Source organism: Urocitellus parryii, chromosome 1 (assembly GCF_045843805.1).
Source record: "Urocitellus parryii isolate mUroPar1 chromosome 1, mUroPar1.hap1, whole genome shotgun sequence".
NCBI lineage: Eukaryota > Metazoa > Chordata > Mammalia > Rodentia > Sciuridae > Urocitellus > Urocitellus parryii.
This window is the reverse complement of record NC_135531.1, coordinates 74,303,593-74,581,261: the sequence shown is the minus strand read 5'-3', so window position 1 is coordinate 74,581,261 and position 277,669 is coordinate 74,303,593. Positions and strand designations below refer to the sequence as shown.

The window sequence follows — 277,669 nt, the reverse complement described above, 5'->3', positions numbered from 1 at the left end:
TATATTTTTAAAACACACAGAATATTAAAATGCCAGAATTAAAACTCTGTGGTAAACTTAAGGCAATACAGTATTAAGTAGTGTTATTACACTGCCAGCACCCAGAAGGCCTCCATAATGATTCTTTAATCGACAATCATGATAATGTTGATGATGAGGATTTTTTCCTTTAACCTTACAAAAGTTGGTTTCCATGAGAAATACAAAAAAAATATTCCCAGGGTTTTCTTTAGATATTTCTATTTCTATTTAGAATGAGTTAAAATTCAGATTCTTCTTTTATCCTGAAGGCAGGCTTATGTTTAAAAAATTATATACTTTCTTGGGGGCTGGGGATGTGCTCAAGCAGTGCTCGCCTGGCATGTGCGGGGCGCTGGGTTCGATCCTCAGCACCACATAAAAATAAAATAAAGATGTTGTGTCCACTGAAAACTGAAAAATAAATATTAAAAAATCCTCTCTCTCTCTCAAAAAAATGATGTACTCTCAAATATTTTCAATTACAATATATATGACATAAATAATAAAGCAATGAAGATGGATTAATTACACTGAGACAGAGAAGGAGTATCAAGAGAGTTGACAGAATGGTGATAGTTCTCATGTTTCTGTAACTATGGTAGAGAAATAATCATCATAGTTTTTATTAACATTGTAATAACTACTCACTTTAATATTGAAAACAAGCTGAATTGACCCATTCACTGCCCAAAGGAAGAATGCACTTCCTCAGATGTATTTACCTCATGGGAGCAGAAGTTCACCATTTAAAATTTTACCAGGTTCTTCTCTCTGTGGTTCATTAAGACTTGGGCACAATGAGAGCAGTAAGACTTTTGACTGTGTTAACTTGAGGTAAGCTATAAACACTAGGCCAGGATAATGAAATCTATATAATTTTTTTTTTCTCTTAGGATTTAGACAAATAGAACTAATCAAAGAAAGCTGAATCAGTCTAGAAATCAATTGGATGAATCAAATTTAATTGCCCTTTTCCTTAATGAAAATAATAATAGTTTCTGTGAACTATCTGGTTATACTACTGTTAGTTTTTCTTGCTGTGACCTCACAGGAACAATTTAGAAGAGAAAAAGCTTATTTTCGGCTCATAATTTCAGAGGTCTCAGTCCATGATGAGTCAACTCTACTCCTCTGGGAATGAGTTGAGCAGAACAATAAAATGGAAGAGCATGGCAGAGGAAAGCTTCTAAGTTCATGGCAGCCAGGAGTCAGAGAGAGAGAGAGAGAGAGAGAGAGAGAGAGAGATATTTCATCTCATCATTTTCTGAAAGCCTCAACTCTGAATAATTTTGCATTGGGGATTATGATTTCACCACAGAAATGTTTCAAGGGATATTTCTCTTTTTTTTGAGGATTTTTAAGATTTTTGTATTCTAATCTGTTATATATGACAGCAGAATGCATTACAATTCATATTACACATATAGAGCACAATTTTTCATGTCTCTGGTTGTATACAATGTATATTCACACCATTCATGTCCTCATATATATGTACTTAGGGAAAAGATGTCCATCTCATTCCACCATCTTTTTTTACACCCCTTGCCTCCTCCCTCCCCCTCCCTTCCCTCTGCCCTGTCTAGAGTTCATCTAATATTCACAGGCTTCCTTTCCCAATTCCACTATGAATCAACCTCCTTATATCAGAGAAAACATCTGGCATTTGTTTTTCTGGAATTGGCTAACTTCACTTAGCATTATATTTTCCAACTCCATCCATTTACTTGCAAATGTCATGATTTTATTCTCTTTTATCGACGGGTAATATTCCATTATGTATATATACCACATTTTCTTTAGCCATTCATCTACTGATGGGCATCTAGGTTGATGGCAGCTATTAAGAATACAAACAACAATAAGTGTTGGTGAGGATGTGGGGAAAAAAGGTACACTTGTACATTGCTAGTGAGACTGTAAAATGGTGCAGCCAATATGGAAAACAGTATGGAGATTCCTCAGGAAACTTGGAATGGAACCACCATTTAAACCAGCTATCTATACCCAAAGGACTTAAAATAGCATACTACAGGGACACAGCCACAACAATGTTTATTGCAGCACAATTCAAGGGATATTTCTAGATATAGATTCAAACCATTCCTGTCTCTGGTTCTCCAAAGCTCATGCCCATCTCAAAATGCAAAATGCATTCAGTTCATTTCCAAAAGTCTCCATAATTTTAACAATTTCAGCATATCTCTGAGTCCAAAGTCTCCTTCAAGACCTGGGGCAAATTGTGAGCCCCTACAAAAATTAAAAGCAGCATCTCATAAATTTACTCATTCCAAAAAGAAGAAATAGGGCTATAGAAAGAAGGGATGGGACCAAAGCAAAACTAAAACCAACCCAAACAAACATGAAATATGCTTCATGTCCAACGTACATGGAAGATGGTGTTGAGTTGTGAGCCCCAAAAGGTTTAGGCAGCTCTTCCCCTGTGGCCTGACTAGTTGCAGCTTTCTCTTGACCTCACTTTGCTCACATCCTGCAGCTTTTTGTTAGTAGACATTACACATTCCTGGCATCTCTTAATTCAGTTTGTCTCCATTGAAACTTCAACTTCACTCTCACAGTTTCATGTATCATCTACTCAGAGACTGTCCATAAGGATTCCAACACTGCCATACCTTGTCTGGTCTCTCAGACCTTACTCTGAATTCAATCAGCAGAAGCCTCCATAACTCTGTAATTTCAGCATCCTGCATTCCTGCATAACTCGTACCACATGAACAATGCCATGTTCTCACACAAGCTCTGGGAGTAGCCTGGCTCACTTGGACCATGGCTTCAGGGGCCTTTTAGTGACTGAGCAGCTGAACACAGTAAATATCCTAGGGAAACAACTTCCTAGGTACCCCTGTGCTAGCAGAGTGGTCTAAGCTGTCTTAAAGTAATTTGTATTTTTACACTTGAGCCTGCCATGGTTGTGATCATGCTGATTCATGAAATGCTATTAGGCATTTTCCTGTGGTCTCTGTGTAAGGTACTTGGCTTCTCTCTATTGGTAGTAACCTCTTCAGAAATGACATTTTCCTCAGCCCCAATTTTACAAATGCTTCTCCTGCCAAATTGCAAACCAAAGAATATTCTCCTCTCTGTCTTTTCCTCCTTATTTTCATGTAAACATGGCTAAAATCTGCAAGCCATATCCATGCCATGACTGAATGTTGTGCTGACTTACAGTTGTCTCCTTATAAGCCTATCACCTTTAAATTCAGGCTCACGGAGAGCCTCAGAACATGTACCAAACATAAGCAAGTTCTTTATCTGAATGTAACATATATAGCTTATAGTCCAATTCATGGTAGAACTTACTATTCACATTCGTATTAACATTTTAGTCTTTTGAGATCACACCAGAATTGTTCATTAAGCTCTGCTTACAGGCTCCCCTATCCTGCAGCTACGGTCTTTTCCAAACTCCTTCCACAGACCACTTTCAAAGACTGCTGAACCACCTGGTCAGTTGATCCCATTTCTCAGAACCAGTTTCTTTGTTAGTCAACTTTTTATCACTGTGACCAGAATACCTGGCAAGAACAACTTAGAGTATGAAAAGTTTATTTATGACTCACTGTTTCAAAGTTCTCAGTCCCTGGTTGGCTAATCCGATGGAACTGGTACTGAGGTGAAGCAGAACATCATGGCAGAAGGATGTTGTGGATAAAAATTGGTCTCTGGGGGAATAACTTGGACTAAATTTGCCCACAGCCCCAACTTCTTCTTATGTGCTTCCTGTTTGCCACGAGCTGAGCACCTTTCCTCCATCACACCCTTCTTCCTCCATCAGACCCTGCTTCACTTCATGTCCAGAGCAATGGCCAAACACAGACTGAAACCTCTGAAAATCTCAGCCCCCAATAAACTTGCCATGTCTAAGTTGTTCTTGTCAGGTGCTATGACCACAGTAATGAAAAGCTAACTGACTCAACAATCTTCTTTATCTTTACAAAATATTTTCCTGATCACTATATACCACACTATTCTTGAAAACTAATATCCATTTTATTAAATCTCTTTTAAAGGCAGGCTACTTTGTACACAAGCAGATCATAGTGGATAGTCTGGAGCCATGTGTGTGACTGAGTACTACCTCTTATGCTGTCTGGTATTATGTCAATTTTTTTCTCCTCTGTGAGATCCTATTTCCTCATCTGAAATTAGTTACTTATGCCTGTTTTGAAAATTAATTGGGAAGACAAAACAATGTACTGTCAATTACTGTGATGTATCACTAATTCATGATAGCCACTAAAGTATTAACTTGTATAAACAATACTAGGATTTTTATCAATGACATCTTCTACCAGAATGAACCTAGAAAGCAGGTCCACATTTTATATTTCTTTGCATTTCACACAACCTCTACCTCAATGCCTGTACAAGAAGACATACAATAAACACAATTTGCATGTGTATGTAAACAAATAAAGCATGAAATATTGGCATAAATGTTCTGCTTTACTTTACCTTTTGATACCTGGAGATTATTATAGCAGGCCAATGTATCATCAGGGTGTAAGCAGGCAGAGAAATGACATTGTTCATGAGGATTTTGACTTGTTTTAGATATTCATGTACCCAGTGCACAATATTCCAGTATAAAAGACATCTTATTTGAATAATCTTATTGGCTTTAAAAAAATGATATAACTTCCTAGCATATAACTAGTTGAACAAAATTTCTAAAATTGGTTTTACTAAAACTTTCTGTAAGGAAAGAAGTTTTAGTTAATCTCTACTTTAATTTTGGGATGAATCTTATAGGATATTTTTTATTAAAGTTATGATTGTATTGAATATTTCTTATAATATGAAGTAAAATTATGACATGTACAATGTCTTGGGAAAGTGGAATTGTCTGTTCTTTTCAAGATAAAAAGGCTGTACTTTTCTTCTCCTCCCTTACTACTTTTCCATTCATGAAGGGGCTAGCTCAGTGAGAGAGGAGGAGATGTCTCTAGTGGAGAAAAGAGAGCAGGCACAAAAGCAACAAGACTTTCCCCTGACTTCTGTCTCAGCAGGCCTGAATTTGGGAGTGATAGAAGGAGAGAAAAGCAGAACTTCCAAGTAGATGCAGACGTTTAATTTCTATACAACACTGGAAATCAAAAATATTAGTTGTGTTTTGGTTACTGAGACTATAGGGTTTTAATTATGTAACCATGATAAGAAGAGATGTGAGGCCTCAGATTCCAACCAGCCAGCAGGAAAGGGCCAGCCTCAAGACAAAAATTTAGAGTGTGATGGGAAACAAAAATAATGTTCCCTTTGTGGTTATACCTAGAATCATTCTGTTGGTGTAATACGTGTGCCGTTTACCCAGACTTGATATAAGTGTAAATATTCATATCACAAATGATGGTTTTGATCTTGTACCGTTATTCTTATGTAATGAATATTTTCTCTATTCTCATTTAGGTTTGTGGTAAATTAAGAGCCATGCTTATTTAGATTTAGAAATAGGTAACCTGATATAATACACAAACAAAATTGCACTATTGATTGGGCTCTTGGGCTAGAAATGAAGTGATAAACTATCCTTAGGGATGATACTATCTGATGAGTTAATGGATGATATGCTAATTTTAAATTGCTTTTTTTTCTCCCCTGTTATTTTAAAATTAAAGCTTTTGGGGTGAAAGTCTTAGACTTGAGAATGTGCTTTTGTGAATACTATTCCTAAGATAATGTAAGTATTCGGTTAACAACATAGCAAAATTAAACCAAAACATTTAACTATAATAAATAATTTTTTAAAAAAATACTGGACATTAAACCCATGTTCCAATGCATGCTAATCAAGGGCTCTATTTCTGAGCTGCATCCCCAGCCCAGTAAATATAAATTAATTTTTGTGTCTTGTTCCTGTTGATACTGGTTCTATCTTTCAATAAAAATAGAATCTATTCCCTTCTCATGGGAAAGCATTTTATAACTTAATGAAGAATCATCCTATTTTTGTCTGCTTATCTAAGTATCATATCAAGTTCTCCTCCTTCTGGTATGAATTCAGTGTTTTCAAGGTTTACTTAATCTTAAGTGCTTCCCGTGTACACTGAATGTATCAGCTACAATTTAAGTATGATACTAGGTTTAAGATTATTGAGTTTTCTTTTTGACATATGTATTTAATAAATTTAAAACACATATTCAATAAAAAGATTGATTTGTGATTCTCAATGTATTAAAATAATTGCATTTAAAAACTGTACAGTTGTTTGATAAACAGATTAAAAAATCAAGAACTTGGGAAAGAATTTAGGAAGCTATATGTTCACCTACATGGAGGCATTGCTAGTCTAGCCAGGAAACTGGGAAATCATTAAAGAAATCATAGGCTTTTTATATCCATGGGTATGTATAACTGGAACTCAGAATAATCACCTGCTTTCTAATTGCAAGGAAATCTCCTCTATGCTGGAGAGACAGATACACACCAGAGCCTGATTCAGTAACTGCCCCCTCCCCGCCACTAAAAAAAAGGCAGAATTGAGAAATATGAAGAAAGTTATTTTGAGGAGCTTCCTTCATTCCAGAATGTGTCCACTTTACAGGAACACATTAACAGATGCAGAGTTTCTGTGGCAATATGTGGCATAGGTAACAGTTGCTGTTGCAATTAAGTGCAGATTCGGACACTTCAAGCTTTGTGGTGACAGTACCTGTGGCAACAGCATTATATCAGGCCAGTTCTCAGTGTGGTTGAGGTATTGTTCCTAGAAGATCATTCTCAAATTCAATCCTGAGTCTGTTTGATCTATTTATTCCCATAACCTGTATAGCATTGGAAATTCGAATTTATTTATTTATTTATTTTTGCAATATGATTCTTAATACACCATTATACCATAATTTATCATATCTCTGATTATATATAAGGTATGTTGACACTGAATTCATATCTTCATACATGTACTTTGTATAATGATGAGGGTCTCCTTTCACCATCCATGCTATTCAATGGGTTACAAATGACTAGAGGGACCTTTGTGCCATTTGTCTTGTAGAATTCTGTCTTATTTGGCTTTATCTGCATGAATAAAAATAAAATAATATCTATTTATACCACATTCATTTTAGAATTAAATATTGACCCAGAATTATTTTTATAATTGCGTGTGAATATATGTCTGAATATGTATTAGGTAAATAAAACGTATTCACCAAGATCTCATGTCACTGGGGGTGAGTTTTTCTTTTGAATATCTGGGGTTTTTTTCCCCAATACTATTGGGAATCTCCTATCCAAAACATCGAAACTTCAAAATCTCTCAGTCCCAAAATTTTTGAGTACTTACATGATACCACAAGTATCTATCTCCTGAAACTTTGTTTCATGAAAAAAAAATTTAAAAATATCATACAAAGTTATCTTCAGGCTATGTATCTAAGGTGTATATGAAACATAAGAGAATTTTACGTTAAGGCTTGCATCCCAATCCCAGTATGTGTATTGTATTTATGCACATATTCTAAAATTTAAAAGATATCTGAAATATATGACATTTCATGCTCTAATCATTTCGGATATAGGATATTAAACCTGGAAATCAGTATCAATTATTTTTTTAAAAAATGAAAGTTTGGCTATAAGTATTAAATTCAGAAAAAGTTTTGCAAACATTCTCAAAAAATAGGTTTATTTAAAATAATAAACTATTAAAACATAGTTTATTTAAAAGCTTATCTGCAATGTCAATGTCATTGTTAACAAATAGTTGTTTATAGAAGGATAGAACAAAATAATAGAGTTTTGAAAGCATTTCAGTATTTAATAAAATTTACCTAATTTTTGTTAAATTGATTTCTTTTAAAAAGTCCTCAATCATGTAAAACCCTGTAATTCTACTTGAACCCTGTGTTTTCTTATTCTGACAGGAAGAAGGGTTCACAATAGAAATTATTGACTAAAAATCATAACGTTAATATACAGAATATATTATATTTTTTCCTTAGAGAAGAAAGCCACTGAAAAGCTACATAAGTATTAATAAAATGTCTGAATTCAAAAGCCATGCTGTATTGAACAATTAATGGGTGTTTATAAAATTTCATGTTTGGAGAAAGTTTGCTTTTTCTGCATAGTAAAATTTATTACCAGATATATTCAGCACTGTAATAAACCTGCTTTAAAATTTCTGCACAAAATTGACATTCAACCATGTTCTAACAGTTCAGATACTGGCAAGGTCTACAAAGATGCCACTGGAAAATATATATAGTGCATAATTTTCATTTCTTTGCTGTCAGGGTAACATGTGTGCTTCATATGCTTTAGTGAAGTCTAGCAGTACAAATGTGTCAAAAAATCATAAAAATTTGTCTTCTATGACTAACATACAGGATTTAGGACCCTAGTATTTGGGATATTTATCTCTAAGGAGGAAAAAAGAATTTATTCTTGGACAAATATATATACCTTGTGTTTAACACATTTCCCCTATAGGATTTAACGTAACAAGCTGAAGTTACCACATTTCTTGCATTGTGTATTTTTTTATTTTCCCCACAGTAATAGCCTGAAATTTAATATACGATTTTAGGCTTGGGGATTTCAAGAATGATATTAAGTAGGGAAAAAATATATTAATTAAACTTGTGAGCCAGGAAAGGAAATTATCATCTTCTAAATTTGCCTTGTAACAACTAAGGTGTTTGCCACAGGAGATAAATGCAATGAATTGCTATATTAGTCTGGATTCTTTTATTGCAGGTGACAAAAACAAACTGCATTTAGTTGAAGTAGAAATTAAGGAACTCCCATAATGGGAAGTTGAGGATCGAGGCTGGTAGGGACCAGACTTCAAGCTGATGGGACCAGAGTTCTCTCTATTCCTATCCCTCCTGTGCTTGACTCTCCTTTTCTCTCTCTGCTGGACTTTTATATTTCACACTTACTTTTCATATGGTATGCAGAAAGCTATGGTCATAAAGTGAGGTCATCACCTTGGAATTCCAGTAGAAAGAGTCTATACTAATAAATGATGTAGTTTCACTGTTTTCTGAATTACAAAGGCATTCACAGTCCTGATTTCTGATCTATTAGAGTATGCTACCTTTGTAATTTAGACCTCCTTCTAAAACTGTGGCAGAAATAACACTGATACCCTTATACTGCTGGTTACAGGACAGATACTTATGAAAGATGGGCATAGTGGTTATTCTCAGTTTTATATTCAATACCTTCTTGATCTAATGATATTTTGCTGTGGCTCAGAACTCTTACCAATTTTCTCATATATTTTGCTGTGCTATTAAAGGTATGATTAGCAATAAACTATAATTAGAAATAAACGTTATCATTAAATACATCTTCTTTTGAAATGTTTGCCTAGATAATCTTTATAAAAATATCATATGGGTTATGAAAAAATATTTCTTTTTGTTTTTCTTTGATTTCTCTTCCTTCACAATTTTATTATCATTCTTTTCCTTTGCTCACTTTTTTTTCTTTTATCACTTTTTTTATTAAGTCAGGTAATTATTCCTTTTTGAAATACATTTTTTCAACAATCTCAATGTGAAACATACGTCTATGAAATGAATAGTAATTATAGCCTTGTTTTATTTTTTGTTACACGATTAAAGATGCTCTTATCTGGAGAAAAAATGTCACCTATAGTAAAATTGAAATATGAAACATGTTTTAGTACATATAATTAAAATAGCTGCAAATTCAAATAGGTTATTTCCAATCCTTCATATTTGCATACTTACAAGTTCATTTTGCATCATTGAATGATTTCCTTTAGTGAACTGAGTGTAGAAATATCGAATACTCTCAAGGTAGATGGTTTTTTAAAATTTTTTTAAATGTAATATATAAGTAAGGGCTGAAATAAAGGATTATAAGAAATACAATTCTATTTTCTAGTGAATCATTCCATTCAAATAATGTTTTCAGAAACTGAGTCCAAGAACCATGTGTAGTGGCTCACCTGTAATCCCAGAAAGACAGAGACAAAAGCATTGCAAATTCAAGGTCACTTAGCAAGACTTTGTATTCCAATTTAAAAAGAGAATAAACACATTTTCAGGGATCCTCAAGGTCAAAGTGTTTTTGTGTTATCGGGATGTTATTTGTCTGTTACATGAGTGTCATTCTGCTACATGGTTGAGGATGACATCATTGCTCTGAGGCATAGATGTGTACTAGTACACTCTTGTGTTTATAAATTTTTCTGAAGTAGTTAGATGGAGGCAGTAGTTTAGATATAAATCAAGGTAGGTGTGTTTTCAGAGATTAACTGAATTTATTCTTTTTTAATATTTATTTTTTAGTTGTGCTTGGACACAATATCTTTATTTATTTATTTTTATGTGGTGCTGAGAATCCAACCCAGGGTCCTGCATTTGGTAGGTAGGCGAGCACTCTACCACTGAGCCACAACCCCAGCCCTGGATTTATTCTTGATAATCATATTTTAATTTTACTAGTCAGCTTTGATTATACCTGCTTTAACTTCTGTATCTTCATGTTCTCTTTCCCTAATAATAATTTGGAATTCTTGTAGTTTTTCTTGTACATATGTAAAGACACTATAAGTATACTTTGTTATCTTATTTTGAAATAATATAAAAACTTTAATTTTTTTTCTAAATTTATCTAAAACAGTCATAACTTTAGAACTTGTAATATTGTGCTTAAAATAAAATATTGCAGTATGTTTGTCTTATATTTAAAATTTGATCATTTATTTAACATGAGAGGTTGGAAGATACACTTTATTAATACTTGCTATCTCTACAGATGTTGAAAAGGTTGAAACATACACACCAGAGAGTTATCTTAACTCATGGAGGAAGAAAAAAAAATCAGAAGAAACTAGTGAAATTATACACAAGAAACAGAAATTTGATGGAATTTGTATTTTGGGGGGTATTATAGATACCAATACTTTAATGTATTGTTTCTCATACAACAGAATGTTTTTTGAATAGTACTATGGTATCAGTTATCAGTGCAATATTGAGATCAATTATTCAGAATTAAAAAATAAATTTAATCTTTTGAACATAGATATAATAAGGTCTTGTTACAGCCTTCAAACTGTAAATTAAATACTAAGGCATTTTATTGGCTTAGTTATTATACCTTTTGACTGAAGAACTGTATGCAGTATTTCAAAAACAAAAACAAAAAATAAATAAATCTTGTAGAGTTGACATTGCTCAATACCTGCTAGATGAGGAGTCAGTAAAAGAAATCATGGCAGTGCAAGACCACTTACATGAAAATGTTTGGCAGCAAACATTAAAGGAACTAATAGGTCAAAATGTTAAATAAGCTTTGTGAATCTCATGGTTGATCTGGAACAACAGTGCAAGAGCAATGGTAGGTAAACTGCAGTTGCTTCAGTGGAATTCAAGGTGGAAGCCACACACTGTACATACTGTGTTCTCTTCATCAATCACAGAAAAACAAATTCTGTTTCTCTTAAGAATTTCCCCCATAAAGCAGTAAAATAATTATTTTTTAACATCTAAATCCTTGATAACAGATCTTTATATGTTTGACAACATGGGGCTATATACCAAAGTGCAATACATGTGTCTCAGACAAACCTTCATTTAATTGAGGTGTGAAATATTGTTGCAGATGCTTTTATCATGAAACACCTTTTTTTTTTTTAAAGAATGGTTGACAGAGGAACTATAGTTATTCAAATTTAGGCATTTATCAGATGCTTTCTCAAAAATAAATTGTCACTTTGTTAAGAGTGTAAAATTTTTTTTATACCCAAAGGACAGAATATCTACATTAGATCTACTGATGACTTCTCAATTTTTTTTATGGTTTGTAAATTTTACCACACGCAGATGAAAAGTTTCATCCTTCCATTTGGGATTTCCTTCATGCACCATTCATCACCACAATCACCTTTCCCCACCAATGATCACTTCCTCAAGTTCTTATAGATTTCAGACTTAGAAAAAGGCACATCCCATCAATAACTTAATCTTTCAGCTTTAATAAAATGGTCAATAATACATGCATGTAAACACAATGACAGTTTTATTCATTATCAACTATAGTCATGAAATGAGAAAAAGAACAGTAACATTCCTCTGCAGGTAAGCAAGTAAGTGGATCAATATTTGTTTAAATAGGATTTTATACCCTTCAACTATTTTCTCAAACAATTCTCTAGATCCTAACAATAAAAAGAACAATAATGATCTTCTTGTTGTCATTATTGGTGGATAAAGCATTTACTTATGAAATAAAATGCTTTATGATGTATTTTATGAAAGTACAAACAAGACAAATGACTTATTAGTCATTCTTCAATTAGTTTTTTCACATCACTAACTCTAAAATCATCCGCGGTGGCAGTCACCCAACAGGCATGTGAGCAAAAGTAGTCTCTTCTTCTATCCCCTACCCCTATCCCAGTTAAGTCATAGTAGCCACAAAACAAACAAACAAACAAACAAAAACAAACAAAAAAAACAAGCACAAAACTAAACAAACCAACAAAACAAAAAAAGTTGACGTTAGAAAGCCATAACGATGTGAACTTTTGAGTGATTGGTTTAGGAAATGAAGAATATATTCACTATAACTTTTAAGATAAATACCAAAAAATGGCCAAGTTGACCTGGGCTTTATTTGGCTTCTAGCATTATTTTTAGACAGGAAATTACCAAATCCACATATTCCAATTAAACCAGATCTACATTTTTTCAGTCAATAGAAACTTCACTAATTAACTGAATATAGATGGTTGAAAATTTTTCCTTTTTCATATTACTTTAGAATAGCATTTCATTGCAGTCACATCTAAAAACTATTTGTTGCTCTTAAGGAAACCTGGAACAGAGTTCTAGTTGAGGCTTTAATAATATTCATTCATAGGACTAAAAAAACATTTATTCTGTATGTTTTTAATAGTAGTTATGAGCAAGGATTGCAAGTAGATTGTTATATTTCACATAAAATATTCCCATTAACTTTAATAATGCTCTAATGCCTTAAAAACCATCACTTTTAGCCATGTAGACTGAATTTTTTATGAGAAATCACCTGTGAGATTTCAGAGAAAAAAAAACCTACATAATTTAATTATATGTTAAATTATACAGTAGTCTTGTCTTTTTACAGTAAAGCAATATGTTTGTGGTTGACTAGAATGGTGGGATATAGAAGTCATTAGCCAACAATTATGGACATGTTTTATGTGTCTAAAATTTTTTCACTAAATTTCATTAAATTTTCCCTCAGTTGGGATACTTTGGACATCACACCTTCCTTAACTCATCCATTCATCTGCTGTGTGCCATTTGTCATATTATTAATCATCCTCGATCCAGAGTTTATTTGTTTAAAATTTGCAGTAATTTGGAATCATCAGGAAATGCAATATTGTAATAAATCAGATTAAAGAGTCAGATTAAAGAATCATAATCAAAATAGTAATTATGGAGCAATCTAAAAATAATTTTTAAAAGCAAGTTTTGTAGGGGGAAAAAAGGCAGTGAGAATGATGAGAAATTTGTAAGAGATGAAACAGAACCTAGGTACCCCAAATGAAATAGGATATTATTAAACATGATCATTAAATGAAAAATAGGAAATTTTGAGAAAAATAAACAGGTAATAAAAATCTTACCAACACACACAAACTATAACAAATAGGATCTATCATCATAGTAAAATCCATAGAGAATACTGGCAACAATAAATGTTGGTGAGGATGTGGGGGGAAAGGTTCACTCATACATTGCTTGTGGGACTGAAAATTGGTGCAACCCATATGGAAAGCAGTATGCAGATTCCTCAGAAAACTTGGAATGGAACCACCATTTGACACAGCTTTATCACTCCTCAATTTATACTCAAAGGACTTAAAATCAGCTACTACTTGACACAGCCACATCAATGTTTATAGCATCTCAATTCACAGTAGCTAAACTATAGAACCAATCTAGGTGTACTTCAATAGATAAATAGATAAAGAAAATACATTCAATGGAATATTACTCGGTATTAAAGAAGAATGAAATATGGCATTTACAAGTAAATGGGTAAAGTTGGAGAATATCATGCTAAATATCATGCGAAATAAGCCAATCTCAAAAAATCAAAGCTGAAATGTTTTCTCTGATATATGGTTGCTAATTCACAATAAGGGGTGGGGGGGCAAGAAAAGAACAGAGTTATTTTAGATTAGGTAGAGGAGAGTGAAGGGAGAGGAGAGGAGGAGATATGTGGATATAAAGGACAGTAGAATGAAACAGACATTATTATGTTACATTGAAACAGACATTATTATCTTACATGACCAAAGTGATTCTATAACATGTACAGCCAGAAAAATGAGAATTCATACCCCATCTATGTATGATATATCAAAGTGCATAAATGTATTGTACTGTCATGTATAACTAACACATTTTTTGCAAGTAGATTGTTATAGCTGTTCACATAAAATGTTCACATGTATAACTAATACATTGTATTGTCATGTATAACTAAATAATTTTTTAAAAAGCCACAAAAAAGCATCAGAAATAGGATACAGAAGATGGAAAACAACCCAGTTATATCATAAATCATCATAAAATGGTATTAATTAGAATATTAAAAGTCATAAATCCTAAAAATTTCCCAAAGATTATACATCATACTGAAAAAGTAGAACATATGGAAAACAAAACCAGCATCAAAATGACTCTTATGAATCAAGTTAGTGAGGATAATAATTCCAATTGAAAAATAAACAAAGGGCAATGAATAACAGAAAGAACAAGTTATCTTTAATAAATCATTGGCAACTTTATCAATTTTCAAAAAATAAATAATTATCAAGTTATTTTATCAATTACTTGAAACACAAAAATATAATTTTAACATACAGTATTTGTAAGTGTATTGGAACTGTAATATTTATTGAATATAAACTTTGTTATTTCATTCTATTTAATAAAATCTTTGTAAAAATTCATATAGAAAAAATCTGAAATATTTAATAATATGTATACATATACATATATATACATCATATACATGCAGTTATGAGTTGCTTTATGATGGGAAACATTCTGAGAAATGGTAGGTAATTTTGTCATTGTGCAAATAGGTTTGACAAATAATGAATATTTTCTCTGGTAAGTAATTTTCCTCTACAATCAACTTATCTATAGTTTCTAAAATTTCTTCAGCAACCATTAGATTAGCACTCTGAGACTTATCACTCACTTTCACATTATATAATAATAATGATTCTTGAATCACTGAAATCACCTGCAGTTTGCCTTAAGTTCAACATCCACTCAGAAGTGCAGTTTTTTTTTCTTTTTTAAAAATTTATTTATTTATTCTAATTTGTTATCCATAAAAGCAGAATGCATTTTAATTCCTAGTACACATATAGAGCATAATTTTTCATGTCTCTGGTTGTACACACAGTAGAGTCACACCTTATGTACTAAGGGTAATGATGTTCATCTCATTCAGCCATCATGTCCCCTTCCTTAAATTCCCCTTCCCTTTGCCCTATCTATAGTTCCTCTATTCCTATCATGCTCCCCACCCCCAAACCCCATTATGGATTAGCATCCATATATCAGACAAAACATTTGGCCTTTGGCTTTTTGGGATTGGCTTACTTCACTTAGCATGATATTCTCCAACTCCATCCATTTACCTGCAAATGCCATGATTTTATTCTCTTTTAATGCTGAGTAATATTCCATTGTGTATATATATGACATTTTCTTTATCCATTCATCTACGGAAGGGCATCTTGATTGGTTCCACATTTTAGCTATTGTGAATTGTGCTGCTATAGACATTGATGTTGCTGCATCACTGAAGTATTCTATTTTTAAGTCCTTTGGGTATAAACCAAGAAGTGGGATAGCTGGATCAAATGGTAGTTCCATTCCCAGTTTTCTAAGGAATCTCCAAACTGTGTTCCATATTGGCTGCATCAATTTGCAGTCCCACCAGCAATGTATGAGTGCATGTTTCTCCCCACATCCTCACTAACATTTATTGTTGTTTGTATTCTTAATAGCTGCCAATGTGAATGGAGTGAGATGAAATATTATAGTAGTTTTGATTTGCATTTCTCTAATTGCTAGAGATGTTGAACATTTTTTCGTATATTTGTTGATTGTATATCATCTTCTGAGAAGTGTTTATTCAGGTATTTGGCTCACTTTTGATTGGTTATTATTATTATTATTATTATTATTATTATTTGCTGTTAAGTTTTTTGAGTTCTTTATATATCTTAGAGATTCATGCTGTAGCTAATGTGTGTGTGATAAAAATTTGCTCCCAAGTATTTTATTTTTTTGAGGATATTGTGAATGGGGTAGTTATCCTCATTTCCATTTCAGAGGATTTGTCACTGGCATACAGTAATGCCTTTGATTTATGGGTGTTGATTTTATATCCTGCCACTTTGCTGAATTCATTTACTAGTTTTAGGAGTTTCTTGGTAGAACCTTTTGGGTCTGCTAGGTATAGGATCATGTCATCAGCAAATAGTGCTGAGAGCCATAGCCAAGTAGGAATAACGCATGGCATTTTTGGTAGAAAGGTGACCCTGCTCAGGGATTAGGGTGGCTCCAGGTTTAGGGTGGATCCTGCTGGATTAGGGTGGCTCCAGGTTTAGGGTGGATCCTGCTGGGAATAGGGCATATCCTGCTGCCTCAGGCGCCCGCTCCTTGAGTTCCCGTGGAGTTCTCAAGGGGGTTCTGAGAGTATTGGTATGCAGAGCCCGGTGGAGGGAGTGTATTTTTCCAGAATGTGCGTGTAGAGTGTTGGTGAGAGTTTGGGAATAAAGAGTTGCTGTTGGAATCTACAAATTTTTGTGGTGGCTCGGTTATTGTGAGCCCAGACAGACTGCGGCAAAATAGTGTTAATTTAAATTCTTCTTTTCCTGTATTTATGCCTTTAATTTCTTTCATCTGTTTAATTGCTCTGGCCAGTGTTTTGAGAACTATGTTGAATTGAAGTGGTGACAGAGGGCATCCCTGTCTTGTTCCAGATTTTAGAGGGAATGCCTTCAATTTTTCTCCATTTAGAATGATGCTGGCCTGAGGCTTAGCATAAATAGCTTTTCAATGTTTAGATAAGTTCCTGTTATCTCTAGTTTTCTAGTGTTTTGAACATAAAGGGATGCTGTATTTTGTCGAACGCTTTTTCTGCATCTATCAAGTTGATCATATGGTTCTTATCTTTAAGTCTATTGATGTGGTGAATTACATTTATTGATTTCTGTATATTGAACTAGTCTTGCATCCCAGGGATGAATCCTACTTGATCATGGTGCACGATCTCTTTGATATGCTTTTGTATCTGATTTGCCAGAATTTTACTTGGGAATCAACCTAACAAAAGAGGTGAAAGATCTATACAACAAAAACTACAGAACCCTAAAGAGAGAAATAGAAGAAGACCTTAGAAAACGGAAAATTATACCTTGCTCATGGATAGGTAGAATTAATATTATTAAAATCGCCAAATTACCAAAAGCACTTTACAGATTCAATACAATTCCAATCAAATTCCCAACAGCATTCCTTGCAGAAATAGAAAAAGCAATCATGAAATTCATTTGGGAAAATAAGAGACCCAGAATAGCTAAAGCAATTCTAAGCAAAAAGAGTGAAACAGGTGGTATTGCAATACCAGATTTTAAACTACAATACAGGGCAATAGTAACAAAAATGAAATGTCCTTCTTTATTCCTTTTGATTGACTTTAAGTCTACTTTATTTGATAAGAGGATTGAAACCCCTTCTTGTTTCTTTAGTCAATATGAGTGGAATGTTTTTTTCCCAAATGCCGCAGTCTGGCTGCAGCAAAATAACCGGGGGGTGACGAGCAACTTGTGTAGATTGATACAGCAGGAGTGGGAGCCGTTTATTGTAGGACAGGAGGGGTATATATACATTCCACACAGCTTATCTTAATTAACATAAACTATACACAGCAGTCAACCAATAAGGAATCTCCACACTTAATGGCTCGCTGGCATTACTTCACAAACCACTCCCTCTGGCAAAATGCCAGGCGCCATCCAGACTTGTTTACAGATCCTAACACCTAAACTTTCACCTTCAGTCTGTGGATTTCTTTTTCTATGAGATGAGTCTCTTGAAGGCAGCATATTGTCGGGTCTTTTTTTTTTTTAATCCAATCTGCCAGCCTATGTTTTTTGATTGGTGAATTTAGACCATTACCATTCAGGGTTTTTACTGGGACATGATATGTATTTCTGGTCATTTTTATTTATTTTTGGTATTTAACAAAATTAAAATTTTGTTTATTTTGGTATTTTTGGTTTCTCCTTTAATTGATTTTTCCTTTAATATAATACTTCCCTTTGCTGACTTTCATTGTTGTTTTTCATTTCTTCCTCATGGAATATGTCTTGTAGTGCAGGCTTTCTAGTTGTAAATTCTTTTAACTTTTGTTTATCATGGAAGGTTTTTCTTTTGTCATCAAATCTAAAGCTTAATTTTGCTGAATATAAGATTCTTGGTTAGAGCTTGTTATATGTTGTTTCAGGATAGTCTAGCTCTCAGGGTCTGGTCAAAAAAATATGCAAATAACCTAATTGGTTTCCCCTATATGTAATCTGATTCCTTTCTCTTGTGGTTTTTAAAATTCTCTCCTTATTCTCTATGTTAAGCATTTTCATTATAATTTGCGTTGATGTGACTCTGTTGTGATTTTGGACATTTGGTGTCCTATAAGCCTCTTGAAATGGTTTCCCAACTCATTCTTCATGTTTGGAATTTTTCTGATATTATTTCAGTGAATATATTGTTCATTCCTTTGGTTTGAAACTCTATGACTTCCTCTATCCCAATAATTCTTAAATGTGATCTTTTTATTTACCCCATAATTCTTGAATGTTTTGCTCATTTTCTCTTACCATCTTCACTGTGTAGTCAAAATTATTTTTAAGAATATATATTTTTTCTTGGTTGTCTGAGGTCCTGTCTTTCATGAGGTTTAGTCTGTTGGCACTGCTTTCTATTGAGGTTTTTAAATTTTGTTTATTATTTCCTTCATTTCAAGGATTTCTGTTTTTTTTTTCAGAACATCTGTCTACTTATTGAAGTAATCTTTTGCTGCCTGTATTTGCTCTCTTATGTCATCCTTTAATTCACAGAGCATTTTAATTATGTACATCCTGAACTCCTTGTCTGTAATTTCTTCTGGTATGGTGGCCATGGAGTCTAATAATGTAGTCTCCTGGTTTGTTTGGGGAAATTTCTTTCCTTTTTTTTCATGTTGTTCATACATCTTTCCTTCTAGCACTGCAGAACTGAGGCATTACAGTTTTTACATTGTAGGCTTATAGTGTCACTTCAGGATTCCAATACCTCTTCTTTAAGGGGGAGAACAATATTAACAGATTCCAATACAAACAATAACAAACTTAAACCAAATAACTGCTACTAAGACATTTATGGTTTAGTCACAATATACAGAAATGGTGTGTTCAATTGTTATCTACAATATAAAGAGTAGTTTTGCAAAAGGACCTACAGTTTCTGATGGTGGACATAGAGCCAGGAGTGAGGTGTAGTTTGAGATGTTTAGGGGGTAAGAGGTGAGGCTATAGAGTTATTAGATCTTAGAAAGTGTGAAAGAAGAATCTAAAGAAGTTGGTTAATAGCAGGAGAAGAGCAAGAAAGTAATTTTGGGAAGACAAGTAATTGGTGAGACAATAAAATACAAAAAGCAAACAAAATAAATATTAAGAAAAATTTAAAAAGTAAAAATTGGAGATAAAAGAATATACAACACAACTATAATGTACTACTCAGACAACCCAGTCCTCAATAGCCTAATTCACAAAAATTACTTGTTTTCACAAGGATTATTTTTATTGGAGATCAGTATGTTTCCTGATTCCCTTCTCATCCAAGAGGTGAGGTTGTCTGTTGTTTGCTGGTAACTCCACCCTCAGGATGGTGAAGGTTTTTAGGGTGGGAGGGTTAGTCTTAGAGGCAGAGCTCCTAAAGATGGGGTATAGCCCTTGCTGGTCCCTGATGGAAAAGTACACCCCAAGGATCTCCTTTCAGGCCTGCTCTTGTGATGTGGGTGCCTCTTCTTATCTCCTTCTATCACCTGTAAACCTCACAATTCCTGGTCTCTAATTTAGTCTCTAAACTTTATCTCTTCGCCCCTCACTTTCTACTTCCCAACCAGAAACCTTTCTCCAGAGAGAAAGGTTTGCTCTCTTTGCTCCTGTGGCAGAGAACTGTTTTGTATTGAGCAGTTCAGGTCTAGGTTTTGGTAGTTATAGCCAGCCGTGTAGTTGCAAACAGTGTACCAGGTTAGTGGCTACCTGAGGGAAGGGGAAATTAGGGATTAATTTTACCTTGATATTGCTTCTAAGCACCAGCCAGTGTTCCAAGCTGGGGGTTGCCCAGCTATAGATAGAGAGAAAGGTGTCCCAAGATGGAGGCGGCTGCTTTCAGAAATGGGGTGTTGGATGGGGTGGGGCTGGGCAGTAGTGGTTGGTGGCATGTTCAGATATGAAGCTCTGTGGTATGCAGTGTAATGGCTGGTGGCTATCTTTAGACCCTGTGTGGTGTTCCCAGGTGTAGGCTAACACATGTAGTGGACTATGGCAGTAGTTGCAGTGTCCCAAGATAGAGTCCACGGGGGAGCTCCACATTGGTAGATGGGGGTACAAGTGGCAAAATGGTGGCTGGAATTTTCTGTGTTGGCAGAGGCTGGGATTCCTGCATGGGTGGGTGGCTAGGAGTCCTGTGTGGGTGGTGCTGATGCCATTGGTCCTGCTTGGGCACCCAGAGGTCCTGCATGGGAGAGTGTCAGGGAGTCCTGCACTGATGCTGGGGCCTGGAAACCTGTGTGGCTCAGTGGCCCTGTTTTCTGCGTGGGAGCTTTCAGGGGGTCCTCTAATCTCCCCTAGAGAAACAGTATTTCCACTACTTGAATCCCAGGTCACAGAGCGACACAGAATGAAACGTCCCTCTAGTCTGCCATATTGGATCCTCAAAGTCTTTCCTTTCAGCACTACAAACACCCATTTAGCTTTGACTACGTCCCTGTGGTGCTAACATGGATACATTTCAGAGCCTAGTCTTCAATCCAGGTCATTAAGTGTTTTTCCATATCTGACATAGGCCCTCCTTGAATTTGTTTTAGTCTCATCAACTTCATTTAAGCAGATCCTTTAACAACTGTGTGACTTTGCCCTTGTTCTTCAACAGAGTAGCTATGGAGGAATGGGGCATGCCTGACTATGAACAATAGCTGTCACTGAGTTTCCACCACCATAGTTTTTTGATCAATTTAGTTTCATTTCCTGGGTAATCGGTTGACATGGCCTCTTACCAGCAACATTAGCAATGAAATTTTGTATGCATAATGAAGAAAACAATGCTTGTTTAAGCACAAGAAAAATGCAATCAATATATAGTAAATGCAAAATATGTGAGGCTGCTGATGGTCTGTCATGGCATATTGTTTTACATTAAACTTTTTCTAGCAAGGAGTTCATTCTAAAATAATGGTAAAAAGTATAGTATAGTAAATACAAAAAATAGTCATGTAGTCATTTATTATCATTACCAAGTATTATGTACTGTGCATAATTTAGATGTGTTGTACCTTTTTATGACTGGCAGCACAGTAGATTTGTTTACGTCAGTGCTACCATAGACAAGCACATAATGTGTTACATTAATATTATAATGCAATGATAGGTGACAGAAATTTCTCATCTCCTTTATAATCTTATCAAATTAGCATCATCTGTATCATCCATTATTGACCATAAACAACATTATTAAGTGGAGTATTACTGTGTGTATGTGTGTGTACGTTCACTATATTTGTACAATAAGGGAATTGGTTAAATAAGTAAATGCTGGTACACTATATCTACAAAACAGAATCAACAGTAGCTAGGCACAGTGGCACATGCCTTGGAAGGCAGAGCCAGGATGATTGCAAGTTCCTAGTCAGCCTCAGCAACTTAGTGTGGCCCTAAGCAATTTGATGAATTGCTAATGAATGTGGCTCAGTGCTTCAATCCCTGGTACAAAAAATAAAAGGGAGAATCAACATTAAAAATAATTCCAAGAAAATATCCAGTGATACATAAAATGATAAAGATATACTATTAAAGACAGGTTGCAACATATATACTTATATAATTTCAATTTTTACTTTGAATATAGATTTGGATATATGAATGTATGTATATGGCTCTATGTGTGTACATAAGAATACATATTCTGCTGCAAAAGAAAATATAATGAGTTGATAGAATTCAAATTTTTTGAATCCTCCTATATATACTTTCAGAAAGGATAATATTTAACTTAAAATTTATTTTTCTCAATAATTTTATAGTTAATTGGGATATTAATAAATGAACTTTTCTAATGTGGACAGTTAAAACGTAAATGCATGAATATATGCTCTTACTCAGCTATATTGGATTTTCTAAATAAGAAATATATTCTTCTGGATTAAAATATTATTGCAGAATGCTTTTAATAAAGTCAAAATGGCCTGTGATTAATCATTTTGTTGAGTCTTCACACATTCATAGCTTATTTCCATTTCTGATTATAAAAAGACATTTCTTTTCCCTGATTAAAGGAATAAGAAAGAAAAATGGAAAAAAAAAAACAGGAGGGGGGGGATAAATGGTGAGCTAAAGGACAGATTGAGTGTATGTATTTTAATCTGGCAGTTGTCTTGTGTAATTTTTTTTGCCAAAAGACTGCTAATTTCATACAAAAATTTAAATATTGTAGCAGTCACCCAACTTAAACATTTGGCAAATAGTTATTCTATTTTAAAAATAAAAAATATTTCTCAAGCGCTTCTGTTTGCAAAATACTGTCTTACACTATTCTTTATGTTTGTTTAATTATTATTTTGGAGACAATCTTCTTTAAATTTGGGAACACACACCTACCCATCACAACCATTCAAGAATATTTTGGTTTATTGAATTAGTAAAAGTGAAAGGGACATTCTTTTCATCTTCCTTCACTTTTTCCCCTTCCTTCCTTTCTTCCTTCCTTCCTTCTTTCTTTCCTTCCTTCCTTCCTTCCTTCCTTCCTTCCTTCCTTCCTTCCTTCCTTCCTTCCTTCCTTCCTTCCTTTCTTCTTTCCTATTTAATGAACATATTGTCAATGTTTCAAAACACATAGAAGGTATACATAAAAGCAAAATATTATTAGGGTGTAAAATATATTTCTAGCAGGAAAACTTGAAAAAATGTAAAAGTTATTTTATATTTGCCTCAATTTAACAAAAACAAACTGAAACCCACTTTTCACAGGAACATGGAAGCTCTCACTTTTAGATGTGAATTATCCCAAGGGAATATTTGCTAGATTCACACGGCTTCAAGCACCATGTTCTCAATCCCATGAGTGCCTTTTGTTTTTTCTTCTGTCCTCAAACTGACATTAGAGGGAGATTTTTTCTTTTAATGAAAAATGAAGCTGGAGTGTTGAAATTATACAATCTGCTCTGCTCCACTTGACTGCATTACTTTCAAATCTAAAATAGTTTCTAGAATTCCTAAGAAAAATTCTAGAAGTATGATGTTACAGAGTTAATATAGACTAATAGGCATATTTTGTTATTTTCCCATTTAACTAAGGAACATATTTTCTAGTTTAGGAGGAAGAAAAATATTTATGTGAAAGTTTACCAAAATTTGGATTTATTATAGACTTAGATGTTAGGAGAAGAAAGTGATATGGGAGATTAACTGTGGGATATTAAAAATGTCTGTTGGATATTTGTTCAATCTGAATCTCATGCCCTTTAAAATTTTTCAATTTTAAGAAATATATAGGAAATTATTCCCACCACTGAAATGTACTATTTTGATCAATTAACTTATTTAATAAGAGCTCTACTTTGAGGCAGCATTTTCACAAGGGGCTAATAATCACAATTAACCATTTCACCATTATTGATCAAAAAGATGGTTTAACTCATCTTCACTAAACAGCTAAACACTAGTATCAACTGACTACAAACCTTTGAAAGAAAAACAACTGTACTCTAACTGAGTGTATTTAGAAGCAAATGCTGCTTTTTTAAGCTTCAGAGACCCTAAGTTGCATTGACCCTTCCAAGGTTATGAGAAGAACCTTTTAATATGGTCCCTTGGCCATACAGTTTTATAAAACTTGGTAAAGTAGGACAATGTCTCAGTCAGAAAGACTGCTGTGTTCTTTCATTCTGACCTCTCCATCATCGTTGGCAGTGAGTTGGGGCAATTGGCACTTGGTAGGGGAAAGCTGAATCATAGAAAAATTTATTTTTGGCTTAGTCAGCACATTTAAGTAGTTTAAAATCACTTTTGCATATATTTCAGCTATTTCTAGTTATTCCACTATGACCCAAAGGTTTAGGGGGCAGAGGTTAGTCATATGATGATAAAAACATGTTCTAGACATCCAGAACTAAAGGTATGTCAGTAATAGAAGACAAAAAAAATGTTTAATATGCATGGAGGGAGAATCTAGACTCTAAAATCATTCTAAGTCATCACTCATAAAAGATAGTTTTAAAAGCTTTTCCATAGTGTGACAGCAATTCTAAAAACCCGTATAACATTTCCCAAAATAAATTTCAATACACTTTTTTAGATTCTCAATAATAATAAATAAATAATTTATCAAACATTTGAGGAAAAGTAGTGAATTATCTTCCATTTTTTTATATAGAGATAATAAAATTGTTTCATGAACAAACAATCAAAGAGTTTACAGTCCAAACATTTTTTAAATGCAATAAATGGATATATTAAGGAGTTATAATCAATTAGTATAAATAACAATATTATTTATCTGGATATCTTGAAATTTGGAATATTTGTTGTCTTTTTGCACTTTGTAATTATTTGTAACTTTCATTGTAAATTAATATTTATTTTTATACCTAAATTTGTATTGTTTTCCTATTTAGGATTCCTAATTTTAGGAGCTTTGGGCTTTACAAAAATTATATTATTCCCAAATATCAAGAAGGAAATATTTTAGTCAAATATTAATTATCAGATTGGAGGAAAATTCAAAATGTTCTAGTGTTTTCAGCTTGCACTTTTGGGACATGGATTGATTTATAGAATTTCCTTAAATATCATAGACAAAGAAGAAATAAACTCAAGGTAAATTTTTCATGATGTCCACTTTCAGTGAATAGCTACTCAGTTGTCAAGTTCCCTACTGTAAACATTCTTCCAGGGCCTAAGAAAACATGAAAGTATTTGTATTAATTTTTAATTGCTGATATAAAAAATTACCAAATTTAGCAACCTTAAACAAAAACCATTTGTTATCTCAGTTTCTGTGTCTTAGAAATTGAGAGACATTTTGGATCAACTGGTGGCAAGAGATTGAAATAAATTACATGACAGGGCTCCTTTCTGAAAACTTAAGGGGGAATCTGCCTCTAAGCTTATTAAAGATGTGAGCAAAATTTAGGTCTAGGTTATAGGACTAGGTCCCCCTTTTCTTGTTGACTGGTGACTAGGGGTTGTCTTCAGTTTCTAGAGGATACCACATTCCTTGACTACTAATTATATAACTTCTTTCTTTAGTTTCAGAAATGGTGGACAGAATCCTTCTCATATTTATATCATTTTAATGTCATCTTCTCATCTCTGTGTTTTTTCTTTCCACTGTATCTCACTTATGAACACTTCTGCCTTTGTTTTCTATGTTTAAGGTCTCATATGATTACAATGAACCCTTCTAAATAAACCAAGATGCTCTATGTGTTTTAAGGTCAGATGACTAATAAACATCATCACATTTACAAATTCTCATCACAGGCAGAACCTATATTAGTGTTTCATTGAAAGAAGATGGAAGTCTCCTTTCAATGAAACACTAATATATTTGGGGGAACAAACATGGTTATAATACTGCCAGCTACTGCACTAATTTAGCCCAACCTTATAATATTAAAATTGGGGAGTTTAGAATAAAGTGATTCATTCAAAGATTTATCTACAATTTTTTCATTATATTAATGGATACATGAGACTACATCTTTAAAAATATTGAGCTGTTACATTATCTGCTTAGGAAAAAAATGCATGGAAGTTTATCCAATTTTCACAAATTTTTATGCTTCCCCCAATCAATAATACAAAATATCACTGCTTCAATGCTTAAAAGGAATTGGAAGTTCAGTTACACTGCTTCTGTCAAAAATGTTATCTAAATGATACTTGAAGGATGGATAAGTATTGAGCTCTTCCTTCTGTAGGGATCAGGCTTCTCTGGAAAGGACCCCTTAGTAAACAGTTAAATAGTTAAGACGCTTGTGATATTTGGTCTCTGTTGCAATCACTGGTTCTTATGTTTGTAGCATGAAAACCAAGAGAAACCATACATAAATTAATGAATATAAAAATGTTTCAACAAAACTGTAGTAAGGAAAATGGTAGTGCACAAGCTTTAGTTCAGAGAAGGAAGGTGGTCAGTTTATTGTGCCAGATCCTGGTGTGGAGATTTGGATCCTATATCTGGGTACTTAATTTTCTTGGCTAACCCAACCACATTACTTTTGAATGTCATGCAGAAGGTCTCCATTCATGTAGAATTACTTTAACTGATAGATTATAAAAAGATAAGATCATGTATTTAGAAACTTCATATCTTCTCCAAAACTTTCCGTGTGCATTATATTGATAATGACCTTGATATATTATCCACATTACAAATATTCTTCAAAATTCAGTGTCAGGAATGGGTGGGTATATGTGTTTTTCTCACGATGATTTAATAAGCTTTACTTTGACAACCGATAAAAATTACATATCCCATTGTGTTTCCTTTGTTCAAATTTGGTATATAAGCAGTCTGGACTCAAAATGGCAACTCATGTTTATACTTATACATGTAAGGTTTTAAACACATTTATTCCCCCTTATTTTCTTCAAACTGATAGCATATTTCTTAAAACTGATAGCATACATGGTTTTAAAATCTTTCTAAAATCCCTAGATATAACTTACAAATGAATATATAATAGTAGATTTTGAATTTAATAATTTATAATTGGTCTTCCTGAAATGTAAATATTGATGTTTGCATTTCATAATGTCAGCTAGTTACTCTTCTGTATTCTCTGATTAATTAATTTTCTGCATGCCCTTATATTGGTGGAATTTATCTTCTACATATTTAAACTTCTACAAAAAGTAAGGGGTATATAAATGGGATTGTATCTTATATTTTTATATATATATATATATATATATATATATATATATATCAGTTTCTCAACTTGGCACTACTAACATTGTGGACTAGAAAATCTGCTGAGGAAATCTGCCTTCCACATTGTGTTATATTTAGCATCATCTTAAACTCTGCCCACTAGATGCCAGCATCACCCTCACCAACTTATGAGAACAAAAATATCTCCAGAAATTTTAAAATTCCTCTTGGTGGGCGAGTTGAGAACTATAGATTAATACAGAAAAATATATGACCTATGAATTAACAACATGGTTAAATTTCCATACTGTGAATGGGCAAGTTTAATGAATTCCCAGTACAGATTAAGAAATACACCACTGCTTGTATCCCATAGGCTTTCCCATCTCTACTTCCCCAAGGTAAATGTTTTTATGACTTCTAAGGCTGTAGACTGGTTTTCTGTTCTGCATTGTGTGTAGGTGGAATTACACAGAATTTACTTTTGTTGTTTTGGATCAATATTACTCTTAGAAGATTTATTCATGTTGATGTAGCAATAGTTCTCACATTTTTACTGCCATATGCCATAATTTATTAATTCATTTAAATATTGAGGTACATTTGGTCTTTCTTAGTTTTATTTCTGAGAATGCTAAATCCAATGCAATTTCTTTTATTCAGATTTCCACTTCTTGTGTCACTTTTCTCAAAGATTGAATTTTAAGGAATTTGTACATTTTCTCTTATTTTCCAAGTGTATTTTTTGAAATATTATCTTTCTGCCTTTTTCGTTACTGTGTAACCTATAATTATTTCCCTTCCTTTTTTGCTGATATTAAGAAATTGTGCTTTTACACACTCCTTGAACAATTTTGCCAGTGATTATCATTTTAAATTACTTTATTACTCTTTTCATAATGACTTGATTTTGTTGTTTCCCACTAAGATTCAGTATTAATATGATTCATTCATTCTCTTTTCCTTTTTTCTTATTAATTTGTTTTGTTTTTCTTTTGCTATTCTATTTCTGACTTCAGTTCATATATGTGTGCTTTATCCATCTGTATATCACTGCTTTTCAATCTTATTTTAAAAAATATTTCATTATATGCTTTTAAAACTTATAAACTTTCATTTAGATTCAGATTTAGCTTTGTCCTACAACTCTGTTATCTGATATTTCATTACAATTCTCAACATATTAAATTTCCATCATGACATATTCTCTATCATATTATATTTGAGTGTATTTACAAATACTTGGAAACATTGTAATCTTTTGCCATTGTTTTTAGCCTTAATTTGCCAAATAATAAGAAATATTTGAATGAGTTTCTTTGCATTTTGATGACATTTTCTTCATAACTTCACATATTATGAATTTTGGACAAAATTTGGTGTGCAGATGTTTAATATGGGTTTTATTGCTGGCTACGTCGGTCTACAAATACAAATCAGGGCAGATTATTTAATCCTATAGCCCAGGTGCAATTTATGCTTGTTAACACATTTTGTCTCTCTCTCAACACTGAAATAAATATGAATATCTTCCTTGGTTATAGATTTTTCTATTACTCTTTTTAATTCTGACTTTTTAAAATATACTTTTAGTCATGTTATTAATTACATATGCACTTGAATGTTTTTATTTACATGATAAATTGTTCTTTCAAACATTATGAAATACATCTTAAAATCTGCTAAAACTTTAAAGTCTGCTTTTTATGACATTAATATATTAGCAAGAGTTTTCTTTTGATTTGTTGTCTTTTTTTAATACTCTCATTTCAATGCGTTTTTATCCTTACATTTAGTGTACATCTTTTGAAACATAATTAGATTCTTTCATTTGAATTCAGTCAGAATATTTTCTTTTAATTAGTATACTTAATTCATTTATATTTAATACAATTATTAATGCATTTGCATTTATACCATAATCTCACTATTTATTTTCCATTTATTAATCTAGTTATAGTTGCTTTTCTTTCTTGCTTTATTCTATTTTAAGTATTTTTTATTATTTTGTCCCCCATCAATGTATTATTTTCACCACCTGTTAAAACATTTTTCAATTATTCATTATTGTCTATTATAAAGTAATAACATTTTTTATCAGAAAACACATTGAAATTAGAACACATTAACTTTACTTACTGCTATTTCAATATTTGCATTGTTGTTTTCATAGATTTTAATTCTTCATATAGTTTGAACTCAAGATGACATTAAAAGTATTATTTTGTGCAGTCAATATACATATGTATGTACTCATATATATATACTTTCTTCATTGGCATTTTTTTCCTGCATATACATGTTTCTATTTGGAAACATTTTCCTGCTGCTTGAAAATCTTCACCTGTGTTCTCTGCTGACAAATATTCTCAATTTTTTGTTTGACAATATCTTTATTTTGATTTCATTAACCAAGGATAGTTTCACTAGGTATAGAATTTTAGTTTGCCAGTTGTTTTCTCTTAGTTCCTTACAGATGGTACTCCTTTCTCTCCTGGCCCCTATCATTCCTATGGAGAGGTCAACTAACTGTTACAGTCTTATTGATGCTCCTTTACACATAATGGGTCCTTTCTTCTCCAGGTTCTTTGGTTGTCCTACTTTTAAAAAATCTCTTCAAATAATGGTCCCCTAAGCATATGAACCTTGATTTTTGTTTCCAACTTTTGAGATTGACAAAAGATCTACATGATTTTTTTCCTCTTAGATTTAGTTATCCCTTTTCTGTCCATTGCACAGACACCCCCCCCCCACACACACACACACAATTAAAAAATGCCTCTGGAGAAATGCTGTTCTTACAAGGCCAGCACTTTAAAAACATGATTTTTTTTCTGGATTTATTAATCCAATAGCACAATTTGCCCTAGGAGTTTTTATATATTTTTAATTTATTTTATCTAGATTTTTGGTTGCCTTGTTTAAAATAAATGTGTTTCCTCAACATTTCTGACACTTAAAACTTAAATTTTAAAAATAATATAGATAAAAATGTAAAGTTTTCTCTTTTATTTCTTGATGTCTTTTCCAAGTTTAGAAATTTAAGCTATCAGTGGGTGATGATACAATGTTAATTGGGAATTCCAGTCTTGGTATATGAATAAACTTTAGGACCTGTATTAATCATGTAATCCCAAGCTTTGAAGTCTTGACACATGCCTCATTATATATCAGTGGCTTAAGAAAACAAAGTTTTTGGTTTTTTTCTCACTATGTAAAGTCCATCACATGTTGGTTGACCTTCCAGGACAACTTTACTTCAAGATATTACTAGAAGCTAGGTCACCATATGTTGCTATGGCACTAAAATTTTACTCACTAAAATTCCAGGCCCCTCAAAGTAGGTTATCCACACAGGGTGAATCATTCTCTTTCAATTTCTCTGGAAGTGCAGCTTAACATATGTACTTTCAACCCATTAATCAAAACTAGTTACATGACCCTGGGCCAAGTGCAAGACATGCTAGAAAACATTAACAGTGCCCACAGAATATTTTACAAACATTGGTATCTATGACACAGTAATCATTTGTGATATAGAGTTATAATTATAAAATACATTAATTGCACCAATCATATGCATAAGAAATGTTACAATGAGGATAGGGACTTTATGGGCAGTAAAAATATCAGTGACCGTTCTAATGAATCAGATAAAGCATATTAAATCTCTCACCATTTATATCAGAGGAAATATTATCAGCAAACAATGACAACAACAACAACAACAAAACAACAAGAAGAATGTAAAGTCATTATCTTCTAAAACATTGCTAAGATTCTGGATTGAACAATTACAATATAATGTGTGCTTATAAATTAGAGTGAAATAACAGTAAGTAATTTTTTAAAAATGGTTAATGAAATGCCTTTTTCTTCATTTTTTTCTCACAATTCTTTAGTAAGATAGTGAGATAAACAATTTGGTATTTTTGATGTTTCTGTAAACAGAGTGTTGAATAAGACAGAATGCAAATTGAGAAGATGGCATTAAGTTTTTGGTAGTCTTCAGAGGAATTCTGAGAAAAATAATTTGGAAAACTACTAGTCTAATAAAATATTGAAAATATTTGTGAGGACAATAGGAAGTGAATTCTTTTTTATTCAGTTTTGATGTAACAAGCTTCAGGTGTTGCTAAGTAGCCAGAGACATGCCACTCATTGAATGATATCAATACATGTTTTCAAAGAGAAAGTAAATGACATTAATGAATTTAATCATCAATTCATTGCAGTCACATTTTTTTTTTGTAAATGAAGAAAATGCTTAGTTATTGACAGGCAGAGTTTATAGCTTGTGTTTTAAACATTAAAAAAATGGTGGTAATTCTCCACTAATTTACTCATATTGGCACCATAATTTCCCTTTTGAATGAGTAGAAGAATGATTTTCCAACTTTTTTTTTTTTTGGTACTGTGGATTGAGGTACGTGGGGGCAATTTATCACTAACATAAATCCATGGTTCTTTTTTTCTTTCATATATATATATATATATATATGATAACTTTACATATATATATATATATATATATATATATATATTAGTTATCAATGGATCTTTATTTTTATTTATTTATATGTGGTTATGTGGTGCTGAGAATGGAACCCAGTGCCTCATGCTTGCTAGGCAAGCACTTGACCACTGAGCCACAGTCTCAACCTCTCTTTCTTCCTCCTCCTCCTCCTCTTCTCCTCCTCCTCTTTCTTTTTTTTTTTCTTCTTCTTCTTCTTCAGACAGGGTCTTCTTAAGTTCCTGAGAATCTCACTAAATTGCTGAGGTTAAACTAGAACTTGCCTGCCTCAGCTTTCTGACTCACTGGGTTTCTAGATATGTGCCAAGATGCTCAGCTCCATCTCAATTCTTGATTTAGGGAAATTATTTTGAATTACAATAGAGTTAAATTATCTAAATCACATATAAATAAAATGTATACCCTTTGCAACATTAATATATTCCAGCCTAAATCTGTTGGATTGGTTCCATGCTTTTATTTCTATATTATAGAGCAGAGTAGATTTTCACCTCTCAGCAAAGGGTTTATAATATCCTAAAACTTAATCCAGAGTTCTTTAATGGGTATATTTTTAAGGCACATATATATCTTTTTAGAGCAACTTAATTGAATAACTTAAGGTTATTCAAACATTTTATTTCATTTTCTGTTAGGTAGATAAAAAGCATTAATTGCAGGCACATAAGCTGGTTGAGAGAATATTGATTCTTATAAAAGTATCTTAAAATTGTGCCCTTAGAAAATCTTTGAAACACTAGATACAAATTTATACAAATAGATTATTTACCAAATACATGTACATGTGTATTTATACATCTGTATGTATATATATAATATATATCATATTCATATAAAACAGATCAAGCATACTTATACTTGAAATGAGTTAGTAAGTATGTGAATATATATGTATAGATATATGATATAGATACATATATGAACTAAGAATTCAGACTTATTAACAAAGTAATAGTTGAATGATAATTTTTTTACAAAGTCTGTACTATGTTATCTGTATGTAGGTATATAAGTACACATTTTTAACTCCTAAAATAAAATTACAGATGCTAAATGTAATATGATGTGAAAACCTTCTTACACAGAATTTTGTAAAAACTGAATATCTTTTTATATAACTTATGAGAATAAATCTCTTGTTAAGCATGAGATTGGCAACATAAAATGGAAGGGGATAATCAGGGTCATAATTTAAAGAGCATAATAAGAGTAACATGTCATTTTTCATATCATAATATAGGTTCCTTATATACCCCTATTCCCACAAATACATAAAACCCAGTCGGCTTAGAATGTTCTACCATTTCTTAATTGTTACTCTGGTCACATTTCCCACCCTTAATCCTATTCTTTGAATCTTTAAAAAAATCTGCTGAACACTAATTATTTAACCTTGCCTCCTACCTACTTTCCCTCTTTATTCTGAGGTTTCTTAAGGGCTATAATGAGCTGTCCCCACACAAACAGGCCAAATTAGTGGATAATTACTGCTGGGCCTGTGAATGTTCTCACTCCTCCTTTCTTACAGTTTCACAACATTACCAGAATGGTCTGTCGCCTCCCTACCAATTAGGAACAATTACTACTTTATAACATTAGTGGTGGCAGGCTTATTATGTTGGGGGATATGTAAAAATAAGATGGGGGTAGGGGAGAAAGGCATGGCCAAAGGGGTCATTGTCATTTGAGGAGCTTCAATGCTTTATACTCATTGTTTCATTGTTTTAATTTCATTTTTTTCAGTATTTCAGCTGCAAAGGTTTATATTAACTCTATTAGATGAAAGTGAACATTGTATGTACCCAAGATTGTGTTTTTCTCCTTTTGCACAGAATAATATCTCATTTTGATGGCTTCCATTTTCAAAATAGTGGAAATGGTTCTGTATCAATCTATGGGAAGAAAAAAAAGTATTATTTTGTTTTATTGTTTCTTAGTAAAGATGCCTTTTATTTTTTAGTTGAGATTTTATTCCTGTCATCTGAATTTAGTTTCCTAAGATATATCAAGGATATTATTGAAAAGGAAGGTAGTGTGACACAGAATGTTAGCAAAAATATTTCACTCCAATCTGTATTTAAATAGGAGAGTTTAGGTCAAGATAAATCTATATCAAATATTCAGAATAAAGCATGCTTAAAGATTTTAAGATGATTACATAATAAGGTAACTGTTGAATTTCTGTTGATCTACCTGACTCATCTACCTTAGCCTATCTATTCTGCAATTATTTTTTTCTAATGGATTTTTTATTAATTCTGTGAAAATTTTTTTGAGGATAGGAGTGATGCTTATTTTGGAGGAATGTGAATAAAGTCACAATCTCCCATGCCAGTAAAAAGCATTACTTGATATTATATAGGGATGATTAATTTATTTAGGACATATTTTAGAAATTCATCAATGTGTGAGACACAGTAATGGAGCTGGCTTTACTGTTCTTTTTTGATACTTGGCTCCTGCTAGGATCTCTTTTGCATAGTCACCAAACACACTCTTAATCCTTTCCCATAGATGGAATATTAATTAGTCTAACAAGAAACTATTCTGGATACCATTGATGGGGAAAAAATGTTCACATGGAGTTAGTAACAAATGTTACCAATAGTGTCAGGTGCATCATTATAGATGTTGTTATTAAAATAATTATTACTAATATTATTATTATGGAATAAGGACACTAGGTTTGTCAAACTCAGGAATGTCATTTTGGTTGAGTGGAAAGAATGGAAAATGAACTTCAGAAAGTTAAATAAAGGTTATATGGAAAGATTGGTTAAGAAGTAATAAAAATGAGAATAAATTGATTCTGCTTTCATGTATAAGTAAGTAGAATAAATAAAAAAGAAAAAATAGAAGTATATTGAAGTAAGGGGATATACATGGAATGAATGCATTCTCTCAGTTAATTAGAAAGCAAAGATTATGTCTCATTTAGAAAATTGCAGCAGACATTCTTGAAAAAAAAAAAAGAAAAAGTAGCATAAAGGATCTAGTCTTGACTGACAAGCAACTTAAAATTACCAAAATCAATAGTAACTCTCCTGATGTCTGGAAATAATTGACAATTCAGTTGTTCAATAAAAATGCCAAAGCAAACAATATATTCTTTATAATGTATAGCAAATAATTATTAGATTGACTGCAGTTTTTATATTTTGATTTGTGTCTGAAAAAATCAAAGGCCCATGATCACAATATTGTCTCTTTAAATAGAACCAAAGTTGATTGGCTCAATAGTTCATTATGAAGGCATTAATAAACAAGTTACATATTTTATTCATATGAAATGTTAATAATAAATACCAGAAGAAAAATACAAATTTCCACCAGAAGAACCACAGGATTGGTTTTATAAATAATAACAAGTTTTTGGTGTCTTGGCCAAGTGTCAAAACACTTGATATTACAAAGTTGAACATATTTTATTATAAAAATTCAGGACTAATAATCATTGATGAAGATAGCTTTTGGTGAATATACAAGATTAAATTTGGGTGCATGTTTAGCAAAATAAAAAGTAGAAAATTTCAGAATAAAAAAGGAACACATTTTTTTATTAGAAAGTACAATACCTATCAAAGAAATACCAACTTATATTTACAAAAGACTTGTACAATAAATATTCATAGTAGCTTTAATTATAGTAACTCAAAAAGGAAAATGACTCAAACATCCTTCAATGTGCTGATGATTAAACAAACCACAGTACATCCATATAATGGGATAGTACATAAAATATCTATTTTTTTAATTTTTTATTTTAATTTTTTACAATTTAATAAATAGTTCTCTTAATGACTGCAGATATATAAGGCTGTTTGGTAATATTCGGAAATATCAAAGAAATTGTGGTTTTCTTCATTGATTTGTAGTCTTCATAAGAAGTGTAAAAGTGCTGTCAAACCAAGATAGCATTTATACATTCAACCTCTTTAGGACTGTTGGTAACCTGTACATATTTTTCCCAAATAACTTTGCCTCTTTGTTTTACAAGGTCCAACTCACTCACATTCACCTCAATGATTGTACCTTTGGAAATAACTCCTGAAGTTATATACAGTGGGGATAAGGAATTCTTTTTCACATTCAAATATTGGTAAGCAAAAGGTGGCTTTGATTCAGGGTGTGTTACATGGGCCTTCTCAAAATGTAGGCCCATTGGCATATGACTGCTTTATACTTGGAAGGTTTTCTTATAAAGCCATCCCCAACAAAACAGACTTTGATAACCATCTGATTCCATATCTTTTCTCTCTTTTCTGATTGAATCACTTTTAATACTTCTGTTTCTTTCTGGGCAGGAACCTCGGGAAGGGCAACTTCCCATTTTCCCACCTTCTTTTTTTGTTTTGGCTTAAAGTAACTTTTGTTTGGGTGTGTCCCTCTCTGTCCAGAAGATAAGCAGGTACTGCTCCTTGTGGAGTTTTATCATCATTCTGTTGTTTGGTGTTTCTCTTTTCATGCATCTTGCTAGTCTTTTTCATTTGTATTTTCTCAGCATGGTGCTAATCATGATAGAGCTTAGTTTTCAGGCCAATATATATATATATATTATTTTTTGCCTTCTTTGAATGTTCCTGTGTCTCCCAAGTTTCCTTCTTTCCATTTTTCTCATGGTAATCAAATGCTATCCATAGTATTTTTGGTGTAATTCCATATATTCATTTTGAGGCAAGGTGATAGCCACAGAGCTGCTGGATGCAGTTTCCAGGGTGAGTAGACGCTCTCAATTTTTGTGTATCAAAGACCCGCCTAAAAAGAAGCTATTCTTCTTATCTCCTCAACCCCACCTCCCTTCTCGTGGATAGTAGAATGAAACAGACATTATTATTACTGTGTGTATATATGTGAATGCATGACCAATGTGATTCTGCAACCTGTATACTCAGAAAAATGAGATATTATATCCCATCTGATACAAATGTATGATATGTCAAGGTCATTGTACTGTCATGTGTAACTAATTAAAACAAATAAAAAATAACAAAAATTGAAAATAATAATAAATATTGATAAATACTAAAAAAAAATTTAAAAAATAAAAAGGATCTATTCTTGATATACTATACAAACTTTGATGCATTTAAGAGAATTCCAGTTGCAAATGGTTAACTATCATATGATTCCATTTGTATTACATTATTGAAATAAAAAAAATATAGAAATGAACAGGATCATGCTTGCCAAGGATTGAGGAGTGTACAGAGAAAGATATGGCCATGGCCATGAAAAATCAGCACAAGGAATAATATTTATGATAGAACTGTTCTGTATCTTTACTATGGTGATGATTGTGGAAATCTACAAATGGGTATAATTTCAAAGAATCAAATCCACAAAAATTTGGTGAGATCTGAATAAGGTTAATGGATTTCATTGATACCAATTTTCTAGTTGTGGTATTATGCTATTATTATTAAAAATATTACCACAGAATGGTGTATAGGATTTTTCCTGCAATATATATTTCTTACAAATGTATATAAATCTTAAACTTCTCTGAAAAAATAGATAAAGATATTATTTATTTTCAAGGGATAAAGAGATCAGTTCTAGCTGAGAGACTGGGTAAGAGTAACATAGGATGTAGTATTTGAGTTAGTCACAAAAGTTGAATATAATCTTTATTCGTGATCTTTATAGATGAAGATATTCCAGGTGGAGAGAAGAGAATAAGCTGAAGCATTGCATCAGAATAGTCTACCCATCATTTTAATGAATATTCACTAAGAATTGCTACATATCAAGCACTTTTATAGGAATTTGGGAATAAAAAGTAAACAAAAACATACAGTAATGGAAATTTCAAATATCTATGGTACATATTCATGGAACATGTATCTTTCTATTCTTATTATTGTAGAGATATATGTCAAAATATCACTATCATGGATAATAATCCAGAAAGGTATAATTTGAGAGAATTTCAATAAGTTACATAGTAAAATTTCAAGAGAGCAGAAGTGATAAATCTAATTTTGATAAATTAAATGGTATATGGAAAAAACATTAAAGTTAGGTACTGAGAATGGAGTTTAGTGATAAAGTGCTTGATTAGCATGTGTGATCCGCTGGGTTTGATAAATTTCAGAAGTTTATGCTTCTGGAACTGAACTAAATTCTGTTCTAAGTGTAAAGCAGTGAGTACATACCTGTGGCATAAATTTATTTTCTAGCAGATAAATAAAGATGCAAAGAGCATGCAGATAAATTGTACAATTGCTGAATGTGTTAGTGTTTGCAAAGAAAACTAAACTTGATTATGTGCTAGAGTAATTGATGGTAGAGCTCAATAAAGCACTAGAATAATGAGACGAAGCCTCTCAGAACAAACTAGCTTAACGAAAATTGGGGGAAAACAATGTAGCCAGCCATTGGAAATGGAATAGGAAGACACTCTAGCCAGAATTAAAGCAAATGTCAAGCCTAAAGTAGAAAACCTCTTGGCAGATTAGAACAGAAAACAGGCTTCTTTCCAGCATAGTGAGGAAGTGGGAGAGTGAAACAAGATAAATAGGGGAAAGAAGGGACAAATTTGGCCAAGTATTTTCTATCCTGGTAAGAGTTTGATTTTTTTTTAATGTAAGTGAGGAGAAATAACTTATAGGTAAATTATGTAATATTTTCTGTTGTTAAAAATTGTTTTGAACCAGAAAAAAATTGCTCTGGCCTTAATTATGGAATCAAAATAGAGGGGGCAAAAAGGAAAATAGAAATTTCATTGAATACAACACTACCAAGATGAGAGAAAAAAGATAATTTAGATTAGGTAGTGACAAGGATAATAGAGAGAAATGGAAACCTCTAGATATATTTGGAATTAGAATTAACAGAGTTTGCTGGTGGCCTGTGGACTTGGGATGAATAACAAAGGAAGTGAGGAATCAAAGATAGCCTCAGGATTTTGGGCTAAAGTGACAAGAGGAGAGTTAATTTTGTTTTTATAATATAGGGGAGGACGGATGAGGAGCCTGCTTGTAATAGTTTAATATTGGATATCCAGACATTCAAGTTAAGTAGACAACTGGATACACTAGAAGTCAAGTGAGACTGGGAGTGGAGTTTCACAGTCCTTAGCATAGTAATGACACTTAAATGGTCCTGAGGGTATAAGAAGAGTGTGAAAAAAAGAACAAAAGAGTTCCTAAGTAGAGGTTGATTAGAAAAGAAATATGAAAGAAAACAAAGAAGGCAGAATACTACATGGAAAATCAAGATAGTAAGATGTCAGAGAAACCAAGAGAGGAAAGAGAAGCCAAGGAGAACATGACTAACAGTTGTGAAATATCAAGAAAAATAGGGATGCAGAAGTGTTAATACTTTTTATAAAATGGAAGCCACTTTTTATTTTGACAATGTAATTTCAAAATGATAGAAAAAACAGAAAGATTCTGAGAACTGAACAATCAATAGGAGATGAATAAGTGGAATATTTACTTCAAAGGGGAACAGAAAAATGAGACAATTTAGGTAACACATAGGGCTTCTAATATAATTTTTAAATAAGGGGAAAGATGTAATGATGTCAGAAGAGAAGAGATAAACAATATAGGAAACAGAAGATGGGACTCAATGCATAAGTGGGAAAAAAGGATGGTTTCCTTCATTGTATTAGAAATGGATATAACATTTATAGCAAGATAGGTCTTTTATATTTTTGATGAATCTTGTATCAAACTTATCAGCCAGAAAGTAAGAGATGAGATCATCAAGAGTTGAAATATAGAAGAAAATATGAAATACCACAGTGAGTGGGATAGCGAAGTTAGTAAAGAGAAGAAAATAAGTAAATTATGTAATATTCTCTATTATTAAAAATTGCTCTGAACTAATAAAAAATTGCCCTGGCTTTCATAATGGGATCAAAATGGAAGGTGAAAGAAAGAGAATAGAAATTTCAAAATCTAAAACAGTATCCATATGAAAGAAGAAGACATTTTAGATTAGACAGTAACAATGATGGTAGAGAGAAATGGAAAGCTCTTGTTATGTATGCAGTTAGAATTAGCAGCGTTTGTTGGTGGTCTGTTCTTCATGTTCATTTCAGTATTAAGGTCATGAATATGATCAGTCAATTTGGGGTGGTTTTCTTTCAATTATGGTCAGTGGGAAGATATACACTGTTAGATAATTAGATATTGAAGGGAGAAAAAAGCAAAGGAGGTGAAAATATTTACATCAAGTAATTATAATACTAATAAATAAAACTTTGTAAGATGAGGATAGAAAGGAACTAGTAGAGAAAGACAACATTGTAAAGTCAATGATTTAGAAAGCTTAATGTGTTGTAGTGAGGTTATGTAACATGAAAAGGTAAAAGTGATCACAAAACAGAAATGAAGAATTTTCAAGTGTGGCAAATTGCTGTTGCTGACAAATCTAAGTCATCTAGGGAGAGAGTTCAAGACAGTTATTTGAATATCTTTAGACCCATCCAGTTTTCAGTTTTCTCCTTTTTTTTTTAATACAGTGGGTACCCAGGGTTGAACTCTGGGGCACCCAAACACGAAGCCACATCACCAGCTCTATTTTGTATTTTATTTAGAGACAGGGTCTCATTGAGTTGCTGAGTGCCTCAATTTTTCTGAGGCTGGCTTTGAACTCATGATCTGATCCTTCTGCCTCTGCCTCCTGAGCTGCTGGGATTACTGGAGTGCAACATGCTACCAGCCTCCCCACTTTCTTGATTGAAGTTATCCAGAATAAATATATTATGGGCAGGGAATGCATCATCCTAAGATAAGAGGGAGATGGTTGGCATAGGTTATTATATTCTAGACCCTTACCCTTCCCCCAAAAGGAAATCCTTCATCACTTTAACCCAGTGTGTCTTGTGACCCCAATGTCCCAGGATGGGCTGCCTGTCAGAGTCCCTCATACGCTGTACAAATGGGTATACACAATGGAGATGGATCTGATCCTAGCAGCTTTCTTGGGGGCTGACTCACAATGCATCTTAGGCTTGTTGCTGTTCTCCACTTTTGTTAGTAATAAATCAGCTTCATGTAGCATATTGTATGTGAATGAATTCTGTCACTGGACTCAGATGTGTGCACAGTGAATCTGTCTCCTAGAGAATATCTGAGACATGAATATAGGAAAAGGTTACTGTAGGTAAAATATCAAGAAGCCAAAACATAAGACTTTTTATGTCAGTTATCTATAAATAAAATTAGCACCAAGGAATATAACACAACCATGTAAAATAGGCATCTTAAAAGATTTTGTGTTGCTGAGCTTTTAAGGGTTGATAATAAAGCCTTACCCTGAAGCCCAGTTGTTTTGGTGCCTTTTCAAATAAGCATTGTTAAGCTGATAAATATGAAATGGAGATGCACTCATCCCCACTGTAATATTTTCTGAGGTGCCCATCTTGTTTTATAAGCTCTACTCTCCTTTATTCTTGACAAATATGAGTGCAATAAAGTCCATTAGAAAGCCTAAATTTACAGAATAAATATTCTGTATTTAATTCCTCATCTGTATACCTTCATAAGTTTTCTGATGATGTGCCCTACTTGCTTCTTTGTAGCTCTTCATAGTGAGATATATTTTCACATATAAAATAATACAATTATATTTTCCCTAACATTTCCTATAAACTTGCTGCTTTTCCATTAATCTTTATGGCATTAATTATTTGATCATTAATCTTTATGGCATCTAGTATCTCATGAATAATATATCAGATGAATGATATCATGCCATGTCTAGGATATCCTACCCCTTAAGATGACAAAAGTCATCTTAAGGGGTAGGATATTCTTGTCAAGACACATCTTAAGGTGTCCATGAGGGACACTACTGATATTTGGGGCTGGATATGATTTTGTGTGGGAGTTGTCCTGGTCTTTGCAGGAATGTTTGTGGCATCCCTGGTCTTTTCTAACTAGTTGCAAATAGTACCTTTCTTATTGGTCAGACATAGAATGAATGTGTGTGTGTGTGTGTGTGTGTGTGTGTGTGTGTGTGTATTTATCAAAAGTAACAGCAAACTGGGCATAAACTATGAGAATGGAAATTATATTCTTTCTTCCTTCCTGGATTTGTATGAGGCTTTCTGGGACAACTTATTATAGGTACAATATTACAGGACAAAAATGTCTCCAGACATGGACAATGTCTCCTATAGGGGGGAAAATGAGATTAAGTTTTGGTTTTTTAGTTTCAAGAAAAAAAATCCTGTAATTAGGATCTAGAGAACTCAAAAACCTTACACAAAACTACAATTTTATGTAAAATATGGACATATCAGATTTGCCTATAGCTAAGGGTTTCAAGAAAAGAATAAATGCCAGCAGAGAGCATCTAATCAAAGAGGTCATACCTCTAGCATTCTGGAGTTTAATTCATGTGATGTATGAGAGAGAAGTTCAGTGTCTTCTGATTCCCACAATACTTGTAGGTACTCCATAGTGTCCTCCCAATTCACATATTGATATCCTAAACCCCAAAAAACTATATTTAGAGATAGAGTCTTTAAAGAGGTAATTACATTAAAATGAAGTAAGTAGATTGGGCTCCCCAATCCAATTTGACTGGAGTATACAGAAAGAGAAAATTTGAACACCGATGTACAGAGAAAAGACCATGTGAAGGCATAGGGAGAAGACAGCCATATCCAGCCAAGCTAAGAATACTCAGAGGAAACCCACCCTGATGATACTTTTATATCAGACCTCTAACCTACAGAATTGTGAGAAAATGTTCTTTTAAGCCACTGATTCTGATATTATCCAAGCAAACTTACACACTTTTCTTGACTCTAAATGACTACATCACTGACATTGGAAAGGCAGCTGGAGTACAAAAGTATGAAGCTAGAGGACAAAACATTGTCCAAGAGACCCTACAGTATGAGGGTAGACTGAAGACCAAGGAACACAGAGAAGAGTGTTTATCATATGAGAGGCCAAGTAGACAGTGATATTTCAGGATCGTTCATTTACCTCCTCTGGTAACGTGATGCTACTACAGAGTTCCCTGAATACAAAAATAGTTAGGATGGGGGAAAGTCCATACTTGATTGATATATTCCCTAACCCCAGAAGAATGACAGTTTGATACAATTGATACTTAAATAGAGGTACTTTGTATTAGGCAGATGGGAGTGAAGGGAAAATATGAGGGTAGGAAGGATAGTAGAACGATTCAGACATTATTGCTTTATGTATATATATGATCGCACAACCAGTGTGATTCTACATCATGTACAACCAGAAGAATGTGAAGTTATAGTTCATTTATGTATGATGTGTCAAAATGCATTTTACTGTCATATATAACTAATTAGAACCAAAAAAAAACCATACAAATCTTTCATTATTCACATTTGTGCCCTGAGGTTTTGAGATGTGTTAACTAGGTTTTAAAGAGCAGAGCCACTTTAGAACTAAAAACCACAAGGTATGAAAATCAGCGGGACTTCATTGCTGAGATACAAGAAGAGAGGTCAAGGGCAAGATTCTTCCATGGCACCAGCTCTAACTATAGAACTTGGGCCCCAATCCTGATCACAGGAGAAATGAGACGCCATGTTTCACTTATAGTGCAACACATTAACTCTACAGCCTCAGCAAAAGGGCCCTTTTCCTAGAGTCTGATATTTACTGTAGCTATATCCTTAATTGCCTACAATCCAATGGATGATAAGGTCCTAATATTGACTACTGTATGGCTCTCAAGTTTCCTATCCATGAACACTGTTTCTATGCTATATGCAGTTGGTCAGGTCATATCCCCTCATATATTGCACATATTTATTCTTTCTACCCTACTACCTGATGGTTATTTGAAGCATACCTGGACTTACTATAGATTTTAGGCTACATCTAGAGCAGCCCTAATGCTCTTCTATGGCCACTCATTTCCTCAACACAGGCTACACTCCCTAGCAAGCAATATTTGGTTCAGTCTCAGATTCCTCTAGCTTCCTCTTCTGCTCATATTGATTTGATATTTAGCTTGTCCCATTATTTTTTTCAGTCTAATTCTATGCACAAAATCCTGCATGCAAAACCTTTGCATAAGTTAATAGCTTTCCCATGAAAAATTTCAAATTTAAATGGGAAGGGTTTAGGAATAAAAAAAGAGTGGAATTTCCTCTGGTTTGGGGGAAAGTGTGGAAGTGTGAAAAAAGGAGTGTGGAAACAAATGTAGATAAAAATGGACATTCCTTTAATCCTACTTAGCATGAAAGATCTGCTCTGGGAAAAGTAGCTCCAGCAAGGCTGACCTCAGGCTGCCAACATATGGCAACACGGCATCCCTGAGTGAAGATCACGCAGAAGAAGGTGAACAGCTCATGACTTCATTCACTTTGCCATATGACCTTAAGCACACTGTCATACAGAAATTCAAAGCATCAAATGATGAAGATGAACAATAATTGCTACAGTGAACTTTATGTTATACGTAAGGTCTTTCTCATCAGAAATTTCTGAGGTTCGTATTACATTATGATTCTAAGTAAGCATGGGAAGAATTTGAAACCTTAGAAATATTAGGCAATAAGCCAAATTTTTTCCCAGCAAATACCTGCCAGGGTTGTGCATGGATTTAGTTTCCCTGATTCTAATCCCACATTCTTAACTCCTGTGTTACACTGCCACCCAAGGAAAGCGACAATGGACCTCAATTTTCACATCTGTCGAGGTGGAGGGGTGGGATGTTGGGCCTTAAGTGCTCTAGCATTTCTCACACAACCATGCTATCGTTTCCAGAAGATTTATAAGCTACATTATTCCCATTTAAAACACCTGCAAAAGCACTATTTGTAGTCTTGCCATATGTTTTCAGCAGAAAGCTTACACTTATTTCCCTGTGGAGTAATGTGCTAAGAACTTTCTTTTTTGTAGGTTGGTGTTTATGATGAAGTATTTCATATAATTTTATGTTTTTAATATGTCACATTAAATCTTGGGAAAATCATGGATAAAAAGAGAACAAATAGGTTTGTAAGTGGACTAAATCTAATTGCCTTCTGTTCTAGTTTTTGCACATGCCTAAGAAGAAAACTGATTTTTACAATGCATAAGGGTCTAAGAATATTTTTAAGAATTGAAATTATTCATGTTAGTGATTGTTATAGCACTTAAGCTTGAAATCAAATTCACAAAAATTTGAAAAAGTAGATTTGTAAATAATTTCAGCCCTATGGAAATATGTTTTTCCAATATTTACAACACTTTAGTAGCAATTTTATTTTTAAGTTCACTTTAAAAATCTAAACCAAATATTTAAATTATTGCAAATGTTATTATTTGTTTTAAATGCCTTTATTAGTTTTTTGGTATTCTTCCCTTACTATATCAGAAATTTTCTGAAAGAGAAAAAAAAATGGGTATGGAGGTGAATAGATGCATAGGCAGTAACCTTTGTCTTTGTTATTCCTAGTAATGGTCAATGCCTTTAAGTTCGTCATAGATACGAGTACACTGAAGAGGTATAAGCTCATTAAGTGAAATAAAATCAAATATTCTTTTTTTCTGACCATTTAATCCTATTCCATGAAATTATGCTATCTATCCATTCATGCTCAAGTAATAACAAAAATACTTTGGTCACTTTTAATAATGAATAAACAAATTCTCAGTTCATTTATTAGTACATTGAGAACCAGTGCTGTATATCAGAATGTCTTTATATCTGCACTGTTCAATAATGTAGCTGTTGAAATCACTGTTCAATAAGTTTTGGGGCACTTGAAATCTGGCTAGTGTGACTGATGAACTAGAATTTTTAATCTTATTCAACTTTAGTTATTTTGAATTTAAATTTAAATAATTTGGTATGGCTGGTAGCTATTATATTGACTGACATAGGTTTATATCAGGGTGATTATCAAAATTTTTAAGTGGAATAGTGGTGGCCAGTTTTCCTAGAATGATGAAAATGGGAAAATGCTTTTTCAAAAGATATAAACTTTCATATTTTCATAGGAATTCATTGTATAGTAAACCCCACCCCCTCCTACAGGGAATACATTCCAAGACCCCTGAGGATGCCTGAAACCTATATATAATTTGTTTCATTCCTATACATATACATCTATAACAAAAATTAGGCATAGTAAGAGATTCACAAAATAACTAATAATAGAACAATTATAATCATGTACTGTAATATAAGTTATATGAATTCTTTCTCAAAAGAATAAAGAAAAGCCAGGCGAAGTGGTGTGTGCCTGTAATCCCAGCAGCTCAGGAGGTTGAGGGGGGAGGATTGCAAGTTCAAAGTCAGCCTCAGCAACAGTGAGGCACTAAGCAACTCAGTGAGATTCTGTCTCTAAATAGAATACAAAATAATTTGGGGATGTAGCTCAGCAGTTGAGTGCCCCCAAGTTCAATTCCTAGTACCTGGTCCCTCATCCCACCCATAAGAGAATAAAGACAAATATTGCTTTCAGAACCTGGTGAGTAACAGACTGTGTAAAATGAAATGGCAGCTAAGTGAAAACTAATATACAACATGGTGGCTGTGGTTAATAATTCTGTACTGTATATATGCAGTTTCATAAGAGCAGATTTTAAGTGTATACACCCACAGAGTGGTAACTGTGGGTCATGAGAGATGTGTTCATTATTTTCTTGTTGGAATCAGCACACAGTGTATATGCATAGTGAGTTAACATGTTGTACACCTTGAATGTATACACTATTTATTTGTCAGTTAAATTAAAAAAAATACATTCTGTGTCCCTCTCCCCTCTGGGCCCTTTGACCTTGCAGGTCTGAGGCAAGAATGGAGGGTATGGTTAGCCTTCCCTTTATCCCTGTAAGGTGGCCAGATTGATCCTCCTTCACACACAATCAAGGGACCCACCTTCAGAGGTGAGAGGCATGAGGCTGAGGTGGTGGGGGAGAAGTTCATGAAAGAGGAGAGATTAACAATAGAGCTCCTGTTACCTCTGTCAATGACCAATGTTTCTAGCAGATTCTTCTGAGTTTGGTGATTAGAGCTGCTTCCTTTTCTTGGACTGCTGCTAGAAAGCTTCTCCAGTGCTCTCATGAGTTTTGAAACAATGTGCTTTGTTTCAGCCTGTCACTTGTGTTCCTTCTCTCTTCGTGGGGCTGGGGACATCACCTTGCCTCTCCAGGCAATCTTCTTGTAGCGGACTTGAACTGGTTCTGAGCCTCTCACCTACTTTACTATGGCCCATGAGAAACAGGAATATTCTCTCTTTCCTTGTAAAATATAGCTAGTGCCCAATGCCACCCAGACTACTCTGCTCTAGTTTTGTACTTCTGGTTTATGAAAAACACTCATGTGTCCCTATCCTTATCTCAAATGGAAATGCAGAAAGTTTCTGAAGCTACTTGTTTTCCCTCAGCATCCCCCCAAAACTCCTTCCCACAGATGAGTATGCACACTTCTCACATATATGTATGTTAAAGCATGAGATCAGCTCCAGGATCTGATCACCATAGACTCCACGGATTGAAAGTCCCAATGTGAGGAGGAGGATATCTGACCTCTGCTATAGCTTCTGAGGTTGGGAGTTATTTCAAACTGACAGTTCCTTGACAGAACTCTCCTGATAATGTCCAATGCTTATTATTGGGCTCTTTGCCTCTTCATAGTTTGGAATTGAGGAGTCAGCTCAACCAAGGAACTATAGCACTTCCATAGCAAATGATCCAGATGTTTTCTTTGTAAGGTTGGAGCAATGACACAAAGGCTTCAGCTGCAACTGGAAGAGAGAAGGTCCCGTTAAAAATACTTACATATGCAGTAACATCAGATGCTTTTATTCTAGTATTTCATATATGTTATTTCATATCAACCCTACATGGAATATTATTAATATACCCAATTTAGAAATAAGGAAACTACTAAACTAAATTAGCTAAATTGCCAAAATTATATAGCTTAGGAAAAAGTGGCTAGGATTAAAAATCTAGAAACCAAGTTTTTCTTTCCTCTTAATCCATTCTCTTGTGCTATCTTCCACAGGTCAGTTACTTTAAGTATCAATTTCTAAATCTGCAAGGAGTAAGACTGAGGGTGTATACACACACATACAATTCACAGTTATTTCTCCTATGTTTCTGTGTATTTTAAATTTGGGTGCTTCTTAGAATCAACATGCATACTTATTGTAATAAAGTAATGCCTTTGTTTTCCCAAAATACCATTAAAGAATTCATATTATGTTTAGCCATTTGGAATCTTAGAATCCAACACAGAAACGATAACTGAGTTACTCAAGAAAAACTCTTATCAATACAAGTGGGCAGGGACCCATCCCTAATGCAGAAAGCTATCAAGGATCAACAAGAGACAATAACAGGTAAATACAGTTTTATGAGTCAATAGGTCACTGGATGTAATTATAGGATTTGATTTATAAGCAAAACAATGAAAATCTTGAAAGTTTCTTTTTACATATTACACCTTTGAAATACAGTTTTGAGAATTTGAAAGGGAAATAATTAAAACAAGTTTTTACAGGGCATAAGTAATTAATCTTCCTCATTAATCTATTGAATAATTTTGCCAGTCAGTCAATAGTCCTAAACACTATGTAAGCTGAAAAAAAAGATTCAAACTTCTCAATAGGTCTGTCTGAAAATTGATGTTTCACCAAGAGAGAGAAATGTGAACAACCTCTTACATTTTTGTATTTACATTAATTTTACCCTAGATACAACTACCAGTTCATTAATTTTACTTTAACCAGCTGACTTTACTAGGAAACACAGAAACCTCTTTACTTTAAATGCATGTGTACTGTTGTAACAAGAAAAATAAATCTACATACAAGTACTTAAATGTTGATACTATAAACATGTCAGGATGCATGAGGTTGATTTCTCATCTCTATCATGAGCACATCATGTACTATAGGCATGATAAATTTATTAGGTGCATGCATATAGAACTTTATAAGTGAAATAATGAAGTGCCTCATTTTACATATGAGATCTAAGGAAGTTATGTGATTCTCTCTAGTGCCTTTGCCAGTTAGTAGGAGAGCCAAAACAGATGCATTTAGGACTCCTTTTAGATATACAGTGAGAGTGTTTTGAATTGTCTGGGAAGATAAATGATTTCTAGTTTCTGGAATACTTTTGATCTAAAGCCTTATATCACTTATATTTTCTTTTAGTAGAACATAAATACTTAGTATAGCCAAAACCATACAAATACTATTTAGTACTCAAAAAAGTTGTGTCCTGTAGCTAAATATGGTTGATCATGTTTGTAAATAAACATCTATGCACCTTAACAACTTCCACATGAGGGTTACATGATCAGCAGTACAAAAATAATTTTTTCTCACATTCTTACCTCCTCCCTTTCAATCCAACTGATATTTGTCTTAACCTCAATTCTTTTTTTATCTCCTGATCTAACCAAGCCCCAGCTTTCATTCAGTGACCTAACCTCTGATAACACTCAATTAAGAGATCATTTCATGTATTCTCCAAAGCGATTCTGTTTCTCCCATGCACAAAAGTTACTGTGGATATGTGGAGGTATGGGTCTTTATCATTCCAATGCATCTCTTCTCTTTCTGAGTTTTGCTGAAGAGATCATTTATTCTATTTAATGAGAAGGAGTTGAGTTGGAAGGCAAGTGAGGGCTCATCACAATTTTACCTATGACTTGTTGACTAGTTATCTAATTTTCTTTCTGTTTAAAGGAAAAGGTAAAACATGTGCTTGATAAACACAGAAGTTGTTTACTTAGTTATGGAGATGTTCTGCAGTTGAGAAGTCTGGGGAAAGAAAAAGTTGGTGAGAATTTCACTTGTCCCATATCACAAAATAATTTATTAAAAACTTACTAAAAATAAAATGTACTGTAATGTAGAATTTTACAGAGCAACGTAGCTTTATTTTAAAAGTAATTGTAATTTTGAGAAAATTAAAATGATAGGTTTTTGGAAATACCATACTCCAACTTCATACATTCAATATTTATCCATTTGATAAAGAATGAGTATCTCTGGGTGGCAGAAACCGGAAATAAGGCGAGGAATAAGAAAGAGACACTGACCTCAGGAGGGTCATAGACTAAAGTATCAAAGAAAAAATGCATGATAAAACCATAGCTCTGTCTATATGATTTTGTGAATTTAAATTATTAATTATGTATCACAGAACTGGAGAAATTTAAAACTGAGAAAGTCCTCAAATGTAATCTATTATACTGATCACTTCATGTTAAAAAAGTTATGTGTCCCAGAAATCAAAATTTTAGTTTCATAGTTATCAAGCTTCCTTCATGTGGCAAGCACTAAAAATAAAGCTGAGAACAACATATATCTTGCTTCATTGCTTTTAGTAATTTAAAACAAGGAGTCAGTGCTGTGCCAAAAGGAAGTACAAGAAACTAAAGGAACATAGGAGAAGGCCATCTTCCCTAGGTTTTCAGAGTTTGGGATTTTTACTGGTGCAGATGCATTTAAGTTGAATCTGGAGTGTTGAGCAGGAATTCTCATCAAAGAAAAAGAGGCAATCATGGCATTTCAGGCCAAACAAATAACAAATGTAGAAAATCCAGAGGTAAAGAGAACTTTATGAGTCAGAGAAACTTTAAGATGTTGCTTCCTTAGACAATGTAGGGGCTCCTGTGATGAGGTAGAGAGATCAGCAGGGTTCATGTTGTTCTGGTCAATGAAGGGCTAGCAAAAGGTTTCAAAGCAAGAGGGTGACAGGCTCATATCTATCTTTCGAATTTTCATTCTCTCAAGTGGATGGAGAAGAGAGATCATTGAAGTAAGAGAGACCTATTTAAGTATCTGCAATCACCCAAGTGAATAATAACAGGGGCCTAAGCGTGATTAGTGAAAGTGAGGATGGGGATAAAAGAAAGGATTTCAAAGCTCCTTAGGAGGTTGAACTGGAAGTATTTGGTAGCTGAAGGGAAGTACTGTGTGTGGGAAAAGGAAGAAAAGATAAGCCTAGATGGTTAACTTGCTTAGGTAATAGGGGAAGATGCAGGTTTCAAAAAGATGGTTGCCTGGTAAATTATAGTTAAAATTTGAAAAAAAAAACCTGGAACATCATAGAAATATGGAAGAGACAATTAATTAAATGGTTCTAAATTCTCAGAGAGACTTGAGCTGACCTGTCTGAAATACCCATCTCAGAAATCTAATCCCAGTTAACACCTATTCGTTTTTTAAAATTCAAACAATGTACTGCTCTCTTTTATGCCTGGGCTAACTTTGTCTCATGTTTAGTATAGTAAGGACGTTAGTGACAGCCCCTGTTAAATCTTTCAATTGTTTATATTCTCTTTTAAAAGTTAATGTGCTCCAGGAAGTGAGAAACATTCTTTTTTCCTCCATATTATATTTAATCCCTTGAAGATACTAACATGCTTTCTTTCTTGGGCCATCCTAACTGTCTGTAATATGTCTAGATATATGATAGACAACTGCAATAAATGCTTGTTAGATTGAAACTTTACTTAGTAAAGCAAAGATTTGTTCATTGATGTAAGCAATACAATTTAGGTTGGAGCCAGATTGTTCAAGGCCTTTTATGCTAAGTCAAGAGTTTGGATTTATCGTTTTCATTTTGACTACCGTGCTAATTGTTAATGTGTAAAGGGGTTATTTTATAATGATTTATGTGCATTTTACTGGACATTTATTCCTATACTCATGAATGTCAGATATGAATTATGTGTAACCTTGAAAGTTACCATGTTCCATATTTGAATGGATAATGATAAGACGAGGCACTGGATTTCATCTTCCTTTGCTAAGCTAAAGTCACCTTTCTTCAGCATCTTCAACAATGGTGCAGAAAGAAAAGAGTTTTCATTCTTGTTATGCTACTCTGAAAAATTGGGCTCTATTTTGAATTATAAAATTAACTCACACATGCACATCTATAAAAGTTGGATTAAACTATACTTAAAGTTCTCTGGGATTAAACTATTGAATATGTACTTTCCTAGTAAAATCCTCTTATCTTTTGATCTTATCTTAGATTTCATATGTTTAAACTTGGCTTAATATGCATATACCTACTTTATATAGACTTCTTAATAAGAAGTAAACTGAACTCCTCTAATAAAATCTTCACCAAAAGCACTAATTATAATGATTACTTATCAAACTTAGAACAGATGTGTTTTAAAAGATCCACTCCACAGTTTTGTTTGAAAAATTCTGTTAATTTTATTCTAAATAAGGCAAGGGTTTACAGTTCTAATTGAGAAATTCACAATGATTATGAGCTAATTTGATAGATTGCCAAATGAATATTAATTTTGATACTTGTGAAATGTATTATTTCCATGTTTAATTGAAGGAATGATAACAGACAATTGTAGCAATCCCATTATTGCAAGTGGTATGCATTGTGAATTAATCACATGGATGATAATAACTTGTTACTATCTACAGCTCCATTTTGATATGTAAAATCCCTAACAAAGTGGTTTTATTTCCAGCATCCTTAAACTAAAAAGAAATTGTAGTAGTCTATTTTGAATATTGAAATAGTCATCATTGTTTATATAAACTACAGAGAAATGTAAATATAGACAATAATATCTTAAGTGTTTTATTATCATAATTTTTCAAATCGTTTTCAGACTTATTTTAGATATGAAAGTTGGTTAGCACCAGTGCTGTGACATGCTGCAGCTGTCTAAAACAGTGGCACCTGGCCACACTGGAAATGTAGTTGGAGCTGCTGAATCACTACATTTTTAATTTTACTTAATTTTAAATATAAATTTAATTATTTTATTAATTATCTCTGGCTAGTGATTACTGTATTGGCCAGCACAGATTGGTAAATTTAGAACCATATTTCCAAAATATATGAGATCTCTTTTTATCGCATTTGTTTTATATAACACTTTTAAGCTTATTTTTAAAATAAAATTTCTAAATTTTTACAAGTAATGTTATGCTTTTAAACTTAAGTAATGAAGTATTCATTTTTTAGATTTTTAATTCCATGAAAAATTCTAACAGTATTATTGTTCTTAACTGGGGTCAGCACCTAAAATATAAAATAAATCTTTGACATATAATCTTTATATTTGTGTTCATCCCTTTTTAGCAGCATGAAAAAAGCCAATCACTATTCATGTTTACCATGCTTGTTTCCTGATATTTAAAGGCTTTCTCAAACTTGCTAACTGTCAAGATTAAATACTGGGCTCTTAATGTCTCACTTTTCTTTGCCAGAATAACTTTAATTTATTCTCTCTCTCTCTCTCTCTCTCTCTCTCTCTCTCTCACACACACACACACACACACACACACACACACACAAACTCACACACACACTCATATACCCCCCCACACACACACACTGAGAATAGTTCATTCCTAATGGTGAACTGGAACAGACTGAAAGTTCCTCCCCCCAAAACTGAATAAATTCCTGCAAAGCTAAAGAACACTGCCAGCTCCTTTTGCTATCTAGAAAGAGGTGCAATGTATTTTGATGGTGGTGTGATCCACAAATTAATGCCTGGTTATCATCTGCAGTTGTCAGAACCTGAATCCCAATGACTGCATAAGGGTGAAAAGGTCTGTTCTTGATATTTTATTCACATGAAATGATATCCAAATTATTCATCCTTTTAAATGATCTCAAACTCAAAATCATTCTTTAGCAGCAATACAGGCAAGAGAATGTGACAGTCTGGATGTGGTGAGAACAGAGAAGACTTCTAAATACCGAGTCTTATAATTCTTAGAGGTAGTGATATCTGGGACAGTTTACACACAGATACTCAAATAGTGTTTAAAATTACTGCCCAATCCTGTTATGCCTTTGCTCAAGAGGCTTCAATTACCAATCCCCCTGTGCTTGTACAATGATCTCCAGAACCTTCAAACATGAAATTCTGGTTAGGAAAAAAGCTATCAAGTGGACACCCATATCTGTAAATTATATATGTGTAGTTACTAAATGCATAAACTATATTTTAAGTTATACTTGTTTATTACATGATTTTCGCATTTTTTAAAAACTCTTATATTTTCCTCTTCAACAGTTTATCATTTTCACGAATCATTTTGGGGAGATCATTGTTTCAGAGAATGAAATTCAAACATTGCTTTGTTGTTTTCTTGGACCAGAATTATGGCTTTTCCCTTTCTTTCCTACTATTTTTCCATTGCTAATTTCCACAGTCTCTCCACTGCACCAAATAGTTTCAAATGGTTTTTGTTTGAGTTGAATTTCTTTTATGTAGTCCCCCTACAACATTTTAATTATGAAAAAAGCTTTAATAAAAATTTAAATAGAAAATTACTGATCATTTTTAACAAGTTAATTTCATTGCAAATATAATTTGAGCTCTGTATAAAGTCTTGTTTGCTACCAATATGGAAGTATTTGAAGTTTTAAACATGTTCTCTGAAATTGAAAATTTTGTATTCTGGAAACTTTAAAATACTTTTGTCAATATTTATTATTTCTTTTTCAACAATCCTTTCTCTCCTTTAATTTTTTTCTTCCTCTGTCTTTCATTCTTAATTCAGATATATGTATATTCACTTCCTCAAAATTTAAAAATCAGTGTTCTAATCATGCATATATAATCCAAGAGAAATTAAATTCCAATTGCATTGGCTTGGCATGTTCTCACATCATAGAGTCACAAAAATTTATACATCTGCTAGGGAAAATGATGTGCTAAAACCTGAGAACTTTAGGATGTAAACATTGTATCATAAGTTGTATTGCTTATTACATGATAGTTGAGGTTAGAAAAAGAAATGTGAGCAGTAGTTAGGTTTCAAAGATTGAAATCATTTGTTTCCTACTAGAAGAGAAAACAAAAGATCAGCACTGTAGAAATAATAAAAATCCTTATGCAGACTGCTTCGAGGATCTACAGAATGGAGTAGGGAGCATCAGAAAAGGTACATAAGTGTCTTAATGTAGAAGACTTTGATTCCTTTAATATCTTTAAAAGTTAAGCACTTAAAAGAAATATTTCAGCTATGAAGAGTGATATATTACAACTAATCTAGATTTCAGATTACTGAATTCAGTAAACCCATTTTTTCTATTTAATTATGTTTGACAGATGTTAATAATTTTTCCTTAAAATTAATAACATAATTTTATTGAAAAAAATTCTACACATTGATTTACTATCTGAGGTATTGTTTAAAACAAGCGTTCTTTAAGACTTCTTTTATTCAAACATACACAAAATTTAATACCAGTACTTAGGAAAATAGATTTATCCAGATCCTTTATTTGTTTCTGTTCAAATTCTATAGCATTCTACTGTGTTATTTCCTCAGTCTCAAACTTGCTCTCATTGGTTTTAGTTCCAAATTCATTTCTATACAACAGCTCCCTCCTGGTGCTTCAAGGTGCAGCCAGTGTACACTGTGCTGACTTCTCTGATCATTACATGCTGGAGGTATTTACTCTCCTCTGAGTTAGTCAGCCACTTACCATACATTATTTTGACATTATACCCCAGCACTTAGTGGGGTGCCTGTCACACAGAAAATCATATATATTTGAAGAATCAATGAGTGAATGAATTCATAGAATATTCATATGGTATTCATCAGGGTTTATACTGTCTATTTCCTCATGGTTACAGACAGAAATTTTGGCCGTTCTTTTAAAATGAAACTAGATGGAGGACAAGAATCATTCCTAATATACTTTTCAATCATTGTGTTCCTCTCTTCACCAGGATATAGGAAGTACAAACAAATTTGTTAAATTGAATTGTATCCACACATCTCACACTATGATGAAGTAATCAGGGCCAAGGGATTCCAAAGTCACTTAAAATTGAGTCCAAGATATTTCCTGAATTCTGATTCAGCTCCCATGTACTCATTCAAAAAAAGAATTATGAACTTTTATTTTTTGCCTATTATTTCCGAAGTTGAAATTATTGAAACCTGTGGAGTAATTCAATTTCTTCTTTATTATCAATCCACAGTCTGTATTGTCCCATCTAAGTTAAAGTAAGCACTGTAGAAAACTATATTCAGTATCCTATTCAGCATGATGAATAGATTTATTTGGGATAATTAGGTTTTATATTTTAGAATAAAAAGAATTCCTAATTAAGCTGATATTACACAAACCTCAGTCAAATGAAATTGTATTAAATTAACTTTAATTATGACCTCTATTGTAATATCAAATTTTCCTTAAAATAATAATTTTAAAAAATAAAAGAAATAAATCCTAGCAACTTTTTAAAAAAATATTTATTTTTTTTAGTTTTGGGTGGACACAACATCTTTATTTTTTCATTTTTATGTGGTGCTGAGGTTTGAACCCAGTGCCTCATGCATGCTAGGTGAGCACTCTGCCACTGAACCACTACCCCAGCCCCTAGCAACATTTTAAAGAAAAAATATCTCTGTTAATAAAGTTTCCCTCTGGATTTTTTTGAAAAAATATGTCTCTTAAAACAATGATTAATTTAGTAGTAACAATTAATAAACTAGACATTGAAAAGTGGCAGAGGCCTTAAAAATATAAAGGAAATTGTGGGAAAGTTTATCCCCCAAAGAAATTAGGAAGATCTGTCTCTGAGAGCCAACATCTGAATAGGGATTCAAAGGGAAGGTTTGGTGTTAATGTTCTAACACAGGCTCCAGATTTGATGTTTGGATACCTACCACTGCTCTTTTCACTACTATATGGTGAATCCTTAAGACTAATGTACAGTTCTTACTCATCTGAGTATCTAAAGTATCTGGCTCAAATAAATAAATATTGGATGAAAGATTAAATGGACAAAAATATACAATAGTATAAAGTTTTCATTTCCATAGGATCAGTTTAATTTAGTTTGTATATACTCAATCTGATGAGCAGATTTAAGTAACATCAAAAGTAAACGGGGCTGGGGCTGTAGCTCAGTGGTATAGATTTACCTAGCACTTGTGAGGCACTGGGTTCAAGCCTCAGCACCACATTAAAAAATAAAATAAAACAAATGTTATTGTGTCCATCTATGACTAAAAATATCTTTTTAAAAGTAAATAATGATTCTTGTGTCAACTTCAAATCCAAAGTATGAACATAATAGAACACTACGCTATGTGAGCATACATGATATACTAGACTTTTGACCAAAAATAATGTTCCAGTTTTTGTTTTACCACAGCCTACAAATATTCAAATTATTTGTGCAGATTAAAATAAAGATAAAATATGGGTAATAGTTTTATATGTATATTTTAGATTTATGTTTGAATATGTTGCCATATTCCTTAAACAAATAAAATCCACTCGGTAGTTTAAAGTGAGAATTACTAGAAAAAAATATAAGAAACTAAACTATAAAAAACATGGCATGAAAAAGGAGAGGTGATATTTTTGAGGTAAATCCATCAAGTTTTACTACAGAAAAACTAAATGATTTGATCTAACAAAATACAGAATAATAGGCCTCTTATTAGAATTGTGGTGAGGCTAGCAATGTTACTCATAAAGCTTACATTAAATAAACCTGGGTAAAGGAACTTAAGTAAACTTCAGGAACTACAAGTTTTATGAGAAAATTTCTGTCTCAGTTATGTTATTCTGTCCATTACCATTTGAGTGTCCCGTCCTCTTCAACACAGGCACATATTGTGTTTCAACATATTATGTTTCAACTACTAACATTATTTACATATTTAAGGAGATGCATATACTTTAGAAGTATCCAAATTGAAGTATTGGTCTTAAGTAACCAATAAAAGCCTTTTATCTATCACTGAAAACTATGAATAATGTGCAAAATCATCCAGGTTTGGACAAGTCTCAGAAAGTTGTCATCCACTACTTCTGTCTATAAACAACATAATAAAGAAAGAAAACAGAAAGAAAGAAAGAAAGAAAGAAAGAAAGAAAGAAAGAAAGAAAGAAAGAAAGAAAGAAAGAAGGAAAGAAAGAAGCAAACTCTTCCAGACACCTCATTAACACAAGTTGTTCTGAAATACTATTTATTATTCTCATCTTAAATAATTTTTAAAACTCTGGTTCTTAATATAGAATTCTAATAAAAAAAAAACCAAAAATGCAGTGGAATAATTTTACTGAATTCAGATCCAATCTCTTTTAATTTACCCTGCTATGATCTTCTGTCCTGGAATGGCTGTTTATTATTCTAGATGTACTGAACATTCTATGACAATTTTTAAGTCAACTACTATATACGAAAAGTTAGGCAAGCTTGGGTCTGGAGGGGGTATAGACATTAGTATATATTACATAGAGTTCTAAATTTATAAGTTAATTAATTCATTTCCTTCAACTTTCTGTTAACAGTATTATTATAATTTAATGTGGATCCAGACAATTCCTTTAACAAATGAGCATGTCAATTTTGAGCTTATGAAATACCAGGGATTTGGCATCTACACAGGAGTCTCTCTGCTGCTGGTTTATTGCCCTGCCTTAATCAGTCCACCTCCATCAGCAAGTCTTTTTAGAGAGTCAGTGACCCATCCATAGGTGCAGTCATGCTGCATGCAGCACTATTGTTTAACACTGTGAAATCCTGCCTGCCAGACGGTGCCATAGGGAAATGGCGTCACTGGCAGGTGGCTGGTTTTCCTTGATGTTTCGATACCTATTTCTGGCGAAGATGCTTTCCCCTCCTGATTTTGCTACTCCCTCTCCCTTACAAAAAGCTGTCTTCCCAAGAGCCTTCCCCTAGTGTCAGGGACCAGAGTTCATTTCTGTCAGTTTTCAGGTTGATAGCCCATCACAGGGTAATGTCCAAACATGGGGAATTGTGATAATTAAACTTCTTTTTTTTCTTTGCACAGAATAACTAATTGTAAAAATTGGCAGTCTGCCTGCCATTTGAAAGTGAAGAAAACATCTTGTTTTAACATCTGAGCAGGGATTTTTTTTTGTAATCTGTAAACAATTGGACCATATGTAGTGTGATGGGAAACATGAAGGCTGTGATGGAACATCATTGAGGAACCTTGTGTTTAATCACTGTTCTTTGATTCACTGAAATAGAAATTAGCTTTTAAGTTCTGGGTTTTATCATGTTTTAAAGAGACCATTTTTTCTTAAAATATCAGACAGCACTAACAATTTACCAAGTCATAACTGAGAGAGAGGCAAAGGAATTCTGATTTTTGAAATGTAAATATGTTTTTAAGACACCTAAACAGGTAACAGATGTAGCCATGGGCTTTCATAGCCTTTGTTTTGGCCTGCAGTCACTTCTATGATACAAAAGACTCTCTACACAATATGGTTCGACTCTGAGAAGGTGAATTCCTTTTATAAATAAATTCTGTTGATGAAATTGAAGTCAAACAAACAAACAAATAAAAATCAGCACTGATTAAGTTAAAAATCTTAAACAAGAGGATTGTACCCTCTTCTAATTTCACTCTTTCCCAAATTATTGCGCATTGCACGGGCAAGCTGGTGGAGATAACTTGAAGTATTCCTATCTTATGAAGGATTCTTACATGTCATGATTATCATGATTAAATTTCTTTGTATTTAGTTGATAGCTTAAAGGAAAATAAAATGACCAAAAGAATTTTGAAATAACTACTCTGGCGGCAATCCGTAGCACCTACAAAGAGAGACGCAGAGCTCAGTTCTGTGGCTGCCTTGCCTCTGTGTAGTCAGGTTCTCAGTGACTAACTTTATCTTTCTGTGCCTTGGTATCCTTTTCCCAGAAATTAGTTGGTTAGATCAGATCATCGATTTTAAAAAGCAGTGAGAATGAAAAGAAAATCAGAATCCTCTGAAGAACTTTGATAAAGCATGGATGGGGGAGTGTGTCTCCTTCAACTTAAGCTTCTCTTTATTTCCTTCCACAGTCACTGCTGGCAAGCCACTCTTGACAGTTGGAAGTAAGTCCTGTTGGAGAACACTGGTCCTGAGAACTCTCAAGAATAGCCTGTTTGGAACTATTGAAGTCTTAAAAGACTCTCATTTTTGGATGTACTAGATCTCATATTTTTCACTCTAGGCCCCAGCTATTTTTTGACTAAAATTTTGATTGTTTTAATTTTGATAATTTTAAGATTGTATTGTGTCATTGTCCCACATCAAATTTAAGTAGGAAGAACACATGTACTGACATTCTGCCATGAATTCCTTTATGCCTCAACTGTCTCCCAACTTCAGGCTATTTTGGAAAGCTGTACTTACAGGTCTCAGCCAGCAAGCTGAAAATGACAAAGGAGCCTTCCACTTCTCTGCTGTAAAAGTTGTACTTACCTTGTTTTCATGAAACCAACCTCCGTTTCCAAGGAAACAAGAACAAAAAGGCAGTTGGCAGCTAGCATCTGGGACTTAGAAGAACTCTCACACGTCAATTTCAACTGCTGGCTGCCGGCTCAAACCTAAAAAATGTGGGGTATTAAAATCACCTTCAGACTTTTAACACACAAAAGAATATTAAACAAGTTACTTTTTATTCTTAATTTTAAAGTAATTGAGTTTAATAGAAAACCATTTAAAATACCCTGGAAAGAATATAATAATTTAAGTGCATTATAATTGAGAGAAATAATACAAATTCAAATTTTATTTTAAAACTTGGAACATATATTTAAGAGATATTTTCTCAAATTTACATCATACCTTTTCCCCCATTCTCTGTTTTTACTTTAATTATGTTGAATTCTTCCTTTTTAGTGCTTTCTAGTCTCTCAACTTCTTACTACTACTACTACTACTACTACTACTACTACTACTACTACTACCACCACCACTACTACTATTAATCCTTCTTCTTCTTCCACCTCTTCCTCCTTTCCACCTCTTAAACTCTTCCTCCTTTCCTTCTCCTCCTCCTCCTCCTCCTCCTTCTCCTCCTCCTTCTCCTTTTCCTCCTCCTTCTCCTTTTCCTCCTCCTCCTCCTCCTTTTTCTTCTCTCATGTGGAAATATACCTTTTGCAAAAAATATATCTTTTCCTGAGCCCCAAAAGTTTTGCAGTCATTTGTCTTAATTATTCTAATACAGTGTTTCTAATAGACTGATGTTTTCTCTTAAAGGTATAGTTTTGTGATTCTAGGTTGGATACCCATACAACACAGTCTGTCTCCTCTGAGTAGTTAGTTATTGTTTATGTTGCATGGTTATGTATGTCAGAGTTCTCTACTGTCCTTACCATCCATATAGCTGGCAGGCCATTTCACTTCATGGTTCATAGATTCATTTGAGTTTATGGGACTCCTGCTAAAACATAAACCTAGCTGGAATGCAAGATTTGGGAAGCAGTGAAAGTTAAGATTTTTTTTTTTAATTGAAAGAAGAAATTTGTAGAAATAGGTTAGTCCTTTAGACATTAGTAGGAATTGATTGAATATTTTGGGGGAAAATGGAGTTTCAAACTGATACTTAAAAATATTGAGTTATATTATTTTATATTATTATGATATTTTATTACCATCTTCAAGTTAAAAATGTCTTAGCATTTACCTCCTTGACTGTTGTCATTTAATAGTGTATCAGTGTCCTTTGAACTTCAAGACATGTATGAATAGATATTAGCTGATAAAGTATTGTGGAAATTGTATGTGCAGCAATTTGTCACATTTGCAATGTGGACTTAATCCTTTTTACCACTAGTCTATTTGTAAGGGGTTATAGGGGAATTTGTATACATCTGGAAATTGTCTCCAAGTTAGATTTTGCAATAGAATAATAATGATTTCTTTTCCCCAAAATAAAACTATAGGAAATATCAAGGTAAATTTATCAAAAAAAAACCACTTTTATCGTAACTTCTCTTAATTTATCTATCCCCAAATTTATAAAATCCATGAGTTTTTTCTTTTCTGGGTAAAGAATCCTAAAAATATACTTTTTATTTGTGAATTCATATGATGTTTAATATTTTCACTTCTTGTGGGGTAGGCAAAAAGGATTTTCATGTTCAATACCTATTGCTATTGTAAGAGAAAAAAATTCACAAGAAGAAAAATTATCACAACTTTCTTGGAAACCATAATAAGGCTATACAACTGATAGTTTATAAATAATTGACATATTACAAATGACAAAATTGGTCACCTATGTTTGAGAAATGTTTTAAGTAGGAAAAATATTGCAAAATGTTCTTGAAAATTTAATCAAATTATAAGATGAAACCAAATCTCAACATTATTGTTTTAGTTTTTATTTAGTTGAGATATAATTCAGATAACATAAAATCATCATTTGAAAAAGTACACTTTGGGGCTGGGGATGTGGCTCAAGCGGTAGCACGCTCGCCTGGCATGCATGCGGCCCGGGTTTGATCCTCAGCACCATATACAAACAAAGATGTTGTGTCTGCCGAAAAACTAAAAAAATAAATATTAAAAAATTCTCTCTCTCTTTCTCTCTCTCTCTCAAAAAAGTACACTTGATGTTTTAGTATATTCACAACATTGTACAACCTGAACCACTTTTAAGAGGAACGTTTTTGTCATCCTAAAAAGGAAGCTACTGTCAATCCTTTCCCTCCATTCTCCTGCAATGTTATGCATATTTGACTCTATAGATCCACCTATTCTAGACATTCTGTATAAATAGTATCATATAATGTGTGTCCTTTATATTTAGGTCCTTTTATTAAGTAGCATGTTCAAGGTTCATCCATATTGCAGCATATATCAGTACTCCCTTCTTTTATATATTCTATAATATTTCATTGGTGGGTTTCAAACACACCAATCTTTAATGTTGTAGCTATTCATTTATCAGTTAATGGAAATTTTCTCTTATTTCTATTTATTGGCATTTAGAAAGCAAATTGCAATTTTTTAGGGTACTGCATACACTTTACCACCAAGATACATTCCTGGTCCTTTTTATTTTATTTTTGAGACAGAGTCCTCTCCCTAGGTTGACCAGATTGACTTTGAACTTGTGATCTTCCTGCCTCAACTTCCTGAGTTGCTGGGATTACAGGCATGTGCTATCACACCCAGCTAAAAATACAAATTTCCACAAAAATATTATCCCCATTTAATTTTACTTTCTTGAAAATAAATTCATAGTTAAAACATTAGTCCAACAGGGCCTTTCTTATCTTTTCTAATAAACTTTTATTAAACATTTCTTATTATCATTTATTATGAAAATATATATTAATATAGAAGTTAAAAGGACATACTTGGGAAAGACACTCTAATCTATTTGATATACATTTTTCTTGGCAAGACTGAGAATCAAGCCCAGTTCTTCACATATGCTGGGCCAGTATGCTACTACTGAGCTGAATCCCCAACCCAGATGTTCAATTTTAAAAACAGAAACAGTAATAAAAACAATGTCTTTATGATATTGGGAATGAGGCAGAAGGCAGAAGAATATACAATTTTGTTCATAAAATTTATTTTTAGGAGCTCATCATCAATAAGTGTATAGATTACCTAATGCTATGTTAGCCTCTGAGAAAGAATGCCCTTCTTTCAGAAAACTTGTTTCTCCATATCCATCATTTACTCTTTCTCAATGTCCACCACTGTCTTTCACTTAACCCTTCCTTTCCAATCATTTAATACATCAACATGTTTTCATGTTTAAATACTTTCCCAGCTGGTCAAGTTCAGATAACTTAATCTGCTTTACACTAATCATCTTACCAATGAGTTCTTAGTATGTCCTTGACTCTTTGGGAAAAATTTTAGGATACAGAAAAAATGTAGCGTACCCCCAAAAGTCCAAAATGCCTTTCTATAAATTTAGTATGTGTATATACCAAAATGGGAGAAAATAAAGATATGAAACATGTATTTCCAAAGACAAATAAGAGATAATGTATAAAATTTTATCAGGATAAGACCATTTCATAGAAGGAGGGTAAAATCAGATAAATAAATCTTAAGAAGGTGACTATCTTTATCTGCCTCAAGATATATCTTTGGAGAGGTTCTGTTTTACTAAATTTTATCAACTAAGCCTCATCAAGGATTAAGGGCACTGAAAAACCAAAAACAGAGAGAAAAAAGAGAAGGTTACTGAAATGGGAAGACAATATCTAATATAAATCAAACTGTTATGGAATGTAAGATGTTCCAATGGTTTTGTAAGATTTGAGATATATTGGTAACAAAATATTTGAGCAAATAAAATTACAAATAATGTGAATTTAACCTTGGCCATTATACAGATCAAGCTTCTCTAAATTTTTAAATTATATGGAAAAGAAGAAGTGAATCGGGCACGGTGGCGCATGCCTATAATCCCAAGGGCTCAAAAGGCTAAGATAGGAGAATCAAGTTCATAGCCAGCCTCAGCAAAGGCAAGGCACTAAACAAATCAGTGAGACCCTGTCTCTAAATAAAATACAAAATAGGGCTGGGAATAAGTGTCCGAGTGCCACTGAGTTCAATCCCCATTACACCTCCCTACCCCCCAAAAAAAGAAGTGAAGTAGACCATGGTCTAGGATAGAAGAATGTGTTGTATGGATACAAGTGCAAATACTGTGGAAGAACAAGAAAGAATTGCAAAAAATAAAAATAAAAAAAAAATCAATGAGTTTGAAGAAAAGACTGGAGCAAGACAATCATAAAAAAGAACTGAAGAGTTTTGGGAAGGCCAGTTAGTATTGTACCTAATCAGTTCAAATTTTAAACTGTATTTGATTATGACACTTTCCTTGGATACTGATAATCAAATAAGTGGCATATGAAACATCAGATACAAGAATAGATATGCTGAAGGCTATTTTCTACAATTCATTGCAAATTATAATATGATAAATATGTGAGAGACAGATTTGGGGGCTCATATATAAAGAAGTATTAATTGAATAATATCATATATTAGGTGCATTTCTGAAGCTTGGCTTTGCTAAGTTTCCTTACCTCTCCATGCATGTTCAAGTCTTATTAGACTGCTTGGATTCTTGCAGTAATAAACTGATGCCATCTTTATCTCTTTAGAATATGTAACTACCTTGTCCACAAATAACAGAAATTTAGAGACTGGCATCTAAACTATTTTATATGGGGAGTTCACATCTATGTAATTCCAATATTCTCTTTTTAATGTTCTTTGACGGGTCACCAATATACACTTTTTGTTGCATATCAAAGGACCTTGTTATAATGGGTGTGATAGGAAGGCCATTTTTTTTTTTTTTGAGGTCTGAGAAGTGAGGTGTCTTATTCAGTCACACAGTTCATTCAAGCACAATGAAAACTAGAACTCAGGTATTAACTGTGAACTTCTGAGTGCAGAAGCTTCCCTATCCCCCTTGAGTGCATGGGTGAGCGCTGCACATAGTGGGATGGAACATTCATCTCTTGAGAGAACCTTAGAAAGATGTGCATGCAATAGGGAGAAGTAGCAAGGAGAGGAGGATTTCCCACATTGACAACATGAACAAAGGCAAGTAAACACATACATACTTGTATAATTTTAATAAAATATTAATCGTTGCTCGTTTACTATGCCTGAAGACTAGCATATGTCATATACATTTTCTCATTTAAATCTCACAAAAATTTTGTGGCAAAATGAGGCTTAAATGAAATCACCCATAATTTATGTTTTATCTTTTAAGATGTAACTTTATCTTAAGAGATTTTATGAAGATTTAAACAACTCCAAATTAACTTAATGTCTATTCATCTTAACTAAAAAAAAAATGTAAAAAATGTGTAACTTAAAACATCAACACATGATTATTATGACACATATTTATAGCACATAGTAATATGTATATATATGTATGTATACACATATACATATGAAAGCATTATATTTGCTCACTAGAACATTAATTTACTTTGAGAGAAATTCATTAAGAAGATAAGAGATTATTGATGACCATTGTAAGAAAGATTTTAAATTTAATTCGGCAAATTCTTTCCATTGTTTTAATCCAGCCACATTCTATGTTCTAGTGAACCATCTAATCCAGAATAACGATGTGAGAGAGATCAGAGGGGAAAGCAGAGTAAGGGAAACTAAAAAGTACGTAGTTATACTATTTTGATGTAAACAACTTTCAAATGTTTCACGTGAAAAAGATTATTTGAAATTCAAAATACCTTTAATTCCATTTTAGACATCAGTTTGAAACAGATTTCACCAAATCTTCAGTCCCAGTAATGCAATCTTGTAAAATTGACTGATCAGAGCCATACCTATATTCTACCCTTCAGATTTGAAGGTGCTAATGAGCTGTCAAATGGCCAAAGGCAGACTGCCCGAGGAGAATATGAGGAGAAACCACAGACCCTGGTCACTGCACAGTGACTAATTAGTTACAAAATAACAGGAAATTTAAATATCTTAACCATCTATCTGATACATGCATTTTCTATCAAAATTTGTTAGAAATGTAGCTCAAATCTACTTTCTTATATTATGAAGGTTAGGTCCAGTTCATTGACTATAGCTGAAAACATCTTCTTCAATGTGGATTTAGAGTGGAAAATGTGACTATTTTTTTTCATAAAAGGAAGATCATTAGTTAATATAAGAAATAGAAGTATTTTTACAAGTAGTCATATTCCAAATTACAGAATATATGGGTATATATTTATTCTGTACTGAGACACAGATACTTTAGTACAGATTCTGTACTGAGATATAGATACTTTAGCCCAACTTTTTTTTCTTAAACACACAAAACTTTTTATTGTATTATTTTATTATTTTCTGTGATCCTAATGATACATATAGAAATTTTAGTTGTAGATTTATTGATCCATGCTTGACTTCAAAGTTTGTCAGCTTTGTGTTTGGAAAACAAAATTTAAATTTGTTGCTATACATGTGCATCAGTGTGCATACGTGTGCAAGAGTACACCTATGTGTGAATACATTAAATATCATAATACCTAGAACCACTGAAGTCAAAAGACAGGAACATGGTAGATGGTTTAAAAATTTTACTCTACATAATGAAAGTAAATATGGGTATTTAAAAGGACTCTTTGGCAGGGAATTATTTCTTTTTATTTTATTTTATTTTATTTATTTTTTTTTTGAGAGTGAGAGGGGGGGAGAGAGAGAGAGAGAGAGAGAGAGAGAGAGAGAGAGAGAGAGAGAGAGAGAAAATTTTTTAAAATATTTATTTATTTATTTTTTTAGTTCTCGGCGGACACAACATCTTTGTTGGTATGTGGTGCTGAGGATCGAACCCGGGTCGCAGGCATGCCAGGTGAGCGTGCTACCGCTTGAGCCACATCCCCAGCCCCTCTTTTTATTTTATTGATTCAGGAATCATTTGCAGGAAACTAAAATTTACAATTTCTTTTAAATTTGATGCTGATAAAGTACTTTGCAAGCATTCTAATTTTGATTATTTCCCATTCTGTATTTTGTTTTTCATGTGCTATATTTATTAATTAATTTATTTTTGCTTTCAAATAAAATCATTGTTTTTTTTGTTTGTTTCTACATGAGGAAGAGATGTGTTCTGCATATGTCTTTATCATCTTACACCTTATGAAAAATAAAAGAAGGATATATACTCTCCCCATTTTGTTATTAATATTTCATGTTTTTTTCCAACCACTTGAAAATATAACTGATTATTCCTCTTTTTTTCAGTGAATACAGACAATTTATTTAAACAACATCCCTAAAGTTCAACTTTTTTTAAAAAAATTTATTTTATTTTATTCTTTATTGATTTTTTAATGTATGACAGCAGAATGCATTACATTTCATATTACACATATAGAGCATATTTTTTCTTATCTCTGGTTGTATATAAAGTATATTCACACCAATTCGTGTCTTCATAGATGTACTTTGGATAATGAAGTTCATCACATTCCACCATCATTTCTGACCCTCTTCCCCCTCCCTTCCCCTCCCACCCCTCTGCCTTATTTAGAATTAGTCTATTCCTCCATACTCCCCCTCCCTATCCCACTATGAATCAGCCTCCTTATATCAAAGAAAACATTTGGCATTTGTTTCTTGCAAAACGAATGTCATTGGAGAAGATAGTGCTAAGTGAAGTTAGCCAATCCCAAAATGAATGTACGTTTATCAGAATCTTTGGAGCAAGAGAATTAGGACATGCAAATTAAATTATAGATAATCTAAACATTCTAGTTCAATATCACAGATGTTTGTTATTGTAGGAATACAAGCAAATTAATTCATCAGCTGCTGCTGCAAAAGAACAAAAATCTCTAAAACCTCATGTAATGAGCATTATTTTAATAGTCCAGGACCTCACTTTTAAATACTAATGTTTTATTTGTGTTATCAATGCCATGTAACAAAATAGTATTTATTTTTTAATGTGTTTGTGTTAAATCCTTATCCTAAGTTATTATTTTTACTCCAAACTTTTCATGGAATCTATTGGTCTTCCTCATGTCCAAGAGCCTAAAGATGGGCTGGTTTATTATAACACTAGTCACAATTACTGGAAATGTTTTTCTTTTTAGTTCTGTTAATTTTACCTTACCATACTCTATTCACTTTTCTTACTTTTGAGAGTTCTTCCTTTCTTTGAGATATTATCTTATTTGATATTCGTAGCTATACTCTAAAGAATCCCTTTAAATTAAAGAATATTCTCCCCCTTGGAATTTTGGTATTGTTATTCTTGTCCTTATTACTATTGTTATTTCTATGCTTGGACTATACTTACTATGACTCTTGCTGAGATATCATTGTAATGAAGCAGTAGATTGTCAACCCCATTCATATTATCTAAGATGTGTAACTATGTATAACTTTGTGTGAGTTGCCTCCCTGGCCACATGTAATTCTTTTCCTTGGAATTTGGGCATGTGTTATTTTCATGTGAGTTTCAGGTGAGTGCAAGGTCTGCAAGACTGCATGTGCTTAGGGCTTGAGGATACCCTTTTTGACTAGACATCACCACAAAGGGATGAGTTAGAAAGCACAGAGAGATTAATACAGAACACAAGAAGGAGAAAGAATGAGTAGTAGCCTAATGTTTCTGCAGTTCCTTAGGGTACTGATGTCTCATTTCATTTAAGACTGCTACATTCACTAACAAATACCGCACAGTCTTTTTATTAATTTGTTTAATGTAAGCTACTTCACACTGTCTTCTGTTTCCCTACACATTCAGAGTTTAATTATATTTTCATAACTCATAAGTCATCTGATTTTAAATTTCTTCTTCTGGACATTTCCAAAGCCTTATGAAAAGCTAGTTTTTTACAAGGAATTATTTTACGGGTGATGAAACTTTTCTGTTTTTACTATTGATTGGTCTAAATTCATAGAATTATACAATACAAGGAGTGAATTTTATTTTATACTTTGGTTTTTTTTTTGGGGGGGGGTTGCCAGAAATTGAACTCAGGGGCACTTGATCACTGAGGCACATTGCCAGTCCTATTTTATATTTTATTTAGAGAAAGGGTCTCACTGAATTGCTTAGCACCTCACTTTTGCTGAGGCTGGTTTGAACTCAGAATTCCCCTGCCTTAGCTTCCTGAGTTGCTGGAATTATAGGTGTGCCCCACTACTCCTGGCTCCTAAAAAATGTAAGTTTTTAAGATGGTGAATATACTATCATACATATTTTAATGTCTGTATCTTATATCTCATAGGCCAAAGAAATGTGAAATCAGAAATATCAGTGTCTCTCTCTCTCTCTCTCTTTCTCTCTCTTTTTTTTTTTTTTTTTTTTGCTTTAGAATATAAGATTCATCAAGACAGGGAAATTTTCTTGTGCTTTATCCTGATATCTACTACCTTATAGGCATCTAAGAAATGTTCAAAGAATGAATTAATTATTTAGTTCTTGAATATTATTAGGTTTATAATAATGTTCATATATATTAAATACTCAATTTCATCACTTAAAATATCAAACATTTTTGAAGAATATACACAGTTTAGCATACATTGCAAGCTATAAAGTTATACAGCAGATGCAGATATGAGTGTCCCCTTTTTTATTATTGATCTTAAAGATGCTGACCATAATGCTTCAATGCAGTTTAGAAAAACCACTCTTGGGACTCAGTGTTAGAGTTCTTGCCTAGCATGTATGAGGCACTGGGTTCAGTACTCGGTACCACATATAAATAAATACAATAAAGGTCTATTGGCAACTAAATATGTGTGTGTGTGTGTGTGTGTGTGTGTGTGTGTGTGAAAAACTAATCTTATCCATTTTTTATTTTCTTGTCATCACAACTTCCTTGCTGCATATTCAATGCATATTGACATATTAACCAGTTCTTACACATGCATCAGATAATGCACTTGTCTTACAAGACTTGGAATGAGAAGGGATGTCATTTCATGCTTCAGAAATCTTTTTTTTTAATTTTTAATTTTTTAGTTGTAGTTGGGCACAATACCTATATTTTATTTATTTGTTTTTATGTGGTGCTGAAGATAAAACCCAGGGCCTCACACATGCTAGGCGTGTATTTTGCCACTGAGCCACAACCCCAACCCCAGAAATCTTGATAGTACAAGTTAATGTTCATCTAAGTAGTAATCCAGTTCTACTCACATAATATTCATATACCATCTTATTTATACCCTACCATGAAGTAAATATTAAATTTTATAGATGAAAAATCAGTGATTGATTTAGGCATAAATTATGTGTCAGCTATAGATTATAAATTATAAGTGTCAGTTCTAGGTTTAAATCTTTCTTCTAAAAATAAACTCTCAAATTTTGCTGCTTCCCATAGTCAGGCAATGCGTATCTTCCCCCCAAATCCTTCTAACATGAAGGCATTTGTTCAACATTGCCTTGGCTGTAATCTAGTTTTGTTGCTATTGGTGTTTCTTTTTAAGATTAGCCCTTCCAGGAAAACTTCATTTCCTTCCTTAGTCTAGGTTCTCATTTCACTTACTTTTTAGATTAATCACACAATGCATTACATACACTAAGTGCCTACCATGTGTCAGAGCAACTATTCTCTGTGAATACATAGGTAGATCATCAATTCATTTGTTAATGAATCATTTCTTTGGTTTGCCTTGGTTTCCCTGTTTTAGGTCCTGATTGGAGAGATTAATATGGAAGTTTACATTTTTTTAATAGACTGTATTTCTAAGAGAAGTTTTGAGTTCATAACAAAATTGAGTCGAAAATGCAGAGTTTCTCTTTCCTTCTACCTCCTTTCTCCCATGACAAGTATAACCTTCTCCATTCTCACACTCCTTCAGTGTGCTGCATTTGTTAACAACTCATGAACCTGCAATGACATATTCTTATCACTTAGTCTTTAGTTTACCCTAGACTTCACTCCTTTTGTTGTATATTACATGGATTTGGACAAATATATAATACTGCCTTAGTCAATAAATCAATAGTTATATGTTATTTGAAACATCAGTATATAGACCAAAATGTCACTTCAACCCTAAATATATAGGTAGCAAATGGGTATGATTCTGATCAAGAAGATATTTACCATTCATAGAGCTTACAAAATGAGCTGTTTAAAATAAAGGGAAAAAAAGAACAACTGTGTTGGATCATTGGTATTTTCCTTGCCTCTGATATCTGACATATGAATATCAAGATTCATGGATATACCCTTTCAGGGAAACACTGTTATATCAGCCAGCTTTACCAGTCTACTAACTTCTTGGCTTCCACCTGAGTTAGTAAGGTCATTTATTTTTGTATGTTAAATATAAAAAGAAAAAAACCCCTAAGTCTCAGCAAAGATGCCTCAATTAATTTAAAATGCACAATAATGGGTTCTAAAATAACAACTGCATTTTAACCACTAAGTTCATTAAACATTTTCCGAAACTCATAACCATTATTTTGCTTAGTCAGATGTTCTCTCAAAGGAGAGTTCATTCATTTTAACTGCTTCAAGTACATGATGAATGAAGCAATTTGCTTTTTTATTTACATTTTACCACTGATAATATTTTATTAAAATATCATCACAAAAGAGCTCACTGTGACTTTAATCAGTTCTTTCTTTTTACAACAATGCTTTGTTTTACATTGAGAACTATGGAGTTATGTTTGTGAATGATACAGAATAAGATAACTCCTGAAAATTATTAGAGGCCTGCTGTTAAAAAATGTATATAGGTCCATTTTTAGTATAAATATAAACACAAATATAAATTAGGGATCTGTCTCAAATAATAATCATTTTTTCAGAGGTGACCAAAAAGTACAATATATGAAATGAAGAGAATTTGTACTGCACTGAAAGAGTTACAACAGCAAATTGTTTTTTATTTAATACAGGTTTATGTGAGAGAAGATAAATAGCAGCTGACCATCTGAGACTTCTAAAGCACTTTTCAAGTATTACTCTTATTTATTAATCTAAAATAATAATCACCTTACATTTTCTTCTTTTCATTCAGTAGTGTTCAAAAAGCACATTCATATTGGGCTTTACTTCCTAATCAATTTATACAAGCATGCAATTTTTGTTACCACCCACAACACTCATAAAATCTGGGAAATATGCATTTTGTTATTATTTGCAAATAATTAAAATAATAGTTAAATGACTAACTAGAAAAAGAGAAAACCATGCTATTATGAATGGAAAATTTTTAAACTACATTTTGGATATAGCTCCCATTAGATTTTATATATATTACCCTCAACTTCCTATTGATTTGAATATATTGAGATGAATTTTTTTGGATTTTTCCCAGGTAGATAATTTTTTCATATATATTACCTGTTATTTCTTGAAACTCTCTTACTTAATGGAGTAAACCCTTTAGTACAACCTCAGATAGGAGCTTTGAAGTGGGTAGCTCTCTTTTGTTCCTTCATTTAATGGTAATCCTTATATTGTATCTTAATTAAAATAGGACATGCTGGAGATTTCAGTGAATAACATAAATCAACAAAATTTTCTTTGTACTTCTAGTTTGCTGTTTTTTTTTTTGTTGTTGTTCTTACATAATAGATATTGAGTTTTGTCAATTTATTATGTAAGGTGTTATTAAGGTGATTATAATTGTTCTGTAATCTGTTTATAAGAGTATATTAATAAATGTTCTGATAATTAGCTAATGCTAAATAGCACCATAAATAATAATAAATAATATCATAATTGCTATCCTTTTAATAAATAGTAGTGTCATTTAAATAATGGAATATTTCGATTGATAATATTTTATCAAGGATTTTCACATCTGTTTTTATATGAAATTACCTTGAGTATTTTTCTTGCTCAGCTTTTAAATTAACATTATTATAATCCTGTAAAATTTACTGCATTCTCTACAACTTTCTGTCTCTGTCTCTCTCTCTGTTTAGCTCTTTGTATCTCTCATTTTTTTGCTCTAGAAAATTTACTTAACAGAAAATTATTTGTTCATTGACATTTTGGGTAGAGCTAAACCATTGGGCTTAGTATCACTGATAGGTATATATCTTTGACTTGTATTTACTATTTTATATTTTTATCTATTAGAAACTTTATCTTGAGTCATATGATTTTGTGTTTCCTAGAATGTAATTAATTTATCTGTAAGTTCAAATATAGTTAACTTATATATTAAGTTGTACTTATTAGTATTTTAATTTTTGAAATCTCTGAAACTATACTTAAACATACCTTTCTTCCCTAGATCACTCATTTAGACTTCCAAGAATTTTACTTTCTTTAAAGATCTTTTCAGAGAATTACCTTTTAATTTTATTGAAAAATTCTAACTATATTCTGTGGCTATTTTATAAAACAAATTTATTTAAATCTATTTTACTATTTTTCTATATTTGTTATAATAAAACAATTATAATAATGTTTGGCTCTTAAATATTTTCAAAATTATACATATTCTTTATTTCCTGCTTTGTCTATACATCACAGACTTTCAATCATAAGATTTTCAATTGTTTCCTAATACTTTCTAATTTTAGTTTTAATTTTCTGTATAATTCTCAAATTATTAACTTTTCCCCTTAACATGGAAATATTTGTGAGATACATATCCAAGATTTTTGCTAATTACTGATTTTGTTACATGTGATTATTGAATATAATGATTGAGTCCTGACTTTTAGAACCTATTAAGATTTCCTTATAGCATACAGAAATCCAAACATGTGAAATGTCAATGTATTAAGGGAAAATGTACATACTAGCTGAGTAAAATTCTATTTATTTTCTCTTATCTGTTAGTTTTAGGTTGTTAACTGCTCTGGCTTACACACTTCATATATTTACTTTTAAAATTGTATATCTCTATGTACCATTGTAGATCTTTATTTCTATTTTGTAGTCCCATCCCATCTAAGTTTTATGTTGTGAAGATATTGTTTGGGTATGAAAATTTATTTATTTCCATATATTCTTGATGTATCGGGACCGTTACAAATATGAACTGTGCATCTTTATTCATTTTTATAAATTTTGCCTACATTTTACTTTTGTAAAGAAACTATATTATTGTATGATCTTGATTTTTGAGAAAACATTGCCTGTTATTTCTTTTCTGATCATCCTGCCCCAGTTCTCCAGTGATATTTTTTGCAGCATGCATATGGACCTTTTTGTGATATTTTCACCATGTTCTTATCCCTTTTTGCTTTGGAGTATGATAATAATACAGTTGGAATATTCCAGCTTTTTTTCATAGTACTCACTTTTGTTTTTATCTATTGCTCCTTCTGGCACAATTCAAACATTAATTTATAAAACATGTAGTTGATTCAATGTTTATATATGTATTATCAGTAAGAGTTCTCTAGAGAAATACCAATAAGGTCTGTCTCTCTCTCTCTCTCTCTCTCTCTCTCTCTCTCTCTCTCTGTGTGTGTGTGTGTGTGTGTGTGTGTGTGTGTTTGGGGGGGTGGGGAGTAGTTCACATACTTATAAATGCTGAGAAACCTCAAGATCAGCAGTTGTCAATCTGGAGACCTGGAAAGTCAATGCTGTAGTCTGAGTCCAAAGATATGAAAGCTAGGAGAGTTAATAGTTTAAAAAAAATTCTAGTCTGGAAGTTAGAAGGCTCAAGCAAGACCTGAGAAGAACTGAGGTTTCAGGTTGAGTCTGAAGGCTAGCAAAACACAACATCCCAACTTAATATAGTCAAATGGGATGTTTTCCTCTTAACTACAGAAGATGAGACCCTCTTTCCTGTTCAGGCCTTTATCTGACAAATTAAAGATAGATATATATATATATATATATATATATATATATATATATAGAGAGAGAGAGAGAGAGAGAGAGAGAGAGAGAGAGATATTCATTCCTTGAATGTTCAAAAATTCTTTTTTATATACAGGATCACTTTAGATATGAAAATCAGTATTCACAATGTTGTTGAACCTTTGAAAAGTCATAGGTATTAATAAAAAAATTGATAATGTGCCGCAGTCCAGCTGCAGCAAAATAATCAGGGGAGGGGGTGACGAGCAACTTGTGTACATTGATACAGCAGGAGTGGGAGCCCTTTATTGTAGGACCGGAGGGGTATATATACATTACACACAGCTTATCTTAATTAACATAAACTAGATACAGCAGTCAACCAATAAGGAATCTCCACACTTAATGGCTCGCTGGCATTACTTCACAAACCACTCCCTCTGGCAAAATGCCAGGCGCCATCCTGACTTGTTTACAGACCCTAACAATAATGGACTTTCAGTATCTAGTGTTCAGCCACTGAGTAGATTTTCAATACTGGCGGTCACTCATTTTTGAGACATGTAGAGAGAGAATTTGAAGATAATTGTATTTAACACATTATTAAGCTTTTAATATTTAATGTAGTCCATGACTTATATAGTCATAAATTTCTAAATTATTTATGTCTGTAAGTCTCTAAATCATAGAGATGATACAACATCACCTCACACAGTTTAAATAAACATCAATGTTTAAAGTAGTTTTCATGTGTTCTGCCAATCTCTCAATATGCTTGTTCCATTTTCATCGACCACAGATTAATCTCAAGGGATTCGGTATGTCATATATTACCTCTCTAAAATCTCAAGATTATAATTATGGCATCTACCTCAAGAACTCAAGGTTATTGTCTAATGAAAAGTTTGAAACACTTTGAACGCATAGAATTACATACATAAACTTACACTAATTACATAGATGAGAAGGTAGTTTAAACTGTAGTTGTATACAAGAAAAAAATACATGGATAAGATATAAAAATATGTTCACACTTAAAAATATTTCTCTAACCTATGAAAATTTGCAGTGAGGTTATCTCTGCCGTCTAATTACACACCATGCTTGCCCTTGTATGAGGTGGTTTGGGGATTATGAAATGTGTTCCCTACAAAAAAAAAATTTTTTCTTACCCAGGCTCACTTTCAAAATCCACTTGTGCTATGCTACTAATATAACATTTCTATCAGTTGTTAATCACTTGCTATATTTCCAATGGTGAAATTCAACTGAATTTAATTAAATATTATCCAGACTTCAAGTGAAGTGTTAGCTACCAATCAGACATGGTAATCCTCCAGATTTGGAGAATGAAATTCTGATGAGAACAGATGGAATTAGGCAGATGTTTCTGGTTACTGACAATTTAACTATTCATTTTTCCAGAAATATAAGAACTAATTAATAGAGAACAATGAGTTCCAAAGTGACCTTTGAATTCTATAACTGTTTCATCTTCACTGTACACAGGGAGTTATTATACAATGACTATCTACATAGACAAGTATGGATCTAGGCAAGAGTCTTACATTCTGATATCCAGATTGCTAACTTCTCCAGTACATCACTTCTCCTCCTTTTATGAAAATGAACACTGAAATTCTATTGCCCTCTCCAATCCTGATTCCCAACAAGAGGAAAAAAAAACTGTGTCACCTGAAGTGGCAATTTCAGTTTAGATTGCTTCTTCTTCTTCTTTTTTTTTTTTTTTTTGAGAGAGAGAATTTTAATATTTATTGTTTAGTTTTCAGCGGACACAACATCTTTGTTTGTTGTTTGTGTGTGGTGCTGAGGATCGAACCCGGGCTGCACGCATGCCAGGCGAGAGCGCTACCGCTTGAGCCACATCCCCAGCCCAGATTGCTTCCTCTTGAGATCTGAATTTTTCATGTTTTCTTTTTCCTACCTGAGGATTGGGTAATATTCAGAGGGTAAGGAAGAACTGATTTATAATATTTTAGTGTTAGAAAATATCAATGTACTCCATCTGAAAGATAATAGAAACCTCCGTAGTAGTTACAATTATTTCCATTCATAGTTCTTGATAAAGCTTGTTGGTATGAACATAGCATCTCATGATACCAGTTTTTATCCAGTTAGTATTTCTGGAAGCTCTGCCAAGGATACATATTCACTGTAACTTTTTCATAGAGAGATATCTAATTATTTTTATAAATGAGCAATATGAAACTTGGAAATGTATTGTTTTATTCATCTAATAATTGGTTCACTCAGTTGTACATTGTGTTAGTTAAGGTGATGTGTGATGCTTTAATAGATTAATCATGAAATCCCTATCACTTAACATGAAAGGTTACATTTTTTCTTTATAAGTTTAATATGAGGGTTCAGAGGAAAGTGTTCCTTCTGATACTAATTTCCTTGTCACTTGCCACTTGATTGCTAAAACAATATAATATATTTTAGGTTTTTGTATTACCACTCATAGTATCATTTTCAATAATATTGATAATGCAGATGGTGATGATAGAATGCAAACAGCTATAATAAATAAAACCTAAGGTCTATGTCTAACATAATAGAAACTTGTAGAAATTAATAGAGAAATACATTATTTTTTTTTACTCATATAACAGTCCTATAGCTATTTTTTGTGATCTGATCCTAGATAGTGATTCTGGTTTCACTCATCCTCTGGAGGTAATATTGTCAGTATATGGAGCTAAGGTTGTTATAAGAAATAAAAGGGAGGAAGGGACCACTGATTTCAAAACCCATTGGATCAAAATTAACCCATATGTCTTCCACTCATTTTCATTGGTAGTAAATAAGTTCATAACCAAGGTGTTTTTTTTTTTGAGAGAGAAAGAGAGAGAGAATTTTTTAATATTTATTTTTCAGTTTTCGGTGGACATATTTATTTTATTTTTATTTTTATTTATGCCAGGCGAGTGCATTACCGCTTGAGCCACATCCCCAGCCCATAACCAAGGTTTTGAAAGCAAAATTCTGTCTCCCATGCTTAGATGGCCACACCCAGTGACTATATTATATACATAGCAGAAGGGATTTGGCTGGTGTGATTAATTTAAAGACCTTCATATGGTGAGATTATCTTGGATTATCCAGGGAAACTCAATCTAATAACATAGGTTCTTAAAATAGAAGAACATTTCTGACAGTGGTCAGACAGAGATGTAACCACAGACAAAGAGATGGAAAACTGAATGTTGCCTGCTTTGAAGGTGAAGAAAGAGTGGCTTAAGCTGAGAAATATAGGAATCCTGCAGCAGTTGGGAAAGGCACAGGGACAGATTCTCACCTAGAATTTCAAGAAAAGAACAGAGCATGCTTTTTGATTTTATCAATGTGAACACTAAAAAAATGGTATTCTAATAATCTAATGGTGCTTTATCATACTATTTAATGTAATTTGTTACAACAGCAATAGAAAACTATGAGTGTTCTCAATCTTGATACTACTGTTATTTTGGGTTAGAACATTTTTTATTGTAAGTACCTATCCTGTGTTTTGCAGAATTTTATCAGTATCCCTAATGTAGACCCACTAGATGCCAGCAACAACCACCTTCCCCATTCTTATGACAATTTAAATCGTTCCAGAAATTGGCAAATATCCTTGGGAACCAAAATGACCCAAGATTAAGACCCATTAATATACCCAAATCTATGTGCATTTGTTAAGGGTGATGGGATTGGTTCATGGCCAGGTAGACATACTTGACTTTACAAAACCCCTATACTATGGAAAGACCATCAACAAATGTGTTCAACTGATAGTTTTCATCCACCAGCCTCTTCCTAGGGATTGTATCTCCTGCAGAGAAATGCTGTGCTCAAGGTTGTGCCTATCTGGAAACTCTTCAATCCCACAACTGTACAAAATAAATATAAAGTTTGGTCATTTGGACTTTAAACAAAACTTTTTCAAGGTGGTCCCCAAAGAAATCTAAAGAGCATAATTCCCTCTGGATCCATTGCTAAACAAATTCACCTGAAAGCATTTTGTTCTAGAACAAGATTCTCTTAGGTGCAGTTCCTAGACTAAACACATTAGAGTACTACCTGAAAATTTCTAAAAATACAAAGTCTTTGAACCCCATTTCAGACTTACTGAATCAAAAACTCTAGAGGTACAGCCATCAATCTGTTTTAACATGCTTACCAGATATTTTTAATATTGATAAAAATTTGAGAACCACTAGGGTAAGCTAGAGTTAACTACTGTGAACCACTAAGGTAAGCTGGAGTTAACTATTGTATCTTCAGCAACTTCTGTAAAACTAGTGAACCATATGCACATTTCTAAAACTGAGACATATGGAACACTTTTTAATAAGAATTTAGATGTGAAATTCTGATAAATTAATTCCTTATTGTCCTAAGAAAGACAGTGTTTAAGAATGTGGCATGCCTAGGTTGACCAAGAGCTTCTACTTAGTAGTAAAACTACAAAGAGCTAACACAATTTCATTAGCTAAGCACATTCCCAGATGAGTGGTTTGAATTTGAGATATTCTTGTGCTTTATATATACATTAATTTCTAGGAATGCAAGAGCCTTATTTTCTAGATGTGTAATCATGTCAGCAGGAGAGGATGAATGGATAGATTTCAGGGAGTTCAATATACTATCAGTTCATAAAAATCTCAGCAGAAAAAAAGAAAAATGGGAAATTAAATTATTAGTAGTATTAACAACAATAGTGTTTACCCAATTGGCATTTTAAAGTCCCAAAATGTCTTATATAAAATAAATAATCTTTTAAAGATGTCCTGCAGATTAATTTTCACTGTTTATCTTCTATAAAGATAGTCACTAAAAGATAATGCTAAAATAATCCAATATCTAATGAAGAAAAGTTGACCTAGTTTTGATCTCTTTCACTTGGAGATATTTTCAGATAGTAGAACAGTTCCTAACCTTTTGACCTGACATAACATTATGAAGAACATTCAACACTATTTTCTCCACTAATGCAAGTTTATCAAAGTGAAACTGTTAGAATTATAATTTTTTTTTAAATGTAGACTGTTCAAGACATGTGTGGGAAAGAGCATTAATTTAGAATGCAAAGAAGTTCAAACTCTGATTCTGTTTGATGGACAAGCCAACCTAACATAGTAGCCTTCTGAAAGCCCTACTGTGAAATAAAAATGACATTATTTATTTTATAAAGTAATAAATAAATGTCCACAGGAAGATAAGATATATTAGTTTACATCTGTAATAAAGAGTTCTAAAAATGGAGTCCATCAACACCCAAATTGCAGGAGTTAAACAATTGGATTTATATTTCTCATAATATACCTCTTTCTTCCAAAGAAGAGACTCAGAAATCCAAGCTTCTGTCATACTATGGCCATAACTTGAATTTATCTTGCAAAAATGGAGAATGACTTCAGACTATGCCCACAATGTGATTGTCAACCTCATCCTGAAGTGACACATCATTTAGTTTCACATCACTTTGGTCAAAACAAGTAGCAATGCAGTGTGGATACAGAGTATGTGAAATGCCTCTGGCTTGGTGGCTAAAACTGGGTTGGAGGGAGTCAGCTCCAATTTAGCAGCCCCCTTTCCCCTTTTTTTTTTATCTCTAGTTTTCTTAGCTATGAAATGAGAATGTTACATTGAACAGTTTCCAAATTAAAATCCCGTGTTTTATTAAATAATCCTTTCATTATTTTCCTTTCATTTTTAAATTTTTATTCTTCCTTCTCAGTCCTAAGGCCAGGCTTTATACTCTTTCTCAGGATATTCCTGGAAGCTAAATATCCATTAATTTACACAGAAACATCAGAAGGCAGCCAAAAATATTACCAAAGTATTACTGAACATACATATTTCATTAGACTCAAAAAGAACTAAAGTTAGTTTTTCATTTGATGTTGAGGATCGATCTAGGGCCTCAAGCATGCTAAGCAAGCACTCTAACACTGAAATATCCCCAGCACCAACCTAAATTTATTTTAGAATAAAAGCATTTATTTTTAAAGATAAATTTTAATTAAATAAATGCTAATGCTTATTGAGAAATTATTTATAGTGAGCAGAGTGAACTTTGTTATGATCCTTATTTCAAAACAAGTAAATAACCACCTGGCCCAAATGATGAGCCCTAACCAAAGCATTTGTTTTGGAGCAGAAGTAGAAAGGCGATCAGCTAGAAGACAGTATCATACTTTTCTGAGCAACACACATCATGTAGTTTGGAGGCATTTTAGATTTATTTTTATAAAATAAATTTTTAACAAATTTAAAAGTGAGAGATTTGGGGGGAAGTTGAAGAGTTTTGGGACTGGATATTTTTTAAAAAAATTAAATTGAAAACTTTGAAGTTAGGTTTTGCTTAGTATTTTCTCAAAAGCTTGTGGTAGAATAGGCTAGAAAAATACTCAAACCTGCTAAGGAAAACATTAAAATTAGGCAAATTAAAGTCAATATATGAATATATTTCCCCCAGTAATTAATTACAGTGTTTTGTCAGACTCAAAAATATCAACATGCCAAATCTTCAAGAAAAATAAGATTCAAACACTATTTATATCTATTTCTGGAATCTGGGTCCAACTAATTAGCTGTGGGAAAACCACGGGCACGCACACACACACACACACACACACACACACACACACACACACTCAGAGCACCAATACATAAATTACATTCAGTGTAAACCATGCCAAAGAAAAATGAAAACTGATATGAACAAGAATAACAATAATAAATGAAAATCGCACGTGGTAGTAAGATTTAAAAGGTCTTAACAGTTCCACATGGGAGTTAAAAACAGCATTTGTAGCATGGAGTATAATTATTTACATATAAACGGTCTGCTTACATACAAAAATACCACAAGTAAATTTCTACATTGTGCTGCAAATGTCATGCAAGAAATACAACTGTCTGATTGATATGCAAAATGTTTGCCAGGATGGTGACAGCCAAAGTAAGTTCAAAGTCACAGGAAATGTTGTCATCAGCCTAGTGTAAAAATGTACAATTACTTGCAATTCTTTCTGTTTAAAGGTGACTACTACTATCTTTTCCCTAGGCTAGTTGTTCACTGTACCTTATTATCATTACAAAGTATAAAAATGGATTAGCTTTTCCATATTGTGTTCATACTGGTAAGGGCATGTTAGAGACAGCTCACTGACAAGGTTTTTGAAAAAAGCATTTATTCCTCCACTAAAAATTTCTAGGCAGCTTGTATTTGAGAATAAAAATCTCTAAATTGTATGCTTGCAAGTTCCTCTTTCCTGATAATTCATTTAATATAAAGAAATCAGAGAGAAGAAGTGAGCAGTATCTAATTAATATCTTCTAATGCCCAACTAATGTCAAGCATGACTCCAATTTATAACTGAACTATATTTTTACATTGAAAAATTCAATTACATTTACTGACAGACTTTGAAATGCCACATTATTTATATTGGCAAACTTTGCAGGCTCACAGTATATTTATTAACATTCTTTCCACAGAATAAAACATATATACAATACAGATCACTGCATTCTTCATTTTTTAATCTTTCAAAGTGATATGTATATCTACCAGAGCAGCAAGGGGCTGCATCCGCCTAAGAAAGCCAAAAGACCAAATAGAGGCAGACATTAATGTGCCCTTCCTTTATAATTCTCCAGGCAAAGCAAGGTAACCTTGACATTTCACTATCCTCTCTGGTTCCTGCTTCCATTTCTCATTCTCTTTCTCCAGTGCCTCCCCCTCAGCCCCTCCTCAGTCCATCCCTGTTCCTACATGCATGCAGAACAACCACAGGGCCTCTGTGCACACATCAACAATTTTGAGCTGTGAAGAGGTTCAATTGCCACATTGGTGACTCAGTTGCAATGCACAAATCATTTACTGGGATAGCTTGAGGACATGACAATGACAGAGAGACATCTGTTGGGTAGATGGGAGGGGAAAAAAGGGGTTATTCACAGCTGGTGCATTAGTCCTGCTAGCCACTAGGCCACCACAGTGTCCTAGTCCTCCAGCTTCCTTCCCCCTCTTTCTGCATGCGCCCTGCTGTCAGCTGCCAAAAGATATCTGTTCTCACCCTTTGCTGAATGAAAAGGTGCTAATGCATGACTTCAGGATATGTCAGAACATACAGTACTTACAAGTGTTTGGAGACACAGCCAACCTGACCAAGAGGAAAAGAAATGAGTAACTAAAGAGCGATTTTCTTGCAAAGGAGAGGGAAAAAAAAAGTCAAGGGCTATTCCTTTTTTATTTTTTAACTGTTCATGGGGTCTAGGGTGATTCAAAGGGGACCTTTCTTAGCCTTGTCTCCATTGCTCTCTCTGCACAAGATATCTATTTTGCAATCCTTAATTCCCTAAGAAAAAAACATTTCCTGGAAAGTGGTTTTGATGTATATTTCTGCAATCTGATTTCAGCAAATGTATCAATTAGCATAAAAATAAATAATTATCTAAACACTCCAGGAATGTTAGTTTATATTTTTTCTTTGTCTTTTTTTTTAATTCTTTAAGAAGGGAGATATGGAATTCCAGAAAAGAACTGAAAGAGACATTCTATTCTGGCAATGGTAGTTGTGATCAGATGACCTACTGTTATATATTGCACAAATACTTATCTTTTCTTAGATAACACTTAGTATATTGAATCCATTCACTTACCTTTAAGAAAAAGGCATTCCCCTTGGAAATGGTGAAACCTGGACCATTCCTTTAACATCTAGAATCCACATCCAAATCTTCAGGCTGATTTTTTAAATCTAAAAATCCAAATGAGAGAAGACTTATCCAAACAATCTAAGTTACAATGTTGAATCCACGCTATGAACAATGACAAATATGCTACTAGGAGAGCAATTTTTCACACAAAAAAGTCACAGATCTAAAATGCAAAACACAATTTAAAAAACCATATGTAGCGTAAGTGAGATGATTTTTTTTTATTGGGCAACAACGCCTGCCAATGCCAGCACCACAGCAAGAAATATCCTGGAAAGACTGTGCTCTCAGTCCTTGACAGACAATTCTGAATCAGAATCTCAAATTACTGACTAGTTTTTGCCAATTTCCTCATAATATTCTTGTAGCTCAGGTGATAGAAAAAAAAATAAGTCTGAAGAAATTGAAAGAGAAGTTAAATCAAGCAGATTAACTGAAGTCAGATTATCTCTTTTTAATTAGGTTACGTGGTCATCTATTTTAAATTTTTTAGAAATAAATGAAATTTGCTTAATCAGAATGAATTATAACCCCTGGGCTGGGATTGTAACTCAGTGCTGGAGCACTTGCCTAGCATGTGTGAGGCACTGGGTTCAATCCTCAGCGCCACATAAAAATAAATAAAGATATTGTGGTCATCTACAACAACAACAAAAAAATTTAAGTGAAAAACCTGACATTAAAATTTTGCAAAAGTTTAATCTAAACTGTAACCTAAAAAAGAGTATAATATTGGATACAGAATGCCATGTATATTCAAAAAACTTTAAGCAAGGTCCTCAAATTTATTCAAATTTTTGTTTTTATTTGCTTTATAATATTTATTTCTAATTTAGCTGGCATTTTAAATTTCTGTATATCTTTTAATAGAAAAATTTTAAGTGATAATAAATATGATGCTATTGTGCATCTATATATAATGCAAAAATACAACTAATCCATGTAAAGAAATGTCAATTTGTTAGGAGGATTATATAAACTAGAAAACTAAATTTTGTAATAATTTGAATGTAATATGAAATGGGATAAATTGATTGTTACTTTTATTGTAGAAATTTCTCAGAAATGCATTTTCCACAAAATTTATACCTTAAATTATGAACTAATTTAAAACTTATTTTTAGTTGAATTCATTTTTAAGTGTTACATGAAGAAATTAAAATTATACTTATTGAGTAAGGTGATGTTTTGGTAAATGCATATTATATTGCATAATATTTAGATCAAGTTAAAATATCTATCTCCTCCAACATTTCTTAATGGGAAAACTCTGAAAATACATCCATCCAGATTTTTGAAATATACACTTTATTATTGTTATCTAAAGTCATTCTACTGTACAATAGCATATCAGAACTTCTTGCTGCAATGTAAACTCTAATTTATTGCCCATTGATCATTCTCCCACACCTCCTACTTTCCCTATCCTCTGACATCCACCATTCTACTCTGAAATTCTGCAAGATCATCATTTTCATATAGTGCTTGTCTTTTTGTTTCTTGCTTTTTTTCACTTATTATTAACATTCTCCAGTTTCATCCATGTTGCCATAAATGAAAGGCCTTAATTCTTTTGTAGGGTTGAATAGTATTCCATCATGCATATAGTCCAAATTTCCTTTATTCACACATCAGTTTATTAACACTTACATTGTTCCATTTCGTGAGGAGAATTTCTTGAGTCTATTGCTGCAATAAATGTGGAAGAGCATTTATCTCGGACATATTGATTCATTTCCTTTGAGTATATATTCAGTGATAAGATTGTGGAATTTATGATAGTATTTTTTTTTAACTTTTGAAGAACCTCTTTACTGTTTTCCATAATGTCTGCACTAATCTATATTTCCATTAATAATGTACATGGTTTCCCTATTTTCCACATTCATGTAAGCACCTTTTTTCCTTTTTATTATTTTGTATTTTCAATAATAGCAATTCTAACTGGAGTGTGGTGATATCTCACTGTATTTTTGATTTGCATTTCCCCCATGATTAGTTATCCTTGTTGCACATTTGCATATCTTCTTTCGGGAAATGTCTATTCAGGTGTTTTGACTATTTTAAATCAGATAATTTATACACCTATTTAGTTGTTTTCATTGAATTGTTTCAGTTGTTTACATTTTTGAATATTTAAAAAACCTGGAAGCATCTCACTAATTGACTTCAAAATACCTACAAAACTCTAATAACCAAAACATCATGGCACCAACATAAAAATAACAGAGATCAGTGCAATAGAATAGCAATCCTAGAAATCAGTCCACACATGTATAAACAATTGGTTGTTTTACCAAGCTAGTAAGGATACAAAATGGTGAAAGGATAGTCAAGAGACTTCAATAAATGGTTCTGAGAAAATTGTATCTCCACATGCAGAAGAATGATACACAACCCAATCTCTAGTTACAAAAATCAGCTCAAAATGAATTAAAGACCTAAATATGAAACTTCTAGAAGAAAACATAGAAGAAATGCTTTAGGACAGTGGTCCATGAAGGATATTTAAAAAAAAATAAGACTCTGAGAGGAAAACAATAAAAGCAATAATAGAGGGATCAAACAAAACAGCCTCTACTTAGCAAAGGAAACAAGTAAGAGTAAAAAGACAAACTAAAGAATGGGAGAAAATATTTGCTGACTATGAAACTGATAAGGGGTAGTATTCTAAAAGCATAACAATCTTGTCAACTTTTAAAAATTCCTCTTCATGTAGCAAAGTACTCACTGAATTCCCACTCCTTATAAGAACTGGACATGATACAGGCTTCATAGTTATTTTTATCAATATAATTTTGAGAATATTCAAATAAACAAAAGGAATCACTGAAACAATATAGTAGGAATATATACAAATAAATCAGAAAGAAAATTTTGCTTATTATCTTCACTAGGTTATATTGGGAAAAAACACAGGATATTAAAAAAAGGAATACAAAACAAAACAAAAAATGGGGCATACCATAGTGTAACGATTGTACAAAGTCAGACATTTGAAGTGAAATGTCACATGTTCATGACCAATACTTTTTCATCCAACTATTAGACAAAAAAATGTAGAAATTATTCATTCATCCATTTATTCACTCATCTTCTATGAGTATTGTTTCTTGATCAAACAAAAGTATAACACTTCCTGCTACTGGAAAAGAAGATTGTTATATGGACACATAAAGCTGAAAACCTTAGCGTAAGAGGCATTAACAGAATTTTAAACATCTTTGCTGAATAAGAAAGCCAACAGAGGGTTTTGAGGTATGACAGTTTTCCTTGATGCATTCATTGTAACATGTGCCATACCAAAAGCTCTAGGGAAAATTAACCCACAAATAGACCTTGCTGGAAAGGTGAGCCAAGCTATCCATGTGACCACACTCTTTCTCCAGAGATACAAATGCTTTGGCCAAATGAAAATATGAGTTGATCTGGTAGATGCTGGGAAGCATATGTTTAATTGAACACTTTGTGATATAGAACTGAAGAAGGGCTTCCCACAAATTCATAGAGTACAAGTCATAATGATCTATGAACAAACTAAAACTAAGGGGCAAATGGAACCAAGAGATAGAGAAACCATGTGGACTAAAGGGCCATGAAACTACTTGGTGCAAGAAAGACAAGACGCATAGAGGTGAACCCTAAGAGATTAATTGGACACCACTAGAGATGACCCATTAGTGAGATGATCCACATTCATGGACTGAGGTCTGGCAAGAAGCCCTGGACGCAGGCCCAGTTATGTGATTCCTGGTTATCTCAGGTTTTATTTTTATTTATTTAGTTAGTTTATTTATTTTTTTTGTCCTTTCTGTTATCCTTTCCAGGAATATCTAGATATTGTGGCAATATCTCTTCATATCTTCTGTAATCTCCTCTTTGGACAAATAAGTCCTACCTCCACACAACCAAAAGAATCTCATTAAAACATCTGTTAAAATAAATATCACAAAAAGTAGGTATCACACTATCGTATATATTAGCTTTGCATTATCTTCTAATTCTCCTTTTTCTCTTCATCTCACTAGATGTTCATTAGGTTTGTTTGTTTGTTTATTTATTTGTTTTTTTTTTCAGTGCTAGGGATTGAGCCTAGGGCCTTGGCTGTTGTTGTGCAAGCCATCTAGCCCTCAGTTATATCCCCAGCCTTAGATATTCACTTTCTTCTCTATGAAAGTTGGGTTATACTCTCAAACTTTCTCTGTGTTCAGTGACAGAACAGGAAAACTGCCCCACCGTTAGTCATTAAAGGAGGGTTTTTACACTGCTAAGCAAGCTGACATTTCCTTTTCTCTTCCTGTATACTTTCTCCTCTTGATCTTTTTATCTGAACTCTTCGTTCTCCTTGCTCACAGTCAACCTGATTTCCTTTTTATATGCAACCTTCAAGTTAACTGAGAACGAAGGTAATTAATTAGCATGCTTGATTTTCTATCTTTAGTGTCTTCCAACGAAATATAACTGGCGTTGATATACAAAGAGGTAGATATATTAACCATCTTTATGTGCTGTTGAATCCTTTCATATTAATTACCACTGTACCTTATGTTTTATTCATATATGAAAATTGTTTGCATTAGCACATATTTCCCAATAAAATTATAAATAATGAAGGACAGAAATGCCTTATTATGCCAAATAAAACCTATTTTTACATTAACTTAATTTAGTTCCAAAGTTAGAAGTCAATAGTAGTAGTTATGACACCAGCTCTTTTTAAAGTTAAGGTGTAAATTATGTACTAAGAAAATTCAAAATGTTTTTGCAATAGCACAAAACTTCAGAATTTGATTTGCGATTCTGAAAGACAATCACTGGCCTTTTAGAGTTTGTGGCTCTGAGACCAAGACATTAATTACAGAGGATATAATTTAGAACATAGATAATGTATAGATTAGTGTCTACAAACTAGAATAGAAATTTTAGTGATCAAGCTATGCTTTTATTTATTTTTTATTTTCTTTTTTTAATAGGACTGTGACTATAAAAGCTTTAGAATTCAGGACTTCAGAAGCAAAGGTAAGTTTGTGAATAGTTTTCCCTTTTTAGAGAAAAAGCACTAGCACTCCTACAATCCTAAAATGTTCATGCCTTCTAACATTCAAACTTGTAACACACACTGTGCTTTTATATAAATTCTGATTGACAAATTAATGTAACAGTCTTGTTCTCTGCCTTTCTGTATGAAGTGCAAAACCTGTGGTTATCTGAAGGTAACAACTCACCATTATTAAGTCTTACTATGTGAGAGGGGACTACTTTGAATCTTTTGTAAATGGATATCCAGTTTTCCCTGCACCATTTTCTGAAGACCTTATCCTTCCTCATGGGTTTATTTTTGGTGTTTTTCTTAAGAATCAGTTGGCTGTTGATGTGTGGATTTATTTCCATCTGTCTCATTGGTCTATGTGTTTATATTTATGCCAATACAATGTTGCTTTTGTTACCAAGTCTCTATAGCATGTTTTAAAGTCAGGTATTGTGAAGCCTCCAGCATTTCTCTCTTGCTCAGAATTTATTTGGCTATTCAGTATTACTCTGCTATGAATTTTAGAGTTTTTTCCCCCTATTTCTATGAAGAATGTCATTGGTATTTTCATGGATATTTCATTGGATCTGTAGATCACTTTGGGTATGATTGTCATTTTAATGAAATTGATTCTCTAATCTATGAACATGGGTTTTTTACTTACCTCTTCAATTTCTTTCTTCATTATCTTGTACTTTTAATTATACAGGTCTTTCACATTCTAAGTTAGGTCTATTACTAGGTGATCTACATATTTATCTTGTGGACATCTGGATTACTTTCTTGGAAAATTTATTTTGAGTGTGTACAAATACTACAATGCTACTGACTATTATATGTTAATTTTGAATCTTGCTACTTTACTAAATTTGTCAGGTCTAAAATTCTTTTGATGGACTCTTGAAATTTTCATGTATGTAAAAAGATCCTCAGGATATAGGGATAATTCACTCCATCCTTTCCACTTTGTATATCTGTTATTTGTTTCTTTTGCCAAATTGCTTCAGCTGAAAGTCATAATACCATATGTTGAATAAGAGTGGTGAGGTCAGACCCCTCATCTTGCTACTGACATTAGAGAAAATGTCAGTTTCTCCCCATTTGGTATGATGTTGGTTGTGATTCTCATACATAAACTTTACTATTTTGATTTTGGTTCTACTATACCTGATTGATTTAGAGCTTTTATCATGTAGGGATGCTGATATTTATCAAAGCCTTTTCCTGCATGTATTGAGACTATCATGTTATTTTTATCCTTGATTCTATTATTTGCTGTTACATTTCTTGACTTGCATCTGTTGAAAGATCAGTGCATACCCTGGAGTGAAGCCAACTTATCATGGTATAAATTCTGTCTAATGTGATATTGAATTTAATTTGCAATTTTCTTTCTTTTTTTCTTTTTTTGGTACTGGTGGTTGAGCCCATGGGTGCTTAACCACTGAGCAACATCCCCAAACCCTTTTTATATCTTATTTAGAGACAGGTTCTTGCTAAGATGCTCTAAGGTCTCACAAAGTTGCTGAAGCTGGCTCTCAATGTGTGATTCTCCTGTCTCAGCCTCTCAAGCTTCTGGAATTACATACATGTGCCACCATGCCCAGATTTGCAAGTATTTATTGAGGAATTTTGCAACTATGTTCATCAGGGATATTGGTCTATTTTTCTCTCCCTCTTCTCTCTCTCTCTCTCTCTCTCTCTCTCTCTCTCTCTCTCTCTCTCTCTCTCTCTCATCTTTATCATGTTTTGGTAGCAGGGTAATACTGGGTTTGTAGAATGAGTTTCGAAGATTTCTGTCCCTTTCTATTTCATGGAATAGTTTGAGGAATATGAGTGTTAGTCTTCCTTAAGAGTCCAGTAAAATACAGAATTGAATCCATAGATCCTGGGATTTTCTTTGTTGGGGGGGCTTTTAAATACAGCTTTACTTTCATTACTTGTTATTGATTGATTTAGGTTTTCAACATCCTCTTGGTTCAATTTTGTAAGGTCATATATGTCCAGATGTTGGTCTGTTTTTTCTAGATTTTCCAATTTATTACTATATGTTTCTTCAAAATATTTCTTTTTTTTGAAAGTCACTAAATATATATTTTATTGGTTATTCAAAACATTACAAAGATTGCAGAATCACATCGGTTACACATCCACATTTTTACATAATGCCATAATAGTAACTGTTGTATTCTGCTACCTTTCCTATCCTCTACTATCCCCCCTCCCCTCCCCTCCCATCTTCTCTCTCTACCCCATCTACTGTAATTCATTTCTCTCCTTGTTTATTTTCCCATTCCCCTCACAACCTCTTATATGTAATTTTATATAATAATGAGTGTCTCCTTCCATTTCCATGCAATTTCCCTTTTCTCTCCCTTTCCCTCCCACCTCATGACTCTATTTAATGTTAATTTTTTCCTCCTGCTCCTCCTCCCTGCTCTGTTCTTGGTTGCTCTCATTATATCAAAGAAGACATTTGGCATTTGTTTTTTAGGGATTGGCTAGCTTCACTTAGGATGATCTGCTCTAATACCATCCATTTCCCTGCGAATTCCATGATTTTGTCATTTTTTAGTGCTGCGTAGTACTCCATTGTGTATAAATGCCACATTTTTTTTATCCATTCATCTATTGAGGGGCATCGGGGTTGGTTCCACAGTCTAGCTATTGTGAATTGTGCTGCTATGAACATCGATGTGGCAGTATCCCTGTTGTACGCTCTTTTAAGGTCTTCAGGGAATAGTCTGAGAAGGGCAATAGCTGGGTCAAATGGTGGTTCCATTCCCAGCTTTCCCATGAATCTCCATACTGCTTTCCATATTGGCCACACCAATTGGCAATCCCACCAGCAATGTACAAGAGTACCCTTTTCCCCACATCCTCGCCAGCACTTGTTGTTGTTTGACTTCATAATGGCTGCCAATCTTACTGGAGTGAGATGGTATCTTAGGGTGGTTTTGATTTGCATTTCTCTGACTGCTAGCGATGGTGAGCATTTTTTCATGTACTTGTTGATTGATTGTATGTCCTCCTCTGAGAAGTGTCTGTTCAGGTCTTTGGCCCATTTGTTGATTGGGTTATTTGTTTTCTTATTGTTTAATTTTTTGAGTTCTTTGTATGCTCTGGATATTAGGGCTCTATCTGAAGTGTGAGGAGTAAACATTTGTTCCCATAATGTAGGCTCCCTGTTTACCTCTCTTATTGTTTCTCTTGCTGAGAAAAAACTTTTTAGTTTAAGTAAGTTCCATTTGTTGATTCTAGTTATTAACTCTTGTGCTATGGGTGTCCTATTAAGGAATTTGGAGCCCGACCCCACAATATGTAGATCAGAGCCAACCTTTTCTTCTATCAGATGCATAGTCTCTGATTTGATATCAAGGTCCTTGATCCATTTTGAGTTAACTTTTGTGCATGGTGAGAGAAGGGGATTCAGTTTCATTTTGTTGCATATGGATTTCCAGTTTTCCCAGCACCATTTGTTGAAGATGCTATTCTTCCTCCATTGCATGCTTTTAGCCCCTTTATCGAATATAAAATAGTTGTAACTTTGTGGATTAGTCTCTGTGTCCTCTATTCTGTACCATTGGTCCACCCGCCTGTTTTGGTACCAGTACCATGCTGTTTTTGTTACTATTGCTCTGTAGTATAGTTTGAAGTCTGGTATCGCTATACCACCTGATTCACACTTCCTGCTTAGAATTGCTTTTGCTATTCTGGGTCTTTTATTTTTCCATATGAATTTCATGCTTGCTTTATCTATTTCTACAAGAAATGCCGTTGGGATTTTGATTGGCATTGCATTGAACCTATAGAGAACTTTTGGTAATATCACCATTTTGATTATGTTAGTTCTGCCTATCCATGAACAGGGTATATTTTTCCATCTTCTAAGATCTTCTTCTATTTCTCTCTTTAGGGTTCTGTAGTTTTCATTGTATAAATCTTTCACCTCTTTTGTTAGGTTGATTCCTAAGTATTTTATTTTTTTTTGAGGATATTGTGAATGGGGTGGTTTTCCTCATTTCCAGTTCAGAATATTTGTCGCTGTTATACAGGAATGCCTTTGATTTATGTGTGTTGATTTTATACTCTGCCACTTTGCTGAATTCATTTATTAGCTCTAGTAGTTTTTTTGTAGACTCTTTTGGGTCTTCTAGGTATAAAATCATATCATCCGCAAATAGTGATAATTTAAGTTCTTCTTTTCCTATCTTAATGCCTTTAATTTCTTTTGTCTGTCTAATTGCTCTGGCTAGTATTTCGAGAACTATATTGAATAGAAGTGGTGAGAGAGGGCATCCCTGTCTTGTTCCAGATTTTAGAGGGAATGCCCTTAAGTTTTTTTCCATTTAGAATGATGCTAGCCTGAGGCTTAGCATATATAGCTTTTACAATGTTGAGGTAAGTTCCTGTTATCCCTAGTTTTTCTAATATTTTGAACATAAAGGGATGCTGTACTTTGTCGAATGCTTTTTCTGCATCTATCAAGATGATCATATGGTTCTTATCTTTAAGTCTATTGATGTGGTGAATAACACTTATTGATTTCCGTATATTGAATCAGCCTTGCATCCCAGGGATGAATCCTACTTGATCATGGTGCATGATCTGTTTGATATGTTTTTGTATACGATTTGCCAGAATTTTATTGAGGATTTTTGAATCTAAATTCATTAGGGATAATGGTCTGTAGTTTTCTTTCTTTGAGGTGTCTTTATCTGGTTTGGGAATCAGGGTGATATTGGCCTCATAGAATGAATTTGGAAGTTCTCCCTCTTTTTCTATCTCCTGAAATAGATTGTGGAGTATTGGTATTAGTTCTTCTTAAAGTTCTTGTAAAACTCTGCTGTATATCCATCCGGTCCAGGGCTTTTCTTGGTTGGTAGTTTTTTGATGGCTTCTTCTATTTCCTCACTTGATTTTGGTCTGTTTAGGTTGTTTATATCTTCCTGACTCAATCTGGGTAGTTCATATGTCTTAAGGAATTTATCGATGCCTTCACTATCTTCTATTTTATTAGAGTATAGGGTTTCAAAATAATTTCTAATTATCTTCTGTATTTCTGAATTGTCTGTTGTGATGTTGCCTTTTTCATCCCGTAAGCTGGTAATTAGGGTTCTTTCTCTTCTTCTCTTTGTTAGCATGGCTAGTGGTCTATCAATCTTATTTATTTTTTCAAAGAACAAACTTTTAGTTTTGTCAATTTTTTCGATTGTTTCTTTTGTTTCAATTTCATTGATTTCAGCTCTAATTTTAATTATTTCTTGCCTTCTAATGTATTTGCTGCTGATTTGTTCTTCTTTTTCTAAGGCTTGGAGGTGTAGTGTGAGGTCATTTATTTGTTGGCTTTTCCTTCTTTTAAGGAATGAACTCCATGAAATGAATTTTCCTCTTAGTATTGCTTTCATAGTGTCCCAGAGATTTCAATATGTTGTGTCTGAGTTTTCGTTTACCTCTAAGAATTTTTTAATTTCCTCTTTGATGTCTTCTGTAACCCTTTGTTCATTCAGTAGCATATTGTTTAATCTCCATGTGATGTAGGATTTTTCCTTTCTCATTTTATTATTGATTTCCCATTTCATTCCATTATGATCAGATAAAATGCATGGTAATATCTCAACTCCTTTGTAATTGCTAAGATTTGTCCTATGACATAATATAGGTCTATTTTTGAGAAGGATCCATGTGCTGCTGAGAAGAAAGTGTATCCGCTTGATGTTGGTTGGTATATTCTGTATATATCAATTAAGTCTAAATTATTAATTTTATTATTGTGCTCTAGGGTTTCTTTATTCAACTTTTGTTTGGAAGATCTGTCCATTGGTGAGAGAGGTGTGTTAAAATCTCCCATGATTATTGTGTTGTGGTCTATTAGACTCTTGAATTTAAGAAGAGTTTGTTTGATGAAAATAGTTGCACCATTGTTTGGGGAATATATATTAATGATCGTCAAATCTTGTTGGTGTATGGTTCCCTTGAGCAGTATGTAGTGTCCTTGTTTATCCCTTTTGATTAACTTTGGCTTGAAGTCTATTTTATTTGATACAAGTATGGACACCCCTGCTTGCTTCTGGGGTCTGTATGAATGATATGATTTTTCCCAACCTTTCACCTTCAGTCTGTGTATGTCTTTTCCTATCAGATGAGTCTCCTGTAGGCAGCATATTGTTGGATCTTTTTTTTTTTTTTAATCCATTCTACTAGCCTATGTCTTTTGATTGGTGCATTTAAGCCATTAACATTTAGGGTTACTATTGAGATATGGTTTGTATTTCCAGCCATATTTGGTTATGTATGATACTTAACATGATTTGTTTTTCCTCTATGCTTAGTTTTTCCTTTACTTTGCTACTTCCTGCTGTTGGTTTTCATTGTTATTTTTCATTTCCTCTTCCTGTAATGTTTTGCCAAGGATGTTTTGAAGAGCTGGTTTTCTAGCTGCAAATTCTTTTAACTTTTGTTCATCATGGAAGATTTTTATTTCATCTTCAATCCTGAAACTTAATTTCACTGGATACATGATTCTTGGTTGGAACCCTTTTTCTTTCAGCGTTTGAAATATGTTGTTCCAGGATCTTCTAGCTTTCAGAGTCTGTGTTGAAAGATCAGCAGTTATCCTGATTGGTTTACCCCTAAATATAATCTGCTTCCTCTCTCTTGTGGCTTTTAAGATTCTCTCCTTATTCTGTATGTTGGGCATCTTCATTATTATGTGTCTTGGTGTGGATCTCTTATGATTTTGTACATTCGGTGTCCTGTTGGCTTCTAGTATTTGGATTTATTTTTCATTCTTTAAGTCTGGGAAGTTTTCTAGTATTATTTCATTGAATAGATTGCTCATTCCCTTGGTTTGGACCTCTGTACCCTCTTGTATCCCAATAACTCTTAGGTTTGGTTTCTTGATGTTATCCCATAATTCTTGGATGTTCTGCTCATGATTTCTTAACATTCTCGCTGAGCTGTCTATGTTCTTTTCAAGTTGAAAAACTTTGTCTTCATTGTCTGAAGTTCTATCTTCTAAGTTTTCTACTCTGCTGGTAATACTTTCATTTGAATTTTTAATTTGGTTTATTGTTTCCAGCATTTCCAGGATTTCTGTTTGTTTCTTTTTTATATCCTTTATTTCCCTATAGAGTTGACCTTTTGCTTCTTGGATTTGTTTATGTAATTCATTGTCAAAGTGATTTTTCATTGTCTGAATTTAATGTATAATGTCTTCCTTGAGACTCCAGATCATCTGAAGCATGTATATCCTTAACTCTTTGACATTCCATCAGCTGCAGATATTACCTCATCTAATGTTGAATTGACTGTATTGTTTGTGGTCCTTTCTTTCCTTGTCTTTTCATACTGCTCATGATTCTTTCTAGCTTTGTGAAACTGTTGTGCTAATGTTTTTCCCCTTATATATTTGTATTGTTCTTGTATAGCTCCAAAATCCCTCTTTTGTGGAGAAAGACAATGTTAACAGATCCCAATATCAACAGTACATTATCTAAGCACAAGTTTTCATTATTAATACATTTATAGTTAGATTCTAAGACTATAGATATTGGTTTTAATTATTACTTAAGAATATATTCATTAGTTTCATAAAAGGCGTACCATATCTGGTGGCATATAGAAAACTTAATTTCAGACGAAGGATATTATACTTAGAGGGAAAGGAGTGAGGGTATGAGGTTAAACTAACTTAGCACCTTTGGAGAACTCTAACCACTAGACTGGTAATTTATGGAAGAATGTATAGACTCAACCTCTTATCTATTTAGATAGTTACCCTATGTATAGATAGCAAAAGTTAGGAGGTTGAAAGTGGGATAGAGAGAATAAGAATTAAAAAAAAAGAAAAAACAATAACAAGGAAGAAAAGAGATATAAGAGAAGGAAAAGGGAAGTAAGATAGAAATAAAGAAAAAAATGGGGGGGGAAGTGGGTATATGCAATTCCTCTATATTATATTACTTTGGTAATTCGGTTGTTCATGCACAGTTCTTGGTTTCACATATGCTGAAGTTGTGGAAGAGAGAGAAGAAAAGAGAAAGAAAGAAAAAAAAAAGTCTCTCAGAACACTGTTTTCCTTGCTTCCAGTAGGAGGCATTGTCTATTCCTAGCTTGAGCCTCTGTATTCAGGGTGGTGGGTATAGCCAGTGTGAAAGGAAATGAGCTTCCACCTGAATCTTGGCCTACTCTAGTTTCTGAGGTAGAAACCAGGTGCCTGTACAGTTGTTGTTTTTCGTTGATAGCTACAACCCCCAACAGCTTGTGGGAAATATTTTGAGTTATCGCAGCTAAGGGTGGGGGAGTTGGAAACTGGGTACTTGGATCAGCCGCAGAACCGTGCTGGTGGCCACACCCCCTTTGATGGGTTTTAAGGGTTGATGGGCTTCCTCCGGACTAGCACTCGTGGCGCGGCCGAACTTCCTCCTCCGGTCTCGCTGGGCACCTGGCGTCTTCCTCCTCCGGTCTGGCTCTCAAAATATTTCTTAAAAATGTTTCTATTTCAGTGATGTCTACTGTAATGTTTATCTCCATTTTAATTCATTCCTGCTTGCATCTTATTTATTTTCTTCTAGTTTTAGTTTTGTTTATTTGTTTGTTTCCTAAGACCTTGAATTGCATAATTAAGTTATTTATTTTTTATCTTGTTTTTATGTAGTTATCTACTGCTATAAACTTTCCTCTTAGTAATGTTTTTGCTAAATTTGCATTTTCATCCAATTCAATGAATTTTTAAATTTATCATCTGACATCAAAACCCCACTGTTCCTTTAATAGTGTATAGCTCAATCTTCTTTTGTTTGTAAAATTTCTGCAACTTTTTTTCTGTTGATGTTTCATTCCACTATAATAAGATGCAAGAAATATTTTCAACTTTTCATAATCTGTTAAGTCTTTCTTTGTGGCCTAATATATTGTCTATTTAGAGAAAAGTTTTGTGTGCTAATGAAATAACATATATCCTGTAGCTGCTATTGGAGAAAATAATCTGTAATTTTCTGTTAAGACAATTTAATCCATAAGGTATTTATCTGTGACTTCTTTAACTGACTTTTTTTTGGTCTGGATAATATATTTATTGGTAAGAATGAAATATTGAAGTCATCCATTTTTATTTTATTGAGACCTATTTCTCTTTTTATGACTGATAGTGTTTGCTTCATAAAATGGGGTGTTCTCTCATTTGCATATATGTATATATCACCAAATATGTATTATTAGAAATTTTTTAAAATTATATATATATATATACATATATATATTTACATATATATTTTAAATATGTATAATATATAAGTTTATATATTTTGTATTTTATCTGGAGATAGGATTTCATAAATTCCTGAGTTTGGCCTCAAACTTTCAATCCTTCTGCCTCAGATTCCTAGGTTTCTGGAAAGATAGGCATGTGTCCCTGTTATTTTGTCTTCTTGATAAACTGTTCCTTTGATCAATATGTAGCAAACTTCTTTGTCTCTTTTGACTTATTTTGTTTTAAAGTTTATTTTTCAGATATGAGTAGAGCCACTTTTGGTTGCTTTCAGATTCCATTTACTTGAAATATTTTCCATTGTTTACTTTAAGTCAGGGATTTTTGTTGGTGCTATTTATTTTTATATTTATTCTTTAATTTTGTTCCATGGATTAAACCCAGGGACACATACCCACTGGCCCATGTAAGCCAGGCCTTTTTATTTATATTTTTTAATGTTGAGACAGGGTCTTACTAAGTTCCTGAGGGCTTGCTAAGTTGCTGAGGCTGGCTTTGAACTTGTGATCCTCATGTCTCAGCCTCTCAAACCACTGCAATTGCAGGCATATGACACCATGTCTATCGAGTCAAGTCCTGTTTTTGCAGGTGAGGTAAGTTTCTTTCAAGAAGTATACTTTTTGGTCCTGTTTTTTAATCCATTCATTCAGTCTGCATCTTCTAATTGACAAATTGATTTACATTCATGTTTATTATGTACTTGTTCCTGTTATTTTATTATTCTGATTTTTTTGAATATTCTATGTTCATGTTTTGCTCTTATCCATCTTAGACATATGGTGGTTTACAGTTTTGATTATTTTTCTTATGGTTTACAATACTAGATGTCCCTCAAACGCTCATGTGTGAGACAATGCAAGTACATTCAGAGGTGAATCAATTGGATTATGAGAGCCTTAACCCAAACATTAAATTAATTCCCTGATAAGGATTAACCAGATGGTAACTGTAGGCAGGTTGGTATGGCTGGAGGAGGTGCATACTTGGGGGCATAGCTTTGGGGTTTCTATTTTGTGTTTGTTAAACATAGGTCTCTGCTTCTTGCTGTGATATTTTGAGCCACTTCCACACACCACACTATTCTGACAAAATGTTCTGCTTCACCTTGAGCCCCAGAGAGTGGAGTTGGTTGTCCATGAACTGAAACCTTCAAAACAGTGAGCTACCAAATAAACTTTTTCTCCTCTAAAATTGTTCTTGTCAGCTCTTTTAGTTAGAGCAATAAAAATTCTAACTGAAACAATGTTTGATTCTTTCATATTTCTCACTTGTGTGTCTACTCTTCTAGTGGAACTTCTTTCTTTCATGTAGTCTTATTATTATCTTTTCTTCTAGGCATACAGGTTCTATTAAATATATTGTATAATGCTGGTTTGATTTCATGAATTTTCTGTCTATGCTTACCTTGAAGGTTTTTATTTTTTCTTCTATTGGAAAAGATAACGTTGCTTGGTTGACAGTTATTTTTGTCAGGGCTTGGTATACATTGTTCTGTGTTATTCTGACCTTTAGAATTTCTGCAGAGAAATTTTCAGTTAGTCAAATGAACTTGCATTAACATGTGACTGGGCACCTCTATTTTGATGATTTTAATATTCCTTGCTCTGAATTTTTAACTACAAGATGTCATGGCAATGTTCTTTTTCAGTGATGTTAATTTGTGGTTCAAAATGTCCTCTGTATTTGTAAGTCCATGTCTTTCCCAAGATTTGGGAAATTTACATTATTATTTCATCAGATAGGTTCTATGCCTTCAACCTGTAGCTCTTTGCCCTCATCTATTCTGATTATGCATATCTTGGTTCTTTTAATGGTGTTCCAGAGATCTTGTGTATTTTGTTAATTATTTTTTCCCTTTTTTACTTTCTGAATGTGATTTCATTAGACTTGTCTTTAAGCTCTGATATTTTTGTTCACTTTACTTATTGTATTTGTGAGGCTTTCAGTTAAGATATTTTTACTATAACTTATTTAATTTGACATTTTCAAGATTTGTTTTTTCTTTCTCAAAATATCTATTTCTTCATTGAATTTCTCATTCATACCCTTAATTGTCTTCCTCAATTCATTCAATTGTGTATCTGTATTCTCTTCAAATTCATAAGTTTTATAAAATAATTAATTTGAAGTCTTTATTCAGCAATTTATTAATTTTGATAATTTAGGAATCTGTATAGAATTATATAGTTTAGAGATGAAATATTGCCTTTTTAAAATATTTATTGTGTTTATAGGCTAATGTTTGTTCATCTCTTCCACTTTATGTGAGGGTCTTCTTAAACCATGACTCAATTTGACTCATAGGGTAATCCCCCCATCGTTTCTTTGGCTGTCATTAATGGGCTTTGAAATGACACATTCTGTACTGGAGCCTGAGCAACCCATTTTCTCTGTAGGTCATGGAACATTTGGGGACCTCTGGTAATTTATGATATTGTGGCATAGATACAGAATATATAGGGTGTAACCTCTGTGGTTAGTTTTATAAGAGGAGTGGAAGTTCCAGTTAAGTGGTGAGAGTTTCCATGAACACTACTGGTGTCACCTCTATTACTTGAAAGTGATTCCAATTTTACCATTTTAATCATTGAAGGGCCTAAAGCTTTCATTCTCTATTTAATCATTAGTGTAGTTCCTGATAATTCACATGGAGAGATGACAGTTCAGAGGTACCCCTCTATGACACTTCCATCCATTCTTGTCAGTGATGTGTGATCTGATAAAATGTGGGTCCAATCTATGCTGAGGAATAGATGTGGTGTCCACAATAGATGTGTTATTTCTCTTGGCTGTTATTGTGGGACTGACTGTTTAAGAGACGCCCAAGTTAGGCACACCTGTGAGTATATCATTGGATGGAGTGTTTTGTTCCCCACAATCTTTAACTTCAAGTATCTTCAAAGGTTTGGATGGGAATTAAGTTGTGACTGTATTCTTCTCAACTGGCCTGGGAGTGTAGCTCAGTGGCACAGCTCATACTTTCTGTATTTTAACTCCCAGACTCAATTACTATCTCTGCAAAACATAACAACAAAAGCAACAGCAATGATGATAATAAAGGTAACGAAAGAAGATATAGAACAAAATAAAAAGGTAAACAAAAGAAAATTAAGAATTTTTTTTTTTTTTTACAAAATATAGAAATAATAAAACAAGCAGTAACAAAAAGCACCACAGGGAAAGGTAAAACTGTAGAATACAATAAAAAGATTTTAAAAAGGTAAAGAATGCAGGAGAAAACAAAAAAGAAAGAAAGAAAGAAAGAAAGAAAGAAAGAAAGAAAGAAAGAAAGAAAGAAAGAAAGAAAGAAAGAAAGAAAATAAAAACTCAAGGGAGAAAGGAGGTGGTCACCAGGGCACTCCCAGTGTAATCCCAGTGTCTCAGGAGGCTGAGGCAGAAGAGTTACAAGTTCAAACCGAGTCTCAGTAATTTAGTGAGGACTTGTCCCAAAATGAAAAATAAAAAAGAGTGGGGATGTGACTCAGTGGTTAAACATCTACGTTCAATCCCTGGTAATAATGACAAAAGAGTTTTGGGGGGGGGTAAAAAGGGAAAAAAACCCCAAAATTTAAAAAAATAGAGTGATGGCTAGAAGTTATTCACTCCCTAATTCCCTAATTCTTTTCATTGTGGTGCTTACCAGATGAATATCAGGAGTAATTTTTTCATGAAGCATTTGGCAGTTCCTCTCAGCTGCTTTACCTGTGGTAAGGAGATACTATGGAAAGTGTGACTCGCTAGGCCACAATTTTCTTCACAGTCTCTTGGGATCAGCACCTTGAGGGTGGAGTTAAAGTTTGCAGGTCATCACCTTAATGGGTCAGCCCCAAATGCTGAGCTCACTAAGTTCTTTCCAGAGCAAGACAAACACTGAGATGTGTCTCTGTGCTCCACTGTAGGTGCAGAGAGGATTCCGATCTGTGAAGAAGTGTGCAGGGAAAAGGGATAGAAATTGTTATCTGCCTCCCACTAACCCACAGCACAGTTAGATCATTAATGAAATCTTGTCTGTTTGTTCCCCTAGGTCTAATAGCAGATCTCCTGAACCATCAGTTTTATGGAAAGCACCTTCTGTCCCAACTCCATCCATCTGAGTCCATCTCAGCATATTATGTCAGTCATTCCTCTTGGTTGAAACAATTTCTTGGGATGGCCACCCACTGAGCAACTGCAGAAAAGAGGACATTGGCTGTTGGACATTAAAAAAAAAAGTAAGGTCTTCTAATAGGACCTTTTTCAAGATGGTTTCCAGTTATAGCACTAAGTGAATACTCTGAAAAATAGAATGTCTTGTCCAGTGCGAGTTTGCTATGTAGATTTTAGGTCTCTTGTCTATTTAGACTATGTTTGCAAAGTGACATATTCTGTGCTTATGGAGATCAAAGGGACTCATTCTCTTTCATCTATATCCTGGGGTAGTACTTCCCTTTCTATGCCATGCTGCAGTGTGCTTGGTGTTGGGGTGTTCTTACTCTTCTAATATCTAATAATTTTTCTTTTCTCCTGTTCAGTGACTACTACTGAACTATAGTGCTTTTCTATGACCCTCTGACTCAATGTACAGCTATATTGCTGCTGTTTAGGTTGTATCTCTTGGAGAAGTAGGTAAGTGCTGAGTGCCTCTAATTAGTCATTTTCTCTTGTGCTCTGTACTAGGTAGATACTAAAATTTGGTTTAATCTACTGAACAGACTGCAAACTTCTTAGAGTTAGTTTACCCTTAGGTTCAACACTAATTCTATTTCCTATTATGACAAAGATGGATCAAAAGAAAACAGTAACAGAGGAGCTTGACTAGGTAAACCCAAATTGTGATAGAAACCTAGCTGACCTCTCTGGGCTTTGAGTAAGTACTCTTTCTAAAACTCTTTTTAAAAATTATTTGTACCTTTTAGACATAGATGACAGTAATTGTATGTGACATATTATATCTATATGGAGTAAAACTTATTCTAATTAGGATCCCCTTCTTGTGGTTGTACATGATATGGAATTACATCAGTCATGTATTCATATAGAAGCATAGGAAAGTTATGTCCCATTTATTCTACTGTCTTTTCTATTGCTACCCTCCCTCCCTTTCCTTCATTACCCTTTGTCTAATCCACTGAACTTCTATTCTTCTCTTCTCCCACCTTGTGGTGTGTTAGCATATGCATAGCAGAGAGAATATTCCACCTTTGTTTTTTGAGGATTGGCTTATTTAACTTAGCATGATAGTCTCTATATCCATCCATTTTGAGCAAATAACTCTGGGGGAAACACAATAAATATTGTAAAATGTTATGAAACAATGGGGAACATACAAAGACAAGGCAAGTCATCATCTGATGTAATGGGAATGGATCATGATCTATGTACATAATTGGATTCAGATGCATGCAAACAGAGATAACAGGCATGGCATAAGAGACTAACAAAGGAAGCTCGGCTGTAAAAATGATGTAGTTCTATGGCATTGATCATTTTTGTTATTTCACAACTGTACAGTAGCTGTTGATGGGTGAACTAATGTGAATTTTCCTCCAAATATTGAGAACGGTGCCCTTCACATTTAGAAAAAATATTCTAAAACTACAGAGAAACATATCAAAAATAATAATCTAGAAAATGATAATAAAAATAAAAATCTAGAAAATAATAATAAAAATAATAATCTAGAAAATAGCAGATATTTTATTTAAATACTTCAGTTTTAGTTTATTGATTATTTCCTATTTGCAATTGAAAGATTTAGCTCTCATACTTCCATGAATATAGAGAAGATGCTATGTCCCAAATAGGCAACAAACCTAATGTCAATACTGACAGAAATACAGGAATATATCAATAAAAAATTTAAAATTCTAAACTCATAGCTTGGATTAGAGAGGAATATATTTGGTAAAAATGATTGATATGAATAATTTTAGCGTTTAAGTGGAGGAAGAAGTATGATGATTTTATCATAGATTTACAAAGGAAAAGTATGAACAAGGCCATACAATATTTGAAAATTTGAATTTTGAATAATTGTTCAGGATGAGGAATAAGTAAAGATATCCATTCTGAAGACACATAGGATTATGAAAGTTAACAATCTGTGGGATTCACAATCTCACATAGTAATCAAAATAAACAATGTATGTTCATTAAATAAATTATTAGGTTGTATTCAAATTTTTAAAAATCTTATAAATAAATGGGTCATCTCACAGACTGAAAATCTTTTATCATATAGGATAATCTATTATACTGAGAATGGTACATTTTCATGATTTTATGAATAGTTTTGATGCTAAGGTATGCTATGCTTTTTATTTTCAACTGAAAAGTATGGGAGAAAAATAAATTAACAAAATCTCACTAGGGCATGGTTTCAAATAATACATTTACAAAATACAAATTCACAAACTGTATATACAATATAAATAAACTATAGGAGTGTGAGAAAGTGGGAGGTAGCAATTTCAATAAACAATAAAATCAGTATTAAAATCCTCAGATTATAATTGTATTAAGATTTGATTCTGACCAATATCCATTATATCCAAATTATACATCATTGATTACAAGTTCTTGAGACCAAGGTCTTATGTGTCTAGACCTTATAGATCATTTTGCTGATCATAGTCATTCAAAATATATTTATCAAATAAATTATTAGGTTACATCAAATTTGGTTACTTTAATCTTGTTAGAAATAAATGGGTCATCTCACAGACTGAAATCTTGTTGTACAGGATAATCTATTATAATATTGCCTGTGGGATTTTGTAACAATAAATCTCATAAAAAACATTCTAATGGAGTCCTAATTTATTTAGGCCACAACTAGGGTAATTCTCTGTGAATGGTTTCCATGGAAGAAGATTGAAGACAATTTGTAATCAGGTATTGGTGAATGGTAAAAGCAATCTGGAGTAATTTAGGTGAAGACTGAAACCCTGAAACCACACTTAATTATAAGTTAAAATAAATGAAGATGGAAAGTGATAAGTCATTTTTAAAATTTTATTGTTGAGAAAAAAAATAACAGGACTAATCTAAATAGAATATTCTGGATATGAGATTGATATTTCTGATTGTGTCAAAGATGACTGGCAAAAATAAATCCTGAAATTAATGTGTGGATTATTTATAATAAAGACTTTGGTGTTTTATTAGTGTAATAGCACTGTCCTTCATGTTATATTTCATGAAAATTTGCCACTTTTACCTAAAGCCCTGAGTCTAAAGTAGCCAATCTATCTTTACTGACTTGGCAAGGAAATTACAACAAGAAGACACTTCTTTTCCAGGTGGGTCTTTCAATTATCATGATTCAGCATGAGATACTTGCTGCCTGTACCTAGAACTCCAACTAGGGCTTGAGGCTGTACCCTCCTTACTATTGCTACTTCCTTTGCTGGTCTCCCCACATCCCAGAGAAAAAATGCACTGCTTGGGATGACATTGCCGGTCCACTTCCTGTGAACAGTTGTGAGTCACTGGTGAGCTGCTGCAATTCTCCTGTGGTACCCATGTTCTTTTCAAGGAAATCTAAAGTTCAGTGTTGAGATTAAGGAATTCCCTTCTTTCTTTCATTGATATATCTGATCTGACAAGTTATATGGCAATGTTTAATTAGCAATACTTGTCTGTCTGTGCAAAAGCCATGGAAAGCAGAGAGTATCAGAATTTTTAAAAAATCTTTTAAAATTTGATTTCATTATATCATCCTGAGCATATAAGGAATGAAAAAATACTATTGCTATTTAAAACATGGCTATCATTTCTACAGCACCCGTCCTTACACACCCACTAACTATTGGTCAAATTCTTTCTTTGGAACCAACATTTGGAGTCTCTTATTCACAGTATACATAGAAAATGATTACTTTCTGCTTGCTACCTTAGCAGAATAATTGGAACAAATACATTTTAAGACTCACTCCAAGTGGTTCATTTGCAAGTATAAGTAAGTTGCTCGATGGATTTGGAAGTGTATCTTTTGTATGGCCAACTGTTCTTTTCTTAAAGTTAGTAAAGTTTCACAACTTTGAGGTTTGTGAAAAGGGAAAACTGTAATTTTAGCAGACAGTGTTGTTCTTAGGCGTGGACAAACTTGGGTTCTTGCCCAGCCTCCCAACTGTAGGATTGTGCTTCTCTGAAGCTTGCCAGGGCCTCTGTTTTCTGCTAATAGACCACAAGTTTTCTCGTGCGTTTTCTATTGTAAAGGATGATAAAAACAGATTCTTACAGAAAACTCAGTAGAAATGTACACTGCTTATACCAGAAACACGGAAAAAAAAATTCTTATTTTAGTATTCATGGCATTTTTCTTTTTTTTTTTTCTTTTTGTCTTTTTGGCAGAAAACAGAAGCACAGGCTGGCTCGGCTGGCACCTCAGCTCAAAAAAAAAAAAAAAAAAAAAAAAAGGAAGGAAAGAAAGAAAAAGAAAAATCAGAAGAATCACAAGAAAGGAAATCGAGGTACAGATGCCAGATGGTGCCAATCATTCTCAAAGCCTCCATGATGAAAGGTTCAATTGTAATACTTAGGGACTGAGCAGCCATCCCTCTGATGAAAGGTTTTTTTTTAAAGATCACTTCCTCAGGTTAGGTTAGGGAAAGGAGACAGGTTGGGGAAGACTATTAACAAAAAAATAAATAAATAAAATAAAAAAGATTAAGTCATCCAGAAGGTGAAGGTCTTCGTGGAAAAACAACAACAACAACAACAACAACAACAACAACAAACTGGGTAATCTGAAAATCTTTGAATAATTATTCTAAGTCCAGTCTAAGCCCCTTTTTGATTCTTTTAGGTAGACTTCCAACAAAGTAACTATGAAAATGACAGCTATATTAGGCAATTTGATTAATAAACTCTTCCAAAAAGTTTAAAATACTTAAAGACCAGAGTAGAATATCATAATTATTATTGATGCCTTATCATAGATGCAAAATTTTCCTTAGTGAATCTCAGACAGTTATATGAACGGAATACTTGCCTCACTTAACATCCATCAATAGTACAAAATGAAAGCTTTTAGTCATAACTCTGAAAATATTTGCATTCAGTTTCAAAATAATAGCAAGCAAGCACCAAAGGAAACAGAGTGCATCTCTTAATAACCAGTCACTAAACTATTACACAGTGGTAAAATTGGGTTTTCTTAGTAATTTAGTAACTGTATCAGCTGTAAAAATACTATAAGTTATTGTCAGTAATATCTGATTGCTATAGAGTAAGTATGCCTCCTCAACTTTAGGAGCCTTTTGAAATCTGTCATTTTTGAGAGTCAGAATAAGTGACTTTCTATAAGTTCTCCAAAGAGATTTATTCCTTCCTTCCTTCCTTCCTTCCTTCCTTCCTTCCTTCCTTCCTTCCTTCCTTCCTTCCTTCCTTCCTTCCTCTTTCTCCTTTTCTTTCTGTCTTTCTTAAAGACCTTCTTTCTTTTGGTGGGTGGTGGAGGTACCGGGATTGAACTCAGGGGCACTCTCAAACACGGAGCCACATCCCCAGCCCTTTTTGTATTTTATTTAGAGACAGGGTCTTACTGAGATACTGAGTGCCTCACTCTTACTAAGGCTGGCTTTGAACTCGAGTTCCTCCTGCCTCAGCCTCCTAAACTGCTGGGATTACAGGCATGTGCCATGGTACTTGGCTTAAAGATAGCTTTCTTTTTAAGGAAAGTTTTAAAGGCTGATTAGAAAACATCAAAGGGATACTAGGAAAATTATATTGAATGTAAGCCAATCATAGACTTTGGTGAACACATTCAATTTATTTAAAATATCCTTCATCTAGATACCTTTCCGTTCTCTACCATATTCTGAGTCTAGCACTGCAAAGCAGGGTTCACCTCCTCCACAAATGATCCTCAGCATCCAGTTCTCAGGATGTCCACTTCTGCCTTCAGATGGAGATGTCTCCCTCTAAAATTCTCATCTAATAGCACCTGTTCTGTCCAATTTCTTCAGGTCTTTGTTAAATTGCAGTGATAGCTGTGATACAAGCTTCTCTGACTAAATCTTTCCTGCTGACTCAGTATTGCTGATTTTCATGTTCTCAGAGGCACAATGGAGATAATTTACCTACAAACATGTTTCTGATCAAGGGAATCTGAAAGTCTTTGGAGGACAATAAGAGGGATTTGGGGAAAGTCAGGATCATCTATCAATATTAAATTACAGTTTCCCCTCAGTATCAGTTGGGGATTAGTTCCATGATTCCTACAAACACCAAAATTCTCAGATGCTCAAGTTCCTTATATGAAATGGCAAAGTATTCTACATAACTTATATACACCTCCTATACATTTGGATTCCTCTCTAGATTACTTGTAATAACTAATGTATGTAAATGTGAGAATTGCTATTGTTTAGAGAATAATAAGAAAAAAGTATATAATTTTGAGTTTTTTTCCTTTATTTTATTCTTTTTGCTTCCTTTCCTTTAATGTTTTCCATCCATGGTTGGTTGAATCTGTGGATATGGAACCTCTAGATACAGAGGGCCAACTGAATATCACTCTGAATATCACTCTAGGTCATAACATCATATATATGAGAGCCATACAGGTGTCATAAATTAGGGAGTATGGATTAAGGGGATTGTGGTAAACCACAAAACTAACACTATGTTGAAGATTGCTGGTTCTATTTCATTTCCATTGATTATTACCATACAGAATTAAGAAAAAATATTAAAAAGATATTACTATTTATCAAAAGAAGTTAGAAGTCTAGATTCCCTAATGAATCTCCCAGTTTTTAATATTTACTTATTTTAGAATTAGTCATGTGAAAATTGATTAAAAAAAACATATTTGAAGACTGAATATGCCCTTGACCATCATTTTGTTTAGAAGAAGAGGTCAACATGAAAGACACTCTGGGAAAAGGTTAAGAATATGTACATTGAGTGGGACAAGGGACAATTAAATGATGGGCACAAAGAAAGACCACCAAAGCTCCCCAGAGGAAAATAGATTAGATTTGCATCACCCCAGTGCTATTCATTAACAAAGCAGTTGGCAATATTTAGAAATTTAACAGGTTTCAAAATAATTTGAAAGCAAATTGTTGATTAAGAATTAAAACTTTTATAATAAATAATAATTAATTAGATTACAAGATTTTATTTGAAAACCAAAGATCTTTTCTAAGCACGATCCACTCACCTGATTGTTTCTACATGATTTAGCATTAGTGAAATCAGAATAAAGTTTTTTTTCTTTGTTTGTTTGTTTTTGTTACCTAATTGTTTTTTACAGCAACAACAGAGAGAAACTAACAGTCCAGATTTACTGATCACAGGTACTTGTATGGCATACAACAGAGGCATACAAAGAAGACACCCTTCATACAATGTTGCTTTTCATCTTGATTGCTTTTTTTAAATATCAAATTAAAATTTATATTTGCTAATCTAATTTCTATAGTAAGACTTAATAAGGAGGCAATAGATGAAAAAGTTGAGGTAAAGCAAAAAGGGTAAAATACAGAGATCATAGAAATAGTGTGAACACATTATCCAATATTAGGCAAGAAAATGAATTATTTAATGTCACTGTCTATTAACCTAGCAGTTAAAAAAGGACCAAAATATACATAAAAATGAAATAAAACAATTAGGTAACACTTTAAATGGTTCATTATTATTAATTCATTTAGTATTCATTGTAACTATGCTGGCCATAATGAATTCATTTGATATTAATGGGAACGTTCAGCAGCAATTTCATTATAATGCAGTTTTAATTCATGTGCCATTAAAGTAAAGCAATGCCAAAATTTATATTTATTTTCTGAATACTGTACATGATCACTAATTTTTAGAAGCATTATGACACTAATTGTATTTCTTTAAATTGGAGTGAATAGCCCAGATTTAAGATAAGTTGCAATGTCTGCCTTGTACACGAATAATGCTAAAGTTGATGGAGGTTTGTGTAATTAAAATGTTCTACAACATTTGGAAAATACAGAGGTTAATGGTTACTATATTTGTCACACGTCAATATTTACCGATATTTAACTGTTTCATGCTACTTAAAATTTTAAACAGATTGCCTTTAATATTATAATTACTAAGATGTTTTGGACTTCATATTTTACACTTTTGTGAAAAGCTTGTGGTAAATTACACATGTTGGGCATTTCATGGGAACAAACAGATTTTAATCATTTCTAAAGATATTTATTCATACCAAAAATCTTGTAATAAAAATTTAAGATTTTTTTTGTGAATGGCACTAGATTATTTATGCAGAATATTGGGGAAAATCTACAGAGAATTTCTCTGTAGATTTGCAACCATAAGGTTTTAATTAACAACTTCAAAATGGCAGCAAAAATGTACTCAGTAGCATATTTACTATTACTTTCTCCAGAGGCAGCCTGTAAACAATTTTGCTTAACTGCATGAGAACTAATGACAACAGACAAACAAACAACTAAAATCCACAGTCCAATTAATAGGCCCACTAAAAGAGCACTGGGCACTTAAGGCAGTAATTCAGCTAGGCATCAAAAAATAGCTGACCTACAAATTCCTTGTTTGAAATTTTGTGCTTTAATAAATTGTTCACAGGCTAGATAGCCTAAAGATATATGTGTGTGTAATTTGTTCTTTTATTCATTATTGTGGAAATAATTAATTGGAATAGTTATTTTAAAACGGCAAAAGAAACTGTGTTCCCTTTCTAAACTCCACTACAAATTAAAAATTGTTTAGAAGCAGTTCTTATAAATTAACATTGCTACTTTTCTTGCTACTGAAATAAATCATAAAAATTAATTAATAAAAGTCGTATGAAAATGTAAAGTAATTCATTAAGCTATTATAAGCTAATAATATTTTAAATGATGTACCCTACTTTTTTTTTTTTGTTTTTCATTCTTTCTTTTTTCCTTTTTTTTTTTGTATATGGATCTTACAATGTGTCCCAGAGCTGACCTCAAACTCTTGAGCTCAAGTGATCATCTCGTTTCAGCCTCTAGTAGCTGGGACTACAGGTATGCACCACTATACCCAGCATACTGTACTGTATGAAATAGTGAAAATATTAGGCTAAATATATGAAATAGAAGCTTAAAAACACTGACTATAAGGGAATCAGAATAACTATCTCTCAAAGAAGAAAAACCAAGAGCATCCATTGTTCAGCTTGCTGTGTGGAGGAAGTTTCTGGACCACAGATGGGGAGGAGCAACCAAATGGGGCTTAGCCAGTCCTCTGAGTTGATGACATAAGCTTACAGTTCAAAGTCAAGGTAGTAAGACTTCACAGAGCAAAATACTATATGGGAGACAATTGGAGAGATACACAGAGAGAAACAGACAGAGACAAATCAGAGTCAGACCCAGAAATCTACCTAGAGAGGGTCCTTGTGAGCCTTCATCTGAGGACTAATCAGTATGTCTGTGTGAGAAAACTACTCAGAGCTGCACAGTAATAAGAAGAAACAAGCTTTCTAGCTTAGAAGGCTAAGAATAGACTTTTTTCATATTAGTCATGTTAGAAAGTCTTAACATGCCATCAGGAAAATGATCCTCTAAAAAAAAGGAAACAATCCATTGACAAGAATCACATGGGGTACTCAGAAGGTTATTGCTTCAGGAATGGACCCAAATTAGCCCTAGTCATCTCTGAAATTAATTAAAAAACAAAAACAAATTAAGAAGTTTCAAAAGGATCAATAAGTTTTCAAAAAAAAATTAACTGCAAGTAGTATCAACAGAATTTTTAAAAATACGGAGAAGTGGTGAAGGTAGAATTCACAATGTATGGGATCTAGTAATAAATCATTAGGCAAGGGAAAAGAAACAGAAAATGATTATGCACAATGAATACAAAGATCAATCAGAAGAAATAGACCCAGCAATGTCATAAATGATAAAAATTAGTAGACAAAGCCCTAGAGACAGATATGTTTCACATGTTTACAAGAGTAGAGGAAGGAAAGTATGTAAAGTAGATAGGAAAATAAAAAAAGAGTTATAACTGGTCTTCTAGAAATGAATACCACAATGCCTGATGTGAAAAATACACTGAATGAGACTTCAGGTTTTACAGAAGAAAAAAGAGTAGAGGGCTTGAAGAAATAGTAATATAATATAAACTATTCAAATAAAATCAAAGAGAAAAAAGAAAGAAATGAGTTTCAGTGAGCTATGAAATGATTTAAATACATGAAGTTGGAGTCCCAGAAGAAAGGAGAAGGGAGAGAAATAAATGAAAAATGTTTAACTCATTAAGGAATAGTATAAATTTACAGATATGAGCAGTTCAATTAATGCAATAAAGATATGAAAGAAAATATATTTAGGAAAATAAATGTAATATTTATTAAAATCAATGATAAAGGGTAATTCTTAAAAGTAATAATAAGGAAGATATACAGAGGGACAGCAAATTTTTGTTACAAAAAATGCTAGAAGATAGTGGATAAATACTTGTAAACTTCTTCAACAAAACACTGTAGACTCAAAATGTATACTTATCAAAATATATTTCAGAAACAAAAGGAAAATAGTCAGATAAGCAGAATATTTAAAACTATTTAAAGTAGATTCCACTATATAAAATTTTAAAGAAAATCTTTTAATAAATGGAAAACAATGGTAGATTAAAATCTAGTAATATTTCAAACTCAGAAAATAAAGAGTTGAATATTTTCTCTCAAGTGTGGAAAGAGCAAAATAAAGGAAAGATGACAGTTTGTGTGTGTAAGGATCTGATAAAATAAACACAGGGAAGATCACTGGAGTAGAAGGAGAGGGAGGGAGGAAGGAAAGGAAAAGGGAAAAATATGGAACAAATTTAACAAAATCATGTTATATATACATAATATACATAATTAACACTTTTATTATACTAACATAAATATATATTAACATATATATTAACATTTATATATATTCCATCCAAGGGAAATTTAACATTTATGTATATGTAGAAAGTACCAAACAAAAAGATTCCTCAGAAAACTTAGAATGGAACCACCATTAGACCCAGCTATCCCACTCCTTGTTTATACCCAAAGGACTTAAAATCAGCATTTTACAGTGACAAAGCAATATCAATGTTTATAGCAACTCAACTCAACAGTAGCTAAACTATGAAACAAATCAACATGTCCTTCAAGAGATGAATGGATAAAGAAACTGTGATATGTATATTTATATATACATATATATACACACACACACATATATACATATATGTACATATATATATATATACACGCACATACACACACAAACACAATGTACTATTCAGTATTAAAAGAGAATAAAATTATGGCATTTGCAGGTAAATGGATGGAGCTGGAAAATATCATGCTCAATGAAATAAATCAATCCCCAAAACCAAAGACCAAAGTTTTCTCTGATATGCAGATGCTAATTCACAGTAAGATGACAGGGCTAAGGGAAGAATAGAGTTAATCTGGATTAAGCATAGTGGAGTGAAGGGAGGGGAGTGGTATGGGATTAGAAAGGATAGTAGAATGAGTCAGAAATTATTAACCTATATACACATATGACTACACGACAGGTGAGATTCTACATCATGTATAACCAGAAGAATAAGAAATTATACTTCATTTATGTATCATGTGTCAAAGTGCATTCTATTCTCATGGATAACTAATTAGAACAAATTTAAAAAATATTTCAATGAAAGAAAATAAATAATTGCATGAAAGGAGATCAATAGAGTAGAGGAAAGAATATAGTGGGAGGGAGGAGAAGGAAAGGGAGAAAATGGGGATTGAAATCAAATTTCGTACATGTATGATTTGTCTAAATGATCTCAACTAGATTGGCTATGGTGGTATAAATCTAATACAAAGCAATAAATAACATTTGAAATTGTAGGTATGTAAATATATGCAAAATTTTTCATCTTTTACCATTTTGAAAGATAATAGACTTCTCAAACAAAAATACTATCAATTACCTTTGGAATTTACAGGAATATAGAGTAAAGGAATGCCAATTATAGCACTAAAGTGGAAATCCAGTAATGGAAGTACACTATTGTCAGACTATTATAAATTAGTGCAATATTACTAATTTCAAATCAATAAAGGGATAAATTATGAATATATACTCTACAGAAACTATTTTTAAAAGAACAATAAAAAGTTATAGCAGAAAAATTAACAGGATATAGAATGGAATCATATAAAATAATGGAAAGAAAGATGAAAAAAGGAAATTGTACTAAATAGCAAAAACATGATAAAATAATAGATAAATATCAAGTTGGTAGATTTAATCTCAACTAATATCAATAATTATATTAGCTATGAATTGCCCAAAGGCCTGAATTAAAAGTCAAAGATTTTCAAATTTTGTTTAATAAAACCCATCAACATTGCTGAATAGATTGACAATAAAATTACATAAAATAATGTTCTATGCCAACACAAAGAAGTTGGAGTGGCAATATAAATGATAGGAAAGGCAGAATTCAATGTAAAGAACATTACCAAATGGTAAAAGGATCAATTTATCAATATCTCACAAAATTATAAATGTTTATCCACATAACAGAGATTCCAAATACATGAAGTAAAATCTATATCTTTAGGAACCATACAATATGTGATTTGGAGATGATTTTTTGTAGTAAATATTCATATGAGAAAAGAAGAATGATTTCAAGAATGATTTAAAATTTATTACCTCAGTTTCCACTTGAGGAACTAAACCTGGAGCAGGGAATGAGAGAGAGAGAGAGAGAGAGAGAGAGAGAGAGGAGAAAAATCAAAGTAAATACAAAGTATTCAAAAGAAAGAAGACAATCGAGATAAAAGTGGAAATAAGATTAAACTCTAGAAAAAAACAAAGAAATTGCTAGATTTAAATTTGGTTCCTTAGGAAGATCTCTAAACTTTATAAATCTCTATTAAAACTTATCAAGATAAGAAAAATTACCAAGAATATAAGGGAAAGTTATGACATACCTTGAGATCTGAACACTAATAAAAGTCAGGGAGAGAGACTGTGGCTGTACCTCAGTGGTAGAATGCTTGCCTTACACATGTGAGGCACTGGGTTTGGTCCTCAGCAGCACATGAAAATAAATAAAGATATTTTTAAAATTTTATTTTATTTTTTTTATTGGTTGTTCAAAACATTACAAAGCTCTTGACATATCATATTTCATACATTAGATTCAAGTTGGTTATGAACTCCCAATTTTACCCCAAATACAGATTGCAGAATCACATCGGTTACACATCCACATTTTTACATAATGCCCTATTAGTAACTGTTGTATTCTGCTACCTTTCCTATCCTCTACTATCCCCCCTCCCCTCCCCTCCCATCTTCTCTCTCTACCCCATCTACTGTAATTTATTTCTCTCCTTGTTTATTTTCCCGTTCCCCTCACAACCTCTTATGTGTAATTTTGTATAACAATGAGGGTCTCCCTCCATTACCATGCAATTTCCCTTTTCTCTCCCTTTCCCTCCCACCTAATGTATCTGTTTAATGTTGATCTTTTCTTCCTGCTCTTCCTCCCTGCTCTGTTCTTGGTTGTTCTCATTATATCAAAGAAGACATTTGGTATTTGTTTTTTAGGGATTGGCTAGCTTCACTAAGCATAATCTGCTCTAGTGCCATCCATTTCCCTGCAAATTCCATGATTTTGTCATTTTTTAGTGCTGCGTAATACTCCATGGTATATAAATGCCACATTTTTTTTATCCATTCATCTATTAAAGGGCATCTGGGTTGGTTCCACAGTCTAGCTATTGTGAATTGTGCTGCTATGAACATCGATGTGGCAGTATCCCTGTAGTACGCTCTTTTAAGTTCTTCAGGGAATAGTCTGAGAAGGGCAATAGCTGGGTCAAATGGTGGTTCCATTCCCAGCTTTCCCAGGAATCTCCATACTGCTTTCCAAATTGGCCACACCAGTTTGCAGTCCCACCAACAATGTGCAAGAGTACCCTTTTCCCCACATCCTCACCAGCACTTGTTTGACTCCATAATGGCTGCCAATCTTACTGGAGTGAGATGGTATCTTAGGGTGGTTTTGATTTGCATTTCTCTGACTGCTAGAGATTGTGGTGAGCCGTTTCTGTGAGCTGTGGTCGCCATTACAAGATGGCGCTGGTTTCCCCTGTAGTCTGTGACAAACAACTCCTTATCAGAATGAGTTGGCACGCTGTGACTTGGCACCCTGTGAGAAAAGTCCACGTGGCAGCTTCGCATTGGGGCTTGAGGTGCTTTATTAAGGCTGGGAGGGGCATCCAGGGTAGAGAAGAAAAGGTATCAAGGACCTGAATAAACTGCTGAGAGAAGATTCCCGAGTTGCGTCTTCCTTGCGGGCAAGGGGTCGCGACAAGTGGTGCCGAGACCCGGGAACCAGAACTTTCAGTCAGTCAGGGGTGGTGCACCGGTTAGTCCCAGGTAAGTGGGATCTGCGATGAAAGCAGGGATAGTCCCAGTAAGTGGGATCCGCGTCCAAAGCGGGGTCAGCTCCTCTACAAAGAAAGAGAGAGCCTCATATTTATTGCAGCTGCACTGTGTACTTTCACTTTTGTTTTCTGTGTTTCTTTTGTTGTGTCATCTCGTTTTTGTTTTTTGTGGTGTCTCTTGTTGTTTTTTGTGCGTCTTTTGTTGTTGTGTCATGGGTGTCGCATCTTCAAGTCCGCTCCTCCTGGCCCTAGATGACCTGTTACGTTCCAAGGGCCTGGAAGTGAAACGTAGTACTTTAGAGAGATTTTTACAGAAGACAGATATTGCTGTGCCGTGGTTTGCATTTTTGGCCAGCCTTACTATACCTAGTTGGGACAAATTAGGGAAAGATCTGGATTTCGCTTACAAACAAGGAACTTTAAGGGGCAGTACCATTCCGCTTTGGAAATTAGTGAGGGGGTGTATAATGGATGGTAAATGCCAGAAAGCTGTGAGCGAGGGCCAGGCTGTTCTTGAGCAATTGCATGAAGAAAAATCAGAGGGGTCACATAGCGAGGTAACAGAAAGTCTTAGGAGTAAGAGTGGTAAACAGATAAGGGAGTCTGAAGTTAAACAGAGGAGAAGGCTCTATCCGGACTTGACTGAGTTAAAAACTCCCAAGGACACAAGTAGCTCGGACAGTTCTGAGGAATTAGATCCACCCTAGCCGCTCTCCACCCCTCCTTCTCATCTTCCCCCTCCCTATCAGGCCCACAGAAAAGTCTTAATTGACCTTCTCCAGAATATTCACCATGGCTTATTTTAGGACTTTCAGCAAAAGAATCTCTACAAAAAGGTTTAATGTAGATAAACTTCCTATTTTCATGTTGCCCTGTTTTATTTGGCTACTGTCTGAAAAAATCAGCATTCCAGGCACTGGACACTCCCTTACTAGTTTTTCACAAAAATATGTAACAAGGCCTCTGGCCTTGAGCTGGGCTTCACAGTGCTGACTACATTTCTAAGATAAGGGAGTTACTAACTGGGCTCCATGGTAACAGCTGGCAGGAGGAAAAATTGGAAAGGGAGATAGAGGAACTGGAGGGTCGATTGGAAAAGTCAAGATTTAAAGCACCTATGGCCCTGATGCTGTCACGCTCCCTCCTTATAACCCCGATTGGGACAAGGACAACCCCAGAAGGCTGGGGGATGTTCAGTGGCAGCCTAAGACGGCCCAAACTTCCCAGTAATTGAAAACTTGGATGCCGATGGACAGCCGGCCAGAATACATGTTCCTTTAGCCTTTAAGGATATTAAACAACTAAAGGAGGCAGTTACTAATTACAGACCCCTGCCAATCAGCCGACACCTAGTGACTGGCAACAGCTTTGCATGGCTGTGTTGTCCGGAGGGGATTTTTTGTTGTGGAAAAGTAAAAATCAAGAGAGATGTCGCGAGCTAGCCCGAGTCAATCAGGACGCCGGCTTCCCACGGCGTAACCTTAAAATGTTAACAGGCTTGGGATTATATGCTATCATAAATCAACAAATTAATTATAATCCTGGGGTCTATGCTCAGATAGCTACAGCAGCCATTTAGGCTTGGAAGGCTCTACCTATTTCAAATGCTAAAACAAAAATTTCAAAAATTGCTCAAGGACACTCTGAGCCTTATTCTGACTTCCTTGCCTGATTGATACAGGTAGCAGAAAAAATATTCCCTAACTTGGAACAAGCCATGCCGGTCATTAAGCAATTGGCTCTTAAATATGCAAACTCCTATTGCCAAAATGCTGTTAAATCTACCAGAGCAAAGAGTGTTGATGACATGATTCGAGCTTGTAAAGATATTGATGGAGCTCATATTACTGGACAGGTTCTGGCCGCTGCCCTCAAAACGGGAACAAAGGCCCGCCCCAAGGTCTACTGGGCAATCCAGGGACGGAATGGTGCCCCGGGGAGTGGGCAACTTTGTCACCTCCCACGGACCAACCCCTTTCTATCTGTAGACTCCCCAGGGGAACGCCAGGAAGTGCAGGATGTACAAGAGCTGCAACCGCAGGTCGCAGAGACAGAACAAGCTGCTACCCCAGTAAGATCTTGGCCAGGCGGGGGAAAATGCAGACAAAATCAAACAAAATGCAATCGGCTAGGAAAACTTGGGGAACTTTTGCCCCGAAAATGGGCACCTGACTCCATGTTGTTTGCATCACCATGGTAACCATGGGGTGCCTGGCCGGAAGAGCTGCTTCCTGGTCCCACCTCCCACACTTTTGCGGGCTTCCGATTGGTTCTTCCACAGTCACTCAGACAGGACTTCTGGTCCCGCCTTCCAGCCACTAACCTGTACTGCTGTGTTTCAGATTTCTACAGGAGCTGCTCAGAGCCTGTATTTTTTTAACAAAAAAAAAAAAAATGCCTACCTGTAAATGCTAATGAAAAATATCTTTTTCAGACAAAACTTAATTCCACAGGTTTCTATGTTACAGTCCTAAATTTAAGCTAATTCTAAGTTAAATAACCTGACTTTTTCTCTATAGTTGTGTTACTGAATAATGTTCTATTGATGAGAGATATCAAATATGCTTCTTTATATTTTACTTTTAATTTTGAAGGTTATGAGGATGCATTTGCTTGCCACAGGAACAAGCCGGCAAAGTTCCTGTGATGACCAAAAAATCCTTATTTTCATTGCTAACTATAAAAATAAAAATGTATACTCAAGGATCTTATTTCAGTTACATCAAGTGACGTCACATTAAAGAGTGCACTCCTAGTTAAAAATAAATTTAAATGGATCCAAATATTTTAAGACCACGTGGTTACATAAAATTAATACAATTATAAGTTATGTTCTTATTCTTAATATATATATATATATATTTTAGATATTTAGATAACCTATATTTGTTAATCTATAAATTAATTAGCACATGCCTAATTAATTAGTTAATATATATTTGCCTAATTGTTTTTCTTCAACAGAAAACCTATAATTTATGTTTTATATTTACATTTATCAGATACTCTGCCTTTTCAGTTACAGATATTTGAGATAAATGTGTTTACTATAAATTTGCTTTTAAGTAAAAATACAATCAAGTAATTTCTAATTCTCAAGGTTATTGTTCAAACTCATAAAATGATAAATTATTATAATTATTTCTCCAAAATATCTAAAGGTTTTAGCTTTATTTTCATTGATATTTCTTATCAAAATATAATAATTTGTTTATAGATTCTAAGGTTTTCAAAAATTGTTCCAAAGTATAAAAAGAAATTAAAAAAAAAAAAAAAAAGGCCCACATGCCTCCTCCTGGATGAAGAACCTTGGTGTCCTGTGATTTTTTTTTTATTTTTTAACCTCGACGTCTCTCGCCGGACTCGGTTTCCGTCAGCCGGACTTGGCATCTGGAGGTCCTTACCGAGATTCGGAAAGCAGAGGTAAGTGGAGGAGGCTCACCTTCTAAGGGAGAAGGGGGAAGATTGGAACAAAGGTAATTTAAAGAGACAGGGTACATACCATGGGTAACTCAACAGTGAAACTTCGTCTGGCCAACGACGTTAAAGAACTGTTAAGCAAACAAGAAATAGAAATAAAAACCAAGACAACAACTAAATTCGTTAAAGCTATAGCCCAGGCTTGTCCTTGGTTTCTGACAGGAGGCTTTCTTAATAACAGTGATTGGGATTTGGTAAAGCAGGATCTCCAAAAGTTGTTGAGGGACCAGGGTCCAGATAGAGTCCCGATTGCTACTTTCTCTCTATGGAGATTGGTAAAGGATGCTCTTTTAACTGATAAAGTGAAGATTAAGGAGCAGCTTGCTGAATGCAAACAGGCTCTTAATCAGGTCCAAACTGCTGCCACTATTAATCAGGTTATTCAACAAACTTCCAACATACTCGAATCTCAAAGTAAAATCAATCAACATATTTTGTCAGGGATTTTAGCTGCCAACCAAAGAATAGATTTACTCCAAGCTCAGGTAGAAGAATTAGCTGACTTGGTGCTTTTGGGTTGCGTTGACCAACGTGCACATTTATGCATAACCTCTGTCAGATTTAATGATTCCAGGAATGCTTCCCGCATCATTGGCGAATATTTGGCCGGAAACTGGTCCATGGAAGCGGAAGACATGATCCAGTCTCAACTAACCCAAATAGCTGTCTTGAACAGTACCCGTGTCGATCCCGTGACCTTGGGACAATTCACCGATTGGATATCTTCTGCCTTTTCCTTTTTTAAAGAGTGGGTGGGGGTAGGCGTTTTTGGTGCAATGTGTTGCTTCGGTATGTTCCTCTGTTTGTGGTTTCTCTGTCGCCTCAAGGCCCGCAATGCTCACGATAAGGCTATGATCATACAAGCTCTTGCAGCTTTAGAAAATGGCAATTCACCTCAAGTCTGGCTTGCGCATCTTAAACAGTAAATCTTTGACATGGTCGTTGCACCCCAAGTTATTATAACATTGCACTGGGATCGACATGTCTTTCCTCGCTGTTCTCTTAGTGTTGGAAAGCCCTTGCACTCTGCCGGTCTTGCTGCCATTGCACGCAGATGGGTTTCCACACTAGTGCTTCTCTATCGCTTTAAAGTCCGTGCCTTTCTTTCAGGGTGCTGTCAACTTGTTTGTCATTGTACACAGCCACAGTTCAGCCTCAGCTATCCCCCTCCGTCCACCATCGTCACGGTACAGGATGCGAGGCAAGGCACTGCACTTGAGTGATCCTTGGAGTGGACCTCAAGGAGAGCATGTCCTATTGCATGCGGGTTTGACATCCTTCCTTACCCCACCTTATCCACGCCCCGCCCCACGAAAAAAGGCGTCGGCTGATATGGCCTCGGATCTGGGGAAGGCGCCTCCTTAGGGCTGAGCCATACTATGCAGCCACTTCTGCACAGTGGGATAGGACCTCTACTCTCGCCTGTATTGTCATACAAAAACAAAAAAGGGGGAACTGTGGTGAGCCGTTTCTGTGAGCTGTGGTCGCCATTACAAGATGGCGCTGGTTTCCCCTGTAGTCTGTGACAAACAACTCCTTATCAGAATGAGTTGGCACGCTGTGACTTGGCACCCTGTGAGAAAAGTCCACGTGGCAGCTTCGCATTGGGGCTTGAGGTGCTTTATTAAGGCTGGGAGGGGCATCCAGGGTAGAGAAGAAAAGGTATCAAGGACCTGAATAAACTGCTGAGAGAAGATTCCCGAGTTGCGTCTTCCTTGCGGGCAAGGGGTCGCGACAAGAGATGGTGAGCATTTTTTCATGTACTTGTTGATTGATTGTATGTCCTCCTCTGAGAAGTGTCTGTTAAATTTTAAAGGCAGAGAGATATTATGAACACCTTGCACAACTCAATGCTGTGATGTGTTGAATGGAAATATGTCAATTCACAAAAACTTCTCAAGAAAATTGAAGCTGAGGTCAACATTACTCCAGTGTCAGCACTAAGCAAAAATATTAGAAAAAAGAAAAGTGATGATAAACATGCTTCATGAAAATAGATGCAAAATTCTTGATGAAATTTAAATAAACTTAAAAAGAATATTACTTCATGGACCAAGTCAGGTTTATTCCAATAATGCAAAACTGATTTAACATTCAAAAATCAATCAACATAAAATACTCTATTAAAAGTTAAAAGAAGAGAGCTATGTGGTATTTTCTGTATGCAAAATATAACCCCAAAATCTATTCCTCTGAAAAAAAATCTTCCTTGAGAAAATCAAAGAGTGGCAAATAGTATTCTTAAGCTGATGAAACTTGAAGTTTACAGCTAATGTGATAGTTAATGGTAGACAATTGAATACTTCCCAGGATTATGAAAAAGGTAAAGATGCAGACGAGCACCAGTTATGGTAAACACTGAGTTCTTTACAAACATATTTTCCCATTTTCTATTAATGGAAATGTTAAATATTAAGCACTAGTGGTGCAAAAAACTGAAATAGCTAATCTAAAAGTAATCTTTCTCTGGTAAAACTAATGTCAAGTATTGTTGTTGTTGTATATTTTTGTATACAACAATTGAGATAAGAGTTCTCAAATCTGCCCTAAATCAGATATTTAGGTATTTAATCCCAGGATTTAGCATGAGAATGGGGGCAAAAGCAGGATGGAGCAGGCATAGCTCCTGTTATGTGATTGGCAGTGAATTTCCACTGTCAGTAGGATGATAATGGTAAGAAGTATTTTTCCTTTCCTCCATTTTCACCACTTCCAGTCCTCTTCCCACAAATCATGGTGTAAATTATTCCCAACATAATATAGCCCAAATGGGGTAATTTATTCCATCCGTTCTCAATTCTACTTGACTTCCTTTCTCAAAAAAATGTCACCACCATCTATACAGTTTGTTACTACCAATTAATTGTTCAAGTCCCAAACTTGGAAGTTACCCTCTCACTCTTTTTTTATTTCCTTCACCTTAGATACTTTGTGTAATAGTAACTATTGTCTACAACTTAATAAATTTGCAGAAATTAACTTGAAATTCAATCAGTTTTAATTTCTTCAATATTAAGCCTAGGCCTTGATATCACCATCTCCTGCCTGAACTACATAAGCAGCTCTCTCTTATTTCCAAGAAATTTGTACTTGGCTAACAGAAATCATTTCTATCAGCAAGCTACAGTGATTTTAAATCACAAATTGGTCCATATTACGTACTATGGTTAAAAACCATAATGTCTTCCCATCTCTACCATAATAAACTTTAAAATCCAGGATGGGTTGTAATACTGTACATGATTAGACTTGTTTCTGCTTCTTAGATTTCATATTTCTCTTCACTTACCATCACCCATCCACATAGGCTTTCTTTCTGTCTTAACAACATATGTGCTTTTCTTTATCTCATACTCTGTATTTTTTAATCCCCATTCTTCTTAGAAGGTTCTCCATGTTTCCATCCTGGTTTGACTTAGGACCACTCCCATGACACTTAAATAACCTAAGTAAAGCAGAATCTCCCATTCAAACTGCCTCTTCCTCTGGTGTTATCATTGTCCTCATAATATTTAATGTTTGACTCTGTCTCTTTAATACTACTGAAATGCACAATCTCAATCTCTCTTCTCCACCAGTGTATCTTCAGCATCTAGACAGTGACTAGCATTTTGTAAATTCCCTATAAAATGTATTTCCTGAATGAATGAGTGACTTAATATAATGCATGAATATTTTACTATTGGCCATAATTGCCTCATTTAGCAACTTGAAATGTATTAGTGACACAACAAAGTCTTTTGAATCTTGTATTGATGGTTTCTTGTTTTTTCACTCTATGAACATTATTCTGTGATGGATTAACCTCTATGAGGTCAGTGTTGGCCCTTGGTTATTGATCTTCAGGCAGGACCTGCAGTTTTATAAAACCTCAAGAATAGGGGTCAGTGGGACAGTTCTCTAGACAAATCAAATAAAATGGATTTGTATCTTTCACTCTACTTTTAAAAATGTATTTTAATGACTTTATATTTTATGCATATAGATTGGCCATTCATTAAGTGAAGCTGATACTTTATAACTTGAAAATTAAAGATGTCCAAACATCATTTATTTAAGACGTCTTCATGTTCTGTTTACAAAAGATAAAGCACACCAGCATGAAGGTGAGAGGATACACCCATTCTCCCCAAGTAGTTTGGCAGCTACTGAAATGAGGTAATAAGTAAGTTAGAAAACAGATAAACCTCCAATTAAGAACATCTAAATGTAATCTTACATATTACAATATGAAGGTAATTTATTAAGAAAAATACAAATAATTACACTGTGCCTAATCTTAGGGGAATAGTATTTCAAAGGAATGGATGATCAGCCTAGAGTTGCATTTCCAAATGTACAAATATTAATAGCTATGATTAGGGCATAGAGCTCAAAGCCAAAAATAAACACTTTCTAATTACCAGAGCACATGGCTTCTAAGCTTCAGGACTAAAGTAAAAAAGTCCTGGAGTCAAAAAGCCCTAAAAAAAAGTCAGTACCCTGAATTTATCCCTCTTCATTCATTCTCAATCCCTTTCCTGTGCTCTTTTAAACTCCTCTTTGCACTTATCTCTACCTAACACTACATCTTATATATTCTTGACTCTCTATTGTCTGTCTTCTCCACTAAAATGAGAATTGTCTTTAGGTGGTGACTTAGATTTATTCACAGCTTTATGTCCCTCATCAAGAATTGCATCCACAGAATAGTAGATTCTGAATATATATGTGTTGAGCAGCTATATACGTTAATTTTATTTGAGCTGGATTCAAGTCTCTACTGTTATATAAAATAAAATTGACATTTGATCTCTTATATGTCTCCTGCATTCAAGGTCAATTATCCCCAAATACCAATTGGCACTTTTTGGTAGAAGTGTTCTGACATAAAATTTAAAAGATTATATTGAAGATATCAAATAACTTAGTTACTTAGCAAACATCTTGTAGTCTGTTTGTCTGGGGAGTTCCAAATAAAGTTGTGTGTTTGAGTGGACCGGATCATTGCTTCCCTCATCTGTCTCCAGGTGGAAGTGGATTAGCTTTCCATGTAGAAATGTATTGTGATCTGGCAATTACCATTCCAGAAGGCATCACTTTCCTATTTCCTCTTTGAATATAAATGTTATATCTGTTCATAAAGGAAAGGAATTCTCTCCTTCACCCTAGTCCTACTATAGTAGACTGAATAAAACTTCAAACACAGTGCTATAAAAATCTCTACCAATGATATGTACTTTTAATGCAGATATATTTCTCACTGATTACATTTAGAAAAAGTATAAAATTGCTGTTGAATCGCACTCATAATGTGCTAAACAACCACGGCTACAAGTATAAAATAAATGAGAAAATAGCCCTTTTTATTCTTTAAGAAATGCATATGCCTAAATTTTAAAATTTTATTTATAATAATAAAAATGCTGTGAATATCAATGTTGTTTTGATCAGATATGTAGTAGCAATAATTGTAATGATAACTTAACCTAAAAGAAAGTTAACTTTTGGAGTCATAATATTAAATAAAATCTAAAAAGAATAATATGGCATGTACATTTTTTTCAGAGAAGTATGATAAAGTTATCAAAAACTTTCCCAGGAATAAAATATATGCTTATTTTAAGGTAATATTTTGTGAGAAGAGTGAATTGAAAATACAAGTTCTAGAAGAATTCCCTTAGAATTCTAAGGAAATATATAACATTTTCATCTGTAATGAAGAGGTTGTCTTTATATATTTAAGTAGATGATTTTCAGTATCAAATTGCTATGATATTTATATCCTGAAGGATAACTTAAGGTCAGAATATAGTAGCTTTCTTTCAAAATGTCAATATTTTAAATTTCTTGCAATTATATCCTTTGTAACTATTTAAACTTATGAACATTTTATATGTCAACTTAAAAACATGAAAATTACTATATGTTATTTTGCAATTCCTCTGGGGATATGAGCAAAGTAGCTGAAAAAGATAGTAGAAGTTTTTTTTTTCATCTACAATTCCTATCTCTATTGGTGAATATTTAAAGAGACCTCTGAGACACAGTATTGTTATTATTCTAGAAATATTATTGAAATAGTTTACTTGATAATATGATAAAAAGCTCTGTTGAAAAAAATTATTCACTGTGTCAAAAATATCTGGAAATTTTCTGAAGCACTATTTGTTAATTAATTGTAGTTTGCATACAGTGATTGTAAATCAGATGCAAAAATAATTTTCTAATGTGTTAATGTGTACATATTTAAAGTCCTTTATTATTTTCGTAACCAAGGATAATGTGATGGAATATTTAGATATGTCAATATAAAGATAATGATATTTGAAAATATGACATTTCAGAATATCAGTGCAAACCTTTCATTATGGGGTGATGACAACAGGATTACAGAATAGGAAGGCCAAGATCTTTTCTCCTACAGAAGCAATGATTCAACAATAATACACAGACCAATTCATTTGGGAGAAATCTCTATAACAGTTATTGTGTCTTCCATGTCAGGCAATGGTAAAACCAACCTCATTTGTTGAAGATTGTGGGAAAATTCATGGCACCCTCTCACCATCCCTGACAACAGCTATACACTATAGACAACAGCTTCCAGCTCCAGATTTTTCCTTAAAACATGAAAAAAAGGCTGGATCACTTTTCCACTGTGATTTTAGGAAACATTCCTTGGGACTGGTTTCTATATGAACTGTTTTCTAGCTATCCAGCATACACTAGATTCCAGGGGACTTCTGAAAACTAAAAAGAGCTGGTCAGCACACTATTGCTTTAGGGGATCTGTAGTACATCATACAAACACTAGAGGGAACAAGAGAACGCGTGCATAGAAAAAAGATACCAGAATTTTTTTTCTAATTAGCAATTCCAGAATTCCAGAAAAAAAGCACTCACAGGAAAGACCCAAAATCCTTAGTAAGTTCAACAGGGAAATACCTTTTGCTGTAACCATAAAACTGAGAGAGGTAAATATTTCTTCATATTTGTAGATTCCAATACAAAGTTTAAAAGAACATGAAGAAACAGGGAAAAGTGGTCCAATCAAAGGCACAAATTAAAGCTCCAGAAAATGACCAAAATTAAATGGTGTTATATGGATTTCATCATAAACAACTCTAAGTAACAATCATAAAGATCATCAAATGGCTCAGAAAAAAAATGGTGCCTGAGTAAAATGAGAATTTTAAACAGAATATGTATAGAAGAATCAAACTGAAATTTTGGAAATGAAAATTATAATGTCCTGAAAAATTCACTGAACATTTCAACAGTAAATATAATCAAGCAGAAGAAAAAATAGTGAACTAAAGACAAGGCATTTGAAATTATTCAGTAAGAGGATAAAACAGAATGAAAAAGAGTAAGGAAATCAAGGACATTCATAAATACTAAGAATTAGATCAATGTATGCATCCTAAGAGTAACAGAAAAATAATAGAGACCCCCCCAAAAAAAGTTACTTTAGGGAATAATGCCCCAAACTTCCTAAATGTGGAGCAAGAACTGGACATCACAAATGAAGAAGTACAAAGATTCCAAATAAGATGAACTCTAAGAAGTATATGACAAGACAGTTAACAATCAATGTCAAAGACAAAGAGCAAATTCTTTAAAGCAACAAGAAAAAAGTGACTCAGTCATACAAGGTAGCTCTTACAAGACTATTATAAGTAAACTTATCACAAGAAATTTTGAATACCAGAAGGGATTAACATGATTTGTTAGAAGTGCTAATAGAAAAATATCTCAAATTAAGAATACTATTTACTACAAAACTGTCCTTTAAAACTGGTGAACAGACAAGTCTTTCCAAGAAAAGCAAAAGCTATGGAAATACAATACTAGATCTAAATAACAAGAAATATCTTTCAAGTTAAAATGAAGAGACACTAAACATAAGAAAGTATATAAGTGTATAACACTAATAAAATTGTGTATGTGTGTGTATTTTTTATAATTTTTTAAAAATTTTAATTTGTCATATATGACAACAGAATTCATTACAACTCATACATATACAGCACAATTTTTTCATATCTCTAATTGTACATAAAGTAGTCACATCCTTCATGTCTTCATACATGTACTTAGGGTAATGATGACCATCACATTCCACCATCTTTCCAACCCCTATGACCTTTCCCATCCCCTTCCTCCCCTTTTCCCCTTTACCCTATCTAAAATTTGTTTGATCCTTCTATTCCCCCTGCCCCCAGAGCATATTATGGATCAGCATTCTTAAATCAGAGAAATCATTCAGCATTTTTTGGGGGGAGGGTTGGTTAATTTCACTTAGCATTATATTCTCCAGCTGCACCCATTTACCTGAAAATGTCATGATTTTATTCTCTCTTAATGCTGAATAATATTCCATTTGTGTGTGTGTGTGTGTGTGTGTGTGTGTGACTGTGTGTGTGCGTGTATATCTCACATTTTTTTATCCAATAATCTACTGAAGGACATCTAGGTTGGTTCTGCAGTTCAGCTATTGTGAATATCACTGTTATAACTATTGATTTGGCTGTGTCCCTGCAGTATGCTCTTTTTAAGTCCTTTGGGTATAGGCCTAGGAGAGGGATAGCTGGGTCAAATGGTGATTCCATTCCCAGTTTTCCAAGGATTCTCCATACTGTTTTTCATATTGGCTGCACCAATTTTCAGTCCCTCCAACAATATATGAGTGTGGGTTTTTCCCTACATCCTCACCAACACTTATTATTGTTTGAATTTTTTTTCTTAACTTTTAAATAAAGGTGGACAGACCTTTATTTTATTTATTTATTTATATGCAGTGCTGAAAATATGTGTCTCACATATGCATGACAAATGCTCTACCACTGAGCCACAACCCCAGCCCTTTGTTTGTATTCTTAATAACTGCCATTCTGACTGGAGTGAGATGAAATCTTAGAGTAGTTTTGATTTTCATTTCTCTAATTGCTAGAGATGTTGAACATTTTTTCATACATTTGTTGATTGTATATCTTCTTCTGAGAAATGTCTGTTCAATTTCTTGGCCCATTTATTGATTGGATTATTTGGTTTTGGGTATTTAGCTCTTTGAGTTCTTTATATATTCTAGAAATTGGTGATTTATCTGACATGTGTGTGGCAAGAATTTTTTTCCCAATTAGTAGGCTCTCCATTCATCTCACTGATTGTTTCTTTTGCTGAGAAGAGGCTTTTTAGTTTGAATCCATCCCATTTATTGATTCTTGATATTAACTCTTGTGCTATAGGAGTCTTATTAAGGAAGTTGGGGCCTGATCTGACATGATGGAGATTTGGGCCTACTTTTTCTTCTAATAGACACAGTGTCTCTGGTTTAACTCTGAGGTCTTTGATTCACTTTAAGTTGAGTTTTGTGCATGGTGAGATTTAGGGGTTTAATTTCATTTTTTAATTTATTGATTTTTAAAAAATAAATGACAGTAGGATGCAGTAAAATTCTTATTACACATATAGAGCACAACTTTTCATATCTCTGGTTGTATATGAAGTATGTTCACACCAATTTGCATCTTCATAATGATGTTCATTACATTCCACCATCATTGCTAAACTCCTGCCCACTCCTTTGCCCTCCCAACCCTCTTCCCTATCTAGAATCGTCTATTTTTTGCATATGGATTTCCAATTTTCCCAGCACCATTTGTTAAAGAGGCTATCTTTTCTCAAATGTATGTTTTTGACACCTTTGCCAAATATAATATAACTGTAGATATGTGAGTTAGTCTCTGTGTCCTCTATTTTGTACCATTGGGCTACACGTCTATTTTGGTGCCAATACTATGCTGTTTTTGTTACTATTGTTTTGTAGTATAGTTTAAAGTCTGGTATAGTTATACCACCTGTTTCGTTCTTCTTGCTAAAGATTGCTTTAGCTATTGTGGGCCTCTTTTTTTTCCAGATAAATTTCATGACTGCTCTTTCTATTTCTATGAGGGATGTCATTGGGATTTTGATTGGAATTGCATTAAATCTGTATAGTGCTTTTGGAAATAAGGTCATTTTGACAATATTGATTCTGCCTATCCAAGAACAAGGTAGATCTTTTTATCTTCTAAGGTCTTCTTCAATTTCTTTCTTTAGCATTCTGTAGTTTTCTTTGTAGAGGGCTTTCACTACTTTCATTAAGTTGATTTCCAAGTATTTTATTTTTTCTTTTTGACCCTATTGTAAATGGAGTAATTTCTTTGATTATTTTTCAGAGGATTTGTCACTGATGTACAGAAATGCCTTTGATTTATGGGTGTTGATTTTGTATTCTGCTACTTGCTGAATTTATTTATTAGTTCTAGAAGTATTTTGGTGGAATTTTTTAGGTCTTCTAGGTATAGAATCATATTGTCAGCAAATATTGCTAATTTGAGTTATTCTTTACCTATCCATATCCCTTTACTTTCTTTCATCTGTCCATTTGCTCTGGCCAGTTTTTCAAGGACTATGTTAAATAGAAGTGGTGAAAGAGGGGATCCTTGTCTTGTTCCAGTTTTTAGAAGGGATGCTTTCAATTTTTTTTTCATTTAGAATGATGTTGGCCTGGGGCTTAGCATAGATAGCTTTTACGATGTCGAGATATGTTCCTGTCATACGTAGCTTTTCTAGTGTTATGAACATGAAAGGGTGCTGTATTTTGTTGAATACTTTTTTCTAAATCTATTGATTTGATAATATGATTCTTATCTTTAAGTCTATTTCTGTGATGAATTACATTTATTGATTTCCATATGTTGAACCAGCCTTGCATCCCTGGAATAAACCCCACTTGATCGTGGTGTACTATCTTTTTGATATGTTTTTGTGTTTGATTTGCCAGAATATTACTGAGAATTTTTGAACCTATGTTCATTAGAGATATTGGTCTGAAGTTTTCTTTCTTTCTCTCTCTCTTTTTCTTTTTTCTTTCTTTTTTTTTTTTTTTTTTTGATGTGTCTTTGCCTGGTTTTAGAATCAGGGTGATATTGGCCTCACAGAATGAGTTTGGAAGTGCTTCCTCTTTTTCTATTTCCTGAAATAACTTGAAGAGTATTGGTATTAGTTTTTTTTTTAAAAAGGACTTGGAGAATTTGGCTCTGTATCCATCTGGTCCTGGGATTTTCTTGGTTGGTAGGCTTCTGATAAAGTTTTCTATTTTGCCTCTTGAAATTGATCTGTTTAAATTGTGTATATCATCTTGATACAATTTAGGAAAATCATATGACTCTAGAAATTTGTTGAAGCCTTTGATATTTTCTATTTTATTGTAGTATAAATTTTCAAAATAATTTCTAAGTATTTTCTGTATTTCTGTAGTGTATGTTGTGATATTTTCTTTTTCATCCTGAATGTTAGTAATTTGAGTTTTCTCTCTTCTTCTCTTAATTAGCATGACTAAAGGTCTGTCAATTTTATTAATTTTTGCAAAGAAAATTGTTTTCAATTGTTTCTTTTGTTTCAATTTTATTGATTTCAGCTCTGATTTTAATTATTTCCTGTCTTCTACTGCTTTTGGCATAGATTGTTCTTCTTTTTCTAGGGCTTTGTGATGTAATGTTAAGTCACTTACTTGTTGACTTTTTCTTCTTTTAAGGAATGAACTCCATGCAATGAATGCTCCTCTTAGAACTGCCTTCATAGTGTCCCAGATATTTTGATATGTTGTATCACTGTTCTAATTCACCTCTAAAAATTTTTTAATATCCTCCTTGATGTCTTCTGCAACCCAATGTTCATTCAGTAGCATAATATTTAGTATCCTGGTATTGGAGTAGCTTTTTGTTTTTTTATTTTATCACTGATTTATAATTTCATTTCATTATGATCTGATAGAATGCAGTGTAGTATCTCTACTTTTTTATATTTGCTGTGAGTTGCTTTGTGGCATAACATATGGTCTATTTTAGGGAAGGATCCATGTGCTGCTGAGAAGAAATTATACTAATTCATTGAAGGATGGAATATTCTATATATGTCAGTTAAGTCTATGTTATTGATTGTATTATTGAGTTCTATAGTTTCTTTGTTCAGCTTTTGTTTGGATGATCTATACAGTGGTAATAGTGGTGTGTTAAAGTCACTCAGAATTATTGTGTTGTGGTCTATTTGACTCTTGAATTTTAGAAGAGTTTGTTCGATGAACATAGATGCTCCATTTTTAGGGGCATATAAATTTAATATTGTTATGTCTTGTTGATGAATGGTTTGCTTAAACATTATGAAATGTCCTTCTTTATCCCATCTGATTAGCTTTGGCTTGAAGTGTACTTTATTTGATATGAGAATGGAAATCCCTGCTTATTTCTGCCATCCATGTGATTTGCATGATTTTCAGTCTATGGATGTCTTTTCCTATGAGATGAATCTTTTGGAGGCAGCATGTTGTTGGATTTTTCTTTTTATCCAATCTGCTAGTCTATGGCTTTTGATTGGTGACTTTAGGCCAGTAACATTCAGGTTTATTATTGAGAGGTAATTTCTATTCCCAGTCATTTTTGTTTATTTTTGGCATTTATCTTGACTTGATTTCTCCTTTGATTAGTTTTTCCTTTAGTATAATAACTCCCTTTGCTGATTTTCATTGTTGTTTTTCAATTCCTGTTCATGAAATTTTTTAGTCTACAGGTGTTGGAGTAGCTTTTGTTTCTTATTTTATTATTGATTTCTAATTTCATTCCATTATGATCTGATAGAATGCAGGGTAGTATCTCTACTTTTTTATATTTTCTAAGAGTTGCTTTGTGGCATAATATATGGTCTATTTTAGAGAAGGACCCATGTGCTGCTGAGAAGAAAGTGTACTCATTTGTTGAAGGACGAAATATTCTATATATGTCAGTTAAGACTAACTTATCAATTGTATTATTGAGTTCTAAAGTTTCTTTGTTTAGCTTTTGTTTGGAAGATCTATCCAGTGGTGAAAGAGGTGTACTAAAGTCAACAAAAATTATTGTATTGTGGTCTATTTTACTCTTGAACTTGAGAAGTGTTTGTTTGATGAATGTAGATGCTCCATTGTTTGGGGCATATATATTTATAATTGTCAAGTCTTGTTGTTATATGGTTCCCTTTAATATAGGTAGTGTCCTTCTTTATCTCTTTTGATTAACTTTAGCTTGAAATCTACTTTTTTGATATGAGGATGGAAACCCCTGCTTGCTTCTGCAATCCATGTGAGTCATATGATTTTTCCCAACCTTTCACCTGCAGTCTGTGGATGTCTTTTCCTATGAGATGAGTCTCTTGGAGGAAGTATATTGTTGTGTCTTTTGTTTGGATCCAATCTGCTAGTCTATGTCTTTTGATTGCTGAGTTTAGGCCATTAACATTCAGGGTTATTATTGAGATGTGATTTTATTTTGGTATTTAACTTGACTAGGTTTCTCCTCTGATTAGTTTTTTTTTTTTTTTTTTTTTTTTTTTTTTTTTTAGTGTAATACCTCTCTCTGCTGATGTTCATCATTGTTTGTTTTAATTTCATCTTTGTTGTGGAATGTTTTGCCAAGATTGTTCTGTAGTGCAAGATTTCTAGTTGTAAATTCTTTTAACTTTTGTTTATCATGAAAGGTTTTTATTTCATCATCAAATATAAAGCTTAATTTTGATGGACATAAGATTCTTGGTTGGCATCCATTTTCTTTCAGAGCTTGAGTTATTTTGTTCCATGATCTTCTGGCTTTGAGGATCTGGATTGAAAAATGTGCTGAGATACAAATTAGACTACCATTATACATGATCTGATTCCTCTCTTGCAGCTTTTAAGAGTCTATCCTTATTCTGTATGCTAGGCATTTTCAATGTAATGTGTCTTGGTGTAGATATATTGTAATTTTGTACATTTGGTGTCCTGTAAGCCTCTTGTATTTGGTTTTCCAATTAATTCTTCATGCTTCAGAAATTTTCTGCTATTATCTCATTGAAGAGATTGTGCATTCCTTTGGTTTGAAACTCTGTGCCTTCTTCTAGCCCAATAACTCTTAGATTTGGTCTTTTGATGCTGTCCCATAATTCTTGGATGTTTTGTTCATGGTTTCTTACTATCTTCACTGTGTTGTTAACTTTATTTTCCAGATGAATACTTTGTCTTCATTATCTGACATTCTTTCTTCCAGGTAATCTGGTTTATTGGTTATGCTTTCTATTCAGTTTTTTATTTGGTTTATTCTTTTCTTCATTTCAAGGATTTCTGACTGTTTTATTTTTCAGAGTATCTATTCCTTTCTTGAAGTAACCTTTAGTTACCTGTATTTGCTCTCTTATCTCTTTGTTAGAGTGATCATTTTTTGCCTGAATTTGCTCATTTAGGTCATTCTTTAATTTATAGAACATTTTAATTATGAACCTTCTGAACTCCTTCTCTGACATTTCATCAACTTTGCTGTCCATGGGTTCTGTTATTGTAGTATCCTGGTTTGTTTGGGGCACCTTTCTTCCTTTTTTTTTTTTTTCATGTTGTCTATGTGTCTTCCTTTCCTATAGTGTGAATCTGAAATATTACAGTTTCTACCCTATATTCTTATAGTACCCATGCAGATTGTCTGTACCTCACCTTGATGTTGGGCTTCCAGACCCTGCTAGTGTCCCTCAATGTGTGCTACTGCAACTCAAAGGTGGTGGCAGCAATAGTAGTAGATAGTAGTGGAGGTGTCCAAGATGCAATGTCTTACAGAGTTGAGGCCAAAACGACAGGCCTTACACTGTCTTTGGGATGCCTGCTCTGAGATGCAGCAGCTTCTAGTCCCTGTTTGTTGTCAAAAAGGTAAGGGGTACTGTGTGGGGAAGGCTTCCCAATATGGAAGTGGGTTAGGCTTGGGCTCCCAGGTGTGTGTGTGTGTGGGGGGATGCCATACAGACCTACCGTGGGCCTGGGTCCCTCTTATATCAGTGTGGGCAGATCTTGGTGAGCCTGAGCTCCTGTGGTGGTCTGCTGGTTGGAAGAGGTGGTTCTATGCTAGAGCCTGATCTCTGGCCTGATCTCTGTTTGCTGGTGGTGGGATGGACACAGGCCTACTGTGAACTTGGGTCCCATGAAGGTTGGTTTGTGCAGCTATTTTTTTTTTAATGAAGTTCCAGACTGGTCTAAACTCTCAGGCTCAAGTGGTCCTCCTGCCTTAGTTTTCCAAATAGCAGTACTACACGCATATGGAAAAAAAGAAATAGAAGAATGCAGAATAATTTTATCCTGCAATGGTTATGCATAAATCACTTTAAGTTCTGATATAGATGTTAAAAGACAAAGGTAGTATACATATTAAAATATATCAATAGTTATACAACATAAAAAGATACGACTTGTGATTTCATTGTTCTGTAATATAGCAGTAGAGGAATAATGAAAGTATGGAATTTTTTTACTCAATTGATGTTAGGTTTTTGTCATCTTAAAATATTTGTAAGATAATTTAAGCCTCCATAATGGCCACAAAGAAAATACCTATTGATGATATCAAAAAGGTGAGAAAGGAATCAAAGTAGGTCACTATAAAAATTAATGAGGCAAAAAAAAGATAGCAAGAATAAAAGAAAGACTTTTTAAAAACCTTACAAAACAAAAGGAAAATAACAAATTGACAATAAAAATTCCTTTTTCTATAATTATTTTAAATGTAAATGGATTGCACTCCCCAATCATAAAACATAGTGCCCTAATTTAATTAAAATTCAAAGGTCATGCTGTTTCCAAAAAAATTATCTTACCTTTAAACATCATGTAAAGAAGAACATCATATAATGATAAAAGGAGCAATTCACCAAGATGTTATGACAATTATAAGTATATATGCATACAGCATCAAATCACTTGAGTTTATGAAATAAATAGAGAATTAGAATAGAGAAATTGAAAGGCATATAGTAATAGTAAAACTCAATACTTGGTTTCAATAATTGATAGAACATCCAGAAAAAAAGATCAATAAGGAGATGAAGAAATTGAAGAACACTACAAACATTAGGGACCTAATATCCATAATATTCCTCCTAACAGAGTTTGAAGACACTTTTCCAGGGTACACAGAGAACATTCTCTCAAATAGCTAACACATTAAGTCACCACACAGATTAATAGGGTTGAAATCATACCAAGTGTTTTTTTTCCTCCAAACATAATGAAATGAACCTAGAAATAATTAACAAAAGTAAGATCAAAAAATTCAAAAATTAAACAACACACAATCAATGGGCCAAATAAAAATCAAAAGGAAAAGTAGGAAATGTATTGAGACCAGGAGAAATAAAAACACATCATATAAAAACAAGTAATTCTATAAAAATAGTACTAAAGGAGAAGCTTATAGTAATAAAGATGTCATACATTTAAAGAAAAAAATAGAAGACCTCATACCTCAAGGGATTAGAAAGATAAAAAAATAAGCCCACAATTACCAGATGGAAGAAAAAATTAAGGATTAGAGCAGTAACAAAAAATAAAGAATTTTTAAAAAATAGGAAAATATCTAGAAAACTGAGTTTTTCTAAAGAACAAAATTTGCAAATATTTAGCCAGATTTATTAGAAGGAGAAATTATTCAATTAAAATCAATGAGGGAGCAGGAAAGATTTTAAAATGATGAAATTAAAATAATTTCAACAGGGTGCAGGCCGGGGATTCCAGAGACTCAGGAGGCTGAGGTAGGAAGATCGAAAATTCAAAGCCAGCATCTGTAACCTAAAGAGGCTCTAAGCAACGTAGCAAGAACTTGTCACAAAATAAATACATAAAAGGGCTGGGAATGTGGCTGGGAATATACTTATGAATCCTGGGTTTAATCCCTGGTACAAAATAAACCAACAAGTGAACAAACATAAATAAATTTAATCAAAGACGTTAAAGACTTTGATGCCGAAATCCATAATGTATTGCTGAATAAAAAGAAAGATGATGCAAAAAATAGAACACTATCCTGTTCATGGATTTGAAGACATTAAAATTTCCATTAATTTTCCAATGTGACATCTAGGTTCCAATATGACCCCAAATAAAATTCCAATGACATATTTTACATAAACAAAAAATAATCACAAAATGCATACAGAGTCATAAAGAACCCCACGTGGCAAAAACAATCTTGAAAAAAAAAACCAGAATAGGAGGATTTATACTTCTTGTTTCAAAATATAGTAAAATAATTTTAGCAGTCAGATTGTATGGAACTTGCACAAACACAGACATATAAATCAGTGAAGAAGAACAAAGACCCCAGAAATAAACCCATGCATACTCAGTCAATTGATGTTTGGGAAAAATGCCAAAACATGCAATAGGGAAAGGACAGTCTCTTCAATAGTGTTGGAAAACCTTGATATCTATATGCAAAAAAGAAACAATGAAAGATAGGAAAGAGAATGGACCTTTATCTTTCACCATACCCTCAAATAAATGGAAAATTGATTAAAAACTGATGCATAACACTGAAAACTATAAAATTACTAGATCATAGAGGAAAAACTCTTTGATACAAGTCTTGCAAAGATTTTTTGTTTTTTTATATGACACTGAAAACACAGAAGATAAAATCAAAGATGGACAAGTCAGCCTATGTCAAAATAAAAGCTTCTGCACAGAATAGCAAACAATTAGCAGAATGAAGAGGAAATATATTAAGTGTGAGAAAACACTAGTAAACTATATTACTGATAACGGGTTAACATCTAAAATATTTAAAGAATTCTTAACACTCAACAAGACAAAACCCTAATAACTTGAGTAAAAGGGCAAAAGACTGAATAGACATTTTTTCTAAAGAATAAATGCAAATGGCCAATAGGTAAATGTAAATATGCTCAACATTACAAATTGTGAAGAAAATGCAAATCCAAACCATAGTAAAGTATCACCTCACACTTATTAGGATGGGTATTATCAAAGCAAACAGAAAATCAGTGTTGACTAGAATGTGAATAAACTGAAGCCATTGTACACTGCTGGTAGTAACACACTTAACATCTACTTCTAAATAATAATCCAAGAGAATTAAATTAAGATCTCAAAGAGATATTTGAACTTCCTTTTTTTAGCAACATTATCTACAATAGCCCCAAATTAGAAATAACCTAAAGTCCATACAGAGATTATTGGGTAAGGTAACTGTTATATATTCATTCATGGAGTATTATTCAGCTACTGAAGAACAAGGAAATTCTGTTCCATGCTACCACACAAATAAATTGCAAAGACATTGTGCTAAGGGCAATAATCCAGTCACAGACAAATTCTTCATGATTACACTTACATGTTATTTTTAATAAACAAAGTAATGGAGGCAGAAAATAAATTGGTAGTCTCTAAGGACTGGGGATGGTATAATACGGAATGGCTGTTCCAGCAATATAAATTTTAAGTCATGAATAATAAAAAAAAGTTCAAGAGAGCTACTGTACAATGCTATGCATATAACAGTATTGCACCATATATTTGGAATTTGTTCATAGTTTGGATCTCACATTATTTATTTCTTGTCACAATTAGACATAAAAGTTTCCATTCTGACCCAGGATACAGTAATACTAGTTTACACACCTTTTTTTTATAACTCTACTTTTATAATGAAGGTCAAACCAATGAGAAACATGAAGACAAAGCAATCTCCAGGATTTGTTGGTTATTTGCTGATTCCTGAAGCCACTTAAATAACAGCATATATCAAAGCATATGACTACAATAATTGGAAGTTGGCCCACACCTTCTCATTCATTATGCTCCAGGAACACTCCTTGGTTTTCCATTCAACAACATGCCAATTCTGGGCATTGGAATGTTTGCATGCAATTCATCTGCTTGAAAAACTCTGATCCCCATTCCTTACTTTTACTCCTTCATCTGGCCTATCTTCAGTTTAAGTATCCTAGATTAAAAAAATATACATATATCTATGATTATCCACTTTGTTACTTGTCCTCCCTGTTACATTTTTAAAAATTTGTTTTAATTAGTTATATATAACAGTTGAATGCCTTTATATGCTTTGATATATTATACATAGATGGGATATAATTTCTCATTTTTCTGAGTGTTCATGTTGTAGAATCATATTGGTCATGCAGTCATATATATATATATATATATATATATATATATATATATACACACACATATGTATATATATGTAAAATAATAATGTCATTTGTTCTGTAATCCTTCCTATCCCTTCATACTCTCTCCTTTCCTCTCTTCATTTTCCTCTACCTAATATAAGGTAATACTATTTTTCTTTAGTGCTCCTCGATTTATTGTGAATTAGCATTCTCATATTAGAGAAAACATTTGGCTTTTGGTTTTGGGGGATTGGCTTATTTTGCTTAACATGATATTCTTCAACTCCATCCATTTACTGGCAAATGCCATATTTCATTCTTCTTTAAAGCTGAGTAATCTCCCATTGAATATATATATATATATATATATATATATATATATATATATATACCATATTTTATTTATCCATTCATCTATTGAAGGATACTGAGGTTAGTTCCATAGTTTAACTCTTGTGAATTGAGCTACTATAAACATTGATGTGGCTGCATTGCTATCGTATGCTGATTTTAGTGCTTAGGTTATAACCCAAAGAATGGGATGACTGGGTCAAATGTTGGTTCATATATAACTGATTCTGAGGAATCTCTACACTGCTTTCCATAGTAGTTGCACCAATTTGTAGTCCCACCAGCAATGTATGAGTACACCTTTCTCCCAACATCCTCACCAACATTTATTGTTATTTGTATTCTTAATAGTTGCCAATCTGACTAGTGTGAGATGAAATCTTTATTTAGTTTTGATTTGCATTTTTCTAATATCTAGAGATGTTGAACACTTTTTCACATATTTGTTGATTGATTGTATTTCTTTTTTGTATCTGTTCAGTTCCTTAGCCCATTTATTGATTATTTGTTTGTTTGTTTTTTTGGTGTTAAGTTTTTTTAGTTTTTATAGAGAGATTAGTGCTTTACCAGAAGTGCATGTGGTGAAGATTTTCTCCCAATCTATAGGCTCTTTCCTCACATTATTAATTGTTTCCTGTGGTGAGAATAAGCTTTTTAATTTCAATCCATCCTATTTATTGATTTTTGATTTCACTTATTGTGCTTTAGGAGTCTTGTTAAGGAAGTAAGATCCTACACCAATATGATGAAGACTTGGGCCTACTTTTTTCTTCTATTAGGCATAGGGTTTCTATGCTAGTGCCTAAGTCTTCGATCTACTTTGAGTTCATTTTTGCACAGAGTGAGAGAAGTTTAATTTCATTTTGATGCATATAGATTTCCAGTTTTTCCAGCATCATTTGTTAAATAGGCTATCTTCTCTCTAGTGAATGTTTTTGACACGTTTGTCTAGTATGACATAACTGTATTTATGTGGGTTTATCTCTGTGTCCTCTATTCTGTACCATTGGTCTACAAGTCTATTTTGGTGCCAATACCATGCCATTTTGTTACTATATCTCAGTAGTATAGTTTAAGGTCTGGTATTGTGATGCCTCCTGCTTCACTTTTCTTGCTAAGGATTGCTTTAGTTATTCTGGGTCTCTTATTTTTCCAAATAATTTTTATGATTGTTTTTTCTATTTTTATGAGGAGTGTCATTGGGATTTTAATAGAAATTGCATTAAATCTATATAATGCTCTTGGTAGTATGGCCATTTTGACAATATTAATTTTGCCTATCCGGGATCATGGGAAATCTTTCCAACTGAGGTTTTCTTTAATTTTTTCTTTAGTGTTCTGTAATTTTCATTGTAGAGGTCTTTTGCCTCTTTTGTTAGATTGATTCCCAGGTATTTTACTCTTTTTGAGGCTATTGTGAATGGGGTAGTATTCCTAATTTCTCTTTCAGTCAATTCATTGCTGATGTATAGGAATGTGTTTGATTTATGGATGTTTATTTTATATTCTGCTACTTTGCTGACTTCATTTATTAGTTCTAGAAGTTTCTGGTGGAATTTTTTTTTGGATCCTCTAGGTATAGAATCATATCGTCAGCAAATAGTGATAGTTTGAATTCTTCTTTTCCTACCCACATTCCTGTAATTTCTTTCATCTGTTTAATTGCTCTGGCTAGAGTTTCAAGAACTATGTTAAATAGAAGTGGTGAAAGAGGGCATCCCTGTCTTGTTCCAGTTTTTAAAGGGAATGCTTTCAATTTTTCTCCATTTAGAATGATGTTGGCCTGGGGCTTAGCATAGACAGCCTTTACAATGTTGAGATATGTTCCTGTTATCCATAGTTGGAGTCCAATTTCCATATGAATGCAAATCTTAACATAATCATATCATCTCAATGGCTAGCTGGCGTCACCTTAACCAAAGGTGCCATGCATCATAATACTTTGCTGTGGCTCCTAGCATTTTTGCCCCCTTCTGTTTAATTAAGCAACAGGCAATGTGGCTAGGGATCGTGCCTGTTAGGTATGTCCAATTCAACATACGGTTCTTACCCTTCATCGGAAAACTGACCTCTAGGCGTCAGCCTCCTGTCTTATGCTGATACCACTGCAACCAAATCATACCCGTCACTGACTACTGGTCCAGTATATAGCCATACCTGTGGATAGGCCTATGCACCAGTGGGGGGGTGAGGTTCTTTGCCTCACCTCAGTTGGCCCCCAAAATTAGACCATCACTAGTAGAAGGAAGGAGGATACAGAAATGCCACGACATCAAGTCAATTGATGGTTCCTTAGGAAAAATAGTAACACTGGTGACACATTAGCTAAGATACTCCAGCACTACCATAATTCGCTGTATCAACAAATAGAGCACAATGCATACAAGTGATACATAGTCCAGGCAAGTTCTTTAAGCAGTTCAAAGTGGAGGAATCTATCAATATGTCCATTTCCTCCCAAAATAAATCGACTCAGTGATTGAGCATTACTTGTTGAGTTATTATTCATTGATGCATCAGTTTATACAGTTTGTTGTGATAATTATTGAAGAAGTTTTAGTTTGGTTTCATCTTTGTCTTCACCAGCACTGGGATGAAAATAGGGATTTTGACAATGATGTTAAGAAAAAAAAATGTAACATTTCAACAGGTATTAAGAAAACAATTTTTAGAACAATTTACATTATCCTGAACAGAATTATTAAATATAATGAAAAGGAAAGGTGAAAGTAATCAAACAGATCTGTTAACCTGCTTATTTGTACACATATTAAAACAATCTTCAACAGCTGTTTACCCAAATTAAATTAAACCATTAAAATCACGTGAATAATAAAAAAAATTTTGGATCCATATATTTATGAGCACTCCTCAAATATGATATATGGACATACGCACATACAGACATACAACACAAAACAGAAATGTGCACACGTAACATACAACACATAAGACAATAGTGAAGGCCTTGTAGATTTACCTAGGTGAAATCTCCATTGTAATGTTTAAGAACTCCATAGTCAAAAAATAAAACTGATCAGAAAAACATTAATTTAGGTCTATATGAGCTCAAAATAAAATGGAACTTTATGATGTGGGAAAAAGCAATAATAAAATAGATATTGAAAAAAGCATCCTGGTTAATCACTGTCGCAGATGTAAGAATAGTCAAGCTGCAGTTCTGGATATCAGCTGATATGGATTTGAGTCAAATCATCTTCCTTTTGGTCTGTAGAAATTGTTTTGGTTAACCTCTCTGGAATCCAAATCGGCTGCTGTTCCTCCTGTGGAAAAACACAGACAGAGCCCCGACTCCAGACTATCACTGGGTCTGGACCCTTCCATTGTCCTGTTAGAATATCCTTCCAAAGTACCTTAGGCTTATGTACATTTTTTTGGATACAAATGTCTTTCTGCAGCACTAATCCCTGATGAATCCAAATTTAAAAAGTTTAGAGTAAAAAGGGTTATTTTAAGTTTATCTTTGGGGGATATATACCCCTTTCCAATTCCCTCCTTTTGTTTTAATAAGTACATTTTAATAGTTTGATGAGCTCTTTCAACTATGCCTTGTCCCTGTGGATTGTATGGGATTCCTGTTATATGAGTAATGCCAAATGATGAACAAAATTGTTTAAAAGAGGTAGAAGTATAACCAGGACCGTTATCCATTTTTAACTGTTTAGGAACACCCACAGTGGCAAAATTTTGTAAGCAATGAACTATAACATCTTTAGTTTTTTCTCCAGGATGAAGGACGCCCATCAAAAATCCGGAAGAAGTATCAACTGTAACATGCAAGCATTTTAATTTTCCAAATTCTGGCAAGTGTGTGACATCCATCTGCCAAATATGGTTAGGTATCAGTCCTCTAGGATTGACTCCAAGATTAACTTGTGGTAAAAATGTCTCACAATTTTGACATTGTTTTATTATATATCTGGCTTGTTCTTTAGTTATTTTAAAATGCTTTTGTAAAGTATTAGCATTGACATGGAACCTTTTATGAAAATTTATAGCTTCTTCTATTGTGGAGAAAATATGTATGTCATGTGTAGATTTGTCTGCTAGTTCATTGCCCAAACTAAGGGCTCCAGGTAATCCTGTATGTGCCCTGATATGTCCTATAAAGAATGGATCTTTTCTGTCCCAGATTAGACTTTGTATAGTGGAAAACAAAGAGAAAACAGTAGAACAAGGTGAAATCATACCAGCATCTTCAAGGGATACTATAGCATTAACTACATACTGACTATCAGAAAATAAATTAAATACAGAATCTTTAAACATCATAAAGCTTGTAGTACTGCATTAAGCTCTACCTTTTGAGCTGATTGTTTGGGTACTAAAAATCTAAAAGTTTGATCAGGAGTAACTACTGCTGCTGTACCATTGCTTGACCCATCAGTGAATATATTTGGAGCATTCATGATAGGGGTTTTTCTTGTCATTTTTGGAAAAACTACAGGATGCTTAGACCAAAAAGACAACAAAGGATTGGATGGCAAGTGATTATCAAATGAAACACTAGATTTACACATGATTATTGCCCAAGTATTTAACTCATTAGCTAACTCATCAATTTGATCCATAGTATATGGAGTAATAATTTTATTGGGAGAAATCCCAAACACTCCCTTTGCCGCTTTTATTCCTTTGAGTATTAATTGTCCTACAGCCTCAGGATATCTAGTAAGAATAGTGTTAGGAGAATAAGATAAATGTATCCACAATAATGGACCTTCTTGCCAAAATACTCCTGTAGGAATATTTTTTGTTGGTAGTACAATAAATAATAAAGGCAAACTTATATCAATTCTATCCAAATGCATATTTTCCATATATGTCTCAATGATTTTTAATGCCTTTCTTGCTTCAGGCGTTAACATGCGGGGTGAATTTGGATCTGATGGACCTTTTAGAATATCAAATAAAGGTCCTAACTCTCCTGTTGGTATGCCTAGATAAGGCCTTATCCAATTTATATCTCCCAATAACTTTTGAAAGTCATTAAGTGATTTGAGTTGATCTACTCGTATTTGAATTTTTGGTGGACGGACCATGGTTGAGGATAATAGAACTCCTAAATAATTAATTGGAAGATTTAATTGTACTTTATCTATTGCTATCTCTAGATTATATTTTTTAATAAGTTTGTAAGTGTGGCATAACATTCTAGCAATGTGTTTTTATCTTTATGTGCCAATAACACATCATCCATATAGTGAAATATTTTTAGTTCAGGATTTTGATTTCTAAGTGGGTGGATTGCTTTATTAACATAAATTTGACACATAGTTGGGCTGTTAGCCATCCCTTGAGGGAGTACTTTCCATTCATATCTCTGATCAGGACCTTCATGATTCAGTGCAGGGATAGTAAATGCAAAATGTGGACTATCCTCGGGATGAATTGGAATTGAAAAGAAACAATCTTTAATATCTATAGCTAAAACATACCAGGTTTTTGGTAAAGCAGACAATTGGGGAATCCCTATTTGAGTAGGTCCCATAATAACCATCTCATTATTAATGGTTCTTAAATCTTGTAATAATCTCCATTTACCAGGTTTCTTTTTAATGACAAAATGGGAGTATTATGGGGAGATACGGAAGGTTGTATATGTCCTTCTGCTAATTGTTGTTTGACCAGGTCATGGGCTATTTGTATCTTTTCTTTAGTCAGGGGCCACTGAGGAACCCACACTGGTCTTTCTAATTTCCAAGTAATATTGATTGTCTCAGTGGCCCTTTCTGAAAACCCAATCCATGTCTATTTATTTCTTGATCTATTTGAATTGGTGCTGTCATACCTTGTTCTTGTTCTCTTAATCTTTTTTCTTTCCTAAAGCCTTGTTTAGCCCTAGTAGTGGGCGCGTTAGGATTGATGTTATTTGTTAATGTCAATCCTAATTGATCTAGGACATCTCGTCCCCATAAATTTACGGGAAGATGGTCCAATTCATAGGGCTGTATAGTTCCTTCACATCCTTTAGGATCCCTCCAATCTAATACCATAGCACTTCTATGGGGATTTGTTGCCACTCCTAGGCCTGGAAGTGTTTGAGTGGCTTGTTGTAATGGCCAATGTTTTGGCCATTCTTGACGAGATATGATGCTGAGGTCAGCACCTGTGTCCAGCAGCCCATTAAAGTCATGTCCTTGAATATTTAATTTTAGCATTGGGAGAGAATCTAAATTTAAAGACAGCATAGCCCAATCTACACCTGTGGAGGCTAATCCCTTGGAACCTCTTTCTACATTACAACTGGAAAATTTATCATGCAGGCTGGGTATTATTAATAACTGTGCTATTCTATCTCCTGATAAAATTACTGATATACCTCTTGGAGAACTAGCTATAATTTTTATTTCACCCTCATAATCGGGATCAATTACCCCAGGACTTATCATAAGTCCTTTTAGTGTAGAAGAGCTGTGTCCCAATAATAAGCCTACTGTTCCCTGGGGAAGAGGTCCTTGTATTCCTGTGGTTATGATTTGAACTCCCATCTCTGGAGTTAGTTCTGCTCTGGCAGAGGCGCAGATGTCTAACCCTGCACTCCCTCTAGTTTGTCTGATGAGGGATTTAATAGATAATGTGTCCTGGGCACTACCTTGATGGTGCTGCTGGGTTCCTCCATTGCCCCGTATATTTGTGGTTTTGGGCCCCAGGGCATTGGGCCCTCTAATCCGCTTTTTGGCAATGGAGCCTGATACCTTTCTCCACGATATCATGGGTAAACACTTGGTCTTTGTCCCTTTTTTGATAACGGAATACCCTCTATGGTGGTTTGAGAACGGCATTCATTAGCCCAATGTCTCCCTCTATGAAATCGTGGGCAAATACCTGGTATTCTATTCCTTTGATACCTAGCTTTGTTAAACCCTCCTCCTATGGGGCAACTCCTTTTAAAATGTCCTGTTTGATTACAATTATAGCATGTTTTTGGCCTGGCATCTAAAGCCTGTTGTACTGCTGTTAAGACTTGCCCTTGTGCATTAATGTCTCTACATAATTTAATATATGTGTTTAAATCTTCATGTCTCCATGGTCTAATGACCTCTCTGCAGCAACGATTTGCTTGGTCATAAGCCAGTTGTTTTATAAATGACATTGCCTGTTCTGTATTTCCAAATATTCTAGAAGCTGTCTGAATAAGCCTGTCTACAAATTCAGCATAAGGTTCATTTGTTCCTTGTATTACCTTAGATGATTGAAGTTGTAAATCTCTTTTCTCCTGTAAAGTTTTCCATGCTCTAACTGCATGTACAGCAATTTGTGCATATATGCCAGGGTCATATTCAATTTGCTGTCTCTGACCCTCATAAGGTCCCTTTCCTAATAACATTTCTAGATTTCTTTGAGGGTAACAGGCTGCTGCATTTCACCTAGCTGTCTCCATGCAAAATTCCTCATTGGCAAGCTTCCATAACAAATATTGTCCTCCATTTAGCACAGATCGACACATGTTAGCCCAATCTGCTGGTGTCAAGTCCAAGTTGGTAATAGATTCGACCATACTTATTGTGAAGGGTGCTTGCGGGCCATAGGTTATTACAGCCTCCTTTAATTGCTTTACTGTTTTGAAATCTAAAGCACGGTGAACTTGTTGCCCTTCTGCCTGCTCAAGTACAGGGCATGCTAATCTTTGGGATCCTGCCTCAGGATTCCACCCATCAACTACAGGAGTTGAGGGCCGCTCAGCTGCAGATGGAGCTGTTGGTTGAATTACGCCCTCTGGTGATAGAACAGAGTTAGTAGCAGCCTCCCCATCTGATGGCTCTTTTTCTTCTAAGCTTGCTTTCTTCAAATTTTCCTCTGTCTGACTAGTTTGAGAGACCTTCTCTTTTGCTTGACCTAATATGTTTTCTACCATAGCCTGGATCTCTAACAATTTACTTAACAGTCTTTCGGTTTGTTTTTTACTAGATTTGAATCTACTATAAAGGTAATGCAACCCAATAAGATAGGATAGAACAAAGCCAAAACAAAATGAAATAAAAACGGAGAAGAGAATGGTTGTATCAATTTTCTCTTTCTCAGGGCCGAATAACTTCAAACCTTGAGCCAACCATTTTTCCCAGTTCGCCTGAGAAAATTCTAAGGCTAGGGAGCTTGAAATAAAAACAAAATAATTCAAAACAAGAACACATTGTTTTTTGAAATGGTCACCCATTCTGTTGCCTTCCTTCAGGGGCGAGCAATATTACAAACCTCTAAGCTTCGGGCGTTCCCCATACGGGCCACCAATTGCAGCAACCTGGCTGGGCACAGAATCAGGAGCCACTCAAGCAGGAACAAAACTTTATTTTTGAAAATGCTGCCAATCCCCCGGACGGGTCTGGCCAGCCAGCCAGTCCACTCAAGCTGTAGCGTTACCCAGAACCAGGGCCCAGGACCTCCCCGGGAAAACCCTCCTACTATCCTTCCCCAACCAATGGGAACTCTCCAGGAGTCCCATTCCGTAGCAGGCCAAGGTGAACAGCAGGAGTCCAATTTCCATATGAATGTAAATCTTAACATAATCATATCATCTCAATGGCTAGCTGGTGTCACCTTAACCAAAGGTGCCATGCATCATAATACTTTGCTGTGGCTCCTAGCAATTCAGGGATGCTGTATTTTGTTGAATGCTTATTCTGCATCTATTGAGATAATCATATGATTCTTATCTTTAAGTCTATTAATGTGATTAATTACATTTATTTATTTCTGTATGTTGAACCAGCCTTGCATCCCTGGGATGAACCCCACTTTATCATCATGCACTCTCTTTTTAATATGTTTTTGTATGCAATTTGCCAGAATTTTATTGAGAATTTTTGCATCTATGTTCATCAGGAATGTTGGTTTGAAGTTTTGTTTTTTTGATGGGTCTTTGGTTTTGGTATCAGGGTGATATTAGCCTCATAGAAAGAGTTTGGAAGGGTTCCCTCCTTTTCTATTTCATGGAATACTTTGAGGAGTATTGGTATTAAATCTTCTTTGAAAGTTTTGTAACACTTGTTTGAGAATACATCTGTGCTGGGCTTTTAAAGACATTTTCTATTTTATTACTTGAAATTGATGTGTTTAAATTGTGTCTGATCTCCTCATTCAGTTTGGTCAGTCATATGTCTCCAAAAATTTGTCAATGACTTTAATATTTTCTATTTTATTAGAAAATAGATTTTTAAAATAGTTTCTAAATGTCTTCTCTATTTCAGACATGTCCTTTGTAATATTTCCTTTTTCATCTTGTATTTTAGTAATTTGAGTTTACTCTTTTCTCTTTGTTAGCATGGCTGGGGGTTATCTCTTTTATTTACTTTTTCAAAGAATCAAATTTTATTTGTCAATTTTTTCAATTGTTTAGATTTCATTAATTTCAGCTCTGATTTTAATTATTTCCTGTCTTACTGCTTTTGGTGTTGATTTGTTCTTCTTTTTCTAGAACTTTGAGGTGTATTGTTGGGTCATTTATTTGTTGACTTTTTATTATTTTAATGAATATGCTCAATGCAATGAATTTTCCTTTTAGTACTCCCTTCAAAGTGTCTCAGAGATTTTGATGTTGTATCAGTGTTCTCATTTACCTCTAAGAATCTTTTTATTTTATCCTTAATTTCTTCTACTATTCATTCATCATTCAATAGTGTATTATTTAGTTTGTGTTTGTTACAGTAGCTTACATCCTTTATTTTACTGTTGATTTCTAATTTTATTTCATTGTGATCTGATAGAATGCAGGGTATTATCTCCTTTTTTTGTATTTACTGAGTTGCTTTGTGGCATAAGATATGGCCTATTTTAGAGAAGGATCCATGTGCTGTTTAGAAGAAAGTATATTTTCTCATTGATTGATAAAATATCCTATATAAGTCTATTATTTCTAAGTTATTGATTGTATTATTTAGTACTATAGTTTCCTTATTTAGTTCTTGTTTGGAAGAGCTGTCCAGTAGTGAAAGAGGTATGTTAAAGTCACCCAGTGTTATTGTGTTGTGGTTTATTTGACTCTTGAATTTGAGAAGGGTTTGTTTGATGTACATAGATGTTCCATTGTTTGGGGCATAAATATTTATAATTGTTACGTCCTTCTGATATATACCTCCCTTAAGAAGTATGAAATGTCCTTCTTTTTATCTTCTGATTAACTTTGATTTGAAGTCTACTTTATCTGATAATGGAAATCCCTGCTTGTTTTTGCAATCCGTATGAGTGATAAGTTTTTTCCTATTCTTAACCTTCAGTCTGTGGATGTTTTTGCCTATGAGGTGAGTCTCTCTGTCTCTCTCTCTCTCTCTGTCTCTCTCTCTCTCTCTCTCTCTCTCTCTCTCTCTATATATATATATATATATATATATATATATTAGTTATAGGTGGTCACAATATCTTTATTTCATTTTTATGTGGTACTGTGGATGCTAGGTGAGTGCACTACCTCTGAGCCACAACCCCAGCCCCTGAGGTGAGTCTCTTGAAGACAGCATATTTTTGTGTCTTGCTTTTTAATCCAACGTGACAATGTATGTGTTTTGGTTGATGAGTTTAGGCTGTTAACATTCAAGGTAATTATTGAGATAAGATTTGTATTCCTTGACATTTTGATTTATTTCTGGTTTTTAATTTGACTTAGTTTCTCCTTTGGTTGAATATTCCTTTAGTGTAGATCCTCCCACTGCTGGTTTTTACTTTTTTTCTTCACTTCATTCTCATGGAATATTTTATTTAGAGTGTTCGGTAGTGTAGGCTTTCTACCTGCAAATTATTTTAATTTTTGTTTATCATGGAAGGCTTTAATTTCATCTTCAAATCTAAAACAATTTTGCAGGATATAACATTCTTGGTTGGCATCCATTTTTTTTCAGAGTTTGGAATATATTATTCCAGGACCTCCTAGCTTTGAGGGTCTGGATTGAAAAATTAGTTGAGGGCTGGGATTGTGGCTCATCGGTACAGCGCTCGCCTAATCAAGGTGGGATCTGGGTTTGATTCTCAGCACCACATAAAAAATTTAAAAAAGCATTGTATTGTGTCCATCTATTCCTAAAAAGTAAATATCAAAAAAGATGCTCTCTCTCCCTCTCTCCCTCTCTCTGTCTCTCTCCCCCCATTTCTCCTCTTAAAAAAACTTATTAAAAAAATTAGTTGAGATCCAAATTGGTTTCCCCTATATGTAATTTCATTTTTTTCCTCTCACAGTCTTTAAGATTTTATTTTTATTCTCTGTGTTAGTCATTCTCATTAAATGTGTCTTGGTGTGGATCTGCTGTAATTTTGTACATTTGGGTTCCTGTAAGCCTCTTGTATTTGATTATCCAGTCCATTCTTTAAGTTTGGCAAGTTTTCTGTTATTATATCATTGTAAAGATCGTGCATTCCTTTGGTTTGTATTTCTTCTCCTTCACTTATTCCAATTACTCTTAAATTTAGTCTTTTCATGTTATCCCACAATTCTTGAATTTTCTGTTCATGGTCTTATTTGTTGTTTTCCTTATTACAATTTTTAATTACCTATATATTTATTAATGTATTGAGTTTTATCACCTCAACCAGGCTATAAGTTTCATCAAGGCCAGATGCAGGGTGCTTTTTCCTTCTCCTCTTCTTCCTCCTCCTCCTCCTCCTCCTCCTCCTTCTTCTTGGTCCATTTATGAATTACAACATATGAAATAAACATTGCTTTTCAAACTTCAGTGTGCAAAAAGAATCCCTTAGTATTCTTGTTATAATACACATTCTGATTCTGTGGGTCTTAGATGAAGGTGCAACTTTTGCTTCACTCAGAAGCTCTAAGTGGAGACTTATGTTGCTGGTCTGTTGGTCTAAAAGGTACAAATTGAGTACAAGAATCTGGTGCACAGAAATGAATAAATAAATATACATAGACTGAATTAGAGAAAATTAATAAATGGAAAAAGTGATACTATAACAAATTCTAACTTCTAGAATATAATAGAGAAACCTGATAGTTTTAGTTATTACTACACACACTAGTTCTTTAATATTAACAAAATCTTGGCCAAGATTTTTTCAATTAACAGCTCAGACTCTGTGCAGTTCCCAAGCAATGATAAGTACTTCTGTTGACAAATGATTCAACCAGGTTATCTTTATGGTATCTTGAAGAGAAAGACATTTTGGGGAACTATATGGTGTTTGTGTTACTCTCTCAAATCAGGAGGTACCCTTAGCTGATCACACCATTGGAAAAAAATAAAATTTACTTTAACCTTTGAGAGGCTCACTCCCTTATCTAGCTTCACAATAAAATAGTTTGTCAAAGTGAATATTGCCTACATTGAGTTAACAAATATTTCCTGGATAAATAATAGAATAAGCATCTATTGTGTCCCAGAAAATGATATTGGTTAAAAATATGCAGGTTAATAGAGCACAGATTTTGAATTTCAGAAGTTTTAATAGTCAAAAGAAGACATTGATAAAATAAACCCATTGACATCATTTTATCAGAGTGAATATGACCCTTGAAGAACTATGGGAAGATAATAATTTACCCATGACTGGAAAGTAAGGAGTTTGTGAAAGAAACTACATTTAATTTTTATTTTTAGAATGACTCTTAGGGCTGGGGGTTTAGCTCAGTGGTAGAGTGCTTACATACCATGCACAAGATTCTCAGCACTGCCAAAAAAATAAAAAATGAATGACTCAAGTCATTCTTAAAAATGCCTGCAGAGGTTTTTGAAATGTCACTCTAGAGAGAGAAAAAAAGTTTTAAAACAGAAGACAAAACCATGAAGACCATGGTATAATACAAAACTAAAAGTCTGATGATTACATGAACTCTTTTGAGAAGACTGGCAAGGCTCAGTGCACTAAGAATCTTTTAGTTCATATGAAGGATTTTGAACTTTATGTGATAATCAGGAGTTCTCAAGCTGTGTTTCTCGGCAGCACACATTACCATTGATATTTATACACTTGACCCAACCCTATGGGCAAAATCACGGTTACTATGATTTTTTTTGCACTCTATCCTTTTTGCTTCTTTTGTACATGATGTAAGAACTCATAAAAATAAGCAAGTAAAATAGGATTTCATTAGATTCTATTCTACCCAAACTGATTTAGTTAATTAAATCATTCATAAATTTTTCATGATATAGCTCTGAACCTAATGCATCACATTACTTTGCCATTAACACAATGGTGGATTAGAGCTGTTGCTGGATAGAAGACAATGATCCACTAAATGTTCTAGGCAAGGTTGTATGCATGAACACATTGCTTAAAGGAAAGGGCCCTTCATTGAGTGTGAGGAATATGCATTGGAGAATAGAGGTAAAAGAGTAAGGTCTTTAATATAGTAATTCTCAGTAGAGATGGGACACAATTCCCCAGAATGACATGGCAGACAACTGGAATTGATTAGCTCAATCCCTATTCCCAATCATATTCTCTCTTTCCTTTTCCACTATAGCAGAAGAAAAAAAATACTTGCTTGTCTTTCCTTCAATGAGCTGTTGATGTGATTATTCAAGGCAATTTGAACATTAGTTCACCCAAGGCTTCTGGGAGGGTTTTCCTGACTAAAGGGACATATTGTTGGTACTGTGCCTCACCTTTTGCTTCTGTATTATTGAATAAGGAGCTGAGAGTGATTTAACCATTTTATGTCAATAATTTCTAAGAAAATTTCAACTAGCTGATCACTGAGCTCTGTATAGCAATGCTTCCCCAAGATTTTCATGTTAAAAATTAAGTAAAAATTCTATTTATGAAAGCCATTAATGTTAAACTCTTTGTCCCTTGCATATAATAGATAGTGTGCCTAATGATCAAAGTGGGGATTTTATACACCATATACAACTTAGGTATGTGGGTATTATGATTCATTCCAGTGAAGGATCCTGTCATTGAGATCATTTAGTGATCCACTTTAGTGATTAGAGTACATCTTCTGCTATAATGGGAGAGGTGGAAAATATGAAATAATTTAGTAGAGGGCTGGGGATGTACCACCAATTGGCTGCCTCTCTGTGTTCCTTTCCTTTGCCCTTCCTTCCCTCCCAATACCTCCTGCCCATTGCTGTTCCAGGGCTGACTCTGTTGCTGTTTTTTGATGGGCCCCACCTGGTGGCCTCTAACTAGCATCTCAGAGGCCACAGCCTAAGAACCCCTAGAGTTAGGGCTGAAGTGCATAGCACAGATTTTGCCTCTAGAGGGTTCTAAAGGTCCTACAGAAGAAGCAATAGATAATGCACCCATGATTGTTTCTTCCTCCTCTTCCTCTGTGAAGAGGATTTGGAGAATGTGTTGGAGAAGGGTCTTCCACAGAGACTAACGGTGAACAGTGCAGTCAACACTGACTCCATCCTTCCTGAGAAGCCATGAAGGCAGCGTGGCCTATGCCAGCCTGAGTGGACATATTGGAGGAGGGACAAGATTGAACTGCATCCTGCGAAACCAGAAACAAGAGGTTTCAACATCTGGAGAGAAGAGAAGAACAACAAATAGCAGAGCACAAACTGTAGTCGTGAGGATTACTGACAAGTTGACCCTGAAAGTAACCAATGGGAAGCCACTGTAGATCCTGCCAGAGGAAGTAGAACATGGAAAACTATGTCAGGGTATCAGATCACAGTCAAGGAACAAGAATTCTCCTCAAACCAAAAGCTGTGGGAGTCTAGGAAGTTAAAGGACAATGATGGTAAATACCTGAAGAGTGGTTATGAAGAGAGGCTGACCAGGCGTTCTTCAACAGAAGGAGGTAGAGCACAGGGTGCTGGTGAGAGTTGAGCAGCAGCATCTACACTCCATTAAGATCTCCCTGTAGATGAGCAGCAGGAAGTCATTGACAGTGAGGGGCACAGGAACTGGTGGTCCTGCCTGGTGGTACTACTTGAGGATTCCTCTTCCACAGAAGCCTCAGGGAGTGGTTGCCCTGCTTTGGGCAAATGTGTCCACAGCCTCTCTATTGTCTTTTTAGAAATCCTACAGTTGTACATGGGGAACATTGCATTGTGTTTGATATCTTTTTAATATCAATAAAATGAATTCTCTAAAAAAGAGAAAGAAGTCTACAGTGTAGAATCAAATGATTTATTTTAAAATTAGCAGTAGGCAACCATGAAATCACAAGAGAAATGAGGAAATACTTTGAAATAATTTAAGTTTTATACATATCATAACCAATAATTCAATATGTGAATAAACCAGTTCTTACAGGGAAATTTATATTTGGGTATACCTTCATTTAAAAAGGCAAGTTACCAAATCAATAATATAACCTTCCATCATTAGAAACTAGTTAAAGAACAAACTTAATTTGCAGAAAGCAGAAAGAAAAAAAAGTATTAAGATAGATAATGGCATGAAGAAAACTATACAGAAAATCAACAAAACCAAAAGTTGACTAAAAAAATCATCAAAAGTAACAAATGTCTAGACAGATTAAGAAAACAATGACTAAAATCACTAATACAAGGAACAAAAGAAAGGGCAATATTAGAAATAACAATAATAAAATGACTTTAAAGGAATACTATCAATAATTGTATGTCAATAAGTTAGAAAGAATAAATATATTAGACAAATTACTAGAAATACATCTTGCTGATATATATATATATGAATATATAAATATATATAAATATAAATGTAGCAGGTATAAAGATTATATAAATAATTGATATTTGACAATACATAAATTGTCAAAGGAAAATAAACCAGGGACAGATAGTTTTACTGGTGAATTCTGCACCTATTTAATTATGAATTAATATAGTTCTTTACAAACTCTTCCAAAGTGGAGAAGAGAAGGAAAGACTTTACACTTCATTCTATGAAGCCAGTGTTATCCAGATACCGTAACCAGACCAAGACAGGACAAGAAATTACATATCAGTTCAGTCTTAATGGATTCAAATGCAAACATTCTCAACAATTTTTTTTTTCAAATTAAAAAGAGGTTATATAGTATGACCAAATGGGTTTTATTCTAAGAGCACAAGTTTGATTCAACATACAAAATCAATGTAAAATACCATATTAACAGAATAAAGAACATTTTCTGCCTGATCATCTCAATAGTTCCAGAAAAACATTTGACAGAATCTAACACATTATCATGATAAAATACTCATCAAGCTAGAATCATGGTTACCTTCATACTGAATGGTAAAAGGTTCAGATTTCTAAGATTAAGAAAAAGGCAAAGATGCTTGCTCACTATTTGTGTTCAACATTGTATTGGAAGTTCTAGTCTCAAAATTTCACAAAAAAAAAATGATTGAAAACATCTGTATTAGAAATAAAATGGTAATTTTTTGTATTGATAGAAGCCATAATCTGTGTATAATAAAAATTTCCAGTAGTGCACAAAATGTTATTAATGCTAATAAATAGATTCATCAATATTGTAAAATGTTAAGTCATTGTGCTGAAATGTATTCTATGTACCATGATGCAAAAATTAAATTAAGAAGACAATTTTATTCCTAATATTATTAAAACTAAATTATTTGAACATACATTTTATAACATAAATGCAACACTTTGTACACTAATAGCTACAAAATCCCACTGAAAAAATTTTTAAAAAGACCTAAATAAATTAAATGAGACCCCAAGTTCACAGATTGAAAGACCTATTTAGATGGCAGTACTTCAAAAATTTATCTACATATTCTCTACAGAATCCTGTCAACTACTAGATGAAGTTGTTTTTCGGTAGAAATTGACATGTTGATGATCAAATTCATACAGAAATGAAAGGGACCAAAACAATCCTGACAAAGAACAAAATTAGAATACACATGCTTCTCAATTTCAAAATTTACTATCAGACTACAATTAGTAGTCCTCTGTAATACTGGCATAGGAATAGATACATACATCCACACAATAGAATTGAGAGTGCATTAATTAACTCATATATTTATGGTCAATAGAATTTTGACAAGGATGCCAATACAATTCAATGAGGAAAGAATAGGTTGTTTTTATTTTTTAATTTAAAAAAAAGGACAAACGGTGCTGAAGACCAGTAGAAGTCCACATGTGAGGAATTTTCAATATTTATATTTTATGTAAATTAATTAAAATACATGTATTTTATGTAAATTAATTAAAAATAGATTAAAGATCTAAAAGAATTAATCCTATAAAACTCGCAAAAATTTGGGCTTTGTCCAACCTAGAAACATTTTTTCTTTGGAATACAATATCAAGATAGTGAAATTAAAATGCATGTTATAGAAAAAATATTTTCAAATCATGTATCTGTTAAAGATCCTCTATCCAAAATATATAAGAACTGTTACATAGAACTCAAAAGTAAAAGGTCAAAACAAAACAAAACAAAAACAAAACCAGAAAACTCTTAAATGGGGCAAAAGATTTGATTAGAAAACACTCAAAAGAAGTACAAATGAACAATGTATTGCACATAATTAGTTATTAGAAAAATTCAAATCAAAGCCATAGCAAAAACCATTTCACATTTACTAAAATGTTTATAATTAAAGGGACAGATCCTAACAAGGGTTGGTAAAGATTTAGAGAAATATGAGCCTTCATATCTTGCTGACCAGAATATAAAATAGTGCACCAACTTTCAAAAATTGTTTGGCAGTTCCTCAAAAAGCTAAACATAAAATGCCATTTGATCCAGGAATTCTATTTCTATGTATATATCCAAGAGAACTAAAAACACATGTGCACCTATGATTTTGTTTGAATGTTCATAGCAGCATTATTCATAAGACAAAAAAGTGGAAAAAACCCAAATTTCTATAAATTGATGAAAGCATAAGTAAAAAGAAAAAAAAAAAGAATGGAATACTGAGTCTTCCTACCACATGTATAAACCTTTAAAATATACTGAAAGAAGACAGACACAAAAGATTATATATTGCATTGTTATTTTTTCATGAAATATTTAGAGTGGACAAATGCATAGATACAGAAAGTTGATCATAGATTTAAATGGCTTTAGGGAGTGGGAATTACTGCAAAAAAGGTCTAAGGTTTCCTCTGGAGTTAATAAAATATTATTGAATCTGAGGGTTGCTACATGAACACTACTTTGGATGTACTGAAAATGACTGAATTGTGAACTTCTAAGTGGTAAATATTTTAGTATGCACATTATATCTCAAATTAAAAAAAAAAAAACACTGTAGCCATTAGATTTATTACTAAAGACGTCAGAAAGGATGCTACTATGGATGTTTTGGGAAGGTGAGCTGAAGCATTTGAAGTTAACCCAATAGGGGGAATCAACTACTGCACAGCTAGGGCTAGAAATCATTCACTTTTCTTTGGTAGCCTAGCTATCATTCTTGAATAAGAAAGGAATCCTCTTCATTTAACCTATGTAACTTCTTGGCAATAGTATTATTATTCAGTAAAACATAATAACCATCTATTTTACACTAAGGGACATTTTATGGATATGACATAGTTCATGCTTCAATGACCTCATATACAACAAGATAAGGCAGATGCTGTTTAAAACATAAACATTCTATACCCTCACAGATTTATGTGTTGATTTTACCACTTTCCAATTAATAGCAAAGATCTTAAGTCAGAAACTAGGTAAGAAAGGAATTGATAATCTGAAAGTATGTAAGCATTCCAGCACTGGAGAGGTTCAGTAACAGATTCTCTGGTAAACTCCCAACATGGAAGAGAAATAAATTATCAAAGGAATTTTGCAGTGATCAGTTTCTAGATATCTTGTGATATCTATGTTGACGTGGAGACTGGCACAGTGAGGGAAAGACTTACCTTGAATTCTGGAGATCAGGGGGAGAATTATAGTCACTAGGAACACTGGAAAGACAAAATGATCCTTCAAAGAAGTGTATGTACTAGGCCAGAAAGCAAGGGAATGACTCTGATATAGGAAAGCAAGAGGGTGACACAGCTACTTAAACCTGCACGCATGGTCAAAATAAGCCCAGTATTAAATCAAATTCTCCCATACTACTCTTGTGGCTCTCCATGAGGAATTGTGTCTTATTCACCTTTTATTAATCCTGCATCAAGTGAGAGGCTTAGCACATAGCAGGTACTCAATAAATATTTACGGAATAAGTGAAGAATGAGTGGAATGACCACAGCTGGGATAGCTAGAGATAGACAAGGGCAAAAAGCTAAGTCAACCATGATACTTGAATATCTTTATGAAGCCAGGCCTTTTAATGACATTAATAGCTTTCATGAGGTCAATAAACATAGTGTGGAAAATTATTCCTTAATTTCTGCAATTTACTACCAAGAATCAAGTCATTCAATTACCCTTCAATGTGGCCTCAGGCTTCACTGTAATTCTAGAAGCATAGTTAACAAAGAGCTTCCAAAGCTAATGCAAGCAATATGGACAGGAGTCCTCCTTCAATAAGACATTCTAAGTACTGCTTACCTACATGCACAGACTATTAAAAGTATGACATAGAAAAGTCCAATCTGCAAAAGTCCAATCCATCCAGTTGTATCAAATTCCTTACATTTTCAAAATTATGGTTATTGTCAATAGGTTAAATTCTTCAATATTTATTGAAGTACTTCTCTCACATTCATAGTGTTATCTATATTCGGAAAAATAAGGCCTACCAATATTTCCTTAGTTATGTTTTCTACTTAGATTAGATGATATGATCTGGCTAATGTTAGCAATTTATGTAAATTTTAGGATCATAGTATAATTTTTTTTTGGAGGGTATCAGGGATTGAACTCAGGGGCACTTGACCACTGAGACAAATCCCCAGCCATTTTTGTATTTTATTTAGGGCCTCACTGAGTTGCTCAGCACCTTGCTGTTGCTGAGGCTGGCTTTGAACATGTAATCCTCCTGCCTCAGCCTCCTAAACTGTTGGGATTACAAGCATGTGCCACTACACCTGGCTACAGTATAATTCTTAGTATGTAATTCCTATTAGGATTATATACATAGTTAAAATGCATTACTTGAGTATTGGTTAAATCACTCCTTGATATTTTTATCAGATTTATTTTTTGTTATCTGTTTATACTGACATGGGAAAAATTCCATGGTAGTTATGGCTTCTGAGCAAATGATATCCTGGTGTCAATTTACTGTGTAGTACCCATAATAAACAGGAGATAATAAAGTTGTGATTACTATAATTCTCAGTAAGATTTTATTCCTCTAATAAAATTTTAAAAGACCAGGAAATTGAATAATTCTCTTTGATATGTCAAAATTATTCCTACATTGAAAATTGCCATGTATTCATGTATTTATTCAACAAATTTGTGGTGTCTACTAAGTGGTAAGCACTTGGTGTCATAGATAGGAAGAGAAGAAACAGTTAGCATATGAACCGGAATGGTTTATTTTCAACAATGTTTAAGATCTGTTGAACATTGTGGATGTTAAGAACATGATGGAAATATTTTAGAAGAAACAGTGTAAGAAAAATCAGATATTTTACAGTAGAAACAATATTTTACAAGGTATGTTTATGAATAATCAGTCATTTAAGTATTTTCTTTTTAAATTTCATACTCTCTGACCAACCAACATTGCCAGAAACTTTCTAGGCACCACCTTACCTAGGCTTGCTCCTCTTCATATTATGACCTGGGTAATAGCTTTGCTCAAAATGAAGTACACGTGCTCAAAATCAAGTATCATAAACCCTAGAGTAAGTTTTTATGACAGAGCATTTTATCTCAGATATAGTCATAGTATTATCTGTTACCAGAGCTTTGAGTTTTCTTTCTGCATGTTCTGTCCACTAACAAATTCAGAATCCCCTAAGCAAAAATTATGAGTGTATGTGTTTTATGTAAAAAGTGTATACTACCCTGAAAATAAAAAAATCACTTACATTTAATAATATGCTTAAATATGGATTTTTAAAATTAAGTTAATTTGTTTTCAACACTCACCAGTATACCAATATTTTGAATTTGTATGAAATGTTGGGTTTATATAAAAAGGTAGCAAGGTATGTAAGAAAGAGCTCTAAATCAAGAGTTGGGAGTGCAGACTCATGTCAAATTGAGACCCTTTATTTCTCCAGTCCTAGTCCAAAGGAATGGAACTTGATGTGTGTGTACCCACTGTCTTCCAATCTGAAAATCTGATGATAGGTCAAACTGCAATAGTTACTTCCTTCATGTTAGAAACTTTTAATCAGCACTTACAGGACAGAATTAGAATTGACTTTTGGTGCTTTTCCTTTTGATGTGATGAAAGCTATTGTTAAGTCACATACATATTTCACATGCGTATTTCTAAATAGAGTTTTTCTGACTGTTTGGATATTCAGGGGGTTTCAATAATTTGAGGGCCATGCAATTTCACCTGAGCTGCCATTCAGTGGACAATATTTGTGTGTTTCTTTTTGAGGTCTTTACAAGAAACCTAAGCTATTTTTTTGCAAAACCAGTTTAACATGAAGGGGGGACACTCATCATGTTAGCTCTCCTTAATTGTTAGCTTACATCATGATCACTGAATAATCTTTCAGTAATGAACAGACAAAACATAAAGTCTAAACACATTGTTGGGGAGTTCAGTAGTGCACTGGGGATGCCATCACATTCACCCTGATGTAGAATGACAGCCACAGAGTTTGTAAGAATGTTCTAAAGAGAAGTTTCTCAAGGATACTTGACAGACCAGCTATGTTAGAAGCTATTGCAAAAAGCAATTCAAAAGGCTCAGGACAATTACCTGATTCATAGTAATGGAAGGCAGAATTGTATCAGAGGACTTAGTACAAGGATAACATTAGTAACATAAATCATGAAGTCTTCCCCCTCCTACTTCAACTATTGCTGTGATTTCTACATTTGTTTCAAATGAGTATATCATTTCTCCCCAAATACCTAGGCATATAAGATGTTATTTGCCAGTGTTTACATTCTGGTCTTTGCCATAGGTGATAAAGTGCTTAGAATGCTCACCATGATCCCCCTGCCCATCAAGGGCTGTGTCAAAAATTGCAAACTGACTTTTCTGCCCCTTCCTTCAGATAAAATTGTGCATACTTTTCCTTTCTGTTTCTTGCCTTTCAGGAGAGGTAAAATCCCAGAAATTGCAGCACCTCACTGCATTTGGAGCCTGACTGCATCTTCAAAATGTAAGCTTCCTAATCCAGAAAAGGGATTGTACTGGCTGTCTTTGTATCCCAAAACTTGTTCAACAACTGGCACATGGCAGGCACTCAACTAATGTTTACAAATCTCTTTACTCTATAAATGGGAAAACTGAGGCCTAGAGAAAAGTCAAGTAGTTTATATAAAGTCATTCAGTTTACTTGCTGGCAGAACTATGAGTCCTCACTTTTGTAAGTCTATTAATCTTTTTGCAGCACCACACCACAGAAGGCAGTGCAGTTGGTCTCTGCACATTCCAGTTATTTCAATTATTCCTTAGTCTTCCACCTGCTATAAAACAATATTCTGAACAGACTTGCTCCTTAAACTCCTGAAAACCAAATCCTGCAGGCATCCAATAATATACTACATTTGCCCTCACTCTGTACTTTCCTCACATGCACATTTTGGAATCTCTCCTATGTTTTCAAAGCTAAGGAATCCCTGTTCCAATTACCTGAGTGTCTGCCTGATGGCTGAAATCACATAATTCCAAAGCAGCCAGAAAACAAAATTTCACTTACCATGTATTTTATCTTTATGGATACACAGTGTGATTATACCTCTAAAGAGGTAATGCTCCAGAAATATTAGGTATGCTCATATGAGATCCATGAGCCATTTCAGATAAAAAGAAAGTACTACTTATGGAATTCAAACCAGTTCATTAACTTTGCATTGCATAAAACTATCAGGTTAGGATTTTTAATTGAATAGGCTTGAACTTTCTTAGTGGCTATTTCTTCCCTTGTATATTAAAATCTAACCCTATTTGCCTCTGAGAATACAACAAGCATATACATTTACAAACACTCCACTTAATTAAAACCAGAAAGACCATTCACTTAGTTACTTAGCATGAATAAAGCACACTTTGAAAAAACCACCAACTTTTTCCACTTTAGAAAAGCAACTTAACAAATATTAGAAACTCTGTGATTCTTTTATACTCTCTATAAATTATGTTTAGAGATGTGCCAACTTTTTCATGTGCAAACACTTCCAATGCCTCAACAGGATTTTAAAACAAACTCATAGCATATATAATCAGAAATCTTTCTCATTTGTAATAAATTAAAAGTAGAAAAGAAAATTTCTTGAATTTTCATTTTAAATTTATTTTTCTGAATTTTAATATTATACCTGGTTAGATAGTGATCATTGGAGACATTTCTAAGACACTTCACATAACTTATTTTATGCTAATGAAAGTATTTATAAGATAACTACTATTGCCTCCACATACAAATGAGGAAACTGAGGCATACATGTGTCAGGTTTTCACAGCTAGTAATGGCAAATAGTAATGGTAGACTATGAATTTGAATCAAGGATTTTCTGACTGCAAAGTCCACACATTTAGTCACCGAACTACAAAAATCTATTCAACAAAACAAATGAAATCTCTGTATTAATGTGAAGATATATTCACCCAGCTATTCTCAAATATCTGTGATTAATCTAGGTGTCTTGTCATTGTTCCAAAGTAACCTTTCCAAGATTTTCAATCAAATTTGATATTTTATAATACATCTTAAAAAATCTTTAGGTTGTTATGGATTGATTTGCTCATGCTTATGTGTGATAAATTTCTTTCTCAAACTAGAGTATCTTTATTATTGTTAATTGATTTTTCTACTATTGTTTTTTATTTTTTTCAATATTTTAATGCCATCAAAATTTAGAAATCTCCCTGAATTATTAGAAAAATTAGTAACCTTGCTGTATGAATAAACCAAATAACTTATAGAGCTTTAGTATGAGTTAAAGCTACATAGTAAAGTTGTTAAGCCACTTTTAGAAACTGCTAACCACTTCATCATTCCAGGCTTAAGGTGGATGGTGATTCCATCATGTTTTAGGAACTGAAATGAATGAAGGAAGTAGAAATAACCACTTAATATTAAATAAGAAAGCTTGCATAAACAAAAACTCTCATAGATTTGTGTTATAGCTTTAAATGATAAATAATCAAAGAAAGAACACCCTTTATTAATAAAAGAATACTGTATTTTGAACCCTAATACTTTGGAATATTATGATATGGAGTATAAATATGCTCATGAGAGAGACCAACACATTACAAATGTAGGCAAGGGTGTGGAGAAAAGCAATCCCTCTACAGTGTTGGTGAGAATATAGATTGGAATAGCCATTATGGAAAATACTGTGGAGGGTCCCAAAATATTGAAAAAAAAACTGTCATGGGATCCAGGATATGGAATATATTCAAAGGAAATGAAATCAGTGTATCAACAAGACATCTGTGCCCTCATGTGTTTTTTTTTCAGCACTATTTACTAGTTAAGATATGGAATCAATGTAGAGACACATCAACAGATGAATTCATGAAGAAAATGTTGCATATATAAAAAATTCAGCCTTAGAAAAGACTGAAATCCTATCATTCATAGCAATATGGATGGAACTGGAACACATTATTAAGTGAAATAATCAGGTAAGGAAAGACAAATACTGCATGTTCTCTCTCATATGTAGAAACTAAAACAACAACAAAAAGTTAATATGAATACAGAACAGACTAAATTACTAAAGCCTGGAAAGGGGAGGGGTGGAGGGGATGGGGAGTTTGATTAACAGGGACCAAAACTTAGTTAGATAAAAGGAATAAATTCTAGTATCCCACAGTAGAGTAGGGTGACTGTACTTCACCCTGCTCTATATTTTATGAAGAACTAGAAGAGAGAAGATCAAAGGCTCCAAACATAAAGAAGTGAAAAGGTGAAGAAAATGCTTCTTACCCTGATTTGATCAGTACATGTTGTACACATGAATTAAAATATCACACTCTACCTTATGAATATGCATACTTATACTATTTACATATTAATTTTAAAAGTATGCCAGGCACAGTGGTGTACTCCTATAACCTCAATGACTCAGAAGACTGAGGCAAAAGGATCACAAATTTGATGCCAGGCTCAACAATTTAGTGAGACCTTGTCTCAAAAATAAAAATGGCCTAGCAATGTAGTTCAAAGGGAAAGCACACCTGGGTTCAAAAAAAAAAAACATATTTTGAATTAAACTAGAACTACCACATGATCTATCATTCTCACTTCTGTATACATATCCATATCCATAGGAAATGAAGTTTTTATCTCAAAGAGATAGCTGCACCCACATGTTCATTGTAGCATTTTCACAATAGCTATGACAAGCACTCAACTTAGGTGTCCACTGGCAGATGAATGGATAAAGGATCAGTAATGCATGAAGGTAATGAAATATTTTTCCACCACAAAATAAGAAAATCCTGTTTTGTACAATGATGTGGATGATCACAGAGGATATTATATTAAGTGAAATAAATCACAGAGGGACAAATCTCACTCATGGACTCAGAAAAAGTTAAATCCAGGAGCAGATAATAAAGTTCTGGTTGACAAGAGTTTACGATGAAGAGTGGAGAAAATGGGAAAATGTTGGTCTTAGACTCTCAGTTATTAGATGAACAAGTTCTGAAGATATAATGTATATCATATGCAGTTATGGATGTGTTAATCCAATTGCAATAAGCATTACAAAAAAATTTATGTATATAAAATTATCACATTTTATATCTTTAATATATTCAGTCTTTACTTGTCATTTAAATATATTAAGATAAAACTGACATTAGATATGAATAAATATTTCAGGTATAAACTGAAAACTATGTATAAAAACTGCATATATAACATACTTGAAATGAATGTTATCTAGATTAAACATTACTATGGATCCTATGGCCAGAAAAATTGCTAACTTTTCTATGTTATGTATTGATGTATGCTAATTTTATAGTTTAATGTTAAATATTATTTAAATATTTCCTAATGGTCTGAAGAAAAATTCACACATGAGCATAGTTACCATTAACTTTGACCTTCTCAGTCATTACCATAAATTCTATCACTTGAGTCTTAAGCACTCTTCACCAGCAAGCTGTTTACTTGGAACTCTGTTTTTCAGTTCTTTGAATATCATTTTTCCCTTATATTATTTGTCTATTTGGTCTTAGTTATGCTGTGAACTCCTGAAATTTCCTTAGGAATTTTTCTCAAAACTACTAGGAGTTAAAGTGAAAATATCAAGAGCCAAATTCTAGTGGATAAGAATTGAGTAGACACTCAATACTGTGATAAAACTTTTTCCTACAGCCTGTCGAAGACTTACATATTATGACCACATAGGTATTAGAAATATGTATAAACAGTTCAAGCAACCAGGAACCACATTATTTTCCCGTATAACTGATCAAAAATTGTTATTGCATAGTAATCTGATTCTATGATTACCAACGACAGATTAAAGCAATAATTCTTTCTCTGAAAATAAGCAAGTCATTATGTTAATTTTCAGCATGTTATTAAAATATAGGCACCTGTTTAAATATTTTGAGTCCATTTAACTGCTAATGAGGAAAAGCTATCAAAGTAAACCGATGCTTCCCAAATGTCTGAATGATGCAAGTATCGAAAGATAGAAAAAAACAAAAAAACAAGGAAACGACGAAAAGAGACATGGAAAAAAAATGAAATGAGGTAAAGGGAGTGGAAAAGTCCAGGAAAGGAAGAACAAAATGAACCAAAGAAAATAAGAATGGAGAAAAATATTGACTTTAACAAAGTAAATTCTGGGACATTAAATTAGACTACTTACAATTTTCCATGAGTGGATTTTTTTAAAAATGGCAAATATTTCCCTAAGTATCCTTGCATAGTTTTTATATTTCATATATATTGATGTTAAGGAAATAGTGCATCTACATTTATTTTTGTCTATTTTAGAAATTCATAAAATGAAGCTGATTGTGGTGTTGGACACTTGTAATATCAGATAAACAGGAGGTTGAGCAGGAGGATCATTTGAGCCCAGTAGTTCAAAGCCAGCCTAAATTAATAAATAAATTCATAGTAATGTATTAGGGTAATGCAGAGACATATTCATGTTGTTTTTTCTTATGCATTTTAGTGCACATAACTTTCTCCCTTATTATTTTGTCATCTGAGTATGAGTAGAATGGATCTAAATTTTTAAGTTTGTAGTATAGATAATGATAATAATAATAATAACAAATAAGACATTTAAAATGTATTGAAATTACCTTGTGCAATGCACTGCCTTTAATGTTGCCAGGCATGGTGGTGCATACCTGTAATCCCAGAGGCTCTGGAGGCTGCAGGAAGAGACTTATGAGTTCAAAGCCAGCCTCAGCAACAGTGAGGGCTTAGCAACTCAGTGAGACCCTGTGTCTAAATAAAATACCCAATATTTCTAGGGATGTGGCTCAATGGTTGAGTGCCCATGATATCAATTCCCCGTACTTCCCCAGAAACAAATAAATAAAATGTTTTGAAATCACCTTGTGCAATGCACTGTCTTTAATATTGCATATGTAATGAACATCATAAAATGGCCTATTCAATAGTCATTTCAGCTTCTATCTATTGTGCCTTCCTGTATTACAGATGCTGAGAAATTAAAAATGGCATTTTCAGATGCTGTTTTAGGTAGGATTTCAGATTTGGTTTAGCCCCCATCCACCATATTTTCTCATGCATTATTTGAATTTGGAATTGTGCAAAATGAAAAGAGATGCAAAGTGAGTTATGTCAAATCTGATAAGTTATGTCAGCAGCAGTATGGTCCTACGTTTAATAACTACTAGATTTGGAGAATGTCTTAATAATAGCCGCAGTTTCCTTATTATGGCTTAAGAGTATGTTTCTGAGATAAGCAACTTTCAGATTTTGGTTTGAAAATTGTCTGTGTTGTTTATAATGCTTTAAACCCCTAATCAATGAATATAAGAAAAAGAAAGGGTTAACATATCCTCTGACAACCCAAAAAGGATTTTCAACTTCACAGCAAAATAGTGGTCTTGAAGACAAAGTTTTTTAAACAGAAAAAAAACCCCACAAAACTTCTTCAGCTCGCCAGTGGATCAAGAAGCAAACTAGATTACTTCTTGCTATAAAGAAAAAAACAAGATGTTGAAGAAGGGAAAAATCCAGTGTCCAGTACCAGTACTGTGATTGGTGGGATAAGAAAGGTGACCCAGGTAAGAGACATAGAGCTTAAAAATATGTTTGATATCTTCTTTCCCTGTTGGTCCCAGAGTACAGAGATGAGTAAGATTATGAAATCTTAAGGCTCTGCTTTGTCTCGCATTTGAGATTCTATAAGGAGATTCTCTTAAAGGCTGCCCAAGGATAGAATCTTGGGAGTGGCCATATCAAAGAGTATCTCAATGAAAAAACTTAATTAAACTAAAAGGTAGGCAAGAGTGTTGCTTTCCTGAGCACCCCTTGAGTACTGTATGTAGGAGTGATAGCACATGTTTCTTTGTGCCATAAAGTTGGACTGGGTATGGAAGCCAAGCTGAGAGTTGAACTGACTTCTGTGGGGCTACTATATCAAAGCATGAGGTAAGACTACAACAGAAGCTCTGTGTTGGACTGTCTGAGCCATGATCCAGATGAGAAAGGCATTGCAAATGTTCCGTGGAACTTCATATCAAATAAGATCCAAAGTGAAAACAATCACCTAGAAAATGAATGCACTACCCGAACTAAGCAATGGCAGATCAAATGTTAGTCTAGGAACATGATCATGTCATGATAAGTTCAGATCTCAGTCACTAGTCCAGAGATAAGCTCAGACAGGTTACTCCTAATAAACATGTGATGATCAAGAGGACACAGGATGGGATTAAGCCTATTTCTCTCCAGCTTCCAGAAAGTCATGAAGTCTTGTCTGTACCTGGATACCCTTCCACACACACCCAAATACCACTGGAGAGGAACAAAAGGAGCAAACATAAAATGAAATTGTAAATGTCTTCATATAAAGAGAATGAGCAGTTTCCAAAAATGATTATCAAAATATATCATCAATTTAAGGTAAAATGTCTATTTTCACTATTGTCACTTTTTCTTACTATCTAATGGGATGTGCTGCATGATTAAAAACATGATCATTTATATGAGAAGTGAAGAAACTATGTTTTCTTCAGGTATTAGATTACAGCATAGGTTTGAAACTATGTAATATTTAAGATAACACAAAATTAACTGATGTGTGACTGAATAAGACTAACTTGGTGGCTATAGTGACCACAAATAGAAAACAAAAATTATAACAGTGAGAATTCTGAATTTCAGGATCTTTTTTTTTTTTAAAGAGAGAGTGAGAGAGAGGGGAGAGAGAGAGAGAGAGAGAGAGAGAGAGAGAGAGAGAGAGAGAGAGAGAGATTTTTTAATATTTATTTTTTAGTTCTCGGCAGACACAACATCTTTGTTGGTATGTGGTGCTGAGGATCGAACCCGGGCTGCACGCATGCCAGGCGAGCGCGCTACCGCTTGAGCCACACCTCCAGCCCTCAGGATCTTTTTTTAAACAACAAAATAGTTATAGACACAGTTATACTCTCATAGATTTATGTTTTTCCAATTTAAAAAAACTAGAGAAAGAAGCAACAATATACTGAAATTATCAATGTCTTCTCTTCTTCTGAAACTATATTAAAATTTTAGCAGATAATACCATCAACTTAGTAGAGTTGAGTTCCATGAATATTATTAACACTTTTGTGAAATCAAGTAACCCCTACCACAATCACAATTTGGAACAATTTCATCACTCTTAAAAAAGTGTTCCTCATTTTAAACTTTTATAATCACCTTGCCCACACAAACGCTTCCCATGTCAGCCACAGAATCTTTAATTTTGTGTTGAAGAGAATGCATTATAAATGGAATCACACAGCTCTGTTTGAAACTGGATTCATTCAATCAACACAATACATTAAAGATAAATCCACACTGGTAGATATATCAAAAGTTAACTCTTAATTACTGAATTGTACTATATTCTAAAAACACAGCTGCTGTAAACATTCATGGACAGGTTTTTGTCTGAATATAACTTTTATTTCTAAATACATAGGAATAGTAATCCTCATTCATATTCTGAGTGTATATATAATTTTATGAAAAACTTTCAAGCTATTTTCTAGTGTGGCTGTGACCTCAAGAATCAGTCTCTTACAAACTCAGTTATGATTTTTTTCATATGGCTTATTCTGAGCCAGGATATCTCCAAATTTAAAAAGGTACCAGAAACTTCCAGGTAAAATGTCAACATTGTGATACCAAGAGTACTTTTTTTTTTTTTTTGTTCACGGTAATTATGACAAAAGTTAAATCCCAGCTTTAATGTGTCCCTTCTAGTAAAAATCATTCTTATGACAATTATTCAAGTTTGGATCATGTGATTGCAGTTAAGTAAAGATCTAAAATTAACGTATATGATATTTCTTGGGAATGTGGGCTTTATCAAGATGTCTAGCCTACCATATTATACTTTCCCACAATACTGTTGGATGCTTCTCTTGCTTTCTTGCCACATTTTCATCATTATCTCTTTCTCCACACTCCGTCTCCCCACATTAGATAATTTATATGATATATATATATATATATATATTTAGAACTATGGATTGAATTTAGGAGTACTTTAATACCAACGTATATCCCCAGCCCTTTTCATTTTTTTTAAATTTTGAGATAGGGTCTCACTAAGATGCTGAGGCTGACCTCAAACTTGCAATCCTCCTGCCTCAGCCTCCCAAGTTGCTAGGATTATGGTATGTGCCAACACACGTGACTGATCTATACCATCTTTTAGCTGTATACTCTCCTGTTAGATTACCCCATTCTTTTGATTAAACTTTCATGCTGTTGCCATTGACTCAATTAATGTTATATGTCTAAATCATGCTACTGAGTTCCAACATGGGCCATTTGCATTATTGTCATGGAATTTTTAAGAGTTCCCTGTTTCTCTGTTCATCTGTATCCCAATCCATCATCCTGTGAAATTCCTCCACCACTGAGTCCATCATTTTTTTTGCATATTTATAAACCTCTATAAGATCTGGTAAAAATCTTTGTATAGCAATAAAGCCTGGCACTTGAGAATGTGCTTAATGTGTATTTATGATATTTTAAAATTTGGTTGAAGTTGATCACATTGTTTATAGAGTTAGCAGCCCACAACCCCTCAAATACTATACTGATTTACTGGGAAAGCTGGCCCAAATTTCAAATCAATAATTTCAGTTAAGAAAGTAGATGACAAATCTAGGTGTTTAGGTGGGGCAATTTATAAATTGACTGGAAAAGGAGATCTATACATAGATAAAGATATAAATATCCTTGGGACGTTATACATAAAACTGCCTAAAACAGAACAACGAAACACGTTGGAAAAGACAGGAATTGTAAATGGCATCTGATATGTAAGAGTGGGGTTTGTAAGTATGGCAAAAGAAATCAAATGAAGAAAAACTAATAGAGAAAAATAAGAAAACATTTAACTGAGAATAAGGGCTCCTTTAGGTACAAGTTTAGGTTTCATAATTGATAAAATTCTGAAACAGAAAAGTGATGAGAAAAAAATGTAGCATTTGAAGCATTCTCTTCTAATTTTTTAAAAAAGAAAGTGAAAGAATCATCTACAATTCTTTAAAATCATCAAGTTTTACTATATGGTCTTTTTTTTTTTTTGTAAAACATCACCTTTTTCATTTACTGTGGGCTACAATTTAACCCTCCCTCTGTCTAAATGTCTAAACGTAACGTATCCCTCAAGCTAATCAGAACCTTAGATTACACTTTTCTTTCTTGCTGGAAATGCATCTGCTTCTTAGTATGAGGCTTACTTGTTTTAAACTGGCAATTTTAGCATTAGGCAATTTCTAGTAGGAAAAGTAATATTTTGTATGGATTAGTTACCCTCTTAAATTAACCTGCCAATATTTTATATACTTTTTTGTCATCAAACCTTCCAAAGAATGGGCATGTTCTTTTTATGAATTGAGATGCAGTATTTACAATGAAATGGAGAGCGATAAATACATAAATCTAGCTAAAAACTGTTGAGCTGAAGTTATATGAGAAATATTCTGAATGTGTATTTGAAATAGGGCGACTATAGAGGTTTTTTAGATATTAAAAATTGATTCTATTTCAGATTCATCTTGAAAGGGAATCTCTTATAAAAAGAAAGCTTTCACCAGGCACTAACCACCTCTTTGCATCCCCACCCCTCCTCTACACCTCCTGCTTTTTTGTGCATATGCATGTTTTAGTTAAATCACTGACAAGGAAACTACCAGCCTTATGTTTCCACTAATGTTAGGAACAGCACATAGAATTTGTAATGTTAAGCATAACAGCTGATCATACTATAGAGGAGTAGAAAAGGACAAAAAAATGATGCCATTAGGCATGCAAATGTGTGCCACATCTGTACTAAATTGTCATTTGCATGAATACGGCTAAGGCAAGCGGGATTACTGTCATTAGAGCAATGCTGTTTGTGCTGCTATATTGTACTTAAGGTTGTGTGGGTGTTTCCATTTATAATGCCCCCCTTCTTTTTTAGGGGTTTATAATTTGGTTGTAATAATCTGCTTTTGGATGAAACATTACTACAGGTTCACAGAAGGGGAGCAATGTTTAATTACAAAATTGGATTCAAATTGGCACAGCTATATTTCAGCTGGGGAAAGCATTTAAGAATGCTAACAAAAAATGATATTCCATTCTCAAATGCAATTCTTTTGGATTGAATGTACAGGATGTGATTAGTTTAAGATAGGAAACTGGCATTATTATTATAACATTTTATTTGTGTTGATTTTGCATTATCTCCCACAAAGAGATTAATACTACAAAATTATCAATTTTAGACAAACTTTTTTAAAAAGTTACTTAAAGTAAATGATTCCTTAATGGTTCTATTAAATGGGCTCTTGACAAACTACATGCTGTATATTGATGGTCTCTTCAGATTTTAGCAAGACACAAGGTAATGTATACATACCAAAGAAAAACTTTAAAATCAGTTTTGCCAATTTATGAATGGAAGTCAAATTACCCTCTTACTCAAGCAAGCAGCTTAAGAGCATTAATAGGATGTTTTTAAATTCAATGATTGTAATTGTGAGTCCCATTTGTGAATTAGGATAACATTAGGTGCAGTGACTTTACATGTACATTGTTCCCTGAATGATGCCAGCTGTGCACAGGTCTTGAAAACTGTCAGTGACTTTATATGATAACATGGACACATGTGTGTTCCAATTCATGCAGACTTGTAGATGTTTCCATTAGGATCCTGTCAGGAAACAGTCAACACCATCAGACAGGAAAATTTAAGAGAGTTTGCTATTTATTGATCATGTCAAGAGTGGGTTGGACGGAGATTGCAAGAAAGAGTGCATCTTCTTAGGACTGGTAAAGGAGGAGCTCACACACCTCAACTAGACCTGAAGGGCATGAGGAAGAAACAGTTACTGCAAAGAGGCAAGAGAACCTGAGAGAGGCCTTCCTGACAGGAGCTGTGACCTTTGGACCTTTGATTAAAAGGAAAGACCTTTCCAATGAGAAGATGAGAGAAGAAGGGAGCATACTCTTACAGCTCCATATTCTCACTCCACTAGACCTTCCTGTAGTATCCATAGCTGGACATTGGAGGAACAAAAAGAAGGCATCCAGCATACTAAGACACTAAAAGTTCTGAAGTTAACTGGTTACAGATCCTAACATGTAGTTGTTTTTACTCTTATACATGTTTATATAATTTACTGCTTTATTGAAACTTTGACTAATTCATCAGTTCCTCAATTCACACATAATTTATATAGAGTCTATTATGTAGCACACAGATCTTCCTGTAAGATAAAATTGGATATGACATGGCCTCTGCTAAAGAGGGGAGGAAAATATGGTGGAGAGATACCCATAAATAAATATCAAATTCTGGCATAAGACCTCTTTCAGTTCTACAAACTGCCTTAAACAAAGGAGCAGTAGCAGGGAATGACTGTAATCCCAGCTATTTAGTAGGCTGAGGCAAGAGTATTGCAATTTTGACGCCAGCCTGGAAAGCTTATTGAGATCTTGTCTCAAAGTTCAAAAAAAAAAAAAAATACTGTGGCTATAGATCAGTGGTAGAGCAGTTTGCCTAGCATGTTCCAGCCTTGAACCCATCTGTAGCACCACACACACACACACACACGAAGGTGAATGAGCGGTGATTTATTTGTAATATTTATAATATTCATATAATATTATATTTCATACAATATTATAATATTTATAATACTTAGAATAAAGAAAGATATATATAGTACATGCTAATTAATGTGGGCCTTAAATGGTAGCAGATTTACATCAAGTGTGAGCGTTACCATCTAAGGGAAATTATCTCCATGGTACAAGAGTCCTAAAGTACACACAGAAATTCAAGGAATGTTTTACATGGGAGTGGTGATAGTTAGAAAAGCATGAACTGTCATCTTCTAGGGGGAATACTAAATATCAGTATATGAAATTTGTTTTTACTGAAATGTGAACATGGTCTCTGAAAGTTTCCATATAAGGAACCAACATAGTTATGGAAGCCTATTTAAAAAGATGGGCCTGACTTCCTCAGTTACTGTAGACAAGTTTGGTGAGACATGGGTTGGTGGCCAGTGGAGGCAATCACTTGGGAAACAGTGTTAGCACACTGATATTCACTATGATGACAAACATGGAGACAATGACATGGAAAAGAGAGGCACTAAAATGAGAGGCTTTACAATGGGATCTCTGACTTCTAAGTATTTCAACACTCTATTTAAATTTGAAATAGCTATCTCACGTGAACATAGAAGAGAAAGGGACTATTTAGATGATCAGGTGTATCACGGTCTCATATGACGTTCTCCTGAATACAAGTTTCATCCCAATACGCTTTTTCAACACCAAGGGAGGCTGATCGCTCTCTCACTTTCTCTTCTGCCTCCCTGCCGTTCCAACAAGTATCATTATCTCTAATCCCAGCCTTGCTCATCCTGCTGAGTATCCAATAGCTATTAAAGATAGCTTTTTGCAGTATTAACTGAAGCCCTCAGTCCAGTGGCAGCATGTGGATATTTTGGCATATTTTAAACCACATTTTTTGAATGGCTGGTTGGAATTTATTTAAGATATTTTGGGTATAAAAAAGTTATTCATCTTATAGGCTTCAAACACATAATAGAAACCTGTAAAACTTTCTTACTTGAAGAGTCATATTAATTTGAGATATCTGTTTATTATGTACAGTGGCATTGTGTAAATGTAATTTATTGTCATAATCATAATAACAAAGGCATTAATAGTACAACATAGTAAAATTTTATCAGTTAAGTAAAACCAAGACATTACTGAAATTTATATTGTAATGTATGATTACTTTTAAAAGGTTCATTTCATGAAATTTCTTAGTATATGCTCTAAAACTAAATTCATTTTCCCTTTTGGCCTTTTTCAATTACACAGGGATGCTACTTATCATGATATGCAAACAGGATTCCTAGACAAAAAAATTAAAACTTATCCTGTATCTTAAACTGTATTTTATTCTACTTGAATTCTGACTTTGAAAGAACAGGGAAAATGGCTCTATGAGCAAGTAAGTCACAGGCTCTTTGGTTCTCCGTTGTTGACTCTGATCAGTTTAGGAGTTGGACTTATTGATATTTTATCTCTTTTTCAGATGGTACATATTGTTCCTTAATTCAATTTTGAATGCGCATACGTCAAACATGTAAGGGGCTTACCAAAATAAAATGCTAAAAATGTAAATGTGTTAAGGGTTTATAAGTCAAGTTTGGGGAGTTATTGTGTTTCATAATGACAATACATGAAGAACGAGTTCTTGTCTTAATGGCTTCAAAAAATGAATCAAAAGATTAAGCATACACATACTAACATATGCACACACACATGCTCACACGCACATAACAGATCAGTCAGAAAGCATATTTTCAAACATCTGGATCTTTTACATCATAGAGACCAAAAATACCCAGATGTTTTCACTAAGTTTTAGTGTGGGACATATTTTCAATACATCTCTTGAGAATCTCTGTATTATTAACACAAAAGAGGAGAACATGGTTGCATGGTTGGTGTGTGTATATGTGTGCATGTGTGTGTGTGTATGAGAGAGAGAGAGAAGAAAAAGGAGGATGTATAAGATGAGGGAAGGAAGGAAGTAAAGAAAATTAACCATTTTCCCACTCCTGAGAATATAGTGCCATATACTCTACAACCAACTTGCTGAAAAAATTGAAATAAATTTTCTATTTCTTCAGGTTATTGTTAACTTCAGTCTCAGACTCAAAGGAATAATTTAACTTTGTCTTATACTAACAAAAAATATTTATTTCAAACCTATTTCTGTCTGTAATTTAGTGTGTGTGTGTGTATGTGTTCGTGGTATCTTGTATTTTACCCTAAATTTTATTCTATTTGAGTTCTTACTTGTGAATATTTGTAAATACACACTGTCCTTTTATTACTCAGTGCTTGTGTTTGAAACAGGTAGAATCCTTTCAGTGAGCTCTGGACTGCTTGGGTGACCAAAGAAGTCTGCTTTCCTTACTTGTCAGTTCAAGTTACTGTAAAAAGAACAGCTCTTAAAAATGTATGACTTCATGTGGTAAAATGTGTCAAAAATGGTTTAAAATAATACAATTGTAAGAACCATAGGGGGGTGGGAGGGAACAGCAAGAAGAATTACTGGTATTTTCTTTTTCTATATCCCACATTTATAACCAGTGCTATAAAGGCACACCAGGAACACATGTGAGATGCAGTCATTTTCCTCAAATAAGTTTTGTCAAAATCACTGCATTTACTACTGTTACACTTATTAATTATCTCGATATGTATTGCTAGAGTACCTATCTCTAAATGCCCACATGCTTGAACGTGGAGACAATTCTTGCTCTAATCATAAGATGAGAAAAGAAGCTGTCGAGCATGACTTCAGCGTGCTGTGGTACAACACTTCAGGAATAATCACAGCAGAAGTCACATTGAAGGGGAGTAGGGGGTGGATCTCACTTGTAAGTGTTAAATCAGTCTGACTCCTTTACCTTAAATGATAAAGAGGCATAGGACAATGCCATATAACAAAAGCCTTTCTTAGTCATGCTGATGTTTATTTTTTTCAAAGTTGTGTCAGCACACATTTTATTGGAAAGCTTTGAGTTACATATGATTTTAAGTCCAATTGCTATAACATAGAAATATTTTTAGCTTCCTAATTTTTGTTTGAGTTGTTAGATATATTATGTACCTCATCATGAGGAAAATAGCCTTAATTTGTATTGCAAGAAATCCACTCATTGGAGTATTAACTTTTTTTCCTCTCTAAGAAAATATCGATTTAATTTTGTAGTTTCAAAGTCACATTTCAAATTCCAAACTGTATTCATAGAGGATATCAAATTCAACAGAATTATGTGAATCAATTTATATAAGCATGAGTATATTTACCCATGCAGACTATGAAAATTGTCATACGGTAGCATGATCTATATATCCTCAAAGAATTCTATAAGCAATGTGGGTTTTGTTCACAAACTGGTGCACTGCAATTTTGCAGGTGTAAATCTGAAGCCACTTTCAAAACAAAGTATGTCATTCCATTCTAGAAAAAAAAGATTCTTATGTTAGTCTAAGAATTTCAAAGTACAAATTTTGTTTCATTCTGAAAGTTCATGAAGATTTAATTTAAATAGATGTCATCATTTTCTCAGCCTAAAATCAATGAAGGAATTGCATACATTCGAAGATATTTTCTTTGTAAATTCAGATACCTATAATATCCGTTGCAGATAAGTAAACAGTTGGCAAGGAACTCCCTCTTGTGGTCAAACATTCTTAATTAGAAAAAGAAATTTGTACTCAACTGATGGTCTGGATTATTAAAACATGGGTCACTTGTAACCATTAAGATTAACAATACTGATATAAGTGGTTTTACTGAAGCAATTCATTGAAAATTAGAGCTGAATTCTGGAACATATGATCTTAATTTTCCTTAAAACAGAGCTTTGCAGTGCTGTTCAGGATAAATCCACTTTGAATTCCAAGTTCTGAGGTTTCTTATTCCTTTTAAAATATGGCATTCCTTTAAAATTGTACACACACACACGGAAAACACATAAAGTGAAAGACTCATGAATTAAGTAGTGTAAGAAGTTCACCTCCTTTTTGTTTTGATCTCACTACTTTGTTTTATAATAGTTTCTAAAACTGTGGGACTGCTGAATACTTCTATAAGTAGGATCAACAGTTTCCATATGCCATTAACCAATGCTTTCCCTGAGTACATGTGGCAACTGAGTCTGCTGCCAGAGACAATAAATGCCTAACCTCCAATAAGAAATGCCCCAAATGGTTATCTGAATGAGGCAAATTACCAGACACATAATGAAGCTGACAAATTATAATTTTTTTCCTGATCATTTGACTTAAACAGTGCCTCCAATCACTTCATGAGATTGGTAATAGGCATTATCTGTCATAGTATTGAGTGTGCAATTCATTTCTATGAAAGAAAATTAAAACCTCATGCCAAGAAACACAGGGTTTAACTGATGTTGCAACCACACATCAAAGGTTGTGAAAAGGCCCTGTTCTCAGATCAGGTCACTATGGCAAGTTCAAGAGTGACAATACAATTGGAACCAACTTTATTTATGGATCACTTTCAATACCAGCAAAAGAAGCCTGGACAATTGATTTTATTTAAGGAAAAGAGAGATGCTAATCATACAAATTCTACAGTTTGTACAAAAAATATCTACACGTGCACAGAGCTGTTTCAAACTACCATTTGTCTGCCTAAAGATAAAAACTCCATCATCAACAAAAAGATACCCCTGTGCTTTCTTTTAAAAAATGTATGGAAGAACACACATGACAGGACAAAGTTGTTTGCATTTAAATTTTTATTCAAATTTGATACTAATCTCATTGTTAAATTCTATTGGCTATCCTGTATTTTTGTCTATTAATTGTTTTCCTTATTTTTAAAGATATAAAATTGCATATGTTCACTATAGAAAAATTAGAAGTGTACATATTTTTAAAAATATAATAAATATTTATATATCCCCCAAACATTACTGACTTTGTAATGGTGTCATTATTTCAAAAACATTGTTTTCTATGTATACCAATAGAGCTTGTTGTTAATAATGTCATTTTTAACAGTGCTATACTCCATCATAGGGATGAACCATATTACATTAACTCACACCACTATTGTTGGATTTATTTTAAAACTTTTCCAGCCTTATCAATATTAAAGGGATATTCACAAAGTTGTTGATTTTCACACATATCTAATTACTTGATAATACAATCTATTCTAACATTAGCAAATTTTAACATATAAAATGCAACAACTCTTTGATTAGTGAATTTTACTTTTATCTTAAAATTATGTATATTTTATAATGTTATATAAATATAGTTCATAAATTCATTTCCTAATAAATCAAGCATGTAATACAGAGGACCAGCAAAAGAAGATAATTTTTATGATATTCCTCCAAAAATAAAAATAATTTCTTATCACAAGAGAGAAATTAAACTCTGGGCTAAAACTGAGGTTCTTTTTAAAGAAAATAATATTAATAAACAATGCATTTATAATCTAGAATATCATCATTATCTGTTATTTTTACTTTATAATTTCACTACCCTCCATAATATCAAGTCCATGAAATACTTTAAGAATTAAAAGAATGTCTTTATAAGTTTTGATAGAAATAATGTAATAACATAGAAATATTTTAATAATATAGAAATAATTTAATAATTTAGCTGCGTTTAAAGGTAATTATTGGTTTGCAATAGATTTTCCTGCAATGTGTTTTCTAGAAAGGTAATTTATTTCACAAAATGTAACAAGTACCTATATATACAAAATGTATCTTTTTATATGCCATTATATTTATCATTTTATTTCATTTATTTAATTCAAGCTTCTACTGATTCCATTAATTATCACATTTATAATTACTTTTCATATTGAATAAGAAATATCTGTACTAATTAGAATTATGTCATTGATTATAAGACAAATTTTGTTTTGAAGAAGCAAAGAGTATAAAATCAGTCTTACAATCAATGCAGTATGTAACTGGTCATTGCATAATAAAAGTAAATAATTACATACAATTATAATTCTATGTATTAATAAGATATGTAGATACATGTAAAGATAAAATAACTCTAATCATGGCTTTAGTAACTCTAAAATAATTTATTTTATTTAATCTAACTTATGTTAGTCTAATTTAACAAGATAACTTTTCAAACTTCACCCTTTTTCTGGAGTGTATGATATGAATGTAAGTTTTAATCACCTGCCGATTAGGCAATCGTATATAAATAAACAAATTGTCTGAAGGTAAGAAACAAAACATTTATCTACTCTAAACTTAGATCCTTTAAATATTTTGGAAGCCCGAGGAAGAGCTCTTTCAAATACTGGATGAATGTAAATGACTTTAAATATGACTAATATATTTCAAGTCATGAAAACAAAAGAAAATGTAATTATACCCCTTTACCTTTGTATGCATATAAATATATATGATTTTATGTAAAATTATTTTAGAGAATTTCAAAATGGCTATTGATAAAATAGTGACTCAAGTGGTTTTACACATCATTAATTTTTTTTTTCACACTGGAAATTGAATTCATGGGTCCTTTATTACTGAGTCATATCCTCTATCCTTTTTATTTGGTTTTGTTTTATTTTTAATTTTAATATAGTGTTTTGCTAAATTGCTGAGGCTGTAATCCTCCTGCCTCAGCCTCCCAAGTCACTGGGATTATGAGTATGCACAACTGCCCCCAGCTAGAACTATAAAATTAATAAAACCTGCTGAATCTAAGATGACTGGTCTATGCTCTCTCGTGTGTGCCTGTGGTAGACATTTCTTCTGTGTTTGATTAACTCAAAAATGTCATCAATCATTAGAAACACTATTATATTTTTTATATTTTATTTAAAAGGAAAAATCTACCACTTGATTGTGCCATGCTATTGACTGCAAGGCATACCCCGGTTCCAGATGAGGAAAAGTGACAACCCTAGAGTAAGTGAGATGCTGTAATCAGTCATGATATTTTTTTAATGAGTCTGAACACAACTTTAAGAATGTGTTGGAATGCAAGATTCTTCTACAGACATACAACAGGAGAGGGAAAATTGTGATATTGAAATCCTAGAGAATTTCCTGAGATAGCAAAGGGAAATCTGAAATCCTGGTCAGGGAAGATGTGAAAGGCCTCCTCCATGATCAACCTAGAACACTTGGTACCCGTTGATAATGTATTTTTAATAAGTTCACTTACTGAAGGAATTTTCCATAAACACACCTCTCTGTCCATCAACAATAAACTAGAATTTACATGGGACAAAGGAAAGAAAAGGGAAATTATATTAACAAGTTTTATGTTTAGAGACCATACAGAAGTGTTTAGTGAGTATTAGTTTTTTTTATTTGGCACTCCTGTGGTCCTGAATGTTTTAACTGTCTCATTTTTACAGATAAAGAACCTCAGGCTTAAGTTATTGAATAATTTATTTGAATTCACACCACTATCAACAGTACAATTATTGGAATTAATATCTAACTCTGACTCTAAATCTTCTGTGATCTCCAGTATCTCAAATACCATTCTGGATTTAAAAAAAAAATATATATATATATATATAGTTGTAGATGGACAGAATATCTTTTTGTATTTATTTATTTTTATGTGGTGCTGAGGATCAAACCCAGTGCCTCACACATGCTAGGCAAGTGCTCTACCACTGAACTACAGTCCCAGCCCCACTCTGGATTTTACTGTAGGCAATTTTGTTTTACCAATATATTCAGAAAAATGAAGGAATTTCTGTATATAATCAGAAGTGGAACTTGTTGACATGGTCCAGGTATTAAATTTGCAATTTGTTTCATCTACTATAGTCTGATTATTTGTCTCCTGTTTGGCTGCTTCCATACAGAAATACTGATGACATCTGATAATCCTCTAACTCCCAGGAATATTCCAACTCAGTCTCCTACACCTTTTGCTGTGGTTACTCTGTGGGATTATGTTTCATTTCAAGATTCTGGGACTGCACTTTAATCAATTTCCTCTGCCATTTCCTTTGGTTTGATTCAACTACTATGTACAAATATGAAGGGGGAAATCTTCTTGTGTTCTTGGCTTAGTCTATAATATTCTTTCCATAAAGGCATGTATTTTATTTATTGTTGTGTCACTAAACATTAAATACAGAATATGGTTTGGCCCAATGACTAAAGTATGTTATTTTAAAATTACTGAAATACTTCATATAATGTCATTGTGTGTCAAAATGGAGATGAGTCAGGACAAGGGGAACTGGAATAAGGTCAGTTTGCCCCAATATTTTTGGCAGAAACTAGCTGCACTTTTAGCAAACCAACTTCCTCACTCTAAGAAGGCACTTTGTTCTTTGTGGAACATTCGACTTCATTTTAAGGCTTTTCTCTGTGAAGAAGTTGTTCCCTCTGGTGTCTGAAACTACCGCATAAGCCTATTGTGATTTTTTTGGTGGAAACCATGACTCTCTTGGGTGTATTACTCTGGTTTAAAGTGGCCCCTCAATTGTGAATGATCAAATTGCTACATGGACCATTTATACAGAGGAATTTCTTTTTGAAGCAAGAGTGAAATCAAGTGTTTTTGTGCCACACCAGGGACCCAACATGCTTCGATAGATAAGCCACTGGCCTGAGGATGTAAAATTCTTCATACTTTCATTTTGCGCATATGTTTTGCTATCTATTTAGAGCCATGTAGTTAAATCTTATTAATTTGAATTCAGAGACATTTAAAAACACCAAAGGAAAGAATTTAAAAAATTAGATATTTCATGTTAACTGAAATTGAGCAAGTGCTTATACCACTTCTTTGATTAAAAAAATCAGTGGAAAATATTGTGTTTTTCAAGGAGGCTGGGTGTCACAAGAGCAGAAAAATAAATAAAACTTTCTTTATTTATTTTAACCCTAGCTTCAATCTGGGATTCCAGGCTGTCTATGAATGCTGAAAGTAGCAGCTAAGGTCTCCAAATTCTTGTTAAGATTTTTTAAATGTTTAATGAAAATTCATCATAATGCTACACAGTGAAAAAGAAATGTTAACATCCTTGATTTTGACTGAAATTATATAATATAAATTCAGTATAATGACAGTTTTTATAACACTTAAAATTTTTTTGGTGGTTATATAGTATATACTTTTAGAATAGAAAAAATAGTTTATCAATGTAGGTTGATAGATATTTTTAACAAAAGACCTATTAAAGACAAATAATGGAAAAGATAAGTCACAATAAAATGTTGGCAATTAAAAAATTGTCAATTCACCTTATGATGGTAAGCTATTAAATAAGAAAACAATTTTAATATTAATGAATTCTTTTGCAAAAAAAAGCAAGTATCACTAAGTTCATGATTTAAAGACTTCAGGTATGAAAGATTTTAAAATGTTTTCATTTTGTTATCTTTTTAACTAAAATATATGCATTTTCCTCCTAATGAATATTTTGCACTGAATGGGTATAATATTAATTGGGAATTGATCAAGTGTGGCTCATGTACTATTAGAAGTGAGGAGATAGAATAAAGTCTCTGTTACCTTTCTGTTTATAGTAAAGAGGTGGAAAGCAGCTGTATGGTAACATGAAAAATCAAGGAGCAATGGTTAAGTCATTCTCATCTAGGACCATAATGACAAAGTGACTCTTCTCATCAATGGGAGTGAATTACAATTCTTCCTATGATTACAGCCTGAAGGAATTCAGTGTACCCAAAAGAAAGGACACAAAGAAAAAAGCCAGCAAACCCAACAAGTCCTATGATATGAAGAAACAGCTCATTGTCTTATTTTGGTGGGATAACAACTGTAAAAATGACTGGGTGAAGGTTAGTTTTGAATTCCATCTAAATCAATTAGATTCACATATATATGACCTAATTTTTTATTTATTTAAGTTCTAATTAGTTATGCATGATAGTAGAATGCATTTTGACACATCATGCATGCATAAATGGAGTATAATTTCTCATTCTTCTGGTTGTACATGATGTAGAATCACAACAGTCATGTAATCATGTATTCACATAGGGTATTAATATCCAATTCATTCTACTATCCTTCCTACCCCCATCTTCCCTTTTCTCCTACCACTCAGCTCTGTCTAATCCAAAGTACCTCAATTCTTCCCTAGCCTAATCACCCCAATATTGTGAATTAGCATTCACATAACAGAGAAAACCTTTGGCTTTTGATTCTTTGGAATTGGCTTATTTTGTTTAGAATAATATTCTCTAGTTTCATCCATTTGCCAGCAAGTACCATAATTTTATTATTCTTTAAGGTTTGAGTAATACTCCATTGTGTATATACATATCATAATTTCTTTGTCCATTCATCCGTTGAAGGGCACCTAGGTTGGTTCCCTATTGTTCATTGAGCTGCTATAAACATTGATGTGGCTGTGTCACTCTAGGGTGCTGCTATTAAGTCCTTGGTGTATAAACTGAGGAATGGGATAACTGAGTCAAATGGTGGTTCCATTCCAAGTTTTCTGAGGAATCTCCATACTGATTTCCATAGTGGTTGCACCAATTTGCATTCCCACCAGCAATGAATGAATGAAACTTTTTCTTCACATCCTCATTAACATTTCTGCTTGTATTCTTGATAATAGCCATTCTGACTGGAGTGAGATGAAATCTCAGTGTAGTTTTTAATTTGCATTTTTCTAATTACTAGAGATGTTGAACATTTTATCATGTTTGTTGATTGATTGTGTATCCTCGTCTGAGAAGTGTCTGTTCAGTTCCTTAGCCCATTTATTGATTGGGTTTTGTTTTTTAAGTCTTTTTTTTTTAGTTATTTATATATCCTGGAGATTAATGCTCTATCTGAGGTTTTTAAATATTTTCTTCCATTCTGTAGGCTCTCTTTTCACATTATTGACTATTTCCTTTGCTGAGAAGAAACTTTTTAATTCAAATCCATCCCATTTATTGATTCCTTTTTTTAAAAATTTTGTTTATTTTTCATTAGTTATTCAAGACAATACAATGATCTTGACATATCATACATTTGATTCAAATAGAGTATGAGTTGTCATTTTTCCATGTGTACAGATTGCAGGATCACATTGGTTATACATCCAAGCGTATGCATACAGCAATCCTAGTGTCAGTTGTATTCTGCTGCCCTCCCTCTCCCCCGCTCCCGTCCCCTCCCCTCCCATCCCTATAGTCTACCCATACTACTGTGACACTTATCTCTCTCTCTCTTTTTTCCCCTTCCCTTCCCCCTCACACCATCGTATATGTATTTTGTGAACCCATGAGAGTCTCCTTCCGTCTTCCGTGCATTTCCCCTTCTCCCTTCTTTTCCCTCCCTCCTCTTTTCCTTATTTCATGGTAATCTTCTTCTCATGCTCTTCCTTCCTACTTTGTTTTGAGTCACGTCCCTTATATCAGCAAAGACATTCGGTATTTGTTTTTTAGGGATTGGCTAACTTCGCTTAGCATAATTTGCTCTAGTGCCATCCATTTCCCTGCAAATGCCATGATTTTGTTGTTTTTTACTGCTGAGTAATATTCCATTGTGTATAAATGCCATAATCTCTTAATCCATTCAGCTGTTAAAGGGCATCTGGGTTGGTTCCACAGTCTAGCTATTGTGAATTGTGCTGCTATAAACATTGATGTAGCTGTGTCCCTGTAGTATGCTATTTTTAGGTCTTTTGGGTATAGTTCGAGAAGGGGAATAGCTGGGTCAAATGGTGGTTCCATTCCTAGCTTTCCAAGTAATCTCCATACTGCTCTCCAAATTGGCTGCACCAGTTTGCAGTCCCACCAGCAATGTATGAGTGTACCCTTTTCCCCACATCCTTGCCAGCACTTGTTATTGTTTGACTTCATAATGGCTGCCTTTCTTACTGGAGTGAGATGGTATCTTAGAGTGGTTTTAATTTGCATTTCTCTGATAGCTAGAGATGGTGAGCATTTTTTTGTGTGTGTACTTGTTGATTGATTGTATATCTTCCTTTGTGAAGTGTCTGTTTAGATCTCTGGCCCATTTGTTGTTTGGGTTACTTGTTTTTTTGTTTAACATTTTGAGTTCTTTGTATACTCGGGAGATTAGTGCTCTATCTGAAGTGTGAGGGGTAAAAATTTGTTCCCAGGATGTAGGCTCCCTATTTATCTCACTTATTATTTCTCTTGCTGAGAAAAAGCTTTTTAGTTTGAATATGTCCCATTTGTTGATTCTTGATTTTAACTCTTGTGCTATGGGTATCCTATTAAGCAATTTGGAGCCCGCTCCCATGAGATGGAGATTAGGGCCAACTTTTTCTTCTATTAGATGCAGAGTCTCTGGTTTGATTCCTAGTTCTTTTATACATTTTGAGTTAACTTTTGTACATGGTGAGAGAAAGGGATTCAATTTCATTTTGTTGCATATGGATTTTCAATTTTCCCAGCACCATTTGTTGAAGATGCTATCCTTTCTTCATTGTATGCTTTTAGCACCTTTGTCTAATATAAGGTAGTTGTAATTTTGTGGATTGGTATCTGTGTCCTCTATTCTGTACCATTGGTCTAACCACCTGTTTTGGTACCAGTACCATGCTGTTATTGTTACTATTGCTCTATAGTATAGTTTGAAATCTGGTATGGCTATACCACCTGTTTCCCTCTTCCTGCTTAGGGTCTCTTTTTTCTCCAGATGAATTTCATGATTGCTTTTTCTATTTCTGTGAGGAATGCCATTGGGATTTTGATTGGCATTGCATTAAACCTATAGAGCACTTTTGGTAGTATGGCCATTTTAATGATATTAATTCTGCCTCTCCATGAACAAGGTATATCTTTCCATTTTCTAAGGTCTTCTTTTATTTCCCTCTTTAGTGTTCTGTAGTTTTCATTGTAAAGGACTTTTACCTCTTTTGTTAGGTTGATTCCCAAATATGAAAAAAATTGACAAAACTAAAAGTTGGTTCTTCAAAAATGTAAATAAGATCAACAGACCCTTAGCTATGCTAACGAAGAGAAGAAGAGAGAGAACTCAAATTATTAGCATACAGGATGAAAAAGGTAATATCACAACAGGCACTACAGAAATTCAGAAGTTAATGAGAAATTATTTTGAAACCTTATACTCCAATAAAATAGAAGATAGTGAAGACATCAATAAATTTCTTAAGTCATATGATCTGCCCAGATTGAGTCAGGAGGATACACACAACTTAAACAGACCAATATCAATTGAGGAAATAGAAGAAGCCATCAAAAGACTACCAACCAAGAAAAGCCCAGAACCAGATGGGTATACAGCAGAGTTTTACAAAACCTTTAAAGAAGAACTAATACCAATTCTTCTCAAGCTATTTCATGAAATAGAAAAAGAGGGAGAACTTCCAAATTCATTCTAGGAGGCCAACATCACCCTGATTCCTAAACCAGATAAGGACACTTCAAAGAAAGAAAACTACAGACCAATATCTCTAATGAACATAGATGCAAAAATCCTCAATAAAATTCTGGCAAATCGGATACAAAAATATATCAAAAAGATTGTGCACCATGATCAAGTAGGATTTATCCCTGGGATGCAAGGCTGGTTCAATATACAGAAATCAATAAATGAATAAATGTAATCCACCACATACATCAATAAATGTAATCCATCTCATGCATTACTTTTATAGTCTAATTCTCATAATGATCTTTTTAAAAAAAATTAAGACAAATAAAAGATGAAAGATATTTCTTATTAGATCTATCCTTGTCAATGAATTATTGTCAGCAACCTAAAGACCCTAGTTAACAATTCCTTTCAGCAATCACCACTTGTTTGTTTCTGGGCTGGCTACAACTATAAACAACAACAACAACAAAATTATGTTTCCTACTTAGAAGGAAAAAAAGTAATATGAAACCAATATTCAGATCAAAAAGTTTGTTTGCTTTTATGTTGTTTTTACATTTCATTGAATAAATTTGACATGGGGGACAATAAACAGCCAGAAAAAGAGCACTTGGATAAAAACTGGAAGAGAAACAGTATTGCATAATGTTCAGAGTATAGAACTCAGATTGTGCAGATTCAATTCTCTGATTCACCACTGGTCAGTTATGAAACTTTACATAAATCTTACGTTCATGTATCAATTTTCACATATGTAAAATGAGGATGATATTACAATTGAATGGTACATGTCTAGAGTAGTGCTGTTACTCTAGTGCTTTTAGTCAAATTGTGAAACCTTGAGTTTTTTATCAACAAATAAAAATTTGAACAAAGGATTTCTACTTTTATCTGCATTTTGGAAATTTTGTACCAAAATTCTTTAAATAGAAACAAATTCAAATTATTTTTTATGACATCTCTAAGACAAAGGAATTTCACTAAGGGGTGACTCTCTATTTTTGACATAGCATGATATTAACTTCATGATAACTTCCTTTGGATGGTTCTCTTATACTTGAAAGGCATAAATCAACAAATCTGGCAATTAGTTATTATCTCCTGTGGATGAATATATGAAATATATGGGAATGGGTGGGCTATATTATTTGTAGAGGAATTATGAGAAGATGAATGGAAAACAACATAACAGAAGAAGCCTATGTAGTAGGTAAAGGTAGTCAGTAGCAGGGACAAATGACATGTTCAAATAATACCAAAAGAAAACTGTGCTCTTATCATAAGAAAACAGACAAGAAGTAAAAAAATTAAATTACTTGAAATTAAAAAAAAATATATAGTAAGTTATCTCTTACATTTTATCACAAACAAATTAGAAAGCAAAAGTAGTCTACAAATATCTGTTAGAGGGCTGGGGCTGTAGCTCAGTGGCAGAGCACTTGTCTGGCACTTGTGAGGCACTGAGTTTGGTCCTTAACATGACATAAAAGTGAACAAATAAAGGCATGCTGTTCATCTACAACTACAAAAACATACATTAATTAAATAAAAATTTTCTATGAGGAAGTAAAGCAGAGGAGATGATGGTAAGTCTAGAATTGACCTAAAGTTAACCACCAAAGAAAAAACCCACCTTCTTGTAAGATGGGAGGATGGAATACAAGAAAGGGATATAAAAGTGCTTCCATGATGGAGCAATCTTGGGAAGGAAGGATCTGGGGAAAGGGTCAAAGTAATGTAGGGTGGCTTTTCAAATTGTATGACAGAGGAATAAAGAAGAAAAGGGGAAGAAATTTGAGACACCTTTTTGCTGAGAGCCACAGCCAAGTCGGAATGATGCATGGAATTTTTGCCAGAAGGGAGTGGTTGAGAGGTGATGCCAGCGAGCCATTGAGATGGTTATGTTAAGCTGTGTATTCAATTGTGTATTAGACTCCTGCTGTCCACCTTGGGTGCCCGCTACTTTGGGGATTCCTGGAGAGTTCCTGTTGGTTGGGGAAGTTCCGGAAGAGGGATTTCCAGTTGGTGTGTGGTGTGCCTGGAAGGGCCAGGTGGGTGGTGTTTGCGGGGGAGTTCGGGCAATAAAGGAGTTCCTGTTTTGAACCTGGAGGTGCCTTGTGGTGCCTAGCCAGACTGTGGCATCTTTTAAAAAAGAAAAGGAAAGAATGTAAGTTATTCACTGCTCCTGGCCTATCACCTAGCTAGTAAAGAAAAGGAAAAGAAACTATCCAATGCTACAAAGAAAATAGAGTGCTCTTAAATTAGTTATCATGTAATTCATTTCAAATTACAAATATGTCCACAAAAATGAAGAGATATTAACTTTCATCATGTCATCAGTTAGAAATTACCATAAAATGAAAATCTGCAAAAGGAAAAAGTATCTAGTCAATAATCAAGTGATGACCCTCCCCAATAAAAGAATGTCAAGAACACAATTAAGAAAAGTACAGATAACTATTCAAATCAAATCAATCTACTCTAAGAAAATTAAGCACCTTGACCTAGAATTTTAAGAATGAAGAAAAGAAATAAAAATTAGGCAGAAAATAAGTGAATGGATGAACTTTTTAAGAAATGGAAGAAAAAGGTGAAATCATACTGTAAAAGGAAATTAAATTTTAAGATTTCCAAGTAAGAATGAACTTGCATGAAAAACATTCAATGAAAAAATTAAAGAAAAGCAAGAAAATAACCTAGTGAAAAATAGAGGAAGAGCATGAGAGAGAGTGATTGAAACAGAAGATCTGAAAAATCATCTTGGATACAGTTGGATTCACTGAGGGTAAGTAAAACAGTGGGACAGAAGTAATATAGAGTATTTTAATTAAGAAAAGTATTCTGTGAAGAAAGAAAGGTTTTGATCTATCTGTTGAAATGTCCTGTTGAGTAGTTGGTAAAACTTTCCTTCAAAGATTAGAAGGAAATGTATTTTAATAAATCTTTTAGATTTTAATGATAAAGGGCAGCAAAAAGTAAAAGCCTCATAGGCTCCACAACAATAATGAAAAAGTCGAAGATTTTGCAAGTTGTAGAATTAGAATGGCATGATGTATTTCCAAAACATATTCAGTTCAAGAAATCATTGAAGCAGAATTTAAAACACACACACACACACACACACACACACACACACAGTGGGAATCAAATCTGTCTTCTTCAGATATCTCCCTCAAGATTCCATGCTAAAAAACTGTCTTAAACATATGAAACCTGAGAATTCTGTACACAGGAGATCTTCTTAAAGAATCTATTTAAACGTGAGTTTTTGCAAATGAGGAAACTAACAAGTTGATGGTGAATATTTAATGTGTATAACAGCATATCTAAGACTAAAGCAAAGGCATGTTAGTTCAAGTTCTTGGGAAGCAAAGATGAGTCTAGATAATGAAAAGTCTCTGGCAGAAAACGTCTCTAAGGATAAAATTGAGAGTTATAGCAAAGACAGGGATAGTTTCCAGGTAACATTTGAGACACAGGAGGTAAGTGCAGGATGAAGTAGTCTGATTTTGGCGCATATCTAAGAAACTGTTAGTCAAGTCAACAGGGAAATCTCAAGCCAACGTCCTTTATTAAATGTGTCCCCTTCCCACAGATATGGCAGACTAAAGAAAGTGTTGATAAAGGGAAACCTGAGGTATATCCAGGAGACAGCAGGTAGAGCCCAACAGTCTCTTCCCACCACAAGAGATCTTAGATGGGTAACTTGATGTCTTTTGTGATTCACCCTTTGTAATATTACTATTATTATGTTTATTTTATTTTTTTGGTACCGAGGATTGAATCCAGGGCCTATTTCATGTTAGGCAAATGCTGTATCACTGAGCTATATTCCTACTTCCTTCATATTATTTTGAGAAATGATTTAACAAATTGCCCAAGCTGGTCTGGAAGTTGGAATCCTCCTGCCTTAACCTCCTGAGTAATTGTATCACAGTTGTGTGACACCACTCCCTAATCCTTTAAAACACTGTTGTGAAGTTCCCTCAAAATACCCACACTCCAATCCTTGAACCTATGAATGTGGTTTCTTTTTATATTACATAGTGAATATACTTTGCAGATGTAATTAAAATTATCAATTATCTTAAAATGAAAAAAAAAATATCTTAAAATGGAGAGATTATCCTGAGTTATCCTAGTTGGCCCAATTCATTCTCACCAGAGCTTAAAGCAGAAATGTTTCTTAACTTTGCAGTATAAGCAATGGCAGAAGGAGCAGTCAGAGGGTTTTGAAGAATGGAAAGGACTTGATATGCCATTGTTGGTTTCAAGATTGGGGGAACAATGCAAGGAGTGAGGCAGAAAATTTTAAGTTCCTGAGAGATTCTTCTTTAACAAATCAAAAGCAAAAAGTAAAGTGGCAAAATTTAAAGTAAAGGTACCAGCCAAAATTAATAGAAAAAGAAATAGCTTGATTAAAAGAGATAAAATAATATAAAATACACAGATAGAGTGAAAATAAACTGATAAAAAATGTATTCAACACAAAGACTAATCAAAAGTAAGCTAGATTGCTTTGTTAATATGAATGTAAGTAGTTTTTAAGGAAAGATGCAAAGAATGACCTAAAGAGGGAAATAATGTAGCAAGAATATGTCACTGCAGTGGGGACTTGTGTAAATTTGTACATAAGTAATAAAATAATGAGAAACTATTTAAAACTTCACAACTAAATTGAGAAGTAGTCAAATCCATAATCATATGGACATACTCCTGAATAACTAATATGTGGAGAAAATAGGAAAGGATATAGAATACTTGATCAATATGAGTCAATGGATTGCTGTGCTACACTATACCTAATTACTACAGAATGTGCATTATTTCCAAATGCACATATAACACTTGTCAAAATTGCTGACCTCTTGATCTTAGACTTCTAGCCTTCAGAATTTTGCAGCAATACATTTCTGAATTTGAAACACTACTTTGTTGTGGTGGTCCTAGCAAACTAGTACCCTCTTAGACTCCTTTTGTTTTAATCCTAGTTTCCCCTCTCGATTCCTCACCCTTGATTTCTAAATATTTTATGTCATATAGTTTAATAACTTTTATTATCTGAGGGTAAATTCATTGTGCTCAGAGATTATAGCCCTAAATGACCTTTTTAATGTAAAATTTGTTGAACTTTGTATTTTGCCCCAAAATATCCATCAAACGACAATAAATGCTTCCAGGTATCTTAAAAATCTTAGCATTTAATAATATGGAAGTTAAGTTTTCCTCAAAAGAAAAGAGCAATAGAAAAATCTTGTATTTCACTTTCTGTGAAGTTAGCAACTTTGCAAATTTTCATAGACTATTGGATTGCCATATTTTACAAATTACTGTTTATTTGAAAGTTTCTTAAGAAAGGATTACTCAAAGGTGTTAAAAATGCATGACCAGAGGCAATATAAAAAATTAGCATGAAATCACCAGTCATGTTTTCATATGTTTTTTCATTTTTATTTTGCCCTGCAGCTCAAGGTTTTTAATTATTTTTAATGGTGGTTTATCTATGCTTTCCTGATAGTCTCAAGGAGCGTGCTATTTAGAACAGAACTAACTTTATTTAGAATTTTATCTACCATAACTCAATATATATATATATATATATATATATATATATATATATATATAGAGAGAGAGAGAGAGAGAGAGAGAGAGAGATATTGTTTATTATTGTTGTTTAAATCATTGTTTGGTTCCTAGAGATTTTTTTTTCCAAAACAGCACCATTTATTTGTTATTTACTAGTTAATTAGATTCTATAATTACTAAACTGCTTAATGTTGTGTCTACAAAATTAAGAGAGAGCTTTACCTTTGAAGGTATGGTATGGGAAATACATTCTATTTCAGAAGTATTGGACTAAAAATTGGACATATAGTCAAAGTGAGTGTGGAATAAAAGCCTAGAGAGTTGGGAAAGTATCAGGTCTTGGAGATACTTTAGTGGTGCATCACAGTATCTATTCTGGGAATAATAGGTAAATCTTCTGGGTTTCAAGGCAGAAGAGCAACATGATGAGATCTAATTCATAGTGAGTTTCAAAATGCACTGAGATTGGAATGTGGAGATTAACAAGAATACTACAGTGAGTACTGAAATAACACAATAAAGTCAGAACCAAAATTAGTGGTGATGGAATTATGGTGAAAGGTGTGAAGTGAAATAAAACTCTGAGGTGCTTAAGAATTGTTTCCTAAAGGACTTAGCTGGGCTAAGTTTAGAGTCAGAGCACCAGAAAGTAAGTCACTCTAAATGATTATTGTTGTCTAGCCTGTGAGGAAAATGGAAACATTATAGAGGTTGTACAATTATGTAGAAGGAACAGGGGTCAGGAAAAAATAACTAATATTTTTATTCAAATAAGTAAATATGTTTTATGGCATAGTTTACCTTTGTAATTTGGAATCTAGTTTTTGTGGAGTGGCTTAATATACTGGATACTAGACAACATTTTTACACATTTAGATATAGGTAAAGGAGTTTTGGGTTACATAAATGCATCTTATACCATTGACTTTCAGTGTTGAAGGATCTCTGTTTCAACTTCAATACTATAAAACACAAATGTTCAATGAAATCTGATTATGGGTGAGATTTCTGGCCCTTAAAACATCTTTTTGTTAGCATATGAATACACAGATAGATAGATAAAATTTGTTTTTTCCATTTAATAAAAGCTTAATTTGTTTTTTTCTTCATTTTTTTTCATTCTTCCCCACCCTAATCTTTCCTTCCTTCTTTATTTCTATCTTTTTATTTACACATTTTACTTTAATCCTCAAGGTTCTAGGAAAATGTCTCTAATTTTTAGAAATCCATTAGAGAAAATATAAAATAATTTAAAAATGAAAGCCTCAAATAATTTACAAAGTTAATATTTAGAAAATAGGTTAATAGATAATTTGTTAGTATTTTATTATAAAATTCAAATAATTTATTCCAAACATATAATGATTGTGGATATAATTGAGCAATTTTAAAATTTTTCTTAAACCAAATAAAATTTTCAAAAATTAACTTAAAGGATATGTGTTAATAGTCTGAGTACCCTGAATAGCCTTGAATAGAATATATATTTTAATTCTTTCCTCATTCCAATATTCTACAGTTAGCAATTTAAACTTCAAATAACAATCATAATTCAAATAAGTAGCATTTGAATTATACATTCATGCAAGACAAAGAACAACTCAAGATTCCAAAATAACTTTATTTAACACCTAAACTGATGCAAAATTACCCAAATCAGAACTGACATACAGAAATTAGAGACTCCCTTCCTCACACATCTTATTTTCATACTTTGAATCTAAGTATCTTCTATTCCTTTATGCATTTATCGATTCTACAGAAAGAGGTTTTTATAAAAATCAATATATAAAAATGTTATTTTCATTCTTTGTCCTTTCACAAGGTTATTTGATGTGTTGTTGTGAATACTAAGTGTTCATGTGATTAAACTATGAGAGTTGTCCCTAACACTTTACAACTAAGAGAAGCTAGCATCATTCTGATGTCATGAGGAAAGGTTGCTACTTTCATCTCCCACAGGTAATCACACTACTCAAGGATTTATTTATTTGTATTAAGTAAAGGTCTACTTTTGGAAAATTACTCTATCAAATTTTCACTTAGCAATTCAGTCAATCAACATCTTATACAATGTGCTATATGAGACTCTCAGTGAATAATAATTATTATTATTTTTAATACAGACAGTATATCACATCTCATTGCAGAAAATTTTATTTATATTTATGTTTCTATCATCATCATGTTTGTATCACCTACTGGACTTGGAATTATCTAAGGCTATAGAGGTGTACATTTTTAATTGACCTTGAAATATGACAATTAAATTGTAGAAAAATTGGTAATACAAATGATTTATGTTCATGACAATACAACTGAACATGGTTAAATAGAAAGAATAAATATCTCTTAAGCCTTATTCTTATTCCTTGAAGTACTTTTTTTCTTTTTTAATATATAATACTACTCTTTTACATAGATTTAGACCACAGAAAATTCTAAAAATTAGAGTAACAATTGTATAGACGGTGCCAATCCAATAAATATCTTTTTACTTTTTCTAATTATGGGGGATGCAGTTTTTATGATATATTTGAAAAAGTGAGTCTTGGGAAAATATGATAAACTACTCTCTGACCCTTTTCAAAATGTGAATACTTACTAGATATATATCTGGCATCAAACAACTACATAAAGAAATGGCCAGGTGTATGTGATTCCAGAAAATACAGGCAGGTAAAGTTTTGATGTTCAACTTGAAAATTTATCTGAAAAAAAAATTAAATTAGTCTTGAAAATATTTGATTACAGAAGAGATTCAAAAGACAAGTTTAAAAAGCTTTTGTGATTAAGCCTTAATTAATAAGTCTCAATTCCTTCTACTGGTCATTTCCTATACTTTCTCTTCTTTTTCCCCAGTTCTTTCCTTTCAGTTCTTTTGATTTCTGTAAGTAAGAAGTGCAAGTTCAATGCAAAATATCTTGAAGCTTGTGTGATGAGAACCCCAATTCAAAGAATGTGACTGAACTGGACTTCAAATGGCAATGAAACTCAGAAAAAGGAAAGTGGTAGATAACCAAAAAATGGTTGAATTCTGACCATAAATACTGTTGTTAGTGTAATATAAATGATCAACTTGAAGGTATTTAGTTCAGGTAAAATGTTCAAATAATTTTTAAAAAATGATAAAAAAGGAAATTTTTGCATTCCTTGTTCTAACACATACACTATCTATAAGACACCTGAGGTGTAATTTGATTATTAAAATTCTAGAGGTTCATGTCTTGTTTGTGTTTCTGTTTGATTTTTTTATGACATGCTACCCAGTTAATTTTTGAAGTTTTTATTTTTTTAGTCTTTCACCTATTCATTTAATAAATATTTATTAATCAAAAGGAGTAGAGAACAGTTTTGTGTATTTGGAGATATAAATAATGAGCAAAATAGACAAGGTTTTCAGAAAAAATTGTCAGACTTACAAAAGAACAAAAGTTATTACTGGTAATTTTTCACTCAGATGTTTGTATCATCTAGTGGACTTGGAATTATTTAGATCTATAAGACTTGAATTTTTAATTGACTTTGAAATATGGTATAACAATTAAATTGTAGAAAACTGATATTACAAATGATTTATGTTCATGACAATGCAAATGTACATTGTCCAATAGAAAGCATAAATCTATCTAAGTCAAATTCTTATTCCAACATACTGTAGCATGTTACCAATTTCCTAATTAATTAATGAGTTAAACAAATCTTTGACACACACACATTTAATAGTGTATGAAAGTCATGATTTTACAGTTTTGAAATTTTTATTTTAGCAAGGGCTTGTCTTTTAGGGACTTACAAATTTAAAGGCGTGCACAACTTTTAAAACAAAGTTTTCTTACATTCTCATTCATTGTAATAAGATGGCTGCTCTGGGAAGGTAGGACGTTCTCATTTATACTGGCAAAAAAATGTAAATGGACGGTACGTTTCAACTGTCTGGGCTTCTAATCAAATCTATTCTTTTTTTTTTTAAGAGAGAGTGAGAAAGGGGAGAGAGAGAGAGAGAGAGAGAGAGAGAGAGAGAGAGAGAGAGAGAGAGAGAGAGAGAGAATTTTTAATATTTATTTCTTAGTTCTCGGCGGACACAACATCTTTGTTGGTATGTGGTGCTGAGGATCGAACCTGAGCCGCACGCATGCCAGGCGAGCACACTACCGCTTGAGCCACATCCCCAGCCCCTATTCTTTTTTTTTAAAGACATCAAAGTAAAGATAAATTGTTCCTTAGTTACCTGTGCCTTTAAACTTTGTCTTTGAGCAATGATATCACACCATTTTTAGATAATGCTTTTTGCTAGTTAACCTGAAACGAAAGTATATGTATTGCTTACAGAGTTGATGATAAATAGAGTTGAACACCCACCGTGCAGTTTACAGGATCCAGCTGGTTATTATAAGCTTTTATGAATAGTCAATAAAACTTAATAGATACCCATTTCTAGTACTTTACTCCCAGAGCCACTATCAGGTAGACAATCAGCCCACTTGGAAAGAATGTAACATAATTTAATCATGCACCCTGACAATATAAGAATATTCAACAGCAATATCTGTGAATGATAAGGCAGTAATTTAAGATATGTGTGTGATAGAATGGTGTGATTATTGAACATATGCTGTAATTTTTTTTCTGAAAATATCTGAGATTTTATCAAATCCCCTCAATTAACATTTATATTTATATTTCTTAATCTGCATTTTATTATTTAATGATTTACATGGTTAAGAATCCATATAAACCAACTTGGAAACCAATTCCATTATGACTTGATCAGAGACTACTTTACTAGATGATTAATTTGAGGGGGATTCTATACACAGTCTATATTTAGATGATGAAAATATTGATTACATAAACAAGTGTGTATTACTAAACAGTTTTTTAAAAAATAGTGATTTCTGAAAACAGAATTGGTTAACTTACTTTCTTCCCCCAAAAAGTTATACGCATCAAAACTTTAAAATTTGCCACTTAATAATTCCAATTCACCAAAACTTTCTAAGCATTTGGTGAAATGATTTAACCCTCTCTCTTTTTCTCTTACTCTGGAAAGCATTAAAATACCATTTTATCCTCTAAACACATTACAAATTGGATTATGATATATTTCAATAAGGCTAAATGAAGCAATTATTTAGTGACTGACACTACAACACTTCGTTTGGCAGGAGATATAAAACAGAAATAGCAGGCATACTGAACTGCAATTTGAAAAGGGCAAACCCATATCAATCATTTTAGCAAAATGTACTTAGAGATTCCAAAACAGCATTCCTTCTCCTTTTCAAACTTAACTTTGTAAAGAAAAGTTAACACCCAAAATAACTATAATAATAACAACTTTGTTCATAAAACCAATACTAAGAAAAACAAAACGAAGGTAAATATATCTGTTTAATTTTATTAAGCTATATTTTCTTGGAAATTGAATATAGATAGAAATCAAGAACTGAATACATAGTTAGTCTTTGTCCTATAGTGGATGTAACTGTTTTCCCTAATCATTAGCTATTTCAATTTCATGTAGAAACAATCTTACCATAATTTTATTTTTCTCTTTCATTTTATAAAATGTTTAACTCATTTTGAAAGGATTATGATTTTATAGGAAGTCACATATAGTATAAAGAAGTCCTGTGTCCTCCACTTATTCTTCTCTAATGGTTATAGTTCAAATATTTTAGTGTAATATCCAAACCAAGAATTTGACATTAGCACAATATACATATAGTTCTGTGTCATATATATGTTTGTTTAGCCACAAAAGCAACCAAGAAATCATTATTCCATAACCACAAAAATCTCCTCCTTGCTGTTTTCATTTACAAACAATCCCCTCTGCTTTAACCACTCCTAACCCATAACAAGCACTAATCTGTTTTACACGTCTGTAATTTTGTAAATTGGAGAATATTTTAAATGCAATTGTATAACACATGTCCTTTTGAGACCAGATTTTTTTTCACTCAGCATAATGCCATTGAGATATCTCCAAGCCAATTCATTTATCAATAGTTTATTCCTTTTTTTATTGCAGAGTAGTATGCCATGTTGTGGATGTAGGAAATTGTATTTATCTATTAATCTACTGAAAGTAATTTGTCTAGGTTCCACTTTTGGGGAATTAAAATCATTCTTCTTAGAACAATCATGTGTAGGATTTTGTGAAGATAAGTTTTTATTCCCTGGGGTTAAATGAACAGAGAAACAATTGCCTGCTATTATGGTAAATCCATGTTTAAAGAGAATACCAAACTATTTTCCAAGTTTCCTAGACAGTTTGCATTATCATCAGTAATATATGAGAGCTCCAGTTTCTATGTACCATTACCAGACTTGGGCTTGTTATTATTGTTTTTTCATTATATTTACTAGATAAAGTATGTAGCAGTGCTTCATCCTGATCTTTGTTTGTATTGTCCTAATGGATAGTTAACGTTCAACTTTTCTCTATGAGTTTGTCTCATCTATACATCTTTTTCATGAAATATTAATTCATGTCATTTGAACATTTTATAATCAGATTATTTGTGAATGCTGAGTTCTGAGATTTATTTAAATATTTTAGGTATAAGATCTTCATCAGGTATGATTTACAAACATTTTCTCCTAGTCTGTAGTTCATCTTGACATGGTCCCTCCAAAGACAAAATATTTTCATTTTGGTGAAGTCAAATTTATCCATTTTTTCTTAAATAAATAATACTTTTGAGTTCATTCCCAAAATTCTTACCAATCTCTAGGTCTGAAAGAATTTTTTCCTATATTAGCTCCTAAAATTTTTGTAGTTTTATGTGTTTTATTTAAATCTGTAATTCATTTTTGGTTCTTGTTTCAAGATATAAAGTTTACAAAGGGTCTTACTTGTTTGAGACTATTCAGATATTTTGAACATCTTTTGTTAAGAGACTACGTTTGTTCTGTTGAATTGTTTTCTCAAAAACTGCTTGTTATCTGACAGTACTAGAACAAGACTATTTTTAGATTTCAGTTTTGTTCAATTGATGTATTTGTGTTTCTTATGCAAATAAAACACATTTTTTATTTTTATTTGTTCATTTTAGTTACACATGACAGTAGAATCTATTTTGATATATTTATACAAGGATGGAACATATTATACTCTAATTAAAATCCCAGTCTTGTGGTTGTATATAACATTGAGATTCATTGTGGTATATTTATATATGTACATAGGAAAGTTATGTCAGATTCATTCCAGTGTCTTTCCCATCCCTATTCCCTCTCCCTCTCTTCATTCCCCTTTGTCTAATCCTTCTTGTTGGTTAGCATCCACATATCAAAGAGAAATCTGACCTTTGGTTTTGGGAGGATTGATTTCTTTCACTTAGCATGCTAGTCTCCAATTCCATCCATTTACCACTTTGAATGTCATAAAATCATTCTTCTTTATGACTGAGTAATATTCCACTGTGTACATAGACCACAATGCTCTGAGGTGCAGGTGGCAAAGAGTTTCTCCCATTCTGTAGGCTCTCTTTTCATTTCCTCAATTGATTCTCTTGGTATGAAGAAGCTTTTTAGTTTGATACCATCACATTTATTGACTATTTAATTTGCTTCTTGCATTTTAGGAGTCTACTGTAACTATATGTCTTGAAATTTGAAACAAAGTTTTCTTCCTACTTATTCTTTTATCAAATGGCTTTACTCTGGTAGCTTTGCCTTTCTTTCCATACAAATTTGATAATTATTATGCCATTACCTACACAAAATCTTGCTTAAGTTTTGATACTAATTTATTAAACTCATATCAATTTGGGAAAAATTGACTATTGTATTAAGTATTCCAGTCCATAAGCATGGTATGTATCTCCATTAATTTAGATTTTCTTTAATTTTTAAAATTCATACCGTGTATAGTTTCCATCATGCAAATTTTATAAATATATTGCTGAAGTTTCACCTGAATATCTTTGATCAATTTCAAAAGCTATTGTATTTTTTATATTTATCCCCATATGTTCATTGTTGCATATAAATACATAATTAAATTTTATGCATTGATATTGTATACAGTGATACTGGTATGTGTGTGGAAAAGGGAAAACTCTCGTATGCTATTGGTAGGAACATAAATTAGTACACCCATTATAGAAAACAGTAGGAAGGCACCTCAAAAAACTAGAAATAGAACTACCATATGATTCAGAAATTCCACTACAAGGTACATATCCAAAGGTAAGAAAATCATTATGTAAAGGGGAGCTGCACTCATGTTTACTACACTATTCATATTAAATAATACATGAAATAAACTTTGGTCCATCAAATGATGAATGAATGAAGAAAATGTGGGATATATACTCACAGTGGAATGCTTTTCAGCCTTATAAAACAGTAGAATCCTGTAATTTGCAGCAATATGAATGAAACTGAAGGGCATATGTTTAGTGAAACAAGTCAGGCACAGAAGGACAAATTACACACTTTCTTATTCATACATGGAAGCTATGGGAAAAAAAATAATATCAAAGAAGTAGAGAGTAGAATAGTGTTTACCAGAAGACTTGGAAGAGTGGTGTTTAGGGAGAATGGAGAGAGGTATCCAATGGGTAGAGGGAAGTAGTTAGAAAGGACTCACTTAGTTCTATAGCAGAGGAAGGTAAATCATGGCTAAAAATAGTTAATTGCCTATTCTCTAAATATCTAGTACAAAAAAATTTTAATATTCCCAATCAAAGAAGTAATAAATGTTTGATATGATGGACACACCAATTATCTTGGCCTAATCATTATACTTTACACTTTGTATACACATATTGAGACATCACACTGTATCCCATAAATAAGTTCAATTACTATATGCCAATTATAATTAGAATATTTTTAAAAGTACAAAACTTGTTTAGCTTTTTGAATATGTGGCTTAATAGTAATTTTTGTGTGTTTTGGGGAAAAATAGTTATTATTTAATTAACTACTTTTTCAGGTTTTTTTTCTTTATTTCTCCTCACCTTTTTGGATTATAATGACAAGAATGTTAAACACTTTTCTTAAACAGATGTTTCTTGACTTACTCTAGAATTACATCCTGGTAAACTATTCATAAGACGAACATATCACTAAGTCAAAAATGTATTTAGAAGTTAGGTACAGTGGTGCACACCTGTAATCCCAGTTGCTCAGGAGGATCATGAGTTCAAAGCCAGCCTCAGCAATGAGAGGCAATAAGCAACTCGGAAAGACCCTGTTCCTGAATAAAATACAAAATAGGGTAGCAATGTGGCCCAGTGGTTGAGTGCCCCTGAGTTCAATCTCCAGTACCAAAAAAAAAAAAAAAAATGCATTTACAACAAATAACGAACATGTAACAACTCAGTACATTGTGTATCAGTTTATATTTATGATGTCATGGTTGACTTTGTTTGCAACTTCCTGCTACTACCCAGCATTTCAATAGTATTGTACTGCCTTCACTAGTTTGAGAAAATGTCAAAATTCAAAATTTGATATATTGTTTCTCTTGAACGAATATCCCTTACATGCCATCCTAATGCCAAAAACTTGGAAATGCAATCACTGTAATTTGGTTATCATCTTAGTATCACATGACTCTGGTTATGTTAAGTCTATGTTTTCTCTGTTTTTCAGATTGGGTAATTACTATAGTTCTACTTCCAAATTACTTCTTCATTTCTGTCATCTCCGTTATTCTATTGAGTCCATTTATTGAGTATTTTGTTTCAGTTTTTCTATTTCAGATTTTAATTTTTTTCATTTGGTTACTTTTTATATCCTCTAACTCTTTGTTGATAAGTCATAGATCTTAAAAGATAAATTCTAATTTCCAATTTATTTGAAATATGTCTGCAATTGTTAATTGAAACATTGTATGTTGAATGCCTAAAATCCTTGTCCAATCAATCTAATAATATTTGTATTATTTGAGTATTGCCATTTGTTGATTATCTTTTCTTAGTATGCGAGCTTTCCAGGTCTTGTTATAACAAGTGATTTTTAAAATTGAAACTTGAACATTTTCCATATTATAAGATTTTGAATCTTATTTAAATGTTATGTTTTACCAGGCCTTCTTGATACTAATTTGGTGGATGAATGAAGGTCCTCCCTTATTATTGTCAAGTGGGGTTGAAGATTATTTACTGAGCTTCCATCTCCATTGATCCCTGGGAAACAGAGGGACCACTATGGGTGAGGTTGTAACCTCCGTCTTTTTATTATGTCTTTATGGTACCATCCTAGTTGGAAGGCAGAATGTCCCATTATCACTGGATGGGGATAGAAGTCCATGCTTCCTATGTGGTACAGAAGGACAACCTGGCAATATGAGGGGTGACCCAAATACTGATGACTGAGTAAGCCTTATTACATTTTAAGATGTAATTCTAGGCTTCTTGCTTTGTTTCATTTTTTGTTCATATCCTCAATATTAGCTGTCATGTCACAGCTATGCTAAACTTTATTTTTGTCCTACAAGACTTCTCTGATCCTTTATCTAGAATAGACTTGCCCTTGGAATTTGGAGTGCACTCACTGGTATTGCTGCATTTTCAATTCTTCAGTATCAAATCTGAATTAAGGGGGTTAAAAGGAAACTCAGGGAACACATAATTCATTTTCTTTTATGATCTCAACATCCTTAGCTTTCTCCTTCCATGTTTCAGTATTGTCTATTTTTAAAATTATTTTTTATTTATCATGCCCAAAGTTTTAAGCTGATCTTAGAAGAAAGAAAAACAAGAAGTACTTCTATTTCATTTTTACCAGAAGCAGAAATCTCAACTTTCTTTTAAAGATACAATCTCCCACCCAGCTCCTTCCATGTCTGTGGCTGTCATATGTAGGCACTTCATCCTCCTAGTTGTGATTAATTCAGGTTTGTAAATGTAAACCAGATAAGATCAATCAGAACTCATGAAGATCATGGGAATTTGCTGAAATTATTGAGAATCAGAAGCTCTGTTGGAGACAATAAATTGAAATTACTTCAGTCTGAAATTTTAGTATCCATTTTATTACATGATTAGAGTCCATACCTGCAAGTGAAATCAACATGGAAAAAACAGAGACAATATATATAGTGGGAACAAGTTCTTAAATACTGGTGATACTGGTTAAACCCTGGACCTGGCAGGGTTCTTCTACTACTGGACCTTGAAGCTTCTTCTACACTAAGTTGTTTGATAGGTAAGCTAGTATGTCTCATTTTTACTTTGCTAATTTTTAACTTTTTATAATCAAAGTATTCCTAAAATATATCAAACTCACTCATATTTCTGTAGAAATCACCAAATATACTAATCTGAAAAATATCCTATGGTTCTTTGAAATTTTAATGTTTGATATGTCATGATTTAAGCAAAGCCAAATCTAATGCCCTAGGAATATAGAATGAGTTAGTCAAATTAGACATTTTAAAGATTTTTCTTACTCAACATACTCAGAAAACTTGGATTATGAAAGATAAAACTTTGATTATGAATGATAAAGTCTTAAATTATTGGGCTCTTCCTAAAGAAGGCCATGAGACTATGACCTTATTTATTACAAGTAAAACAGACTGTGTCTACTAGTATTTGCTATATCCAAAATATTCATTCTGCCTTTCAGTACTCTATGAGTGATATAATTTTTTTTTTACTTTATTGTAATACTGGAGATGGATCCCAGAGCCTTGAACAGGCTAGGCAACTACTCTACCACTAAGCTGCATCACTGGTCCTATTAGTTTTTGAGACAGGTTCTCACTCAGTTTTCTAGACTGGCCTCAAAATCATGATCCTTCTGTGACCCTCCTATCCCTTCCAAGTAGATGAGATTAAAGTCATGCACCATCATGGCCAGTTTATGTAACTTCTTACAGTAAAAAGAAATAACATTCTAGAAACAATTAGAAATAAATCAGATACAAATAATCATAAGGAAGAAAGAACCTTCAAATTCAAACATACACACACACACACACACACACACACACATATATTCTACCATTCTATTCAATGTTTGTTATTTGTCTTTAATACTGATTATCTCCTTGTGAATCACTTGTCATCATCTAATGAGTTGGATTTCTCTTAGGATAACATGTGCTTCTTTGTATATTTTGACATGAAACATTTATGGAGTTACAGTTTGAATAACTGAAAAGGGAAAAATGAATTTGTAGAGATAGGGATAAAGAGATAAGTAGGGAAAATGAAAATGCTAAAAAAGTTTCAACGTTGACCATCATGTCAAATTAGTCCTCATCAAGAACATATGATTAAAGTGATAGAATGTATTTTAAATGATCACAAATATGAAAGCCATATCCTGGATGATTTAATTTTGTACCTACTGGCCTGCTATCAAGAACAAAATAGGGTAAATAATCAAAATAGTCATTCATTGAGTAACTGAATGAATTCATCAGGGATTCTAATTCATCTCAGTTTATTAATACTTGGAATTAATCCACATTCATTTTTGCCCCCTTTTCCACAATAGCTTGTTGAAGGTTTTCAAATTCTGGTTCTGGATTACATATTAGATGTGCAAATTATTGACTCTTTTATCTAAATAGAACATAAATGTCAACTTTCTTCTTAAAAAGTTTTTGAGGAGTAGTAGCTGCTCTATTCAGACAATATTGGCTTAGACCTATTTCTAAGACCCCTTGTCTATCCCACAACCTATGAATTCTACTCTTCATTTCCTTTTGGCTGACTTCTAATTATCACTACTTTTCTCCCACTGGTAACTTATAGTGAGAGCTATCACTTGGGTCAGTATTGTTAAGAGTCTGTTAATGAAGTGACTATCTGACAAAGCTAGAACATTCTAATATATGGGCGAAGTGGTAGATTCAAAAAGGATGAAATGGCAAGTGTTATCCTCTATCTTACTACAACTTTTTCCCTATTAAATGCTTTAAACTACCAACCTAGCCAGGAAGTTTATTTGGCTTCCAAAATAGAAAATATTTTGGATTACTTTGTGGGAAGATTTTGTTATAGCAAAAGAATTTTAACCTGAAGTAAGTTGTCATGTCTATATTGGATTCGTTGCAGAGCAAGGCTCTCCATAGAGCCAAGGCAACCAAAGATGTCCTTGGTCTTGTGACCACACTGAAAGAATTTCAAATTAATTGCACAAAATAGCAGATATGTGTTGATTAGAAGAGATAGGAAAAAGGAAAATGGAATATTCTCAAGGGAAGAAGGGAAAGAATTGGTCTATTCAGAGAGGAGAAAGATATTTCACTCTTCTTGCCCTCATTTTTCATTGGGGGTCCCAGGGAAGTTTCCAGAGAGTCCCTTCCCTGGTCCTCCTCTTGACTTTTGACTCATGGAAGGATTGTATCAGACTTTCAAGTTCCCATTGAACATGGTCTTATTCTATAGAGGGGAGATTTTGCTATTATAATGACTTGTTAAAGATTCAAGACAAGTCTGAGTTGGCCCACATTGATTAGTTCTAATTGGAACTTGTTCATAAAAATTTTATAGTTGGGGGGTTCGCTTCTAATTATCCTGTCTCTCTGAATTCTGGAAACTGGTCTGTGTAAAGGTCACAAAATTCTTGTCCATAGTGAATTGGGAGGTTTCATTTGGGTGTGCATTCCTCCTACAGAAAATAAATTGTTTGCTGAGGAATATAATATATCTTATTGACTTAAGCCAGGCAGGTCAAGAATGTCTTCAGGTAAACTATCCTTCAAAAGAAAGCATGTGGGGGTCAGCATGGGAGACCCAGTCTGAAGAATTATCCATGTAACCTCCTGTTTCCATCTCTCATGTCTGTTGTTACTTAGGTTAACATTTATGAAGAAGTCATTTGAATCATAAATGCAAATGTACATTAAAGATATGATATTCTTTTTTCTTAAATATATTTTTAGATGTTGATGGACTTTTTAAAATTTATTTATATGTGGTGCTGAGGATTGAACCCAGTGCCTCACACATACAAGGCAAGTTCTCTACCACTGAGCCACAACCCTAGCCCAAGAGATGATATTCTTATACATATCTATTAACTTTATATCTGCCAATTCGTTTAATTGCTAGATATGTTAGCATAAGTTCTCTATTTTTTTGTTTAAGTAAGTTTAAGTAGATAATACAAGAATAAAGAAGAACGATTAGATTTAAAGTCACCTAGATCATGTTCTTAATATTTGTTCTTATTAACTTACCTCCTGTCACTGACCATGTTTATCAGCTTGGTCAGCACCGTTCCAGCTATTTGTCAGCATATAGTCAATATTCACTTACTTTTTTATATAAAGAAATGGCTTTTTAAATTAAGATTCTCTTACTTGGCTTTAGAATCTTGATCATAGCAAAGTAATAGATAAATGAAAATGAGCAAATTGTACCTGGACCAAATATTGTTTTATACTCAGAAAAACTGAGATCTTTGAAGGACTCCCATGATTCTACATAATAAGAGTATTATAAACTATAGGAAGAAAGTAATTATATTAAGCAACAATTATAAAAACTAAACTACAAATAATTAAAATATAATAATGTAGTTGAAAATGAGCTTCTAGAAATGTGTCTGTACATGGTAGGACCTTAATGTCTTACATTGTTCCTTCATAAGTTATTAGTTTCACCTTTTAGGGGAAAAAAAGGAGAAATGTATAAAATAAAAATTTATATATCATGGTAAATTATATCATTATCAACAAACATACAGAAAGGCATGTTTAAAAAAATGCTAACATTCGTAGAAATGAAGGGATTTAGATTAAAGTTATCTATCAAAGGAGTCTGAAGGAAAAAAAAAAGTGATATAACATCCTTTGTAACTAACCCCACTGTGCTGGTGTATGTTTTGCAGTTTCATTGGAATCATCTAAATTTCTTGAGCCAATAAATATTTAAGAACACTAAATATGCTTTTAGCAACATCTAAATATTCTCTGTAAAACAGGCACAACTCACAGGATTAAAAACTCATCCTTCAGTTCAAGTTGGGGTTTTTTGTTGTTGTTTTGATTCTTTTTTTTCCCCCAATCTGTATAACCAAAATGCTGTCTTTTACCATGTCTATGGCACCCAGGGATTTGCTTTGCATACTAATTTTGAGAGAATGTATTATTTATTGTTTTCTCAACAAATCTTAATGGCTATATTTTGTGTTTGACAGTTCAGTAAATAAATTTTTAAAAATCTCTCTTCTTTGCCCCCTTCCCTGCTGTGTTCCTGAGCCCTATATGCCAACTTTCAGCTCAGATTGAATCATTACAGCTGAGTTCCAATCTATGAAAAATGTTCATTTGCAATGAAATGCTGATATGGCTTTAATTACAGTGGTGTTAACAGCTCCTTTATAATTAGAGATCTGCTGACCCTCTTAACTGATTTTGCTTCTGGAACATCTAGAAACAGTCTCTTTTTGCTGATATTCATCAGCTTCCTATAAATTAAGGAACAATTTTGTGGTAACTGTATTCCTTAATATAGTTTGACTACTAAGAAGCTCAGTGCTCTTCTCTGATCCTGAATTCTGGGCTCAGTGGCTCAAAGGAAACTGAGTAGATAAATTAAGGCACTTCTTGTTCTGTAATTAGAAATGAACCTCATTCACTACTCCTAGGATTCTTTCTTCCATTTAAAGCTGTTGAGGAAGCCATGTCCTCTTTCCTGTATCAGTTTATCTTCAACTTCTAACCTTAATGTCTTACCAGTCCGTTGTATGTATTTTTCACAACCTTCACGGAAAACAGCTGATCAGCGCCACTCATGCAGACAATAATTCAGGCAATCCTTAATTCACTATCCCAATTTTCTAAACTTTAACTAGTTAATACTGCCTATTTATAGAACTACAATTACTCATACTACTTTTCTCATAAAAAGGGTTCCAAAGTAAATGAGTAGTTGGGCTACTCTCATAAAACAATCTGAATTGATTGAAACAAGATTCTTATTCTTACCTGTACCTAAATTTGTTGAAGGGATGTGAACTCACATTAAAGTAGAAGCTAGAACACACAGGGAAGTACATGAATATAAACATAATGTTTTCACTATTTGACATTGTCTGAGTATGAGGGCAGCAAACAGTGTCCTTCTTTAGAGCTTCTAAATGAAGATGGCCATGGCCTCAAATGAAGAAATAGACCAGTTTTATGTATTAATTCTGTTAATAAACAAACAAAATATTTACAATTTTCCATGGAAAGAGATTTGAGAATTACTCTTGTCTGGTTGTATAGTGGGTTTCAGAAACTACATGGTCAACTGTATTAAGGTTTATGCTAGGGCTGGGGATGTGGCTCAAGCCTTAGGGTGCTTGCCTGGCATGCATGCTGCCCGGGTTCGATCCTCAGCACCACATACAAACAAAGATGTTGTGTCCGCCAAAAACTGGAAAATAAATATTAAAAAATTATCTCTCTCTCTCTCTCTCTCTCTCTTTCTTTAAAAAAAAAGTTTATGCTAGTAAACAAAATCAGGATCCCCAATTCAAATAGAAAATGGCTCTGATTTAACATGAAGCAAAAGCAGCATTTGTTGGAAGGCTAGTGGGTAGCACATAGAAGCATGGACAAACTGGAGAACCCCGCTTGAGAAAAAGAAAGAGAAAGGAAAGGGGGAAAGCCAAGCACGAACACAAGGAAGGATCAGGTCAAAAGGAAGCTGCTGGAGCTGCCTCCACTAACTCATACTCTTTTATCTTTTATTGACTATTCAGATACTCAAAATGAAGGGGAAAAATCCAGTGAAGTCCGATGTCCTGAGTAGACCAGATGATCAATCCCTGGTTCTAGCTGGAAAAGACTATTTTTTCAAACATCATCTTGTATAATTAAATGTTATGATCAGATCATATGGCCCACTAAAGCTGCAAACTCTGGATGAAAAAAATGTACATAAAATAATTGTTGAGAATCACAGTAGTTTTCTATTGCAGAAAGTCATTTTGTCCTTTAGAATAAGGAGATTTGAGTCCAGGGCTCAAAGGAATTTTTTCACTATTACTTGTGAAGAGGTTTGTTTTTTTATTGATTCCCAATACACAGCAGTACTACTGAAGTTTTGTAATGCAGAAGCAAGAAATAATTATCCATTAAAATATTTGATATTTTTCTATAGAATAATTATTTAAAATGTAAGTTGAATACCATTTATAACTTAAATTGCTGGTGTTACCGCTGTTGGCTGGTGACGAGTCCTTGCTTCCCGGATGTTGAAGAATAACACCAGAGAAGCACTCCGAGGCAAGGTCAGAGTAGAAATTAGAAGTTTATTAAAAGACAGCAGAAAAGACTTCTCCAGGAGGAAGAAGGGGACCCAAGAGGTGGAATCCGTTGATGGGCAAATGTGTTCCCCTTTTTATAGGTTTGGTGATGGAATGCAAGGGGGAAGGGTTAGGACACAGGTGGGCCAAACAAGTAATCTGGGCAGGAAGGACTTAATTATCACTTTTTTGGGATGGGTTTACCACTTCTCTGGGATGGGCTATTTCCAAATCTGTTGGGGGCTGTTTCCTGGGTTCCATTAACATTTCTTTGGGGTGGACTTTGGCCTAGGGCCTTTCTGGGACTTCATTAACATTCCATGAGTTGTCCTGTGTTTCCCGGAATCATTGTCAGCATGGCCTCCATTTTAGATTTCACTCGATATTAGACCAGATTTACCTAACTACACTGACTACCTAATTTTAAATCTGGCTTCACTGGCACAAACTTTTTTTTTTGCTTTACATTGTTATCAAAAATTTGTTTGATAAAGTTTTATGTTTAATCTATTGCTCTGTTTTTAAAATTAATTGGTTTCAATACCAAAAAACCACAAGTGGCTACTGAGCAGTTGAAACACAGCTGATCCAAACTGGAATGAGTATAAAATGAACACTAGATTAGAAGACTTGATATTAAAAAAAACTGATTTTTAAAAATTTACTGCATGTTGCAGTAATGTTTAGATATATTGGATTCAGTAAGATTCATCTATTATTCATTTAAATTTTTACTCTTTTTGTACATAAATCTCTTTCATCTATGGCTGGTGATATTTGTGGCACGCTTAGCAGTTTTTTAGAAAACAATTCATTTAAGCCATGTTCAAAATATATGAGAGACTATTGGATCGTAGAACTTAGTAAAGAGATTTTTGTTTTCCTTCCATTCAATACTAAGACTCAATATTAATATATTAAATAATTAGAAATATAACAATAAATAATAAATTTTATATAACTCTTCTTTCTAAGAAAACTCTCTTTACCGTCAACATTGCTGTATAGTTTCCATTGACCTTTCCAAAATTTGGAAGCTCCCACCTGTGTCTTCAACCCATTAGAAGTACAGTAAATAAATACAATTGGAACCAATGGTATTGTATGACTGTGTCTTAAGTAAAACATTACCTCATATTTTTTAATGTCTATCTTTCATTATAATGAATAAAAAACTTAGAAGGATGGGCACTGGTATTAAAAAGAAGGTGTCATTCAGTGAAAAGAAAAGAAAGCCCTTCTTAAAATAATTGCTTTGAAAATTTCCAAATAAATGTAATTTATTGACACATTTTCAAAAATTTTAGTTATATGGAATTTATCTATAAATTAGATGTCCTAATTTATAATTCTTAATATTATAAGATTTTTTTCTATATATATATGTGTCCTCATTTTAATGAAGTTCTCCTGATGTCTTTATTTAACTCTTGATAGTTATACATATTGATGTGGCAATTTTATTAGTAGAATTTTTTTTCTAAATCAGTTATTTTATATATAGGCATCCACAATTGTGCTTAGTTTAGAATGGCTCAAACCTTTAAAATGGTGTTATATGTATTTTTTTCAATCACACCAGTGATGAGTGAGATTTCTGGTTGCTTACTATCTGTTTAGCTATTTACAATGTGAGATTATTTTAATTTTGATATTATAGTGGCTGTGTAATGAAAACTAAATATGATTCTAATTTGAATTTTTCTTAAAACTACTGAGTTTGAAATTTTTTTAGCATATGCTCAGTTTGAACCATGTAACTTTTGTGAAATATTTTTAAATCATTTGTTTACTTTTTTATTGGCTTGACTTTTCTATCAAGTCTAGGACATCTTTGTGTATTCAGAATATGTCTTTTGTTAAATATATTTTTGACAGTAGTTTTTCCAGTTCTTTTATTGTCTTTTCATTTTGTTAATTATCTTTTGATGAAACCAAGATTTTAATTTAGTAAAGTCTATAATTATTTTTAATGCTTAGTACTTCCAGTGATCTGTCTCAAAATACTTTTTAATTATATTTTCCTTCTGGAATCTACATTAGCATTTACACTCAGATCTATGATGTATTTAAAATTATATTTTTCAATAGTATGGTATAAAAATCACACTGGATTTGTTCCAGCACCATGAAAAATAAACATTTTGGTAAAACTTTTAAAAGAAAATGTGGTTTACAATTGATAATATGTTGTATTTATAGCTCAGTTTGATCCAATACATGTAGTTTAATTTTCCTTTTAAGTCTTTTAAAATTAAGTTTTTTTCTTTATATTCCTAAGAATTATTTTGTATTTTGCTTTTTTAGTGAGTTCTAAATCATTTTTGTTTCACTTATCTATTTTCTTCAAATATATAATTAATATATGTATATTGATCTTTAAATCTTGCATTATTTGCTTACTATTCATAATAAATTTTAATGTCTTTAGAAATTTCTACATATGCAATTATATTATCTGCAAATAAGAATTGCTACACTTCCTTATGCAGCTTGTTTGCTAATGTCAATATCTGGTTAGTCCCAGAGTTGAATTTCTATTGTACTTTCTATTAACTACATATATTTTCCTGTCTCTTCACAGAGATAAGAGTTTCTAGGTGTATAATGGACATTTTGGATGATGTATTTTAGTCTCCAGATTTCATAATGTACTCTGGAATAATATTGATTATTTCTTTCTTCATTTGTTCAGTTGATTTGTTGTTTTGTTTCTTGTTCTGTTAAGCAATTAAATTGATTAAACTCAAACTCAAAACTCTGTTACCTTTGCTATTGAAGCAGCAGCTGAAATCTTTCCTAATTATTTTTGCCTTGTAGATATTTATTTCTACCAGAAGTATTGAATTTTCTTCATAGGCGTGTAGTTCAGGTGTGTTGTTAGCTGAGGATTAGGGTAAAGGTTAAACATAAATTTGAAGTCCCATTTCCCTTGACCTTCTTTTCTCCTTGATTTTCTTCACTTTTCTGATTCTTTTGCAAAACCAAATTCCATTTTAAAAATGAGCTTTAGTTAACTTTCTGATGAAGTTAACTTACCTTCCATGAGTTAATCCTTTTATCAACTTTGATGGGATTAGAAACAAAAAGATAAATTTAACATTTTTCATTTCTAACATTCTGATATCATCCACCTTCTCCCTTTTTTCAGTCATTTCAGTGCCTTCAGATGATTGTTTAAGCACATTTTGTTTATAGTATATGATTGTTAAACCAGTAAGCAGGCGGATTTAGTACAAGCTACTCTGTATTGAAATAGGAAATACTGGGCTGGAGATGTGGCTCAGCGGTGGCGCGCTCGCCTGGCATGTGTGCGACCCGGGTTCGATCCTCAGCACCACATACAAAAAAAACAAAAGATGTGTCCGCCGAGAACTAAAAAATAAATGTTAAAAATTCTCTCTCTCTCTCCTCTCTCACTCTCTCTTAAAAAAAAGAAATAGGAAATACTTTCTGTATTTTTTGCATAAATTTTCCATTAATAATGCTCTTCCAAAATAATTGATACTTTGATTATTTTTTCCTATTTTAGTGGTTTGAAGGATAGTCCCCCAAAATGTATGTCCATCCTGAACTTGTGAATACAGCTTTACTTAAGAGAAAAGTTATTTGCACGTAATATTAAGAATTTTTAGATGATCATTCTGGATTACCTGAGTGGGTCCTAAATCTAATGACCATGAGTTCACATGGGAGAAATTAGAGGGATGTTTGAGACACATAAAGAAAGAGAGAGAGATGTATGGGTGGAGGCAAACGGTGAATGAAACTGCAGTTGCCAGTCAAGGAACAATTGAAGCCTGCAGAAGTGGGAGCCCTCTACCTTTGAGACTTGGGAGAAAAAGCAATCCTGCTGATATTTGGGATTTGGGGCAACCACCATTCTGACAAAATCCATTTCTGCTGTTCTAAAACATGCAAGTTTTGGAAATCCATTGCAGGAGCCCTGGGAAAGTAATACAATATTTAGAAAAGAGCTGTAGAAGATTGACTAGTAATTGTGTGAAAATAGTTATTGGTTTCAATTAGGATGTTTTGTTGTAGACTGTCTCTTATTCTGAGATATTAAATTGCCAGAAAGATGGAAGACTTGTAATCTAGTCAGGAAGAACCAACTATTTTAATTTACCCAAGATTTTTTAAATCAAAATTGTCTACTACTCCAACATTTGTCTTGAAGGTAAATAACTCCTCCTGGTAGACCTACACGAATGGAGAATACAAGAATATATATGGTAAGCTTAGATTTTTCCCAGATAATTTTAAGATCTTTCAAAGTAAATTTTACACATTTTATTTCCTTCTAAATAACTAAGGCTGTACATAATTAACCTAAATTTAAGATTTGTTAATGATTCCTTTTTCTTTTCATTTTTCTTGTTGTTCTTCTTCCTCTCATTTTAAGCTTTTTTTTCCCCCACAGGAACAGATTCAAATATGGTCATTTTGCTGTCTTAGGAGAAAAAACTGTAAGAAATTTAAGTACATTATCTCATTAAATAGTCAAAATATCTTGCCCCATTTTACATAAATAATAACTGAAATCTAGTTGTTTTAAATAAGTTTCCAAAACATACACAGCCAATAAGTAGCAAATTCAGACTTCAAGCTCAGTTCTGATTCTACTGCATGTGGCAGTTCTCTTTTATTCAGCAAACATTTACAGAGTATCAAATATATACCAATTGATAATACCAATTGATAAATATGAATATGTAACATGTTTTTGTACCACAAAACCTGTGTATTATGGCGTTTCTTTCTTCAATTTATCTATAATAAAAAAGTGGCATATAAGTATATTAGGATTTATTCAATTTCTCTAGAAATCACAGTAATTTCTATGGATATTATATGATAATAGAATATTCTAGAAAATATGTTTTACATAAGTGATAATGATACCACATAGAAAATAATTATAAAATTACAATATTTGTCATCTGTTGGCAGAAACAGAAAAGTTATTTCCATCTATATTGATGTCTGACTACTATTGAGCTATACCCAGGCAAAACCACACAGTATTTTTGACAGCCAAAGTCTCTCTGCACTATATCTAAATTTATAACCCACCTTTTGTTATATTGCTAATAAAAACAGTATAAAATACTATCTTGTCATGTTAAATCTGCAATGGAAATCTTGTTATATTTCAAAAAATGAGTTAACATTTTGTTATCTAAAATACTGTGCTAGAACAAAGTTTACCACCATTTCTGTGAGCTGCTGACTAAATATTGATTGAATTGAAGGTTGCAACATTAACTTCATGGGAAAAGCTTTTCAACTTTTTATGGTACAAAAGGGCATTTTGTGCTTAGGTGACTTGTGACTAAATCGATATAGCATAACCATGGCTCAGGATCTAGCATAATATCTGTGAGTCACACAGTGATGCTTCTAGCTGCCCGTAGCATTTTAAGTTAAAAAGAAAAGTTGTAAATGTAATGAACAAGAAAGGTAAAGAAAAAAATTCAAATGGAAATTAAGAAATTATACCCTCAATCAATTCTTTAAAGTAGATACATAAAGATGTCAATACTATAGCAGCCTAGTTTGAAAAGAAAAGAAATCTGTTATAGTTGTATTAAGCCTTTTATTGTTAGGTTTTCTTCCTTAGACTTTCTGTCATTGAGGCTGAACAATACAAGGTTTTATTCAGAGTTAGCTAGAATATTTTTTGTGTCAAAGAAAACCTTTAATTGAAACTCTTCAGTTACGTAGAAAAAAATGTTCCTCTTTTCCCCAAAATATTGTTACCAATATATTGAAATTTATTAAGATAAAATGTAAGATTTGGTAGTTCTATTCAAAAGATATGGAATCAAGGCCTATGGTAAATGATACTCATTACTTATTTTTTTTTTTTAAGTTTCATCCAAATTCTAGGCTTTTCTGATGCCAGGAAAGAAGCTTTTGATGTATATTCTGCATGCATTCTGTGAGTAAAATAAGTTTTCTTTCATCTTAACTTAAAACTATGTGTATTTTAAGGTTAATTATTTTCAACAATATAGAAAATCTTCAGAATTCTCAATTTAAAAAAATATAAAAATTCTTATTTGATCAGCTTGTGGAACATTTGAACACACACTGAATCCAATGAGTTATGTACTTATTGAAAATATTAAATATGTTCTACATTGTGCACAATGTAAATGATTAAGTTAAAATGATTAACATGTCCTCAAATATTAAATTTAAACTATTACACTTCAAATGTTCACCTTCATCTGTATTGTAATTGTGAAAGCAGCATAAATTTTTATAGAACTAAGCAATATGAAATGCTGTAGCTCACAGCCACAAAAAAGAAAAAAATGCTCATTATATTTCCCAATTTAGAATGAAGGGGGAAATGTCCTCTCACTCTGAACAAAAACTATTTTTAAATGAATCATGTCTAAATTTTACTATAATAAAGTATTATTTTGAAAATAGCTTTGTTAAATTGAGCATGCTAGTGAACAATCTTCTCTACATCTCTACATCAATGACACTGGTAGATACTAATATATAATTATTTGAATCAAACTTTTGAAACAAGCATCTTTTAGCAATTTTTCAATATTGCTATTTCATGTTGAGTACCAGATGTCAGCAGAGTAGAAAACATGTTTATTTTGGTCTCTTGGTCCTTCAGGATTTGTCTGACTCAATATCTTCTCATCTTTCATGGATATGTATTTAGCCTCATTGAGTGAACAGGCTTTGAGGAGCAGCAATCTGCATACTTCTAAAAGAAATGATTTGGCCACCTGCACTTTTGGAAAATTGTATAAAAAAAGCTATAGAAAATTTTCTAAGGCATGAAATATCAATAAATATTTTAAAGATTTTGAATCTCTTTGGAATGTGAAGTCTCATTAAGGTGCAAGTTCTTACATTTAGAGAGAAATAGAAGTGAGCTTGGTGATTTACAAATCTGACAGAAAAAAAAGTTGGTAAAGTTTAATCTGATTCTTATTTTAAATCAAATGGTACAATATACTTTAGCAATTCCCAAATAGCATGTTCAAATTAGTTTACATATTTCTTTCTGCCTTTTTATACCTCAGCCACCTGATCCCCACCCTCTTCTGCCCCTGCTTTTCTTGGTGAGTCTCAATGCTTATTAGTTATTAGTGACTCTGGAAATTCTATGTAAAGCAATTTATCTGTTCCAAATTCTTGCTTCTGCATAAATTCTACTCACCTGTTAATATGTAGCACATGAAAATATATGTTCTATGTGTTAATATTTGGTTAATAGGAATGAATTTGGAGAAGACCATGACTAATTGCAAGAATTTTTCAAAGCCATAAGATGTAAATAAAAAAAGTCTACAGATTCTACAAAGCTAATTCAAAGTAACATTTTGGAACTTATACTAAAATTTTTCTTATGTCTGAATTGCAGATTAATTTATGAATTTGTGGTTGTTTCATCAGAATTGTGAAAGATTTCCATTTTATATTTCTTGCTTTAAATCTGGAGAATTTGTGGTATTGATCTAAACAAAGAAACAACTTGACTAAGTTTGCATTCTGTTCAAGTTTTTTTTTTGGAAGGAAAATTCAAAATACTTTTAAATTTAAACTTATATTACTAATAATTGTAACAAATGCCTTCCAATATTTTCAAACTTTATAAAACCATTTCCATGTCTATAAATAGCAATAAAATTTTACTTGTTTTTAATATGCTTGTCACTAGACAAGGATTTTTTAAGACCTATCACTTAGCATTATATTTTGGGGAAAATATTTCTTATTTTCAATTTGCATCTATTCTCAATAACTAAAGCTATTATGAGATTTACCTTTCTAAACGTATGGTGCTTATTTCAAGTTACACTGACAATGCCCTTTAAAGTCTAATTAACTAATTACATTAAAAGATTTATAATTAGTAAGCTGCTGTATTTTAAGAAAATGATAATATATTGATTGCATATTCTATACAATTATGTATAATTACATATACTTGAAAAATTCATCACCTAGTCTTATCAATTTTAATGAGATATTTTCTCTATGGAATTAACTTTGGTTGTATGAGTTAACCTTAATAGCCTACTACAGGAATTCAAAGATCTGCGTGTAAGACAATGAGAATGATTGTATTATGCTACAATTTTGAATCTTCTCTAATTAATATTTATATTTGAATATATTAGGACATATGCCATTTTCACCATTTTTTACCAGAGTTAGGCAGGCAGAAAAACTTTCTTTTCTAGTAGAAGTGATGAAAACATTTGTGAAGATAAGGACAAGCAATTTGAGGCAGAGGATAATGCATGTATCATTATTTGCTTTAGGAATAATCTTATGATGATTGCCTTGTGAATTTCATGTACTCCACAGTTCTTTTTCACTATTTTTCAATGTTGTCATTGAACCACATAAAATAGAATCCATTGGGAATACTTGATGTCCAGTTACACATTTAAGAGATGGACCTACTGAACAAAATAGGTCTAATATTTTAAAGGAATCCCTTTAATGTAATAAATAAAGTTTGAAAACATACCTCCAGATATGGGAATTTTAAATAAGAAAATTACTACATATTAGTGATTCCCAAATTGACCATTCACAAACACGTATATGGTAGGAGGTTTACTCTGTTGCTAAGCATTTTGGGGTCCTGAGACTTCTAAGAATTATATACAATAATGAAAAGAGTCAATATGAAAATTAAAGTTGATGGGTAATTATTGTGATGAGGGATATGCATCCTTAATTTTCAGTTAGTTCAACAGATATTAATTGATTGCCTTTTACTTTTTAAAATATTTATTTTCAGTTTTTAGGTGGACAGAATATCTTTATTTTACATTTATGTGGTGCTGAGGATCAAACCCAGTTTCTCACTCTACCACTGAGCCAAAACTCTAGCCCCATGTGTTTTACTTTTTTGGGGAATAAAAATACTTTTATATTTCTCATTCATTCTTTCATACATCCTTTCGATATTTATATGTTTAGCACCTACTGTATTCTGGAAACTTGTGGGAAATGAAGTCAAATGTATGACCCTTGATTCCTTGGAATTATCAGCCTGGTGACAGAGACAGAAAAAAAATACAGAAATAATCATAAAATTACAATCATGTTAAGTGCTATGAAATAATGTTCCATGAAGCTATAAGCACATTTTGGGATAAAAGATAGTAAAACTTCATATGTGAGGAGTGAATGAAAGCTCAACAAATCACAGCAGGGAGGCTGGAAAGAGCATCCACTGGATGAAGGAAATGTTATGAGTACTCCTGAAGTGTCCAGATTGCATAAACTATGACAAAAATTTGTAAAGATACTATCTAATGATGGCATTAATTATCTGTGGGAATGTAGAATAGTTTTAAAGAATAAAATAAGATTTTATTTGTTTTAATATTTTTGCTTAATTTATTAAATCAGTGTCCAAGTGAATAATTATTTAGTATAGGGCACAATCAAGTTGAACAATGTTAATTTAGAATATATTAAACTCTAAGAATCAGTTTAGTAAGTCCTAATTGACAGTGCCATGAGTTTGATGGTACTGTTATCACTTTAAATTTGATAACCTAGAAATGCAGTAATTTCTATATCTACAGTGTAAAGAGGGAACATTGAATGAGTAAAGAGTGTACATATCTCAGATGGGCAAGGTTGTTTTACTTCAATGCCATGCATTTAGTTTAATAAACTATCTTCATTTGACTTTATAGTCTAATTTATACTTTTTAGTATTTTTGTATATCCAGCATCTGGAATCTCATTTGCAGGATAAATTTCTTCACAAAATCAGACAGATCCTGCCTCTCACCACAGAAATTGAAAATGTTAGGCACTTCCAGTTTAGATGGTGCACATGACTTAAGTCTCTCCAATCGAGGTCCTCAGGGCCACTGGGCATCAGGAAGATTTAAAAACAGAACTATACATCATGAGACACCTTTGACAGCTTTGGTTCCCCAGCATAATTATTAATGTTATTAATTACCTCTTTCTCTTTCAGAAGCACAAATTTGAACTATCTACTGTGAAGTTCCTCTTGTGGCAGAGGAGGATGGAATCAGAATGTAGCAGTACCAATGCTACAGGTAGTCTACAGGTAGATTTTGAAAGAACTAACAAGGCTTGTCGTTGGAGAAAATGCCCGTTTATTGAGGAACAGCTCTGCATACTTATAGAGCCCGGGGTGATTTGACAGTTATGAAAGTTTAACAGTTTTGGCACGGGGTGCTTTCTGATTGGTGGGTAAGGACCATGTGATCCAGCAGGGCTAGTCTGATTGGTGGGTAAGGATCATGTAAGCCAGCAGGGCTCACCATTGGAGGACTCTTTTCGGGGGATGGGAAAGTTAGTCTTTGGAGCCGGGGCGACTCCCAACATTTCTCCCTCTTTGTTATTAAATGAGAGTGGGCCGTCTCGACTCATTCTGGCTTCTTCCTGCTGAGATGGGGCAGCGTGGGAGAATCAGAGAGGAGGGAAGTAAGGAGCCCCAACAGGAGGGCGGAGAAGACTGGTATAACTTCAGGAACCAGATCAATGAAAGTTCCTTGCCACCACAGATCCATGATGATGTCAGTCCATTTGGCATAGGTTTCGACTGGAGGTATCATCAGTAGCCAGGAGTTGGTAATTGTGGCAGAGGAGGATAAAGGAGGTAAAGGAGAAGCTGGTTAAAAGCTTGATTAGAAATTTTTTACCCACCTGAGTCTGAATGAACTTTATGATAAAGGGAAGGAACAGGCACAGGGAGTTTTTAAAGCCCAAATCTAATGGGGTCTTTGGGTCTTCAAGCTGCCTTGTTGGCACAAGGGGGTTAAGTGTTCAGCCTTGAGTGGGGGCTTGGGCGTTTGGGCTTGAAGCAAACAGGTGATAAAGAACCAGACAGAGGGTTTGAGAAGCCAGGTTATCCTGCAGCTAACTTTGTTTGGCATGCCCTGCAGACCAGCCTGTCCTGTACCTAACACCCTCAATTCCACTCTTCATTCCTAGTCCAATCAAACTCTCTCCTACCTGGGTGTCTCTGAAACCAGCTTGCTTCTCTCTTTACCTTTCTCTGGCCCTTGGATCCCAAAATATCTTTTCCCAGCTTTCCCTAGTCTTGTCTTTCTTCACACCAAGAAAGCACGGGCTTTGTAATAAAGAAGGCAGCTTCTCCCATGCTCTGAACGAAGGCGGCCAAGGGAGGGCAGGGGCCCGTTTTTACCAGATTTCCCTTTGAGAGCAGTCAGATCTCTCCAGGTTTTATGTGAAACACCTCAACCTTAAATACTGATACTTGAAATTCTTATGAAACTAGGAGGGTAAACAAAACACACATGTTCCTCCTTAGGCCCAGAAGGCAACTGATAAAGTGCTCTCTTATGATAAAGGTAGTTCACACTTATTCAGGGGTCACCATGCTCCAGACATCTAAGTGGTCTATCAGAAGGACAACACACAATGGTCCCACTACCGGCAAGATCCAAGCAAGTAGGGGGTCGGTAAGGAAGAGAAGGGGGTCTGGCTGGAGAGGGCCCTTAGGGTCACTTGCCTTGAATATAGGGCAAAGAGAGGATCCAAGAGGGGCCAGAAATGAAGGGGAGCATTAGGAGAATCCATTTATGGAACATTGGGCTAAGAACAGAGACATGGGAGAGGCAGAGCTTGAGGAGATCTTGTGGGGAGGGATGATAAGAGTACTTAATGACAGGTGATGATTGTTAGCTCTTCTGATGATGTAGGAGCACCTGGCTTAAGCCTGGAAATGTGAATCCACGGGGTAAGTTGGTTATTAGACAGCTTGAGTTTGGCCGCCAAGGGAGTACACATAATCACCTGAGCAGGACCCTTCCATTTTGGTTTTAGAGGGGGCTTTTCCACCGGTAGACAATAGGAAACAAGTTGACCAGGTGTTAAGGAGGTAGTGTTTTGAAAGAGACTGGGGTAAGGAAGGAGCCAGTCTTGATAGCGCCAGAGTTCAGAGCGTAGATAGAAGAGGAGGGGCAGGGCATCTGTAGGCAATCTGGGAGGAACGAGGGGACAGCCATACATGACTTTGAAAGGTGAGAGATTAGAAGGCGTCTTTGGCAAGGCCCTAATGCACAATAAAGCCAATGAGAGCACTTTTACCCAGTCCAGACTTAATTCCATGGTGAGCTAGGTGAGGGTCTCTTTAAGGGACCGATTGGTTCTTTCAACCTTTCTGGAAGCCTAGGGGAGGTAAGGGCAATGGAAATGCCAAGGGAGCGATAGCATGTGAGCCAGTCCCTGAGTTATCTGCGAGGTGAATTCTGGGCTATTGTCTGATTAGATAGAAGTGGGCATCCCAAAATGGGGGATTATGTGAGTCAACTACCGTGGAGGCCTGCTTGTTAGAAGTGGGAAAGGCTTGTTTTTTACTCGGAGCATGTTGGTGAAATCAATCTGCCAGTCAGCAGCCAAGGTATGACTGCGGGCCTGATGAGAAGGGAAAGGTTTAGGTTTTAATGGAGTATTGGTATTGGTTCTCTGGCAGATATGACAAGCGGAAGTAATCTGTTGTAGGAGGGTCTTATCGCATGGGGAAAGGGTGGAAAGGGAGTGAAAGAAAGTAGTTACACTCTGTGGACTAGAATGGAATAGAGAGTGGAGAAACTGGAAGAGTTGTTGGAGATCTTTGGGCCAATTCCCGGTGGTTATGAAGAATAGTGGAGAGGGTGGCTGATGGAGCCGCTTGATCAGCCTTGGAATTCCCCATAGTAGTAACGGAGGAGTCAGTTTGATGGGCCTTGCAATGGATTATTCCCAGTTGGGAAGGCAGCCTGGAGGCTCGTACTAGGCCAGAAATAAGTGTGGAATTAATGACTGCTGTCCCTCTGGTGGTAGCCCCCTTTCTTTCCAAATGGCTGTGTGGGAGATCAGGATATGGAAGACGTATTCTGTATATGGGAGAGGGTTTTTCTTCCACTAGCTCGCATGCCCTGTTGCAGCTATAAGTTCAGCTTGTTGGTTGGTGGTATTGGGTGGGAGAGGTTTTGCCTCTATGATGGATGAGAGGGAAACGACAGCATACCCCGCCACTTTAACCCCTTCGTGTATAAGAGGACAAGGGTCCCTCAGAAATGGTGGTAGGGCAGGATAAAATCATCTCTAATACCTCCAGGCATTTGTGGATGGGATCTTGTGAGAGAGAAGATGGGAGGAGGGAGGCAGGGTTTAATGGAAAGAAGGGCTGAAAAGAGATGGAGGGATTTTCAAGGACAGACAAGGAGGGATAGAACCCTGGAAGGAGGAAGTGACTGTAGCCCCTTGTAAGTGAGGAAATCCTTTAGATGGTGAGGAGATAAGATGGTTAGCGGGGAGCCAAAGGTAAGCTTGTGTGCTTCTTTCTGGAGGTCATGGGCTGCTGCTAGGGCTCTGAGTCATGGGCCAGCCCCTGATGGTGGGGTTGGATAGGTAAGCCACTGGTGCAAATGTGGGGCCATATTCCCAGAACGCCCAGACTTTGTCCCTGTTTTTACATAGAGGGTAAAGGGTCAGGAGAGATTGGGAGATGCAGGGTGGGTGCCCAGAGGAGGGTCTTTTTAAGGATTGTAAAGGGCTTCCCTGCCACTGAGGGTAGGGTTTCATCTTGGGGTCCCTTGGCCAGATTATATAGCAGCCTGGCGAGGAGGGGGAAATTCCAGGCCCTTAAGTCCCCAGCCAAATCCAAGAAGATAAGATGTTTTCTGTCTACTGTAATGGCTTTTTTCCCTTGAGAGATAGAGAACCCTAGATATGTGACCTCTTTACATGCTATTTGGGCCTTTTGTGGAGAGGCCCAATATCCCTTTAGGGCCAAGAAATTAAGTAGGAGAACTGTGTCATCTGTTGAGCACACTTTTTATGGTCTAGAAGTATTTGTAGAGGTTTGCAAGAGGTGCAGAGAGCAGAATTGGATCAGAGCAAGAAGAAAGCCTGGAAGAATTCCTTAGAATGGAGGGATCTAAGGGATAAGTGGGCCATGCCTGGGTGCTATATTTGATCCAAGAGGCATTGTAGGGGAGAGTCAACTGGCAGAGAGGACACATTACCCATGTAAGGAGGAGGGAAGAGGACTCAGAGAAGGAGGAAACTGATTTATTGGCAAAAGGGGCATCCCGGCTAGAGCCAAAAAATCAGGAATGCCTAAATGGCAGGTTTGAGGTGCAGAGATTGGTCGTCACTGAATCCTGACAGTCAAAGCTCTCGTCCTGGACAGAGACGGAGCCGTGGAAGACCTTGGCCAAGGCTTTTCGGGACCCCTCCTGGAGAGGCCAGATACCCCCAGGGCTGAAAAGAGAGGAGAGGCAGGGCAAGAGAGAGGAAGGGGAGGGTAAGTATCTCTCTAGCAGCTGAGTCTTAAAGATGAGAGGACTAGGACTTTCTAGGACTTTTTAATCTGCCCAAGGAAGGAGTCCCTAAGGGCTACCGTAGCCTTAAAGGCTGTAGTGGGGTGCTTTCCTCCCTGCAGGTGGGCAAAGAGATTTGCCAGACAATAATCAACATATTGCAAGAGGGTGGATTCAGGGCACTGGCAGTGAAAAGATTGGAGTTTGGAGGCCAAGGTTTGTCCAAAGAGGTGTGGACTATCTTGAGATCCCTGAGGAGGGACAGTCCAGGTTATGACCAAGAAGTAGGTGGCAGTGTGGGGGATCTGAGACAGCAGGGTGTATGGGTTGGGAACCAAAGGATGTATGGGCCTAACGGAGGTGTTGATGAGTCGTAGGTCCTGAACTAAGCAATAGGACCCGTTGTGCTTTTTTACCACTAGTATGGGAGTAAGGGGAATGAGCAGAACGGAGGTACCCCTTGCTAAGAAGGTCCTGAATAATAGGCTGAACAATCGGGCCAACCAGGGTCGACTTTTTAGTATGGTGTTTCATGTCAGCCTCACAAGTGGAGCAGAATGGCCAGTCTTCTGCTAAAAGGGCCAGAAAAGTGAGCAGGCGAATTCTGGGGCCTGACTGATGCCAGGAGCCCAGATATTGATTTTGTATTGAATTTAGAGAGAATATCTCAGTCCAGCAAAGGAACTGGACATTAGGGCATAACTAGGAACATCTGAGAGAATGGGAAGTTGTCTATAGAACAGAGTAATAGGGAGTCTTTTTTGGATAGATGGTCTTTCCTCCTACTCCGACAATAGGAGAGGTGGACGGCACTGTTTGCCCCCAGAATTCTGTCAGGACTGAGAAGGTAGCCCTGGTGTCAAGGAGAAAGTAAACCTTGCGCCCATCCACCTGAATCTGCACCCTGCGTTCCTGTCTCATTATGGCTGGGGACAAGGACCCAAGACTCTGTCAATGGATTGCCATGCCCAGAAGGTCAGAGGGTTCCCTGGCCATAGGCCTCCTACAGGATCTAGGACAGTCAGAGCCCCAATGACCTTGCTGTTGATATTTAGGGCATGGGGTATGCAGAGTGTCAGGGCATGCCCTGTCCCAATGTCCCTCCTTGCCACACTTGAAGCAGGCATCCGGGGTGTTTTGACCTGCAGTGATGGGCGGAGACCCGAGGAAGCATCCTACAGGGGCTGGGTGAGCATAAAAACCTTAAAGGCTACCGCCAAGATCTCAGTCTGGGGGATAGCAGGGCCTTGTTCAAGCTTTTTTAGTTTGGTCCAGATGTCAGGGTAGTTCTGTGAGAAGAAATACGTCATAAGGACATGACAGCCATCTGGGGTTTCGGGATCTAGGTTACTACTGAAGGGCTCTTGTAAGCCAATCCAGAAATTCTGATGGGGTCTCTTGTAATTTTTGGAAATTGACAGCCGTACGTGTAACTTTTTTGAGCCCAGCAATAATATATGCGGAGAATCGGTCCCTACTCTGTATGCCAGCTTGTGTATTATAATCCCAGTTGGGAGTTTGATCTGGGGCAGCAAGTGGCCCCAGAGGGTGATTGGGATTAACTTGATGAGTTTCATCCTCATGGGCTTTGGCAAGTTCCCAGACTCTGCATTCCTCTAGAAGGAGAGTATTAGCCAATAACATATAAGTGAGGCTATAAGCCTGGAGGACCCATTGAAACTCTCAGGACCTAGTTTGGGGGGGGGGACTAAAGGTGTCGGCCAAGTCGGGGGGAGCACTTGAGGGGCTAGATGGAGCCAATGGGGGATGTCTGTAGGCAGGGGGTTCATCTGCCAGATAGGTCAGGGTGAGAACGAAGAAGAGAAAAAAAGCCTCAACATAGGGGATCTCCTTCCACTTTTTCGAGCGCTGGCAGAAGTTAAACAGATCTCTGAGAATTGTGGGATCTAGGGATCCTCCTAGGGTCCATTGACTTTGATTGTCTAATTGATAGTAAGGCCAATCTTGTGTGCAGAATTTAATAAGGGGGAGTCTGCAGGGAGGGAAGAAGAGGCCCCCATAGGTCAGGAGAGGGACAAGGGTGGTTAAGAGAGAGAGAGAGAGAGAGAGAGGAGTGCCTGTTCTTCCACCCCTCAGTAACTCCTGCTCATGAACTGGGCTCCAGAGAGTCCATCATGACCATGAAGATCGTGATGGGGTGCGTTCTCTCCTCCAGATTGGGCATCAGATCACGGTCAAAGCCCCTGCGTAGCCCGTCTGAAGTTGGATACCCCATAGGGGAACTCACCTGCTGAAGAGCCAGTGTTGTGTGAGTAGTAGCAGCGCTCAAAAGAGTGGACGAGGATGCCAAGCCTTGAAAGAGGGGGACTTGAGCAGTGAGGCATTCCCCCATCCCGGGTTTCGGCACCAATGAAAGAACTAACAAGGCTCGTCATCGGAGAAAATACCCGTTTATTGAGGAACAGCTCTGCATATTTATAGAGCAGGAGGTTTGACAGTTGACAGTTTAACAGTTTTGGCACAGGGTGCTTTCTGATTGGTGGGTAAGGATCATGTGAGCCAGCAGGGCTAGTCTGATTGGTGGGTAAGGATCATTTGAGCTAGCAGGGCTAGTCTGATTGGTGGGTAAGGATCATGTGAGCCAGCAGGGCTCACCATTGGACAGCTCTTCTCCAGCGATGGGGAAGTTAGTCTATGGAGCCGGGTTGACTCCCAACAGTTTCTAGCATCTTATGTTGGAGCAAGAAAGAAGCAGGACTTCCTTTTGTACAGCCATTATTGGAATGGTTTGTGCATATGTCCACTCTTGGCTACAAAATCCTCTATTTTAAGCCTCCCAAAGGTGAAAAATATGCATAAGACTTTTTTGTTTCATTATCTTCCTCATTCTCCCTTCTTCTATCCTTTCTTTGCTTTCTTTCTGTTGTCCATTTCAGAATTACTTAAGATTCTTTCAGAGCTGATTCTGCAGTCTTCTGGGATGTTCTACCCAGATAAAATTATTTTCTTCTCTCTTAAAAGGTAGACTATAAACTGGGCATGGTAGCACATGCCTGCAATTCCAGCAGCTCAACAGCTCCATAGATTGAAACAGATCATGAGTTCAAAGCCAACCTCAGCAAAGGTGAGATGCTCAGCAACTCAGTGAGACCCTTTCTCTAAACAAAATATAAAATACTGGTGGGGATATAGCTCAGTGGTTGAGTGCCCCTGAGTTCAATTTTCAGTATCAATAAATAAATAATTAAATAAATAGCAACAACAAAAGGTAGAATATATCAGATATTATTACCCTATGCACATATATGATTATTATGACTGGTGTAACTCTACAGCATGTATAACCAGAAGAATGAGAAGTTAAACTTCATTTATGTATGATATGTCAAAATGTATTCTACTGTCATGTATAACTAATTAGAACAAATTAAAAAATATAAACTATTTGCCTTTTCTCTAAACATTGGGTATTAATGTCTTATAATGGAGCCATAGGAATGAAACTTCTCAGTATGCTGTAAATAGTACAAAATTTTGTAGTCTTTTAAAATGTTATTATTCTAAAAAGAAGTAGGGACTTTTACAGCATTTCATTGTAATTTAATTGTAAACACATTTCAATTGAGAATCTCTTTGGTACATCTCTATAATTATTTCTATTTTTAAATCTTTAAATGAAAAATATCTGAGACATCATATATATATATATATATGATGTATATTTATTTAAATAAATATTTAAATATATATATATTTATTTATTTATACAGATGCATGTGTATACACACACATACACATATGTACATATGAATTTATGTATACAAATTCCCTGAAGTGTTTACTGGTTTGACCATCTCACTAATAAACCATCAATAATCATTAATATCATTATAATAATGAGAATTAATACATATAAAAGTATATATACCAATAATTTACAGAATATTTAGTGTTTTTAAACATTTAATTTCACTCACAAAGCTCCAAACCTTGAGTTCCTTTGAAATAAAACCTTTCTTTCTATTGAGAGATCAATATGACTAAACCACAAAATAATATATGAGCAAATTAATTTTTCAACCCTTAGTTGTTACAGAAACTTATTTTAACATTCTGTCACATAGATTTGATTTTACACAGAAGTACACACCTTTTTCTAACTCTGCGTCTTGTGACATCATCTAGGTAGATTGAAATTGGCCATGATGGAACGTTTTACATCATGAAACTAAGTAAACTTACAAATTGGGGCTCCCCTCCAAAGCTAGAGTGTTAGTTAAACATTTTCCAGCATAGCCCTGATTTAAAGTTCCTTAGGAAGTACATCTCTTATCTGAGTATGATGAAGATGTAGCACTTACTTGGACCCAATAAATAAAATTGTTTAATCTCTACTCCTGGTAAGATATAGTAGAGAGCAACAGAACAATGCTCCCACCGCTAAACTGGAAAAATCCAATTAATTTATAAATTAATATTTTAAAAATATGAAAGGGAATTTAGAGAAGCAAGGACAATAGGAATGGAATTACATATTTAAAGTCTTCCAAGGTGAGCAGGGTTCACCTTTTTTTTTTCTTGAAGGCAACATTGTGATTAGTACAAGATGTAAGCCATCAATGGGGTACAGGGGGCAAACAAAGGCATGTTGCCTGAAGCTGGAGGGACACCTAGAATTCTGGAGACAGTGGTATATGCTAAAGCATTAGAAACAAAAAAAAGAAAACAAAACAACTTTTAAAATTTGTCACAGATACATGTGATTAGGAAACAAATATCTTCTGGGATAGATGCGAATTTTATGTTTGGGTTAGGTTTACCCTTGAGATATCTGCCAGATTTTTCTTCCAAGCCTGAGGAGAAGCTACCCTTTAGACTTCTTGGAAGTTCCTTATGCCCTTTGTAGAAATTGAGGATGTACCAGGGAAGATCAAGTCTTACTAAACCTGGGAAAAAACCTCAACTGCCTGAATAACCAATTGAATTGATATGATCTGTCCCTCAGCCTAAGGGCCTAACAGAGAAAAAGACAGAAAGCTCTCTGGTGAGAGATATTTATTATCTCAAGTCCATGTTAGTTTACATACCAATTCTAGTGTATATGTAAAAATTATTATGAATGTGAAAAATAAATTAGACTCTCATTTCAAATAAAAACAAAGGCAAAAGATAATAGAATACTCATAAATGACTGATAGACTAAATCAGCAGAGAAGGAATTTGAAATACTTATAAAAATTGTAATAAAACGTATAAGAAAAAAATGGAAAAATGATAGAATCAATGGAAAATCGGAATCTACAAGAAGGCTAAATAGTCATATAGCATCGGAAAGAACAATGTGTTAAAAAAAATTGTTGAACATCAAACTGGATAAAGGTAAACAATAGGTTGGTGAAGATGATGAGAGATACAGCAAGAACATCCAATCAGAGCACAGAGGAGGAAAACGGAGAACTAATGTGCTAATGCAAGATCAAGGATATAGTAGCGAAGAAATTTTCAATATTTGATATTAGCTACTCATTAATAGTAGTTGTAGTTCTCTGAAAAGTTAATAAAACTGAAATATCTTTAGAAAACCAATTAGGAGCAAAGAGAAAAAAATCTATATCACAAATAAATGAATTCAATAGGATATAAACATTATTAAATCTCCTAGAAGACATTATTTATGACTTCATGAAAATAAAGTCTAAACTTTGTATAAAATGGAAAAAATTTCTGAAAACAATTATCTCACAGTAATTTAAAGTAAAAATTGTAGTAACCATTAACAGTTATAGATCTGACAAAATATTAACTCTTCCTTTAAAATCTCTCTTTCTCTCTTACTCATACACACACACACAACCAGGGACCATTGACTTCACCACTGAATTCTTCCAAATATATCAAGGTAGACAAGATTAGCCCAAACTTTTGGACAACAGAAAAAGAAAAGGCATCCTAATATTTATTTCAAAACATTGCCAGTACATCATACTGAAGAAAATTTACAAGCCCTCTCTGATATAAACATAGTAATAATCTCAAACAAAATATTAAATAAATCAAACAATATATGTTTTGAAATCATTCTTCAATTATGGAGTAATTATGTAATTATCACTAATATTTAAAGATCAATAGATTTATCCAATATGTCAACACAAATATGAAGAAAAATCACATGAGTATCTCAGTAGATGCAGATTTAGAACTCTTATTTTAAGAATTCTTAGAAAAATAGAAATGAGTAAGAACTTTCTTAATCTGCTAAAGAATATCTTTTTTAAAAAGCGCATCATTTTAAAACCTTACTCTATCTAGATCTCTAGATGGCATCCTCACCAATAATGTATTTTAATTTTCCACTAAGGTTTGTAAGAGAAAGACCCACTATGTCACTAGGATTTAATATCAACTACAGTGAGTTAAGAAAATAGCACCAAATAAATAAAGCACTTGCATAAACCATGCTTAGTTGAGAGGTCTACAAAGGGCCAGGATGGATTTAAAAGGCATTTTTCTATTACCTCCGTTCCAGTAACTCTAGAAGACCTGAATTTTATCTGTTGACTCTGAGCACTAGTAAGATGTGACTTTCTAAGTTAGCTTCAAAAGCTTCGTGCTATACGGAACGGAGATAGCCACAGGCCAAATATCAAGAGATTTTAACAATGGTGTTCTTAATTTTTATGAGTTGACTCCTTCTGGATTCTTTTTTAACTTTAATCACTTTTAAAAGACTTAAATAATTTTAGATATATTTTCAGAGTTTATAACAGTTATCCTAAATCATACTTAATTTTCTTCATTATTATAAAAAAGCAAAATTTTGCCAACCATCAGAACACAGTGATTATTAGAATACGTAAAATTAATATATTTGTTTCACAAAAGTGATATCACTCATAATATAAAAACAGAAACCTTGGAGTGGGAAAAGATATTCTCAATTCCTATATTCAAGAAATACTTGTTTCCAGGGCTGGGATTGTGGCTCACTGGTACAGCACTTGCCTAGCAAGTGTGAGGCACTGGGTTAAATCATAAGCACCACATAGAAATAAATAAGTAAAATAAAGGTGTATAAAAAAAGAATATCCAGAATATTTTTAAAATGCTTTTAAAAAAGAGAGATGCTTGTATCCAGAACATATAAAAGTTTTGTTCATCAATAAGTAAAAGCTAGAAAAAGCAATAACATTTAAGAAAAAGTGATCAATTTTATTCATTATTAGGGAAATGCAAATTAAAAATACATAGAGAAGCTACTACATGTTTCCTATGATTGCTAAAATAGAAGAAGAAAATAATAAGTGTAACAATAAATGTTGATAAGAATGTGGAAAAATCAAAACAATTAGACCTTGGTATAAGAGTAGAGTCTCTTGCAATTACTACTAAAGTTGATCATGTGCATACCTGATTATTGAGCAATTTCACTTACAGATTTATACCAAATAGAAATACATACCAATCCTCCCTAAAATACATACATTAAAATTCTCATATCAACACTATGTATGCATTCTTTCCTCAAATTGGAAAAGAATCAATGGCCTGTAACATCATAATATATACATTAATTATACATATTCATCCAATTATATGATGAGAAAAATTATAAAGAATAAACAGTAAATATACCCAGCATTTTATATGTCCAGCTCACAAAAATGGTATGTAAAATAAGTCACAAAAGAATATAAGATGCATTCCACTTATATCAAGTGCAAAGAGTAATTGATGCTTTTAGCATGAGAACAACTTAGGGGTACTCATAATGTTGTTTTTGGTTGTTATGTGGGAATAGTTGTTTTGCACAAATTAATAATGTTTCTGATTTTTTATGTGGGCATATTTATTTCATAGAAATTAATTTTTTAATATAATTATGATATGTTTAAATATATTATTAGCTAGAATGATAGTGACATCCCTTAAAATGTTATGCTAAATATTAAAATATTTTAATGCTATATATTCCTCAAACTTAAAACTCTGATATTAAAGCACTTTTCTGAGACAGATAAAAGAACAAATTAATTTTACAATAAACAAATTTTTCAATGTGGCTTCATAGACATTATGACTCAGAATATCAAGCTCATCTCTTAACTCCTTGCATTTGATTTGTACACACATGCTTGGCTATTTTGAAAAGGTCCAACATATCTTCACAATATTTTTATAATGTCTGCTTCCTTTCCTACTTACTTTACAAATGCTTGTCCAAAATATGAATTAAATCTTATGATATTGTTTCTCATAAAGCTATGATGAAAACAAATTTATGGAGAGTGGTGATTTTGGAGTATACTTGCTTACCCTTTATTTATATGCCTGGCACATCTGTATCAGAATTTTCATTTGTTAAAGTCTTCAAAAACTGCATATCTTCTAAGCATTAGGAGAAGCCTTTCAAAACAACATACCTCTCTATTATTCTCCACTTTACAAGTCCACTTCCCTTCCCCCTCCCTCAAAGGGCCCCAAGCCCTTCAGGCCTTGAATCATGTCACTATCATTCTAGCTAAAGGGAACCAGAGAGCACTCCCTTGGGTTCCTATTAACACCTGCTACTTAATCAGCCAGAGGGGCTGTTGGTGACTGATGGCAGATAGTTCCCTCTATTCGTCCCTCCTCCCTCCCCAGAGGCTGTACCACCATTGCAGCCATCTCAGCCTGAGGAGGGAGAGTAACAGAGATTGGGCGACACAGCAAGTTAGAGAAGCACATCCAATTGTTCAAAAGCTGGAATTTGTTAGTAGTAAATTCCCAGTTATAAATTTGCAAACCAAGAACATGCAGCTGTGGAATGTATTAGCTGAAAATCTGTAATTTTTCAGCTTTCAGCTTCATAAATATTTTAGGTATTGTACAAATACAGCAGCAAATAGTAATAGAGACCTCCCTGGATAGAAGGCAGCTACTGATAAGATGTATGTAGCTAAGCATAGGGGGTCCTTACATTTTGAACGAGGAATAAGTTTAGCAGTACAGCCATCTCTAATTTAGACTGTTTTCTTAATCTGCTGCCAGGGGACCATGCTGGGTGATTCACAATAATGAACTCCACCTGGATGCTCTGTAAATCTGAACAAGAGAACTAACTGCAGCCTACTAACTGTTGTTACCACAGATCTGGTTGAGTGAGCTCTAATTTGATCATTAAGTGACCATCCCACCAAGGAACCATGAGAACTGTGTAGAGTCTGCCATTCCCGGATAGTGCAAGAAAGGCTGAATATTTAAATAAGATTATTGTGAAGTAAAATGATCAGTTTTAAAGAGAAAAACTGATAGGTTTTGGAACAATAAAACAAATGAATATTAAATATTTAATTTTGAACCAGTGGATCTTAGGGTAATTTTAATGTGATCTGTATTTTTAAGAGGAAAAAAGTAATATAAAAATTTATTACAGACAGGAGATGTCTACTAAAATTATTTTAACACCATTATACAATTGATGCCAGTGAATTCGCCTACAATAGCTATAATACTCAGAGCATCTGGCTTTATGTGAATAATAAACTAAGTTACAAATTGAAATGTATTGCATAATAAAGTATATCAAATGAATACTAATTTTATAAGCACAGAATGTATATGTCATTGTTGCATAACAACAATGATGAAATATCATGAGAAATGTTTATCTGTGTCTTGGAAGTTGGAAGGTACAAGTAGAACTGTCTCTTGGATTCTTTTTTTTTTTTTTCCTGAAATTGGTTACCTTTTTAATGTAATTTAACAAGACCATGACTAGTACTGCTGCTGCTTTTGTTGCTTTGTCAAAGCCCTTAATAATTAATCAGAGCTAAGAATTAACCAAAAAGGTCATTGGTTGAGTTGCCTATAGTCCTTAATTAAAATTAATTTTTCTTCCATTTCCTGTTACAAATGCTTGTTCACTTGGGTAGACAATTACTGATATACTTTGTGTATTCTTCCCAATTCTGATAGCAGAACAAATATAAAACTTGTTCATTTGTAAAACACCCCCTCCTTATTTGCAGTACTTGCACTTTTGGTGATCAGCTGGGGCACTTGTTAGATTTACCAACGGACTTTGCAGCAAAACAAGCCAATAAAGAATCCACTTACATATTCATGAATTTATTCTATTGTTTTTTTTTTGGCTTAGCTAGATTTTGGTTAAACTTCATTGAAATTTTGATAATGTTCTCTCCTATCTTGGGGGAAATTATGTTTGATTGAAAGAGAAATTTAGTGTCTAGATTTGTTAGTATGTACATGTGTGCATAGATTCTCTAAAAAACACATTGTTACACAGCCAGTTATCATTATTTTTAAATATATAATGCATTTTTTAAAAATTATGAACATCTGCATTCTCATTAATTTTACAAAGAAATTAAGGTTAATTTTCAATTAATGTTATTTTATGGTAGACCAACTATGGAATTGACTGAATCAAAGAAAATCATTCTTCTCACTGGAAGTATATTGGAAAGGCTTAACATCCTGGAGTGGGGATTTTGTAGTGGGATTTTCACCATTAGGTGGGAGTCAGCTGAGATGATGTTCCTTTTAACACAAGTATTTTGTGTTCATACCCTCATGATTAGTTACAATTTAGAGAACTCTAGGCATCAGGTAGAAAGGAAAAAGAAAAATAATTGGCAAGAATTCTGCTTTAAAAAATTTGAGAGGCTTAGATCAAGAGAAACTAAAATTATATAAAAATAAATCAGAGTAATGTTAACAGATTGGATAACACATTTCTAGCTGAGTATACAAATGCTAAGAAGATTTTTGAAAAGATGGTTAATGAAGAAAGTTTCCATTAGAAGGTCTATTTTGAACCTATTCACAGTTAGGACATATTCACTTCTATAATTCTTCTGAAATACTCATCTTTCAAGCTTTTCAATTCCAATTACTTTTTTGTCTTGGATACACTGATATCAGAAGCTATTCCACAGTAGACTTTCCCAACTCAGTAATAGCATCTCCAAATCTTGTGTATGCACAATTTATCTACATAAAATGTAGATCTATAGGCTAGCCATTTTACCAAATAATAGACTACATAGAAAAATCTACTGTCATATTTTAAAACTTTAATGCTACTTTCTCGAGAATTAGTAGATCAATTGGGAAAAATACGACAACAGAAATGATTTCGAACACTTCCAAATATTGTGACTTAATGTATAGAACATTACTTCAAATATTACAATAAACATTCTTTTCAATGCATGTGGAACATATAACAAAATAAACCATATGGTGAACTTTAAAAATAATCTCAATCAATTCAGAGTTTTTAAATCATAGAGTATTCTCTCTGACAATAAAAATTGTATTAGAAATAAATAATAAAAATCTAGAAATTCCAAAATGTTTGAGGATTAAGTAGTAAAATACTAATAATTAATGGGTCACAGTAGAAACCATGAGAACAACTGCACCAAATATTAAAACAGCTTATATTAAAAGGGTAATCTAAAAAAATCTGTGAAATATCCTGAACAAGTATTAAAAAATAAAGTTGTGGTTTTTAATTCTTTTATTAAAATAATCATCCAATCTTCCTTTTTCAAAAAGTTGTGATAACAGAGAAAAATAAAAGAAAGTTAAGTATAAAGTATAAATATGTACATTCTGAGCAAATATCTTTGGACTAGAAAACAAGCAGATGAATAGAAAATTAACACAAACAAGGGTAAAGTCTTCAAAAAGTTTGATAGGATTGATAGCCCTCTTGCCAAACTGATAATAGAAAAGAATAAAATGACTAAACAAGAAATATGGTATGCCTTCATAGATCCTGTAGACATTTATTGGCTATTGATAAATAAATGATAAAAAAATTATTCAAACTTCTGGTTTAGATATGAGTATCCTTCAAAAGCTCACGTGTTAGACAATGGAATAATTTACAGAGGTGAAAAGACTGGATTATGAAAACCTTAACCTAATCAGCAGATTGATCTACGGATACGGATTAACTCAGTGGTACCTACAGGCAGATAGGGTGAGTGGCTGCAGGAAGTAGGTCACTGGGGACGTGCCTTTGGAGTTTATAGTTTGTCTCTGGTGAGCAGAAGCTATCTGCTTCCTGGTTTCCATGTCCTGAGCAACTTTTCTCCACCTCACTCAATTCTTTCAGGATGTTCTGACTCATCATGGTTACAGAGCAATGGAGTCAGCTATCTATGGACTGAAACCTCTAAAACCTGGAGTCCCTAAGAAACCTTACCTCTTCTAATTCTTCCTGTCAGGTCTTTTGGTCACAGATGTGAAAAAGCTTACTAAAAGACCAACACATTTGATTAAATAGACAAAAAATCATCAAAAAATACACAGTAAATTTTATTTAAAATATTAATAAATAGGATCAAGCAATATGTACAAAAATAAATATATCACTATTCTGGTAGATTAAATGTGGAAATATTTTTGTAGTTTTTTTTTCTTTTTTTATAACTTTTTTAATTTATTTTTATGTGGAGCTGGGGATCGAACCCAGGGCCTTGCACATGCGAGGCGAGCGCTCTATTGCTGAGCCATAACACCAGCCCCTAGCTTTTTTTCCTTTTCTTGGACAATATGTTTAGTGAAACAGCTGTCTTCTTTCTTGTCCATTGATATACAAAGGAAATTTTCACAAAGCTACATGATTAAGCCTAAGAAAGAAAAAATGGGAAACAAAATCGCCTCATAAACACACAATTTATAAACGATGATAGGTGGTTGTTGTTTTAAACCACCTCATTTTTCAATAATTTTTTTTATTTTGTATAGAATAATGGGATATACTGTGATATTTACATATATGCCTACAATATGAATTGATGTCTATTTACCCTTGTACCTTCATTCCCCCACCCTTCCCAGTACTGGTAAATACCTCATCAACTTACACATCTACATTTTACTTGCTTATTTATTTTCTTTATTAGTTCTATAACTAAAAGATAGCATGCAGTAACCTGTCTTTCAGTGTCTGGTGAACCTAATGTTTAGTGAACACAAGTTCTCTAGTTTCATTGATTTTTCTTCAAATGATAGAATTTCATTCTTATTCTTGGTTGAATATTATTCCAGTGCATGGATGGATATAGATAAATAGAAACAAAGATAACACAGACGGATTAGATATAGTTATATAGGGTTAGATATTTTCTGTTAGCTTTGCATCACTGTGACCAAAATACCTGACAAGAACAATTTAGAAGGCTGGGGTTGTGATTCAGTGACAGAGTGCTTGCCTCACACGTGTGAGGTGAACTTTAGCACCACATAAAAATAAACAAAATAAAGATTTTATGTCCATATATAATTTAAAAAAATATTAAAAAACCCACAAAGAACAACTTAGAGGAAAAGCTCGTGGTTTTAGAGTTTCATTCCACCAGTCATCTGACTCCATTGCTCTGGGCCTGAGGTGAGGCAGAATGTCATGTTGGAAGGGTGTGATGGAAGGAAACAACTCAAAATCTGGCAACCAGAATCAGAAAGAGAGCTCCAATCATCAGGGAAAGGATATAAACCCCAGTGATAGGCCCCAGTAACCCATGCCCTTCAGTCATACCATACCTGCCTATAGTTACCACCCTAGTAATCAATATCAGCAGATTAATGACTGAATAGGTTACAATCCTCACAATCTAATCATTTAGCCTGTGAACATTTTTGCATTGTCTCACACATGAGCTTTTGTGGGACAACTCATATCTAAACCATAACATAACCTTAGTCCCCAAAAGCTCATGCCTACCTCGTAGAACAATATACACTCAGTCCATTTCCAAAGGTTCCCTGAGGCGTACCAGTTCCAGTATTACCCCAAATTAAAAGTTTAAATTCTCATTTGAGACTCAAGGTAAACCCATGTATATTTTCCCTTATAAAGATCAAAAACAAGTCACATATATATAATATGTGATAACAGAGTAAACATTGCCATTAGACAAGGAAGAAAATAGGGGCATATAAATAAGTGATGGGACCAAAGCAGGGTAAATTCCATCTGGGTGAACAAGTCCTGTAGCTCCACATCCAGCATCTGGGGCACATGGCATGTGTTCTCACCAGAGGGCTTGTATAGGCCTCTCTCTTGGCTTGTGTCTGCTTGATTTCTACAGGTTTCCTTGGCAGACACTCCATGTTACTGGCATTGTTTAATCTCCGGGATCTCCACTGCCACTTCAGTGTCCTTCTCATGTCTTCATGCATTGCCCTCTTGGGTTGACTGCAGCAATTCCGTCCCTGCAAACTTTCCCCCATTTCACTGTCCTCAGATGCCCAGGCACTCAGTGGCTGCTGCAACCCGTGGTCCCAGTATGCTTGGCTACTGCTTGAGATGGAGGCAGACCCTGGCATCCAACACATGGTGTTAGTTCTCCAAGAATTCAGGATGCTTAGAGGATCATGGAGGCTTCACCAATATTTCAAAGGAAGAACTGGGAAGCCAGGCAAAGTGTGCAATGCAAATGGACTGAATGTATTTTGCACTGTGAGATGGGCAAGAAATTTAGGGTGAGGGGGGAATATTATAGTTTAGATAATAAGGTGTCCCAAAAAAGCTCATGTGTGAGAGAATGCAAGACTGTTCATAGGTCAAGGGATTAGATTATGAGAGCCATAACCTAATCAGTAGATTATTGTGCTGGTATTGATTAACTGTTGGTAACCATAGGTGATAAGGTAAAGCTGGAAGAAGTAGGTCACTGCGGTGTATTGTTAGGGTTTATATTTTTTCCAAGATGAGTGGAGATCTCTGATTTATGGTTGCCACATCCTGAGTTTCTTCTATCTGCCACACTCTTCTGCCATGATGTTCTGCCTCACCTGCAGCCCAAAGTTACAGTTTCTAAATGAGCCTCTGAAACAGTAAGCCTAAGTAAACTTTTCCTCCAAGGATTTTAGAATGGTCAAAACTTGAAAAGGGCCAAATTGAAGAATTTATATTACTTGAATCAATATGTGTAATGAAATACATAATAAATAAGAAAGTGTGATTTTTAATATAATGACAGATAAATAGATCCCTGGAGCCAAACAGAGACTCCAAAAATAGTAGATATCTGACAAAATTACAACATACTTCAGTGGAGAAAAGGTTATTTTTAAACAAATACTGATGGAATAATTAGTTATTCATGTGCACACCAAACCAAAAAAATCCACTAAGCCATATTTCAAGTCATATAAATGGTTAGTTAAAATATACCAAAAGTCTAAGTATAAAATCTTAAATTATAGACAGCATAAGAAGAAAATAGAATAGAAATTCTTTTTAACCTTAGGTTAAAGCAAATGTTTACTTGGTATGTTTATGGCTTCATAAAATACATAATATATTAGACTATAAAAAATATAATTACTTTTAGTTTTTAAATTATTTACTAATTTACTATCATGGATAATATAATTTCCTCAATTTAAAATAAGCCACATTCATTTTTTACTGTCAATGACAAAGATATTCAGTGTTATTTTGTTAAATAATAAAAATTTCCTACCACTCAAAAATTATATAATAGACTATTAAAATTAAGAAATTTTTCTCTTTCAAGAATACTCTTAAGAAAACAAAAAGACATCATACAATGGAAGAAAACATTAAATATTTGTAAGTAATATTTCTGATAAAAGAATTGTATCCAGAAAACATATGGAACACCCAAAACTTAATGAAACAAACATGAAAAGCAATTTGAAAAAAGTGAACAAAATAGTTGGCAGATTCTAAGTAAGGACATTAAAATATTCTTGTTACTAGTATTCTCAACACAAATTAAAACTATTGAGCTATGTGGGGTGATACATGCCTGTAATCCCAGCAGCTCCAGGGGCTGAGGGCAGGATGACCACAAGTTCAAAGCTAGGCTCAGCAAAAGTGAGGCACTAAGCAACTCAGTTAGACCCTGTCTCTAAATAAAACACAAAATAGGGCTGGGGATGTGGCTCAGTGGTCAAGTGCCTCTGAGTTCAATCCCCAGTACTGCCCCTCCAAAATAATTATTGTATGATACTACCATATATGTATTACAATGTTTAAGTGTAAAAAGACTGACCATACTACAGGTTAGTACAGTGTTCTATAGCACAGTAGGGTAACTATGATTGAGTATTTGGAACAACTGGGGTGCTCATACACTGCTGTAGTGTGTGAATGATAACAATATTTCAGACAACAGATTGAATGTTTTTAAAATGTTAATGAATATGTTAATTAGTTCTATGAAGCCATTCCTCAGTGCATACATATTTCAAAACATCATACCGTACTACGTACCACATACATAAATAAATTTAATTTACCAATTACAATAAATAAACAATTTAAAAGTTAAGCATGTGTCCACCACATGATCTTAATATTCTATTTCTTGCCTTTTGCCCAAAAGAAATTAAAATCTATATCCATTCAAGGATTTGTATACAAAGCCGTTATGGAAAGTAGTGTGAATGTTTCTCAAAATACCAGAGATTCAACTACATATGATTCAGGATTCCCACTGTGTACATGTATCTAAAGAAATGAAACCAGTGTGTTGAAGAAACTTCACTCCGATGTTTATTTCAGAATGTTCAGAATAGCCAAAATATGGAATCAACCTAAGCATTCATCAAGGCACAAATGAATGAATATAATGAGATATAAACACAATGAAATATTACTCTATCACTGAAAAGAGTGAATTCATGTCATTTGTGGCAACATGGATGAATGTGGAGAGCATTATTTTAAGTTAAACAAATCAGGCACAGAAAGACAAATATCACACATTTTTATTCATATATGAAACCAAAAATGTTGATCTCTTAGTAGTAAAGAGTAGAATAGTGGTTTTCAAAACTGGGAAATGTGTTAAGATGAGGAAAGAAGTGAGATGGCTAAAGATATAAGGATTCGGGTGCAGTTGGACAGGAAGAACAGCTTCTCATATTCCATAGCACAGTAGGGTAACTATTACAAATTAATTGTATATTTCAAGTTAGCTAGTAGAACAGGTTTTGAATGTTCCTGATACAAAGAAATGATTTTTTAATGATGGATATGACAATTATTTGATTTGATCACTATGCATTGTACATAAGTATTGAAATAACTCTACTTCATAAATATGTACAAGTATTATGTGTCAATTAAAATAATTTTTAAAAAGCATATAGCAGTCTGGAAAAATATTTGCACCATTTTTGGCAGGCAAACACTCTGCAAAAACAAATGTTCAGATGAAATGAACTGCATATATATGATATTGCAAATTAATAATCAAAGATATGTAAATTAAAACCACAAGTTAGCTTAGTGATAATTTTGATAAAAGAGAAGTTTTGATAAAATTAACTGTGTAACTTCTTGTATTTTGTGCTTTTTGGTAACATTATCAATCTATATTTTTTATATGGGAATTGTGTTAATTAAACTTGCTTTCTTTTAGAAGTTGATTTTGAAAAACTATATTTTCCCTGGGAAATCATTCCTTGTACCATATACTCAAATTTCTTTGAATTCTGCAAAATACTTTCTTGTGATATTTTTACAATTCTGAGTGTCAGTAGTTATATTCTGTATATTTTGTATTTTATATATTTGTTTTTCCCACATTTTTATTAATTTTTCTGGGGTTTGCAAATTTTAATGATTCTAAGTTATTTCTGTTCAATTATCAGTTTTGCTGATTTTTTTATACTTTTACTTTATTTAGTTGTTTAATGTGGTCCTGAAGCTTAAACCTAATGCCTCACATGTGCTAAAAAGGTGTTCTACCACTGAGCCACACCCCAGTCCAGTTTTGTTGATGTTTTAAAAATTAATTAATGGATATATTTTATCATTTGTAATTTCTTCTTTTCTTTTTGTTTCTTCCCTAACTTCTCTGATTTGAGTTTTATCTTGATTCTTTTACTTTTTATATAAATTTTAATGCTATTAATTTACTAATACATTCTGCTTTGATTATACTCCATAGAATCTGATATGCAGCTTCCCATTGTTGTTATTTTTAGAACTTCCTCGATTTCACTTTCTCTTCTCCTTTGATGCAATGCTTTTTAAATAAATATTTCAAAATTTTTCTGTGAAGAATTTTTTGTTAGTTTTCTGAATTTATTATTCATCTCTACTTTTTCATTATATCAGCTAATATTTTTGTAGTATTTCTACTTTATAAAATAACAGTTATAACTTCTGAAACAATAATTTTAGGGTTATAAGCAATAGTGAAAATAAAATTTAAAAATTATGCTTGTGTTTTGAACATGTCATTGTATCTTCATCATTTTATTACCACTTTAGTACTTCTCCTTAAAAGATACACAAAATAAAGATAGAATATTATTCATTGCTTCAGTTTTCATGCTTAAGGTTTTGAAAAGATTGGTGTTCATTAGTGGAGAATTTATGACTATAATATGATGCAAAAATGCCTTGGAACATGAAAGCGGTAAGATGAATGGCATAGATGTATACATATACTGACCAAGAAAAGTTCCCAAGCCAAATTGAGAAATAAATGTCTCAAGAAAATACAAAAAAAATTTATTAAATTTCAACAGTATACTTAAAGTATGCACATAAACATATGTAACAGAGATTGTTATTATGCATACTATATTATTTATAGGAGTGAGGCAGATGAATTGGAGGGCAGTAAAGGGTACAACTCTGGTCTGTGATCTAGAATCCTCCTTCTATAGACCAAACCAATTGCAGTCTTCATCTAGAACCATGTTCTGTCTCAAAGCTCATTTTCTTTCTTGTTTTATTCCTTTCCACTTTGTGTGGAAAACCTTAACTAAACCATGGGCCCTCAAATTCTTGTCTTAGAACTGTTTCTACAGAAACTGACATTGACTAGAAGATATCAAAGTTGAGATATATGGTTAAAGCACATTATGTAATCATAATTCAGAGAGGTTGAATAAGTGAAAGATAGAATTTGGTTGGTACAAGTGTATTTACATAAAATCAAAGGACATTTTCTCAAACATGTCAGGTATTTAAACAGTATGCCTCAGATAGGAAAATGAAGGTTATAGCTGGTAAATAGTAGCTATATCTTCACAGACTGTTAATATTTTCGAAAAATATTTCTATTGCTGGCATCTCTTTGAGATTGTATTTGTCTTATACTTTATGCCACAAAGTTAAATTTTGTTCTGAGCACTGATTCCAGCAGTCAAATTATTGTACAAATCACCTATTTGTATAACACTAATCCCATTAAAATAACTAGTCAAAATAATTAGTATGCTCCCAGATGGTACAGTTTTTCTTTTCCATAACATATTTTGGTATATGCATAAAATTTTTAAAGGTTTTTATAAAACTTTTAATGTATGATACGAATATCTACTAAAATAAGTTGGGAAAACTTTACAAATCCAAGCCCAAGTTGAAAAAGCAATTTAGAGATCCTCTATTCTCTGTGGCTCTCCTTAGGAATTGTTGTAGTATGCTTCCAAACCCAGGAAACAGGATTATATTCAGCATTACTTTAAGGTTGAGATACAATACACACACATAAGTCTGATGGAATACACTGAAGAAGTTCTGATTTCATTGCATAGTTCTAAATTTTCTTATTCAATTTTGGGAAGCTTCTAGAAATCACTAATAAAGGGCACTTAGTCCAAAGGAAGAAGACATTAAAGGATATTTGCCATCAGAGATTACCTAACAGAACTATAAATCACATGTCACTTAGTGATGTATCTGTAACTACTTAGTCGGCAAGACAAAATTGGGTACTTATTAGATGATTTATGGAGAACAGCAGAAGAAAACCCCTCAAGGGGAATATTCACAGAGAACAAAATATTTGAATGTAGAAAAAGTGTTTCACTTTTTAAATACCAGTTCATATTTGCATGGGGGGGGAACATAGTGGGTAATTTAAGCATAATTTTATTGTTAAATAGAGAAGATTAAAAATTAGAATGATTCTATCAAGATGATAAACATAAAATAAAAAATATTATAATACTATAATGACAAGGTATAAAATATTTTCCCTCACAAGAAATAAAAATTAGGGTCTAACAGACAATTTAAAAAAACAGCATATTTTAATAGATTAAATGAGGGATTTTAGTACTTGTTTAAATTCAAATTTGTATTAATGTATAACTTTTTTATCATTACCATGTTATTTAATTTTTGTGTATCTCCCTTTACCCATTTGCAAGATAGAGACTAAAATATCTATTTCAAAAAGCTATTCTGAAAATCATACAGCTTATCAAGCATAAAATCACTGGAAACTATGGTTGGCACATGGAGTTACCTAGTTTTTAGTTGGTAGCTCTCATTATTATTATCAGGAAACAGAGTGAATCAACAATGCAAAGTTTGCTTTAATTTGTATTGAAATGGCTTCAATTTCACCACAAATTTTCTTATCAGAATAAGTATATCTAAGAATATAAGAATTTGGGTTACCTAAAATGGTGTATAGTACCCAGCTATCAGACCCCTGACATTTATAAAAACAAATAGCAGACTAAAGAATGGTTTTTTTGTTCAATGCAGTCTTTGTTTCCATTGGAGTCTATGAAACATACAGAGATTAAGGAGAAAACAAACAAAAAAACTCAAAAGAAAAAAAAACAATTAAAATATAAGTAATAGAGCTAAAAATATTTCTTAAAAGAAGATATACAGATGGCCAATAGGTATAAGAAAAAAAAAAACAACTCAGTATTCCTAAATATCAGAAAATACAAACCAAAAGAAGCAAGATATCACTACACTTCAATAAGAACCATGATTATCAAAAGACAAAATGTAATTCTGATGTGAGGATTTCAAGAAAAATTTTACAAACTGTTGGTGGGAATATAAGTTAGTATAGTCAATATGGAAAACAATATGAATGTTTTTCCAAAAATTAAAAATAAAAGTATCTTATGAAACAACAATACCACTAGTAGGTATATCCAAAGGAAATGAAACCATGCCCAGGAGACATCTGCATTCCCATTTTTACCAAAACACTATTCCCAGTAACAGAAAAACCTAAGTATCTATCAACTGTTTAATTAATAAAATGCAGTTAATATACACAAAGGATTATTTAGCCATAAAGGGGGATATAATCATGTCAATTGTGATATTTGGATAAAACTGGAGATCCTTATGCTAAGTAAAATAAATCAGGTACAGAAAGACAAATACATGATCCACTTATAGGCAAAATCTAAAAAAAAAAGTTGATATCATAGACATTGAGCATAAAGGGGTGGAAAGTAGGAAGGAGGGAGGAATGGTGAATGGTTGATCAATGAGAACCAAAATACAGTTGGTTGCAAGAAGCTCTGATATGCTTTTCCACAGTAGGCTAACTATATATATATAATGATGATGTACTATGTATTTCAAAAACTGAGAAAAAAGGGATTTTGAATGTTTTCATTATAAATAAATAAATGTTTGATAATATAAATCAGTTTTACCTGATTTAAACATTAAGCAGGTCCTTCCACTCCCAATCCACCAACTACAGCCACCACCATAACCCCCCACGTGGTAACCTCCATCTCAGAACACTAGACAGGGCCTGGAGGCAGTCCCCCGCAGCAGCACCACCCGCCATGCTGCTACTACTCTGAACACATCGCCCAAAGCTGGTGAAGGCCCACCTTCACCATGAAAACAGTCACCTCCATCATGGGACACCTCCATTGCCATCTTGGGTTATCTCCACTCCCACCATTGCCATCCTTAGTTGGAGCAGCTTCCATCTTGGGACACAGACTGGGGCCTGAAAATCCAACAACAAGATACCTATAGCCAACTTCTTTTGATTTCCCCTTCACTTTTCCTAGGATCTAATACTTCTATATTCTTACATTTTACCTCATAAATAGCACATCCTACACCTCCAACCCCATTTCTCTCATTGTCCACCATTAGAAACTATAGACCCTTTGGCAAACCTGCTGTTTATATTGGAGATAGTAATTGAACACATCATTCCCTGTTTATTGCAACAAAACTGTATGTCGGAGACCAGCTCCAACAGGGGGTCTCAGGAGACGAACGGATGGTGAGGAGTCAGCGAAAGAGGGGGTGGAGAAACAACACAGACACCAAAGTGAAGGTGTTGATCCCAATCTTTACTTGTGAAGTTGATCATATATACTTTTCATTTTGGCAGGCTTACAGTACTTTGTGGTTACAAAACAGTAATCATTATTCAAAGAAACAAAATATTACGTAGTTACAATTAGAATAGAATAATGCATCTTGGCTTATGCATAAGCAAGCATTTGTACTTTCAGTTCGCGTTTTGTTTTGAGCTGTTTCTGCTTAGTTAACTTTTAATAATAGTTACAAATGTCCCAAACTATTGGCCTATACCTTGACTATTGTTTCTTGACTTACTGACTGGAACCGGTGCCATGGTTACGGCAAGTGGTTGATTTGTTATTACTTTTAATCAAACAAAAGTAAGAGCACAAACCATTGTGCACAGGAACAAGAACAAGTTGCCCAGTACTAAGCACTAATCTATCTTCTTAACATTATTTTTTCTTCTCTAGATTTTAATTTAATTTCTCAAAAACTTCCTTGACAGGAATACAGGGAGTTTTTCATTAGACATTAACAATTTACACTCCACAGCTGAATCATTGCATTTAGAGCAAACAGATCTATGCTTTAGAAGTAGTTGCATTAATTGGGAAAGTCATGATTTTTCCTTCATACTTAATGGTCATATGAGAAATCACAACTATACTTATTAAAGGAATACAAAAACAAATCAGCCCATTCCCAGAAACATACTGCGCTCCTCCAGAGGATGGACGCCTTGCGCCATCCACCTCAGTAAGGCCTTGCCATTGCCTGAGTCAGGGGAGGGGCGCAGCAACTGTAATCATATAAATAGGAACTATTTGGTTTAAGGCTGCATATAGTTTGCATTGGGTGCTGTTAATATTGATATCCCACTTTATTTTATCCCATAAAGAGGAGGTATTGGTAACCTGCAGGGACACTATAAGTCTATAGGGTGGAAATTGTAATACCTCCGATCTGCCCTGCTAGAGGGGAAGACACATGAACAACATGAAAAAAAAAAAAAAAAAAAAAAACCAAGGGGAGAAAGGTTCCCCAAATAGACCAAGATGCTACATTAAAAGAATCCATTGATAGCACAGCACAGTAGAAGAAATATCAGAGAAGGAGTTCAGAATGTACATAGTTAGAATGATCTCCAAAGTAAGAGAGCAAATAGAGCAAATAGAAAAAAAAAGAGAGCAAATAGAGCAAATAGAGGCAACAAATCTGCTTAAGGATGATGGCATACATTTACTAAAATCTATGTACTTCTCAGTTAGCTTTTTAAAAAGCTCTGAGCACCTCCTATTTTTAGAAATATGTTAAATTCATTGATAATGCTTACTACCTTACAAGATAGTACTATTATTGTCAATAGTATTAATGTCTCCTATGTAGAGAGATAAATGTTGCATGATTCTTGACTTAATGTTCTGCCAGAAATACAGGCAATTGTGGAAAGGGGTTGGTTTTGTTTTTTAAGCAAGGGAACACACACAAAGTTATAATATATAAATACATAAAAGTATTATGTATATAAATTTTAGAAGGGGAAAATTATGAATTAATCAAGTCCACCTAGAGTCTAATAAAGGTTTCCTTCTCATCATTTTATTTATTGTTTTATTCTGGCACAAAAATATGCTTTTATATGTTAAAGCCAAATATCTTTCATGACTTCAGAACAAAATAAATCTTAGGATAAGTCATAAAGAAATCCCTTTTTAATAGAAGGGATTAGTTATGGCCATTAAAAAATGGACATCTGTGGGTTTTTTGCATTTGGTGAATTTAATTCCCATTTATTATTTCTAAATATATCCCTTTCATTGCAACTTCTACAAATGCAAACTTTCTCCATCCTAGTACTTACCAATCAAGAATATTTGCTAAGATAATCAAATCATGACTTTCCAGATCTTAAAGATGTTGAGTAATGAGACAAGAAGTCTGAATTCTGGAGTTTAGGAGGAGAAGAAATTAAGAGGAACATTGCTGATTCCTTTTTCTTTGAGCTTTTGAAACTTTTATGTTACTCCACTGCACACTAGAATTTTATCTTCTATATAAAAAATAGTGATTACGTTTATTTTTTCTATATTTTTTTCAGAAATACTATTTTAACTCTTCCTCAACTGAATTTTAATTGGCAAAAACTCACAGTCTTCAAACATAGAATTGATTTGAAGAGTAGATGACCATTGCTTCCTGTTAGAATGTGAACAATTTCTTGATAAGATTTACAGTTGAGTGCATCACAGGTTTATTAGCCTTATTGAAAATGCTTCAGACTAGAAATATTTCCAATTTTTGGATTTTGGAATATGTGTATGATGCATATGTGTGTGTGTGTTGTGGGCGTAGAGAGAGAAAGAGAGATGAGGGAGACATTAATCTATTTTGTGATGGGAACCCAATCCAAACACAAACTTCAGTTTGTTTTTTCTTAAACTTTATTTTTTTATGTGGTGCTGAGGAAGGAATCTAGTGCCTCATGTGGGGAGGCAAGCACTCTAGCACTGAGCTCCAATACCAGCCACTTCAGTTTATTTTTTTTTTAAATATATAACTTACAAATGTAGCCTGAAGGTAATTTATATACTATTTTTAGTACTTGCATTTTTACTATGGCCTTTCATAGTTAAGATTCTGAAATATTTTGAATCTTAGATTATTGAACTAGGGATGCTCAAACTGTACATAATATGATGATCACTGGTGGAATAAAGTTGTTTTGTGCTTTCAGGAGTCATTTTTTAATATTAATTTGTTTTAGTTGGACACAATACCTTTATTCCATTCATTTATTTTTATGTGGTACTGAGGATCGAACCCAGGGCCCTGCGCATACTAGGCAAGAGTTCTACTGCTGAGCCACAATCCCAGCCCTGAGTCATTTTTGAATTAGAATAATTTTAATTAATTTAAATATATGTTGGAAATATTTATTTCTATTGTAGTATAGCATTAAGTTTTAAAATAATCTCTTTGAGGCAAAAATAGTCAATTTAAAGGCAATATAGTATTTAAAAAAACAAAAAATTATAAATCTGGAAAGTGAATGAGTAACATTTAGGAAATGACAGGCCAGTTAGTCACTTGAGAATTGGGTAGAAGAATTAAAACTCTGTGCTTTGCAGATAGCTGTTTCCAGGCAGCACATAGCTAGACTAACCCCACAGATAGTCTCAGACTCAAGGATTAAAAAATTGCCTCTATGCTGCTATTTTTCAAACACGCACAGATTTTAGTGGCTGCAGAGCAATGCCAGTTTTCTCATTTAAGTCTTCTAATTAAACAAAGTACGCAATCAAAATAGTAGGAATATACATTTGCCATGCCTAATGCAAACATAATTTAGCATTTTGGCACTTGTAGTTGTCTTGATTTTACTCATGTAAAAATCTGTTATTTTTTGTTTGGAGTGAAGCAGAAAGGGTCTTTACATTTCACAAGTGGATTCCAGTAGCAGACATCTCTCATTTTGCCTGCCTTGAAATCTCTTCCCCATGTCTCTTCTTCTTATGTTGTTGGGACTAAACACTATTATTAACATCACTAGGGTTAGGGAGCAGAGACCCTAGGTGAGGACAACTCAAGCACTCTATCCCTCTGGCCATTAAAAGTATTTCAGGAAGGAATCTGTGGGAGTTACTCAATTTCATGTCTTCCAATTTCCTAGCAACCTATGTCATTGAGTTGATATGAAAATTAAATGAACTTAGAAATCAAATATTCCAAAATATTTAGAATTATGCCTAAAGTAAGCCATAAGCACCATGTAAATATTAGCTATTGTTTTTATTTCTAAGTTGGGTAAGATTTGGGTCTTGGCGCAATTCCAGCATTCCATTGTATCCAGTTTGGAAACTTTTTGAAACACTGAATTCACAGTTGTGAGAATTAAATAATTTCTCCTTATGCTTTATTTTAAACATAATACTGATACAATGTTTCTTTTGAAAATTTTCTGATATGCATGCTTAATACACTATTCAATTGGTATATGACCTAACAGTGTTGCTTAGGCATTTTGGCTTAAATATTAATGGTTTTTTATTTAAATATTCAATGTATATATTATAGCATTACATATGTATGTATTATATAAAGATATAAAACATGTATTTCATATTTTCATATAAAAAATTTAGCAAATACCAACTTGAGTGATTTATCTTCAAATGTTTCATAGAACAATAGGAGAAATATGCCACATGGTACTCAACTAGCCAATAGTTTAATAAAGATTCTTAACATCATCAGTGCTATAAATCAAATTAGTATATTTATTTGTGGACAAATGCCTGAAAATAAAAATGAAAAATAAACATTATACAACCAGTTTGGTGGGATTTTATGATATTTTCCTTTTGAATTAGTCTTATGTGACAATACTTTTTAGGGGTTACCCAATATCAGGAGAAAAAAGGTATATAATTGCCCTTTTATAATTCAAGCACTCTATCGCTTTGTACTTTTCTAACAATACATTTCTACTTGTACCAAAGCTTAAAATGCTTACTCCTTTCCTACTAGCTTCTCAAAATACCATTCATCTCTCAGGGCATGCCTCACATTCCCCTTCTTCAATAAAGATCTCTCCATCTGAAATGAATTATCCTAGCTCTGAGCTCCCCTGGAAATTCTTGTCTTTACAACATGTTTAGGAATTAGTCATGCATTGTCTTGAGGTAGTGAAAAGAGAGCTCTGGCTTTGAAGTCAGACAGGCTTTGGATGAATCCTGACTCTACTGCAAAAGAGCTTCATGACTTTCTCTAAGAACAGTACCAACTGTGTGAATCTTACCACAGGTACCAGGTGTGGTTTTAAATGCTTTACATGTCTTTTCTCATTTTATTTACACAATAACCTAATAAAATAGATGGCGTTATGAGTATATATAAAAGAACATTGACACACAATGTCCTTATTCAAATAACTATAAAGTATCCAAGACTTCATTGTTAGTAAATTGGGCAAATAAAATTCAAACTTCAGCAGCCTGACTGCAGAGTCCATGATCTTATGCAGTATACTATATTTCCTCTTATCTTCTATGTCAGCAAATTATGATGGGGACTGAATTCATAGGCCTACTAAACAGATAACATCAAATAAGAAAGTGTTTGGCACATAGACATATGAAAGGGATTATTGGCATCCCCGTTGCTGTAATCTCTATTTATTGGTGACTTGAATTGTACTTAACTATTCATGTGTTTGTGTCTTGCCTTTACAAATGGTTCATACACTTCCCTGATTTTCCCATAATAACAGGCACTTGGTTGAGTGAATCGCTAAGCAAGGAATTCAAACATGTCTAAGACCTGGCTTTGAGTGCTGTCAACCTCACCTTTTCTACTCCTCACTTCCTTGCAAATCTTTTGCTATCTCACCTACATAGACACTGTGATTCCCTCTACCTACCATGTTTTGCTTCTCTTGCCTGCACCTTGGCTACTCACACAGAATCAGTTTTGCCTGGCTTCCTTCTCAAAGCCACTCTTAATCATCCCAGATAGGGAAGGAGTCTCCTATTTATGTTCCTATAGCATTCCCTGAATGCTTGCATTGTAGTAAGCCAACTACAAAGAGATTATTTTAACATGCTAGGGCAAAAATCCACAAGTCAAGGATTTGATGCTAGCTGTTTTAGTATTCCCAATACTTTGCACAATAACTGGAACCTTAGGCATTCAATGGGTGCTTATTGAATTATCCTGATAATAGGAAACTCATTTTTTTTTAAATTTAATTTGCTGTGTAGAAAGTTTTATCGAAAGGGATTCCCAGTAATAAAGTCTCTTCCAGGAACTATACAAACATTAGCATTTCCCCCAAGTGTGTTCTGTACATCAATTTGCCCTATTGGGAAAAAAATTTCCCCATGGCCAAATATATTAAGAAACTACTGCTTATTTTTACTGTTATATTGGAGAATCACAGTGTGTACTAGGATATTTATTAATTCAACAAATATTTATTGAATATCATTCACTCAATATATATGGGTAAGATGGAAACTCTGTCTTCATAGATCTATGACCTATCTGGTCTCTGAGAAGTCCTTCAAAAGAGAAACATGTTTGACCTCATTTGAACCAATGTATTATTTGATCAGAATTTCTTTTTTACATGTCACCATTCCAGACACATTCTTTAGAAAATTTTGCCCATCAATGTTATACCAGCTAGGTAGCACATTTTCTTCTTTTAATATGATTTCACTCCCTATGATACTTATGATTTTATTGGTAAATGAATAAGAGAATAGAATGATTGCATAGCTAACTGTTCATATTATTTAATCAATTATTAAACCAAATTATTAGAAATGTTTCAATTATAGTTCTATTTGATATTTTATATAGTCAAAATATTATATAATTAATTGATGGTAAGGCACTACTAAAAAAGTAATACAAAATCTGAAATTTGCTGAAAATTCCTTATAGATGTAGAAATATATAGATCCTTGTAAAACATAAATAAATAATTCAGAGTTGCTAAATTAATACATGATGGATTTATATAATATCTGAGCTGATGCATATTACCACCTTAGCCAGAATACTGTAACTTTGTTTTTTATATGTTAGTGTTAAGGTCTGTAAACGTTAAGGTCTGTAAACAAATCAAAATAACACCTGGTATTTTGCCAGGGAAATGTTAGAGTTCGTAAACAAGTCTGGATGGTGCCTGGCAAAATGTCAGAGGGAGTGGTTTGAGAAGTAACAAAAGCGAGCCATTAAGGGTGGAGATTCCTTATTGGTTGATTGATGTATCTAGTTTATGCTAATTAAGATAAGCTGTGTGGAATGTATAAATACCTCTGTTGCCCTACAATAAACGGCTCCCATTCCTGCTGTATCAACGTACACAACTTATTCGTCACCCCCCAGCTATTTTGCTGCAGCCGGACTGCGGCATGTTAATATAAAATATGTTATCAGACTTAAATGGGAAAAAAGTAAAATTTTTAAAAATTTATGTACCACTTTTCTGCCACATGCAGCTAACTATTCTTGGCTTATGGGTGTTGGGGAAATGGCCTGAATCATCCAGTTTGAGAGTCAATTGATTTTTTTTTCATCGCCTTTCATTTTGATTACATAACTTACTAACAAAAGTTTATTTTGTCAGACTTAAGTGATTTTTGACACTTCACACTTAAGCATTCATTTCATATTTATAGTTTCTTTCTTTATTATAATGACTTTTTATATGTTGTCTCACCTCCAGTTACAATTTTTATTCTATAATCCTTCACACATTATCCTCAACTATCCTCATTTCACTGTGGGCATTACCCAGGGTTTAATTCATGGATCTTTTCTGTATAATCTTCTTTCCACAGTTACATCTGGAACACTAGGAATTAAATCAGTGTTTAGGAATCTCATTTGCTTAAGAATCTCTGGTAAATGGTAGACAGATAAAGCTGAATAACTCTGGTCCTTGTGAATGGCACTAAGTGGTACAGAAGACAGCAGGGGGAACAAAGACTCACTTGAGGTGCTCCTGCCTTATTCTACATGCCACATGAAATATTGACATCACAGATTTATAAGATAAATATCACCATGGCTCTATTAATACTAAATTGAATGCTGACTTGTTAGAATTTATCTCCCGAAAGTTCACGTACATAAGGGAAACTATGTCTATTTTATTGGCTTTTAGTTTTAGAGCTTTGAATAGTTGTTGGAGATGCAGGACACAGTCAATAAATAATTGTTAACAAATGAAGCCAATGTTATCAATGTCTTATCTCCTAAACACCTCCAGACTGACTATATGAAGAAATATCTGTAGCAATCAATTCATCAAGTTACAATAACTACACAGGTAAATTCTTGAATTTAGCCTTTCTATGCCTATGTTTATTATTTTATATCCAATTGTTTATATAAACTTCATAATCATAATTTATATGTTTATAGTTAAACAATAATAAGTTAAATATATTTATTTTGAGGTTTAAATTTCCAGACAGATGCATGACATGATTGCATACCTTATTTGGTCTTTCCCTACATAAAATTATAACCCAAATTTAACATAACTGCAATTAACCTCATTTTAAATATTCCCTAAAGATGAGCATAGTGTCATACTTTACATAGTGTTTAGTTTTTTGGTATTAATATAGTTGGTACTTATTTAATATTTGTTAACCTAATAAGCAATGGAATGCTAGGGTTTATTAATACCTTGGAAATCATTTTGCATTACTTCTAAGCTTGAATCAACTCTAAAAATTGGGTAAATCAGCATTCATTATTTCATGACTCTAATTATAATAGTTAACTCTTCAAGCTTTTTTTCTAAATTTATTAACTAGTATTCAAATTATGAATATATTACTCATTGAAGACTTAATGTTCTTTCTTACTTCTAATTAAAAGTTTTCTATATTATTAATTTTCTGAAATATGGAAATTTGAGGGCTTAATTTTGCTACGTAGTTCTGTTTCTTTACTTGTCCCCAGATGCTGCTGAAATACTGTGCAGTGATATTTGCAAAAAAAAATACACTCACTTAGACTAAAATGTAACTAAAATATGAAATATTACATAGGTTATAAAATTGTGGCAGGTAGTTGAAAGTGTTGAGTAGTTTTCTTCTATCATTTTTTTTCACAATTGAAACCTATTTCTTTCGTGAAGTGAGATTAAGATACAGAGGAATAAATGGACAGAGTTAACATAGGAGAAACTGCAAATTCCGATTACTCCAGTTGTAAAACAGGATTTTTATGAAAGGAGAGCATTAATTTTTTGCCAGTAATTACTTAGTTAAAAAAGAATTCATGAGGATTACAAAGTCAATTGTCTAAATCTTTAAAAATATGACCTCAAATCCAATTAGAATAAAATTGGATTAGCTTATTGTACTATGGAATTAATTAAACCAAATATATAGGTACTCTGTTTCACCTGGAAATTTAAAATATAGGACAAATCCACTTGACACATTTTTATGTTTAGTTATAAAACTGCAAATTGTATTTAGAAAGCTAACACCAACAATTGCATAATAAGTTAGAATACTGTTTTAATATGTGCTCTAGTCTTCTAGAAGTTCCTGGATGAATATTAAAATCTCTATTAATACTTTTATAATGAGCTCTCACTGTAAGAAAAAAGGTAACATTTGAAAACTAACTGTCATGTAATGTACAAAATAGTGAGTACATTTGTTATTCATTACCTGATACTTTAAAGTTATGAATTTTTCATATCCCCGTAGTGTCATCTTGCCCCAGTTGCCCTGGCATACATCCTAGTTCAAATCAGGGCCAGCCAAGCATAAATAAATAAATGAAGTTAAACAGGTAGTTGATGGAGCTTCATAGAAAATCTTAATTTTATTTTTGGGTAATTTTTAATCATGTAGGTATTGGTAACAAGAATGGTTAGCTAATACTAACAGTTTCCATATTTGGAAACAGTTGTTAGATATTAACAGTTTTGGGACCCAGCAAGCCCAGAATATTCATACTCTATGAGTTTCATGTAGCGAAAGAAATTATCAAGTCCTTATCTCTTCATTCTGCTGTACTTAAGACATTACCTTCTGAATTATAAAACCATTTTTCATTACTTTATAAAACACACTAAATCACATTTCACAGAAGTCTTTCATTGATTTGCACTTGACAAAATCTTTCATAACATCTCATGAGATGTTATTCTCAATGAGAATTCAAATACCTTTTTTAAAAAAGACTGGTTTGTTAAAGGAATGCCTTAACTTGAGATATTCTAAATTAGAGAAAGTAGTATCCTGTGTAATGAGGTTGTCCTACTTGTACTCTTATTTTCACTACCACATCAAGTGAAATAATGTTACCTGTATGACACACTCATTTAATGCTCTATGTATTCCCAAGAATTTGCTGAAACTCCATCATTATGTTTCTAATTCAAGAAAATATATCATGTAGCAAGTGAAGATAATAATAGTATACAAATTCCTGAATCTTTTTCCTATGCAAATGAAATCATTTACAAATTTTTGTATTTTAGTTTTTATTAATAGAAAACAACTTGGGGCAGATCTACAGGAGATTTTCCATAACTGCTAATATAATATAGCTATATTCTAAATTACTTTTACTTGTACTTTTTGAATCTAAAATAACATGTTGTGATATTTGAATCAAAATGATGTCCATGTTAACCTAATGTTAATGCTGAACTTCTGTTGGCTCCTATGTAGGAATGAGCCTGGATCCTTACAGTTCTATTAAAGATGATCCAAAGTTTCTTATCACAACAATTAAATCAGAATTATACATGCTTTCTCACATTTTAATAACTTCCAGATGGTAGATAAACTAAAATAAAGCTAAGAATTCAACAAAAGTGTGGGAAAATATTAGCATAGTACAAAAGACTAAGAACACTAAGGAAGTTATTTTCAAACTAGTTTTCCTTGCTTTAAAAAATGCCACTGGCAAGAATAATGATGCTTCCATAATGTTACTAGAGTGCTATATTTGTAAAGCAGCATGTAAGCCTCATAAAAGGGTAATGAGTTCCTTAAGTGATAGTAAAATAAGCTTTCATGTAGAGATATGCCGAGGTACTACTGTTCACGGGCAGCAGTGGAGTTGCATTACCTATTTTGTATTGCAACTTTCACTAACAAAAAAAGAGGAATTACAGTAATGGTCACATTTTCCTTCCTATGACATAAAAAAGGACTCTAGTGGAGTTCCAATAAGGAGATAAAATGATAAAAGTCTACATGAAATTTATACTTATTTGTCTATTCTTCCTTATATAAGCATGTTATTTGAGTAGACTAGGAGTATATTACTCTACTTGATCACAGAATTACCCCTAGATAACTACTTTCAGTTGATTGCATCTTCTGGACTTACCAATTATTTGTCTTCACAAAATATGCATAAGTTCTTTGATACTTAAATCATGCTTATCTTCTCCCTTCCATGCTTGCATTTCAAATAACAGTCAATAAAATGAATCACTTGGTATTAGTGATTTTATTTTTAATAAAGGATGCATAAGAAATTTCAAAATGTTCTCCAATCTAGTTTTTTTTCCCATACAAGAGAATAATCTTGTCTACCATATAATCGAAATTCCTAAAGAATGTAAATTCCACTTTGAATTCTATTGGCTATTTGACTATAAAATCAAGTAGTCTTTCTCTCCTCTATCACTATTCCTAATTGAATTTTTTGCTTTTTACTAGCGACAGGAAACAGTTGCTCACAGAATGTAGAAATTTCCAGTAATTGTCAGGTGTTGCAGATGTGTATAATATCTTAATATTTGGTAATATTAATTTTGTAAAGGCATCATGTTAGGTAAGGAAATAAATTATACTTAAGTGGCTGTGAGTATGATTTTAAAAGATTGAAATGTTAATGGTAAGTTCTGAGGCAGATATTTAAAAATAAATGTCTTTGATGGACAGCAAATAAATGATATAGATGGCTACAGCAAAGGAAAACTGTAAAATATATTTTCCCAAGTAAAAGCACAACTTCAAAAAAACTAGAGGATAGAACTTTTTTGTGATTTCACAAGAAGTTTAGCCCATACGTACAAAACTACTGAAGTGTTATCCTCCAAACAAATATATAAACTTTTTGCAGGAGTTAAATCAAGAGATAAGTGCTAAAATGCTAAATTCTGTTTTCCTTGGACAGGGTATATGTATATTTCTACCATTTAGATTATATACTTTATTTAATAGGAGTTTACATGAGAAAATTGGCATTGCTCTGTAGCTACTAAAGTATGAAAGTCTGTGCATGTTTGAAAAATAGCAACATAAAAGCAGATTTTTAATTCTTGAGTCTGAAACTAGCTAGCTATTGGGTTAGGCTATCTGCTCAGCTTGAGAACAACTAGTTCTTTAGGAGAGTGTCTGACTAGAAAATCGTGTGTAGCATTAAAAACTTATTTTCTGTACTTTCCAATTCTTTAAGAAAATTAAAATTTGCTAATAAATTTGCAAATAAATGACTGTTTTCTTAATAGAAGAGGAGGAAAAAAAACAAATGTACTTTAAGTTCTCCCCAAATAGATTGTATTGTTGAAGAAAAAAGACAACTTCTTTGAATGTCATTATAATTATTAATTCAAAGAAAATTTAATACCTAATAGAAAAGACAAGCTGTAAACTAGTATTTTTTTCTTATAAATATTTTAAGCATCTAGACAGTAATTGATAACAAAAATGAAGCAAATATTCAAAATATAGGAAATTTAAAAATTAAAATTAAATATTAAAACAAAAGCATTTTATAATGACAAAACACTGTTCTTAAAAAAATCACTTGAATTAAGTCATATTTGAAAAATAGATATTAGGTTTTTAAAAATAATCTCATAAGGAATGTTTTGTCCTAGGAAAAACATTAGTGAATTAATTTAATATTCAAAATCGTTCTGACAATAAGGATATCAAATGACAAGAGCCTTGTCTACAATGTTGCTTTTATTCAAGTATTCATTTCATATTTATTTATGAAGTTATTGTTTGGGCAAGCAACCATATTTAAAAAAGTAACATGTAATACAAGTGTTCATAAAATATCCTTAATACTATGTGATAATGTTTCTTCCTGTCATTTTTTATTACTGTGATTCTTCCCTATGGGAACCAACTCCTAGATCTTGCCATATCCCTCTTTTAGGACACTTCCCATGGTCTTCATCTCCTGGTGTTATTCTCATTAATATATTATGTTACATGGCTATAGTGATTTTGCAAATATCATTAAGCATACTGGTTAGTTGCCCTGAAAATAGGGAAATTAACAGGGCATGTAACCTAATCATTTGAGCTGTGTAAAAGCAGGGTTTTCTCCAGTTGATAGTAAAACAGGAATCAGAGATCAGAACATGAGAGAAATTTGATGCACTGTTGTTGGTTGGAAAAGGGAGAGAACAATGTGAAAAGAAATTGAGAGATGTAGCTGGAAACTTAGATCAAACCTTAAACACTAATCAATGAAGAATTAAGAATCTTAGTTCTACAGGAATTTGCAATAGTATGCAGGAACTTGAAAGCATATTCCTCTCCAGAACCTCCAAGGAATAGCCAAGGCTAGATAACAATTTTATTTAGCCTTTGTGGGATCCCAAACAGAATCCAGTTGAGCTCACCTGACTGCTGACCCACAAAGCCACAAGCTTACAATTGTTGTTTTATGCTATCAAATTTGTGTTAGTTACAATCCAATTTAAAAAACTAAACTAAATACACTGCAACTAAGCAATTGCAGTAGAAGCCAGAAGTGTATTTTGAATTTGGAAGTCCTAGATTCTGAGGATACATGGACTATAATGAATGCACCATTAATCAAATATAGACTTCTTAGCTTCCAATCCTTTTAGCATGAGAGGTCCAGAAATTTCTTACAAACTGAGAAAGGAGCTTCTTAAAGGATAATGGTACCAATCAACCTGATATCCAGAACATTAAATGGTAATGGATTTCCTAAGAAAGAAGACTGCCACCTTTACTTTCTCAGAGATTTTACTAAACATTTCAAAGATTTGTGCTTAACAAATACATACATAGATTTGGTATCTGAATTGTAGATAGATTGGCATCATTCTTGATACCAGGGTGGAGTTAGTTGGTAATTATGGTAAATCATGGCAAATAAATCCCAACTATAAACATATGTTGACTATTATGTGTCATGCACAGATGTAAATCACTTTTATGCATTATTTTACTTAAAATTCATAAAGCCATAAGATAAAATAAAATTACTATTTCCCATATTTTATAAATGGAAAACTGAAGTACAGAGAAATTAAATAACTCAAATAAGTAAGGAACCTGGATTTGAGTCCCCATGGTATGGCATCTTGGTTTGTGCTTTTCACCACTAACCTAAGACTCCAAGAAACTTAGTAAAAACTAGCAAACAAATAAGAACAAGTGGAGAAAAGTGTTTCATAACAGTTTTTTAGGCAAATGGTCTGTAAAGACCCTTTCAAACAAATATGCTCTCCACCCCAAGACAAGCCATCTTGGAATGGCATGGAAACAATACAAAAGTTTTTGTGTCCATACATGCAAGGATCACAGATGGATTCTCACATCACATTTCCAACACATCATTGTGGGATCAATAGGATTGCAACAGCATTTTGAAAAGATGTAGCAGATGATTAGCCCTAAAATATCTTAATATCAATAAAATGGACAAGAGAGCCCTCTAATGTTTTGTCAACTTTAGGAGCTAACTCTGTCCTTCCTACTCCAAATTGTAAAATACACTCTTAAATGCAAATCTTACATCTTATGTTTACATTGGATTGCAATGAATATTTTACAAATAGTAGGATTTCAGGTATTATTTTCATTATTTTTCAGAGATTTCATAAGTTACTTTGCATATGTCTACCATAATTTATCTTCCTGAAAATAAGATTTCAGAATTAAAAAATGAAAATTTTACAAAATCCAGAGTTCATTTGTACAAGTATAAATTGGTGAATGAACACTGTCAAATTGATCTATAATTTGAAATGTAATCTGGAAACATTAAAAAACTATTAAGATTTTATTAGTGGCTGGGGATGTTGCTCAAGAGGTAGTGCGCTTGCCTGGCATGCGCGGGGCGCTGGGTTCAATCCTCAACAACACATAAAAATAAAATAAAATGTTGTGTCCACTAAAAACTAAAAAATAAATATTAAAAAAATTCTCTCTCTCTCTCTCTCTCTCAAAAAAAGATTTTATTAGAACTGCTTTCCCATATAAGTAAAATTTTAATTAATTTATATGCTTTATTCATAAGTTTTATATCTACATAGTCTTTGAAATTATATATAATATATACATATTTATTTCTTTCATTTTCAATTTTATTTTGTTATAGTTGTCAGCACAATTAACAAAAACCTAATAGGTTTATTGGGGGAAAATGACCAAATATGAAGTTTAAATAGAAAGTGTACATTTGATTTGCACTTTTGATTTAAGAAAGCAGTTAAGAATGTGAACATCATATATTAACTTCATGTTACGATAAATGACGCCAGAATGTTTCTTACATTTAGTTTTTCAGTTAAACCTAGAAATTTTAGTTAGATCTAAACTTAGCTGTGTCACTTCAGATTCATCACTTGCTACCATATGCTGTGTTTCTGATCACAATTCCTATAATCTGTGAAGTGGTTACAGATGTCTGCTTTTAAATAAAAACAACGATCAGTTTTCTAAAGAATGGACATGGGCCATGTTTCTAATTTAAAGTTGGAAAATTTGTTCCATTTTACAGATTTATTTTTGTATCTGCAAATTTCTAACAAGATTTGCTATGCTTGAATATTCTACAGCTTTTATAATTTTTTATTTCAAGTAATATTTTTCTGAGTTCTATCTGATACTGTTATGAATTTTTTCAGTAAGTATTTGTACTCTCTAGAAAAGCAAATCTTTGAGTACAAGTAAATGTATAATTTCCTCTTTTTGACCATAAGTAGACACGAATGATCTCAAAACATTTCACTCTTTACTTTCAATTATGTGAAACTATTAGTGAATAGGAAGATAAGACTTTATGTTTTAAAAAAATGTTCATTTCAGACAATTTGTGGTCAGAACAAGAATTCCTAGAGACTTGACTATATAAGCAATGAATTTTATTGAATAATATTATTTAATAATTTGAATAATTTATGGATTAAGAAAGTAAGGCTCAGAAAAATTAAGAGTCAGTCACAGAACTAATGATTGGAATATTTAGAGTTGAATCCAAGTATTCTGACCCACTCAACTGAGTATATCACCTTTCATTGGTAAAGACACTGTAATTAGAATTTTTGGGTAATGTTCTCTAACACAGCCATATTTTGGATTTCCATTTGCAGGTCTCCAAATAATTTGTTCTTGACTACACATCAGCATCTAGCCACTCACTTAAAGTTTTATTAGACAGGAAGTGATGTTCTATACTATAAAATTTTTTTACACTTTTGCATATTTATACATAGAAATTTAGCAATAAATAATGTATGGTCTTTCCAAAGCACAACTCTCAGAGTGTTGCACATATCTGGTTTCATTGAATGTATGATATTTCTGGGTGCTGCTATATCCATTTGTAAATATTTTTATTTTGCCTAGTTTTATTGGAATTCTTTATAGTACTTATTTATTAACAATTGATTTAGGACCCCCCCTCTGTATATTTTCTCTTTATTGTAAAAAATTTCCATGTAATCATGTAATATATTTCCTCATGATAATTTCTAATTCACATTTTTTGGTATTGCTGAGTAACACAGGTTAAAAAAACTGGATCATTATTTTATAAGATATATCTGATGTTCAAACTCCATGATAAATCATGAAATATTTGGTTAGTCAAATATAATATAGTTTCTCTCCAGTATTATTACTATTCACTGATTCACTTAAAATAACATATAACTAGAAACATTACTATTACATGAAATAATAAATGTAGGGTTTCCGAAATTCAGGTTCACACAATTATTTATATTTTAAGTAAAGTAAAACTGGCATAGGGAATTTGTTGTATTTACTGAATATATGTGCCTTTTATTAAAAACCTTACAGGGTGCGGTAGGGCTGTAGCTCAGTGGCAGAACATTTGCTTAGTTGTAGGAGACCCCAGATGCCATAAAAAAAAGAAAAAGATGAAAACTGTTGACTGTATACCAGGTTCAGGGTTTTACCTTATGAAAGTAGGGTAGAGAAGGGGGCAATGTTGATTAGTGGGTACTTCATTATTAAGATAAGAAATTCTGGTGGATTATTGAACAGTACAGTGATTATAGATAACAAGAATACACTGTATATCTATCTGAAAAAGCTAGAAGATATACAGTGTAAGTTTCCAATATAAATAAATTATAAATGTTGAAGGAGACAGATAATGTTTAACCCAATTTAGACATACACAATGTATACTGGTATCAAAACATCACTTGGTACCACATTAATACCTCCAACTTTTATGCTTATGTGTATCCTTTAAAATAAATTTAATTTTAAAAACAAGAGTAATGCTGCCTGTTACTTATAAGGAATAGCACTTGGAATGTTAATCATTCTGTCACTGGTCGCATGACTGCATCACTGTGATAATAAATAGAAGCATCAGTAGAGTTTTTTAAAATTTTTATTACTCCATTATTGCCCACTTGCCATTCTTCTTTACCCATCTAAAGAAATAAAGAGACATTTGACTTTCAAACGTGATATAATCATTAACTTATCAAATTCTTAATTAGGTCCACAATCATTGTAGGATTCTTTTCAGCCATATTTGTGCTTCACTCAGTTTATAATCCCCTAAATGGCAGTTTGGAGTACAAGCCAGCTTTTCCTTAATTGTACCATTTTAAAAAGCAATAGAAGAGGTTTATTGATAAAATTAAAGGTCATTATGCTCAACACTACTTCATTATTACTTTTCTTCCCCTGTGAGATTCAATCTTACACTCTTCTTTTTTGGGCCTTCCATTTTATCAATATGATAACTGAAAATGAAAACTGATAAATACAGATAGACAATACTTACACAAAATACAAAAGTCTATGGACTTATTCAATATTGTACAATAATTATTAATTATTAATACATCATTATGACAAAATTAGAAATTATTCCATAATTGAAAAAATGGCTTAATATTAAGAATTTCATTAATTTGGCTTTACATACTTAAAAGATAAAAGAAAATTACTGAGAAAACATTTGGTACAGTAAACATTGATTCACTGTAAAACTTTTAGCAAACTAGCTATACCTGAAACATTCTTCAAGTCAATAGAGTTCTAGTTGGGCATGGTGGCACAAGCCTGTAATATCAGCAACTCATAGACTGAGCACAGAGGAGTATAAGTGACCAGCCAGCTCTAGCAATTTAGAAAAACCCTTAAGAAATTAGTGAAACCTTGTGACAAAATAAAAAATTAAAAGTACTAAGGATGTAGCTCTGTGTTAAAACACCACGGGTGTTATGGTTTAGATACCAGGTGGCCCCCAAATGTTTATGCATCAGTCAATGCAAATTTTCAGAGGTAAAATGATCAGATTATGAGTGGTATAATTTAATCAGTGGATGAATCCACTGATATACATGATTTGAGTGGTAACTACTGTAGGCAGGTAGGGTGTAGTTAGAGGAGATGGATTACTGGGTAGTAACTTTGGGTTTTACATCTTGTCTCTGGTGAGCAGGACTTTCTATTTGTGATTTCTGGTTGCTTTTCTACACTGTACCCTCTTGCCATGATATTCTGCCTCCTCTTCACCCCAGCCCAATGGAGTCTGCCTTCTATGAACTGAGGCCTCTGAAACCTTGAGCCCTAAATAAACTTCCTTCTCTAAACTCCTCTACACTGTTCTTGTCAGATCTTTGTGTCACAGAGAAGCTGACTAAAACAACTAGGTTCAATTCCTACTATAAAAAAAAAATATCAAGAAAGTTCTGACTCCTATTATTTTTAATTGTGTCTTTTAAATTAGAATTAACAACAAAAAAAAGGAATTTCACTGTCACAATTCTGTTTAATGTTGCATCAGAAAGTTCTAGTTTGTAAGTATTGGGAAATAAAAAATATATTTCCATATTTGCAAATGATATAAATGAAATAGAATACCTATACAAACACGATGGCTTTCTATTTACTCATAAAGAATGAAATTCTGTCCTTTTCCGGTAATCAACAGACTGGAGAATATTATGCTAAATGAAATAAGTTAGACTGAAAAAGTCAAGGACCAAATGTTTCCTTTCATAACTTGGAGCTAGAGGAGGAAAAAGGTAGAGATAAGAGTTATCTAACTATAAAAACTATATTCATTTAAAATGATATTGTTAACAAAGGGAAAGACAAACCAATGGGATAAATTTAACCAGTTGGTAACTGACCTTCTTAATTAAAAAACCATATCCTTGCAAGACATGGAATTACAGATAGATACTAAATATTTATAGCATTTTAATATAATAAGTGAAAAGATTAAGAATTGGAGCCCGGGGACTGGGGATGTGGCTCAAGCGGTAGCGTGCTCGCCTGGCATGCACGGGGCGCTGGGTTCAATCCTCAGCACCACATAAAAATAAAAATAAAAGATGTTGTGTCCACCGAAAACTAAAAAATAAATGTTAAAAAATTCTCTCTCTCTCTCTTAAAAAAAAAAAAGAATTGGGGCCTGTGCAGTTTTAGAAATATTTGAAGTGATTAAAAAAGTTCTTTTTTTTTCTGTTTCTTTTAAATATTTTTCTAGAAATTACTTTTTAATTTTTTTAATATTTAATAGTAACTATATAGAACATATAGTCTTATTTTACGAAAGGAAACAGTAATTTATAAGTACTAATTAATTTTATTTCTTATTGGGCAAATAACCTAAATTTTTCTAAGAAAATAAATGTTTAATCTAAACTTTTATATTTGGAAAAAATTCTGAAATGTTTAATTTTTTCAACCTGTGCCTGTATCATTTTTGTCATTTATATGCTGTATTTTCTCTTTAGCACATTTTACATTTTTCTAGAGGTTTATCTACTTTATTAAATTTATAAAGAGCTCATTTTTGGCTTTCTGGCTCCTCTTTACTATATGTTTGCTCATTATTTCCTTAAATTCTACATTTTGCTTTTGTTAACCATTCCATAGTATTCAATATGGATTTGCTCTGTTATTTTACTCATTCTTTTGGTAGAGGGAATCAAACCCAGGGGCACTCACATACTGTGCCACATCCCCAGCACAGGGTCTTGCTGAGTTTCACAGGGCCTCCCTAAGTTGCTGGGGCTGACTTTGAAATTGCAATCCTCCTACCTCAGCTTCCCAATCCACTGACATTACAGGCATGTGCCATTTCACCCAGCTTTAGCTTTATTCTTTAGAAATATGATTACTTAAGGATATAGATTTCTCTTGAAACATTCTTTAAGATCCATTCTTGCAATTATTTTCCCCACTGTTCAGTTTTTTAGTCCAAAATTATAATTGAGGCCGATTCAGATATTTGGGTGTAAGGTTTAGAGTTATTGGTGAGGGTTCTCTTCAAATTTCTATTATGCTGTTTATATTATTGTTAATGTTTATGTTATTTAAAATGTATTCTTTGAAATGTAGGTTTAGAGGCATATATTTCTTTATATCTAAATGTCTTGATATTCTTTTTAAACTATGTTCTTAATTTATATCAGAATCACAGAATGCTGTCTGTAAAATATAGATTTGTTGATTTTTGATAATGAGCATTGTGTGTGAAGCAGCAGCACATAAATTTTAGGAATATTCTATACCTACTTGAAAATATTGTGTATCATTATTATTGCATTTGCAAGTAATCTGTATCCTATTCAAATATTTTTTGATATACTAATACCGAAAAAGTAAGTTAAATCTTCAGTTTTAATGGTAAATTAGTTTTTATCTCTGTAATTCAATTGTTGTTCTGAACATGCTCATTATTATTAGTTATGTGTGTTTTATGATGTTCTATCTCTTAAGTTAATTTTTAAATTTTCTAAATAGTTGGACTTAATAATGTCTTTTTAGCTCAATATTCATCTTCTCTGATACTAAACAGGTGCAAATATACCAAATATTGATTTCCTTAGTATTTGGTATAGCTTTTATGTTCTTTTATTTTCAATCTTACTATTTCCAAGACTTCTTACTATATTCTTTCAAAAGAGGCAAATATATTGTTTTTTTCTCTTTTTTTGTCCTAGTTTGTGCTTTGTCATTGAAACTTTGTTATATTAATTGTGATTCCTAATAGATTGTTTTCAACTAACTTATTTAAATCTTGTTTATTGTCAGGCTTTTTCATAGCCTTTTAAAATTCTTTTTCTGTCTTCTTTTAAGTGAATTTATTTTATTTTATTAATTTTTAATTTTTATATGACAGTAGAATGCATTACAATTTTTATTACATATGTAGAGCACAATTTTTCATATCTCTGGTTGCATACAAAGTATATTCTCACACAATCTGTGACTTTATACATGTACTTTGGATAATAATGTCTATCACATTCCACCATCATTTCTAACTCCATACCTTCTCCCTCCCACTCCCACCCCTCTTCTCTACCTAGGGTTCGTCTATTCCTCTCATGCTCCCCCTCCCTACCGCACTATGAATCAGCCTCCTTATATCAGAGAAAACATTTGGCATTTGGTTATTTGGGATTGGCTAACTTCACTTAGCATTATCTTCTCTAACTGCATCCATTTATCTCCAAATGCCATGATTTTATTCTCTTTTATTGCTGAGTAATATTCCATTGTGTATATATGCCACATTTATTTATACATTTATCTATTGAATGACATCTAGGTTGGTTCCATAGTTTAGCTATTGTGAATTGTACTGCTATAAACATTGATGTGGCTGTGTCCCTGTGGTATGCTATTTTTAAGTCTTTGGGGCATAGACCAAGGAGAGGGATAGCTGGGTCAAATGGTGGTTTCATTCCCAATTTTCCAAGAAATCTCTACACTGCTTTGCATATTGGCCACACCAATTTGCAGCCCCACCAGCAGTGTATGAATTTATTTAAAATTCCATTTCTTTCTTATATAAACTTGCAGTTAAAAATCTATTTTTGTTCTTTTAGTAATTGCCACTAAGATTCTTATATTTAATAAACCTTAAAAGTTATGACTAATTAACATATCTATATTCTCTTCTCAAACAATACATGGGACATAGAATATTTTTATATAATAACTCCTTTATGCTCCATTACAGTTCCGTATTTTCTTATGCCTACTAAGTAAACTCTCTACAATAGACTGAATGTTTGTATCCTCTTGAAATTCATAAGTTACAACTCTAGCATCCAATGGTGATGCTCTTAGAAGTCAGCCATGGGGAAGTGGTAGGTCTTTGTGGGTGAAGCCTTCATGAATGGGTTTAGTTTTCTTATAAACAAATTCCAGAGAGTTGACTGTTCCCTCTGCTATGTGAGAACACACAAGAAAGTTCTGTTTGTGAACTAAAAAGTGGGTCTTTATCAGACACCAAATCTCTGAGGCAATCAATCTTGGACCTGCATCTTCTAGAACCATTAGAAATAAATTTCCATTGTTTGAAAGCTACAAATTTATGGAATTTTATTATAGCAACCTGAACATAGTAAGACATCCTTTAAAACTTGTTTTCTTTGCATTATTGTAAAGACTCAATTTTTTTTCCATTTTCGCTCATATTCCTTCTTGAGATACAGAAACTTTATGAAATTACTTTCTTCTTTCTTTAGGGCAGCTTAACATAAATTATTTGGTTTGTTTTTAAATGCCTTCGATTCACTCTTATTGGTAAAAGGTAACTTATTTGGATATAAATGTTCAGATTGTCAGTCATTTCCTTTCATATTTTTTGGTATTTATTAGTTATACAGAATAGTGGATACCATTGTGGCATATTAATACATGCATATAACATAATTTGATCAATTTTAACCCCCAATGCTTTTCTTCCCACTTCTCTACTGTTCTATTCCAATTGACAAGAAGTAGGCTATAAGATACTAATCATTTTCATTTTTAGAAAATGTTTTTTTTTTAATTTTAGTGTTGGTATTTTTATGTTATGAAGTTTTATTTTTGAGTAGTTTTTTTTTTTTCTTTTCACTTTATCTTCTTAAGTTTGTCAGAACTTCCCAGCCTGAAAACAATTCTAGGAAATTACCAATCCTTGTTATGGTTCCTTCTCAATGAAAACTAACTAGACATAACCTACATTTTCTATATTTTAAATTCTAACACTTCCCATTGTATTCTCTTTATAGTTATTCTTGTTTATTTCTTAGAATCTATCTTCCAGTTTTCAAATTTTCTCTTTTGCTAGATCTATATAGTCAAATTGAATATATAAATTTGACTACATATTTTTATTATGATTATTTTTATGATGGTTTTTGAAAAATATCATGTGTAGTTGAAGTTTTTCAAATGTTAGGTTTTTTTCTAGTGAATTATCTTTTCTTCTTAAATGTGATGTCAGTGAGTTTTTGAAATACATCAACTATTTTTATTTTTCATTGTGTTTCTGGTTTCTGATATTTTCAGTACCTTAAGATTTTGTCTTTTCGTATGGTGGGATATTTATTTGGCATTGGGATTTGAAATTCATGTTTAATGGAACTTTATCACTGAGAACCTTGAGAACCACAGGTTAAGGGTAAATCTTTTAGGAGACTCATGAGTATCCAAAGGATTATTTTCATATAGTTTCACAGAGCAGTGATTGGAGAAAAGCTGTCAATATAAATTGCGTCTTCAAACATTATTAGGAGTTACTACATGAAAATATCTCTCTTCTGTTTCCCTCCTCAGAAATTCAGCATGAAACAGAATATCTATCTTTTTTTTCCTAATTTGCTAGTGGTGTGATTTTTGTCCTGTCTACCCATTTACTAAGATATAACCCTTTAAGTATTTCTGTGTATCTCAATAGAAATGTAAAGTGTTGGCTCTTAAAACTGCTTGGCTGTTAAAGGCAAGCTTCTTACATACTGTAACTGGCAAACGCCTATAGAATGTCTTTAACTTTAGTTGGAACTTAACTATCAAAAATTCTACCTCACTAATTATTTTAGGCTGTTTATCCTTGCTTATTTCAGATCACCTAACATTTTCTTTTTTTATATTAGTATTTGAAAGCTCCATGTATTAGGTTATTGTGTTTTTTCCTTCATATTCTCTTATAAATACTCTCAGGAAAATTTATCCGTCAACTTTTCAGAGACACATGTCCATCATTTCTTTAGAAGGTATATAATAATTGGTTTTCTAATAGTCATATTCCAAAATGATATCAAGCTGTATTTTTTTATTCATTATAAGTTTATTTTTTAAAACATTTAGTTTTTTTTTAGTTGTAGTTGGACACAATACCTTTTTATTATTTATTTTTTAGGTCATGCTGAGGATTGAACCCAGGGCCTCACACGTGCTGGGCAAGTACTCTACCACTGAACCAAAACCCTAGCCTCTCCTTATAACTCTATTTTTATATTATGAATTACTGTTAATGTTTTTAAATATATATTTTTATTGGTAGATGGACACAATTCCTTTATTTTATTTATTTTTATGTGGTGCTGAGGATCGAACCCAGTGCCTCACACATGCTAGGTGAGCACTCTACCACTGATAAGCCAACCACTTTTTTTATATTTTTATATGTATCAAAATGCTAAGAACTATTATAAAGTGCTTTAAAATTTTATGTATTTACTTATGACACATTATGAGATAAATACTATCATAATTTGTTTTAACTAATTAGAAAACTTTAAAAAACACTTTATAGAACCATACAAATTACAAGTAGCAGAGGTAAGATTTGAACAGTCTTGCTTGAGAATCATTATTTTCAGATTTTGGGATATAATTCTTTATGAGATTTTTCTACTCTGGTGCTTAATATTTGTCAGTTATATTTTTGTTACTGAACTATCTCATCTAGTTTCTTAAACTTATGACTAAAATATAGCTCAGATTATATTTTTCTACTTTTAGATCTTCTTAATTTCTGCATTATATCCACTAACTTAGCACTACGTTTTTGCTTGTGATTTTCTCTGTATTCCTGATGCACTTTGAGAAGATGCTTTGACTATTTTTATTTGATTTTATGTATAAGTTTTACATTTTAAATTATGTTTTTCTGCAACATAATTTGATTATATATATATATATATATATATATATAATCTTTATTGTCATTTTTATTCCTCTTTTCTTTTTGTCTACTTAATCTGAACTATGTTCTAATTAATTTATGTTATTTCTATATATACAACTAATAAAAAATTCATGAAAAATGCTATGCTAATTTTTTTCAGAATGTATTTGGGTATATATAACAAATATTGAAAAAAAATGATACTTTTCTAAATAGTCTCTTCATTCTTAGTTTCTCTTCTGGTCATGAATTTCCCAATATTGTCTCATAAATTTAGGAAGTAATAATTATGAATTATGAATCACCAAAGTAAATACATGGGAACTTCAAAAATTGAATTTATTTATAATCTAATAGAAAATAAGCCCTAAATTTTCTAAAATAGTCTCTGTTTACAACATTTTGCCTTGTTATCTTACTATATATTATACCAAGTATTCAGACTATATTTGAAGAGTGTATTTACCTATCATGCAAACTCAGAAAATCTTGCAGGATCTAGCTATGGCACTCAAGCCCTGTCTATACAATTTCAAATCTACAAATGTGGAAAGTGCTATTCAATTTTTCTGCCTTTCCTATGGGAGTGGTGTCTTTTGGTTCTAATACATTTCTTTGTTGTTTCTAAACCATAGAATCTTAAAAATCTTAATGTTAATAAGATATAGTGGATGTTCTAAAGGAAAATCGAAAAATTACTTCACACCAAAATTGAATGATCCACTAAAGTAAAAACTTATTAGATTATAAATGAACATTCCATTGTAGGATATGTTACTGGTACTACACACAGCTATTTGGAGATTTTCTTTACACTTTGGGACTGGAATCTAAGTGAAATATTCAAAGTTCTATAAATCTGGCATACTTATTTCTGCTGCAGAATCAGACTGTGCTTAGCAGGATTTTCCACTTTAATTTCCAAATGGAGCTGATCCATTTGCAAGTTGAAAAGTGTGTGGATGGAATGATAAATTTGGAGACTAGACTGAACAAAATGCTCTTGTTCTGGGCCTTTTTGGATTTTATACACAACAAACTCCTCATGTGGGTGTGTTACTCTAGCCATTTATTAAAGGAACTGAAAGCCTGCTATTTTTGAGTGGAGTTTCGAAAAAGAGAAATCTCTCCAATAGGTTCAGCCTGATAAACACACTGTTTGACTCTTGTTCCCTGTCATTTAGTAGATCCCATATTGCTTGCATTGTTAATGGCAAATAGGGATCTACTTGCAGCATTTGTCAAACACATATAAGTAAAAACAATGCAAAGCTTCAACATCCTCTGTGGATAACTGTTCTTTTAAAAAGTAGCCTTAGATTTGCTATGAGCCTAATAGCATCTGAACATGTAGCCATGGATTAGCAAGTTATCATAAGACCTGTACTTTTTGTTGTTAATTAGAGGCTATTCTGTGCACTACAAATTTGGACATTCACAGCACTCTCCATCATCAAATGGAAGAGGCATGTACAAGTTCAGGCCACAGCAGGCCCTGAAAGCCCAAGTAAGTTACATAGAGAATTGGCCTACTGTCCATGGTCACCACTTTTGCTACTCCCTGCTCTTTCTTAGTCTGAACTCAAGGTCTCCAGTGATGAAAATAACTATGGCCAGTTGACAGAAGAAGAGAAGACTTGGCTCTAGCATATTGATGATTCTGCAAAATGCACAGCACCTAAAACTGCTCATCTCGAGCACTATCCACCATAGAGGAAATCCATGAAGGACAGTAATGAAGTGCTGTTTTTAAGTGTGATGATGTAATTAGTACCAGACTTACCCTTTGACCATGAAGAACTAGAAACTAAACAGTATGTATGGAAAACCACTGCATTTATAGCATCATACAACAGACAGAGAGACAATGATCCTTGTAGGAGAAAACAAAAGATGTCATCTGCAGTTTCATCATCTCTCTGCCTGGAGGCATTTTCTTGAACTTCATTGCATGGGGAAGAAACATAAGCAACACATTTAGTTGATGACTCAGAGATTGTACAGACTGAGGGGTTTTTCACCCTGCCAGGCAACACAGTGGTCAGGAGCCAGCTATACAAGGAAAGAGTGCCATAAATCTAATGCCATCTTTGCTCTGGCTAAATACTAAGCATCATATGTGCAAGGTGAAATTCCATGACTATGGATACAGAAAATTTACAGAATACTTGTCAGCAGAACAATTCCCAGAGTTTATCTACACCGGGAAACACACAGATTCAGAACTGAATGAGGAGAGTAATCTTGATAGACCAGGGCTTTCCACAGAGCACCCAGAGGCTCCAATTTTCAACAGTAGAACAAAAACATCTCTAAAGAAAGGGTAACTCTAGATCAAACCTGCAGAAATGAAAAACGATCCCCAAAAGCATAAAGATAATCTATTTTAATTAAACTGCCAGACAAAATGTAAACATTAAACAGGGGGAAAAGATCTATTGATAGGAGACTCAAAAACATCAGAGGTGATGGAATTTTCAGTCAAGGCTTTAAGTACTATAAGTATGCTATAATGTTAAAGGTTAAAAATGAAATCATATAATAAAGAGAGAAACATCATTCAACAAAGAACAAAATGGAAGTTCTATAGTTAAAAATCACAATATAGTAAAATCATTGGAGAGAAAAAGCAGAAGATTAGACACTACAGAAGAAGTAATCAGTGATTATGAACACATTGTGATAAAAAATTGAAGCTCACAAAGAAAAATTTGAATAAAATTTTCAAAGAGACTTAGGGAACAGTCAGGAAATAACAAGTGGTCTTTATATCACAAAAGGAGAAAACAGGAAAATCAGGGAGAAGGTTTGAGGACACGAACAAAACTATTTCAACGTTTGTGAAAATTATAAATCATTAAATCCAAGGTACTTAATGAAGCTTAGAAGGAAAAACAAAAGAAATGAACATCCAGAAGCATCATGAATTGACCTTAATTTCTAACAATTTTTGATAAAGTTAACACCTGAAAAATCCAGAAAAAAAGATACATAATACAAGTTTTTTATAATAGTTCTTACTTTTATTTATTTATCTATTTTGGTTCTGTGCATTAAACTCAAGGGCATTTAACCTCTGAGCCACATCCCCAGGCCTTTTTTTATTTTTTGTATTATGTAACAGGGTCTTGATAAGTTGATTAGGGCCTTGCTAAATTGCTGAAGCTAGCCTTAAATTTATAATCCTCCTGCCTCAGACTCCCAAGTCATTAGGATTATAGACATGTGCCATTGTACCTGATGAGTTCTTACTTAAAATATTTTTTGGATAATATTATTTGAATGTAGACAATAAAAAGACATAAATTTATGACATATATTAAAGACCTTCAGAATCCACTAAATTTTAAATTATACATATATAGGTTAATTAAATAATTAAATAGTAAAGAACTAGGTTTAAGAAATATTTTGAATAGGATTATTTTGCTAGCATTCCATTTCATAATTTAACAGTTAAGTTAAAGCAATGCTTCAGGAAGAAATTTTTACATTTAAAGAATTATGTTAGATTAAATGTCTAAAATCAGTAATATGTGCTTCATCTTTAAGAAATCAAGGTGTGAGAAAAATCACAAGGTAAGTAAAAGGACACATAAAATTAATATAAGAGCAGAAAGCTATAGACATAGACAGGGGTCAAATTAAAAAAATCAGGGAAACAATAGTTATTTGAAAACAATAGTAATAAGTTTTTAAACTTAACAAGGAGAATGGAGAGAAGATACAAATTATCAGTATCAGGAAGGAAAAAAAAATGCTATCTTACAGAATCTATGATGTTACAATGATATAGGGAAAATATGAAGAATTAACAGACTGAAGAATGTAAGTAGAATGTACAAATTCCTGGTAGGAAAAAAAACATTAAAATTGGCACAATAATCAATAAAAATAAAAATATTCACACTATTAAAGAATGACTATTGAAATTGAAACACTTTCTCACAAATGAAATCTTTCAACCATAATATTTAACTGGTGAAATCTATGAAATGTTGAATTAAGGATTATTTCAAGTTTATATCAATGCTTTTAGAAAATAAAGGAAGGGAAAATCTTTCTTAAGTCAGTTGTAGAGAACACTATTACTATCTTTAAACAAAACTCAGTAAAGAACATTTTTGGCATAGCATTCAGACAAAGACATTATCAAAAAAGGAAACTAAAGAACATGTAAAGATAGTTGCAAAAATTCACAAAAGAATATTGTCAAATTGCATCAAACAAAATAATTTTAAATACAGATATAATTTCAAAATGGGTTTATCTCAGGATTTTCATACTTAAAATCAGAAATGTTGATTAGAGAAGTCAAAAAGTAATCCATCCAATAGTTATGAAAACATGTATGTACACAAAGCCTCAGATATGAATTCCCATAAAAACATTATTCATAATATCTGCACAGTATGGATTAATCATATTTTCACCAACAGAGGAAAAAAATAAAACTTTGTGTAATAATATATTGCAACACTAATAAGATATAAAAGCTGTTGATACATTGAATGATTTAGATTTATCTCAGAACATAATGCTGAACAAAAGTGGACAGACCTAAGCAAAACAAAAAAAACAACAACAACAAAATACAAATTACATGATTTTTCAGGTTGTTTTTATCCAATAGTAATAGAAATCAGATCAGTATTGCCTGATTCTGCAAATTGGGGAGATTAACTGCACAGAATAACAAGATTACACTTTTGGAGTGATAGAAATTTTCATACCGTGATTTTGATGGTGTTTTCATCAATGCGTATTGTCAAAACTTAAGAAGCAGTAGTAAAGTTAAGTGCATTTTGCTTTATATAAATTATACAAGAATCAATTTCATATTAAAATAAGAAAAATAATATTCAAATTAGTTTATTTCTAAGTTTAGTAAATTATTAGAAAATAATTAAGAAAACATTTTGATGATTAATGTAGACATAATACATTCTAGAAGAGCATATTGATTGCTTTCCTTTTGAAGTTTATTCAAACATTTCAAAACCTAAATGAGGCTTTAATATCAATCTCTGGTTGAAATGTATTTTTATGAAATTATATGTCATATATTTTTAAATGTGTTTACATTAAAATGCTACATGATTAAATACACAAAATAGCATCAATATATAACCATGATTAAAACATTTAATATGGTTATTCTGAGTAGCATAACAGTAAGTTCAGGTCTTGTTATCCTCAGTAAAAATATACAGCATGTAGCTAGTCAAAGAATGTACTTTAAATGAACCTTATAAGAGACCTCAGATGTAATAAACCTAATGAAAATTAATATAATTTGAAGCAGCAAAAACAGAATCATGACCAACAGAAATTGATGTTTAGTTCTAGAAGTTCTAAAAAGATCATATTATAGTTCTGAAAACATTATCTTAAGAGGTCTTAATAACAGAAAGGTAATAAAGCTGTAAGGGTCTGTCTCAGAAGTGTTCCTCTTCACCTTATTATTGAACTGTTAAAATAAAACACCAAAACTGCGCTGTAAACTCACTGACCTCTCCATCCGTCAACATGAATGTCTCATGTTCTAAGGCAAGGTCAAAACACCAAGTCAACCAAAGATCAAAAAGGTTCTGTGGCATAAATAACATATATCATGTAATTTTCAAAGAGGTTATGACCTGATTCAATTATAAACAAGATATAAAAATTGATTTTTATTTGCTTTCAAAATATTGTGGATTAATTTAAATATAGTGATTGCAATCTCTCTTCTCATACATAGCTTCCATTCCATCTCCATTTTATAATCTTTATCAGAAAACACTGGCTTTACTTAAATAAAATAGTACCTGTAGTCTAGTATGCATATAATTAACATAGCCTTTTTAGTTCATTTTTCAAATGAACAGTTTTATTTAACTTTGGATTATTGACACCTGTGTTCTTTATTTCCACAGATTGACCACTAACTTTAAAAGCACCACACATTTGGTTAAAAAACAATAGTTTTTAATTATTCATACACTTACTAGTCCCAATTATTTTGAGTGGCTTATAAGTAAAAAACATTAACAATATACTTTGTTTTTTCTTTTTGGTTCAAGATATGTGCATCTTAGCAAAATGTATTATTCTTCATAAACTATTTAATCTCCACAATATTTGTTTTTGTGCAATCTGACCACAGTACAATTTCTTTCCAACAAGAAAATATTCAGTTCAGTTTTTAGGTTTATGTGAGAAAGTATTTATGAGAATTCCCTGTTTAATTTATAAATTGATGTTTAAGGTGGTAGAGTAGTGTTCAAAAATGGACCAATTATGTCTAAAGGATGTTGTTTTATACTCTGAAGCAAAATTAACTAAACTTGAGATATCATAAAACTTACCTTTATTGATATGAATATTGTATTTTTCCAGAGCACTATTTTACTTTTACTCAGATGAATCATACATATTATCATAATATTAATCTAAAAATAGAATGAAATTTGATAAGATTGTCTGAAAGGGCTGACATTATTGTGAAACTATCAAGAATGAAGTACTGAATCAGGGGATATGGGATAATTTCTTCTATAAATTAATCTCATTGAGCTTTGTGAAACCTTAATCACATAATTCTGATTCACCAAAAATCATTTTTAAGCAAATTTAGTACTCTGGATAACTTATGGGAATAAAATTTTATGATAATCTGTGAGAGGCAAAGACAACATAAAATGCACAAGCTCTTTTTATCTGTGAGCCTTAAAAACTTTAGTAATAATTCTAAGAACTGACTTGGTAATTTGATTTTTTTTTAATCCAGTCAGCTTGAGGCCTCTGTTGAAACTTCTATGTTTATGACCAATTGATGTTCTTTTTATCTTACCCATTTTGTTCACTGAGAAGTGAACTGGCAGAATCAACTTATTTCATATTGCTAACTGAAAAGTCCATAGTTCCCATTTTGCTGAAAGATCAAGTATAAAGTAACCATAGCCCATAATAGCATATTCCACTTATTCTGTATTATTTTAACCACTATTTATTGTTTAGGGAAAAATAAATCATAAGAAATAAAGTTTATGTAACTAAACAAGCAATAAATTCAATCAAAATGAAAACAATGACATTGTTTATTAATTCATGAGACACAAATTTTTTTATTTTAACATACAGTTTGAACTATTGTTTTTAAACATCAATCATCTCAATTTACCACTTTACTCACATAATTTTTCTTAACAATTATGATTTGGTGGTTTGACTTCAATAGTTGATTATTATCAAATCAGCTAACTCTTTGGAGATTTTAATAAATTTGTCTCTTTCAGAGTAGTTTATGTGTTTAAAGTAAGAAAAAA

At 33.3% G+C, this 277,669-nt stretch overlaps 1 pseudogene; it reads right to left on the bottom strand.

The window, feature by feature from the left end:
* Positions 1-35,681: 35,681 nt before the first annotated feature.
* LOC113180753 (ribosome biogenesis protein NSA2 homolog) lies at positions 35,682-219,749 on the bottom strand (annotated as a pseudogene).
* Positions 219,750-277,669: the final 57,920 nt, after the last annotated feature.